General features: G+C 35.4%; 4 protein-coding genes across 11 annotated transcripts; all 4 read right to left on the bottom strand.

Annotated features, from left to right (window-relative positions):
* Positions 1-83,465: 83,465 nt before the first annotated feature.
* dmrt2a (doublesex and mab-3 related transcription factor 2a) lies at positions 83,466-87,603 on the bottom strand. The gene is made up of 4 exons (XM_088911560.1): positions 87,345-87,603; positions 86,614-87,041; positions 85,854-85,956; positions 83,466-84,912 (listed from the first exon to the last, which is right to left on the bottom strand). The coding sequence occupies exons 2-4, from the start codon at positions 86,962-86,964 to the stop codon at positions 83,852-83,854; spliced, it is 1,515 nt and encodes a 504-aa protein (XP_088767686.1). The 5' UTR covers positions 86,965-87,041; positions 87,345-87,603; the 3' UTR covers positions 83,466-83,851.
* A 13,471-nt stretch (positions 87,604-101,074) lies between these two features.
* Positions 101,075-106,963, bottom strand: dmrt3a (doublesex and mab-3 related transcription factor 3a). Of its 2 annotated transcripts, XM_088911248.1 has the most exons (3): positions 106,801-106,963; positions 105,723-106,292; positions 101,075-102,432 (listed from the first exon to the last, which is right to left on the bottom strand). In XM_088911248.1, the coding sequence occupies exons 2-3, from the start codon at positions 106,114-106,116 to the stop codon at positions 101,468-101,470; spliced, it is 1,359 nt and encodes a 452-aa protein (XP_088767374.1). In that variant the 5' UTR covers positions 106,117-106,292; positions 106,801-106,963; the 3' UTR covers positions 101,075-101,467. The 2 variants fall into 2 exon arrangements, with proteins under 2 accessions (XP_088767374.1, XP_088767375.1); XM_088911249.1 differs by having other exon boundaries at positions 105,723-106,915.
* Positions 106,964-116,714: 9,751 nt separating this feature from the next.
* dmrt1 (doublesex and mab-3 related transcription factor 1) lies at positions 116,715-152,464 on the bottom strand. 2 transcript variants are annotated; one of them, XM_088911252.1, is made up of 6 exons: positions 152,165-152,389; positions 149,544-149,727; positions 142,643-142,803; positions 141,491-141,493; positions 130,727-130,898; positions 116,715-116,866 (listed from the first exon to the last, which is right to left on the bottom strand). In XM_088911252.1, the coding sequence occupies exons 1-6, from the start codon at positions 152,387-152,389 to the stop codon at positions 116,715-116,717; spliced, it is 897 nt and encodes a 298-aa protein (XP_088767378.1). The 2 variants fall into 2 exon arrangements, with proteins under 2 accessions (XP_088767378.1, XP_088767377.1); XM_088911251.1 differs by lacking the exon at positions 141,491-141,493 and having other exon boundaries at positions 142,589-142,803; positions 152,165-152,464.
* A 5,395-nt stretch (positions 152,465-157,859) lies between these two features.
* kank1a (KN motif and ankyrin repeat domains 1a) lies at positions 157,860-239,030 on the bottom strand. 6 transcript variants are annotated; one of them, XM_088911244.1, is made up of 13 exons: positions 197,868-198,239; positions 196,636-196,731; positions 190,737-190,859; positions 174,283-176,952; positions 169,326-169,547; positions 167,470-167,578; positions 166,744-166,956; positions 165,197-165,284; positions 164,060-164,279; positions 162,893-163,035; positions 161,726-161,926; positions 160,234-160,332; positions 157,860-159,307 (listed from the first exon to the last, which is right to left on the bottom strand). In XM_088911244.1, exons 3-13 carry the CDS (start codon positions 190,771-190,773, stop codon positions 159,245-159,247), a joined length of 4,065 nt encoding a protein of 1,354 aa, XP_088767370.1. In that variant the 5' UTR covers positions 190,774-190,859; positions 196,636-196,731; positions 197,868-198,239; the 3' UTR covers positions 157,860-159,244. The 6 variants fall into 6 exon arrangements, with proteins under 6 accessions (XP_088767370.1, XP_088767372.1, XP_088767369.1 ...); XM_088911246.1 differs by lacking the exons at positions 196,636-196,731; positions 197,868-198,239 and adding exons at positions 195,361-195,455; positions 196,586-196,604; XM_088911243.1 differs by lacking the exons at positions 196,636-196,731; positions 197,868-198,239 and adding exons at positions 195,401-195,455; positions 196,586-196,604.
* Between the last annotated feature and the right edge of the window lie 3,279 nt (positions 239,031-242,309).

Genomic DNA, 242,309 nt, shown 5'->3' with positions numbered 1-242,309 from the left:
CTTTCTTTACTGTTGTAGTTCTTTCCAGATGTTTTCTGGAACATGAGACTGTTCAAGGTGGAACCCTTGGAATTATGATTTACACTCCAAATTTGGTAGCCTGTACCATCATCATCATGGTACATGGTAGCATGTTCCATCGCATAGTGGATGTGTTCTAACAGCAATTTGGAAAATCAGTTGACGTGCATTTGCACTTTTTATATCTTAAAGTTAGCAGCAGTTTTATTTGTAATAGCTACAGTAGATATTTTAAATTTTATTTTTTAAATGCACTCATTAAAAGTGTCATCTTGAAATGGAATCTGCAAGAGGGCAAAGGTTGAGAAATCCTGTTACAGCCATTATTTTCTACCCGTTTCATCCAATTCAGTGTCGTGCAGGAGCTGGAGCCTGTCTTAGCAACCAACGGGCGCAAGCCGTTTAGGGAAGGATTCTGCTGTAATCCTACAGATGGCAGCTTCATACCATTGGCTCCTCAGCCAAGTACAGGCCCCAAATGTCTGAGCCTGCAATTCCTATCTTACTGAGAAGGATTACTATTGCAGCACCAAATCATCAGTGGGATAAAACTAACCTGTCTCATGACAGTTTAGTCCCAGTTTATGTTCCTTATTAGTGGTTTCTGGACTGGATACCAGTCCAACACAGGGCACATACAAAGACTCATATACACGTACAGTACATATCGCAATAAACTTTTCTTTTCTACATGCTCACACTCACACCAGAGGCCAGTTTTTCCCTGAATCTAATTAACCAACCAGAACACTATGTCTTTGGACTGTGAGAGGAAACCCATGCAAACACAGGGAGAACTCCACGTAGTTAGCACCTCAGGTCCAGAATTAAACCCAAAACCCCAGCACTACAAGGCAGCAATGCTAACCGCTGCACCACCACTTCACTATTAATCACCATGTTTTACTCCTCATTTGACAACATGGAGCAGTATCACAAAACTTGTTATCTTAGTCAAAAATACAAGCTTTTCACCAAAACAGGGGAGAGGAAGAGAGACACAATTAATAATCTATGGATTATCTTTGGCCCGATGCACCAATGTACTCTGGTGTGGACTCTACCTTTCTCTTGTCTGTGTTTTCTCTCTCTTTTTTAGTTTTCCATACTAAATTTTAATATGAATACCATTATCACATCTTAATAAAATTCAGCATTACAGAATGTGAACTGAATCACCATTGCTTTTCCTTTCACTGCTTGATTTTAAAGCCTTTTGTTTTCAATAAAAAATAAATATACTTAAATGTATGACTATGCCCACACTGGCATGATGATTTAAGTTTTATAGCACATCCTCCCCCAGGGATAACAGGTGTTGCACGTGTGTTCATGAATGATCTTCTCAACAGGGTATGTTCCCATCTTAAGGTCAGTTGCACTGTCCCTAAAAATCATGAAATCACCTGCAAAAAAGCTGTGGTCTGCTAGTTCGAGACTTACAGGTTTTCCTGCCTTTCTGATCATGAAGCATTGGCATAGCGGGTTTATTGCTTCAAACATGTAGTAAAGACTGGAATTAACCATACACTCACTCAAGTGCAAACACTTCTCTGTCTCCTTTGTGGGGAGCTCAGGCACTGCTGTGTTGCACTTCTGTGTGCGAAAACAATTTCTCTCTGAACAGTGAGATAGTCTAGTCTTAACAAATTCCTTCATTTCTTATTCATTTATGTGTTTTGACCAAATATTTCCTTTTATAAGACAGATATTTGGATATTTTGCAAAGATCTTTTAAACATTTGAAAGATACCTTTAAATAGTACTTATTCTGTATTCACATTAAAAGCAGTGGTTTCAAACTTTAAAATATACATGAATACTGGTTCAATCCTGTGATTCCATTAAATCATACAATTGACTATAGTTTCAAAACAAGAGTTAAACTACAAAAACACTTCAATATTAGTCCTAAGTTCCACACATACAGTAGTACGTACTGTAGTAGGATCCTTAATGCATCACAGCTATAAAAATAGGAAAAGATGATTAAATCAAATATGTATGTTCCCTATCTTGTGATGAAGAGAGTATTATGTAGTTTTATTATCAAAATGGACACAGGTATTGTTTGTGCAACCAGGGAAAATGTTAAAAACAATCCTGAAATGCAAAGTTTTTTTATACAATACTATAGACTACTATGGTTCTATGCTGTTTGGTTGTTTTTGTTGTTGTTTTAAAAATAATTGAAAATATGTTCATATTAAAACTTATTTAAAAACATGTGCTAAATGAATGACAATTGAACCACAAAACTCTATAGCTTGAGCTATAGCACTGTACGTCTTCTGATTCTATTGATATTGTCTAGGATAGAGCTAACCATGACCAGACAAGCAGATATCTTCCTCCAGTATATGGGTGGTTACGCTGCACACTACTATGCACAAACTAAAATCTGTTTTTTTATATATATACTGTATATAGTTTCAGTAGTGTTTAATTTTGAGAATCGGTATGTTTGCAGTATGCCACTAGGGTGCACAGTGAGTCTGTAAATTGCTAAACTTGGCGCTGTCAGTTGACAGATTCCTTTCCATCAATATGAGTCTGTCTCAAGCTTTGGTTAATACAGAACTACTATGTCTTGAAGAACAATAAAGATTTTTTAGTAATTTTGAATAACTACATTAACTAGTGAGCTCTAATTGAATTTAATTTGGAAGCTGTAGAAGTAATCCAAGTAAGTCTTGTTGAAATACATTCTTCAAAATGTAAAAAATACTTTAATAGACACCCTTTACATTAAAAAAAAAAGATTTTTCTGATATCTGTTTAATTTCATGTTTCTCTATAAGTAGGTCTGTAGCAAGCTGTATTTCAATTCCTGCTAAAAGGCTATCTAAAGCTTTCTATGCAGGCCTGCTTATTTTCTAAATTTTTATTTGATCAATTGTATTTTAGTCCACTTATGACAGTATTTTTCAGCGTGAAAATATATTTACAGGGCTTTGTGTCTTGAGTGCATATTTATCTTTTTAAAATTCTGATTTATGAGAAAAGCAGATGAAAGATGTCAGTGTAATGGAGTGGAACAATGGAGGCTGGGAAGGACACACCAATCAAAACAAACATCTTTCTTCAGCGCAGGATTTACTGTAGTTTGCATTTAGGAATTATTCACCGGATATTCAAATGGCACTTTTTTGTGTTTTCATTTTTGTATCTAAAAAGATTCTTAGGAAAAGTATATCTTTTTTACAATATTAAGAATGACATGCTAATAATTACCTGAATCCAGATACATAAAGGTCATATCAATAAATAAAATCCAAATTATGAAATCAGAGTTTTGAGAATAAGTGTTCTTGTTTTGCATTTGGTCATGGATGATATGTTCAGTGTTACAAGAACTGAGATTGCTTACCAAGAAAAGCAAAACCTAAATGGAAGACAGATGAAATATCATAATATATAAATTCATTTTCAGTTCCATACTGTATATGTCTTGTATAATTTGGAACCTGCATAAAAGATTGTAAAGGCTGTGCAAAAATGTTTAAATATGAGACATCCAAATATGAATGCAAGATACCAAATTAAATCAAATAGATTAAAATATAGCATATAATATGATAATTATCTTGTTTTTGCTCAAAATGTATTACAAAGAGGAATGCGAAGAGCAATAAAATAATGTATGAAAAGAAGATAAAGTGGGAATGTTGTATGAGTGTTTTTAAGGAATGAGACAGACATTCCGGTGTGCAATACACAGCAAAAGCAAACTAAAAGTGAATTGCTGTTACAACATATTAAAATTACAACACAGTGTAGTCATGCTGAGTATACACAGATATTAAATTCAGAGAATCATAGATCTCCCTTTTCCTTAAGTGCACTTTTAAGTGCGCTAGATCCCGACGGATACTGAAAATGATTTGGGAGAAATGTAATAATTTCTCTATTTAATTATGCCAGATAATGCATTAGATTAAAGCTGTTCTTCAGTGGGAAATGGTGAGCATTTTATTACTGACTATCTGTGAGAATCTACTACAAAGGTATTATGTACTAAAAATCTTGAATTGTGAGACTTGGCCTTTATCATAAACTCCAGGTGCTCTGTTAGCAATTACATGATTCTACAGTGGATTCTGCTGTTTGCCTTTATTTCAAGTTAATTACTTTTCCAGTCACTTTCATACACCCAGCTACAGTATGTGCTTTCAATATTACATCATTTGGTTGCTGCAGAAGAAGCTTCAGTGTAGGATAACAGTCATTTGAAACTATGTTTCTTCCTGTCACTGTAATTATAGGGATGGCTTCTTTTCATAGTTTGCTATGTTTACTTAGGGATTTTTATTTATAGTGTGTGGAACAAGATGCATATTAGATGTACCTTTGTGTTTATCCCAGGTGCATTCTAAAATAACAAGGTGCAGGCACATACTGTATGCTTTATATTTAGAATTAGCTAAATTTACATATGACATCTGGTCTTTTGTTGTCAAATCACTGTGGTTTTCTTGCAGCATTCTGCACAGTGTATTATAATAACCAGAAAAGATGCTGATGCATTGTTAAATATAAAAAAAAACTTTTTGAAAAGGCATCTGAAAAGTGTTAGTGAAAAAGGTGAGTCTGTATATGTGTTTTCAGTCCACTTGTCCTAATGAGGGTCACAATAGTAACATTAGTCTATTTGTAATTACAGAACATTAGCATGATGGATCTTTTTTTAATTTCCATAAATTCCAAATTTGCATAGTTTCATCATATATACTACAATTATGCAAAAAGATGATAACATTTTACTAAAAATATCCTTTTTACATTAATGTAAAATAACTTAGAACATGTTTTAATAATCAGGTAACAGAAAGGAAATCTTGCTAGAAAACACATTCATTCTGTATTTTTTCACTTAATTAAAGTTTAGCTGAAGAACAACATAAAAACTTAGAATTAAATATATAGTTCAGTAATGACATATTTGATCTTATAATTAAATGTGACTTGTTAATAAATATTAATCTCTGGTTAGAAATGAACATTTTAAACATTTATTTTATTATATAGAAAACATTTATTATATATTTTATTTTATTTCCTTATGCAACTATAGTTATTCTTATTTTGATCTCCACTAGATGGTGTCAGACATTTAATGTTTTATCACAAGTGATCTCTCAACTCACTTTTGAAATAGCAGTGGTGCATTCTGAAAGAGGCACATTTTTTCAAATGCATTGCTTTTTTCCAGAATGTTTAGAGGTTTAGAAACATTGGTCTCTTTAGTAATAGGACCTTATTGTCCACAAGTGCATTGAAAGATAAGTATCATCAACTCATAAAATAAAATATATTATTAATAAAATGTATTCCTAATTTAATTATACTGTAGTTTACTCTAACCATTTATTTAAAACTATGACTTGATCTTTGTTTCTTTCAAAATTAGAAATAAAAGAAGGTATGATTTTTACTGTTACAGCTGTATAAAAAGGAAAGAATTTGTAATATGGATTTTGCTTTTTCTTGAATATAAAATAAAATTGTACAATAAACAACCCTGAAGCTAACTTTTAGAGCCTGGATGTGTCCATTCTAAGCCTTAACAATAATGTGTTTCCTAAACATCCCTCAAGGGCAATTGAGCAGTTTCTATCTTTTCACCTGGGAAGTCTTAGTCACTGTGTAATATTTATGGTCCTTTTTCATGTCCACTTTCTAAAAAAGTACTTTGTGAGATTTATGGGCAGGTGCAGATTGTTTTCCATCAGTTAGCCCTTAATTTCTGTGTGTTGGTACTCAATTTGCAAGGAATGGCTTAATAGTTCTCTGGGGGAAAGGATCTGTTAGAGTTCAGGACAGAAAATCTTTTTCCAAGACGGTGTGGGATTCCAGAAAGGTCATGTACGATGCTCGAATAAAGGAAGTGCTGTCAGTAAGGGGCTCTTTGTAGTTGCTTTTGTTGCAGGTGCTCTGCCAGTCATTATTAAACCCTCTCTTCTGTTGATTATTGGAACCGGACTAACATCTGTTAGTCTAACTAAGCTATCTTGGTAGCTCTTTAGGAATCTCTGCATAGACATGCCTGAGCATACAAGGTTGATTTGAAACTGACCCAGGAAAAAATGTGCATGTTGTTAATTATTGCTGTTCCAGTTTGAGAACTAAGACCTCTAGAGACTAAAAATCTTTGCTAAGGTACAATTATTTGAGTGGCTACTTAGAATTCCAGAACCACCATGACTACAGACCTCCTAGACTGTCTTATTGGCAGTTTTTGTTAGCTCTCTTTGGACGGAGGGAAAACAGTTTGACCTGATAAGTTTATTGTTGCTGTCTCCAGACACTGAGATAGACCTTGAACACTTTTTTGTGTGACATGTTTAAGGAGCAACAACAACTAAGTTTAATCCTGAAGTGGGACAAAGAACACAATGGCAGCCTGATAGTATTATAAAATTCTTTATTATATTGAACGTTCAGCTTTGTAACAGGTCCTTTTTTCATATTCAAAGTAAAAGGGAAGATTTCCCCCCAATTATAAAAGAATTACAGTCAGCATCTGGCTCCCCTGATCTACAAAGGATTAAAACACCTTCACAGTGGTGGTCTCAAAGTGTATTAATCAGTTTATTATCAAAAATACAGTACATTTGCATACTGGCCACAGAGACACAGATATGTACACGTTTCTAGTTAAAAGTGGTCATCCTGAGCATGCTCCTCCTGTTCCCTCACAGGTGCAGAGGCAAACTGCCAGCATGTTTCTTACAAAGGTAGGCAAAGCACAACCGTGTAGCCCTTTGTATTCACTTTCAATGATATTTTAACTATGGTGTACCTGGAGGGGGTGAAGGTGTTAATCATTTACTTGTGTCACAACTACAGAAAGTCTGATATCTCATAATCACAAAATCACTTCTGTCCTCTTAGCTAATTTAGAATTTTATATACTGTACATGACCGTGATTACATTTAATAATGGCATACAGTACATAACTATTTTACCCTCCGGGTACCCCCACCATCACCACCTCCAGTGAATGCTGATCTTTGCTGATCTATATTTAGGCAACAAATACAGGAATAAGTGCCAAGAAAATCGTTAACCTAGCTAACTAACTCTCCCAATCTACAGGACTCTGATGCCAATACTGGCTCACATAAAACAAAAGTACTGAATCTAAGTCTACTTTAAGGATTTATTCTTAATGAGGTTTGCAGCTCTCTCACCAGCCTGGCAGCTGAAATACTGGCAGTTTTAAGCCTCAATGTGTTTTAAGCTTGTCACACTAAATACTTGCAAGTCTTGCTGCATGATGTCAGATACCTGCCCACCTACATACAGAGAGCATCTGTGAATAGTTAAAGTGGCTTACAAAAACGTTTCTATCGTCTTCAAAAACAACATCAACAACCAGTTCTGTCATGGATTACCAAAATCTGTAACAACTTTAGCAGTAGCAATAACCTAGCAATTGCAAAGGGTGTAAAGTAAACAAAAAAAAAACAATTAATATCCTAAATACTTGGAACCTTTAAAACAAATTCATCATTTCTAGATTTTGCTAGTTTAGAATTGGTCTTCCTAACGTATTCTCTGTTTCCATCCAATTCCTATGATGGCATTCAGTTGGGAATTGCATTTCTTAATTAAAGCAGTTAACCATTTCTGACATTTATTACTATTACACAGCCTTCAGCTATTTACTGTAGCTTGATTTTAAAAAAAGAATCAGTATAATTCTAAAGTGAAGTTGGTTTGTAGGCCAAACCTGATTATACTTTGCAAATGATAACTATTGTTCCACAGTTAACTGTATTCAGAAATGAATTAATGGAGGAAAATTAATTCATGAATACAGTGCCTTTTAGTATTTTGTTAGTTCTTAAAACCATTCATCTTCTATCTACCTTTTCCAATACAGGGTTGTGGGTGAGACAGATGGAAATCAATTTTATGTATCTTTCTATTGTAATAAAGCTCTTTATTTTAAAGAAAACTAAGAAATAACTTTAGATTAATTTGTGTGGGGAGCAGTGTGTCTTGACAGGATAAGGCAAAAGTTAATCCAACTGGAATCTAATACTCACATTCCACCTTGTTGATAAGCACTGTCATAGTTCAATCTTGGCAGAAATAACTTGTAGTTCAAAACAACATATAATATTTAATCTAAACATCATGTAGGCTGACAAATGTTACCCACAAATATAATAAAATCAGTTGTGTGACAGAACTTTATTATTCTAAACTATTTTCATATTGTTCAGCTGAAAGATCTGCTAAAAGATTTAAAATCCCTTTAAACAATTTTAGGTTGACATGATTGTCTTCTAACAGTGGTTTTAATGCCAGTTTTTACTGTACAAAATGAGTTAAGTGTTTACACATTACACTAATGTTTCAGGTACTCTATTTAGTTACTTTGCTAAGCTTCCAGTCAACGGTTGACAGCTGTCCTATACTGTAATTAATTCAGAATTCTTCTGTACACAATGTGCACTGTAAACAGACCACACCTCTGCCCTATTGCTTTCATAAGGCAAATCCTGTACCATTTCAACCTGCGCAGACAACCTAAAAGGTATTTTTCATAATAGGACAGATGTGAATGTAACTTTTTCACCCTTATTTCCAATGCCTGTGTCAACTTGTGCAATCCAATAACAACATGACAAAAATAAAGGCACATCCCTGCACATCATTTTAAACCAATTGCAATAAATGAAATAAATGAAAAACGTGAAATACTTCGCCAGAGATTATGCACCCCAGTTCCCGATGCTGTTCCTTTTCCATTTCAATGATTCCACCCTGTTTTATGAGACATAAGCAGACAAAAAGTAGGTTGGACACCCAGTGCTTTTAGAATACCTTAGCAATACATTTTATAACAAGGGATAAATAATAAAGAATAATTCAACAGCATTGGGTGCCATACTGAACTCTGAACTCTCCTAGCACCTACAGTAGCACACCTTAAGATCCCTCTTTCTCTACCTTGATAATGAACAAGGTACAGGGCCACATGTAACATGCACCAATGCTTTGCAGTCATGCCAGCAACACAATGTGATTTTCACAATAGAAATATGTACAGTACCAGGATTCCCCACACACAGGTTCACCTGAAATGAATGGAAACAAAATTGGGGCAAAAGTTCAGAAAACTGCATAGAAAAAAATAACGTTTATTGCAATACAAAATATTTTGTAAATAAAATGTGTACAGTTCTCATAACTCTGACTCTTCAAAACAATAAAATCAAAGTACAAATGACAAAGTTTTGATGCATAATAGAGTGCATCTTGTGTAAGTTATATAACTCTAATATCCTTGATTGAATTACAAGCACTCTAAATCAAGTTCCAATGCTGATACTCTCGCTAGCTATCAAATTATATCATTGTGTCGTATTTCCCAGAAGTGATAAGTCTAATACAATTATACATACTGTATGACTACAAAATCATATTTTTTTACGTTCAACAACACAGTGTCAGAATTAAAAAGGTCTATCAATTATCGCAGACACAGCGATTCTCTCATGTTGTTTCTTCCAAATAAAATAACTGATGTGCAACTGTACTGTACCACAAAGTTAGACCCTTTTTGTAAGAACAATAAAAAGAATATTTCTAAAACAACAACAAAAAGTTGAAATACTTGAAAAAAATCTGAATAATTAGGTCAGTAGGGTATGGTGATTTGTATCAGTAATCGAGAATTTACTCATTTACTGAGAAAGTACAGCTATTTGTTTTTCTCTGTGACCTATTCCTCAAGGTTCAGGAAGGCAAAAAATGCACCAGAAGTTTCAATGCCCTCCACATATCCATAAAAGTATAGGAATAATGTGTTTCAGCAGGCAAACAAAAACACTGCCTCTCCAGAGACATTTCATTATGATCTGAGTGAAGCTACCTGTTAGTGACCCTTCCTACATGTCAAATCACCCCAGCAGACCAAAAACTTTGGCAAAGAGAAGCTTCTGAAGAAAAAGTACATATGGACATGGATATTTTTGTGAATCAGATAATAGAACATTAGCAACAGATTTACAATCACAAAACAGGGTCTTCATAGACCTTTGGGTATTCTAATAATAAGTCTCACTCAATAAAAAATTCTAATAGTTTCTCCTCTGTGTGTGCTATATATTCTATATATTGTGCAGTTTATACAACTCAGATATTCTTCTTTGGCATCCAAAATCATATACATCAGATGTAGCGCAGATGAAGGCTAGAATAACTTTTTTCGTCTTTTTTCTTGCACCCATGGTTTTGGCTAGTTTAATTAGGCTGAATGTAATCTGTCTCAATTCAATTGTCTATGAATCTTTATAAAATGTGGACAAATGACATGCATTTTTTCCATGAAGAGGAAGATGTCATTTGTGTTCTCCAAAGGTTGTTCACTGTAAGCTGGTTGTTAAATGCTGGTAAGTGCATTTAAAATGGAGAACATGAGGCACTTCTATATCCAAAGGGTTGCGGGACTATGGTACCAGCTTTATTGTTGAAGCCAGTGTTCTGTTTTCTTTCAAGAAATGGCTGGATGAGATCCTTGGATCATTTAGCCTCTAACTACCAAATGTACCAGATGGACTAGGATCTATTTCACAAATCATAAAAAAGCTAAATATTAATGTGAAGAAATAAAACTAATTGAAAACATATTTGAGCATTTTAAGTCTCTTTGTGGTTGCATTAAAACGTCAAAAACGTGAAAAATAATTCCTGTGCTTGTAATATTTGGGCTCAAAACATTTTGCATTGAGCACATTGTTTACTTATTGTAGATCAGCTTTAAAATTCAGAAACAAATAATGAGACAAAATTGCATGCAGCACTGGAAAATCAAATTCTAAAACTTAAATAGCACATGTGCCAGTGAATCCTTCTTGTTCTGCATGGAACAGTATTTGCCAGTCAGGTTGGTCAATGTTAGTCTTATAAATCAAGTGCCTGAATGTAAGCTGTGCTCATTTGCAGAATTAGTGTAATTTTCAGGATAGTGATAAATTGGATGCTATACACATTGTTCTTCTGGTCCATTTGGAGAGGGTAACAATAGTTTGCTAAAATAAAAGGAAATGCTGTACCCCTCAGTAAAAAGTGAAGGTAAATGCTGACACCTGGTTTCCATTAAATACAGAGTGTCCAGCCTGTGTATAGGGATAAACCATTTCTTGCACAAAAGGTAATCAAATACTTTAGAACATAAATATCTGAGAAATATTTAAGACAATCTGACAGCTTCTTAACCTTTAGGGTAGTGCTAAGTTGTATGAACCTGTGATTCATTCATGTTGCAGTTGATGTTGAAAAGGTTTTGCTTTGCTTGGTACTGAAACCAAACGAGCCAAGGAAAGCCCAATACTTGATTTTAGGTTTTTAGTTTAGATTGCAAATGACAGTTTCTAAATGTATCGCAAGCTATAAAAACTAAATGTTCCATTAATAAAATATGTATGGAAACAATATCAGTTGCTTGTAGGTCTGTAACACTCTTAATTATCGGTCAGCCCATTAGAGGTCTAAGGAATTCCAAACTGGATTTTGGAACCAATCCAATGGAACCAATTGATTAGTGTTGTGAATAGTGTTGTGATTTCCATTAAAAGAGTACAGTAGTCTCTTAAATCTGATAGGCTCTGATAGAATGAACAAGCTTCATGAAACATCTCAATAATAACTTGTATAAATTAATTAATCACAGATCAGAAAATTGCACATTCACCTAAGCCCTGCCGGAAATTGTTTTGTAAAAGTATGTATTCAAACACCACAGTTTCAATTCTAAATCTGGATTACTCAGGTAAGGTAAATAATAAAGTAATTAAATGCTTGGGTGAAGGATATTTTTACCAAATACATGTATTGAACAGAATCTATAATTAAGCTGTTTTGTTTTTTAGTGTATAATAGTGCCAAATGCAGCTGAAATTTGAGTGAATTACTTTGTTCTCTGACTGTTAGTATGGCTCTGGAGTTGTTGAAACACATTTGGATCCTATTCTGCAGAATTAGATATTTAACTATAAATGCTTTATGCGAATGTGGCTAAACAACACCATCATAACTCTTTCATAATTACTACACAACATGTTTAAAACTATGTAATAAAATCTTAAGTGGTCATTTAAAAAATATAATAAAATAAACGACGATTTCTGTTAACCTAACTTGAAATGACAAAGAGTTTTTTCTAAGAGAAAGAAATATCCGTTGAAAGCTTTAAAGCTGCAGTGGTTATATACAGGAAGTGCATGCTGACTGAAATAAAAGTTAACTGAAATTTACAGAATGGCAGTATTCCAGATCACAACACTACAGTATCAGGATAATACCTGTGTTTGCAATAGTAAAGAAACAGTTAAAGAAAACCACAATGATAATATGTATTAGGGACAAGATGAAAATAAGGCTCATAATCATATACCAATAGTTTTGTTTAAGGGCACTTTTCAAGAAAGTGTTTTACAGTAGTACTCAGTAAAAAACAGAAAAGGAAAACCCTTGCAAACTGATTTAGAAAAACCTGATATACAATTAAATTATACATTTTAAACTTAAATTAGATGCCTTTAAGGCATATATAAATTGTTGACAATCACAGAGTTTCTAATGCACTGTACACTGTATGTGCACTGCATGAGAAGACTTTTTCATTCATTATGTAGAGCCTAGTCTTCAGGAGAGTAAGGCCTAAATCAACAGATCTCAGAGATTAAGAGTTGGATCATAGAAGAAGTCTTCAAAAATAAATCCTGGAATTAGACCATTCGATGCATTACACTACAGTATGTGAGCAGGCGTAGTCATACATAATGACAAAAATGAAAACTGTTCTCTTCAAAATAGGGTGGCTAAATACATTTTTTTTTGTGAAGAAATAAATGTACAGATGTTTTCTGTTTTGTAGAGGATAACTAAAATATACCATAAAAATAAATCCAAGAAAGGCAACATGCTCATTTGCCTTCTAGCATCTTATTGTTCTAAAATGCTTGTTACAGTACATGATCTGATTTTATTCTTGATTTACTTGTTGTATTTCCTATGTACACTATGCCTATTTTAAAATAGCTATACATTGGCATAGTGGTACACAACAATAAAATGAGCAACACAACAACTGAAACAGCAGTAAAAAAAGCAGGAACTATTATTGTTACTAAAATATTATCTATTCTGAGTCAAAGTACCAGTATTTGTCCTTTTTGATTCTTACTAAATGTGTTATCAAAAAGTGCACTTAGAATAGCTCAATCTTTTAATATTAGCATTTTTTAACATGACGCATTGACCAATATGTTTTAAAATAAACTTTATAGATATGAGAAAATATTGAAACAGAATGTGTTTTATTTTAGGTGTTACCCTAAATTCTTTTTATTCATCTAACAGCCTTCCTAGCTTTTGTAAATATGCCCATTTTGTAATATTCTGATATTTTCAAGCACTACAATAAATAAAGAATTGTATGGGTAAAATATTTAACTTCATTTTACTGTTTAATTAAATATTATTTTATAAGCTTTAGCTTTTGATGTTATGTAAAGAGACAACCCCCTGAAGTAAAGTGCTTAAACCAGTAAGACTGGACTTCCTCTTGTTCAGAATCTATATGTCATGAAGAACATATAGACACATAGAAAGGCTACAATGTCCCTGAATGAGACTGGGGAAATTCGATTCTGCATATACTGTAGCATACCTACAAGGGTAGGAAAAATTCTAGCGTTCTTTTATTTGTGTAAGAAACTACAGAATGTACTGTATGCTAAGTCTGCTGGCAAAAAAAGAGACACTTCTAAAAACAATGATACCCAGAACGAGATAGTATAAAATTACACAAAACTTACCTTTCTAAAGGCGAGAAACATTTACTGTGATATAAAGACAAATTAGGCAATCAGCCACACATTGAAGGTAGAATTTCTTTTTCACTTCCTACGTACTTGTATTGCTCTGCAAGTCTAAACATTATAGAGCAAGTACATACAGAGCTGTTGCTACCTTTACTGATGCATAGATAACATGGACCTTTCTCTTCACAGGTGCTTCCTTACACAGGGGAAAAGAAAGCAAAGTTTACACTGTCAAGCTTTTATCATTAATCTTTCTTCCCTGACACATCGATTAGTTTTATTTCTCTGTTAACAAGCTATTACAGGCACGATTGTGTGGCTGTGTTAACTCGTGACTGAATAAGCAAAGATCTTGGTAACCCATGGCACAATGTTTTATTTTTAATATTTTTCCCTTCAGCAGTGTTGAAAGGCACCCATTCACTGTAACACTGCCTGCATTGTTCTCATTTTGGAAAGTTTAGCATCTGTCAAACTTCGGAGATTGTTTTCTTTTCCTCTTCAGTACTTTTCTTTCTGGTCACCTGTAGCACAGGATGACAAACACTTTGCTCTGGAAAAATGTTTTTTTCTCCATTTTTGTTACATTATGAAACAAGATTTTATTTTATTTTAATTGTTTGTGACTTGTTTCAGTTAGAGTCTTTAGTGATGCATACTTTAAGATATGTATTTAATTGCTCCACATTGAATTAATATTAAAGCAGATTAATGTAGATTTCACAAATACACTTTCAACAGATTTTAAGACAATGTATGAAATAACATTTAATAAAACATCCGGGTATTCTCGCCCTTTTTCTGCACACCCTCATCTGCAGTATACCTGTCTTTTATCACAGATACTGTAGTTCGTGTGAAGTGGCAAACTTTGTGACTAAGTCATTTTATGAAACCCAAGCAATCCATGTTTAAGTAATATTTTATATTTATCAAAACCGTTGTCAATAATTGGCTATTTTTAAACAGTATGAAATCTTATCTGCAGAAAATAAGACACATAATACATACAATAACACACAAAATAACATACACCCATAGAAGGCTCCACATTGTTTCTTTTCTTCTCTTTTCAGCATTGAATCAATCTTCACTTGTTCCAAAGTTAACTGACATTTGGTAGGGATGACAACGACAAGTCAGCTATACCTGTACCTAATCATCATCATTACAAAACTATACATACTGTATACTGAACTCCCTTTACGTTAGGCTCAGGCATCCCTCCTCCACCCCATCTCCAGCTTGCAGCTACTCCTTGGTCAACTCCTCTTGACCAACTGGGTCAACCACAACCTATCCCACCACATGAATTTAAACGTTTACAAAGCATTTGATTTTTGGATGTTGTTGTCCCTCTTGAAAATTAAATAAAACTCTTGTACAAATGACCTTTCTGACTCACCAGTGACCGTGGGTATGATAATAGAGAAGATAAAAAAAAGGATTTTGTGTGCAAAGACATTATGAGTATAACCACTCTAAGGTATATCTATATGGAAGGTGTAGCATATCAAGGTCAATTAGGAATGAGGGGCTGACTGAATTAGAAAATCTTTTCTAGTTAACTGGCAACAGTACAGTTGACAGAAAATAGTATTTACCATTTCAAAAGCTCTTTTCTTCAGAACATGATCTTCTAAGAAACATACAATGAAAATGAAGAACAATTTTTACTTTCATTTGTAACTGAGATAATAAGGAATAACAATGTTTTTAAACAGGGGTACAGGTACTCTTTTACATGTTTTGTGATATTTTAACAATGGTTGGAAGGAAGGATATCTCTGTCGGTCTCTTAGTCTGTCTGGAACCAACAGAACATGCAGGATATTTTTTTAAAGTATATTTCTGTCTGTACAGGTCATGCCCTGCTCATGCAAAGGCCACCTCTGCCCTAGGCCCTGAGTGACAGGATTAAGCTGTACTCGAACAGTGCTGTAGCCTGAATACATTCTTATTTTCTTTCACCAGAAGAAGTTGTTGCATTGTGAAATAAGTGATTAAATATATAAAAAAACACATTTTGAATTTTACAAACTGGAATTTGACCACTTCAGGAGGTACTTAAGATTTCCCTTCCCTCAAGACTTTAGGAGCGGCCCTAAACAGGATTAGAACCAAGGTGCATTTAATGAAAAGCATTTAATGACACAGCCTATTTATGTTACTTATTAAAAGCTAAAGAGAATCATTGGAGAATTTAAAAGAGGAGACCTCTCTCTTATACTTCAACACATTTCTTATGGTCACTTTTGGTCTTTGTTATATGCTTTTATTAGATCACAGATTGCTAAAAATTGTAATTTCTCTTCAGCAAAAATCCTCAGCAGGTAGCACTTCTGCAGCTTTTTAATCTAAACTGTATGTACATAACATTCACCCACATACTATGACGGCTGTTAAACCTTTAATCCCCTGCAGCAATTATTCCCCTTTGGCTTTTCTAATCCTGAAATATATGCCTGTGACTAATGTTGGAATTTAGCAAGAAATCAGCTCTGGTTTCACAAGGCTTTATTGTTATAAAGCACGATGCAGATACAAAAACCAATGATGAATGAGTGGGGAGGTTGGCTTTGGTTTTTCATACACCTTCTTGTCTTTCACTATCAGTTTTGTAGTGTTGATAATGAAAAGTGTCACAGAGGCATGTAACAAGCCTTTTCACTTCAGTGCCAGAGATAAGCTATTATGTCAGCAACAGTATTGGAAATGTACACTTGAGCTGCCTTATTTCTTGTTCTCTTTGAGGCGAAGCATAAAGTAATGTTTTCTTTTTTAATGAAATACTGAAGATTTTCTATTATCTTTGAATTAAAGCCAAGTAAGACAAAGGTAAGCTAACAAAAGGTACTTCTACTTTGAATACTAGTTGATAGACAGAGTTGTTAATATATGTATTTATTCTGAGGTAGTAAAAGAACAGGGCTAAATCCTAACACCCAACATTATGCTGAAAATGTTTTGAGACCTGAGCTCCTTTTTTAAAAGGGTTCTGTTCTATGCTTTGTTACAGTAAAACCCATTGATAAAGACTGATCTTTTTCTTCTCTAGAAATTCTGTTGCTGATTTGACTGAGGTACTTTCAGTCAGGAGTTTGTTGTGGCACTATGCTGCATCTGAGTTTCCTTCAGTCATGCAAAGTTTCTGTTCCAGAAAGAAAGGAGACCTACTGTACACCATGATGGAAACACCATGCTGGACAATAGATAAAGATACTTATACTTATTTACTGCTTTTCACAAAACTCCACTCAAAGTGCTTTAGCACCCACCTGGATGATACGACAACAGCCAATGTGTACCAGTATGTTCACCAGCTACAGTATCAGTGAAATGAAGCCAATTAATAGATGAGGATTATTAGGAGGGAATAATTGCTAAACTCAGGAGGAAATTTGACCAGGACAGCAGGGTAACATCTCTACTCTTGCCCTGAGATTTCTAACAACTGCGGAGAGTCAGGACCTCAGTTTTATGTCTCATATGAAGGACAGCACCATTTTTACAGTCTAGTTGCCCCATCACTGTACTGGGGTAATAAGGACCCACACAGAATGCATGGTGAGTTCTCCCTACTGTTCCCACTAGCATGTCTTCCAGCAGTAACCTAGCTTTCCCAGGAGGTCTCCCATCCAGGTACTGGCCAGGCTCATACCTGCTCAGCTTCAGTGGGTTCCCAGTTGTGTCCCAGCTCCTTAATCACCAGCAGTATACATTTATAGATAAATAAAGTACTTAAATATATTTATACAGTACTGTATATACATTTACTGATTTATAGATCTGTTAAAATACACTAGGTGTTCTAGATTCCCCTAAATCACTGTGCTGGAAGCAAGAGCTTTTCAGTCACCTCAGATAATTCATGGTCATGCATTTATAGACATTTTATTTTCAGCCTAAGATCAGTTATTACCAATTTGCTTCCAGTCCTCAATAACTGAGTTAGCTGTTTCAAAAAATATCGCAGGGCTCACAAGAAACAGGCAGGTCAAATGAGGTGAGGTCTTGCAAACTGTGATTAGAGGAGATAATGATGGGTACAGGTACAGTAAGTAAGTCTGAAAGGGTGTTGACAAGTCAACCCAATGGACAAGGAGACTTACACCAGATGACACAAAAAGAAATTAAGACAAAATGTACTTAAAAGTGAAAGCAGAAGGCAGATATCCTGTTATCCTTCAAGAAGGGGCTCTATGACATACTCAAACCAGAAAGCTACCAGTATGCCACAATACATTTAGATGGACTAAATGATCTCCTGTAATTTGTTCTTTTTTATTTTGTTATGTTTAAAGATATTTACCTTCTTTCTATGAGGGTTTCTTTGTTCTTGTACACCAGCTAACCCATAACTATTAGATAGCATTAGTGATTTCCTATCCATTCTTTATCAGTTGTAGTGAGAGACAATTCACTATGCAATTGTCTCAATATTTGTGCCCATGCAGGACATAATACACAATGATGTTAAAATATATATACCTGTACAAGGTATGTTGTTTCAATGTCATACTGTTATATACTTCAAGAGTCAGATATTAAATTAATTAATACTGCACATCACATACTGCATGTAGCATAGCATGTAATCTATTTTCTTTTCTGTAGGACATAAATGTTCTTTTGTTACACACAACTCTTTTTAGGAGTGCTAATCCTCTGTATGCACAGCCCTGTTGTGTGCTACATGACATTTTAAAGCACTTCTTACTGGAGTGTTGGGAACAAAATGTTCAAACTGTTTTTCTATTGAGTCAACACTTGGAAATCAGATGCCTTGCAATGTTGTTCTTTAAGCACAGCTCACTGACAGATGCCCACTTGACAGGGGATTATTAGGTGAGACAAAAGAGTACTAAGTTTCTGTTTTTACGTCTTTCTTAGAAAGTGCCATGCATCTTTCCTTTAATTTGTTTTTTCAGGCTCCACTACAGCTAGATCAGTGAAGGTAATTTGAAGCCCTTTAGCCTTTTACAAGTAAACATTAGTAAACAGTGGCAAGATTTTACATTTAAAATATGAAAAGCCTAAATCTTGATACATTTTTAAGACAAAAAAACAGAACTCAGTAAGTTAATGCCATTTTCATTTGTTCAGGTGAGAATTTAAAGAGATAAATAACTAATGGTAAGAAGGAAAAAATACCACCATCGAGTTGTGACATTGTTGTTAGAGCACTCATCTCTCTTAAGAGCTTGGACCTTATTTCACAGCTTGTGTGTCAGAAGAGTTCTCGTGCTATAAAGTGACCATCATATTGGGGTGATTTCTATTTTTTTGTAGGAATATTCCTCTGTGAACAGAGTTCAAAAGTATTTTTGATGGCAATCAGTTTTCTAGGTAAAAAACATTTTGTGCTAAATGTACTGGTAATTCTGAGTATCTTACATTTTTATTTTTACATTCGCTTTATGTTAATACAGTTTTAACGTATTAGCCCAATAGAGTCTCAGTTCAAGTTTTTTTTTAATCAAGACTCTTGAAACCATTTATTGGTTATCAGGATGCATTTAATATCATTCTTATTTTCTTTCAACATACTGGCATTGCTGTGACATTTTATCAATAAAAAGATATAGTATGAGATTTCGCATTAATTCTTTGCACCCCACCTCAGACCTCTGATAATAAATCATTGATAAGACATTAGCTATTCTCTTAAATAGTAAATAACCACATTCCAATCCTATTATCAATACCAATATTCCTATTTTGATACTAAAAAAACAGCTCATAGCAAATCTTTCCATACGCAGAAAAATATGTATTTTGTAGTGCATTGTGTACAGTATTTATTTTAAACAATTGTGAGTAAATATTCAGTGCACATAAATATTCAACAATGTCTGTATGAATTCCATAATTAAAAAACAAAAGGGTAACATTACCAGTAACGTGCGTTTACATATTCAACATGTCTTACGTATCTTATATTTGATGCCAAATACCAAATGTTGTTAAAAAAAATGATTCCCTTTCATTGGTATTTTGATGTAAACACACATATGCAATCTGCATTTTCCCGGTTAATGTTCCATGTCTTAGAAACATGTAAGTTCCACACCACCTACAATGTAGTTGACATATTTCATTCCCATTGTTTTGTGTAATAGTAAAAATGAAAACAAAAAATCCCATCCTTTGTTACAGAGGAAGAAGGTCTAAAATATTAATTGCCTTAGGCTTTAGCTGAAAACACAAAAGCTGTACAAAAGATCACATCTGTATTAGAACAAATGGTATGTATGTTCCTTTTAAAATGTTTGTAAAGTAATGCAGGGCCAAAATAAGAGAACTATATATTCAATAACACAGTGTTCTTTTTTTAAAAAACAAATCTAGATACAATAAATATTGTAATGTTATATGCTTTTCTTTTTTCCTGCTAAAACATAATGAAGTTAAGTGTAATTATTACAACCCATAGCATTGCATATTATTTAATTAATATTAATATATTGATTTAATTTAAAGAATTAAACTGTACTGTCTTTTCACAATTTTTTTTCATTTTCCCACCAAAATGTCCTGTTATAAGTGAAAATAAGCCAAGATTTCTGGATATAATGTGGTAGATATGTCATTTCCATGTCAGGTTTGATGAGACCAATATTGGACATGATCATGATAAAACAAGTTAGTTATTGTATTTTTACTCTGAGTTTTATTTGCTTATTCCTAAACTAATACTGACTGAAGAGTGATGATGGTACTGAAATATAGTTATATGTGTCTGTCCAACAATCACTTCTATGCTTTATCTGTGAAACTCATCCAAAGTTGTGGGTGTCCAGTAGACTGTGTGTATTTGTGACTGAGATAGTTCTCTGAATTTGAATAATCCTTTTTATATGTAAATACTTCTTGTAGCAAGAAGGTCAATACTTTCATACGGCTAAAATAAACATTTCTTGGTGAAGTGGTTTGTACAGGTATAATGTTTAGAAAACAGTAGGGACCAGCAGTTAAGTGTTGTAGTGTTTGTAAGTCCGAAAGGGCAGAATACCACACCCAATTACCCGGCTTTTCCACTGGTGTGAGATAAGCCTGTTTATAGAAAAACAGAAATGTTCTGACAAACATACTGTCAGCAATTCAGAAATAGATTTTGCCCTTCAAAAAGTATCTTTTTCTTTGTCAAGACATGTCAAGAAACTTTGGTTGTCAGCCAGATTAATAGTTGCAGTCATTTTTTTTAATTTTACCATGTGTTTCCCTTTTCTGTGTGTAGTGATACACCATGATGAACAAAGGAAAACAACATTCTCTTGCCTAAAGGAAAATAAAATGTGAAATAATATATTAAATACATATGAATACATACAGTCAGTACCAACACAATTATTCTTTTAATGGATACTTTGTCCTTTTTTGATTGAACATGGATAAACTTAAGTAATATAAATATAGAATGTAATGTAATTTTTTATGATGTCATATTTTGCATTGCTTATTAATATTGCCATTACATGGTATGCTTAGTAACAGGTTATGGGATCAAGTCCTCACTGCAAACAGTGCTGACCCCACTGTCCACTCAGCTATTTAATGGGAGCCAGCATTGCTGGGGGATAATTCCTGCAATGGGCTGTCCTCCCATCTAGGGGGAGAGTAATGTGCTCTGTAGTCCATTTAACACAAGGAAATCCAGGATAACTGTGGTCTGATGAGTTGCTGTGGTTTTGGTATGAACTTTACCGTTACCTTTATATACAATATGCTAAACTTTTTCATCCTACCTTTCCATGTGCAAACCTTACAGTGCATGTCTTTCTACATTGCTGTAAGCATTTACAATGCTGTAAGCAGGTGCTCTCCAAACTGCATTCTATCAGCTAGTCTTGCATGATAAAAACAATCCCACAATTATAAGTGAAATAAAATCTTGCCTTATTCAGTTAGTGTTTTAGAAACATCAGTAGTAAAGCTGCATGGATAGAAATTAGAGCTTAATGTTCCATTTAAAGCATTATGTTTTATAGCATCTTATTAGTTCAGAATTAAATTCTTCATCACAGTATTAAAAAAATTAAAAACATGTTCCATTCTAAAGAAATATACTGTAGGTCAGTAGCTATTTTACATTGGGGTCATTTGGAGTTCATTCCTGAATTTAGTTCGGCTCATTTGAAATGTAACATGAACCTAAAAGTTCATATGAATGAACTAAGTCAACTTCTTCAAGCTTAAATGAGAAGCAAGGTTAGTCTTTACACTTCAATACAAACAAACTGAGCATAGACAGAAAATGAAAAAACAAGAGCACACCTAAAGTGAACACAAACAAATCAGCTAAATGTAAGTATTGTATAGTAATTTAAAAGGGAAATTTAAAGGTTATTAAAAAAAACTACATTTCTGTTCAGTTGTTTAGAGTTTAATTTTAATCTGTTTACGCATCTGCTTTTGGACCATTTACAATTATTGTTAAATCCTGTAATATTTCAAATGTGGCATACAGTAGGTAGAATACAGTGAGCTATTTTTGTAGGTATGCATTACCAGATATAAACCGCAACTGAGCACAAAAGATGTTGAATTGTTTTGCCTTGTGTGATCAAAGGTCAAGGCCTTTCAAGAAAATAGTTGGTAGTTTTGACTGTGTATAATAGAACAGTTTTTTTACTTTATTAATATCAATTAATTAAATATTTTCAATAGAATTAAATAACCCTCTCTTTTTCTTATTGGTAAGCAATTTGATTTGTAATTTAGATGCACTTTTGCCTTTTGACACAGTTCTTATTACAGACCTGTAAGCTTTCTAAACTTGAAACTTCAGGGTTGTAAGTACCTAAACACTAATTAGCACAGTGCTAAAGGTAATATTCTCTTAGAGCTAGTTATCCATACTATGACCACATATATTGGGCTGAGAAATGGAAAAAAAGTTCTAAATTAAATAGTATTAGAGGCAAATGTTACATGTACTAAAAACAAATCAGGAAGGCCTGATGATATTCTGCAAATTTTAATAGAGGTAATTCGGGATGATTTTTATAGATTAACAAAAAAAACTTTGAACAAGCCAATCAAGGCAGAGGTAATACAGTACCTGTTGACGGAAAAATTGTCAATATAGCACTTACTGTATCCATAAACAATTCTGAACCAAGTGATTATATACCCTAAAAGTCCTACTTTCATTACATGTGAAGTTATGGAAATGATAATTAGAACTAAACGAGAGGATCATTTACACAGTAGTAGATTTACATGGCATGCAAAATGTAGGCATTAACTCATGTGTTAGGCTTCTTTAAAAATTGATACAACAATAGATACAGGTTTCTGATGAAGTTAAACAAATGCTTTAATACATGAATTGAAGATATTGAAGTTGATACTCTAGCTTCTTTCAAGAAATCACTGGATGAGATCCTTGGATCAATTAACTAATTAAATCTACTCACTACCAAACAAGATAAATGGACGTAATGGTATCTAATCTCATTTGTAAACTTTCATATGTTCATATGACTGTTACGATCCCAAGAAAATGTTACGACCCCAGGTGTCTAGGGGTAAAGGGGTGTAACATTTAGGATAGTTTTTTTTGGATGCAGGTGGGTTCTGGTGAGGGACTGGGGAAGTGTCACAACAAGGGTTGGTGCAAAAGTGATTAAAGGTGAATAAGTGACGGGCACAAAATAGGACACAATAACACACAGTGAAAAGGAACTAGAGTGGTGCCAAAGAAAAGAAAACAACAAACAAAATGGAACTTTTTTTGGAACAAACAAAAGTGAGGGAAGCTGACCTAACTACAAAAGAAAACCCGAAACAATCGATCTTAGGCATCTTCAAACACCCTAGCTAACCTCCACTGACTACCCAAAACCATACAAGACAAACGGCACTCACCCACACTAAACTAGTGTGACTAATACAAAAATCAACTATGTGTGCAGAATGTACCCAACAACCTAAACTAACCCTATACAAAAAAGTTCACACAAATACACAAGTGAACTAGGAATACAAATAAGGGAAAACGAGAGTAGTCAACAGGAACAGGGTACAAAAGAACACAAGGGTTGAACATACTGTATAACAAGTAATGGCGAAACAAGGATAAACACAAACAAACGAAAGTACAAAGAGACAAACAGAAACCAACAAAAGCCGAAGCTATATGAAAATACACATACGCAAAGCCAAACCAGCAAAGCCAAAGCAAAAACCCAAAACAAAATGAAGCAAAGCAAAACCAAGCGGGACGAAAATCAAAAGAAAGGCCCCTTCCTTCTGAAAACCTCCATGTTATATACTGAATAAGATGAGTTCCGATTGGTCGAGAAGCTGATTGAAGATGATGTCACAGAAACAACGATATAATGGGCCAATGGGGGACGGAGAACAATCAAGGTCAGGAAGTGTGGAACATAACAACAAACACACATAGACCACACACTGGGATGTAACAATGACTTATTGCATAATATCTGCTATTTCAAGTAGAACAGCCAATCACATTAATACCTCTGTTTTGTTTACATTTCTGTAAACATAATAACTTTCCAAAGAAACACTTTGGAAACCATTTAATCACTAAACCCCCACTCCCATGACAATTGAGATTGCCCTGATTATAATCAGAGGATTAAATATGTTAAGACAAGCTTGGTATATGAATCCATAAGCTTCTAATTTCTGTCATCATATTGTATCTGACTTTCACATGCCATCCAGAATTCATTCAACCATACTGCATAAAATATACACATTGGCAGTTGTGATTATTATGTAAGAAAACATGTTTAAATTTAAAGAATTACAATGCAAACATATGGTGACATCTGGTATAAATCAAGTCAGTAACCTGATTACAGAAAGGTATTCCCTTTTGTGTCTTTTTAAATTAATTGAAAAGGGATTTAAAATGGCATTGTGCTGTATATACTCAAAAGTATAAAGCAATGTTATTTTTATTTTATTCAATGTTATTCATTTTATTAAATCATTTTAAAAGATCTGAAATAAAATGTTTAAATATTGTTTTCAAGGTGCTATAAGAGATCATTTATGTTATTTTTTTCTTTTATAGTTTGTGTTTCAACACTGATTTACATAAATAAGATATACAGTAAAAAAATTGGTTATGTGATAACCAAAAATCGGTTCAATGGTTTATTACATAAATTGGTTACAACAATGTTGCACAGATGAGATTGAGAGTATCCTAAGCAGTTTAGTATAAATGTTAAGTCCATTCAAGCCAAAGACAAAGAAATTCTACTGTATGTCTTGATTTGATTGGCTATGCAGAACTACATTACTAAGAACTGAATTATGGCTCTTGGGAGATAGCTGAACACATCAGCCATGCATTAAAGTGTACATCTGTTGGGAATTAAAGATAAAGGAAATTTCATACCTAAAGTTAAATCATTACATTAGAGTTTTTTTTTTGTTAACACTCAGCACAAAACTCAATATGTAGATTTTTAAACAAAGTAATAACTCCTTATCTGATACCATCAACAAGTCAGAGCTTTTGACAGCACAGATTAGTCTTCTACAGAGAAGACTGTGAGGTTACCTGATTCCAGCAATCACAGAGGCATTGACAAACTGTTATACTCTTCATTGGATTTCTACAACTACATGGCAGCGCATTTAAACTACAGTTCCAATTTCTCAGACTGGATTTTAAAACTCAGTAACAAACAGTATTGCAAAGTTTTAAACATTCTGAATAAGCACAAAATCATGAAATTTGTGAAAGTACTGGGTAGTTGCTACAGTACTGTATGTGCTTAAAAAACCTTGGCCTCGCTGCAGGAGTGAGGGGTCCCTTGTTGCTTACTAGTCACTGTAATGACTAATGAAATGAGATGTTCGAGTGAATAAGTACAGGTTGTGCAGAATACATTTCACTGCAGAAATGTTCCAACATGATCTGCATGCAGAGTTAACAAGTAAGTAATATTTGTTGGCAAAACTGCCTCGAAGTCAAGAGCAACATTACTATTGAATTAACAGAGATATATTCACAAGCCTGCTTGTTTACAGTGTAATAAGACCGTTTCACGTCACCGATAGTTTTTGATGTACTGTAAATTGGAGGTTTTAAAGCGTTTTAGAACCCAGGGCCCCAGTGCAATAATAACAATAGCAATAATAAGGGAGCCATGATGTCACCCTGGATAAGATACATGGATCAATTAACTCTTAACTACCAAACTGGATATGTGGGCCAAATAGCTTCTTCTCATTGCTTATGTTCTTATGGTCTAAATGCTCTGTGTCCAAATTTGACAGTGAGCCGAGCTGACCTTTGTGCAAAAGCCTGGATATTCCCTACTGCTACAACTTACAGTACAAGGGCTTCCTGAAAGAACATGCTGTAGATGGCAGTGATGCTTTGTCATTCAAGCACATAAATCAATAATAATAATAAAATACAACATAATCATGGAAAGCTAATATCTGAACATGCTTTTATCTTTAAAGCTCAATCTCATATCTATAGCATCAGTTGTAGGGATCAGAACTGTTGATCTATCTTTTTTTCTTTTACAACAATCAATGATACAGATAGTGTGTCTAAACAAAACTGTCAGAGAATGTTGTTTTCTCACTAACTTTATAGTGTTACCAATCCTGTGTTTAGACACATTTGTCTTTGGCCTCTGAAGAAATGTAGAATTTGAAAGGTTGTTACTAGCCCCTACAGTGGTATTTTATGGTTATTTTGAAACCTTTCTCCATGCAAACAAATATTAGAACATAATTAGACTTTGTTTAAAGATGATAGTATCTTTACTCAAAAGAAAGTGTTATATGTAGAATTTACCAGATTAGTCTTTTTAGTCCAATTAGTCATTTTTTCACAATAACAAATCGTGAGCATAAATGACATGTAAGACAAAATATTCTTTTATAACTTTTGTTTGCATGTTTCTTTGTATACCAACCCCATCTGGAATGTTTGATTGTTCTTTTACATCTCAGCTCACAGCAAAATCTCCTGCAGTGCAGGAAGAATAAGGAAGGGCAATTAACCAACCCACTCACCCCATTTAAGCCATTAGACACACTGTAAGTTGAAAGTATCTGAGAGGAGAATTTGCACCTATTAGAGGAATGGGGCATCTCTCAGTGACAGCTCTACAAGCCCGCAATGATGCAGGAGATGTTTCCAAACCCTACTCCTAATGGCGCTCTGTCAATTCTGCAGAACACTAGAGGAATCCCAGTGACATTGGGCTAGTTGTGTGACCCAAGTTCAAACTTGCGATAACTGTGTCATTTGGAAGAGAAAGTCTTTACAGGTTGAGCCAGATGCATTCCTGATCAACCTTCAAGAAAACTGCCATGGCCCATAAATTGTGCCTCAATAAGTGTAATAGGGTAGTAGCATGCTGCAGAAGGAATAAGACTCATGCAAGAAAAGGTATTCGTTTTAAAAGTGGATTACTTTTATAGTGAAGAGGAAGAGAGCAATGCCATCTGCCCACATTTCTTCAGCTTTCATTCTAATAACATGATGCAGAATGGGGCAAAATACCAGTTTCTAAATAAGTGCTCATTCATTTTTGTGAATAGTAGGTATTTAAAAGTTACAATAAAATTGATTTGAACCGCTTAGTTTTGTATCCTGATCAAGAGGTACATTTACCTAAAAATATAATCTATACTGTGAAAGATACAATATATGCTTGGGCACATCTATAAATTATGATTATTGCATTTCATCTTGAGTGAAAACACTTAATACACTTGAAGGATGGTGTTAGGAATAGCTAGTCCCGAATAAGGTTGGATCTTATGCGGTGCTAGCTGGTTTGAGCTGAGAAAACAAACAGGTTTTAGTGAGCAGAGCCAGGTTCACTTATCCAAGTCTCGTAGACAATATTCGAGGTCGAGGTCAAGCGCAAGTCAAAAAGCCAAAAGCACAGGACAATGGATTTCTTAGATGGGAAAAATCGTAGCGAAGGTAGCTCGGTGAGGGTTAACTCAATATTGAGCGTAGGAGTGTAGGTGAGTAGCCCTTAAGTAGCGATTGTTGTGAGGCGTGATGCAGGACGAGGGACGTGGTTGGGTAATTAGGTTGTGCGTTGGCGTTTGTGGGAAGTAGCCTGGGCTTATGACTGATTAGTGAGATCCGCGCGTCGGCATTTGTGAGCTTTTGTCTGATTAGTGAGATCCATGAAAGATAGACTGACATATAGAATATGAGTTATAGTATTTAATTGACTCCTCAAGACAATTGTTGGATCCTAATCTATGTGATCAAAAGCCTTTTCAGCATCTAAAGATAGGAAAGCCTGGTCTTCAGATTCTAGGATATTGTGTAATAGAAGACATATGTTATCTGAAGCAAAGATGTAAATGTGAGTTTAATAGTAATTTTACTATTAAAGTAAAATAGTAATTTTAGTAATTTTACTATTAGCCTAAGGATCAATTGCATAGAAGACCACAGACTCACAGTTTAAGCAAGGCAGTAAGTTTGCAAAATATTTTTTTCTTTTCTTAACCTGAAATTCCGTGGATGCCTCAGCTTTAGATCAGCTTTTAAAATATGAATTATTCATTACATTGTTAAGGAGCTTCCATGCTAACATTAGTAAAAACAACCTTCATATTATAAGTATTATGGTTTGTTCATTATAACCTCATTTATTCAAAAATGTATTATTGTGTACTTTTTACATTTCACTAAAAGATATTTTAAAAGACATTTACTTTAGACAACCAAATAGACTTAATTCGATGTTTTTTCCTTGTCCTGTTGATGTCTTATGCAATTTTTCTTTATTCATTTGCCTCTTAAATGAAAAAGATAATGAGTGTATCTTTATAAAGAACGTATGTGCCCATGGACTCTGATGGATGAAATATAACACAATTAATTGAATAAGGCTCATGACTTTTTTGCATCAATGAGCATACCTGGCTGTTCTTCCAGACCAAAAGACTGCATCACAATCTACAGCTCTACAAGGAAGCATTAAGTTTCACAGGTTAACCAGTGCTGATTTAAAAAATATGTCAAGCAGACACATTTTCTCCTTCTTTGAGTCAGCATGAAACCAATATAAGAATCGGCAATACCGTTTTAATATCTTTTCTTTTCTTTTATTGGTAATTTTAAGTGCAAATATTAAGTACAGTATAAAATAATATTCCTCTAGAGAATATATTGCTCATGAAGACAGGGGAGCAATAAACTACATCAGAATTTTAAAGTATTTTACCAGCTGCTTTTCCAAAAGGCTAGGGAAGTAGTTAGAAAATGAATAGATGTTTTCATCATATTATTTAATTTATACATACCAAGGAAGGCTACAGTGCAAAAAAATCAGCACTGATTGCAAAAAAGGGAGCTATGTAAAAACGAAATTCAGAATCATTATTCTGATTAGGAAAGAGAGCTGGCTGGGAGACAGAGAGATCATATTTGTTTTAGGTTTAAATAAACAGAGGGGTTGCAATAGTAACTTAATTTTGAAAGAAAATTTCAGAATAAGGATGCAGCTGAGCAGGAGCATCAAGCAGGTGTAACACCCTTATGCAAGAGAGCTATAAACAAGACTGGATCAGATGACCTTAGTGAAAATGTGGGTTAATGTTATGGAGGTGCTCAGTAAAGTGGAGAATGATCTCAACTTTGGTTTAAATACTTAGATAAGGTGGTGTGAGGCAGCCCTGGAATAGTGTTATTGTGTTACTGGGTTCCAGTTGGATATCTAGCTTCCCAGGTTTGGACAGGACAGGAGTCTGCAGATAGAGTCTAACAGCCTAAATAGATATAAGAAAAAGCCTTTAAACATAGTCACAACTAAATGAGAAAAAATCAACAAAAAAAATAGAGGCATATTTCAGTTAGAAATCTAGTTTCATGGAAAAATAGCTATAAATAATAATAATAATAATTGCTTACACTTATATAGCGCTTTTCTGGACACTCCACTCTAAGCGCTTTACAGGTAATGGGGACTCCCCTCCACCACCACCACCAATGTGCAGCATCCACCTGGATGATGCGACGGCAGCCATAGTGATGGGGATTATTAGGAGGCCATGATTGGTAAGGGCCAATGGGAAATTTGGCCTGGACACCCCTACTCTTTTCAAGAAACGCCCTATGATTTTTAATGACCACAAAAAGTCAGGACCTCGGTTTTACATCTCATCCTAAGGACGGCGCCTGTTTACAGTATAGTGTCCCCGTCACTATACTGGGGCATTAGGACCCACATGGTCCACAGGGTGAACGTCCTCTGCTGGCCCCACTAACACCTCTTCCAGCAGCAACCCTAAGGTCATTGTCAAAGGTGTGTGTGACATAGACCTTTGAATCCTTGTCTTAGTTTATGAACCTCAAATCAGAAGTATTCTTTTTGCAATAGCTTTTTATTGCCTGCATTGGATCTTGTCTTTTTTTCTAGAAATAATTATTGCAATGACCTCTTTGCAGGTACTGTATTTGAATGAAATTTGTTGGTACACTTCAGCTGACACTGTGCTGCCCTTGTCTTGACTAAACCTCCCATACATAAATATATAACCCCCTCTTTTTGGCTTCCTCATATTGACAATTGAAATAGCTGAGAGGTTTTAAAGTTGATTTCAAGATTTTATTGCCAACCTATGAATCCCTTAATGGCCAAGAACCTTTGTACCTAAAAGATCTGCATTCATTGCACACTCCTATACTGTAGTTTGTGTTTGACATTCAACAGATGGTGGAATCTTGTCTATCTAAAATATAAGAACTATGAACTCTGAGAGACAAAACATAAGGCTAACATGACTGGTGTGTGTTTTATGTTGTGTCATGGATTGTAGCTGTTAAAATTGTTATTAGCTGAGATTTCTGATTTCACTTGAGTTTTTATTGTATATTTGCCTTACATTATGCCATGATTGGGGTTGGTTGCCATGAAAGGTGTTTTATAAATCAAGCAAGTAATTGATCAGTTGATATTGAGCAGTAGTGAGTTCAAATAGTCTTAAGTATGGATGGCATCACTTCAGATGTGTAAGAAGAGACCATACTAATAAAAAATTACACCAAGGGGAATAATGCAGAGATTTAGAATATTTTGAATGGCTTCATGCTCTGACCACAGATAGGAAATGTATTCCAATCATTCATTGGCTCTAACAAGTGTACATTTCTAAGGAGAGCATGCAAGGTTGTCATCCACTCCATACTAAAACATAAGGTAAATGAATGCATCTAGAATTTATTTTTGATTTTGTATTTTTCTCACTAAAATGTATTCGTAACATACTTAAATAACATATACATAGTAGGTTATATATTATGTATGCAGTAAGGTGTTTTGGGTAACATTCATACATTTTACTTATGAAATATGTTCAGAATAGTGTAAAATGAATATGTCGGAGTCTATGTGGTGTTTCCAAACAATTTTATACATTTGCATACAATGCAAGATTAACCACAAAAAGCAGCACTCAAATTAAAACACAAAGTGTTTTCTGTAAAAGTGTTTATGAGTTGTTAAATGTATATTTTTGCTTGGTTAGAATTTTAGTATATAACACCAATGTGTCATAAAATTACATATATTGTATAATTCAAAAATATAAATTACGTTTTAAATAACAATGAAAACATTTTATAAAATTTTATCTGAACAGGTTGATGTAATATATTTGATCAGTCTGATTTTTATATGATATAAGGTCTTATACGTGAAAACATACTGTATGTTTATACAACTTTTTTTCAATTTAAGTTTTAATATAGGGTTGTAATGGTAGCTCAGAAAAAAACTACATTAATATTTGCTCTGTCCCGCACTGGGTCATTTCCATGTAAATGGAAAAAAGAAACAGAATAAAATCCAATGGGATATCAAATGTGAGGCTCTGGCAACTAAGAGAGTATAACTCAAAGATGTAGAATCCTTTTCCAGTTGTACAGTATTTTCTATTACAAAGACCATTAGGGCTGCTGAGGTGTTATGGAAGGAATGAATGATGGTGAACAGTAACAGTCAGAAACGTCCGTCAGTTCTAGTATAATATGGGTGGAGAATAATATATAAGAGCATTTTATTGAAATCTGATTTTTAGTTCTTTGGTGGAGCTAAATTAGATAGATATGGTTGATGAAAGGTTTTATTCCACAGTTTATGTTGTTAGAAACTGGCTGAGAATGTACCCTGTGAGAAACTTAAAAAAAAAAAGAAAATCAGAAATTTGTCAGTAAATGGAGAAGTAATCTGGATTAAGTGTAGGAGTTTTCAAGGGAAACAAGTGATGCTCACACATTTCAGGGCAGATGTAATTAAAGACCAAATAAGAAAATCGTACATTTGTGAAATGTGTACAACAGTACAATTTCAGCTTATGTCATATGAAATGTAAATTCAAACTTTCTTGTTCTAACAGCTACTTTCAGACCCATTTCAATCAACAGTTACCATTGTTTTCTCCTACCTGGTCACTATTGTGAGTTTCCTCTTTGCTGGTATTTTGAATGCCATGTTTATAATTTTCATTGTTATTGAGAAGCCCTTTACACTCTTTCATCAGATCAGTATTATTGAGCAATGAAGCTTGCTGAAATACATTTAGATGCAGGTAGTGCACTTTTTCTTCCAGACCCTCCAGGAATTGTTGATTAAAAAAGATTCCAACAACTATTGTGCATGCAGGCTTACAAATTTCAGAGAAGCAAATACGGATTGTATTCACACCAGCATTAACATTAGTGTGGTGTTTTGAATAATTCCAAATCAGATAACAACCACTGGATGTACAGTTACCATTATATATCAGCTAAAATACAAACATTACAGACTACCCTGGTAGTAGGTGAACTTTTCATTCTTCCTATCAATGCCATGCAGAAGTGTGCATGAATGGTTTCCTAATCCCACTGTACAGTGACTACATGGCATTTTAACAAGGTTCAAGGAAATCCTGCAATGTGCTTCTGGATTGCTTTAGGTTTTCCATACCATAGTTGTTGTTTTTTTGTAAGATTTTGTAATATCAGAGAAATGAGAACCATTACATTCAAAGCTACACCTCACAACAACTTGCTGCACTGCACCATGTTATTAGAGGGATGTTCATTTTGAATTGATTTGTCTACCAAAGATTTGTATAAAATTTCACACATCAAGTTTACACTTGTTTCATTGGATGGGGAGGCATTTAATTGGTTTAGACTTTTAACCACTTTACCTTTTTTTCTGTTGTTTATTTTGAGAGTATTTCTCATGTGAATATGGATATCATAGACATTGACACATAAGAAAACAGAAGCACAGATAATGAATAATTTGGGCTGCATATCTAAAGTAAACTAAGACGTCACTCATTGCTATTAGATTCTAGCCTGACGTTTTAGACTAGGATAAGTGGATAGGGTTTGCTATGTCAACTGTCACATATTGGTGTTTAAGAATATTTTTCTTTGTTTTCATCTGAACTATTCTATTGTATGAATATGAACATTTAAAGTATATACAAATTGAGTTTCCTTATTTCAATCATTTTCCATTTTCATGACTCAAGTTGTTATTTCTGCATTTTATTTCTTTGTTGACATTCTTTATAAAGGCAAATACAATGGGCAGTATGTATTCTTAAAGGCCCACCAGACTGAATATTCCATAGTATGTTTTGTCATAGTATGTTCAGGAGAGTTTTAAATGTATTTTTCGCTGACAAGTACTTTACCTTTCTTCACAGTTGACAACATGATCAATGACTGCTCATTTCGCAGGAAAGCTTAGCATTTGCATCTCATTATACATATTGTAGGTTGGTCATGCTGCAGGTTAAGATTTAGAATATCAGGCAAATTTTAAAGTCAAAATGTAGAGAACTGTAATCACTTAATGTGTTTCTGCTTCACACGGCATGCTCCAAAGTACATGTTGGAAAAAGGCTCATCATCAAAGTTTCCATTTCTTAATTTACCATAGGATATTCACTTTTTACCATTTTAATGTGGTTTGATACAATCTCACCTTGCTTTCCATGCACTTTACTACTTCAGACCAATAAAATGGTGAACTTAAGTGAACTATATTAAAGACATTTGTAATCGTATCAAAAACTATGGCAATCATAGTACAGATGGCACCATAAACAACGCAAGATAAAATCCTACAGTGCATCTTAGTATCTTAGTATTCCTGAGACATCACAGGGGGCTCAGCACCGACGGGAGCAGAGGCACATCCCTCACCAACTGCACCATATACCCACAAGGAGCCAAGAGGCCTTAGGGATCACTGTACGGCTATGAAATGACAGATTCCTAATTGACTATTCCAACCCTCTTCTCTGAGGCATAAGATAAGAATAGTTAGCAAAGTGCTTCTTGTACAATGTTCCTTGGGAATCCCACATTTGGCTAGTGATATGACCCAGACTCGAACCCACAATTATGGAGTTCAACCCAAGCATGTCCTTACAATTTAAAAGGTCTAATGATTTATATTTATTATATATATATATTGATTGATTTCATTGTCTGATTACTGTTGCACTCTTCCTGCCTGAAAGAAATGGAAAGAAAAAAAGTTTATAAATTAAAGGAGATGTGCTTTGTCTTTGACACTAAAACACCACAATTCACAACAGGAGAGCAGTGAGTCAAAGTTTAATGCTTTGTTGTGGATGTACAGTACATTCCAAGAATGATCATCTTAACGATCATCTGTGATTGTTAATTTCCTTCAGTAAAAAGCGTCAAACGGCCTACCCTCCTTTGCATCTTTTTTCGCATTTTTATGAGTTCAATGAACATACAGTACACGGGAAAAAAAGAGTTAAAAATGCAACCTTAAAAATGAATGGTTTTACAATGAAAACATACTTCACAGAAAATAAAGTATGTTTTGAACTCATACAGAGGTGTGTAATATTTTACTTCTTCATATTTTATGTATTTTATCATTCCTGGCTTCTGTAAATGTTAGGAGATTTACATTTCTACCTAAATAATGGAAAATATACACATAGAGAATCCTCTTCTTTGAACTTTGAGAATCTGAACTTGAGAGTCAGTAATATGTGGCACATTTTGAAAACACATGTTCCAAATGGTTGAGAGATCAAGTGTAAAACTGCTGGTTTACACTGGGATAGACACCCTGCTGTGTAACTGATAGTTTGGTATTTCTCCATGTGAAAGATGTGCATTTAATTGATGGGTTGAGTTTTATCTCTGTTCATTGGAGTCTTGAAATGTGCCTAACTTTTGTTATTTCTTATCCAAATGCTCATCCAAGCTGCCATTATTGTAAAATACAAGTAGGAGTACTAATATAAATTTCAAAATGTGTTCCATTTGTTGTATCTTGAAGTGTATGCAAAAAGTTACAAGCTTTTGCGTTTTTAGTTTTCTCTTGAAATGAAATAATAGAATTTTGTCTGATTACAATATAATATGAGCAATTCCAGTATAAGTTTAAAGACACCAATAGATCTCCCAATAGGGAGAGATTTGTCAATATTTTCAGAAATCCTAAACTCTTTACAGAATATATTTTTAATATATAAAAATATATACAAAAATATATTTTTAACATAGAGCAATTAAAATTTGTCTTAAAATGAAAACTTAACACCAGATTTGTCATGAGAAAACACGGAGCTGATGAACTTATTTTACATGTTTACATGTGATTGGTTGTCACAATACACAAGTTTACTTTGCACCTCAACATATTCAGTTTTCAACATGCTGTAAATGTCTTGTCTTTTAAGTGGTGTTTTAATGTTTAATTATGTAGCATAATGGTGAATTTGTCTTTTTTTCCTTATAAACCAAAAGTCCACATAATTGAATATATACACATTTAAATGTATACTTGCACAACAAGAGCGCACACCTGCAGATTTAAAATCCCAGTGGTGAATAAATACCCCCTAATGAAATATATATCATTGTAATGAAATATCTTCACTGATGATAGTAACAAATATCAATGGAAACCACCTTACAAAGAAAGGGGAAAAAGACTGAACATCCTACTTTTGTTATAAACTGTAGCTGGACACAAGCATGAAAAATGTGCTTCCGTTGACAGATACAGTTAAAAGTAGCCATGCCTTAAATAAAAAATGATCTGTGTTAAAATTGCCTAAACATTCCACTTACAGACATGCAAACCTTTTTAGTTCTACACAGCGTGCTCATATAATGGTCAGCCACCTGGCTTCAGTACTTTTAATGTGGGAATTTCAAACTAATTCCACTTGGAATGTCAGATGGATTCTCAAGATGATGCACCTGATACTAAAAAACAGTTCACAGGACTCCTTGGGAAGATAGATAGCTCCCGCGAGGATCCTCTTGTTCTCTGTATTTTAAAGCCTTGAATCCCATTTTTTTTGGCACATCTCTGACAACCTCCAACTCTGTCTTTAATTTTGAAGGTAGGACAAATAAATGGGGCTCAAGGTGGACAACAGGGCTTCCCATTTGTTCCTGTCCTTAGAGCTGGCAGTAAACAGGGTGTGTGTCTGTGTGTTGTATGTGTGAGAAGAGTCACAGTTAAAAGGAGGACAACTCAGCATCATGTCAATTACATCACATGCCTGTGTCTCAGTTTATGCTAAACCTTCATGTGAACTTTACCTCTTTGTTATCTCCTGTCACAGATTAGAATGGTAGGTGCTTTCTTATCCCATTTTCTTGAAAATTGATGATCTTGGCCACTCTGGAAACATGCTGTTTCTTGGCGATGCCATTCACCCCCATTTAGACAAAATAATAGCATGAAGTAGGCCAAGACTGGGTCCCACGGCTCTTCACAATGAAAAATAAACTATCAAGGCATTGGCTCTTCCCAGGTAAGAGTATCATGCTGTAAATGACCTGGAACAAGCAGAATAAATCAGCTAAAGTATCTATTTAATCATTTCAACTCTTGATTTCAAGAATTCTGTTTTGCTATCGGCCCTTTATATCATTACATTGATATGGAAGACTAAAACAATATGAATAGCAATTTAAAATGTCAACATCTGTTACAACAGTGTCAGGAATGACAAAAGGTTTCGAAAGAAAAAGAACAATCTTTATTCTGATATACAGAATATACAATTATTCTGATTGATATACAGGTAACTGCCAAAATAGAGGAAACCCTTGAGTAAATGAGGGATGTTGAAAAAAAAGTCTATTGAAGTGATTTAGGTCCACTCAACCCCTTAGAGGGCAAGGTAAATGTCAATAAATACAAAGCCATTCTGAGTGATTGTGTTCATCCTTTGGTAAAGCATTTCTATCCTAATGGGAGTGGAATTTTCCAGGATGACACAGGGTACAAGTGGTTGCTGAATGGTTTGATGAGCACAAAAATGATGTCAACCATATGCCACGGCTGTCCAAGTCACCAGATCTCAACCCAATTGAACATTTATTGGAGATTCTGAAGCAGCGTTTTCCACACCATCAACAAAACTCAAAATCATGGAATTTCTCGTGGAAGGATGGTGTTACATCCCTCCAATAAGAGTCCAAACACTTGTAGAATCTATACCAGGGCACACTGAAGCTGTTCTGATGGATCATGGTGAGCCAATGTCCTATTAAGACACGTTATGTTGATATTTCCTTTATTTTATAGCCCACAGCTGATGGGTACATAGTACACATGCTGTAGCTAGACAATGAAAATCAACTAGTGACCATCTTTCTTTGAAACAAGTGCAGGGGATGATTTTTTTTCTTTAAGATTCTCAATGGCAAATGAGGCATGTTGCTTTTATCATGTCACTCAAGCACCTACTGATGGGGCTCTGGGTGAGGTCAGTTGGAAGCAATATAGGTCGATCTGCCCATTCACCTCTTTACAGCCTTTACAGATTAAACTTGCATGCTGAAGAGATGGGTCTGGCTAAACACTTATGTGCATGTTCCCTCATCTGCCTTCAGTTTGAATTAATTTTCATGTAGGTTGCAGAGCTGAATGCACTGAGTGTAAGCAGCGTAAAGGAAAAACTAAACTGGCCAGCAAACCAAGAAGAGGATATTTGAAAGAAATATCCTCAGTGTTTTGATGTTATGTTCTGACTGTAGAAAAACAACAAATTACATCAAAAGAGTCTGGAAATACTCCAAACCTCTTCAGACGTACAGTATATGTCTTTTTTGACTCAACACTCTTTTGAATGTAAAAATTCAAAAAGCATTTTAATCACAAACCATTACATTGCAGATGTAATCAAGACAGCGGAGAGTGCCACATTTGGCAAGCCAGAAAAAATGTGGTGATGACCATCAGAAAGATCTCAGCAACAGAAGCTGGACTTGGGAAATACAATACAAAGTGCTCTCTCACTCTCACCTCTAGCACTTTCTAGCTACATGGGAAGGTAGTTGTGCTGCAAATCCAAATATAAAGAAAACACCATGTACAGTATAAGCAATTTGTTCAGTAAAACTCACAACTCTCCCAATTATCTGCTGTACATCCCAGTGTTCACGAATTACTGGAACCTAACATATTTCTAGACATGACTTGAACCGGAACGTACAAGGTGAGGAGTTTTTAAAGTGGAATTTTTGGTAATCCGCCACCCAACATGCCATCCTACATGATTAATGAAGATTATTAAGTACAGAACTCAAAGGATTAAAAAATGAATGATAATGCTTTATGAGTCCTTAAAAGCTTGTGCTTAAAGTATTGTATTTCACAGACATGGCATCTGAAATCATTCAAATCCATTTGTTTATCCTCTTCCATTTTATTTTTCATGGCTATCCCATGTTGTACAGACTTTATAGCATGCCCAGACAAGCAATGTATTGTGTGTTTTAGATAAAGCCTTCTTATAAATGATTTCTAAACTCTTTTACAGTATGACTGTACTAAAATACTTGTTAAGTGAAGAATATTGTGTTTGCTATCAGTTGGATGCTTGATTGCTTGTCTGATATAAAATCTAAAATGTCTGAATAAAGTTAGGTAATAAGAGCATAAAAATAAGTAGCATATAAAACTCCAGAAATTGACCATAAAATCAATTCAATGCAAAAATAAGTTATTCAAATAACTTCTCAAGATGTGAGTGACATATTGTTTCACTAATAATTAGCAACCTGATAACCTGGCATTACATAAAAATTAGAAAAAATAATTCTAAAATAACAATGTATCTGCTATAAACATATCGAGTAGTTCTAAAGATGTGAACTGGGACTTAAGCTCACAAAAAACAATGCCTTACTAACACATTAATGGCCATGATATGGTAATGCAACCTCAGGATAATAACCCAACAAAACCTGATGAAGGATGTGAATTAACTGCTGTTTTAACTCAATGACCATTAACTGTTAAGATTTACTAGATGTGTTCCTTTTAATTCAGAGATAAAGTAGTTTGAAAAAAATAATGTATGGTTTAAGTTAATAATTTGTACATTATTTTAGATTTTTATTGATATTATAGTACATAAACACACTTTTATGTGGACAATGCAATCAGTACTCTACTTTACATAAGAGACTGGAGGATCAGTTACAGCCTTGCCTGCTACAGATCATGCCACAGCATTTCAATGGGATTGAGGTCAGGACTCTGACTTGGCCATTCTAAGATATGGAATTTATTCTGTTTGAGCCACTCTGTTGTTGATTTACTCCTGTGTTTTGGATCATTGTCATGTTGCATCACCCAACTTCTTTTGAGTTTTATATCACAGACAGATACCCTGACATTCTGCTGTACACTTTCCTGATACAACTTGGAATTCATTGGTCCCTCACTGATTGCAAGCAGTCCAGGCCCTAAAGCAGCAAAGCAGCCTCACACCATTATACTCCCTCCATTATACTCCATGCTTCATGGATGGGATGAGGTTTTGGTGTTGGTATGCAGTGTTTTGTTTTCTCCAAACATAACGCTGTGTACATTAATGAAAAAGTTCAACTTTTGTCTCATCTGTGCACAGAACAATGAATCAGTAGTGCTTTGGAACATCCAAGTGGTTTTTAGCAAACTTGAGACGGGCAGCAACCTTTTTTTGGAGAGCAGTGGTTTCCTACGTGGTAACCTCCCATGAACCCCATGAACACTCTTGTTCAGGGTTTTTCTTATGGTAGACTCATGAACACAGACGTTATCAAGTGCAAGAGATGCCTGCAGATCCTTAGCTGTCACCCTAGGGTTCTTTGTCACCTGTTTGAGGATTGTACAGCATGCCCTTGTACTGATCTTTGTAGGACACCCACTCCTAGGGAGAGTAGCAACAGTGCTGAATTTCTTCCATTTGTAAACTATCTGCCTGACTGTGGACTGATATAGGTCTTTAGAAATCCTTTTGTAACCCTTTCTAGTCTTATGAGTTTCAACAACTCTTCTTCTGAGATCCTCTAAAATCAATTTTGATCAAGCCATATTGCACTTCAACAGAATTCTGTTGTGAAGAGCAGGTAACCAAAGTGGTGTGATTTTATATAAGGCTGGGCAGCTTAAACCCACACCTGAATTGATTGGAACACCTCACTCATTGATTGGAACACCTGACTCCAATTACCCTCTTTTCAAGATCTCATTATCCTAGGTTCACATACTTTTTCCATCAATGACCGTGATTGTTTAAACTATTTGTTCAATGAAGAAATGACAATGTAAAAAAAAGACTGTCTTAATTTATTATTATGACTTAGATGAAGATCTGATCACATTTCTGGAGCCATTCATGCAGAAATCCAGATAATTCCAAAGGGTTCACAAACCTTTTCTCACAACTGTATATGTTTTTGCTTTGTATTTTGCTAGTAGTAATACCTTAAAAACTATGATGGATTTATACAAACTCATCAGTAAATCTGTTCACTATTCAAATTAAGTTTTTTAACATAAAATTAAATCATCTTTTTAAAAACAAATTATCTCTGTACTAGTTTTGTAAAAGCATTAAATGACAAATAGAGTGAACCTTACTGATCCATTGAAGTTACTAGCAAAAAATTGCTCATTTTTTTGTTGGTTAAAACATATCTTCTATGCTGAGAAAATGAGGATCCAACAAAGTCTGTCATTTTTGAAGAACTGAAGTCCAAACCTAATTACATTGTTCCATAAAACATCAATTATGAGCAATCAACAGTGTTTTCTACTGTAGCAGTTAAGAGTGGTCTTCTTCTACTTAAAAATTTCTCAGAGCTTCTTTTAAGTTCCTAGAAGAGCTTTGAAGACCAGATGCTTGGAATTGCATTGGAAATTGAAGCACTCATCAAGTTCGTTCATCTTGAAGGAAATCAAGGTGATAGTAGAGACGAGGATTATAAATATACTAAGGATATTTTCATCATAGCCTAGGAGTCTGATAGTATACTGTATCATGTTTAATTTAGTCCAACAGTGACAACAGATGGTTACCAGTTTTAGCTTGATATTTTTTGGTTTCATTATTGCATTTTCACTAGTTCATTTAATAGCTATGAATAGTATTTACATATTGAGGTATATTGCAAATATATGACAAAACACCAAAAACTACAGAAAAATAAATAACAGCAAAAATAGTATATATTGACATACAACATTATTATTTACTTTCTAACATTATTTACTCTCTAATCAAACATATTTTTATTATTGATTATTGTATTCCCTTCTCAAGCAACTATTCTATTTTATGTTATGGAGTACAGTATATAGAACAGGTTTAGTTAACTGTGAACTTAAAAACCTATTGTCCATTCTCTTGATACTTGTGCTAGATTTTAGAGGGTAACTGAGGTAAGACGATCCAATGGGGCATAAGTAACAAAAGGCAGTAAAATAAAATAAAAAAACAGAATCATACACAAAGACACTTATTTCTCTGGAATAAGTTCTAGTGTGGCTTGCAAGTGGAATGATAAAATCGGTTATTTTATATGCAGTAATAGTATATAAGCTACTGTATATAAGGTATTATATAAAGTACTAAATAAGGGAATATTTGTTAGTCATACTGTGTATGTGTACAAGAAAAAATACATAATAATAAGTTGATTTGGAAAAGTGTCTAGACCAACAAATGACTAATAATAAAAGGCATGACATGAACATGTTGACAGCAAGTGTTAGAGGCTTTGCTAATTATACAGAAATACAAGATGCTCATGATGACCATGGTATGGAATTTTATTTTTAATATTAATTTGATTAAGCCATTAGCAAGCATATTTTGAGAAATTATCTGTTTTTTTGGAAAGGCAATGAAATTTGCTTTGTTTTGCATCTCTGCAACCCTCAGAGTTAGGGAAGTTTTTGGGGGTGAGGGTTGTATAACAATAGATATAAAAAGAAAATGGTGAACTGCCACAACTTTCAGTGTTTTAAAATGAAAAAGTTGTCATGAAACATATACAACTTAACATTCATATAGGCCTATACTACAAAGATATATTTCCTGCTTTAAAATAACAGAAAAATGAAACAGATTTTGTGAGTTTGTGAAACAGCATGATAAAAGCATCTGTCTTCATATTTAAATATAGAAACAAAAAATGATTAATAACATTAAGAAATCAAGGATTTGAAGTGCAGGCAAAACTAAGTAAAATTTAGATTACATTAGATTCCCTTGTCTTTAAGGAGGAAAATGTCCAGTAGCTTATGTGAGGTCTCTGTGCAACCACATGGTGGTTAATTGATGGTTTCTGATCATATATCCAAAACTAGCACATGTGGTCAACTCTACCCATGACATCTAAGAAAGCAGTCTATATGTCATTATATTAGAAACATGGTTCTCTTCTTATGTTTCATATAGGACCTCTATAAATATAAGAACTGCGATCTAAACAGATTTAGTTACTGAATAACAACCCTTATACTGTTAGATCTAATTAATACATCTGTGAATTAATCACATAAGCTTGGTAGTTTTACATTAGCTTTTTTATCTTTGTGTAAAAGACCTTTTAAGACAGACAAACATGGGGACATTAAAACTGCAGAGCCCCAGCTCTCTGAAGCAACACCTCTGAGAGGAAAAAATAAACTTATCATACAGGTTTGCGTCAAAGTTGTCTTCATTTAACCCTAGAGGAGCAATATCCTAAATTCTAGAGTGAGTATTCAATGAATGTTTACAGCTAATGGAAGTATTAAGGAAGATTATCCTTCCTCCGAATTCCCATGAAATTTGTAAATATTTCCTTCATTTGTTCTCCATCCGCAATTAGTTTTGGTCAGGCTGATCAAAGGTCTGATCGGCCTGTTGCATGTGAACCACCATTCCTCGCAATGACATCCACAAAGCAGAATGAAATATGAAATATCAAGTTTCCACGGATGTATGAACTTGTAAAAAATCTGAAAGAATAGGAGGATTTTCACACTGGGTAATGTGAAACATTTGGTGCGGATTGTAGGCCTCTGAAGAGGAAAAACGAGAGCCAAAATCCGCCTGGCAGTAAAACAGAAGCAGGCAAAAGTTAAAACAACAGCAGTCAGTGAAACCTATTGATTTAGATGTCATTATGGTCCCTGCTATACAAGATAGCTATTCCCTCTTGGGAGACTAATTTTGCTAACAGATTCACTAGCATGGCAAGTCTTACCATGGAAAAATGAAACAGATTTTCTTTCATTTATGAACTCTCCATTGATAAATTTACAAGCTTCGCCAACAGATTACTACTTCATTTCATTTCTTTCTGTTCATGTGACTTCATTTCAATTTATTTCAGTCTCTTTCACACAAAGGATTTTTGACAACAGAGTTAGAGAAGCATAGGTTAAAAAGAATCTTTTGTCTGAACAAACTAAATTCAGATTCTTGTCAGTTCCAAACGATTGGTATTGACTTACTTAAGATGTTGGTACACCAGCAGTCCATCCATATGAAAAGATGGTTTGATATAATCTTAGTTATCAAATGAGTTCCCAAAGGTAATACTCTACATGATTCTGCTACAAATAAATCTTGGAAAACTCTGATAATCAGAAGCAACAAAAATCTTTGATTATCATAGAATAAACTAAAACAACAGATACAATATGAACAAATTCAAAACTTTTGAGAGACACTTTTACTCTATTATAAGTAATTATAGATATTTTCTCTCTGTATATATGTAAGTACTGTATATATTCAGCAATATGTTTCATATTATTTCCAGAATTAAATTGCATCACACAAAGTCCATATAATTAAGGCAATATCTGTTTTATTTGTTTAGTACCTTATTGGAAAAGGGTAAAATAAAATGGCTGTTTTAAAAAGTACCACTAGTCAATGCAATGAAATTCAATCATTATGACAAAATCACAAAATTTTTGTATCTGAAATATTTTTTTACCTAAAAAATATGTTGTTTTATACAAACATACATGTTCCATGAAATGTGATCCTAAGAAATATGTCAGATGTGATCCTTCCCTAAAACATTGGACTTCTGTAGCTTAGTCTGTCTGTATAATACACACTACATTCAAGGATTGTATTATGTATTTCTTCTGATCTGAAAAAAGGGCTTAAAATTATAGAAGCACAGACTTCAGTTCAGCTGAATTAGTGTATCTGAACCAAATGGTTCACTTAATCATCCCGCTTAAATTGAAAGTAAATGTGGTGTAGGATTACTTAAGGTCTGCCTACTTCATCTTCTGTAAACAGCACACTAAACCAGACCAGTAAAAATGAACAGGCCTGATTTCACTCAGATGTTTGCTCTCCCAGCAAAATGAAGTAGCTGATGTTGTAGCAAACTGTGTTGACCAAGACAGGTGCTAGCAGTAATTAACCTCAATGACTGAATACTTGGGTCTTCAAAAGCTGTGTAAGCAAATAAATAGCTGTCAGTTAAAGTAGCAGGACACATAACACACAAGATCTAGCAGCAATGTGTAACAGAAGCTGGGGTCTCTTTATCTCTTTTGCAGGCCACTCTTCAGGAGTGCAAAGCATCATTGACGAAAAGGCCTTTGTGAGTAATACAGTGTGTTTTAATTGCTTCCTATGTTTTCACCATCTGTTGCACTTCATCGGGGGAGGTGTGGAGGGGGTCATGAGTTTGAAGAGTCAATAAGAAAGGAAAACTTTAAGACAGTTCAGTGGCTAACTTCACGGGACTCAGTCAGATGAGTTAACATTACAAAGAAGTTTGCAAATCACTTCCTTTAACATCAGTCTTAAAGTTAAGAAAATATGATAAAGCCTCCATAAATTTTATGTCACTGTCATCTGTGCTAGGTGCATTTTCATCTTCTAATCATCCTTTAGGCTTTAGGCTTTTTGTTAGAAAATCATTGGGAAACAATTGCAATAAGCTGTTCAAAATTCATGAAATTATTAAAAGGAAACATTTTTGTACAGTACATACAGCAGGCGTAAGAATTAAGTCTTATTTCACATAATTTATTTAAAAGAAATTAAAAAGCTATTTAATGAAGGGGATTCAGTTTCAATTGCATCATGGGACACTTTCCAAGTGTTGGACATAAGTAAAAAATATCTTTTGTTTATTTACAGTAAATCTGAAAAGCAAAACATGCATTTCTAAAAATCCACATTACATTACATTAAGTACCTCTGGACATGAAGAATTTCATTTGAAATCATGTGTAATTTTTAAAATTCTTTTTCTTTATATTATGTGAATAAACCTGAATATTTACCAAATTAATACTTTTAAGCAAGAAATTCTGCCTATAATATGTATACTATATACTGTATCTCTGACCCACAGTGGCCTGGCAAAGAAACTGAAATAAAAATACCAATCAAGTGTTCGATTTACACCTGGAATTCCAAGTATTACTGCTAAGTGAGTTAAAATAAATGAGTTTCATGGCAGATCTTCAACATCTATAGTTTTTTTAACCACCTGTTCCTGGGGCATTTCTAGTTTCTTGGAGAGCTGATATTAATGGACAGATGTTGAAGTGGACAAGTAAGAAAATGAAAGACACGGAACACTTTTCAAACCAGAAATATGTTCAGAGTGTCTATGGGAGAGAACAATAGTATCATTCTTCTTATCATTGTAATGCAATGGTTCACTAACATTTTGAGATCTCTAAACTTTTTTTTAAAATGATAAATTTATAAATGTTGAAGAAGGTGAGACTGATATCTATTTAGGAATGCAAAATATCAATAAATCTAGGGATTATAGTGAAGAAAAAATGTGCAAAGGATTGTTTTTGTACTATTTTCTCTTTACGAGGTGTACACAGACTTTTGTACACTATCAAGAATACATGTAGTGTTCATGCTTCTTGTATTCATTTTTGTTATTGTTCATTTTAAGTTTCAGTTTTCAATTTTCAAGTAATTTTGTCATTTTTGATGAGTCAGAAGATGACTAGAGTAAAGTATATTGTATAGGGAAAAAAACATGGAACCTTGTTGTCTTGGTTCAAATTATATCTTTATTTTAATATAATTGGCAGTTTATCATTTCTAATTTAAAAATATTGTACCATAAACATTCACTACCATTTAGAGATGATGTACTTTTTGCTTGGTACTTTCAATTCATAAACATTTATGATTAATCTTCTAATCAGGACAAGTTCCATACCATTTCATTATTGTGCCTTTTATTTCCACCTTCAATAAACGATGATTACAGTATATCAGGTGTCCAGTCCATGACAATTAGTTGTTTTTTTTTACTGAAAATTAGAGGCCATTTGGATATTGTGAGTGTGATATCTTGATTCTTTACAGCAAGTATAAACATTTTCTAAATATTTTTTTCTGAGAGTTTTGGCAGTGTCTCAGTACACTTCCAAACCATTAGTCAACTTGGACATGTCTAAAAACCTTTTCACAGCACATAATTAAAAAAGTGAAACCTGACTCCTCTTCTGAAAACCAAAAACATAAAACACAATAGGGAATCAATATCCACATAATGCTTCACTAGGTGCAAGTTATGCCAAGAAACACTTAGCAAAATACAGCTACTGCCAGATTTTAAGTAAATTGCAGATGAAGGTTTGATTTGATATGAAGTCCTTTTTTCCCTTGAAGAAGTTGTTGCACCTCAAACAAGCAGTGACAGACCTTCTTTCAAATGCTTAATACAATTGCTACATGGTAGCCCAGGAGAAGAATTTAATCTTTTGGTTTTTGCTTATTGTTACGTACATTCATTTGAGTTCCTTACCAACATAAAGACAGCAATTGCTCATCCCATGTCTTCAGTCAAATTGCAATTCTTTTCTTCATTAAAAAGATTTAAGACTCTTTTAAGGCTCTTTAGCACATTCTTTTCTGGCACACTTCTGCTACTCACTCCTACCTGCTATTTTTCCCGTGACAATTTAATCTTATTTATTACCTTAAGGCTAAAACATAATAGACTAAAACATCTAAAAAATAAAGTGTCACTAGTTATGGCCATGAGAGAATTTATGAATCCTTATTTATTCCCTTATTTCTATAACAAGGTCTAGGACCATGCAGTCAATGTTTCCCTTCTGAAAGTTTACCATAGTAATTTTGTAGGTAATTTCATACTTTTGCTGTGGGTTGCCTCAGTATCTTACATAATGCAACACAATACAACATTTTATAATGTTATTATTGTGATTTACAGAAATAGGGTATGAAAATACCATGATTTATCATAGTAGGTGTTTACAAAGGCTATGCTGTACTACACCAAGACGTACTGTATCTACTAAGAATTTGTTTTAAGGCAGTAAAATACAGTACTTTATTTCCTCAGTTAAAAACCCAAATGTTAGGTGACATAAATATATGACAGCATAAATATATTTGACCCCTTTGTTAAAACTTTTATTTGTATTGCAAGATACATATACATACTTGTACTGTATACTATTAAGTGAAACTGGCTAAAACATTCTGATGCAAGTGATATGGAGTAGACAATTACCTATAAAATCACTCATCCACCATTTTACTTCAGAATTAAATGAAAATGACCTTTCATGTACTACTTTTTACTGGTCAAATGTGTGACAATTATCATGCATTAAACCAAAACATGATACTGTATATTCAAACCAGCTGTTTGCATGTTTCTACTTTATCCTCTGATGCATTTAATGGTACACTGGAAGTCACTCACAACAATTCTGTTTCATTAACATTAAGCTAAATTAAGTAAATGAGAAATTTTAAAGTAATGTTATATGACCTGATCTTATACGGTAAGATTTAAATTTTTACAGGTGTAGATACAGACAGGGAATCTGTCTTTTTGGAAATCATCTTGAATACTTGCTCTACAGGGGGTCTGTAATTGTCTTTCTGCCCATTGTTTCTTTTTATAAAAAATCATTGCGACATACCTGCTGAAGTGCAATCACTTTGCAAGTTCTGATAATACAAATCAAGCATGCAAACTCCCACTAATATCTCACAATGTTTTCAAGAATAACATAAAGAATAAGCCAGAAAAAGGCAGTCTATGATTATATCATAGTAGAATATCAGTATTTTTGTGTTGTAGTTGAAAACGATGTGTCATCATAGACATATTTACTACAAAAGGTAAAGTTTCAAAGTTGGTCTGCAGTAACAATAACACACATACAGCAATTCCACATGAAGTTCATTGTGAGTGTTTTGCGAGAAGGACAGGCCCAAACACCCACCAGTCCCTACCTCCAGGGTATACAGTATATACTGGTCTCTAGACCAATGTTTCCTGGTATTCATCCTGCTAACCCCCCTCCACCATTCCCAATGCAACACCCAGCACCTCTTCCTCTGTAGTCCTTGTTATATCAGGGAAAAAGGAATCTTCCAGCTTCCAGGGCCAGGTGGTCTTCCCTCAAATTGAGCAGAATAAAGCCAAAACATAGTGCAAGTAAAGTTCTGTCAACATGTACTGTACTTGTCAATATGTAGTTCACCGAAGACTTCCAGTACCTGCTACTAAATCCACATTTTTCTACTGTGAACTATGATCTGTTTAATTCTTATAGACCATTAAAAATCTAAGAATTAGTATATACCAGTAAAATTACAATAACTTTTATATATTTTGTTCATTTACCTGGCTATACTCGGCTTAACTATTATTTAAATACAGACCTTTTTCTATGGGTATCTCAAGTAATATAAATTAATATGTTCAATTATATAGCTAGAATGTAAGGCTGGATTTGTTTTAAAGTAATCCATCTTACAATACATGAGAAAAAGAAAAAAAAAGGAGGTATCTCTGCTTGCAATAACTATGAAAACCAATCTTTTTGTTCCCACTTCAATTTGTAGGCGATGCATGGATATCTGTTTATATGATCAGCTTGCTTCATGTAATTTCAGGTTGTGTATGAGGGCAGGTGGGTGGCACATTTAACCACAGGACTTTCAAGACACTCCCAGTAATTTCTCACACTCCATTTACAGTACAAAGATCATGATCTGTGGCAGGCATGTCCTTTACTGAATCCAGGAATCGGGCTTTTCCCATAAACTCTCAATGTAGTTTTCTGAATTTCAATTCCATAGCTCAAGATTTGACCATACATTCATTTTAATGTAACATATACTGTAAATCTATTTGAAAAATGAAAATGGTTTTATAGACTGTCCTATATTTTACAAAGAAATGATTCATATTGCATCCAGTTAGAAGAGCCACCAACAACCTCTGATATCTCACATCCTCCTTTGCTTGTAAATCAATAGGAAATAACTTGCTCCTCTGCACAGCTCAGGAATATTTTTTTATTAATGCTGATACTTAGCTTTAGCTTAGCTTATTGACTAGTAAACTTGTGCAAGGTCATGTTCAAGAGTCCCTGAAGACAAAAGAACAAAGACAGGAATTTTCCAATCTATCTTGAAAAGCAGCATTGTAAAACAATTTTATTAAATCTTGTTTTTTTTTCAAATGTCTTAAATCTGCTGTTTAATATATGCTGTTTATCAGTGCTACAGTTATTATTCAACTTTACTGGTACAGTATTTCATTAACATGACATCATCTATAGGGGATGTAGATGAATCTTGGAAAATCCTGTAGAATCTTGGAGAGAGAACATGATGACCTTAACTTGTACTAGTGCAATAACTGAGCATTTAACTATGAATATTTCTATGCTTCCAAAGTTTATAGTTCCTCTGTTTGTGATGAATTCTGTGGGATATGACTACACCTGCTCTGGAATGTTAATGAAAACCCTTAAAGATCTGAAAATCTCTCTTTTGTTACTGGGAAGAAGCAAAGCATTAAAAATATGATGGAGCACTCTGATGATCCAAAATGAAGTATTCACCTATGTGAATATTAGAAACACTGCCAGATAAAAATATCCTTGAAGACAAATATATTTTGTTGCCACAGTAACTCAAGAACCTTTGGCTATGATTTAGCTGTAACATGCTGGACCTGGCTTGTCTTGAAATCTGCCTGATCCAAAACAGGCAGTGCTGTTGGCTTTTGAGTTTTCCCTAGTGTATAGTATTGGAAGAAGCAGTCTGTGAACAACTGTTTCAGCATTTGTCATCTTAAGCTTACAAACGAAACTGTAAAGAATTAATCTGTTTGTTGTAGTTTTCAGCATAAATCAGATGACTCATTCTAACAGGACTGTTTGTCATTGTTTGTGATTAGCTGTTAACAAGACTGGATAGTTAATCTGTTTTTTGTATCAAAAATAAGTAAAAACAAAATTGGAATACCAGATACAATTTTGATACAATTAAGATACAGTTAAGATACAATTAATCCCCCATTAAGGGAAACTCTAACAGAATGTAGAATACAATAATGTAAACTATACAGTAAATATCAAAAGAGCTGCAATGAACTCAACAAAGGACCCTATGAAGATGTTTATGTTTTTTTTTTACATTAACTCATTAATTTCCTTCTTAGAGTAGTAATAAAGAAGGCAAAGAAAATGTATGGAGGGGAATAAAACATCCTGGCCTTTGAATTGGAATTAAGTTATGTTGAAATAAATTGATTTATTCATTGGTACATCTCCATCCATTTTAAAAACTCATTTTAATCAAGCTAAAAAGCTAAAACCTAACTAAAACCTTTCTTAAGATGTGGTCTCAGTTCATTTGGGCTAAAGAAAACTGGTTCAGTTAGGGTTTTTTTTGTACAGTGTAAACTTGCTGCACTCTTTTGCAGAGGAACCATACTGGAAAATAAGGAAGTGGAGGTGCTCTTTCAATTATATGGAAAATACAAGAAGGAAACATTCTGGAAAATGAGGAAGTGTAGGTGCTCTTTCACCTATATGGAAAACACAAGCAGGATATATGTAAGATGAAGTGGTAGTAACACAGAGGAGGTCCTGGACATTGACTAATCGCTTCCTTTAATGTAATGAAAAATGCCAAATTTCAATTTCTAATGCCTAATTTGTTGTCTAATCAATTAACACAGTCATAACTTATATGTTTGTACAGCCTCTTACACGTTTCTGTAATGTTTGCACTCAATATTGCATAAAGATGAAAATAAGACCAGACAAAATGCAGTGACTTCCATTGCTGGACTGCTATGTCCACCAGTATCCCAGGATGCATTGTTTGTTGTCATGTGATTTAACAAATGCCTTTCTAACTGCAATGTAAACCAGAAAAACCATCTCAGTCCTCTTTGAAATGGACTGAGTTGTTTTACAACAGTTATCTACACAGGATTCTGAAGTTTGAGAACAAATGACCTTACCATGATGCAGAAGCAGGTATACCAGCTAAGAGGCAGTGTGGCTGGTTCTCATTTCCATATGAGAAACATTTAAAATGGCACTGTCTAGTTTGACCCTTTTTCATATTATGAGGAATTTTAAAAAGGGGAGATTTAGTCCCATTATTATGTAAAGTCGGTGATTTTTGACAGTAAGTAAGCCAAACTCTATCACTGGATACTGGCAAAAGAAAAGAAAGGCACAGCGATATCCAGTCTAATAAGTTGAACTCAGTAATCCTCAGCTAAATTCGACTACTTTTGGGAAGGCTTCATTCAAACATTTTTTTTTCATTTTTGTGGAAAATCCCAAACTATTACCCATACGGAGAACTTAGATATCGGAATATTTATTGGCCCATTTATTTTATAGTCACATGAGATTTCAGTATGAAGGAGTTTGCAGTTTCATTTCTTCATTGTGACACATTGTTTAAATAGTATATAAATTGCCTGTATTATAACATTGCCATATGCCTGTCAAACATAGTCCATCTTTCATGCTACACTTTCATAGTGTATTCTCCCGCTAGATAGAATAATGAGGACAAGCAGATCCATTGCTCCAGAGGCACAAGGGATGTTCATTTTTTTTCCTCAGCCAGTACAAGAACCTGGAATAAGGGCAGGGGTGGTGTTTGTGTAGCTAGAAACATGAGATCTACTTTTATGCTCAGTATTGTAACACAAGATTGTGGGAGACAGTGCAAGCTTTTGCATGAGAGACATAAAATTAATTCCTTTTTCCTTGTTCCATTAACACTTTGTTTCTGGATGCGTTGTCTCAGATTCTATTTCTTCATTAACACAGATCCAAGTGTTTTTTGCTTACCCAACAATATTGAAAATTATCAGTCATCCACACACACTGGCACTACATACTACATTTTTTCTTTTTTTAATTTTATTTTCATTCCATATGCTTCACTGGTCTTTTTACTCTTTTGTACAGTAGTTAATCACATAACAAAACCTTTCTTATGCATCTGTAGTTACATTGTGTAGCCAACATTTGTTGAAACAGTTGAAAAATCTACACTATACTGTATATTCTGTAATTACAGGATAGGTGATTCCTCAGAACACATTTTCCCTGTTCATTTTTATACAGTATATACAGTGTGTAGTATAGAAAGGGGCTGTAGTCGGACTCTACTTACCATAGTGAAAACACCTCAAGATTAAAGAATAATTCAAAATGTGTACATGCCCAGTCTCTTTCGTCAAGCCTATCCAAAAGGCTACAGTAGAAAAACTGAGGGGGAAAGTGTCATAACTGTGACACAAATGCACCGTCAAGAATGCATGTACCATTGACTATATAAAATAATTTGAAAGAAAGTTGATTACTCTTAGTACAAACAGGTTTTAAAATGTTTATCTCTAAAGCATTGACACATGGCAGTAAGATGTTATTTTGTTTGAAGCTTTTTTTTGTCCAAAACTGACATTATAGCTTTTGCACCAGGATTCTCTGCACATCTGTAAGCCAGCGGAAATACCAAAATCTTGCATGCTTCTTTGATTGTTACATTTAAGATATCATGTGTGCTACCAGCTCAGCTGCTGCAAAGCATTAAACTCAGTAACTCCGAGCTTGTAAAATACTCTTGGAAATACTATAGACAAGGAGAGCAGAAGATGAGGATTCCACATGGTTATCCTAGGAGATGATAAACAAAGGGATAAGGTGATACAGTTTAAGTGATATATTGACCACATGTGGGCTTGACAAAAAAGTGAAATCCTTTCTATTGATTTATTCTTAGCATTAAAGGCTAGTGTATCCAAGAACAAGTTTAGTTCAGTAGATCAAATCACCCAACATACTTTATAGATTTTTTTCAGTTATCAGAATAAAAACACTTGCTTGTTAAATACTATAGTGGATGGACAGAGGTCAACACTGTCTTTTTTTAAAGACTTCCAGAAACTAAGAATACCTCCAGCAGAGATTAATGCAGAAGTTTATATATTCCAATCTACATTCCAGACTCTGTCCAGTTTTATGGTCTTTAGAACATTCCTTTAGAATTGCAACCCCTCATGGAAATAGTTGCATCATTCTTGCCAGGTTAGCTTAAACTGTCCATATCTGAAGTAATTTGTTTAACTAAATAAGTGCCATATTATAGGTTTGGAAAGCACATTTAAATGTCTTTTAGTGACCCAAGGAAATAATTTAATACTTACCAGTTTATGTCAGTTTTTATTTTATTAAGTTCCTCTTTTTTATCATTTTTCTTTAACATTGTTCTGGGCTACAGATTTCTAAGTATACCAGTATATTCACTTCAAGCACTACAATCAAACATACTGCTATAAAGAGACAATAGTAGAATCTGCAGTGTCCTGTATATTCTAGTTTGCATTGTCTGAGTGAACACAATTCTGGAAAATCCTCACTGGCACAATAGTTTAAAAACTGATCAAAGTGAATGGGAAAGAATAATGGGCAGTGATAAATCCTGGTACACACAGTTTTTCAAGGTGTGGAAAATTAAGGTGAGTTTTCAGAGATGTGTAATCTGGAAAATAAAATTAAAACAAAAGCATACTGAAAATCAGTGTGCTAGTTTTAACTTGCTGAGATCTTTTACTTGTTTATAGTGAAAGCAACAACAAGCACCTCAAGATGTTGTGCTGGTTTACAAAATGATGCCCTCTCTTCTTTTTTACTAATTAAGGACAAAAATCTAGGTGGTAAAAACAAAAAAAAAAGGTAATAGTTACCCAGAAACCTACCTTAAATCAAAGTCAATTACTCTGCATGTTCTGATATGGACTCTTAGTGCTAATGCCAATCTGACCACATCGCTGAAACAAATGAATGAGTCAATGCTACCACAGTCCACCAAATGTACAGTATAAGTCAGTATAACTGGATGACCTTGGAAAGCCCCAGCTATGATTTATTCCAGGACGAGGATCTATAGCAATCATGAAATACAAAAGCAAATCCTTGACAAGTTTATGACTACTAAATGAATTTTTTGGTGTCAGATTTCACCTTTACTTTTGTTATCACGGGCTCTAAGATCCTAAAATATATTTTAAACTTATTGTATTAAAATCAGCTCACAATCAACAATGTATATTTAACAAAATTATATATTAATTATATATATATATGAAGGCCATCCCTACTGCTGTGTCTGGTGCTCATCATTTACATGTGTTCACAATATCATGGACCTGTGGGCCAAGACCTACAATGTATCACATACGAAGGAAGGCCTCTGACTGTGTGAGGAGGGCATCTCTCTTCTTCCTACAGAGTCCTCAGCAGTTTAACAACTTATACCCCACCAGGGGATACCACACCAAAAGGACAAACAAACTCAAGAGATACATTAGAAGAATCAAATGACTGTTTACAAGAGACGCTGGACAGGACACTTTGTGTGGGAGGAACATATTGACATAGCACTGGAAAAACTGCAATATTAAACCTCTTTTTCATAGGCAGTTACTTCTTTGCAGAAGCGACAACTAAAGAGTAGTAATTTTCTTATGATTAAGTGTTTTTTTAAACTAATAGTCATTGTGTTTCATGTCTTTAATAGGCCAACTCTGGAGGTTCTCTAACCTCAAACAAAATGCAACACAAGAGCCTCAGTGTTTAAATCACTGTTTTATGGCCCGTTTTTTTTAACATGAAAAATCTAGTATTTTAAATATTCTTTTAACAAAGCTTGTGAAGCTTACAACTGGTTTACCTCCATCTTTCCACCATTTCAGAAATTTTCAGCAGCAAACAAAAGTTCATTGAGTTTTGGGACCATATCCTAGCAAAGTTAAATACAGCAGGCTCGTTGACAAAAATCAGGTTATTTTTATTCCAAGTTCATTACTATTACATACAGTAAATTAAGCCAGGTGCATGTTTATTTTAGAATATATATATATAAAACAACATAGGCCATCAGCTGTGTTTACAGTACAAGACATTGTAACAGTGTAGTTTAACATAAATGGCTTTTTGTCTTCCAAATGAGGCTAAGACTCCAAAAAATATCTTTGAAGAGGGCAACATAATGAAATAATTAATTCAAAGACCTAACATAGCAGAATTATTTATTAATAAGAGGAGACCAAAGAGCAGTGGTTCAGTATGTGTTGTACTGTAGGTATAGTTATATCAATAAACTTGTAATTAGTTAAACTGGATTAATAAGAACTGAGTTGGAAGGAAAACTTGCAGACACAGCAGGAGTGGAGATGGGCACCCCTGAATGATTCCATCATCAAACATAAGGGTTAGAGATGTAAATGATGCAGAACAAAAATGGAGTGGTTGATAAAGAGCATACGTTTTGCTTTTCAATGATTTATCTGAGTATCATGTCAAGACGTGCATTTCCAATGATCTCAGGTTAATGTTAGGTGCATTATATTCCCGTTTACATCACCTTCTTATGGAAAGGATTATCTGCTTTGGTCTATGGGGATTTAAGGTGCTTATAATGTTGTAAGTCTATACGGCAATGTACAGTTTTCTAAAGTTTAAATCTCCATGAATTGTGAGATATATAGTTTCATACAAAGACAGATATACAGTATTGCAGGATAGTTCTTTAATTTCATAAATGGCACTCCAGTCAAATTTTCTCTCTTGATAGATGAGCATATCATTTTAACAAATTTTACACTGAATACCATGAAGGAAAAAGGCTATTTTTGCAAAGCAGTTGGAAGATATGCTATATAGAATTACACTTTACACAACAAAAAAGTAATAAAAAATATATTTTACACATCACATTGAAATACTGTTTATCTGCTCATGAAATGTTGTTTTAAAATGCATTGCTATATTACTCGGTTAAATTAAATATGTAAATTTACTGTTTTATGTAATTGTACTTGAAAGTCTTTTTCACAGAAATTTAACACTGTGGATAAGTGCAATATTATTCAATTAATATTCAATGTTTTTTGCACAGTAAGATCTTTTTGGGAGGGAGGCTTGTTTAAGATTTTATTATTGGCTTTAGGAAAAGATTGTACAACAAGATTCACATTGGTCACTCGCAACAAAAAAGAAAATTAATGCCATTGCTGCCTTTGCAATAAAAAAACATACAGCATAAATGCAGTACCTCATGTATTGCAGTTTACAAATACCACCAAGTAGAAAAAACACTGAATTAAAACCATACAAACGGTTATATGTATTGCATTTATACAGTACGTGTTGCACAATCTTTGTTATATATTACAGTATATACAGTATAACAAAGGGCAGAGTGGTAGCTTTGTGGCTAAGGATCTGCGCCTGTGGCTGGAAGGTTGCTGGTTCAAATCCTGTGACTGGCAGAGGAATCCTATTCTGTTGGGCTCCTGAGCAAGGCCCTTAACCCCAACTGCTCTAGGGGTGCTGTATAATGGCTGACCCTGTGCTTTGACCCCCAGCTTCTCTCCCTGTCTGTGTGTCTCATGGAGAGCAAGCTGGGGTATGAAAAAAGATGAATTCCTAATGCAAGAAAATTGTATAGGGCTAATAAAGTGATTTTAATATATAAATGGTGATATACTGTACACCTTGGTAAGAAGAAAAAAAATGAGTTTCTACTTTTCTGCATGGAATCAACCTCTGCATGTTTCTTTGCAGCCCACACATTTTTACTGATCCCCATTCTAACCTGCATATCCATCCAACCATTTTATAAAAGCTTTATTCAACCAAAAGTCATGGCTGATCTGGAGCCTATCCCGGTAAGCAATGGGTGCAAGGCAAGACTAGACACCACTCCATCAAAGGGCACAGACACGGACATGCACATGCTCACACTAGGCCCAGTTTTCACAGAATCCAGTTAACCTACCAGTATGGTTTTTTTTACTATGAGAGGAAACCCACAAGAACACAAGGAGATCATATGTCCAGGTAGCACCCCAGAAACTGAACCCAGGGAACCAGCGAGGCAGCAATGAGCTTCCATGTTGTCCTTCTAACCTGTATAGGACATTATTATATACCGTATACATTCTTAACATACAATATTCACCTTCCTAGACAAACTAACTAGTACTGTACCTGCAAAGAGCTTGCAACAGTAATGATACAGGGCTTTCCCATTTTTCTTATGGGGGTTGTTACTGTCAGCACAAATGGAGATACAATATTGTATTTCTGTAATTCATCTAAATAATGAAAAGGCAGTTACAAATTCTGCATCACCAGCTCTTGGGTGGGGATATCTTCCTCCAAAAAGAACAGGCATGCTAAGGAAGTTCCTCCACACCATTCCACCCACGTCACCAAACGTTATGAAGCTCTATAGCTCTGCCTGGACAGTGCAACAATGGTCACAAGGGTCACACGCCATTGGCCCATCACTCATGCAAAATAAAGGCAGGGAGATCTGGTTACAATTAGCCTCTTTCCAGGTGTGAAAGACACTTTACAATGGCTTTTTAGATTATTTTGATGTCAGGCCCCTGCTGAGCTCAGGGGGTGTCCTACAGAAGTATGTCTGGCTGAGTGAAGGGAGGAGCCCTGGCCTTCTCTTCCTGCCAGAGTGGTGCTCATCTCCAGCAATATCTTTCTTGTCACACTGTGGCCAACTACAGCAGCTGGTGTTAAATGTTAAAGTTTGCACAAAAGAATGAGAAGTTATCCTCCCCGTAAATATAAATTACTCAAGGAATCCTAGAAAGGGCCCAGTTTTTATTTTTTTTACTGGCAAAGGGGCTTTTTTATTGTGAAATACACTCTTTGAAGAGACTTTAAGTAAAGCATTCTATGATTAGGATTTTTAGAGGCAGAATTGACATTAATGCATATATCGCTCATGAAATATGTTAATGTGCATCATTAAACTTCCTCCTGCAGATCTTAATTGGAATGACTGACCAAAGAGGAAGGTGCCATGTGAGTTTCGCCTGATGATGATGCAAACTTATGAGTTGTTGTTCCATATTATGTTCAGCTCATTGAGGACCAGGAAACTTTACAAAACACTACTCATAAGAACATAAGCAACAAAACTGTCAGACCAGGAGAGAGACCTGAATAAAACAGAATCGTTCCCAAAAGTCTTGCACTATTAGAGAAGTTTTGTGATACTCTCAAACTTTTTATTTTACCTGAACACTGAAATTAATCAGTTTATCAATTAAAACTGTAATATGAAGCCATGTTCAGTGTAGCAGCTACAAAGTACAGGCAATCGGAATTTCCATTTTTATCCCAATCAATTTTAAACTACTGATTCCCAAGTCCTGACACCAGTCCAGTGGTAGACCTAACTTCAGTGAAATGAAAAGCAACAGAGCTTTTCCATTTCCCTGCTCAAAAAGGATGGCCTCTTGGTACAGTGCCCATTGAACCATTATTCATATTCTTCCTGAAAATTACTTCAAATGAATATATTCTTAGCACTGGGGGTGAGATGTATTTGCCTAACTGTGGCCAAGTAAGCACAGGGTAAGGCACAGGTGATCTAAGGATATTTTTGATGATTTGCTCTGATAAATTAACTTTATGGTAAATCATTTGGACCACAATAATACAGAATGAAGATTTAATAGTGACCAGATATTCTTAGAGAGACAGAAGGGAAAAACAAGAACAAGAGACGAAAAGAAGAGAAGGAATTTTATCATTATCTATCATCTTTAGAATAGGGAAATTCTAATATTTCACATGGGTAAAAAGTGGAAGGTATCACTTAATTGCAACCACGCACTATGTATTTCATTTTAACCACAAAAAGAGAAGGGCAAGAAATCAGAAGTAATCATAAACAAAGTTGTCTTCTGTGACAACCAAAAACAGCATCACTCACAACTTCCTGTTGCATATCCAGACTTAACCACAATTTGACAATAGAAGAGAACAAGATAAATTGGAACTTATCAAAATCAGAGTTGTCCTCTGTGGCAGCCAAATGGCATCATTCTATGCTGCAGGAACAGGATTCTCATCTACACAGAGTGAATGATAATGAACGACCTAGTTCGGGGATCTGCAACTTTTCTGAAGGGGCGTGACAAGAGTTAATTCATGCACTTGTTTTTGCAGATGTGTGTGCCATTGATTCTTTATTAATGTCACTAATAGCCCTACTTACATTTTGATTCATAAACATTTAAGATGAAAAATTCAATAGTATCTAAAATATAGGTCATTGCCTTATTGAAATCTCCAACATTGGGCTCCTAGCTTGATAGTCTAAGCAACATGCAAACCTGTAAGTGTTCAGTTGTCAAGGGGCTATGGGAGGGACAAAGAACTGACTTCATGTGTGAAAATACCTGATTCAAATGTTGAGAGCAGTGAAAATGCAATTTTCTTCAAACAGTCAAATTTCACTGGCACTTCCATAAGGTCATGTGATGCTTTCAATAGCCTCCAGAAGTGTAATTCACAGATCCCCAAACTTCGAGTTCCTTAAGTCTGAGCATAGTAATTCAATTAGCTACATTTCAAAATCATTGGAACATCCTGAAATCTTACAGAAAACTCAGTTCTCACATGTACACTTCAAACTCAGTAACATGGATTGTGCAATGTTTTGAATGTTCTTCAAGATAGTTGAAATTGCAGAAAGTTGAGATATCAGTGTCCCAAGACAAAATGGCAAGTTTAGCAAAGAAATGCCTTCCAGGTGTGAAAGACAAACAATAGTTTTCCAACCCCATTTTTCAACATGCATTTTGGGATAGTATTAAGTATTGACAAAAAGATATCAATTGCATCAAGACAGTCCACAAAGCATGCCAAACCCTTCCCACACCTTAGCCAACAAACACTGCTGTGAAGTGGAAATCCTTGTATGCTTCGTCCATCTCCTGAAGCAGATTTTGAAACTACTTGTGTGTCTAGGCAAATTGAGCAACATGAAAATTCATTATTTTCACCACTGTAGTCTTCACATTATTCAAGAGGAAGTATAATCCCAATTTCTTAGGCTGGTTATTAAATCTCAGTAACAAAATAAATTAACTGATTATGTAGAAAAAATGTACAAATTTTGAATAAACCACAAAGTGGTGAACTTTGTGGAAGTACTGTAGGTCACCATTGATCTCACAAACCAATGGTCACACCAGGGGTGAGAGTGAGAATTCTTGCAAATTATGGCATGAAGCAGCCCTTCCTGCTCACTAGTCACTGTAATGACTAATGTAATACAATTTACAAGTGAAGTAAAGGTAAAAGCAGACATTTCACCACAGAATGCTCCAATGTGGTCTGCATGGAGAGTTAACAAGTAGTATTTGTATGCAATAAAGTCTCTAACAGCAATACACTTAATTGTGAAAAATGTTATCAATGGCATCCATTGCAAGCTTTCCTATGAAAACAACAGGTTAGCCCAACTAAAAAAAATTCAGCATATAAACAAAGTAAATCTTTTTTTTTCCTATGCTGAAAAGTATACATTGTGTAGCACTAGTAGAACAGGTTGGTCTTGAAAACAAAGTCAAAGGATGTCAATGTGAAGGGGATACTTAGTAGTAATCATGCTGATATTTCACTTTGAAAGAAGCTATCAGTATAGACCTGAATGGGGAGGAAAAGGTTTTATTATTTCCTTTGAAATCTTTATTCCAGTTTATAAGGATCCTGTGTGTGTGTCGTATACAATTCCCTTATACTATATACTAAATCTTTCAGGCAGAAGCTTTTAAAACTTCAAATGTACCAATATCTACTTACACACGACATGATATCCCACTACATGGCTCTTTCCTGTTTCCTCCCTTCCAGAAGATGTGAATTTCAAACAATTTTCCACAGATCCAACAAGGAACCTGCATACAGTAAAATTGTTTCCTGACGTTTCAATCTAGACAAGTGAAAATCCTGCTTTATAGGAAACTGTCAAATATAAATACAATTTATTAGGTTCCCTTAGCTTTTTATTTTTAACAATTCTTAATGGCAATATTATTTTAAGTTTAAGTATAAGTTAAGGATGATAATTCAGTTTTTTTTATATGCTCACCCATTTTGGAATCATTAATTGTGTCTAATTATGTCTCGGGCCACAAGGTCTCCTATACTCACATAAAGAAAATCAGTAAAAGCAAACAAGCTCTTTTTACTCATTCATTCATGGAACTGTTCATCTTTTGATGAACATGCTGCTAACTCTGTAGGAGAGACGTGTCCTTCACTGATGTCACCCCAAACTTGTAGGCAATGGGAAAGTCACAGGAGATGACAGCTCTAGTTGTCTAATTCCAACCAAACAGTATGGAGCCAAATCTCCAGACATTTTGGGAATCCTGCTCACACTCTGCTAGTGACCAGACCGAGACTCAGACCTTGCACCTGAAATGAGCACCCTTTATTAGTGAGATAGTGAAACATCTTTAACCACAAATTTGATGCTGGTAGCCGAAAACCGTTATTCAGACAAAAAAGTGATTGCGTTAGTTTACATGCACATGTTGTTTTAGACATTTTAAGGTGTTTGCTGTATATCTTCATACACAAGAAGTGCAGAATAACAAGGGAGGTGGCTACAAAGAATCAAAGACAACAATAAATACTATAGCATTCTGTCCCCCGGAAGTGAACTGCCAAAACCAATTTCCTAACATTTCCCCCCTCCCCCCATCTCTCCCCCTATAAAAAGGGAGCTGGACAGCATGCCTCATGGAGTGCTAGTGAGTGCTATGTTCCATCTCACCCTCTGACTAGCACACACCTGTTAATGGTTAAAGGCAATAAAGCCCTGTGAGCAATGTAACCCGTCTCCACTCCACCTACACACTCTGAGGGGAAAAAGGGAGACTGCTAGGTTGGTGTCAGTGAAGTGGGATTGTCATCGCCTACATCCAGAAGTCATGCATGGAAGAAGACATGAAGATGGACAAACTCCAGTATTGACGGTTAGTGGCAGAAGTGAAGCATGAGCAGGAGAAATGCCACCCACCTGAATGACAATAATAAGGGAGTTCATATAGTGGAACATCGTAGTCTGTGCAGGATCTTCATCAAAAATGACAAAGGAGATATCCAGCAGTTGGACAGGGAGAACCAGAGTGATTAGCTATCCTTTTCACATCTAAATAATGCTGAGCGTATACCGCCAGTCAGTGGGATGTGTCTGGCACAATTCCCACTTGAACATGGTGACACTAACTACAAAAGATTCCAGTAGGGGCTGAAGAGTCAGGAGCAAAGCAGGGAGCCTCAGGTAATGAGGACTCTCAGCTTGACATTACACCAGACAAGGTCTGTGGGAGGCCTTAAGGGTCAGGTCTGCAAGCTGGCTGTGAGTCTCAAAGGCTGGCCAGCAGACGATAAGGTCCAGCATGTGCTGCTGGAGCTTCACCTTGCTTTGGAGGCAGGGGGAACACTCTGGGGCTGCGAAACTGGCTTGAATGCCACATCTGTTTTTTCTGGGTGAGAAGTTCAGAGTTTACGCAGCAGGCCTGTACCTCCCTGTGTATACTCTCTACTCACGGTTTCCAAGGGAGACCTAGGAAAAGCTAACCACCCATCATTTTACCTTAAGTTCTGTCTCTCTAAGTCTAAGACATCATTTCTGGCTGTTTGCCCCAGTAGGCCTGGAAGAGCACTTCAGAAAGTATGTGACATGGAGGAAGTCTTCAGGGAGCCAGACTCCTGATGCATCCTGGCTACGAAGGCCCAAGTGTGCATCACTCTACCTCCATGCACCTGTCCCTGCCTGCTATTTTCTCCACCTGCAGACACTCTAAGAGAAAAAGGGAGATCACTTCAAATCTTAGAATCCAGTAGCGTTTTCCAAGTTCTTTGTTTAGAATAACACAAAAAAGTGTGGAAGAATGGAATAAACCTGAAAATAAATCACCAATGATTGTCTGAAAGGTTTAAAAAATTAATAAATGCTTTATTTCTGAGTATTTTCACTAATAAACAATGCTTAATATTTAGATAACCTCTTTCTTTACAAATTCAATATAAGTTTTAAATGGTGTCTGATGATCTGTAAGGATTAATTTTTTTATCTTTTCTATACAAGTTTAAGATATACTGTATATTCATTGTGCTCTGTTGTCCTGAGCTCTGTTGCAGCTCACAGTATAGATGAGACAGTATTCTGATTGAAATTTATATATATAGATCCTTTCTTTTCAAATAAACCTGGGGTTACACACGAGAAGTACAGTAATATAGAATACAACAGTTACACTTTATATACACCACCATTTTTGATTTGTGGTGATTAAAATGAATCTTTGAAACAAAACTATCTCTGGCCCGGAAGTTGATGCGTTCACGACACTTAATTGAATCCACATTGGTAAAGAAGTTGACCAACGTACTGTAACGATGTAACTAGCAACACATTTGGCAAGAAAAGTAAACATATGTTCTGGAAGTAATACTGTATAATAATATTGTATTTAACTACCACAGAGGGTTCAGAAAGGGGTTACCAGTGTTTCCTAGGGTTTGTTAAATTGTTCAACATGAAAAACTTCAGGGTGATTATTACCATAAATATATAACTTTAAGTATTTAATATAAAATATTCCCTTATGTCAGACTAATAATCACCCTTTCAGATAGGTGCCTTGGAGGATCATATATTGTGCACAGATCATAAATCTTTCATTCCATTACTGTAATATGTACAGCTTTTCCTCTTAAATGAAGCCTTGTGCTACCCAGCCCAAAGCAGCTGAATAACACATGTTGGACCCCCTGCCGATTTTCAAAGAGCCTCTTGATAAATTTCTACAGCACAAGTATTTTATGAGACACTTAAATACAAAAACATATATTTTGAAACTGTGCAAAAATGCACACAAAATTGCTTTCTCTGTCCATGCAGCAAAGGTGTATCTTTGTAGTGTTTTAAAACATTGATGGTTTTTATACATCTTATTCACAGATTGGGAATATTTTATTACAAAGCACATCCTTGACTTCCTTTACTAGTCATGAACTACTTTCTTCATATAAAGGGGGAAGGGGTGGAGTACATAATGTATTCCAGCAATATGATAATATGATGAATTTGGTAGCAGACTACAAAGAACTGTCCCACAGGTGAAACTTTTTTCATGATTAGTTGCTTTTCCTAAATGGCTGTTGCAATACAATTCGAATACCATATTTCACACAGCGTAACTTCTGTTAAACTTGTATCTCCCATTCTTTAAATAGCTAAAATATACAATTTTTACTAAACATCTTTTTTCATTTATCCATAAGCAGAAAGCCTCTTAGTCCTGACATGTTTCACAACTCGGAATGTGTCCCAGAAGCACAGCAGGCAACACTAGATTAACACGAGGATGGGGTGCCAGTCCATCACAGGAATCACACACAAGCACACAGGGAGAATTTAGAGACACCAGTTAACCCAGCCAGCATGCTTTTGTAATTTTGTGGAGCATACAACCTCCACCCATAGGTCTAGTCCAGGATCAAAACATTAAAGACCTGTGAGATAGTAATGCTACCCAACATGCCCTGTTTTTTTGTCAGTTTTCTTTCATTCAAAACCTATAGTGCTTGAATTTGATCAGCAATGTAACAAGGTATGAAAATGTATTTTTTAAAGAATGCATTCTACCAAGGACACACCTTAAATCTACACCCATATACTACGTACAGTAAAACATTTTTTTTAATTTAGCATAGCCGGTGGCCAAATGAAGAGAGAACTGAATTATTGTATTAGAGGGGAAATGATGAGCCTCGAAAGTATTTTATGTTTTAGACACACATAATCTGAATGCAATTGTGTAAGTATTTTACTTTTTAAGGACTCAAGATGGAAAAGTAAAATGTAAATTCTTAGGACAAAGAAAAGCAGAAGGTTCTGTTCTTAAGAAAATGACAATAAAAAACATTTCCTTACAACATCATGACACCATCCTTTGCATGATAGCATCATATTTATACCAAGTAATATTAATAACAAAATTTGTTGTTTCAGATTTCACCTGATGACCACAACAACACAGGTGGTAGCAAATGCAGATGAAAGTTGATATTCATGTGAAAGTGCTGTCTCAGGTATTGTTCATCTGTTACTTCAGTTAGCAGTTAGCATTTGGGCTAGAGTCAGCAAATATTTAGCTTGAGTTTATCATTGTAAAATTGTAAAAGGTTTTTTAATAATCTCAATGAAAAATGTCAACAAAGAGAGCAATGACTCCAGGCCAAGGTAATATTCATTTCCACAAAGTCAAAACCTTTTTAAAGCTTGAGGCATGTGTGTGAATATTTGCTATATTCTGTATATAATCCACACCAAACTGTGAAATGTTTATCTAATGTCAGAGTTTCATTAATATCTAAACACTAGGAAATTATGCTACAAAGACTAATAATCTGTCTTTGTTCAATTGAATAGATTTAGCGTGTTTGTAAAATCGGATTTATCAAAACATTTACAATGTACAATGTATGCTCACACCTGAAGAAGGCTCCATGGCCGAAACATTGTGTTTTCTTTCTTCTTTTTTTCAGCATGGAATAAACCTATTACTTGTTCCTTTGCAGCCTACGCAATATGACGCAGCTACCCACCTGAACATTTACAATGTATGCTTTACTTCAATAGTGCCTTAAGTAATTATGGATAAAATTACTGAATAATCAAAATGAAATGGTAACTGCTTCAACTTACAGCTCACATTTGTGTAGAACATGTCCAGCCCGAACTCTAGCAAAAAATAGACAATACCAAGACATACTTCAGGTCTGAAGGATTAAGCTCTAAAACTCTTCACCACTCAGGTTCTTAGTCAAATATTTCAATTAAAACACAATTCTCTGAAAAAGGCAAGAGGGAATACATTTAAAAAGCAATTTGGTTCAAAAAATATTCCTCCATGAAATGGGAAAGCATTCATGTTTTTGCACATTCTGGCATTCCTCTTTACAGCAATTGACTTGCACAGTTTTATTTTTGATGACCCCAGTCTCTTATCTATCATGGATAAAAAAATATCATATAGAGTTCAGGTATGCTTGTACAGTATATGAAGGCATCTGCTTGTACTGTAGGTATTTCATTTTGAGACAAAAAGGTACATTATGTAAACATATTTAAAAAATAATAATGAGTGCATACATAATTCCCTTTCGATCTTGTTTGAAAACAAATTCACATACTGTACAACAATGAATAAATAACAAATAACTAACAGTCCTGGAAAGCGAATTAATACTCTTTGTAACTTCACCTCTTAGTGTCTAGGCTGTAATGAACCTCTCACATACTAAATATGTTTGTCATGGGCATTTGTAAGATTCTTCCATTCCAGGCATTCAAATTTAGGGTAACCTTTGAATGTTTTTTTAAGTAATGTGGCATGCACTAATCTATTGCACAAACGTTCTCCATCAGCATGGCACTACTTGCTGGTTAACTGTCAGAAGAAATACCACCTGTAGGCAATGAGTAATGTATGGGTGACGGCTCTCTGCACTCTGTTTTTGGATATGGTATGGATTAGTTTAGTAACAGCCTTCTTCATATTGTTTGAGGCAGGTCTTCGTCATAAGTTTTATCGCATACAAAGTGACAGGGCATCACACCTAAGTCACTTTTTCATGCTGAAGCTTTCAGAAGATGAATTAGATACAGTTCACAAATCAAGATATTTATTGGTGAATGATACACCTTAAAAGATACAGAAATCCCATAGGGCTTTGAAATATTTTATACATCTGCTTGAGTTTTACAAAGGCCCTAAAAGCCATCTGATTCATTTTACTGTGTATTATGTTGTTGGAACAGCTATCTTAATAACAGCAGAAATTTTGCTTTAGTCAATCAAATATGATGACTAATGCAAATAACTATTTTTTTAAATAATGACTACTCAGGAGATGTTGTTTTTAATTAATCAAAAACAGATTCAAAACTCGACTGTTGACCATACCTGTATTTGAAGGGTTGAGACAAAAAATAAATGTACCAATTTTATAAATGAATTACTTTACCAGAAACTGGTTGCTGACATTAGATAACCTTAATAGACTGTTACTTGTTCCATAACCAAAAAGACAAATTGTATTTTGCAGGTTAATAAATGTATGACAGTTTGACCCATTTGATATATTTCACATTCAATTTATGTATGGATTAAAAATCCACATATAACTTGTATATGAAAGATATCAGATTTTCAAAGTTCTGGAGAAAGTAATCCATAAACGTTCTCACTTCCGCCCTCATACTGTAAGGAAACATACTGTACAACAGTTCTTGCTTCCTCAGTTGCTTGTTTAATTTCATACCTAAACCTGAGTCCACCTCATCTTCCCATCTTGCAGCTCCCTGGCTCATTCTTCATCAAATGAGTTTCTGACAGCCCTGTCCTTACAAACAGTTGTCATTTTCCTTTGCCAGTTCAGTTACACTTGTAAGGCTCACTATTTCAATCCATACCACTTCTCTGGCTTCATTACACTTTTGGCTGAACTACTGAATTTGTATTATAGACCTTATTTTAGAATTAATATGTGTATTTACTCACCTTTATGTCTGTCTATATTCTAGTACTGTGTAACGTAAGAAAAATAGATGCAATGAACAGAAGTCAAATGTTTTAAGCACTTCAATGTACAGTATACAGTGTACTGTGTCTTGTAAGGGTATCCGCCAAATATTTCCTTCTATATATTTTTTAATTACAAATACAGTATGCACATTTTTAAAGTGAATATTTTTTATATTGTAATCTGAGACTGACTGAGAAAAAACAAACCGTTCTGACATATACATAATACTAATGTATCCATGATCAGTTTGTAAAGGTTTTGAATTATCTGCCAAACTTAGTGCTGAAATCATCAAGGGTCTCTTGCGGACACTGTAAGCAAGTAAGCTACAGTATTTCTAGCTATAGGCTTTTTAAAACTTACAGCAATGTCGTTTTTGTGCCTATTTTTTTTCTCAATCCAAGAATGATACTTTGTCCTAAGCAATTCCACATGCATTCACAGGAGCACTCTTAAACAAGAGTCTATGTGGTATGATCTTTTATGGCATTGTCTGTCTTACATACTGTACCTGTGAAGAATCTGCCTCATTTTGGTGGTTTTAGCTAACATTAACCGTTATCATAGACAGGTGTCAAAAATGCAGATGTCCTAGTCATGCAACATTCCTAACATCCATTTTATTCAATGTTATAATGTGTAAAACATTAAATGTTATTCTTTAATTCCTTGTGCTGACCAGGGAGGTCTTGGTTTTTCGGACTACTGTTTTCTGAATAGTTCTATAATTAATGTATAAAATTGAGATATATTTGCACATAGTTAATTACTTTAATTGTTTAATTTCCATCTTATTCCTCAGAAAAACTATAATGTTTTTAACCTTCATCTAAGAAGTTACCCTCAGAAACAAAGGAATATTTTCTGAAGAATGAGAAAACATCTTAATGTCTAACAACAAATAGACATACTTTGAGAGGAGAAGTTTGTAGCAATGAATGGCTTTAAACAGGAATAAACTGGATCCAAAGATCAACAGAAAAGTGCTCTCAGTTAAATCAGCAGTTTAACTGTTTATTGTCAACAGAGAAGTGCTCTCCTTTTGAGAGGGACATTTCAGCAAACTAAACTTTCTACTGACTTCAACCACTTCTTTTTGCTTTAGACAATGCTTGTGTTTTATACTGTATAACATGGAGGGGAAAAAAGGAAAATTGAATCAATCCATCTTCTGTAACAAAATGATGAATATTACAACAAATACACAGATATGCTATAAGAGAATTATTCTGTATTGATGATATCAACGTGAAATGCTCCAGAACATTTCATTTCATCAGTGATTGGGCATTTTACCATGTAACTCAATGATTCTGGAATTCTCTTCCAAAGATTGTTAAGATTGTTTGTACTGCAATCCTGTGTCACATTTAAAAACACATTTGAAACTATTTTAACAAAAACTGTTATTGTTTTAAAATCTTCAGTATCCATAACAATTATTTTTTGTCTGTCCAAATATTAATTTAAATCATGTCTTCTTGTCCTGTTTTTGGTACTTTGTTATTGTCTATGAAAGGAGCTATATGAACTCTAGATTATTGTTCAATTATTATTTGACATTTTGGTAAAGAAAATCACGTCTTGGAGCAATTAGTCATTATGTGTAGTCTCTGTCATTCCACCATTAATTTTGCAGGTTGTGTAGTTATTTTGTGGGATGTCTGCCCTGTCCATCTATCCTTAAGAACGCAGCACTCAGGCCTTGCAGTGTGACTCATTTGTACATCTGTATCTCATTTCCTTGAACAAAGGATCTCAAGTGTAAGTCCAATCTGCCCTCTTCTCACGCTATATTGCTATGTTGAGAAATCTGAGTTTTCTCAGAACCTCAGAACACCCCAATTTTTAATAATACAGAACTATTAATACTAGCTTAAAATATTAGATTTAATTTTTACAGTGCAAATATGCCTGTCTTCTGTGTTTATCTCTATGCTTAATTTAATTATTCTGTTTCACTTTTTTGGTATCAGGCATGCACCCAAGCCAGGATGTCACAGTGTTAGAGACACGAGACTGGATGGGCTGTATAATGTGATCAAGATGGACACAAGGGGTTTTTCATTATGGAAATAAAGGGTTTGTCTTAAAGTGAAAAGAGTTTTGGTATCAAGCTCTCACCAGGAGACACCTCTCCCATCATCTTTCTCCACCCCTTTCAAGGTGGTCTGTAAATGGTGAGCCACGCATGGGGTAATTTTTAGAGGAGGGTGACCTTTTTCAGTATTCAATTACTGTTTTGTACTTCGGTTCTACGGTTCAAACAACAATACAATAATTAGCGAACAATTCAATTCTATCAATTTTTGTCAGCTTTTCCACTGAGATTTGCCTGTACTTTGGCTGTCCATTTTTCTCTCAGTCTTGACTAACTTAGCAGACAGACAATGCTGGTAAGAAACAGTACCATAATATGGTACTGCCACCACCATGCTTAATGGTAGGGATGGTGTTGACTAGGTATTGTGCACTATAGGGTTTGTGCCAGGCATAATATTTTGCATTTAAACCAAAACATTCCGATTTTGGTTTGTCTGACCACAGAAACATTTCCCACTTGTTTGGAGTAACACTCAAATGCTTTGTTGAGTGACTGGGGTATTGTTGACTCACAATATTTTCAAGTAATAGGTTTATTCCATGCTGAAAAAAAGAAGAAAGAGAACACAATGTTTCGGCCATGGAGCCTTCTTCAGGTGTGAGAGAGACAGGGCAGTAGGCAAAGGTAAAGTAGCGGGAGAACAAAGGTTGGGAGGGAGGAGGAGTGAGAGGCGGGAGCAGGGGACAGAAAGAGAGGCCAATCAAGAGGTGTGAAGTCAGAATGGGTGCAGAGAGGTGTGAAATGAAACTTCCAATGAATGGAGAAAATTTAAAAGAACAGTAGTCTGTCGTTAAGGGAAGGGAGAAGGTGTGATCCTAGCTGCAGAATAATTTTAGTTTCGGTGGTCTTTCTGATGTATGAGTTTGGAAAACCGTCTTTGAGAACACAGACGGAGAGATTAGAGTGGTCGTGGCCGTCAGAGGTGAAATGAGAAACAATGGGCTTGGGCTCACAATATTTTCTCCCATCTCATTCACTGAACTCTGTAAATCTTTCAAAGTTGCCAATCTATTTCCTAATTGTCCAGCTGCGCAGTTTGGAGGGGCATCCTGATCTAAGAAGTGTCTAGGCGGTATAGCTTCCAATTATTTGATAATCATCTTCACTGTGCTCAAAGACATTTTCACTGTCTTTGAACTTGTACATACTCTTCTCCTAATCTGTGCTTATCTACAGCTTTTTTCTTGAATTGTCTTGAAAGCTGCTTACTCTTCATGGTTAATTCTTTGCCTCAAGTGTATTACCTAATTGAGGATTCAAAAAGAGACAGGTAAATTTATTCTGAAATCATGTGAACCAATGTTATTGCCTTACTATTAACAGAGGCTGTTCAACTAATGTTATGGATTGTCAGCTGAACAAATTTAGGTTTGTCACTGTAAATGGGAGAAATAATTACACAACAAATACATTTTATTTTAGATTTTTTCCCTACAGTTTTTGCTGACATTTATCTTCACTTTTAAAAGTGTTCAAAAGTCTTCAAATTTTAATTAGCATATTCCCTTGTTCTACATCATTTCCAATTCAACAAAACCGGACATCATGAGTAGGAGGTGAGTACTTTTGCAAAGCGTACATATAATTTTTACTCACACAATAACTTGAGCTACCTGTAAATCTCAGAAATACTTCTTTTTTGACAGTTTTAAATTTGACAAACAACTAGCTACACATTGCCTCAAGGCTTGACATTTTTATTTTTAAAATTTTGCTAGACATAGATGAAGTTAGGTGTGAAGTTAGGCATTAGGTATTAAAATTCATCTAGACATTGATGAATTTAAGCGTGCTTTCAGCACAAGAGTTATCTTGCAAGTTGGCGCACAAACCAAAGGGCATCGCTTTTGTACTTAATGTTCCAAATGACGCATCTGAAATGTTAAAGAAACATGAGAAGATAAGTGAAAACCAGTTTAGTAAAATGTAATTGTACAGGAAACAATCTGTGTTTATGAGGATATGTGAGCAATAACAAAAGCTGAATTTACTAAACACAGCTTAAGTGTCACAGTGGAAACTGTCCAGTCTGGTTTCCTCCAAGGTCAAAACACTGTGGTTCGCTTTGCTGGATGTGAGCTGATATCTCTGGCTGTGAGTATATGCGGGCACACAGTGCATAAACTTGTCACATATAAATAGATGGGCCAGTCTGGAAAAACACCTGTTTCTTTTGTTATAACTGTTTTATGTTCACAACAATTAGGAAAATTGATTGCACTGCTTTTTTAGATGAACTTTTGATGTGTTGAACATACAAATCATTTTTCTGAATTCGCAGCATACTCATGTGTAACGAACAGTTCTTTCCGGACCCTATGCGGACGACACAGTCCGACGGAGTGGGGAAACACTAGGGAAACGTCATGCAGGAAAACGGGGCTGAAGACAGGGGGGCGTGTCCAAGGTGCGCTGGTGCACGGGGGAGGTGTGGCCGAGGCGAACAACCCGAGAGAGTAGTCCTTAGGGAATATCCAAAACACAAGGGTAAGTCCAAAACCAGAAGATCCATCAGAAGAAAGAATTAAAACCACGAAGGCCGGGTCGGAACCGGCGGACGGGGAACAGGAACGGGAACAGAGGTTAAAACCTTAACGGGACCAGGCGCTTCCAGGTCCCGGACTCGCACGATATGGAAATCAGATGCAGAGCCCGGATGAGCGTCAGCGCCTGGCTTTTAAGGTGGGCTGGGAATAGGGAACAGGTGCAGAGAATAAAGTCTTAGTGAAAGGGCTGGAGCACCCTTAAGGAGGGGGGACTATAATCGTGACATCATGGACCTGAGCAGCAACAATTGCTTTTTTATTCTGAAAGCAGTCTACTGTTTAGTTAGTTTAAAGTAAGATCCAAAGTGGTCAATTAGAGTTCTGACAGTACAGCTCCAACAGCATGTATATTGCTAATTTGGCAACTTTGTGAAAGGATAGAACATCTGACAAAACAATAGTACACTTACACATTGTGTGGACAAGATCAACAATCTCAGTTTTCAGGTTTTCAATTGTTTGGCACATAATATGTATGAGTTGAGTTGTGAGCATACATGTTAGTATATATCAGCTTTCATGGCGATTAGTTAGTAAAGGCCTCACAAATATTTTTATACCAGAACTGGATTTCAGTCTCTAAAGGGGATTCCTGGATTACTAATGTCTGCCATACAACTCTGTATATGTGTCAAGTGCCAATTTAATTGACTAACTGTTTGTGTGAAACTGTGGAGCCAGCAGGTTTAACAGTAAATACTGCTGAATCATCCGTACTGTGCAGTTATATCACAGTACTGGAAAAATTATCTGCTGACACAACTCTCATAGGGTGGGAGGTTTAAGAGTATTTACCAATATTCTGGCAAATAGTCAAAAGCCATTTGGCAAAATTGTTCAATGCCATCTGAGTCAATGGTCTTACTTAATCACTTATCACTCAACGTGGAATGTCATGGATCAGTCTTCTGATATACCTGTCAGTGACACTTGGCAATGTGCTGTCCATAAAATCAAAACATAACCAGTTGACATTCCTCCCTCCAAAGACTTTTGCACAAGAAGATCCTGGTGTTTTCCTTTTCTTTCTCATTAACTGACATGTAATCCCTACTTCTCTCTTTTCTGCCTTCACCTGATCTGTCATCAAGGCACTGTTTTCTCTAGCTGCACTGGGAACACCACCATATTTCTCAGCAGGCCAGTCTGTGAAGGACAGGAGAAGAGATCAAAGAGCCACAAACAGAGCAGATGTCAAGTAGCCTCTCTAGGCCTATCCTTAACCCCTGACTGAGGGTTTTTGGCCACTGAAGAGAAATCAGCCAGCGGGAAGCAAGGAGCTCTTTGAAAAACGTTGCAGTGTTTACTTTTAAAATTCTGCTCTGTTCCGTAGCCAATTACTGCTTCTCTAACCATTAATTCCCTGAGTGATACCTGGGCCGTGACCCCAAATCCTACTTGACTTGTTAAAAAAAGTACGGTTGCCCTATACAGCCATTATTATAAAATCTATGTTTTAAATGTATCATTAATATTTATTTTGTTAGCAAATAGGGCCTTTGAAGATGAAAAGAAACATCATTTTGGCTGAAAGTGAGATTCACATTTATAATATAGGAAAGATTTGATCTGGTCAGATTACCTTCCAATGTCTTCCACACACATTTTCACTGCAGTTGTCTCTCTCTATACTTATCTCAACATAAAAGTATTCTGGACACAATTTGCATAGCATTTTGCTATGGAATGGAAATGAATTTGGCCAAGATGTGGATAAACACAAAATTGTCATTGTAAATCAGGTCAGGTACAGCAGAGTACAGATGTCAAATCTCAAGTTTTACACAACCTTAAATACGTGTAAAATGTGAATCAATTCCTGTTTGTATTATAATTGAATCACTCTAATATAATAATAATATTATACTATAAATAGCACAAATTATTGCAAAATTCTATATTTCTGTTGCTTATTCTAAAATTAAGTTTGGAAAGCTCACATTATACAGAATATTTTCTTGTTTCATAATTATCTACTGTATGTGAAACTGGGTTCACACAAACTTTCCATAAGATTTGCATGTTCTAGGTGAAAACCAAATATCATGAAATGCATCAGTGGCAACAAATGTTAGTTTTGTGTCCTGATTATGATGTGGTACTATCAAAAAATAGAAAATGTTTCTCATCACATGTTTAAAATGTAAGATAATACTGAGATGACAGTTGGAGAACAAATTCAATTTTAAAATGTAATACAATTAAGGTTTCTGACAGAAAGTAAACTTCATCTGAATCTCAAATGCCATACCAAGGTCAAGAGCTTTTAAATATGTACAGGAAACACAAAGCCATCTAGATCTTTGTTGCAAAACATTTTACAAATATTTACATTGACATTACCAATTGTTTCAAATGCTCTATCAAGGATGTAGTAAAACATATTCAAATGTAAACAAAATTCCTTTTATTAGTTAATTTAAAGAATGCAAATGGTTCATTTCTATCTATTCTTCTTCAATTATATTATGCAGTTCACTAGCATTTTTACAAACTGAATTTTTTTATGGAAATGAGCGCAGTAGTGAAAATCTGGTTTAAAACTATGCGTATGTCATTTCCTTAAGAGGTACAAACTGGGAGTTGGGCAGTTATTTCCTTGTTTGCAATACAATTTCAATAAACCATGCAAACTCATTGCTTCTTATTCTTCACAATGGAGAGATATTGCCGGAAACACAATACAGGTGCTAATGACATAAACTTGTTCTGCTGACAATGTTTTGCTTCGCTGCTCACCAGTGAAACTGACAAGAATGGAGGCTTGTGAATTAGCACATTTGCAGATCAGGAAACCTAAAGGGTATTTGTAGGACCCTTATCAGTTAAATCATCTGTCAACTCAGCAAACCTGGTAATTAAATGCCATATGCCTGCCAAAAGATTCCATGCTACACATTTCTTATTATATTACAAGTTGTAGTTCAGGAATGTGTGCTTTGGCTTCTTTAAACATAAAAAACTGCTGGTTGGGAAGACAAGCTCAACAAGCACACCTGACTGAATGAATGGAAACCTTACCCTGTTTTCACACTTCATAATTTACCATTCTAAATACATGTGAACCATTTGTTTAAAAGCCAAATTATTTTTAACTTTTAAGCACGTTTTGGTGTGATACAGAACATACTGTATGTGATAAAAGTAAAACAAATTTCAATATGCAATGTACTGTACAATTTCAATTAAAGAAGTCCTTATATGGTACTCATAACTTCAGTGATCTTTGATAATTATTCTGCTTTAAATGCAGAATACCTTGACCTGCCCTCCCAGAACCAAGTGCAACCTCTCTAGTACTTGAAAGACTTACTTGAAATAATTACCTAAACGACTTGTTTTTTCAAAACATGTTTGAAAAAACAAGTTTGTCATAGCAGATTGAACCTAGTTGTGTAATTGGGAAAACTGATCAGAGACAAACCTAGAAAGGCATTTTCTTCTTAATGGAGTTTGAATAACCCAGAGTTTTAAGTGTTGGCTATAAAACCAGAGAACATCAAAAAAATCTACCCCACGAAAATTATGTAAAAGTCAAAACTGGTACATGGGAATTTCTCTAGCAATAGATATTAATTAATTCTGGAAATGGACAAACTGCTATTTGGTTTTGAATATTTTTAATTAAATGTATTATTTAAAGTAAATATACATTTCAGACTAAAAAGAAGTCCTAATTTAGAGTGAACTAGTGTAATTATACCTGTGGATGATTTGCACATACAGGAGTGAAGTTAAAATATCCAGAGAGTACAGCACAATAAGAAGAGGCTGATATTTGCCCTGGCAAACTAGAATATTCAGCTCTTATGTTACTAGTGTTTTAAATGTAAAACAACATGTTACAAAAAAAACAGTTACTGAAAACATGGCTCTTGCCTCAGGTTGTTGAAACCTCATTGCTAAATACATCTACAAACCTCCAACATATTACTCTTTGACTGGATTAGCAACACTAAAATGAAAATTAGTGTTCCGCTTTATTTGGTGCACGCACTTTAATAATTCCAGAAAGCAGAAAAAGTTGGCATTAACTGTCTTCATTTTATCCTGAAATATGATTCTCAACAACTCAGCTGAAAATTAGATTGTCAGTACAGATCATCGATAATGCTCACTGTGGGAAAGACATGGTAGCAGGACTTGAACTTGCAATTACAGAACAGGTGAAGAGTTAAGAACTGCAGAGTATTGCAAAAATCTTCATCCTGCAGCATTGTTTCCATTATTCCAATTACCATAAACTGACAGCATATCAGATATCACTGTTTGCCTCAAGTAGGCATAGTAGCAGTGCGACAATTCAACACAACCTCTTTTTAAATTTAGATGTATATACAGTAGCATGTCTAAATGATTCATATTCTCATGAAGGATCACATATACATGGATATATTATATAAACACAGAACACTTAGCAAATAAATAATAATAATTTGGTTTTAGGTAAATAAATCATGAAAGGCAATATCCAGAACATTACATGGTGAAGCTTTAATTTTTGTTAACATTTTAATCAGCACTGTCATTTTGGTTAATTTTGGTTAAAACATATTAAAATCGCATAACCTGTTTGTGGACTGGCTGGGGAAAGTCTTCAGGAAACCTGAATGACAGTTACAGCTAAGACATCTTAGTGAGCTTGAAACCTTCTGTGTAAAATCTGAAGCTAGTTGCCCACCTGTCTTCATGAGACATTTGTCACCAGCCCAGTGCTTCACTGCCTTAAAAGTAGTGTTTTATTCATGTATGTTGAGTACTCTGCTAGATCCCTAGAACATATGCCTAGAACACCTAGAATTTAGGGATTGTAGCATTACTAGTGGTGGCAGGTATTGGAGTAATAAAAATAAGAAAAACAGCAGAGTAATAAATACTCTTAGCAACAATAATCCCAAACTAAAAAAAAGGTTTGTGGTATTATTTGTACAGTATTTATATATTTTTAAAGGCTAGCTGGGTTAGCACTTTTGCTAAGCTGTTATTTAAAATAATATAAGGTACATGTGTTGCTTCAAATCCAGATGGTTTTATTACTTAGTGTTACTAAGAATCAGAAAGCAGTCTACTTTTAACAGCAATTCACATAGTAATTAGTGATCAGTATTTTTAATATACAGTTTTATAAAAAAAAATATCAATGCCAAACATGACCAAGTACATACCTTTCATATATGTGATATTAACAAAGAACTAAACATATTCAGTAAATGAAATAATAAATAATTAATAACATCTGGGGAAAAGATCTCTATACTGCTTGTAGAGATATTAGGGGTAATATGACTATTCTGAGTCACTTTACAATACTTTCTGTCTAAAAAATGTTATAGAAGTGTACCATTTTACCGTCAATATCACTATGTATAATAATGGTGATGTTAAAGAAACACACATGGAGAAAAAAGCTAATATTAAATATTACTATAACATTTCTACCGTTTTCTTACCATTTTCTGTTAGAGAATGTGTGGGAACTGATTGCCTGATGCAAAGAAAATCCCTGGTTATGAGAGAAATTGCTAAATACTGATAATAAATTGTGCAATTCAGTACTCTTTGCAAACATGTTAAATCTGACACTTTGGGAATAGATGCTGTCTTTGCGCTGATGCGATCAGCAGATACTTATCAAACCCTCTGAACATTTACTCAGAGTTTCTACAAATCCTTCCATCATTTGTCCCTTGACCAAGTTTATAATATTTATCCTTTGTTCTAGTTTATTTTTTTTCCTTCAAACCATCAATCAATTAATTTTACATCAGCTGCATATAGTACAAAGTAATTTTAGAAGAGCAGAGCTGAAGGCTAAATAATTTGTTTAACAATATGTAAGCTGGTCAACCAAAACCTATTTTCAAAACAGACAAAAATAAAAACACTGTTGTAAAGCAGGTTCTAAAATATATTTTTTTAGTTCATGAGGTATATGTAAAATTTCTCATTATATGCTTACTGAGCTACATGAAAATTAAATAAAAGTACTTGGTTACATAAATGAAAGTTTAAAAATATCATTGCAACCTAAGTCTTATTTTGCCTCCATCATGGTATTAATAGAAAACCTTCTATTGCTGTTACTACTTTATTTGCTGTAGGAAATTGGTTATTCTACAGCAAGTAAGATCAAGTTTTGTTCCAATCAACTGACATACTGTATAGTACTTCCTTAAGAATACCTTTCTGTCATGGTTTGTAAGCCAACATGGAAATTTGGAAAAGTCGTACCAACAAGCCTTTGATCCAATAAAACCTGAGTCCTCTTCATACTGGAAGAGTAAATACAGAGTTAATAATAAAGGAACAAATAATAGGTTTATTCCATGCTAAAAAAAAAGAAGAAAGAAAACACAATGTTTCGGCCGTGGAGCCTTCTTCAGGTGTGAGAAAGACAAGGCAGTGAAGAAAGACAAGGCAGCCTACGTATGCTGACATAGCTACCCACCTGTAAATAATAAAGGATAATGGGACTATGTACAAAAATAATATTAAACCAGGGTGGCTTATGTGCAAATATAATATTAAACCAGGGTTATTCAATGTGTAATGTTAAGGACTTTGTATATCCTCCCCATGTTTGAGTAAGTTTCCTCCAGGTGCTGGTTTCCTTCCACAGTCCAAAGACATACTGGTAAGTTAATTGGCTTCTGGGAAAACTGGCCCTGGTGTGAGTGTGTGTCTGTCTGTCTTTGTGTCTGTGGTCTGTCTGCCCAATGATGGACTAGTATCCCAGGGTATACCCTGCCTTGTGCACGTTGCTTGTCAAGATAGGCTCCAGTTTCTCCATGACCCTGAATTGGATGAAGCGGTTAGAATATGGATGGATGAAGAAATGAAAAGCTGGGTGTTACAAACTTCATTCATGTAATTCTCTAAAGGGTCTCTAGTCGGCTTGTGTCTGTAAAGCACAAGCATTTGATGATGTGGGAGAAGTGTTGAATGGTCCATTTATGCCAATATGAGATGATTCGGGTTGTTAAGAGATGAGGTGGAAGAGAAATCAGAAGACACCAAGCATCTCCAGGAGAAGAATGGTGTTAAACTGTGTTAGTGTGTTCTGAGCTCTGAATCTGAATCTGAATCTGAATTCTGAATCTTGGTCCCCATATCCACAGTATTCACTAGGACTCAGTCTAACTGAATTATCATTCACTTAACTTTAATATAATTACTATACTGTATATATATGCTTTCTTCTAACAAATAATTTCCTGAATCAGACTTTTTCATTCTTATCTACCAAAAACCATAGACTTCAAGAAACCTACAGAATTGTACAGGTGAAAACATTCAAAACGGTCTAATGAAACAAGTTAATTTTTTAATTGCAGATTCAATTTAGTAGTTGAGTAAATGAAAGCAGGAGATACTTGAGTTACAAAGACCAGAATAGACAACTCCAGGTCTAATAGTCTAATATAAATTTAAGATTTTAACCAATTATATAAAATACAGGTGCATAAGAAAACACACTGTAGCAAGTCTTGCCAGATCTAGGTGTTGATTCACATCATCAACAGGCTGGCTATGCTGACCATCTGTACTGTATATTTAAATTTTCTGAAAGTTGAATAATTCACAAATTCCATGTCATGTGTTAAACAAGGTATGCAAGGAGTGAAAACAATGTGCTCAATGGATTCCAAACACAATGGCTCAGTACAGATACTGTACCTTCAGTGAATTGTGTATTGTGATACCAAAAATAACCCGTGACATTTCAGTTAGACTACACTCTATGTTAAAGTTTTACTTCATATTCCGTCCACCAAAAAATTAATATCTATATACATGTACAGTACATAATGCTTTTTTAAAATAAAACTGTTAACCGTTTCAGAAATATTATTATTCAAAAGTCTTAAAATCACGTCTAATTTTATTTTGTGTAATGTGGTTTTAATCTATCGTAAAATGCTCGGAGATTATTGTTTTTAAATGTGCTTTATAAAATAGTTTTGATTATTGTTGTTGTCTTCTTAGCCGTACGCCCTTCTTATCAAACAGTAGAACTTGGAGAACAAAACATTTTTGAATAATGTGTAAGATGTGCGATTGACATTGTAACGACTGGATCAGCTTTTTTTACATTGACAGGTACATATCTTAAATTACCAATACACATATTTTTTGCTGCTGTCGGCTTGTTTTCCCCATTTTCTTTTGCATTTAATGTAAAAGCGAATCAATTGGTCTGCAGACTTCCAATCACTGAGAATTGCTCTGTAGATATTCTACTACAGTAACAAAGCAAATGCATAATGCATGTACTGTACATAAAAGTTTGCGTGGCGGGGCTACAAGGGTAAAAGGAGACATCTCATAGCCATTTCCAAATCCAGTGTTTAGTAAATACTCAGTTCACAAAATGGACGGTTTCCAAGAACACCTGCCGTTGATTCTCAGTTAGGACCAATTCGATCTAGATTGGAATTAGGTAAGCAAACAAGGTGATGACAATACAAAGTAAAGAATATGAAGATTTAGATTAGTCTGAGAGCGAGCTACACTGACATCTACTTCTTAAAACCAAATTAGACCAGAACTCTTCTATTACTGTCACTTTATTTCTGAAAACATGGAAATTGCTTATAAACATTTAATAACAATCTGATTGTTAAAGTGTTTTCAGGTACAGTAGGCCTACTGCTTGTTAAAATAATCACTCCAATAGAACCAGACGTGGACAGTTAGATCTCTCTGAGCGCAAATATTATCCGTAATCCGATGCACTCAGCATCAGTATGTGTAATATGATTTAGCATATGCGTCCCAAAATTTTTATTGTTTATCTTTTCCAGGTGTGGTAAAGATTTCAAAATAGTTTTATGGTTTAACTGGTAGATGCGTTTACCCGAATAACGTATTTTTAAAAGTACAGCAGTTACAACCAAAGAGTAAAAGAAAGAACCGGATTACTTATAGAAAATGTATGCAGATACTCATATAAATTGCCACATGTGTGACTCTGATGGTTCCCAGATATTTCTACTATATTTTGTGGATTTAGTTTCATAATGAAGAATGTATCCTACGTGTCGTGGTACAGTAATTACTAAACAGAACAAAGTAATAAAATAACGTTGACTTTTACCATTTCATAAGTTCTAGGACGTGTAATGTATTTTATGTACCAAGTCAATTTTCTTTCATTGTGACCATTCCGAATAAATCACGCCATGAATTGCTTCATTAATTTCAACGTCATGCGTTGCATACTCGAATGCGATTCTATACATAAATACATTTCAGATTTCAGTCCAGAAGTATATTCCTTCCCTTGATTTAAGTATTACTGGTTTTGGTTTTCTTTTAACTCTGTTGTTGTTGTTGTTGTTGTTGTTGTTGTTGTTGTTGTTGTTGTTGTTGTTGTTGTTGTTGTTGTTGTTGTTGTAAAAACGATGCAACCATTTAGAAAACGCTTGCTTTCATAAAACAATTTTGCCAGAGCCAAATAAGCCGAATCGTGTAAAACGCGACACAGCAAGGACACAACACCAAAAAGTGTAATGTGCATTTAACTATTATAACAGAAACAATATACTTGCTTTCATCTTTCACTTTTTATGAGATCTTTACTTTTCCATGTATATTACTGTCGTTATTTAGCTGTTTAAAATACACTAGTTACGGATGCATATCTTCATAAAAATATTTTTGTTTGTTATTTTGTTTGTTGTACGTGCTAAAGTATGAAAGGAAACAGCGTCTGCTTTTAAATCGGTGAGGTCACCTCTGTTAACAATTAGCAGTTGTTGATTTGATCGTATTACTTACCGTTTTCGGTGTTTATTTTTGGTTGCTTCTCTTTTAAACTTAACCATTGGTCGATTCTGTTAGCACGTAAAAAACAGAAAAGGTGCCAATTACAATTACAGAAGTACTTTTCACTTAAAATATCATCCACTAAGCTTTTGCCTCACCAGTCCCTCACATACAATTAAGAGATGATGATGCTTATTACTAATTCCATAAGGAGACATCCCAACAGTATTATTATGAACAGATTGTAGATTTATTTTACAATAATTACAATATTTAAAATAATTGATATTAATAACAAAGGCAATAATTAATTTGAAACCCCTCCTCTAGAGAGTAATGAATACACTTTGGTAAATGATGATCTAGTGAGCAAGTAATATCTGGTAATGGTCTGCTAATTGCCTTACACAGAAAGATTTGTTGTAAAATAAACACTGAAAAACCTGAACACTAGTTATAATGGAAGAAAGTGGAAGCTTGAATACTGTGTATGCTAAACAGTACCATAATATCCCATCCTGTATTAACTAAAATAGAAAGTACAGGAGTTACAGTATAAAACTAAAATATCTTTCTAGATAGTCACTGGTTGCTTCAAGAAACATCTATCATAAGAGGCAGGCAACCTTGGCGTTTCCCTTTAAAGTCCTCATTTCAACCAATACAGAATTAAGTAATCCTTAGCATAAGGTCAGTTAATTAATTCAACTGAAATAATTGAAAAACTGTTTGGATAGAATGAAAAGAAACTGTATAGATTTGAAAGACCAAGGCAGCCTTTTTCGGTCCTAGATTACCTTCTGTCCTAGATCTGTGGCTTCTGTTGTACAGTATAGAATATTATTCATTGTTTATACAGAGTTGAAGAAAAAACACTCCAAAACACCTGGAGTTTTAACTTCTCATTATTTATGAATAATGCATTGTATTTTTGCTATTGATTAAATAATACTGGACTCTTCCTGTAATTTTTTTTACTACAATAAAAATGCTTGCATTAATAAAAAAACTTTCTTATCCATGTATTCCACTCATATGAACATAACCACCAACACTGAAAATCATCACCATGAAAACATTAGTCATGGATGTATTTCATAATTAAAATGTTTATTGTTACTTTATAATTGCATTGTAGTTCATGAAACATTACAATTTAAAGCAACATCAGTCATTATTACACTTAAATATACTCATTATGTTGAAGTCATAGTCAACATGCTTATATATTTACAGCACAATATTTACACCACTGGTTTGGGGAAGCTGACAAGTTGTTAAAAATGCCATTGATTTTCAAGTAAAATTGTACTTTAAAACAATGTATTATATACTTTTATTTTAGCTCAGTTAAATTTGCAACCTTGCTTTTGACATTGGCTTTTTTAATCCAGTTTTTCCAACTATTGAAATGAATATACTGTATGTCTAAATATGACCGTTCAGTTGAAAACCACCTGGAACTAATGCATCAGCTACTGCGATGTACGGTTTACTGCAGGTGAAGGCCTCTTCAGAATGGATTCGACCGAAAAGGACAGAGACTCACTGGATGAAAACTTTGAACCCACTTGTTTGGATGTCAAGTCTCTTGCATATCTGTCCACATTTTTGAAGCTCTGGTTTTCTTTGACTGCACTCTCCCTGCATTTCCTAGCAGCATCTTCAAAACGTTCTTTGTAGCAGGGAGCTTTTGACTCAGGGCCTGCCTTTTCACTGAGAGTTTGCTGAATTAGCGAGTGGAAGGAGTTTAATTTCATTGAGAGGGTATGCTTGGCACTGTCTTTGCTGAGTTTATTCAGGACGTGCTCTTGACTCGTGGATGACGAGCCGTTGGTGAACGCTTGTCCGAAGCTTCTCTTGGGGGGGGAGAATGCTGACTGCTCCCGAGAACCATGAGTGAGGCCCGGAAGTTCTGTCTGCAATCGCTGAAGATCGCATGGCTCTGGTGCCACCCGGGAACCTTCCAGTTTGGCAGCTGCCAGAACCGGATCTGGTGAGTGGCTCTCGGATGCTGGCATCATTTTCGGATCCCAGACTGCACCCGGTTTCATGTTCTGGACGGCCGTCGCGTTTAGGAGGCACTGCTGGTAAAGCAGAGCGTCACTAATGTTGCTGCATTTCGGCCACATCATGAACCGCGGCGACAGTGGATATTGCCTGTAGGTGGTTGCCACGCTGACATTAGATGAAATCAGCTCCACGTTTCCTGACCCGGTGTACTGCATTGACAGGTCAAGGCAATTGGGGAGATAACCGCAAATCTCTTTGGGCGGTGCCTCCACTTGCCCTGCGGCGAAGGCCGATTTGTAGGAGTTGTATTCTGCTGCGTGAACCATGGCGCTGGGCAGAAAGAGAGACGCGGCCGTCGCCTGGCTGGACTCCATCAGTTCACGCTCTTTGTACTCCCGCTCCAGCATGATGGTCTCCAGCTCTTTGTCAGCAAAAGCCCTCCTCTTCCTCATTCGGTCACTGAGAGGAGGAGGCAGAGACGGGTTTCCTCCTAAAAAGGGGTCCGTTTGAACGGGACGGTAACCTGCCAGAGAAACGAACTCAAGTGAGACACTTGACAACAGTTCTGATTGGCACACCAGATACAACAATAACAACAACAAATTGGGATTTGCAGGTTGCTTTGCACACTCAGTGTGACACCTGCCACATAATAGGTACCAAGATTTCAATTCAGCACTGCTGTTTAACAGCCATCAATATCTACAAAGACAGATTTGTCATATAACATACAAACTTGTCATGACCAATCCCTTTGAGTCTTATTTCTTACCAACCCAAATCCACAAAGCATTCAGGATTTTTTTCTAATTAAGCATTTGATAGTGTTTTAGTTCTCATTTTTTCTCAAATTTAAACTTTGTCCTTTATGTGTCAAAAGGTGTAAATAATTCAGCTATACATTTGTAGTTGAAATACAATTGAAACCAAGCATCTAACTTATCCAGATTCATATATTATCATGAATTCATTTTCATATTAGTTTTAATGCTTTTCAAAACACATTTTTAGAACAGTACGAAAGCATCACAAATGATTCACTGATTAGACAGAGGAGCTCTGTGTTTCAAGCAATGGTCTTTTTCGTTCGTCTCAGTAACATGAACAGAAGTGTAGTGCGCTTACAGTTACATTGTCCAAAGAAGAACCATTTACAATTGGGACAGAAAGGGAGAGAGATCCCAGCAAAGCTATTGAAAGGAGACATAAGGGAAAACAGAATTAGAAAAGAATAGAAAAGTGAGAGTAAAGATGTCAAAGGTGTAGACCCATTTATAAACTGCTCCTCCTCTTAAAATCCTCAAGTTGAATTGAAAATACATTTTTCATCATATATAAAACAAGAATATACTATACCACTACAGAAGTGTGTCAATTATATACAAAGTATAACTAAATAACTTACTGTATCCATGACTTGTGTAAATATGAGTATAAGGTGTATGCAATTTACAAGGCTCTTACCTTCTAGAATACTTTTGGCCAGCATGCTAGAAGGCCTGAGGTGTCTCTGATAAACAGCCCTGCGTTCAGTTGGAATCTGTTTTCCTGCAATGCCTTTCTTGTCCTGTAATAATAAACACATTGCAATGTCTTGTATTAACAGCATGATTTTCAAAATTGTACAAATTGCTAAATTGAATAGATCTAATTAAAGCCGAGTTTATGCGCCTTAACTGTATTATGAAGGTTCAACGGATAAAAACAAGAAACATTTTGTGTTTATTTGTAAATAAAATAACATATCCATCGACCCATATCAAGTCATTTCTTATATGATATCACATTTCATACGTTCGACCCCCCTCAATATCTTCAGAAACAAAAAAGTGAGGTCGGAACCTTTCATTTTGCAAAATTGTTAAATATTTAACATTGAAATTTGTCTTACATTGTGCAGCAGTCTGTTTTCGATGTTCGACTTTTTAAATTAAAGATTAAAATTTTTAAAAAGCAGTGAAGTTTGAAATCCATATCAGGTCGTCGTTTTTGAGCTTCAACAGGGGAATAAAAAACTATGATCTCCGATCACATAAAGTGATTGATTTTGATTATCAGCGAATTGTTGGGAGTAATAAAAATGTTCCTAGCCATTTACTTTTTTGGAAATTTAAATTTGGTATTTTTGGTCCAGAAAACTAAACAGAGCAATAAGCTCCAACATATCCTATGGTCTATACACCAAAATTAATGAACTCGTATAGAGAAAAGCCAACACGCGTACCTCTGTCGCCTGTTGCCTCCTCAGTGCGACCTGCGCTGCCATGACTCGTTGTCTCTCCACAACCAGCAGGCAGTTGGCACACTGACAGTCCCGCCACCTACAGAACCTCTTGTGGCCCTTGAGACACGAAACCACTCCGTGATTCCTGCAGCGGGCACACTTCGGGGTCCGGCTGAGTTTCCTCTGATCCCCCGATGCTTGAGTTATCGGACTACATTTCTCGTTGTCTTTGCCGCTCTCTTCTTCGTCCCCTGCGCCGGACAAGGCGCAGCCAAATTCGGCTTGGTCGTCGCTTTCCGTTTCCAAACTCTCTACGTCTATCTCAAGTTCTGGAACCAGAAGGTCCGTCATGTCTACAGGTTTTTTCTCCAAAAGCAGATGCCCCAAAGCCGTGGTCAGCCTGACAGCTGAGATGCGTTTCGTTTTGTCTATTAAAACAGAGCGTCGGAAACACCATCAGTCAGTAACAAGTCAGTACCTGAATGCATATCACTTACAATGTATATTTTAAATACAATACCGTTGCTATTTAAAGTGTGAAGTTGCAAAGGATAAGTGCAGGTACAGTATGACATTTTGATGCGTATCACTTTGCTCAGCGCCTACATTAAAACTATGGAAACGAAACAATCAGTTCGTTAAAACTGTGTAATCAAAATACTTATATGTTCATATGTTAACATATTTAAGTTTAGTATTTCTAAATACACAAGATTAAAACATCAGCTTACCTTGAGGTGTCCAAGGGCTACGAAATTCCCAAGCTACGAAATCCAATTTATTTGCTTATTCGGTAGGTTCTCGAAAGTACAGATAACGAAGTAAAGGACATTAAATCATTTGCTAAGTACTTACAGAGAAGGTTATATTAATATGCTTTTTAGAACTGAACAGATTAACTCCATTAAGTCACATGAACTTTGACAATTCGATCACCACTAGATGTTCAAAGATGTCATTTGGCAGTCAACTGAGGTCTTCACTAGAATGAGCGACTAAGCACCACCTCTATTATCTACGCAGGAATACTCTAACTTTGTTATGATTGGCCGCCTTTCAGTGTGACGCCCTGATTGGGTAAGTCGCTCTCATACTGTTGATAGAGCAAGTCCTCAGAGAGTGAGGTTACAATTAAAAATACAAGGAAGTAATTAATTAACGCTTTATGTCATACCCCAGGACATTCCAGGGCAATGCGTGTATCTGATTCATCGCATATCGCTTAAAACTTAATAAGTTATTAGTGTTAGCTAGTGAGAGGTATTATCATTAAAAATGTAAATGAGAAACCAGGAAACGTTTTTAAAAAAAAACTGGCAGAAATATATTACATTCAACCAAACTCTTAATTATTCAAGAACATGGAAATGTACTATTTTTTAATCAGTTAAATATTCTATAAGGAGCACAACCTTTTTTTAGTCTGCAACTGTACATGAGAAGTGTTTTTCCTTGCTCTATTAACACTAATTTACTCTTCATTACACTAAAAAGAACTGTGTTTCCCCCAATGAAACACTATAATACTCTTATCTGCTGTATTTTAATAGCATGTAAGCATGTAAGCAGTCTACTTTAAGTAGACGTAGGTTTGGTTTATGCAGCCTTTATTTTTATTTTCACATTTTATCATAGTCATAGACCTACTTGTACGTGGCATGCAGCACGTGTTTTTTTTTAAAAGCATAATAATATAAAAACGAATTCGTATTCAAATCAGTGCCTACAGATGCAAACTTTTGTCAGGCTTTTCATGAGGATTCAAATTTCTTAAGCGACAGCGATGTTACAGGTGTAATTAATACTACGCGGCTACATAAAGTACTTCGAGATAATTCTAAATAAAGCATGTTTGGTTTAACAAAATATCTATGTAAATAAAATGATTCAGGTTACTTGTGGCGAAACGTTTGTGCGCACGTATTTTCTATTGTAAAAGAAAATATAAGTGCGGTATTGTGGAATACCGGTGATCTTAAACTTCGTAAATCGTAAATGGGTTACGCGCCGCAATAGCAGTGTTTTGTGATGGTTTATCCCATCTGTATGATTTCAAATCTGGCTTTAGGCATAGTTAAATTGACTCCTGAAATATTGAAAGGGGGGCGGAGTGGCGCAACCGTGTAGTGAGAAAATAAATGTTTTTAAAAAAATAAATTTTCGTTCTGAAAATTGTTTTAATTTTGTGTTATTGATAGAATAATATCAAACAAAATATTAAGCGCACAATTTATACCTAGACTGATAATTGGAATTGAAATACAGGATAGTATTGACAATAAAGGCGTTAAATAATTTATCAGCAGCAAGTACGCAAACCTACCACGAAAGATTTCTACAAAAACAAGATTGTGATTTCGAGGCGAAACATTGTTTTTCAAAGAAAGTTATAAAATAACTTTTAAAATACCATTATACCATCTAGAATATGTTGGTAGTAAAGTTTTGTAGATATAAAGGCCATTGGAATTGTTTATTGTTGCTTCGCTTATCGGTGTTTATCCACAGTCAAGCGTACCTCTTTAAACTAAGGCATTTACAAAGTGTTTTAAAATAAAGATTGCATTCGCTTATCAAGTTTACACAACAAAAGTGGTGATAAAAACACGGTCAGTATGTATGTGGGTATACTAAACAAAATTGTCAATTTGTCCTGCCTGACCTCGTGAGTGTAATACAGTATAAACAACGTCAAAATACAATGGGATTGCTAATACTGCCACACGGAGATTATGGGTCGCTAGCTCTTGTTTCAATTACAAGCATGACTAAAGGTGAATGCCCGCGGAATTTGAGCGTTTTCCCCTTGGGAAAATATTGGAAAGGGTGGGGCAAGGCCATGAAGATATTCTGTTGGGAAAAAGAAGTGCTCTCCGGGTTGTAAACTGACACCAAACAATAAGGAATGACACAGTGTGCCACTGTGCCACTAGTAAATCACAAAACATATCAATTTTGTTTACTCTAACCCCGGGAATTATTTAGTTTATTAATCGATTTTGAATGTGTTAAAGGAACCTTTCAAAGCATTTTATCTTTTGGCCAGATTGCTAATGTTGGTAAAAAGAAGGTGACTTTCTAGACAAGATCGACACCCTAATAAATGCAAACTTCAAACACCTTATTGGCATGGCCGATGAATTACAGTGTTGCCAAAGCAGTAACAATTAGCTACACACTTACATGCCTTTAGTACGTTGTATTACTGAGTGGCTCACTTTCTGTTCTTCAGACTGTGACAGGACATTACAGTTAAGCATATTTACAGATTCACAAGTGAATTTTAGAGGCTAAAAAAAAAGTTGGGAATAAACCCACATAAAAATAATTAGAGTATGATGAAACATGATACTTTCCATTGTAAACAAAGGGATTTCAAAGCTCAGATTTCATAAACGAACGAAATGGACTATTTGGATGTCCAGCTCTGAAAAGATGGCCAATAGATATACAGTAACGCACGTACAAATACTGTAGAGGTCACCTTGACCTTCAGTATAACGCCGTTGGTTTTCTTTTTGCGCCACTCTAATTTAAAGGTAATGACCCTCTTTGCGAGACACCCATCGTATTTTAAGAGCATCCTTAAGCGTGCTAATTGGTTGCTGTACATGTTAATGTAATTCCCCTAGTTTCTGATTGTATGAGCGTTTTTGAATTAATAATTTCAAAACAAACATGGACCATCAGATTCTTGTTAGAAGAATGGATGGGACACCATTACTGTTATGTCAGTACTAAATGTATTGATACGTGTATCAGTTCTTTAATTAAGCTTTTGATTAATCATTACCGTCAATGTTTTTATTTTTAATTTCACTGAAAACATTTGTTAAATTTACTTTTTTTAACAAAACTAGACGTTTTACTTACAGGTACATGGTTATAGAAATAGCTCATTTTCTATATACTCCAAAACCACAATTCTGGCATTATTAACAAAAGAGTCTTCTATAACTCGATTAAATCACTCGAAACGTAATGTAGTATAAGCCGATAAGAGCGGCAGAAAGCACAGAAATGCAATAGCGCAATAAAAGGAAAATATTTAAACGATCACGTAGATCATTTTTTTAAAGTAGCACATCACAACAATTGAAAAAATTGCTATAGACCAGACACATACGAATAAGAAAAAATCTACATTCTACAACTTAATAAAATATTTAAAATATTACTAAACCATTTTATGTACTGCAGAGAAATATTGTATTCTGCTTCAAACATCGTTCACTCAAGTGAAAAGCATAAGTACAAATTTCAGAAAAGGGCCTTTAAAAATTGTGTACACAATATGTACCACCTTTAGAATGAGCAAGTACACGTCTATCATACGTTTAATGTTATTATAAATAAAAAAACCGTTGCTAAATGAAAAAGGTCAGTTGTGAATTACGTGCGTTCCATTGTCCTTTATTTGTGTATAAATCGCATTGTATGTGGGACCTGTTTTAGTGGTGTGTGTGTGTCTCTAACATGTGGTGAAGACTTCAAGTCTGCAGGTGCACGTTTGTCACTTTCTCTTCCTTGTTAATTTATTAGCATGGTTACTGCCACAGCTACCCAAAGTGCTATCCCGGGTGCAATTTCCAGATAAAGAATGCTTTGATCCTGCCCTGTTACTCCCTATCCAGAACAGATTAGATTGCCAAACAAGAGAGAACCGCGTGTCTCGGTTTGTGAGATGTAACCACTTGATAGAAAAAAAAATTATCTTGTCTTCTTTAGTCAGAAAACAGCAGAACGTTGCTTAAAAACGCCCAAACGTAAAATGTGATTAATATGTTTCGTGTAAAATGACTTCTTATATGTCAAATAAAAATACGTCTTCCACACATAAATCACGTATGACTTCCTGAAAAAATGTTCACTACTACTACTACTACTACTAATAATGATAATAATAATAATAATAATAATAATAATAATAATAATAATAATTATTATTATTATTATTATTATTATTTGGATTTAAGGTAATTTTCCGACAGGTTAATTGATCGTTTCTTTTTGTAAACGTCTGTTTTAAAAGGTTAATACCTCTTTATGAACTTTAGATGTTTTATGTTCTTTCATAGGATGCATGGGCTTTCGAAGGTTTCTAGATTTCAGATGTAATTTAATGTAAAGTTTGTCTTTCTTGCTTGTACGGGCTTTATTGTTTTTCTAATTGATCTTCTGAACATGTGAAAATCGTTGCTTGTTGTATAGCTACTGGATATTTTTATTTTGTTGTGTTTCCGTCATATGTGAGTCGTAATAATGAGTAATCCGATCTGTGCAATATTGGACATGATTTGTGGGACCTGTTATGTTAATTAGCAATAGAGACATGATGGACTGGTAACACGTGTACATTAACTGAGTGTTTATCCGCTCATAATTTGTTCCCCATTTGATACACAGACACCATGTGGTTTGTTGACTCAGAGGAAGACATTTAGGTGTAGTGTGAGAAACTGTCTTTGAAGAAAAACAAGCACTGAAAATGCTAGGTTAATAAGTATATTGTTTGTGTGACGCTTTACTGACGCTTTATAACTTTCATAAGCCCCAACAACGAATGTGGTATTCTATTACTAGTGTGTATATCACAATAAGAATTAAATCATCGAGAAATTGTACTGCCAAATAAAAAGGTTTCTTTTTTTAAGAATTATAGTACAATAATTTGGGAGGTGCGGACTCATTTTAAATAGATTTTCCTTTCGCCAAAAATTATTACTATTTATTGGTGGAATTTGTATTTTAATTTCGAAAACCTACATTCCAGGTTTCGAAATGATTTTAATTTTGCGTTATTCCAACGGTATTTTCCATATATGATTTTAGTAGATAGGTCCCATTTCGATATATTGCATTTAATCTGAAAAAAACGTAATTCAACCATTAGTGTTCATGCAGTATATATTATATTAAAGCATTTTTCAGTGTACTGTAAGCATTGAAGCAGACAATGGGCATTACTGAATGATTTTCTGAGAGAACAGAATATACTGGATGGGTTGTTTTTTCAAAGTGTAAACAATATCAGTACGTCCGTACTGTAATATTGTAATATTACTCCGTTCATACTGTAAAGCTTTTGCAAAGAGTAAATGATTTGTCTGACTTCTCATTGATAATTTGTCGAAAATTGTCCAAAAAATCCAGGAGTAGCTATTTGCATCCTTTCCCAAATGGACCCGAAATCAAAACATTTGGATTGCGTTCAGATTTAAATGTCTAAAGATCTGTTTTAGCCACAGTGGACAGAGGAATGGAAAATGGATGTAGTCAGGTTTTGATTAACTTGCCCCTGTCGGATTCCACTCTAGAATGTTCCATCGTGGGCTCTGGGCCTTCCATGAAATAAACTGGCAATACATTTGTTTTGTTTTTTTCAAGCTAGTAGCGTGCTGTTTATAAAGACTGTATTAGGAAGACAAATAAAGAATGGTTTAACTCTGATGTCTTATCAATGGACATAAAGTTGTACTCTGGTGATCTTTTATGGTCGTCAGCGTTTTATTTTCTCAGGAATTGCTATTATTATAACAATTGTGATGCTTGTTATATATCACACACACAATTGGTAGGACATCAGGATCTTATATGAAGTTATTTTTTGCCTCTGAGAAAACAGTTTTCATTTTAAGATTATGTTGATTATGATAAATACACGCTACCTTCGTTAATCGTGAACTGTCATTTTGAAAAGACTTTAAGTGTTCATGAGTGTGTTTGGCGCTCACTTTTTGTTAAGTCTGGCTTGTCATTGGTCTTTGGTGTGGTACAAGTCCAAATAATACATGGATTTAAATGCATTCATAGTCCAAAACGTTAATCGCTAGGAAATTGTATGTTCATCAGTAAGTGTGTTTAAGAGACATGTACTGTATGTGTATGAATGATAGTAACACATACAGTAAGTATTATAATGAGGCATGTCTGAAGTATTAGTACAGTACCTATTACGATCATATTTTGAAGGAAGAAATCATTGTTATGAACAAACTCTTATCACAGACAAAATAGTACTGCTCTATTAATGTAGAATTTTTTTTTCTTTTTTTTTACCACATTTAACTCAATGTTGGTAATCTGAGCTGCATTAAAATTCTGAAGACAGCTTTTAATGAACATCACCTCTGTTGTAGGATTCTGGAGACTTGTTCAACTGCCCTGACAGAAAGTTTTGTGAACATGTTTTAACAGTGCAAACATTGTGGACAGTAGGGCAGTGGTTCTCGGGCATGATCCTATGGGGATCACTGTGTCTGCTTGTTTTCTGTTCCAGCTGGGCTCTAAATCGTCACTGTTAATTGATGCCTCCAATTGCTCTGCTTGCTTGTTTTGACATTTGGTTTTCTTCACTAAGTTCGGAGTTTCAATAATACCCAACTTTAAGCAATTTCAAGAACTTTGACAGTCTCTTCTCAACATACAGTCCTTATCCAATTGAACATCTGAATTGAAATTCAAAATTTCCCTCAAACAGAAATTTGAAATCAATTAGCCTGTAATTAAGACCTTGTCTGCATCAGGCAAAAGACAGATTGGTCTCCCAGGACTTGTGTTTGGAACAACTTTAGAGTATATGACTTAAATTTTCACCATTAAAATAAAAAATAAGAGAGAAAAAACATTGTTCTGCATGTATTCTTCAGCAGAAGAACATTTTTACTTAAACAGGGCTATCCAATCCTGGTCTTGCAGGACCAAAGCATCTGTAGAGCCTCTTGACCTAAATCACCTCATTACTGGCTTAATTGGACCAATTAAGTGACTTCTAGCTTTTCAAATATTGTAGCTTTAAACAGACCTTAAAACTCACCGACACACCTGTCCTTTAGGACAAGAATTGAACAGCTCTGACCTACAACTTTACTTTCATTTTTTTCATTTTAAAGAGACCTATAAAATCTGATGGACAGCAGCCATTGAGGATCAGAGTTGGGTACCTCTGCTGTATGCACTCTGTCATAATATTTTACATTTACATCAAGAGGACAATAACTGGAATGTAACACTATCTTTCCTATTAGTTAGAATTCTAAAGTGTGTACAACTGTGTATTTTTGTTCATCTTTTTAACTTAAATAACCTCATTGCATATAGACAGCAACTTCTCCAACTGCATAGATTTAAGACACAATGGTCACTATGGAAAATGTTGCACAAGAACCTGTAGTTTAATAACACTTTTTCTGGTCTGCTTTTGAGAAAATAATACTCAATGTTGGAGTCAGGTACCTTTTCTCCAACACAAGTGACTGTGCAAAAAAAAAGATGCTTATTGCATTTCTGGTTTAAAAATGAATATTTTAACTAGTTAGAAGACTGTTTAAAGATGGTCAAATGTTGCATACAAATTGTGAGATTTTTTTCTTTTTAATGGCAAAATATCAGTTTCTACTGTCAAAGATATGTCCCTAACCTGCATCAGCCTTTGATCTTATTTTGTCTTAATTTAAAGTACACGTAATTTATGTTAAATTTAATATAACATTACATTACTATGTACTGGTCATATATTTGAATCTACCACTAGATGGGGCAATTAGATCGTTTTTTCTTTCATCTATATATTCTGTCGTCAAAAGACTTAATTTTGTTTTATTTTTATGAGTTGATTGTGCCACTTATATGTATTTTTTTTCCTCATACAGCACCTTGCGATTTACTTTAAAAGGTCCAAAATAATAATGAAAATGTAAATAGCAAGGCTTTTTATTAAATCAGTTGTAATGTTTTCATCACAATATAAGATGAATTCAGAAAAATCCAGTTCAGTGACCTTGGAGTTAAAATGAATACTAGACCATGCTTCTGCATCAATGGCCTTAAAGAGATTACTGTTATCAAAGAGAAGGGGGCTGAGGACCAGTCACTGGGAGACTTTATAGGAGACTGAAAAAGAAATAGAACTTGTACTGTACATTGCCAGAAGATCATGGAAATTAATCTCTAACCCCAAGCAGCAAGTCATTTCAACACCTAAACCTAAAACAACATGTGAGACCTAAAACTTTACAGAAGAAAATCAGGTGTTAATGTAACAAATTAAATTAACTTTTGAAACAGACGTTTATGGGAAGTTCAAATTCTCATCTAGCTCACTTCTACTCTTCTGTTTATCGCCTATCTCATTGCCTTTGCTCATCTTTCTCATCCTGATCTTCACCCTGACTCATTCATCATTAAAGTGAGGGGGTACGGTTCTTTCAGCCTCGTCAATACTCCCAGGCTGCTGTTCCCCCAGCCAGGCAAGTTATTCCAAACTTTTCGTCTCTGCATCACATTAATTAGGATTTGACCAAATTACTGAAAGGCTAACTACTGTAGCTAAAGGGCATTCTGGGAGAGTTGTGAGGCTGGCCCGTACTTGTAGTTGTTGTTAGGATGAAATTTTTCATAACAGATGGGTAGAAGGATAGCTGATTTTTAGGAGAAATGAAAGAGTGTGGGTGCAAAAAACAGTGATGAAACACAAAATTAGATTAGGGAGGTTAGAAGTGCCAAATGTATACTGGAACAATCAAAGACTTTGAAGGATTAAATAAGTCTGGAATTTACAGGAGCTCTTCATGGAGGAATGGATTGGGAACAACATAACCGAAATAGATTTAAATTTTAGAATGGAAACCCGGGAATGGAAAACGTAATGCAATCTGTTTTATCTTTGAATAAAGGTGGATGTCAATACCAGTTACCAGTGAAATCCTTGCTGGAGGTGGGGAACTCTTTACCAGGGTTTAAGAAAGTAATTAGGGCACTGTTCTAGCACAGAAGTCTGTACAGTAGCACAGTAGTTTTCCTCATTAATAACATGGAAATGTAACTATAGCTGAACTGGTCACCCGCTTGAAGAGGTTCTTACACAAGCTGCATGAGGAACAGTAAGTGTATAAAGATCGCCACCTGCTGGATTTTCACAGCCAATCTTTTGAGCTCAGAAGAAAAAATATTTATTGTGATCTCCACGTTATCAGTCGTCCAGCCATTAGTCTTATAATTCTTGTTTTAGTATTGCTGAAATCTCATCATTTCCCACTAGGCAGATGAGTTTCTTCCATTATTGGATGTATTGTCCACCATCTCTTCCTCCTCCATTTTGGCTTCCTGCCCTGTTGTATCAGCTGATGAGGCTGGACAGATACACAACTCCTCTCAAATTCTATTTTATCATAGCGCTCCTCCTTGAACCAACTTTGTCAACACAAATTTATCGGCTCCCATTATCTGAAGGAGGTCAACTTTTTTGGCAGATACTTTGAGAGGTGATCTACTGTGATGACTGTTTTCAAATTCAAACTGCCAGTACATTTTCACAGCTACAGTCGTTAGATCATTTTCATGTTGATGCAAAGCCTCTTGTCACTGCTAATCCCATTTTATATTGTATACAGTCCAGGAATCCACAACATATGGTAAAAATAGGACTTTTTATTTTGCCTCCCCCTCCATCCCAAAAAAATGAACAGTATTAAAAAATAAGTGTTTTGAATTTCCTCGACCAACTGCTACATAAACAATTGACTTTACAAATAAAATCCATATTAAAAGCGCATTGGGTGCATAGCCAGCCTTGACCCCCAGGGGACACCATAAGCACGTATTTCACAATTTAGCTGTAAAAAAAAAAGGGCCAGACAGAAGAACCAAGAGATTGTAAATTCATAATCAAAAACTGCATTCATTAAAATTATCTGGTACAAATAAAGGACGTATTTTAACAAGAAATAGAACAGTGCTGCAGGCAGATTCTTTACCAGGGTTTGATAAAAAAAAATACACATGTTTACTTAAGGTGAAGAATCTAACACAGATATTCCATTCTTGATTTTCTTTAGAGAACATCAGTATTTTGTGTTTTTAGAGTTTTTAAGAAATCCTCCTGTAATTTGTTATAATTCCAACAGTGTTTACACTTTATAATTAGAATATTAAGTATGCAAAGTATGATGAATCCTAGAAATTCTTATCAGGGTCTTCAGGACAAAAAAAAACTACTTGATGGTAGCATTTCCATACTTGATCTGTTCCTTCTCCCATTTTAATTCTGGTTTTAAAGAATACATGCTCCCTGGCACTGAACACTGTAGTTTGGAAACCTGGAAACCATCCATGCTACTGTGTCATACATGATGTAGAATTACTTTATCAGGATAAGACTCCAAAAGTTGTGTAATAAGGAAAACCAATATCAGCAGCAGGCTTTAAAAATTCAGCAGCCTATACAGTATGTATTCAGAATATATTCGATATTTATACAAAACAACTTACTAGCATCTACAGATAATGCTACATGTTCTGACCATAATGTTTCCATTGCAGTATCTGATAGCTAGGAAACGAAGCAATGAAGCATTATAAAGACAGTCCCTAAAGAGCAGTATAGGGAATTGAGTTAAAACATTTACTTCCCATCTGCAGCATGGATTAACTCACCTCGTACATACAAACTCATCTGACCAAAGAACATGCTACTGATTCTGCTGCCTGTGTTGGCCTCATTTTTGTAGTTTGTTTGCAGATAAGCAGGTTTGTTTCTCCAGGCTAACAGCCTTTAAATCTGCCTTTATTTTGCCATCTTCAGTCTGAAAAGGTGGTTCCAGCTGCTTCCTGAAGCTGAAAAGGTAGCACCACACCTTAAACGTTGATTTTATATGCACTCTTTTAAAGATAGGCTTAAAAATGTCCGCCTTAATAGTTTGAATTGCATCAATTTGGAATTAATTTTTTAATAATTTTATGGACTTATATTTTGGTAAATTATTTGTGCAAGTAGGATCTGATCCTTACTAATAATTGCATGCAAGACTATTCACCAAATTTGGGTTGGTAGCAGATTTTTTGTTATTTAAAATAAAAAACAGAACGTGTTTTTTACAATTTTATTCCACATCAGATCTCAGAGGCAAGCTTTTTCCTGATCAGCACTAGGATAGGAAGAGCTTCAGCTGTTATACTGTTATATTTGTGTTCAAAATCTATTTGGCATTGTTCATAAGGGTAGGGATGTTAACCCCAGTGTCCTGGCTAAATTCCACTTCAGGTTTGCTCAGTTTGACCTACCTAAAGTTTTGCCTTGCAATTGGTAAATTATTTCTCACTTCTCAAGTTGCTGGCACAGAATGGCTGCAATGCGACACAACAGAAATCACCCTTCCAATATGTTAAGAGCTTTAAGGTAAAAGAGAGCTTTGCAAACATAAACAATTATTAGTTATCTTTATTATAATTGTTATCTATAAAGTGCAATTCATGGAACTCAAAGTGTTAGCCAACTTTTCAACATGTAACAACTCAAAACAAAAACTACATTCAGTTGTTCAAACTTCTCAAAGGTATTAACAAAGTTGACCATATGCACCTCTCCAGATTCAACAGTGAAATATGAAGTAGAGAATACAACGAGAAGCTAATGGTATGTGTATTTCTGTCTGAAAGCTGGAGGTACTTCCTTACACAAAGAGTTGTTGATGTCTGGAACAAGCTTCCCAGCCATGTCGTCAAAGCCGATACCATCAATGGCTGGATAACATACTTGGATCAGTTAGGTACTATATCCCAAACAAGCTAGTTCAGAGAAATGACCTCCTTTTGTTTTTTCTGTTCTTAAATAAGAAAACATTAAATAATTCAGTTCTCTAAACTAAAGTTTATTTTCACCGCCCTGGTACTGTAAATTCCATGATCATTATGATTAGAAGAAACATGTTTGACACTTGGATAGTTTCAACACTATATTCAGATACACTGTGGTTTTCTATGGAATTTAAGCAATGAAAGAAAGGCAATAAACTGTGAAAAAAGTATTAAAATGCATTGTGTTTTGTAAAATGAGTGTAGCAATCAACAAAAGTGTTCATAGCCAGCAATAATTCTGCTGAACATTGGCATAAATTCCTTGCACATTTCATAATTAAAATGTCCATCACTTTATGGATTACAATAACAAATTGAATAGTATTTCTTGTAATAACAGATAGTGATTTCACTACCTCTAAGTAAAGTACTTTTTTTGTTGGTGATCATGTTTCAAAACAGGTCTACACATATTTTTCTGAAATATGTTGTTTTGTAATGCATGTCTCTAAAAATATTTAGCAAGCAAAAAATACTTCAGATAAACAATTGAACAGATTCATTATTTTTAGCAATCAAAGAACCATCAATAAAAGCAAGGATAAAGCTTGCATTCTGAACTTTTATGTGTTCCTATTCAATACTCAACAGCTTGATCATACAAAAAGACCAAAGTTTCTTAATGTTTTCATATTTGTATTTAAAATGGCAATTTTAGTAGCTAAAATGGATATTTTACATATAAAATAATTCCTCTGTACCCCTTTTCACACTGGTGAATTGCTGGGTATGATTGTGGGGGGATTTTGCTGTAACATACTGTAGTGGCTTTTATCCATCCATTAATCCATCCTTCTGTCCAGTATTAGGAGGCCATTTGTGCTGGTGATGATTGCTGCAATACAGAGCCCAACCAAGAAACATAAGGGCACAAGGCAGAACTCAGACAACAAGACTACTCTTTTTGTGGGTGGAATACCACTTCATCCCAGAGCCACAGAGAAGAGGGACAATTTAGAACAGTCAATCAAACCTAGCTAGCAAGTCTATGGGAGGTGGGAGGAATTCAGAATACCCATGATAAACCCATGTAAACATCTGTAATTGCCTAAAGACTTAACCACAGGTTTGCATTGATCTGAGGACCCAAGACATGTGAGACAGCAGAGCTAACTCCCATTTCAATGTACAGCATCTGCAGAATCTAATTTTCATTATTTCCCATACAAGGACTTAAGAGGCTAAGCAATGCTTAGTTCATAAAATGTGATATCAGCTTTGAGGAGCTACATGCATTGAAAGTTTTTTCAGAAGATTTCTTTAAGATTAATAGGTCAACCTATACCTGTTCTCTCAATATGAAAAGGCTACAATGTAATGAATAACGTATCACATAATTAAACACTTCCATGCTAATTCAGTAATTCATGAAGTCCAGATTTAGAATTTAAGAAACAATTATATTTCTTAAAAAGCTTTGTTGTTGGAGACGAATGCAGAATAATAATATTTGTCAACTTGAAATGTTGATTAATTACTCATGTTGGATTATATGGATATAAATATTTTTTGCGAACAGGGTAAGCATTCACCTAAATCATGTAATAAGAAAGTAAATGCATTTTCTATTTTGAAAAACCCATTTGGTTGAAAGTTACTACAATTCTAATCTTCAGCTAAATTTCACAGTACAGTCAGATTAAAGTGTCTTAAAATGAAAAAGAATCAACTGTTTTCTAGATTGTTTTTAAAGGAATCTTTAAGTTTCTTACATACATACATTTTAAATGCAAAAGGAAACTCAGTGGGGACAGCACATATTTCTATGTGCATTTGATTTTTTCCAGTTTTACACAAATGCAACAGGTATAAAAGAAAGACACAAAAGTAAATCATTACAGTGGTTTATTTGGTCTACTCTCGACATGCTACAGTTTGGTCATTTCTACTTCTGGGGACATATTCACAGTAAATTTCATGCAGCCTGGTTATACATATTGACATCCACAGACATAATGTATTTTTTTTTAATTATCAGATGCTTATATCCATCTGGTATAATTGTCCGGTCAAGGAATAGTAGGCTACTTACTACTGATGAACAAACACATTTGATCAATATGAAATACATTACCTTATGCTGAGATTTTTTTAAAAATTCACATTTTACAACAGAATCACCTTTCATGATTCTTTGTTTATTAAGGAATCCAAATAAATGCTATCTTTAGCACAATCTGGCACCTCTAGTGCCCATACTTATAAGATTGACTGACACTATTTAAGTTGAGGAATTTAAGATTCTAGAGTCTGAGGAGTCTGATCTTTCATCATAGTCCTCGTCTGCATAAATGGCCTGTTTAGGAACGACTGGGCAGCTGTCCTCCTGAATTGTAATCCTGTGGTCTTCAGAAGGGCGTGTGGGAAGGACTGGGGAACTTCTGAAGACACTACCAGAAGCACTGGCGAACGGAGAGACGTACTGGGATCGGAGCTGGTACTGCTGCTGCAAAGTCATGGTATTCCACAAAGTCACGTCATTGTGAACGAAGGGATTGGCTTGGCTCCTGGTCAGAGAATTTCTCAGCATTAACGGATAGCGAGGTGGCTGAGGGAATGGGTGCTGAAGAGGCATGGCTAACGGGCTGGGAACCATATTGTTGGAGTCGGTGGAAAACCTTAAAGAATCTGGCACCCTAAACGCAGACCCCACGGACCACTTGGAAGACGACACAGGATAGGATCCCAACGTGTGTTCAAAGAGCTGCCCATTAGAGGGTAAAACAAGAGCTTCAGGCGCTTCAGTGGAAGACCTTTCAGAGTTCGGCGTGGACCTACTGGAGAGAAGCACTTCTATGGCTCCCACCAAATCACCCCCACACCCTTTCAGAATCAACTCTAAAACTGCTGGCTTGTGACTAGGGAATATTTTCTTTAGTACTTCAATGGGGGGTCTGTTTGCCTTCAAATTGAAAGGGAGGGACACTGACCCAGACAAACCTTCAATCACGAGGTTTTGCTCTCCATGATATTTAGGACTGTCTGCTTTGGTTTCGGCATCATCGCTGCTTTTCTGTAAGGTGTAGTGGCTTTCATCCGGCACTGGGGTGACTTCTGGTGTTTCTGGTGTGTAGCGAGGGTTGGACTTGGGGATGTCAGGTGAACCTGTCTGGTCCTGGTCTTTGTCACTGCTGGTGCCCCCACTGTCTGCTTCAACCTGCTCACTTGGAAGCTCATCATCTGGATCTAGAAAACCAAAGAAAGTATGGATTGGTGAGATTCATTCATACGGCTAAAAGGAAAGAATCTGAATGACGAAAAAATAAAAAATATTATCACATAAAATCAGTAGATAAAAGTTCTGGCACACAACACTGTCTCAGATAATTAAAAAAACAGCAAAGAAAAAACCTAAAGCAAAAAAACACAACAATAATATGTATGATAAAGGTGGTTAAGAAATATATAAAAGATGACAAGAAAAAATACATTAAAATATGTATAAAAATAAATAGATTTCCAGTCCAAATTAAATTGACTAATTTATGTACCTCTTTTAATTGTATATATTGTAATAGTGTATGTAAATATGAGCTTATTCTGCTATTTTTATTTAAATAAGGCAATTTGTTTCATACAGTAGTACACAAATAATGTACAGTAACTGGATAACCTTTCATACTACTGACTCAGCCTCACATTGATACTAACTTTGCAAAGGCACATACTGGAGAGAAAGCTCCTTTACATACGAGGTGAAAAGACTTTTGGAGTTATTTCTGTCAAACGGAAGGTAATTATTAATATCCATTGGAAACCAGGACAATTAGGCTAGCGCAGGAGTCAGGAGATAAACTTGAAGAATAAAAAGATGTGTTTATTGAGGCATGGATAATCTAGTAATTAAACCTTAAGTTTAGAAATATTAGTCTAAAACAGAATTTCAAAACTATTTTAAATTTTGGACCAATATAATTTGAAGTAATACCGTTATGATTTGAATTATGCAAGTACATGCTTGCCTTATTTTCACAATTTAATACACAAGTATTCAGATTCTGTAAAAAATTCAGGAATAAAAAAGAAAGGAAAACTTGAACTTGATTCAAGCTGTTATGGAGCACTATCATTTTATAAACAAACAGCACCTACAGATAACTACAGCTTTTGAGAATACTTTATCTCCTATGAATTGTTCTCTATATAAAAATGTATATTGGTTTGGAGTGCTGTACAGTTGTTATTTGTTTATCCTGGCTTATAAAGTGTTAGAGCATTTAGACAATATCATAAAAAATAAAGCATGCCAAGTCTCCCACACTTTCGAACTGTATCTGGTAAGGCAAATCCATATAAATCTCTTCATTTCACTAGTGAAATGCAACATTCAAGCAATAGGTTATCAAACTGTCCAAGCACTCTTGATTTATGAAGATTTACTTATTTTTCTAAAAAGCTGTTAACAGAAAGTGCTGACTGGCTGGCAGTGAAGAATTTCTCATCAATGCATTTTGACCATATTTTGTAAACAGATTGCCTGTTGCTTGGTAACATTTCACTTGAGTTTGACCTTTCCCAAAAGTTATTGCTATTACATTCGATTTACACTGTCCGCCCTTGATTACTGTAATCTTTTAAACTATAAAGTTCATTCATCAGAATGAAATCAGTTTGATGGAAATTCAATATCAATTCCTTTTGGTACATTGTTTGGCCCTACCTGTCCCTCGCTATCAATACTTGTGGTTTATCTAAACAAAACTAAGAATCTACACTTAAACCATACACAATATTTATGTGAGAATAAAAAAGGATGAACAGAAAACACAAATGGTTTAATATAGGCACAATTTATTTGCAGGTTTAAATAATTACCTACACTAATAATATTTTCTACAAGCTGTATTTTGCATTCAGAACATTTGTATATGTTTTAAACAAATATTTCAAACATTTTACTGAACATTATGGAGAAATTTAAGCTTGCGGTAAATATACATAAATTCTGAAAATATGATCATGATCATGTATTTCCAAGCCCTGAAGTTCACATATTGCACAATACATGTGATATATTTAGAATATTCCAAAATTAAATGTAGTTAAAAAATAGAATTTACCATTCCCATTACATTATTTTTTCACTATATTCAATTATATCCAACTAAACATAAAACATGAATATATCATGTATTATACTATTTTTCATATGTTGGGAAAACACACTCATAACGGAGATCTATATTTAATTTTCAATTAATACTTTAGATCTGCTATTATTAGGTACAATTAAAATGTTAAATGCCACACGAGACAAATATTAACGAATTGTATGGTACACGGCAAGCTAACGTGTATTAGCCGCAACATTCTTATCAACAAAGAACAATATTTCTACAAATACAGGGCTGTTTACACGTTTTGATTACTGTCCAAATTCATTCTTATACTAACAATAAACTGCATTTTTATTAAAACTTCCTGATACTATAAGTATTTTCTGTATCATGGAAGTGGACACAAGTCACATAAAACATAACTGAAATAAACACGCACGTTTTTATTTCACTAATAACTTTATAAATACAGAGTCCGTTAAAACATATTCTATAGAAAATGAAGCGCCTATTTATAAATAGATTAGGTTTTAAGCTAGCATGTTTTGTCGTTAATTTCTTTTATTTTTCTAATGCCAATACACTTGAAAACCGGCAACCAAGAGCAACACAACAAATACAACAAAAGCCTTAGTTCTGTGCAAGTCATCGAATACACTTTTATCAATCGAAATCATTATGAAAATAGTAAAAAAAATGCTAGAATTATTAAGTGTTATTAATTGTTGATTTAACCGTTATAAAGTTCACTCTTCGCCGAATATATTTCTTTAGTTTACTAGAATAAAAAATACATTAAAGCCCATTTGCCATATACAAACATAAAAATAATGTTTTAAACTAGAACTGGAAGCCTCGAGCTAAACGAAAGATATAAAATGATCCTATAATGTGTGACAGCCTCACAATTTCAAATGTATGTTCTGTTAATTCTATGATCAGATAACAGGGGCATATAGAACCTGGATATTTTAAATTGAAGCGTTTACAGTTTTAGCTCAGATGGACAGTAATACAGTTTAATGTCCCTTTCTAGGCCTACTACATATATGGGCGTGCGTATTGTTTGCTTAACTGAAAATGTCAAAAGACAATTAGGATGTTAAGAAAATGCCTGTGAAAATGCTCTAGCAATAACGGTAATATACTTCTTATATGACAGGCTAATGCTTAACATTAAAACCAAATGTTAATGAAAAGAAACACTAAAACATAACGAAGAGTCATATGAAAAGTCCTAAGAATTATTTTTTAAAAACCGTCATCACATTCATTAAAACAATAAAAAAAACCTTTTAGACTACTAATTATAATAATAGCATTTTCGTTAAATGTCAGGGGAAATATAATTTCAAATATTTTTGGTGTATTTTTCTTGAAAGCGAAGATACATAGTAAAATATCGTGCAACAGTCTTACCAGCTGCAGGCTGCCCGTTCCCAGGTTGATCCGAAGTCCATCTTATGCCAATCTCTCCAGTTCTTGGCGGCGGCCCTTGGTTACTTTCCCCGGTGACAGGTGCGTTGAGTCCCGGTAACGTTCTTAGTGATTCTGGAATAAGACTTTCTAAACTCTCGTTCGCCTGCTGCCTTCTGAGGGCTACCTGTGCCGCCATCACCCGTTGCCTCTCGATGATCAGGATACATTTTTCACAGGTACAGTCTTTAAAGCGACAGTAGCGCTTGTGCCCCTTTAACCAGGACAGGACTCCATGGTTCCTGCATCGAGCGCACTTGGGAGTCCTTTGAAGAGGTGCTCTTGGCTGAGAGACTGGACCCCCCATGTAGAGGTAGGGTGAACCGTAGCCATTCATTTTTCTCACAAGGCAAATGTGCTTTTTTGCCTTAAATTCTACGAGCGTAAGTGCATCTGATAAGCCGTCTGTAGATCGTAGCTGCTACTCGAAGATCAAGGTGCTACGCTGTTAAAAGAACGCCAGCTATACAGTGGATAAGAGGAGTTGACTCCCATATGAAGATCCACCTTTCCCTGGCAATAAAGATGTGCATCAAAGAAGATTGACATGCATTAATGGAAGCAATTAGCCAAATACTATCTCTCACACTACTGACAGTGATCCTGGGTAAAAGCACATTGTTATGGCACTTTTAAGCGCTCTTCTCGAAATTTAAGTGTATGTACACTATATAGTTCATTAAGTCAAATTGTTGACAGAAGTTTAAGGTTTTATCGTGCGAGTTTTCAAGTAATACAAGGAGTATTCAATAATAGGGTATGGCATTTTTTGCTCCACTGCTTAAAAAATCTTGCAGGTTAATGTACCGTTTCTCCATTTCTCTTGTTGTATTTTGTGTAATGGCACCTGCTCAACCATTACGTCTTAATGAAACCTCTTTTGCCGCACCCGGAGCGTTTACATTTTGCTCTTTTATAGAAAAAAAACAGTTCTTTATAGCGCCGCGCAAGACATAAACAGATTGATTAAAGCACAGCAAAAGAAAATTCCTTTGTGTGGTATTTGTGTCAGGCTACGTACCTCTGAAGGATGTTGCCGGTGAATGTTTTAGCATTCGATATTTTTACAGCAGAATTAATGAGCAAATTAAATCTTCTCTGCAGGTCTCAACAGAAGTGCAGTTTCAGGTGAACCTAAAGAAGGGGTTTGAATTGAGCATGCGTATTTGAACCAAGGCTGAATTGAAACTACTTTTTTTCTTACCTGTTATTCTAGCCAAGTCATGTGCAACAAACTTTGAAAAGGACCTGGAAACGGGTCTTTCAAGTGCAATTTATTTTCCTCTACAGAACTAAAAATTAGCTCATTCAAATGCATATTAAAGAGATTTTGACCACTGCTTGCTACCAAGGAGTAGAGGAAGTGTGCAAATTACATGAACTTTGGGAACATACTGTACACTGTACGCCTTAGTGTACTGTATATTGCACTTCAGGTTGCGGAAAGACTACTCGCATACTAATAATCCGAGCTAATTGATTTCTGACACTTGCGTAAAGAGAATTCTAGAAGACAATATACAGAAATATCGTAATTATTAAACTAGGTAATAATTCTTACGAATAATATCTGTTAATCTTTTTCATATATGTTTAAAGTCCGTATGATTGTAAAATGTGTGTTCTTCTCCATTGCATGAATGCTCTCAAACACAGTTGGTCAATAACAGAAATAAAAACAGTTTTTTAAAGCATCCTTTCATGTCTGATATGCTTCTGCAGATATTATAGTCACGCTGAGACTAGCAAATTGTATTTAATATGTGTCTGTGTAAGAGATTGTGTCAGGGCATTTAGCTTAGCTAAATAATCAAATTTATGAAAAACATGTATGCAATACCAATACTTTAATACCATCTATATAATGATAATTTTTTACTTCTCTTCCTTTTTAAAACGCATATTTATGAACACAAATTTATATACTTCTATTAAAATATATTACTATTACAAATAAATGCACCTTCTATTAAAAGAGATTCCATTAGGTGGGATACTTAAGACCAATCTTTAAAAACTTCAGTTTTTTCATAATTCAAAAATGCGGATGGGTGAAAACTCGTCTGTTTCAGATACACTGTAGACTGCACCATCTCAGAAAGGAATTATACAAATCTGTTAGGCTTAGTACAGCATTTATACTGGATTTCTCTGATATCAATTAAACATTTCTTCTGAGGTATGCATAAGACCTCAAGAAATTGAGTTCACATTTTATTATTTAACTTGTTCCCTTAATCTCTTAACTGCTTGATAGAAGGTTTCTGCCTCCTCTTCTATGTGACAGCATGTCTGTTCGAAACTCGGGTAAGTGGTTAGGATGCTAAAATGTCCCCTGCCTGAGTGCCCATTGAAACACAACACCGGACACCCCCGAGTCCCATTTCTACCCTTAAAAGGGTTTATTCAAGCAAATAATGGGATCCCAGCAGAAAGCCTTTCAGAACAGGGGGCCATGGTAAACTTCACCACATGAACTCCGTTTCCAGGGCTATTAAGCTTTTAATTGGAAAATAGCAGAGGAAATTTCAAGGTGACTATAATGCGCTTGCAGTTTGTGCAGAGCGAGTAAATTTGAAGATACTGGATGTGGGAGTCAGTGGTGTATGTGTTCAGACCGGTAATGCATAATGAAATTATTTATGTTTTATGTCACTGTTTGTAGAGTGTATAAAAAACATACATAAAATTCTGTTCCCTGCGAAAGGTGACAGAACACTGTTGTACGATTTTTGCGATTATGTCTTAAGTATTTACACTTGAGTAAAATTCCATTACTATTCACTCTTAAATGTGCTTGATTAAATATTATAATAAACTTAGAGGACAATGAAGCATCTCTGTTAAATACATAATTTTGTTTTACCTTTGAAATGATTATAAGGATGAATTATATTATAATACTTATTTACTGAGCAATTAAACCATTGTTTGAGAGGGCAATCTTCATTTTCTTAGTTTTTAATAATAAAAATATTGTTTTCAGAATACAAGGTACTATTTTGTGACAAGTAACATATTGTAAATTATTTTTCTTTTCCTCTCAGTTTTGTTTTTGTATTATGCAGTTATAATATAGCAATTAGGTAGTAAAACCTGATACTTGGGCAGCATCTGCTCACAAACCACCTGATGTGTACAAAAATTACTAGATTATTAAGGCTTCAAAGGCAATACTGAGTGAACATAGTCCTCGACAGAGGGAATGTGGCAATACATGATATCAGAATGAGTCTTGATCAGGATCACTGTTTTGTAGCAGAATGTAGAACATATTCAGTTCGATTCTGACAGCTCGTTAATGGGTTGGAATAAGAATAAATGCTATTTTAAGGATATAAAATTTATATTTTTAAGTTATAAAATGAACATTTTAAGGATTATAAGCATCATATCACATATACAATTAACGTCCTTAACATACTATATGTTCATTTGCTTTATGTGGTAGAGTACAGTGTTTGTGGGCTCAGCTTTTCATTATCAATGTTAAATATTTTGTAAGATTTTAAATCATTCACTCTTGTATATACTGTATTGCTTTATGTCAACATGCATTTGTGGAAAAAAGACTAAAAAGATTTTAAAAATTGTTTTTCAAGACAGAACCAATGAAACTTTGGCTCAAGTTTGCACTTTCAGATAAGTGATGGAGAGAGTCATCAAAGTCTTGCTGTAAATTAAGGCTATACCGACCATTACCTTAACATCTTGACAATGTTACTGGCTAATGATACTCAATATTGTACTGATGTCATTCTATTTTAAATAAACAATACAACGTATTGAAGTGTGCTTTATTTTGTTCTCTCTTGTGTTGATAGCACTCTACACGATTTAACAATACTACTTTGTAAAACATCTGGCAAAATACAAGCTATTTAACCATAATAGTAAATTATTAAATGTCCAGTTAAGATTTTACTGTAATTTAATTGAAAATCCCAGAGAAAAATAGTCTTGATTGTTCTCTATACAAACCAAGCAAAAAAAAAAACAATACCTTGTGCATATGGAGTCTGAATTCCACTGATGTTCAAGGTGCTTAACATTTAATTTGATATGTGTGGAGACCTATCAAATTTGGCTTTAAGCTGCAGTATGGTGTCAGAATTAAATGACCTAGAATTCCTGATCACATTGTAAAATGGTAAGGTTAAACAAAGAGCAATTACTAAAATCCCTACAGCAGTTTGATAACAGAACCCACATATTCTACTTTTCCATATATACATTTCTGCCTTTTTAAAAAAACAAAACTTGTACACCTGCAATATAAAATGTAATGAAACATGGTTTAAGGATCAATCTTATAGGCCCAGGTGGGCAAATAAGGGGGAAATCATTGTAGCATTTTATGTGGTGATAGCTGCCACTGCCTCCTCTGTGCTATATCATATTGGCAAACAAAGCCCTGATGCTATTAGTATACAGTAGTTGTTGGCTACTTCAAAGAATATAATTGTACACTACATATTTACTCAAGCACTTTTCTATTCTGTCTTTTGCTGCAAAACGTTTCCCCATCCTGAAAGGCAGGAGCACCAGCTATAAGCCCCATATTCCTGTGACTCAGAAGCAAGGCACTAACAAATGTGCAAATGAGATACCCACACTAAAAGCACAATGCTGTCATTGGTTATTTTCAGTATGATTCAAAAACATTTATGTAAGTAAAAATCTATTGATCAATTTACTGCTGGTTTTCTGCTTTACTTCAGATAAGCAGAGGGTAATTTTGAAGTCAGCAGATGAGAGTTCTCCAGTAATTTATGGTGCCTTTTATTACAGTAGGCAAAGAGTAAATGATCTCGAGATTATTTAAGGGATGTATTCTAATTAAAAAGTGTAATACTGTATTATTTTGAAATAGAAAAAGGTTGTCATTAAAATATATATTCACTAAATAAAACACATTTAATGCCACTAGGCAATTATTGTGCCCTTTTTTATTAATTAGAGAGAACATTACAGATTGAAATTTCAGTACTTTAAATTATTACTCAAAACATTTCTGGGTTTGGAAACTTTAATATATTAAAATTATGCAAGGCATCCAGTTGCAGGGTATATTTTTAATTGTCAGAAAACAATCTGAATCAAAATGTGTTTTTTTATTATTGTGTTGGATGACCAGTAGACTGCCTTTATCCTCCCAAAGTGGGAGTTTTTAAAGGTATTTAATGATATCCTCAAAACATACTATAGAAAGAAAATTAATTTCAGTTTCTGAATCTATTGGAGTCTTTGACATTTATATTAACGTAATATGTTAAAAATACAATATGTGTAATAATGTTCCCCAAAACTTGGAAAATACTGAATTTGAATAAATTATTTCACACATTAAACAATGAAATATTTTGTTCTCTTTAATTTTCTGCTGCAATAGATAAGTATTTTGTTAGACTATGTGAGCATCATTAGATTTTTACAGAATTTCAGATGACTATCAGATCTACTCAACTTTCCAAAGGATTCAGGACAATCTTTTACAGGTCAGTCCAGTATATTGATCCTATTCTTCAGAAATTCTGTTGCTGATTTAGCAATGTGCTCTGGACTATTGCTGATTATGTAACTATATTTAATACTGTAAGTCTATGACTAATACAGATCAGGTTGCATAGGTGCATAGATTCAGGTGCATATTTTGCATTATGCAGTCCATTATGCAATTTTTTTCCCTCCCATTTTTAAAACTGCTTGTTTAAAAACTGAGTAGCCACGTATCTTCATACTGGAAATTCTGAGTCAGATAAGTCTTTAAACTTATGGCAAAACTGTGGATTATAAAAAGTGTCAACCAAGATGGAGGCCTGCTATCTTCATGCAAAACCTTTGTCATTTTTTTTCTTTTTATGAACTGCTGCACCAATTAAATTGAATCTGGGTAGGCTTAATTGCACTTAGACTTCCTTCAGAATTTCATCTCCAAATTGCAGCAATACTTTATACACCCACAATAGATCAGTAGTTGCTTGGTGAAGGAGGCCATACTTGTATTATTTAGCCAATTAACTGCAAATGTGGTACAGTAGTTATCATTCTAGTCACAAGGGCAAAAACATTGGTAAAATAAAGTTCCTACATAAACCAGGATGGCCACCTTTCTGTTATTTTGTTCCAAACTTGGTAAGTATGTACTTAACATATGACATTCCTGAATAAACCTCAACAACTGTCTGATCTTCATTTTCTTTCTAAAATTCAATCTATTATTGTCTCAAGAACTGTATCATCGCTGTACAATCTGAATTTTGACACTCATATCGACTTCAGAATCACACCTCACAAGTTGCAGCGATACTTTATACATCCATACTGGATCAGCAAAACACTGCTCTTTTTAAAAAAACCGTGGGCTCAATTAAATCCAAACTTTAGGAAGGTGTCATTGTAGTAACAATACTATTATCACTGTGTCAATGAGACTCTTGCAGAAACCAAAATACACCAAGAGCCATCTCACTGCTTCAAGCTTCCTCCATTTATTCTCAAACGCCAAACTGCTGCTGTTAGTTACTGGCTGACTCACAGACCATTGGGCCAATTTGATCTTATATTCATATTATTAGTTTCCGCAATTCATTCACACTTATAAACTAAGTAAATAGGAATTTTCTTGAAAGCCTTCAAAACTGCATGCATTTTTCCTTATATGTTATACTACCGTATAAAACTAAACATATAAGCTTGATTTACGGTATGCATGATTTGCAAGAGAAAACAAAAGCTTTTGTGTTTGACTAGTTTGCTTTCAAATTAAATACCTATAGAAAAGCTCCTATAGCTTTCAGTGATTACAGGATCCAAGATTGATGATACCCACAAAACAAAATTATTTTAAGAATTCCCTGAGAGGTGGTGCACAGCTGTCAGAGTTCTGCTGAAGTTATGGTTGCCATGAGCTTGGCTCTTTCTGCGACTTCCTGGATGGCTTCAGACAGCTGATGACAGTGGCGAGGGATGCAGCACTCTTGCATTTGGCACGTCCCTTCATGTAAAGAGGTGTGAAGCTTGCAGGATGATTTTGCAATCTGCACTGCTACTTTTTGGGATTGAACATGGAGCTGAAATCAGAACATTAGATCTGGAAGCACTAACAAAGACACTTCCCTGTTCAGAAGTTCTGTGCAGTTCTGTTCTTTGTCAAAGTTGCTCAAACCAGTTTATTTTCAGAGTACTGCATTCCAGACTACCCACAGTCACTGACTGGCTTTGAAATATAAGGCTTCCATCAGATCTTTCATATCCTCTACTTCGTTCAATCTACTGACTACATCCTTCTTTACAGTATATCCTATTTTGAACTTTTAAATTCTGCATCTGTGTTATAGGGTCCCATTCACTTTGTTTGAGGGTTCCCCAAACCATCAGGTTATGGTCAGGTTTTCGTTCTCTCAGTCAGGTGAGTTAAACCAATAAATCAACCTAATTCAAATTGCGTCTCTACTCCGTCTACATTAAAATTTGACTGATCTGGTTATGGATGCCCTCATACTAAAATGATGTTGGTTGGTGCCTGAGCCACTGCTGTACAGCCACCTGGATCTCCTTGTCATCTGATTTAAATTCAAATGAGATCTGAGTTATAAGCCTGGTAAGGTAACTGTTCAAAGCCCAGCTCTTCCATGCACTGCTCTGTGACTTCTCATCTTACTTTTTCACATTGTAATAATAATGTCCTATACCACTATAAGCGACCTTCTTCCTACAAGCAGGTTTATGCAGTGAAGGAATGTTCTGAACTCTGGGGCTGGCAATGAAATCCAGATTGTGCCACAGGAATACGTCAATGGACAACCACCATTGTTTTATTACAAGGGCAGTATAACCTTGTGAAACAGTGGCAGAAGTGTTCAGATGTGTAAGAGGACTACTGCAGCCTCCAGATTACTTTATTTCAAATTCCATTTGAAGTCTTACATTTATTATATACATACATTATTTCTTTGCCCGCTTCTTAGTCTTATTTAGATAATCTAAAAATACTGATCATCATCTATTGTCCTAATTTCATAATGGATGTTCACCAAATTAAACTAATTCCAAGAGATACGAAATAACTCAGAATACTTCACAGAAGATAGTAAGATAAGAAAAGTAACATATATATATAGTGGAAAAATTCAGACATAATCACAACATCAGCAACAGATATGTAAAGCTTTTTTTTAAGTTTAGAGGAATTTGCATTTACAACATCACCTAGTGTGTCCATGTATATAGCAGGGCATTTCTATGAGCAATTTACTTTGTTCTCATGTCCTGGAATTTGAACCAATGACCCGCTGGCCCTAAGCCCAAACCTAGTTTTCCATGATTCTGTCCCCTTACAAAATGCTCAGGAAATATACAGAAACTAATTGTTGACAAGTAAGCTGTCATAGATCTATGAACACAAAGGAAAATTACAGTGTTTTCAGTTTAAAATATCAAAAAATAGTCCTAAAATGGGATGTGATAATCCCTTACTGTAATGCACACTTTAACTTTATAGCATCGCCTTATACAGCTAACAAGGTTGTCCAACAAGCTTGAAGATGACAAAAACATCTCAAGGGTACATTTCAGCTCTAAAATGCTCAGGTAGGTTATTTGTAAATGTAAACACATCTCTGCTACAGACCAGTGAAGGACTGACTTTCAAAGCTGTGGAGGTCTGTGCAGCCAAACCAGGACACCACCATGTTTGTAAGGGTCCTGCTTTATGAGGGTGATTTTGCTCCCTTCTCTTGCCATTCAGTAACTGTCATTTATTGGCTTCCAGGAAGAACCTGAAGTCAAATACCATGGCGGCAAGAGCAACAGCCTTGGTACCTAACCTTGTGAGACTCAAATTTTACATTAGACATCTAACCCATGCAGCTCCTCTTATTGATACCGCTGTAACCTCTACAGAATCCAGCTCCTTGGAGCATCATTAATTCGCACACACTTAGCTTTTAAAAATCAACGGCTACAGGTTACTCTGCCAAAATCTTTCTAATAAAAAATCAATAAATAATATTGTAAGCCCTACAGGTGTCATAAGTTTTTGAATATTCTCCAAACAAGTCAAATACATTTGTTCAGCAACACCTCCCATTATAGTGTTGATGATCTTGAGTTGCAGTATTACTAAACTGGAACTGTATCATGCTAATTGGTCCATAATTCTGGATTCCATTATTTTACATTATATACATGCTAAACCTTAAGAGACTACACTATAATGATACTATACTTTCTACTTTTTATTATGCTTTTTACTACTATACTTTTTACTATACTTTCTACTTATATCTGCAGGATTCTACCCATTTTCATATTAATTGAATGCAAATAATCCCCAATAGATATATCTCTGATCAAAATTTAAACAAAGATACAAAAAAAGTTCACACCTCTGAATTCTGGAATGTAACTGTTTATCATTACTGCACCAGCCTTAGCGAAGTCTGTTTTAACTATAACACACAATCCATGATTCATAGTGTGATCGAGGAAAAAAAAAATCCACTGACACTTTCTTCTAGTCTTGTACAGAACACAGGAACAGCAACAGAAAGATGCAGCTCTGCAGCAGCAGCAGCAGCATGCTGACAACTGTGATAAAATGGTCTTCCTTAACTAAACTCGTAAAGCACAGGGCAATAAAACTCAATCTTCTGTAAAATCCAATTAAGTCATTATCTGACTGATTGTATCTTTAATTGAAAACAGAAGTGACAGTAAATTTCTGTGATATATCAGGATCAATCGATACTGCTGTACGATTCAGTCTCAAGAAGTGATTTATAATGTCAAACCTATATAGGTAACTCCACATTATTCTCTCTAAAACCACTGGTGGATGAAATTAAGAGTAAGTGCATTTAATAAAAAACAAGATGGTCAGGTTATTGATTACAACAGATGGGGCGAAATCAAATGGATGTTTTCAAAGCACAGAGCGAAGAAAATACAAGTAATTTTCTTTTTCTATTTCATACTGCACTCCCTAAACACATATAGTGAAATTCAGTCATCAATAACATTTTTATTTCCATAAACTTGGTAGCTACAATAAACAGATGAGTTTTCCAAATTACTTTTTACACTTCTTTATTAAAACATAACTATTAAACCAGTCTTGTAACACACAATCACATATTAATCATAGTAAAACACTTCCATTTGGAACTGCAATCACCTCTGCTTTATTCTGAATTCAACATAGAACAAAGAGAAATTCTGTTAAAATGTTTAATTAAAATAACATCCATATATTCAGGCTTACTGTCATAGCTTACATTTAAAACTGCTGAATTTATCATCAGAAAGGGTTGGGCTCAATTACCATACTATTCGATGAAAAACTGGGAAGGTCTGATTATAAGGTTTGCCCTTCTGAATCACTCACAGCAGTTGGAAAAAGAACAGCAATATGAACAAAATATTCCCAATAATAAAGAACAGAAAATATACTAGCAAACAAATGAAAAAGGCCCATCTGACAATCACATATATAGAAAACAAACTCAAAAGAAGATTTAAAAGGAATGCTATTTTTGTCTATTAAACTTTTAATTAAATGCAATTTCCATACACTGCCACAGTTCACAAATAGCTGAATTTCTCATTAAATGTGTTGAACCGAGTTTCCATACCTTCTTAATTAGGAACGTCATTTTAAAGGTTCACATCAGCAATAAACAGAACATTAACAAAGTACAATAATGGAGACAATATCTACTTTCATGCATTCATCTGTCAAAGGCAGACCTAAGCAAACAAGAGAACTCTCAAAAGGACTTCTGTACTGTAACAGGCAACAAGGCAACATGCTGAATGAAGTTTATTTAAACAACCTGCTACAATGATTTACGACTTTTCCAGATCAAAGAGATGAGGGTTCCAGATAACTCCAGTTCAGAACTGTGGTAGCTGTCCTGGCTACAACCTCACACATCACTTGCTGGCTCCCTCTAGGATGGAATCCGCTGTAAAGGCACCAGACTCTGAGCTGGTCTCACACTCTTGTTTGGCGTTTTCAGAGCCCATCAGTGAGCTGTTGGACAGGTAGGTCAGCCCCATATCCTGGCTAGTGGATGGCACAAAAACTTTCAAAAGAGAAAACAAACAAGGCAGATGTTTTAATTTGAAATGTTTTTTTTTTACAATCCAATTACAAAATCCCGTAATTTTGCTTGATTACTTTTCACATGACAACATATTAAAAATTAAATACATGCGTTTTTTTTAGCTGCAGTATTTCAGCATCAGCATTTAGCTCAGTATTGATATGCAGATGAGAAACAAAAAAGGAAATGCAGTATCTTTAATGTAAATTGCTAACCATAAACCTTAAAATGACTAGGCAAAAAAAAGAAACCTTTGCCTTACCTTTCTTTAGGAAAATGAATCTTATCTTTCATTTACTCATTGCTATACTTTTGACCTTGACAATCAAACCATCTTAGGAAGTGGATGAGACCATGTATACTGTAAGCTACAACTAGTATTACCCACAAAGTAGTGACTATGCACACTGTATGAATGACTATCTCAGCAAGTGATGCAACTCTGGACCTTGTTAAATGCAAATACTGTGGATTTAACTGTATGAGTCACAACTGTTAACTAACGTTCTATGGAGTGAGACAGGTCTTTCTAAAGAGTGTTCCCGATCAAAAATAAGACTTTGAGGTAAAGATTCAGTTATTCAGTTAGTCTAAGATGCTCTGATTGTTCTGCAGTACGAGCTGGAAATTAAAGCATGAGTTAAAAGCATCCTTATATGGTCTTAGCAACACTGGTTTTCCTTCTGTCCTTCCTTCATCAGCTGTTCTCTAATCACTGTTGCAGATATAAAGAAAACAAATATTCCTTCCTCAATGCTGTCCAACATTCCAAATCTAGACGTCAGCAATCATCTACATACAGTAACTGAACGAGCAACTGCTGAAAAAGCACTAAAAATAACAAAAAAAAGCAAGATGAGTTCCAGAAAAAAAATCATTCAAAGACACAGAAATACTCTGCATTGAGAAAATACAATTTTCAAATACAAGCTTCAATCAATGTGACTTGCTAGGTTACTAAATGTCAAATTTGTTAATTGAAAGCTGAAAGCAGGCTTTACAATATGGTACGGGAAATACTGGCACAATATCAAAGTATAGGACCTAGACTACAAATATGACCCTAGGTGCAAACTTTGTCTGTAATAGTTAATTAACAGTCGGTGAAAAACAATTCAGATTAATTTAATGCAGTTAACAGACAATTTTTAAATATTCATTGGCAAGAAATCTTATAGATCTTATAGAAACTGTAACCACACAAATTACTTCTACAAAATGATACTACTGTATATTCGAGTCAGTAGATGGAATACCAACTGAGCACAGGTTGATTAACTACTAACACATAGTGTCTTGAAACATAATTAAACTGGTGTTGTTCCACCGAACTCTGCTGCCACTAACACTGAACTATGAATAAAAAAAACTGAGGGAATTTAGAACTGTCAGGCTAGGTACAATATTACTGTAAATGATAACCTAGTACAGCTACTGTCTTATACTGTACATGTACCATTATTGTGGATAAAAAGCCCATTTCAGAGACCTGAAATAATCTCTCCAAATTGTTTTAAGAAAACAACTTAAAAACAGTTATTCCTTTTTACAAAAATACAAAAAAATCACATATATGTTTCGTCAGAATCTTTCCTATGAGTAACTAAGTGAAGCAAAAAAAATTGTTAAATATAATTTTATCATACTAAAAGCTTTTTAGTCAAGTGCAGATTCTTTCAAAGCATCTAGATTTTACAGGAGGGATTTTTCTGGTGGTAGTGGGTTTACCTGAAAAACTAAGCCACATAAATAAACATAACATAAAAACAGAATTGTTTTAAATTTACAAAGGGGAGTCACAACTGGATAACAAATGCAACCGTTTCAGGCTATCGTGAAAAATTTCAGCTATCAAAACCTAGCAGCACAATTGCTTTGCATAGAACCATTTTAGAGTAAAAATCTATTTATTAAAAAGGCAATTCCTGCATCCCGTCAGTGCCTTTACCAGCTCAATTCATTATGGATATGAGAACAAAAAATATTACTGTGTTAAAATTGTCTATGAAGTTACAAGTCAAGGAAGATACATGAACCCAATTCCAAGGATCCTGGCCTTCATGACCCTGAGCAAATATCAGCTGAGTTCAAATCCACCCACAGGCCCCTTTTGCTCCTGTCTGCCATGGATGTAATTAAGGAGCAACTGTGGTGGGTAATTTTTCTCCTCATTAACTTTCTGATTGGTTTCTGCCTCAGGATTCTGCCAGACTGCAGTTTGTCACCAATTCCAAATGGGCAATCGTTAATACTAATGTTTGTGTAACTAACTGTATGGGCTTTTCATTGCTTCTTGTACAGCAATAACAGTGAAAGACTAGATTAGCCATCCTGTGCTAATTCACACTGTATTCATCAAGGAGAAATCTATGATGCAATTAGCAAAATGCATTGGTAGCCATGTTGTTAAGTCATTTGTTGGAAGCTAAATCACAGCAGGCTGTATACTCTGCTGACATGTTAAGTGTCACTGCTTATTGTGTTTGATTATCTGCACTGTACAATTTAATACAGATTACTGTCAAGGGGTTCAATGGCATGAAAAATAGCATTTTCTTATGCTGTATTTCTTCTTTTTTCTGTGACATTCTGAACTTTCTGGACAGTTAAAGAAATCCTACACAAATCATAAAAGCTACATGTACTGTATGTGTAATCTGAAACTAGCATTTCTAGTAATATTCTTTCAAATACTAGAATTACTCAATTATGATATTATCACTTAATGTGATTGCAAGACAATTTTAGCTTATACTGTAAGGTTATTAAATGAAACTACAAAATATTTACAGAAACATTTAAGTATACATTTTTTAATTATTTTTTCCACTTATTTCCCCTTATCACAAAGTCTTATATAAATTTATAAGATACACTTCTGATTTTCAAAGACCATATTTAGTCTAATGTAAAGAAGTGATAGATGACAGAGAGATCGATCAGGAAATCTTTCATGTTGAAGTGCAGAAAAGTATGAGACAAAGAAGCCTGCTAGCACGTTGAAGTGAAAACAATTCTTTGTGACCAATAGTTTAAATAATTATGTGTTTCCTATTAAAACACTACAGAAACAAGAGAAGGCTTTATTTTTGACATTCAAAAGAAGCAATTTCCACTGATGAACTTTTGCCCTTTTCAGGTTATTCCGATTATCTTAAATTTCCAAACTATTAAACTGTCTTTGTGTGGTTTTCGGGGGGTGATGGGGGGTGGACAAGCCTCAATAATTTCTGGCATTATGAACAAGGAACAAAGGCACAGATGTGAAAGGAGATCGTAATTCAGCCTGATCTATTGTGGATTAGCTCTTTCTTGTTCAGTTCATACCTGCACTTCTAGTGACATGGGGCTCAGGAGGGGTTTTAGATAACACTTTCCATATGAAACAAATAAAATAATGTCAAAAGACACATGTATTGCACATATGTATACTAATACATGTGGATACATGAGACTGAAAGTACATGTAGTTTTATTCTTGTTTTAACAATATGAAAAACAAACGCACTCCCTGCACACTGTATTACACAAAACTCAATTTACTGCTAAAAAGGCCAAAAGAATCAGCTTTCTGGTATAAAAAGTGGAGTTTTATACTCCACAAAATGCAGATGCCTTCTTTTTCACTTTGATATATTATTCCTACATGGCCCTTAAGAGTTTAATTAAGTGGGCAGATGCTATCATTTTTTATTGTTTTAAAAATGTAAATGTGAACTTGTAGATAATAATACTATACGAATTTTTTGTTACTATCAATTATTTTAATACAAGATTTCAGCTGTTTGTGGACATTGCGGTTAAACAGTCTGACAAAAAAAGCAATTCTAAAAAGAATTAAAAGAATTCATCAATGTTTGTGAATATACAAATATACTTTATATCAGAGTTGTCTTACCTGCTTACCATTACTTAACCGAAGAAGAGTCCTGGACAAATCAAGTGTTTACCAAGAATGACAATAATGTCTGCTTTAATCATTTCAACAGTGGCAGAGCTTAATGATGCAGAAAAATAAGTCAAACAATGACAGAGGCCAGTGCCTGAAACTGACTGAGACTATTGTCTTGCTGATTTTGTTAAAGCAAAAGCCAATGCATATTCAAACTATTTTTTAAAGCAGCACTTTCTAGAGAGGATTTCTAAAGCATTTTTTTAACGGTTCAAATCAGTTAATTTAATGCTCCTGAGAAAGATGAAGCTCTATTAGATGTTACCAGTTGTATCTCAAAAAATTATTTGCAGCATAACACATAACTGAATAAAGTTTCTGGGTTAATTTTCAGTTTGTGTGAAACAGACTACTATTTTTATTAAATCGCCAAATCTTTAAAATTATGACAATTATTAATTGCAGACATAAACAAGCAATAAGCTGACAAGTTTGAGAAAGTACTAAAATAAGTGGTTACTTCAGAGAACCTGATTAGTAATCCTAGCCCCTAGGTTCAGACTTATATATTAACTGTTATATATTAACAATAATTGCCTATGTTATTGTTAGGTAGTACATGCGTAAGCAAAATTAAGGCGTATGAAGTCAATTGCTCATTACTGCATTATTATATACAAGAAAGTTCTAGAATCTTAAATCAACAGACTTAATGTAATCTTCTCTGCAGCATTCCAAAACAGATTTTTATAGAATTTCCATACAGCGGACTTGCATAATTTTCCTAGAGAGAAATGTGATTTGCTATGAAGTGTTATGAAACACTGCTTAGGCACTTCTAAGGAGTAGAACCGGTAAATATAAGGTATATCATTAGCAATGTTTAGCAAATTTCCTTTTGGAAACTGCATTGCAGTGCACTGCAGTGCTGAGGCTGCTAAGGAATACTACTCAGGGAAAGTCCAGTTCAATCTCAGTCAAAACTGGAGACATTGCTTTTGAGTACAGTGTCTCAGTTGTGAGTTATCTATTTCTATAACACAACTATTATAAAAATCTAATATTAGGGGAGTCCTAGGAGTTTAGAAGGAGACAAAATAAAGAGTATGAGGGTAAGAATACCAGCAGTCAGAAAAGGGAAATGGCTGAAAAAAGCCTATAATACTAGAACTCCAAAAATGCTCTTCATACAAGGAGACACCCTGTCCTATCCTCCAAATTAAAACATTTGTCCCTGATAACCTTTTAACAAAGACCTAAATTTAAGGGCTCACTTGCCCATTCGGTAGGGATCAACCCCTAATGAACACTGAAATGGCCATTCAAAATCTATAAATCCTATTTGTGTAACAAGCACTCCCAAATGTATCTTCTAAAAATAACAGAATGTCCACAAAGTAACAGATTATAACACACTTTTAACTACTGCTAAATCCATCAGCTTAAATTGAAAGGATTCTGATGAAGAAAAATGTATGCTGCTTGAGCATGCTCCTTGTACATGTTTTTAGGTATATTTTTAAACAGGATTAAGAAGTATTGCCTTCCTTCCATTGTATTCTTCACCTCTGGGTACAAGTCACTGCTCTTTAAATACAAGACAGGGGGCACTTATGTCCCTATTACAGTACCATTAGAGAGTGTGCCCAGTAGCCTGTGGTCAGTTGACAAGAAGAATCACAGAAAGGTCAGAGGGTAATTAAACAGCTAATGACCTCTGGTCCTTTATTGTTAGTTAATCTACCCAGAATGAAACTGAGTCATTCACCCGATTAGTGCTACCCCTTTAAATCAATACTACTAATAATGATCCCACAAATTCCCCCAAAAGTCTTATATTTTCTTCAATTTTGAAGATAGTTGAAACATAACATGAATCAGATGCTGAACTGCGTTAAATAACTAGTTATTAGTTGTGATTTTCAGAATTAAGAAAAGAGCTGTCCCATCAATGCTGTATTGTGTTGAAGTGAAACAAATTAAAAAACATTACGTAACGAACATCACATATTTGGTCTTAATTTAAAAAACAAAACTCCTTTCCCTTTGCACAGACTGGCGGTGGATACTTCCTATAAATAATTAGATATATTCCTGAACCTAAAGGCGAGAAACAGACTTGAACCTCTGTTCTAGTCAATCAAATAGGAAGGATGACACTTTTACACGAGGAAAAGGTGAAGGTGCTGCAGTCATTAGATCGAATAAGTCATGAGCAGAGGTCACAGCAACCCACAGTCTATCCCACAAACTTGCCACTAGGCAGGACTACACCCTTCATGTGAGTTAGCCTATCACAAGTGCACACACATACAGTCAACTTAGAGACACCAATTAGCCAAGCCAGCATGTCTTTGGAAAGTGGGAGGAAATCAAAGCACCCAAATGAAACAGATGAAAAGAGGGTGAATGCGCAAATTTCACACAGAAGATACCCCAATCCAGGATAGAACTGAAGACCCAAGGATAGGTAGATAAGACTTTATTGATCCCGAAGGGAAATTGATGTAAATAATGTAAATAATAAGGCAACAATACTAACCACCATTCCAATATGTTGTCCAGGAATAACATTCATTTCTCTAAATTGTTTAAAATGAAAAGAACATCAGTGCTCAAAGTTACAGGAGGAAAATGTTACAAATAAATGTAAGTGGTTAAATCAATACACTCATTTCTGCCCTCTTTTCAATAATACATTTAATTATTTTTATTACAGTTCACCTCTAAATTTGGACATATTGGAGGTTGAGGACACACATAAAACCCAAGCCCTTGTCTTGTTAATATCTTGCACAGCTGCAGGCAAAGCCTAATAGAGATGTTGTACAAGACATTACAAGAGTGCTTGTGCCTGCAGCAACCAATTATGCTGGTATTTAACCAATCTATAGCTGTAGTGGAAAGCATTTAAGTGTGGCAGTCAGGAGTGTAAGACAGGGTGACACTGAGGAGCTACTTATCTGTCCCCTGCAGCTCTAGAAACATCTTTGTTAAGGTACAAATTAAGCAAGAGGCACCCCACAGGCTGTTTATGCTCTGGTGAGCCAAAGACAGCTGCTTATTCTCTTATCTTCAGCAACAGATTTACAACCAATTCACCAACCAAAACCTTGTGAGGGACCATAGCACAACATCAAGGGAACACTGTACGATGGCATGGTTTAGAATTTTTTCTTAAAGACATTATGTACATATGTTGAAATATAGCTGACTACAGTCATCAAATTTCAAAAGTCTTAAGCATCAGTAGAAGACATTATATTTTCTAGATTTCACAAATAAAAGCACGGTAATAATTCTGAATAAAGGAGTGCACAGATGTTTTGTCCCCATGTTTCAATATGGAATAGGCTTCATGTTGCTGTAACCCTCACCAGGAGTAGCTCTGCATTCTTACAATGAATGGCTGGTTTTACTATCAATTTCCAAATATCTTTCTCTTTTATATCCATTAAATTTAAATTGAAAGTGACTTTTCAAACCAGTTTGCACCTAACACTTGAGGAACACATATACCTATATATATAAGGAATAAATAATATCTTATTTGTGACGTTTATTAATCCATTTTCTAACCATTTTATCCATTGACCCTGGACCCTAGTCCATTGCAGGGCACATACATACATCATAAGCGTGCACCTACTCACACCAGTGCCAAGTTTTCCAGAAGCCAAATAACCTACCAATATTTATTTTTATCGTGGGAAGAAACCACAGCACCTGGAGGAAACCCATACAAACACATGGAGAACATACCAGCTCCATACAGATAGCAGTCCAGGTCTGGAACTGAACCCAGAGCTACAAGGCAGCAATGCAAACCACTGTGCCACCATGCCACCTTTTGCACTACTTTAGTACAAGAACAGTCTTATGCAGTAATGTTGTAGAAGGGCAGCACCCCTGATGTACTATGTAATATTATACCATTTCCTTTTGGACTTAGGCAGTACAATGCTCAGGTGTGATGTTAATTGTCTTGAAGAAGAATGCCCAATTTGTTTCTTTCAATCCCATGAAGGCTGAACAGATTCTTTATATATTGTAATTACTGTTCTTTAGAAGTGTTTATGATGCAAACCTCTATGCATAAAGTACTACATTCAGTTACATGACCAAATAAAAGAAACAGGATCTCTGTAAACATACTTAAATTATTAAAATATGTTAAACAAGGTTTAAGTGGTAATTAGTTAATATATTGTGACTTAAGTAGAACAGGCAAACAAATAAAATATTTTATAAATGCATATCAGGAAGTGCAGAAAACTGATGCCACATTAATTGGACAAAATCTCACAAGCAATGAAGTTTACTTACCATTTTAATGTAAATTCGTCTTAAAATTAAATATCTGTTTTTGAAAAAAAATGCTTGTGGTCAAAAAATAAAGAGGGAACTGTTTTGAAAAGTTTTCAGAGCATAATGCAAATATATCATTCTAAAAGTTAAAGGCCCACTCACAAGGCCTGTAAATTATATTAAGGTAGTATTTGGGCCAATAACATTGTTCAGGATATTTTGAGTCACCTGATTCTCACTTTATATTCAGTTGTGGTCAAGAATGGACCCAAAAGCCTTGACATTCTGCACACTAAGGAGCAAAGCCAGGACCAGAAATTTACAGTTTGTTTGGAGTGAACCAACTGGTTTTGATGAAAGAAAACTAACTCTGAACACTCGCAAAAAACAAAGCTGTCTCATATAACACTAAAATTCCAACATAACTCAATCTGGGCATCTCATCTGGTGTGAACTGCACTCATTCCCAGTGTAAACCCTGGCGAGCTGCGCAGTGATATACTGTAATGTCACATCCCAATCTGGATTTACAGTAAAGGGCTGCTGACGAGCTTCAGAGCCGTAAACACTGCGGAGAGGTGTATTTCACACTGAGCTGGTTTTTATGAAGAACACTTCACCGCCCTGCCATGCTGCCACAATGATGGATGGTGAAAGACGCATGACAAGCTTCATCATTGTTTGTAAATCTTAACTGTTCCTGCTCACTAACTCCAGAGGCAATTTTCAAAGACAGCGGCCAACAGAAGGACAGCGTCGCACTCCTGAAGGTTATTTGCCCTGTATTTGGCCAACTGATGACTTGCAATGAGAAAAAATAAATGTGGCACGCCTTCAAAGCTAGGCAGCAGGAGACTTTAAAATGTTAACAGTTCTGCGCCACAGAGGTACACTCCATCCTCATTACAGGAGTCACTGCTGTCTTCCAGTTAATATTCAATGTAATAGTAAGAATCACAGCAAAGACATTACCAGCAGCAAATCAGACATGTTTAAATAAATTAGTGATGAAAAGCAGCATGACCATGGATATTCTAAACACATAGAATAGATGCCCTATGATGCAAATTATATTAGGGATTTTATATGCTCAAATCAAACAAGATGTACTGATAACTGCATCTACTGTATATAAAGCAAGAGGATATTGCAGTTTTTGTTTGATTGAATTAAGCTGTGAAACAATTACTGTAAAATACTCGGCTGACACAAGAGGACGTAAGTCTTCCTTTTATAGAAGAGAGTATGATAAACTTGCATAGTGTATCACAAGTACTTAGGGATGTAGACACTGTACCTATGTACGGTATCTTCAATTGTTGTTAATGTTTGTAATTAATTCATATCTCTTAGCAACAACCATACATCGAATTACATTTGTTTGCTCATGTTTCTTAAAAGTTTTCAATCTGCATTAAATATTGCGAAATGACAAGATTGTCACTTCCCATAACCCAAACTGAGCTTTACTTATAAAGTCAAAAACTGTTATAATAGAAAACAAATAGCTGAGGCTTTAAAAAAAATGGTGGATGCTCATAGCATAGAAATATTGTAAATCCTATGTTTGTCTAGAACATCTGAGACATGTGCACTGCAGTGCTTACAGGGGGTAGTTTTTAGAATTAACATATGCAATGCCAGTAGTATAAAAATATTATACAGTTCTGCCACTGATCTTTGATTAGCATACCTAAAAATGACACAAAATACTAACATTTAATGAGAAACAAAAATGTGGTGGATATGGAAGAGATGGCAGTGAAAGTTTAGATTCGTCCCAAAAATATTTTACTGGTGCCAAGCCAAGTGATTGTAAAGCAGCGGGTATTATAAGCACAATCAATCCATATATCTTGACTTGTTGGATGGTGAGTAAAACTTCATGACATTTACCTACAGCTTCAACATGCCAGATAAAAGAACTGTAGGTTTCACCTATCCCATGCATGTGATAGACAGGACTAGTATTAACCATGACCTATTCTAATTTAAAAGAACATTACATGATTTAGCATGCTTATCCAGTGTCCAGTGCTTTTTAAAGTACCTCTTGTAATTTATTTGCCTTTTTAATCTTTCTTGGCACACTTCTTTTCAAAAGAGATACTGTAACAGTTCAAACTTAAAATGTCACAAAAGCCTGTATTTGTTCTTCCTAGATTATCTTAAACAATACAAAGAAAGAATATCCTTTATAGAAAATAGGAAGAATATCCTTTCAGATATTTAATCTTCGTTCTGATCTGGTAATTGGGCTTTTGAAATAAATCAAAAATAAAATTCTAAAAAAACCTGCAGTGAAAGTGAATTGCTCACCATTTTTAATTTAATCAATCAAAAATTTGGATCCCAATCTCTTGAAAGGAGAGAAGTGTTTTGTGTATTTAGAAAGAATTTATGAAGAATATCTGTCATCACTTCATAATTGTCTCCCTAATTGACAATTAGGGACAACTGTGTCAATGAACATTCATTTCTCAGTTTTATTAAGTTACAAACCAATATTCCAACATAAAAATTACTTTTTACTAGAAGAAAATGCTTATGACAACTTTTTGGTGTCTTACTGCACTTTCTCCTGCTGCTGTCATACTGCCCATACTGCATGCCCACTCACCAAGCCAGACACTTTCACGTTCCAGGGCCAGAGGATCACTTTTACAAACAAACATTTCAAACAGGAACACTAAGTACAAACCTGCTGAAGAACATTGAAAAAAAGATGTACTGGAGTAAAACAACCATGACACTCAAATTTATATTTGGATCGCAGAAGACCAGGCAAGTATCAAGATAAAGGAGGTATACTGGCAGTACACTATTAATCTGTATTTAGTATTATCAAATCCCTGACAATTGTTTAAACTAAAGAAATGTGAACCTAATAAAAGAAACCTACAGTGCAAGTGAATTCTGAACTTCTATGTTCACAATTTTAATTTTAATCAATCAATATTTTTAATCTCTTGAAAGGAAAGGCCTTGTGGCTCTTGAAGGCCAAGAGTCTACAGGTTTCATTTAAACTCTGCTCTGAACCAAAATATATAACCCAAAGTAGCTTATTACCCGCATAATTGGGACAGTTTAAGAACTTCTCCCATTTCAGGTTTTGCTTTAAAAATATCTAGAAAACCTACAGATAAACTAAACCTTCAGGACCAGTATTCAAGCAGAACTGCTTGGGAAACTTCAAAAATTAAAGTGAAAAAACCTTGCAAGTATTTAACAATTACACAATTCTAATTCTGAAAATTAGATTTCCTATTTCTGAAACGTTTTGTTAAATGTGCTTAGCCCTAACCTGGTGAAACTATCAAACCCACATTTACAGAATTTAATATTTATTAGAGTTTCTACAAACAGTGCTTTTAGGAAATAAAATTATCTGTGGTTACATACACAATAGACAATCCGCAATATTCAAGTAATTATAGAAGATTACTGATTACACTGTAAACTTTAAAGCTTATCTTGAGTGGTTTTTTACATCTACCCACTTTTATATCACACTGTAGCACATAAATAACGTGTTAATGTGTCCCAGAACTGTAATTTCAGGTTCAATGCCCTCCAAAAGAATTGGGACAAAAATCTAAAATTGTCTTTTTCCCGCTTAATACACATGAAATTGAAATTCACATAAAACAAATAATTCTGAGTCAGAGTTGAGAAGGTCACCTTTTAATTTTAGTTTAAATTTTGCAACCGAAAGATATGTTGTGTTCAGTCCAGTGTTCAGTGTTGTAGGACACTTAAAGCAAATTAAGGAAGTGAAAATGTCAGTATTTTGATGCAAATCCCTTGCTTGCAATAACTGCATGAAGCCTCCATTACACTAACATCACCAGACTGTTTCTTCACTTGAGATGCTTTTGCCAGACTTTAACTGCAGCCTCTTTAAGTGGTTGTTTGTGGGTCAGGCTTTCTGCCTTCAGTCTCCTTTTGAACAAATGAAATGCATGCTCAATTGGATTCAGATCTGGTAACTGACTTGGCCAGTTTAAAATATTCCACTTTTTCTGTCTGATGAACTCCTGCGTTAAGCGTGTGGTATGTTTTGGGTCATTGTCCTGCTGCATAATGAACTGCTGCCCAATAAATCTGGTGCCATTTTTTTCTTACAATTGCAGACAAGATCTGTGTGTATATCTCTGAATTCATCCTATTGCTGCCATCTTCAGTTAAGTCATCAATAAAGACCATTGAGCCTGTCGCAGAAGCAGCCATACATGGCCAAGCCATGATACTACCTCCACCATGCTGTACTGAAGAAGTGGTATTCTTTTTGGCTGTTCCTGTTTTTCTCCACACTTTAGCCTTTCCATCACTTTGATAGATGTTTATTTTGGTCTCATCTGTCCATAAAACCTTGTTCCAGAACCCCTGTAGCTCATCTCGGTATTGTTTTGCAAATTCAAGTAAAGCCCTTCAGTTCTTGCTGCTGATGAGGGGCTTACACCTTGCAGTACAGCCTCTAAATTTTTCTTGGTGAAGCCTTCTGCAGATTGTGGTACTCGAGATTTGCACCCCCATACCCTCAAAATACCCAGAAGTAAAAGAGGATATTCTCTGCTTTTGTCAAATTTCCTGAGCATACAGCTATGATGAGCTAATATGGACTTTTGGCCCAGTACTTTTGAAGGACACTGTATGTCTATTATTTCCTATAATATACATTGCAAATTCCTTACATTCATGAACTGAAGCCAATCAAATAATCTTTTGCTCTTCGAATCGTACTGCCTGTACCTCTCTTGTTGAAAAAAAGCTTGGATCTTATTTTAACTATGGGGTGGGGGCATCCTTCCCAGAAAACAGCTTATCTCTGTTAGTGATAGGGTGTAGCTACACAAGGTCACTGCTTGCTTTACCCCTGTTAAAACATTCCTCAGTACACAAAGATATTGTTGACTGCTGGAGAAAAGTATAGTGTAATACGTCAACCACCTTATTTTTGTTCAGAAAATATCTTTCTAAATTTGTTCTTATAATGATAGAATTTTAGGGGAGCAAGGACACAACCAAGTATCTTTATAATGTAAGCACAATTTGTACAACAAACAAAGCATGCGATTCTAATGCTACTCATTGCTGTGTTATTTGTTTGGTCACTGACAACATAATTTAACTTATGCACAAGTCAATGCCAAGCTTATAAACTGCTTATGGAGTTCTGACTAGACCACCCTGTATTTGAATATTTTCATGTTGTAATGATTCATGTCAAGCCGTCCTGACAAAGTGGGGGGTACCCACATTGTGAAACAAAAGAAAATCAACAAGGGAAAATCATAAGCAGAGACCAGCAGGTGACAAGCTTCAAGTTCCAAAGAGTGTGGTCTATATATAAAAACACAAGAAACAAGCATTTTTCAGGCACCAATGATGATAATTAAAAGCTGAATTAAGGTATTGAACCCAGTGGAACTTCTACTATAAAATATTGTATAAGATATTAGTCAATGCTTCTTAAAATTCAGAAAGAGTAGTATAAATAGCATCAGTAATGTCTTATTTTTACAGCACCCATGAGTTTACTGTACAGCTCCTCCAGATGTACTCTCCTGTACTCTTGAGACAATCTTGATAAAAATTTATGGGCCTTTGAGAGCATCAATGTAAAGTGCAGCACTTACTGTTTGACTTTGGCTCTGAGATTGTGGAGTTCTCTTCCAGGGTGAAAACTGAAGGCACGCAGGCTGTGTTCCCAAATCCTTGGCTCAGGTAGGAAGCTGCTGAGTAATATGAGTGCATCCGATACTGGGGACCCATGTTATGACTGGGCAGGCGATTCTCGCCATTTTGCATCTGTACAGAAAACCAGGAGACAAAGGCAAATCCTTGGTTAAATTCTGAACAATTATCTGTGAACATGCTTTGAACTAGGTCAGATACATGCCCTCTGCCTTCAATCACTTTCACTCACAGATGAAATGCTGTACTTGAGGGATTTGTGAATTTTAAACTGGGCATTAATTCAGGGGGCATTAAGTGGGATTTTAATTTGAATCAGACACCTCAACATCATTAATTACTTATCACAAATACCATTACCACTACTTCAAACAGTCTTATAATCAGTCTTGAGCTTCAAACAATCTATACAATATATAAAACACTAAAAAAGTAAAAAAAAGATGTTTTGGGGTAAATGGGTGAAATGGTTTCCAAGATGAAAATCTTGAAACTCTGGTGAATCACCACCAACTGCGGTGAAACATGTTCCTACTCAAATCAAAGTGTATTCATTTTAAACATTTTTACGGTCAGGTCTGTTGGATGCATGTAATAAATGAGAGATTACTAACTTACCTTAAGTCAAATGTTGCATGCGACTTTCCTTGGCTTGGGTTATGGCATATTCTTAAAACAGTGTACTCCATTTAAAAGGTCTAAAGTAAACTTACCCCGAATAACATTTAAATAAATAGCCACAAACACTTGTAGTATGACTTCTATAATCCTTAGAAAAAAATTAAAACAAACCACTTATATAGCACAGCTGGAGACAGACGTTTTTAGACCTTGACTTACATAGTACTAATAACAGAGAAATCTCAAAATGATCCAAAATGATTTTAAAATTAAAATACATTTAAATGATTTTTATCCAAGACAACCATTAAAAAGTAATTTGCTTAAGTATCTCAGTCTTTGTTTTTTTAATTGATATGTGAAATTACAATGTTAAGATTCCTCTAAATCCATTTCAATTTATCTAAAAATCATTTTCAGATATATTTAAATTGATGTAAAACATATTATTAACAAGACTTAAAGATATCAGTATCTCACATTTATCTCTAGATGACTTCAACATATCTTGAAGAGATAAAATAGATATCTCAACATCAACTGATGACATCTCAAATTCATTTTGCAACATCACAAAATAACTTTCTCTTCATTTAAAGTGCTCTCAAAATGTCTTCCTTTCTATTCTGACAGTTTCAATGGACCTATGGGTCAAAGTAACCTGTTTCAAAGACCACAGATATATACAGTAGAAAGATGAAGTTTTACTATTTAGATGCACTTAGAACTAAAATGTATTTTGGTATTGTTATTATCTAGAAAATATATCCTGTGTTTAAACGTATTAGTTCTTAATCCATTACATAACCTTATGTATCAAGATTATGTATCAAGCTGTTTACTAGCACACACGTACTACAGAATATAATTTTAGAGATGGACTCTCTGTGGAGTTTTTCAGATGGTTGAGATATCTCTGTAGTATCTGAGATTATAAAATTTTGAATTTTTAAAGTAGCACACAATACATCCCGGGCATCATTAATAACTGAAAAAAAAACTTTCACTGCTCTACTTCCTACCTACCTGAAGGTTTCTTATCTGGCACCATCAACTGTCTGGATAATGTACGCCACCCTTATATTTTCATTTTCTACCTGCATTACACCAGGTTTCTTCCAATGTATTCTAAGTCTTAAGATGCATGCTTAGATAAACGTAAACCAGTAGACACGCATATTCAGCATATCACTGTCAATTTGTGCTTGCTTTTACTAATTAAAAAAGTGAACTGCTTATAAAGAATAGGGTCATTTAACTAATACTCCAACTTCCCTCTCCAAAAAAATCTGAATTATGTCACTTAATAAAAGAATGAAGTATTGTCCCACTAAGAGATAACAGAATAGGAAACAGACTAAAAATGTTTCAACACAAATTAAGTTTGCACATCTCTGAAAAAAAGCCAGGGTTCATACAGAAACAATAGATTATTTTCTTTAAAATGTGGAATAGTAAAGTATTTTTTTGCTTTTGTTTTGCAATTAATTCACTTCACTCAGGGTAACACTACAACTGTGAATATTAAACATAACATCTGCAATTGACACACCCTGGACCAAAGTGTTAGAATGGGGTAGAAAGTCACTCTACTTTAGACATCTGTAATGGTTTAGTTCCAAGTTACCACACCCCACGCCTGTAGTAACTGTGAGGGTAGCTGATTTTGTTTGAGATGCCTGTCCAGGTTGTCACAACAAGTTCAGAGACGCTGCTGAACAGGATAATCTATAGATATTTCTCTTCTGGCAGCATATGGGAAGGACACATGCATATTTGAAAATGAATGTGACAACATGGCAGCAAGAAAATTCTTATTTCTGTGGCTGCTCTTTCAGTCTGTGCTAGCCTCCTTGTCATTTTACTATGCCCACACTCAAGCTTTTTCTAAATAGTAATAATACCCATTACTTATCATGGGACAACACCAAGAAGGCTTACAACATTCTTGAATATCTCATGAGTCTTACTGTGAGCACTGGATGATCTGAGAAGGTCAGGAATAAACACTTGACTGCATCCATTGCAACAGTCATCTGTGCCAATAAAACTATGCATGTTTGTTGTTGTTTAGAAGAGAAAGACAGGTTAATTTTAAGGACAATTAGTTATTGTTAGAGTAGACATGTGTTTTACACGGTAGTTAGGATCCTGACATAACCTGTGTACTCAGAATTGTGTATAATCAAAACACCCAACTTAGTCCCTCCTATTCCCCTCCCTTAAACAACTAAAATCAATTATAAGTGTATGTATGCAGTTCAAAGTGTTATGAAGACAGTTATGTAACAAATACAGTGTACAAAACAGATTAAATAAACTTCAATAATAAAAAGCAGGGAACACAGCAGAGGCATAGCTCTCATGAATAGCCTTCCTTCTATCTCTAATTGCATGAATCGAAGATTCATTCTTGTCATACATCTGCGCCAAACTGGTCACTATCATCCCACCTCTTAACTTCCCAAAGTCACACACTTTTCTTGACTTGCCTTTCCCCTTCGTACTTCTTTCTTTCACCTTCATACTTGTTTTCAGTTTACAAGCCTTATCGAGGGGTATACCACATATAACTAGATCCCAAAATTTGAATTTGTGAAACTGCCTGCATTATTTGATTTTTCATTTATCATTTCCTTACTTACCATGCACGCACACATTTGCGTAAATATATTTTGCCAAGGAGACAAGTCTACTGTATTATTTTTTTCCCGGGCCATATGCACCGTGGGACTAACTTACGAACTGAGATAGACTGAAAAAATCCATCAATGCAGAGAAACACACTTCATTTCAAAACAAATAAAGAAATCAAGCTCTTCCGATATTAACTTCAGGGTATTTTAATTTTTTTTCAGCTGATTAAAAGTCTAGATTGATCATGGTTGTGTGTTCCATGTTTATAAAAGTTGAAACCCTGTTCTAAAGAATGAGACATCCTCATGTAAAAGTGTCTTAAATTAAGAAAAAGAAAAAGGTGAGACAACAACAACTACAATAATAACAATAACTACCTTTTTTTGCAAGGAAAAGCACCAACTTTGAGTTTGGATCTGCTTATTTGACAAGAAAGTTACAGGAGGTTTTTAGTTTATGTTATAGTAGTTACTGTTCACAGTCATGCCAATAAAATATGACCAAAGTTATAGTTCTTTTACCTTTCTAGATAATAGTTTTTTAGCAAAAGACAATATAATTTGATGATTTTTTTGGTAGATTTGTGTTCAGTTTTAAGTTCCCTCACCATTGCAAACACATTTAAAGCAGCTGGGGCTTCGGCAGTTTTGTTGCCAGCTAATGATTTTAGTTAAGAGGCAGTCACGATGGCTTTAGTGATTTAGAGTTGCTTTAAGGACAAACTCAAAACTCCAAAACATAAGATAACTGCAGTGAAATCTGTTTTATGTTTGTTTTCTTCAAATTACAAAGGTTAAAATAAAATAACCCAGTTGAGAAAAACATAAATAACAGGTTAAAACATAAAAAAATATGCAATACTGCTAATACTAACTGTAACAAACCACAACACATATACATGGTAAATTATGTCCTCTTTGGAATGTTTGAAATATTTCGAAATGTAGACAAATCATTTTGTGAAGTTATCATTTGAAATCATAATTTATTCTTTTCTATACTAAAAAAATCAAGATACTAGTGATATTAAGTATTTAGCTGAGAGCTGCAATAAAAATGATGTTTTTTGTTTTAAGTATGCAATTAAAACTAAATGAATGATTAATTATGTGACTAGGGAAACACTGTACCTTCTTCTCCCCAAAATTAATCTTATAATTTGCAAAAGGGAAACCATAAATTCTTACTCAATACCCCATTCTGTGTCTATGGCTCAAACTGTCTGTATCTTTTTAGTAGACATACAGTAGCTAAACATTTTTTCACAGGCTTCCTTCTCTCCCTGCTGTTGCCACTTTGTATCATCACATAGCCAGAATCTGAGTTATGAGCATTGCACCATGATATATCACACTGCACTCAATGGACCCAGAGATCTTTCACAGGCAATTTCTTACAGTGCATTAAGATAAAGACATTTTTTGTAGTTGCCCCCGAAGTTGTACAGTATTTAGCCACCTGACAATGTGTCTAGGAACCTGCAGTCTGTCCCAAAAACAGGTATTGCAGACATGCACTAAAGGGAAAACCAGAGGCATTTCCATTTTGCTGAAATCACAAATAAAGCATCGCCATCTTAACACTCTCACTGGGAAATATATCATTGTATTTTTTGTTATTTTGGTTTTTCGTCTATCCATTTTCTAACGAATTTGCCAAATTCAGGTCACAGGGGAGCCCGAGCCTATCCCAGCAAGCAACGGGCACAGGCAGGGTACATCCCGGGCAGGACGCCAGTCCTTCACAGGGTAGAAAGGCGCAAAAACAGACATGAACACACTCACATCAGAGCCAATTTTCCTAGAAGCCAATTAACCTGCCAGTGTGTTTTTAGACGTTGGGAGGAAACCTGAGCACCTGGAGGTAACCTAAACAACCACGGCGAGAACACAGTATCTCAACGGAGATAGCACCCTAGGTCCAGAACGGAATGCAGAGCCGCAATGCTAACTACAATGTTACCATGCCACCCCTGTATTAGTTCAAGTAGGTAGCTGCATCCGCATGCGTAGGTTGCAAAGGAACAAGTAAAGGGTTATTCTAAGCTAGCAAAAAGATAAGAAACACAACGTTTTGGCTGTGGAGCCTTATTCAGTTGAGAGAGAGAGTGTGGATACTGCTTCTCTCCTGCTCCCACCTCCTCTCCATTCCCAGCTTTTGTTTTCCCATGCTTTACCAACCTCCGGTTTTCCTCTCTCACACACACCTGAAGAAGGCTCCACAGCTGGAACATAGTGTTTCTTTTCTCCTCTTTTCAGCATGGAATTAAATTTTACTTGTTCCTTTGCACCCCTGTATTATATCATTGTATTATATTTACTTAAACAGGTAGCCACACACAATGGCTCATCAGGCCAGTGATCATTCAGAGTTCTTTGGAGGAAGTGGATCAGAGAGCACATTCCTCTCAACCCAGACAGAATATCAGTCCACCTCCAGCAATGCTGGTTCCAGTTTATACCTACAGCTGGGTGTGGACCTCCAGGGTGGACTGGAGCAAGTGGGGTAAAGTACCTTACTCAAGGTACAACAGCAGTGTCTACAGCAAGGACTTGGACCCACAACTCACCGCTAAGTCCAGAGATTTACAATACTCACTACACTATGTTGCTCCTGTGTAATTAAATAATATAATGTATACCTCACGTACATTATACAGTATACAGTATGACTACTACCAGCCTTTTAATATGCTGCCTATATTTTATACTGTCCTTAATGAATACACTTCAGGAAATACTCCTATGCATTTATATTAGCTAATTTTGTAAGAGTTTCTACTTTGTTCTACATAAACAATGTGTGTAGTGGCTCCTAAGACAGCATTAGCTTAAGAAGTTTAAGACCAAAATGGTGATCACACATCAACCTCATTTTCTGCAGGAAACAAGTTTTGAAGAACAGCAGTTAAGAGTTATTGGGCATGTCTCACCAAGCAGTTGGTGACCCAGTGTGGAAGTTAAACATAGCTCCATCCTGTGGGGTGCAAGTCTGAAAGATGTCTGATTTGAATTCAGTTGGTGCTGTGGTTCAGAAGACAATGGTACTTTGAATTTTGCAAACAAAATGATGGTTAGCCAGCCATTGAGAGTTTTGCCACACAGGAATTATACTGTCCTAGTACACTCAAAGAATGAAACATGCCAAGTTTGGGTTAAAGAACAAAACAGTTCTTGAACAAGAGCAGTATATGTGAGAAGCCATTTCACCAAGCTGATAATGACTCAGTTAGTATCATTGTTTAAATGAGTGTTCATTGCTAATTGGTAAACGCAAGTGAATGTAACTGTTACTTAAGCACTAAATCACCCCATTAGTGAGAAAATTGATTGGGCACATGAGATCTGATTATTTAACCTGTTTAATGTCAAGCCTGGTGAAAATCATGAATGGGAAAACACAACAAATAAAGAATACTTATCAAGAGAAAGACACCTTCGTGTCGTGCCATCAGTATGTTGAAGGCAGTTCACTAATCACTTTAACATTGTACAAAAGATGTGAAATTTAAAATAATGTATTGAGTGTTTAAAACAAAAAAAAACATTCAGAAAGTGCAGGAAAGACTGTAGCAACTTTTATCATAAAGTGCCAGGACGTTCACCAGAGAATATTCACTTAATTACAGAACCAATTACTATTTTGGAAGAATGAACATGAACAGAATTTCTGTTAAATATAATATTTTGCAGGACAGCAAACATATGGGTACTGCACATTAAATATTAACACAAAATGTTTTGACACACCCCTGCTGATGTTTCAGTTATCAAGCATTTATTTAAGGAGTATGTGCTCCTCAATTCTTTAAAGCATTTCCTACTGAATAAGATACTTCAAAATGTTAACACTTACAGTACTACTCCATCTTTAGCTGAATTCTGTGTAGCAAATGTATTGGAATTCAGTTCAAATCTATTAGCGTGCTGTAATAATCAAGGAATATCCAGAAAATTAAAGTAAAATATACTGTTGTATTATGTGCTTGAATTTGGGAAATAAAATGAAAAAACAGTTCTTATTAAAATCCCAAATATTGAGCACTTATTAGCAATAAGGATTTCAAATGTCCTTCAGTAGTAACACTATGACAGTTTTGGGCTGTACCATCATAGACTTTTATGTTTGGATTTTTAGCCGATTATATTTACCTGGATTTACACTTCACTAAGCTCCGTGTAAAAGTTCTGCTTTCTCCAATATAACAATGAGATGCTTTCACTGTGCCCTGCTTGATAGACAATATAATTAACCTTTGCAATTCTGTTCCAACCTGCTGTTGCTTGACAGAAGCAGTGACCCCAGAACAATATGTTACCATCAGAATCTCAACTGCGCTGACACCATGAGATATAGCCCTATCAGCACTATCGCAAAATAAAACACTCAGATTAGATCCTTGAAGAAATATAGATTTAATTTGTTTCACACTTGAGTTCTCTGATACAACGAGAAACTTTTTAACATAAATCTAAAAAATTAATGTTCAGAGGAATGTGGAAATTTCCCAAAGTATAAACCCCTTCACTAAGATGAAATTCTTTCTCCTTCTCTCATAACATACATAAACTATGACAGATTTAAATTCAGGTATGGCATGTGAATACATATATTAGTACTCATGATAAATTAGGGGTGATGAAAATAAATGTAAAATGCCAATAGACCAAAAATAACCTGCAAGATTGGGACATATTTTTTAACGTTTTTATTAATTCTTCAAACTAATTTTATAAAAATAGAGATAATATGCAAATCAAGCAAATTTTATGTGGAATTTAAGATCTACCTTTGCACCATATTCTAAACAAGGTCTTACTAGTGCATTACATAATTTCTACATACAGTCACTGCCCTTGATGTATATTCTATGCTTTTAACTACAGTATATACTAACATTTTGTTTGCCTTTCTTATTGTTTCTCTTTATTGTCTGGAACATGTAAATGATGTGTGAACATAAACATCGAAGTCATTTTCATATAGTAGGCAGCCTCTTCCAGTGTAGCTTTTCCAATTTTGTAAGTATAGTTTGTTTTTGCAACCTGAATGTAATACTCTGGCCTTGTTTACATTAAGTGTCATCTGCCAGTTGTTGACGGAGAGGCACTACATTATACATTTCCTGTCTTGAGCGACTGTTGGAGTCATGTCACTGGCTTTTGTATATTATATATAATACGGGTGGCACGGGGACTCACTGGTGAGCGTTGCTGCCTCACAGCGCTGGGGTCCTGGGTTCTGGGCTATCTGTGTGGAGTTTGTATGTTCTCCCTGTGTTTGTGTGGGTTTCCTCTGTGTGCTCCAGTTTCCTCCCACAGGCCAAACATATACAGGTAGATTAATTGCCTTCTGGGAAAAGTGTCTTGTGTGAGTGTGGACATGTTTCTGTCTGTCTGCCCTGTGATGGACTGGCATCCTGTCCTGGGTGTATCCTGCCTTGTGCACATTGCTTGCCAGTATAGGCTTTGGCTCCCCCTACCACCCTGGATTGGAAAAAGTGGTTAACAAATGGTTGGATAGATTATGTATAATATGACCTGACTACATAAAACATGAAAGATTCACAGACTCTTGATTCTTCTAGGGTTAGTTCCTGAGCCTGAATACTCTTTTTGATATACAACAAAGCGCTACACCTCCCCCTCTTTTATCTCTCCAGAACAGAGTGTGTCCACTAATGTTACATCCGTCTCCAACATTTTCGGTTAGCCTTGTTCCTCTAAAACATGATTCCAATAACATCTTAATTGCCTGCTAATGTGGTAGGTTCTACTGCATGTAATTTATTTCAAATAACCCTGGCATTTATGTATAAGGACTTAATTACCTGGTCATTTATTTTATTTTGCTTTATCCTTGGGTCTCCCTTTGTCTTTGCTCCCTCATAAGGTACACTGAGGCATCATTAGACCAAAACAGTCTGTTGCCTAACATAGCATAATTTACTATTATTTAACTTGAAATTGTACTGTTTTGAACTACAAAAAGGGCACCAAAAACACATACTATTTCTTTTCATGGCAATATCATTAAAAGACTGCTACACATTGAGACTGACCAGTATATAAATATTGTAATTAAATTTTGCTTAAATTTGATTTGCACCTTATAAAGGACCGATAATTATTTATCTACTAATTTACATTGCTCCTAAAATTCTTAACCCCCCCCCAAATACTTATTATACAAATGAAAACAAACTGAAGAATAAGAAAAACTTAACTTTCCAGAAATTTACATTTTTCAAGCAGGCCCTTAAGGAAATAAAAAAACTGATGCATTAACATGCATCTAAAAGACAAATGGCAAGAACTTAAAGATGCATGAACTTTGTTCATTTTGAGCCTTTAAACTTTGTTTTTGTGCTGTTTTTACACATATGTTTCTATTTTCACCCATACAAGTAATGACACAACCAAAAACAAAGTTTTATTGAAATTTTTATGTAAAGTTTTGTGATGAATTGTTATGATAGGAACTGTGGAAGAAATACTTAATTTTGTTTGCTGTAAAACTAGTTGATAGATGCTCCTGTAGAATATGAAGTGCACAAAATATAAAATATAAAAAATTCCGCATTTCCAAGCATGATATATTTCTCCCCTCACCGTTTAATTACCAGATGTAAATATGATAACCTTGCTTTCACGTCAATGCACACAGAATGCCTGCACACTCATAATACTCATGTTAAACATACGGCAGCACTGTGGTCTAGGAGACTATAATGGATATGATGGCTGTTCAACAGTGTGTGCTAATTACCTCATTTGGATAAGGGTTAAAGAACTCCCAGTGGCAGAATAAGTTGCAGTTTCGCCCGAGGGAATCCGGAAAATGTAAACACTGTGCAGAGGGGTACCACACCATGAAGGCAGCACACCTTTCTGCTGTGCTTGCCCAGTCAGTCGGAACGGTGGCGTAACTGCCATCACGGTGCATTACCATTCTCTGAAAGAGAATGTGACCTCGCCAGCAAGCAGCTCCTGCCAACTCAAACACAGATTTGGTGGACTGACAGGAACCACCATCAACATCACGGTCTCGGTAAGACGGACCTGTGTGTGACCCATCGCTGTCCTCTTGCTACTTTGCACGACTACTCTTGCACGTCGCAGCTTGTTCTCAACAACAGTTTACTATCAAGACCTACATCGTTCTCCTGTACTGTGTTTCTTTAATAAACCATTTCCAGGCCCACTTTTCTTGTGTGGCCTGGTTTTTGTCCTCCTGCATGAAAAGGCTATCACTTCATAGCTAGGAAAAAAAAGAGGACTAAAAAGAGATTCTGATTGCTAATACTGATTTGGCTAGACACATCCTGCAAGCCTTAATACTTAACAATGGCTTATAGGCAATATCAAAAAATGTCTCCTTGCAATGTAAATAAATGAAAGTTATTTAATGATAGATCATGACACTCTCTCTTGGTTCTCCACTCACACTTGCTTCCTCATTGAACATTTCTGTATTTTGTGTTGTTTTGTTTTTAATGAAACTGTTAATTCAGCAATAGTGTATATAGACTGGCTAATTATAGTCCTGTGTAAAGCGTTACCCGTTATATTGTGCTTGAGTAACAATTTTTATTTCTTCTCAATCAGAAACACAGTTTTATTATAAAAACAACAAAATACTAATAGGAAGGTTATAACACAGGCTTTTGTTCACTTTCTATCCCTCTACCACTCTCTCTACAATGACCTCTCATGAGCTCCCCATTTTTTCTTGGCAACTATAAAACTCCACACAAACAAAAGAGCACCGCACAAACAATAGAGTCCCAAATTAGAGTCCTACACTTTCAATAGAAAGGATTGGTTCCTTTGAATATTAACACAATGTGTTAGGACTGCACTCCTCCTAACGTCTAAAGCACTCTTCAACTTTGTTTGGAATCACTACTATTACATAAGCTTAATCATTGAAGAAACCAAAAACACTGCATTGAGAATGGTGTCCCATTTGAAAATGATCAATAATTACGTACTGACAAGACTTTCTCATGTCCTTCTTCTCCTTAGATTAACAGTACATTCAACTTTTGTTGTGTGTGATGAATTTTCTCTATCCACATTGCTCAAGATTCCTCAACATATTAACTTCATTATAATATAGAAAATAATACAAAAATTATGGAAATTTCTAAGAAAAGCTACCAATATATAAAACCTTCTCTCCTAAACTGAAGTTCCTGAAGTTTAATTGTCCCAACAATTTCTTAATGTTACTCGCAAGCTGTAAAACGTTTTAACAGGACAACTTGTAACACTTTCAACCTAACTATTTTCACAAATACAGTATTATTACATCAGGGTTGTTTCCAACACAAATTCATTGGAACATTTTATCAATTGAGCTCTAGTTTTAGGAGAACAGGTGACATTTTTTTATAAAATACTGTGCCAGTACCTACTGTATTCTTCTATTTTAATGATGATGCTAAAGTAAACTGCAGCTAATTATCTATATAGTACAACCATTCTCCTGCCTTTAATTATGCAAAACTATGGTTCTGCCTAATGCGTGGAGAGCAGCCCCACCTGGTTCACGTCACACATGAGAGGCCGCAGGAACAAATTATGAGCCTTGAGCACCTGGTACTGCTGGTAGTTGTATAGGTTGCTGTAGTATGCAGGGTAGAGAGGTGGCTGGTAGAAGTTGCTGTAGTAGGAAGCATCTACAATCAAGTCAGAAGTGCCCTCTGCATACCCTCTGCTGGCCGCAGACGGACTGTCCTGCTGACTGGAACGGCTCCCTGCAAATCAAAAGAGATCACTTGGACTGCAGCTCAGCACTCAATACAAACACCAACTCGTGTGAACCGGGCCAGCTGTAATAATTGTTTCAAGAGAAGGTTCATTTGAAACAGTTTCACAATTGCCAGCATTCATTCGAAGAAAGCTGGCCAGCTGAGCCACATTTTGTGGATACGAAACCCGATGTATGGAGGGTCGAACATTGTATACCGACACAATCACTACATTACTGAACTGCTCTGTTTCAAGAAGGCTTCCTTAGGTGTTGAGGCATAGCAGCTCTGAGCTTCTACCACTTTCATTTTTAATGCAGACATAATGTTCAGCTTGCTATGTCTTTCACTAGTGTTTAAAGTGAAGGAACACTACTAACTGATCGTGAGTTTTTTGCCAATATAAGACGTATTACAGACAAACTACACTACAACAGTAGGTGACAATTTAGTGAAAAATCAAGACAAACATTTTAAGACCTCAAAATTAAAATATTCACAGAAGCTGATTTTTTTGCATTACCTTAAACTACAAACTTTTGACTCTCATCATCTTCTTTGCCAGTAACCATTAAAAATGTTAGCAACTGTATTTGAAACAACTAAGACTCCTGCAGTGTTTGCATTATGTGAGCTAGAAAATCACACTATGGAATCAACAAATGAGCCCCTTGTTACCATCTGCAGTGAAGCATTTTCTAATGTATCAATTTACACATCAACCGTAAAGTGGTGTACTTTCTCTGTGTACTTCAGTTTATGAATTAATTGGTGTTTTGAAATTGCTAGTGAATTAATTCTTGTTTCTGGAGTAGGGATACACTTCTGGGGATGTGAAACCCAAATGTAGATGAATCTGCAAGCCTCTGATTTCTCAGCAGATGTGTGCTGTTTTACCAGCTTCTGAACAAATGGTGAGGTGTGACAACAGACAGCCTGTTCCCACCTGTCAGAGGTCTTAGCCATATTGTGCAGGCAGCAGCTCGCCTCCCCCATGTCAAGTCATCAGATCACAACACCAGGCAACCAGGCAGCTACATCAGCCACCCAACTTTCACCTCCTGTATTACAGGATCCAACAGCTTCCAAACAACTCTTTTTAATATTCCTTGGCCAAATCAATTAGTGGAAGATCAAACTGATCAACAACCGCTGAAACTGAAAAGCTGCATCTACTAAAACATATTGTTTTAGTAGTGGCTACAAAATATATTGGCTTAAATTGAGCAAAAACCCTGGGCCACTTTTCTCAAATTTGAAAGTGGTCCTTCAGTATAATATACTGTATATACACTGTATACTGTATATGTGTGTGTGTGAATGTACAGTCAAACCTGGACTGTCTTCTCGTGTCATATTACTGGTATGAATATGTAGTTAACAACTCCCAAACTCTCCACCAAATGAAAAATGTAAACAAAGGCAATAAAGTCCTTTAATCTGGCTCACAAGTTTAACACATTTCTTTAAATAAGAATAATAATGAAAAAACTCATTACTACTGTGTTTACCAATAACAAGGAAGTTCACATTTAAGAATTTTACAAATTCTAAATAAATTAGTGTTTTTAGTTGGTGTCATTTTAAACTGGAATGAATGTGTCTGACTAATAGTTGTGGTCAGACATTTGTGGTATTAAAACTGAAGAAAAGGCTGACCTGTGTGTTCTATCATCAACTATTGCTGCACATTGTAGAAATCCAGACTGTTGAAAGCCATCTACAACTACACAGAGATGTCAAGAACAAAACTGAACAAAACTGTATGCAGACTAAAACTTGTGATGGTACTTTGTGCCTCTAACAAGTTTAATTTGGGTAAGTCAAAAGAGCATTTCATGTAATCTGACACATAACAGATTTTAATAGTTTTGTGTCTGTTTTTAGTGATACTCGATGACATCAAATATTTTCAAAGAAACAGTTTAGAAATAATTACACTTCTACAAAGTTTGAAAGAAAAAGAGGTGAGCAATCCACATTTATTACATCTCCAAGCCCCGTCAAAGTACATTAATAATACAAAGACTTTTAAACAATGGTACTAGATATAGTACCAACAATTTTAAAAGGCATAATATAGACATCTTGTTTACATTTCTGTATCTCACCTTTTATAATTCACTATTTGTATTAACATCACATCAATGTTTCCAAAAGGCAATTTGCAAAAATTTAAGCTGGTCTTTCAGTCACAAATTTGAATGCACTAGGATACCTTAAATATCAAATATACTTTTTGTGGATTAAACAATTCTTAGCTTTCTTTTAGACTTTTATATTTTGTGGAGAGAGTATGCACTACTTCAGAAATTACTTGTAAACTATTAAAACATATTCCAATTGTTTCCCTGGGATATGACAAATATATGACAATGATAAATTATTGTAAGTTTCTGCACTATAGAGCAATGGAATTTGATACACACAGTATACAAATGGGACCATGGATAGAGGCAATCCTACAAAACAGCATACCAGCTCCACGTGTCCACCATTATTTCCTGCTTATTTCATGATGGCTTGCGAGAAACATTTAGAACACACTGGTTATAGTAATTCTCCATGACGTTATCAATGATACAGTTTTCAGAAAACATGTATGGATAAAGATAAATATGCTGAGTATCAAAAGGAACATCATCACTTACAACTGCAACAAATCAAAAGGTATCTGGAAAATGACAACAATTCTTTTTTGCGTAGGAGTGGTGATATTATATTTAGCAGAGATGACATAGGTAAATTCATTACTCTGATTAATATTCGTCTTCAACTGAAATTACATTCAGGGGATTTACTTTGAAAGTCTCAGGCTAATAATGTTATGCCCCGGCGTAACAAATAAAGTGTATGGCCACTGCTTGAAGCAATATAAGATAGACGAATATAATGAATGCTTTTCACTAGGTCACATTCTTTTGGGATTCTGAACCATTCTGCATGCGTTGCCATAGAACAGAATGATTCAATAGTCACACTTTTTTAAAGACGTTGCTTTCCTTGTGTCTTAATGAGCATGTACAACTGACGTTCGCCATCTGGTGGTGCCAAGTATAAAATGCATACTACAAAACTTAATTCAAATACTGAATCAAAGTTGAAGATGAGAGCAATAAAAACTTTCTCATTCTTATATTGTATTGAAAATAAACGTCTGAATATGTTAATACAGCATTTAATACACTGATGCATACTTAGCGATATTATCAAAATTAAGAAAAACTGCCTTTTTTATTGTGCATAAAGAGGTAGGCAGTATAAACGTCTAAACAAAGAATTACAGACCACATGACCAATTTTGAAAACAAGATTTTTGATTGCATCTCTCTATGGTATTAAATCAATTTAGGTATATTCTGAAATACAAATGAGAATGCATTTTCCTATGCATTATAGTCTTGTGTTATCTGTTGCGGTATATAATCAATGGAAATGGATGGCTCCACACTTAATGTTCATAAGAAGAAAGATTTATACCTCACATAGTTCCATGTTAGAAGCCAAGAAGAGAACTGTATTACTTTCATACAATTGGCATTGAGAATTGAATTAACAATCATGACATTTTAACAGCAACTGAAAAAGATCTATCACTGGGCACATGCTTTAGGCCTTTATCAGCAAATATCCAGTCAACTCCTTTTGTACCTGTCACCAGTCCAGCATTTCTTACTGCTTCATCAGTGAATTTCCCTGTGATCTGGGAAACAGCCTTGACCCAAGTGGTATTCCAACTCCTGAAAGCACTATCAGAGCAACTAGAACAGCATGTTTCTCCCACAAGCCATTACCAAAGGAAGTGATGGAAAGATGGCATTGCTTGGCACAAGACAATCACTCCTATGTTGATTCACAGACACTAAAATAATAGCATGCTGTATAGGCTTCATTTTCCACATACCTAATGAACCACAGCTTTTCATTATCTCTATATAAAGCAACCTAATAGGTTAAACTGTCCCATTTTACTAATCCTTTGTGCTACATATTGGTGACTTCAGGTCCAGTTTCATCTATAGGAATTAGCCCAGGAGAAACCACAAATGCTTAATAACTCAAAGTCTCAAACTTTGTTTTTATGTCCTATGGGGGCATTAGGGAGTAATCAACATAACAATATGACGTAACATCCATCACCAACAAAACAAAAATTAGGTTGTGGATATTGTAAGTGCATGAAACTTTAGAGTTGATTGAGAACAATGTTCTACAATATTATTAGAGCAACTATTGCACAGATATTTTAAGTCAGAAAGGCTTTACAGTATGTGTTTAATGTGAAGCAATTTAATGCAGCTATCAGCTGGGCTCTGTATTAGATTTACAGTCTGATAAAAGTAGCCAAACTACTAAAAAGAACTTAAACACAGGTGGTAAATATGGTATTTATTTAGTAAGACAAAGTTGAAAGGGCTTCTGATAACAATACATGAAAGACAGCAGAGAGCATAAGAGAAAAAGAAAAGCCAAAATACCTCTTGCAGCCTTTGGTCTTCATAAACCACTGTTTCTTATATGTTTTCTTTTTGATAGACATGAATTAATCACATACAGTATATGATGTGCAATCTGTTCAAATGTTCTGAAACTGCTTAAAATAATAGTTGTGGAGTTGCTGAACAAAACTACTTCAACAACAAAAATCTCACCAAATTATGTTTTTGAAAAAACAGTTACAGCATTGTAAATATTTTCTGTAAATTGGTCATTTTTTTATTTTAAATGCCACCTTCTTTATCCAAGTACAAAGTGTACACACAAACGAATGCCAGACCTTAAATTACTCATTGTGATGCAGATTTGACAGCAGAATACAAGACTTGTGTCTGCATCTTAACTCACCAAATGAAATTAACAGAAAGAAAAACATCTCACTCCCAGATTTGTGCTGTCACACTGCCTGATAGCTCCTCAAATCAGGGACCCGTAATGAACAGTTCTCTTGTTGTTAGCCTGTATCCTAACACTACTTATCAAAGAACCTTTCAGACTAAACTCCTACTTTAGGAACATTTCATTCAGATAAAAATGCAATTTATTTAAACCACTATTTTTATATAACAGATGAGGAATCACATTAAAAATGTGAAATTTAACACTTTAAGATCATTTAATGAGGAAGTGTTCTTAATTCCATTTCTTTTGTTGTGCGGCCTTTTCAACAAATTAGGTTTGGATTATACTGTATTTAAGATTTGTCATTTCAGATCCAGTTTTACAAAGACTAGAAAATGCCTCTTTTATCTTAGCTTTCACTTTACTTTCTCATTGCCAAATCTTGTGATAACACGACAATGGCAGTTTCATACCTGAAATGCTCCTTCTACAGCCACATGTCTAGCATTTAATTTCACTCTTTGCAAATAGTCATTCTTTTGTTCCCCAATAAAGCAAGCCTGTTTTCAAATGTGCAGTAGACTGCATGTTCTTACAGAATCACTTTATAAAGGTACAGTACAAAACTGATGGAGTTGTTTTTACTCGCCAAACTTTGCTCATATATTTTGGGAAAATCTCTGATTATACTGGTGTAATGGCTCACTTACAGGAACTTAGATGTGACTTAATATTAATTACTTACACTTATATAGCGCTTTTCTGGACACTCCACTCAAAGCGCTTTACAGGTAACGGGGACTCCCCTCCACCACCAACATACAGCATCCACCTGGATGATGCGATGGCAACCAGAGAGTGCCAGTACGCTCACCATATATCAGCAAAAGAACAAAGCAATGAAACCAATACATAGATACGAATTATTAGGAGGCTATGTTTGGTAAAAGCTATGGGCTTCAAAACTTGGCCTGGACACCAGGGTTAACATCCCTACTCTTTTTGAAAAACACACTGGGATTTGTATTGACCATGGAGAGTCAAGACCTCAATTACGTCTCATCCCAAGGACCAAGGCCCTTTTTAAAGTATAATGTCCCCATCACTATACTGGGACATTAAGACCCAGGCTGCAGGGTGAGCACCCCATACTGCTCCCACTAACACCACTTCCAGCAGCAACCTTAGCTTGCCAGGAGGAGTCCCATCCAGGTACTGAACAGGCTCATACCTGCTGAGCTTCAGTGGTTGCTGCTTATCCACTTTTGTTTATGCCTTATTTGTTAGGGAATAATAACCTTTGTTGCTTGGCATTTTTTCAGCAGGGCACTTGCTCTAAGATGGGAGAGGATCAATGGCATGAACTTAGACAGGTAGCTACATGCTACCTGAAGTGGGCATATGTAGTCCAGACTCAAGAATCCTACTCAAGTCACTGTGTTATTCCTTTTCCTTAACAGGGATTTTGTTTTGTATGATGTTATTTTCAATGCTGATTAGGTAAGTGTCTCATAAAATGTTTAGTTCCAACACTACCAAAATACATGGAACAAAGAATTTCACTCAGGTAAATCAACACCAGACAATGTGCAACAGAACTTGTAGTGTAAGATATTATCGTAATGTCTCAAATGCTGAATTCCTGCGTTTTTGGCTTCAAAGTAACTACAGTAGCTTTTGGTTTAGCAGGCCTAACACTTCTCTGGGCTATGGAGTATATGAGCTCAGAGACGTGCCTGAGACAGCAGCTCGCATACAGGATCTATCTGCTATAGATCTATAGGATTGGTACCTCAAAGAAATTGAGGTTGCTGTAGAGTTTAGACTTAAAGCTATCAAGAGTGTGTGGGTTCTCAGTTCTCACAGTGTAAGGCAAGGTCTAGACTCCCAAAACAAGTATTGTGTACCTGTGGCAGGTGGGGTTGTTGCTCGGCTGGATGTGGATGAAGGAGGGGACTTTCCCCGGGCAGAGAAAAGGCAAGCTCTGTCTCCAGAGGCCTCATTCTTGATAACAACATCTGGGTTGGGGAAAGGAACCAGGCTGCAGATTCCCATCTCTTCTTCTTGTGCCTGCTGCCGGCGAAGAGCAACCTGAAACGGTTCAGTAAGATATGGTAAGTCAGGCTCCTACAGCAAGCCAGTCAGCAGCTCCAGTGTCCGCGCTACAAATGTGGACAGGCACGTTCCCTCTGGATGTGATATTACACAACCCTGATGTGGAGCTCAGTCACACAAGGTAGTGGACTAGAGTGATCAGGGTCAAACCACCTTCCTCCAGGACACAAGCTGTGGCACAAGTGGAGAAGACTTGACTCCTCCAGTCAGGGATCCTGAGTCTATGCCATTACCCTATGCTGCCCCCTCCTCACTGATATGTTATACATCTTTCACAAAGAAGGAAAAATGCAGCTGTGCTGGGTTATCAATTTTAGCCACAATACATGAGTATATGTACTGCATACTGTATATACTTTATGACATAGCGGTATATATACCACTACATATACAAATATAAAGTGCTTATTCATAAATTCACCCATATTTTCATGAACAGACTTTGTAAATAGATATGATTGAGTACATGCTATACTCTTTAGCAAGATTTGTTACACGTTCTGGAACATGTTGTGCATCACAAAGGAAAAAGCTTGTACCACAAATAGAGATTTACAAATCCATTATTAAAAGACTGCTTTGTTTTAAACAACAGGCCATTCATGAAATTTATAACATCAAATTTTGTTTAGAGGTATTTTGACTGAACCCTATCCACATAGTGCACTAGGTGATGCAAAAATAACCTTCTGTATCAAAACAGGTAGAAAGAAGATAAGATATTATTAGTAATAAGCAATATGTTTTAAATTCTATGACTTGAAGATGGACAAGTGTTCCATTAAAAGGAAACATTTGACATATACAATACACGTATGTCATTGTGGACAGCAGCATTACCATTTTCTAGCCTGCTCTTATCAGATCTTAAAAGCTAAGCAAGGCTGGGCCTGGCCAGTACTGGGATCAGAGAGCTCTATAGAAAAACTGGGGTGCTGCTGTAAATAGTGAGTAGGTAGGATGTTTCCCTTTGGAGTAGAATTTCTAAAACCATTGCAACAGTATAGTGACAGGGGTCACTGTACTGTATATGCTTTAGGACATGCCATAATTCAGATGAGACATTAAACCTAGGTCCTGACTATTTAGGACAACTCCAGTGTCTGTGCTATATTCTACTATGGGCTTGTACATCCTGAAGTTCTCCTATAAATCAAATAGTGAAGCAATTTCCCACATCTCTATGTGATCTGCTGTGTAGTGGGGCTGCTTCTATGTTGCATAATGGATTCTGCACATCACCCTGGTGCAAGAAATAGGTCCTATCCTACATGTTGTACAGTGCTTTGCTTTTATTACATTTCTCTGCTAACTGGGAGTACTGGATATGATTTCCAGTAGTCAAAGTAATCTAAACACACAGGGTGTGAATAATCATTCACATTTGAAGACTTCAATTGAGTTGCAGAAACACAGACATAGGCATATAAAACATAATTGCCAAAAGTACTTTTTGCAAACAATATCGACTAAATCAACTAACAACAATGTAAGGATGGAAAGTGGCAAAACGTGGTGAACAATATTGTGCACATAGGCTATAAATTAACATCTTGTTTATTTGAATTTACATTCTCCCCTTTTTATACAGATTGAGGAAATTTAAGGTTTAAACATTTATTATTGTTTTTAGATGCACAGTGCAAATACTTGCTGCTAACTGTACCGCAAAAGGCCGTTTAAACGTGCAAGTAAACGTTCACTATTTAAAGAAAATTAAATATGATAATATCAATGTCTTCAGGTTTTAGAACGTCCAGCCATGTTTGGTGGAAGAAAAAAAGGCTATGGGTAATGTTAATTGGTTATTAAATGTTTGCACGTATACGCAACTGAACATGCCAAGTTAATGAAAACTGTAGTTTGTAACCTCGTTTAACAACAAACACCAACAGTGGAATTCGTTACTTACCTCCGGAAAACATTTTAACTAGTTAAGATATTATTTGCATAATTTCACAAGTAGCAAATAATTGGTAGCTCGAGGTTTAAAAGTTTACAATTTGAATTACGTCACACAGTTGTTGAAAATAGAAGTTCTGATCCATCTTATTAGGAATCTCAAGTTTGTAGACGGACCACGTGGTGACATGCCATATAGTAGCCACTAACAAAATTCCATTTGGGAATCAATGCAGTTAATCTTTCATTAATAAAACTTGAGTGTGCATGTGTACATAGAACAAGATATCGTTTTCTTTTTTTAAGTGCCCATCCATAAACATATATCTCGCAAACACTTTTTGTACTTGGACAGGGCACGTGCATGCTGAACTCTTACGTTAAAGGCCGAAATCTCTACATGGTATGGGTACAATAAAACCAAATTAAAAACAACAATACGTCGTAGAAACTTTTTGTATTATGCAAATTAAAAGACCGCGATCAGGGGAAAAAAAGTACGATTTAGTACCTGAGCCGCCATGACCCTCTGTCGTTCAGCAATAAGTTTACACTTCTCACACTGGCAGTCCCTCCAGTTGCAAAATCGTTTGTGGCCTTTCAAGGGTGACTCATAGCCGTGATTCCTACAGCGAGAGCATTTGGGTTTACGGGGCGATTTCTTGCCAGGGTGAGAAGGAGAGATAGGCCCGGCACACTCCAACAGCTGCTGGTTCGATTGCTCGTCGTCGCTCATAGCTGAGGCTACGCTGGACTGAAAGGCGCTGTCAAACGTTCCTGTCGCTGGGGTATTCATGGGAGCCAAGTTCATTCTTTTTATATCGAGGCAAAACAAATCGCAGTTTCGGTGACTTGCTTTGATGCTTTCAATACTGCAATGCTCTGTTGCAATATTAAAAATGAAACAAACTATCTTTCAGCTAGCCAGCGGCCAGAAGTAAGGCTCTATCTACAAAGACTTGGCTCGATCGACCTCCACGTCCCAAACCGTGAAATCATGAGAACCGTTGAGAGGTAATCCCTCCTCCATCCAACAAGCCAGACAGCGTGTTAAGGAGGAGCCGGCGTGATTTCTGCCACATTCGTCATCTACTACCTGACTTTAAAGTAATCTTCTTTAAAAGCACTATTGAATCTAATAGTTTTGTTGAGTGCTTCTAGGTAGAGGAAATCACCAACTCTACAAAAAAAAACCACGCTATTTAATCTAAGTTTTGTTGAGTACTTCTAGGTAGGGGAAATCACCAACTCTACAGAAAAAAACCTACATGCTACTGTTTAAACTTTTTATTTTAAAAAAATTGAATCATTTAAACACTTGTTCTAACTGCTTATCAGCATTGCACTTTTTTAAGGTTATATAAATCATCATGATACATTTTCCACTACAGCTATAGGTTATTATAAATGTATAAGTATGTGTAAAAGATATATTGATCGAAATACAAATACACAACTCACACATTTCGTCCTGGCTGTCTTTTAGCATCTGTCGATAGAATGTCAATGGGATAAAAACCATGCAAGAATTTGAAGAGGCTACCCACATAATAATAATAACATAATAAATTACTTTGAGTAATTGAGTAAATTACATTTTGTTTGACATTCAACAGACTGCTGTACTGAGAAAATACGAAAATAAATTTCATCTTTTTTTATGCTATTATCAACCAACCACCATATTTTAGTTAATCTGAAATGTTTGGGTTTTCATTATTGTTCATATATTAAACCTAGCCATTGCAGGAGAGCATGCATTTGTAACATTTCACGTTTATCAACTAAATGCTAAGGCAGGCTACATAAAAGAGAAACATTGTCATCTGAACCAGGATAAAAAATAGCTATTTATATTCTAATGCTTCAGAAATGCGTACCAGAGTACTCACAGTCGGTAACTATTATAAGAAGTTCTGTTCTAGATTTCAAAAAATATTTTGGTGAGTTAGGAACTGGTTTGGCCACCTTTTCTGTGAAACAACAGATAATTTCAGAATAATACTAATAACATTAGTATGCCAGATATCCCCCAGAAGAACCTTTAATATTGATTTATTTTTCATAACTGTACAACATAATTAATGTATTTTAATTAATGTATGATTATTATTATTTAATTTACTCAGTATAATTAAATATTCTTTCCCCTATGTGCTTTATTTCAAACTCTATCCAACAATTCTTAATTAAAACAGAAAGAAATTCAGCTTGGAAATAAATGTTGCCTACAGATTGTTAATGCTGACATAAATAATGTGGAGATATGTGTAAATAAATGGTTGCTTTATATATATATTAAAGTGTTTTTACTGGAATACACAAATTGTGTTCCAATGTATTTTTTATGGATGTTACTATTTTAAAAACTACAAAGGGGAAAAAATGGAAATGAGGCACTTTTTTAAAAACAAAGTTTTGATTGAATTGTTTTTTTTTAAAATTTGTAATTGGATACATAAATATTAGAAGAGTTATATAGCAAATTGTATTTTAAGGTTTTATAACATGTTTCTTCTTCATCAGTATTCTTTTATATGTCTTCGTCTTTCATGATAAACCATAATTATTCCATTTAGCAAAGCAGTATTTTAAACAATCTGTTAAAATCTTTTAAAGAATTCTCTCTGAAAATGGTTTGTTTTTTAATTATTTTTTTATTATTACCACTTGTTTAATTCAACTTCAGTAGGAGGAAGTTCAGCTGTAACAGAACACTAGAACATGGAGGCAGGAAGGCTGTTGGAGAACATTTGCACCAACATTTTTAATGCTGTATCAATCATTTTCATCAATAATTTATTTTTTGCCTTGAGTTGCCCTAAATATGATTGGTGTGAATGTTTTTACTGATTCGTAAGTTGTTTTGATACCTAAATGTTTTGCACAATGTAGAATGTGACATAGTGATTTTGGTGAAAGTTTTAATCAATTTAGATGTAGACACAACTGTTACTCAGTAAAGTTTTCACATTAATAAGATAAAAAGGAAAAAATAAACACAGGAAACATTTCTTTTACATTATTTGCCTAGAATGGTCTCCTCTTACTTTTGAGACAAAAACGTTTTGCCCGTGTAGCTGTCCCAGTATGGTCTGATCTTAGGCAGTTCTTGTCAATAAAGTCTAAGGCTGGTGGATTAATGGATTCTGAGTAGCCTACTAATTTAATGTTATAGAGTGCCCAACAGCAGTATTCCCAAATCACAATGTTTGTAACGAGTTCACATTGAAGAATTAGTATTTAGGAGTTGAGACATTGTGATGGCAGATTGGTGTTTTTGTTTTCACTTAATTACAGTATTGTTCTCACATGAAATGAGTGTTTTCTTTGTCCTTCAGCAATCTAACTTATTTAACTATATCTAATTTAAAAAAAGTATCCCACTGTTCTTTAACATACAGTATATATACATATGCATCTATACCATGTAGGAATTTCCGGGGGAAGTCTAACATACTGTAAGTCTGGATTAAAAAAATTTGAATAGATAAAAGAAATTTCCCATTTCAACCCAGTACCTGAATATGGGTTTGTTTTTAATAGAAGCAAGAACTTCTGCCAAACAAAAACTCATCAACAAATCCTGATTTTGCAGCTTATAGCTGGAAGACTAGTCACAGTGTTCATTTATATCTCCAGGCCAAGAAAGTCTTTGAAATTTGAAATGTATAAACCAAAGCTTAAAAATGTTATTTTGCTATTCATTGGATCCTTTGGTCTTGTGCGTCTGTCATAATCTTTCGGATGGTACAACTCTTACCAGGAATGATTGTCTTTCAACTATTTTATAAATCCATGATTGGGTATTCATGTGATGACAGACAAAAGTCTGTGAAATGCCAGTGAAATACTGAAAATATACCAGAGCAACCTAGATCAGGTGGAATAGGGAATTGAAGAGTTTATATGCTGTGGAAAAACATGACTGCTCTTCCAGGTGACACAAGATGGCAGTGTTTCCACAGCTGTTGCAGAGATATAAACGCAACCATGACCTTCAATTAGTAAGCATACAGTACGGGTTTCAATGAAGTAATACTTCACTAGCCCTAAGGGGCTACAATAAAAACAGCACAGAATTTTTAAACTAGGTGCCAAATGGTGTAATGTCTAATAAAAGGCAAAGAACAATAGCACAAGAGTCAGCACGTATTATGATCTTTAAATAATTGCTCTGTGCAGAAGACCTTGGCACATGTTCAGGTATATATAATAGCATGGTATACAACCAGAAAAATGTAGTATGCAGTTTGTCTGAGAGCAAGGGAAGACACAACACTGTGTATTGAAAGCTGCAGCTTAGACACATCTATCTTTTACATGTTTGCAGGTTAATTTGTTTATAGCAAGTGGACAATAGTGAAAATAGTCTTCATCTTGTCAAAATTCTAATACTACTATAAATAGTAGATATATATCAAAAGGCGGCTTTACACTATTATATGTCGTTTTATTTAAGGTCTGGAACCCCTCAAAAAATGAAGCCTAGTTCTATATCTGTGGGACAAATACAGTACAGAGCTAGACATAAACTTGGCAAGTTCCAATGCTGTACCACACTCACAACACTGAAATGAAATCACAGCTTTATAGAAGAAATTGACTTACAAAAATGTTTATCAAAGCCGCTTTGCACCTTGATATAGAGGAATTACTCTCTATCATTTATATTTTTTACCTTTTCAGTGTAATGTTCTGCTCATTCTAAATAACCAATTTCACTGCATTCTTCTGACAGTGTGTACAGTATAGGATGCCAGTGTTATCTGAAACTGCCAATACAGTGTTGCATACTTTGTACATGCAATCGTAAAACAGATTAGTGCACAGGTATGCTAGGAACACTTAGGATCATACAGCATTCTTCTCAGAAAACATAACATCTAATGTCTACCCATTTGTTTCATGTTTCTTGAGAGTAAGGGTGGAGCTGGCAGATTTTTTTAATATGTCAAACACAGCCTGTAAATTCTGGAGGACAGCATTGACATGAGTCAGGTCTGCAGTTGCCATCAGTGATGCACCATAACACAATATACAGTACAGTACAACAACATATCCATAATAAGACTTCTTCTCCTTAAAAGCATAATAGAGGGAAAGGCTGCTACTTTATGGTCTTTGAGAAAAGTGGGATTAGTACAGATCATGATACTGCAACCTATAATATAATGAATGTAAATATAGTGGATTCGGGACTATAAGAGCATAAGTTTTGCCCATGTTATTTAAATCGGGATAATGAATGGAATTAATGGAATAAAACTGGGTTAGAGACCATAAGTTAGACTAAGTGTGTGTTTCGCTTGTAGGTACAGTAATCATGTACCAGTACGGAGGTTCCTGTTTATAAGTCCAAGTTAGATTCCTAAATAATGCAACTTGTACTGAAATTACTTAGAAAGGGCAATTAATATCTGCAAGGAATAATGTAGTTTGAGATACATTCTCAACACACAATTCAGACAAAGGTATATACGCTTACTGTACCTATAAACCCATAAAAAACAAATAGTTTGTGTCACCAAATTCTTTCAAATGGTGGTCTAATTGAAACTGGCATCCAACTCATTCCCTTCTACAGAAAAGATTTATTTCCACACACTGTTCATACATTTAAAAATATGGTTCTCACCACTAATTGAGTCAGTGTGTGTTTGTAAGAACTCAACTTGAAATGTTGAAGCATAAACTACATCACGTGCAACAGCACTGTCTACAAGATGGAAGAATTTTATGTTAAGATTTGGCTCTTCATTTTTTAAAATTTCTGGAACAAAATAAACCACAAACCACCTACACTGGTGTCTTGAAAAATGATGCAAGTGTGAGGAATGTTTACATGAAGCTCCTCAATTGATCAGTCATGTCAGTGTGAAACAACGTATAGTGGGGTGACCTATAGCAGGGACTGTGTGTAAATACTGGTGACCAATTCCCACTACTCAGGACAGGGTGGTTCATGTCTAAAGAACATAATATTGTGGCAAGACAGTGTACATACAGAAACAAATTTAAATTTAGTACAAACTCAATAAATGTAAATGTAAAAGTGTAAACTGAGCACAAGCCAATTGAGCATCAAACTTAATTCCCTCAAAGCTTGTAGCTGCCACTCCCATCATTTTTAGAAAATGAATACAGAAATCAAGATTACATGGTATCATTGATTAAAACATTCTTCAGAAATCTGAGGACATGATGCAGGAATTTAAAATGCATTTATTTGCACATTTGTAATACAACTTAATAAAGAACATAAGCTGTACAATAACAACACTGAAGGCTTTGATAAATACAAGTGTTTGCAGTCTCCATTTGAGATTAAATGTACTGTACTATAAGAAATAATCTTGTATTATTTTCTGCAAACACTTTAAAGGAATCACTCTCCGTAAAATAGCAATACAAGGGTCCATTATACAGAAAGGAGAAGAACAGAAGAGAATTTCCAACAATGAGGCGACAAATAAAATATTCATTGGGAATTAAAATATCCGTTATTCGAAAGGTAAAATACATACGTAGATTAATGTCAGCAAATAGAAGCAGTGAATTATGATTCTGTGGCACAAATCCAATAAGTATTTTTAAATACAATATAGAAAAGTGATGAGAATATAGTACTTTAAGCCACAAGCCATTAAGTTTCTTCTGCATTTGAATGATATGGAGTAAAGCTTCCACATTATCTGCAAGCAGTTTATTTTGTTATATGGCAAAAGTCTAAGGCACTTCAAATGTTTAAATACCAGATAAGAGTACCTTAAATTTGATAAGAAAGGATACTGGTATAATTGTACATAACCCAAGGGATTCTAACTGCTCTATAAAACATATGTACAATGACATACAATAATTGCATGAATTAAAAACTATAAATTGCTAACAAATATTTAACTTCATGTAATGCTTATAGGGTATATGAACATCAAAATACTGTGATTTTTAAATAGATACAAATGAGCTTAATATAAAGTTATACTTCATGTTCATTCTATGATATATTAACATACATATAGAGAGATGTGGTTAAATGTCAATGCTTCTAATCCATTTCTAAATCTGTTTTTTTCTTGATGTTACTGTAAAGGGACTTTAAAGATCTGTTTGTAAATGAAGACAACAGTCATTTAAGACTGAATGCAGACAGACTGTGAAAATCAACATTTCAAACATAAAACATGACATTTCAGAACATGACATGCTCATAAATCGAAGATCCTGCTCTGGCACACAACCTTGAATCAGAAAGTCTAGACATATCTAGAAAGTGTTAACTGCAGATTAGACAGACAGGGACATACTAAACCACATGTTACAGTAGTGTCAAAGTTTAAGGTGACGTTTTTGAATATTCAAAAGTACCAGGTATAAGACCCTGATTTCTGTTGAATAACATCTTCCAGTTTATTTGCTCATTACTGTATTATTTATGCATACATAGATAAACATTTTTTCTTCTGTATTATTGCTGATATTTGCTGGTGAGCTCAGGCACAAGGTTTTTACATTCAGTATCTGTCCAGGTTAACAAACACCAATAGCAGCTTAGGGAGTAGGGATAAAGATTGAGCTGTGTGAAACATTAATCAAACATGCTTCTTCGGGTTGGGCTGGGAGACGTCTTCCTTCCAAGTCGGGGCGTCCCCTGTGGAGAAATAACATATCCATTGTTTTCTAGGCAACTTTTTAATATTAAATGCTTTATTGAAACAGATAAAGCAATCTGTTGACCTGTTAATAAAGAAAGAGAACAAACTCACATGTACAATGATGACCTGGAGAGTACCCATTTATATAGCTTATACAGCAAAGAAATCAGAATGAATTAACTTGCTGACCAACAGTATCTGCCATTTCTACAATGCTAGCAGTGACCACAAGATTGTGCCTTATTCTTAGGATTACAGCCCCTCTCTGGGTGTTACTGCTTAAGAGCTGATCTGCTACTGCAAGTGCTATTATGTACTGGAGTAATTGATGTTGGCAGGGAAAATGTATAACAAACATTAAGGGCCCAAAAAGGGGCAGCTACAACAGGCAGAAATTGAGAACGAGATTCAGGGGAAAAAATGCTTATTAAACTTATAATAAAAGTAGCCGTTTACTGTACGTACTAATAGTACTGAACTATTTTACTTAGTTATTTCTAACACAAACTGACTGACTGACTGACACTAAGAAAACTGGTACATGTGGCTGAGTCAGTAGAACATTGAGCTATAGGAGAGCTATATTTATTTTCTTGCAATAATAAATTGCAATATTATTCCAATATCCAGATCAATTCCGTTTTTCATTGGGTGGAAAATGCAAAGATCTTCACATCTCTTTATAATAATGTTATATCAGAGTAATCCCTCAAGCACAGTTTCTCCCAACAACACTGATCTAAGACTGCTATTTGACTCTAGCTGATCATTATTGTGATGTTATAGATTATAGATATGTGCATACAACATGAACAGCTCAGGCTTTTTAATGTAAAACAAATATATTAATAAATGCACATGGGTGAAGTGTGTGAAAGGCAAATTACAACATGTCAAGATCTTACAAGCAACATCTACATACTGGTGACTGGGCTTTGGAAAAATTCACATGGGCATAAAGGAGAACCGCGATGTCCTTGTGTCCAGCCTCCAGGGCAATTGACAATGCAGTGCTCTCATCCTGAATGGTAAAAGAAACAAAAATCAGCACTTATTTCCCAAGTTGAAAAAATTATAATCCTTCTCCATTTACTCACCATGCAGAACATTTACAGCCTTACAAAAATACTTCTTATCCAGTATTCCTAAACTTTAATGTGTACCACCAAACACCACCAAATTTAAACAATTAAAAAAATTCAAACATAAAAAGCACCAGGTTTAGTTATGTGAAAATTAGAAAATCCCAGTATTACTTGACTCTGCACCATACACCAGAAATCCCAGTCTCTGCAAGTGCACGTGTTTGATTCACAACCAGACCTTAATTATCTGCCTCTGACTAGGACAGAACAGATATGCGACAAAGATGAAAAAGAGTAAACCTGAAATCAAAACACAAGGCTTGGGCCAAAGATGACACTGAGAAATCTGACCTTAATACTTAGATTAATTCCAATATTTTTAACAGTCAGACTAACATGGACACAGTTGTGAAATGGATAAGGAAAGCCAATCGGTATAAGTCAACAGTCAAAACTGTTGCATCTATTTTTTTAGCATCATATAAGCAACATTAGACATTTCATGCAAACCTAAACATGGGTGTCATCAGCGTAGAAGTTAAACCTGACAAATGTAACGCAATGAAAATTAAAATTAAAAGCACTGAACCAGAAATGGAACCCTGAAGGACATCAGCTGTTATCATTTTTGGCAGGATGAATGCTAAATTTGAACATTTTCCATCAGTTAGATAAGATTTAAACAAGAAAAAAGCAGTTCCAGTAATACAAAGTAAGCCAGATAGTATGATCAGCATTATCAAAGGCAGCAGTGAGATCCCACAGGACAAGAACTGATAAAACAATCAGTAGTCATCAACAAACCATTAGTGGCCTTAACAAGAGTTGTTTTAGTAGCATGCATTCAACTCAGATAGAAATGGGTTTGCAGAGTGAATCTGTACATAAATGATCTCATGATCTAACATTCTAAAAACTTTGCCAGAAATAGTCAGATATTAACCAATTGTTACCAAGAAGGCTATAATGTAAGTTCTGTGTTTTAAACAGAGATAATAACCACATTTTTGCACCCTGTAAAAAATTAGATATTAATAATTTAATTATGGCAATGGCAATGCGACAGAGAACTGCAAAATTTATAAAGACTAAGGATTGTTTGTTCATTTACATGGCTTCAAATAACAGATAGGCCAGTATTCCTCCATCTTCATTCAAGTTTAAACCCCTGAGAAAGTTGTAACCCCAAACACATTTTAATCAGACCTCTATAGTTTATTAGGAGCTCAACAATCCAAAATGCTGCCACAGGTGGAACCGTACATCACGGTGAAGTCTTTAACACAGGTTGGCTAAGAGCCACTGCCAGGAGATCCTGTGGTGACTTACCCCATCTGTTAATGTGGCGTCACAGCCCGGCTGGGCCAGCAGCAGTTTCACGATCTCCACGTGGCCATGTTCACTGGCGCACATCAGGGCAGTGGAGCCCTCGTCGTCCTGGATGTTGACATCAGCCCCGCACACCAACAGAGCTTTCACCATGTCCATCCGCCCGTGACTCACTGCTAACATTAATCCAGTCTGCCCAGCCTGCCATTCAGAAGAAGAGCAGTGTTTTATTACAAATTGGGATTTGTTTTTTTACTAAACACTAAATAGAAATATGGTATAGCTGTCTAAAAGGTCTTTATAAAGAAAAAGAGTAACTATGCTTTTTTGGTGCAGGAGAGCTGAGTAACAGGAAATTGATAAGGGAATGATGTGAAAATAAATTTACACTTGTCTCAGTACATTGAAATGTCAGCTCCAATAATGTTTTTCACTGACGTCTTCAGGGGGATAAATACATTTAATCTACACCTGAAGAAGCCTCCACGGCCGAAACGTTGTGTTTTCTTTCTTCTCTTTTCAGCATGGAATAAACCTATTACTTGTTCCTTTGCAGCCTACGCCTGCTGACGCAGATACCCACCTGAACTACATTTAATCTATACTTGTTTGACAACAGTATCTGTTGAACACTCAACCCGGTGCATTGTAAAAATGTCTTTGAGACAAAGGGCATGCACAATGTACTTCCAATAATTTCTGTGACACTATACACTTCACATCAGGGTCAAATAAGTATAGTAAAAGAAAAACTTCTTCTTAAACTTGAAACAGCTGGTAATGAAAGGTGTCAGTATGATTCAACAAGACTGGAAACAGAAATAAGAAGTAAACCCTCTGTGTTCTGAACTTCATCCTCAGCCTTAACTGAGACAGACCTGAGTGACAAAGTTGTCTGTCTCTGCAAATTAATAGATAATGGCTTTACTACTGCTCTTGACAATATGAAAAAAAACAATTATGTAATTACAGATCCCCTGCTAAGCATTAATAATGAAACAAACGTGCACTTTGACAATGCTGTAGTCAGAAGATAATTAGGGACGGAAAATTAGGGATGGAAAACAAATAACACAAATGTTGAGATTACACAGTGTGTGGTGAACATATGTCTCCATGTTCAGACTAAAAATCTTCCCATGACTACTGTATTAATTACATACAGACCTGGCTGGCCTTAGCATTCACATCCCCTTTACTGAAGAGCTCTTCCACTATTCGCATGTCTTTCTCTGCTTCCACAGCTGCAAGGGCAGCCAGCATGATAGGAGTATAGCCTGCCTTGTTCTGCTGATTTACATTACAGACATCTGCAACAAAACAAAATAAAATCAGTCCATTGTGAAAGCCACACTTGTCAAGGAGAAAGGAAAGAAAGGAAAGAAAGGAAAGGAGCGTTATTGTGACACAAAGGATTGAGTAAGGAATGTTGAAGAAAAACTTACATCAAAACACTACTTCAATTGCTTTTCCCCGCAAATGAATTGCGAGGGACATGTGTGACAATATTCATTACGAGATGAACTCCATCACAATGGACTGGTGTTTTAGTGCTGTGAGTATCAGACAATACCAGTACGACAAAGCCTTCAGACAATGAACTGTTCTTTCAGGAGTTTCTGCACTTCGTCAAATCCCATGTTGCACTTCTTAACATAACTTTAGAGTGAGTTTGCCAAAATGACAAGAACTGAATTGTAATGAAAAGTTATCTGGACACTTAAAAAAAACCATTTATGATAATATGCAAACTTGTTTTGTTAATTTTTTTTCCAGATGTTTTACAAGTAAAAAACCTAATGTAAAAAGACCCATGACTTTGTAGACTGGGAAGCTTAGCTTAAATATTCTTAAAGCTGAGTTAGTAATGATTAAGACCAAACTCAAATGTAAATTCATTAGCACCACGGAAAACCCCAAGGCTGAGAATAATATGCTCTTTTTTAAAACTGAAGTTTAACTGCTGGAGATGGAGGACCTATAGCAAACCACAAACTCACTCACAAGCATAGTCACATCCAGTCACAAATAATAAAAAGCGTCACAAAGTCAATACATTGAGATCCACTATACATTCTCAGAGGTTTAAAACAAATTAGCAAAATGTACAGATTCTAAGCAAACTCTTACATTCTCAGAAATGACCAATGGTATCGTCAAGCCGTCAAGCCTACTAGTCACAACAACGTACATATCTTCATTCTGAGGTTGTTAAATGTTCAAGGCTATAAGCTATTTTGTAACTGTGGTAAAAAAAAACCCAACTATCTAGACAATGTTGAATGTCATTTTCTTCAGATGCAAGCTTTAATGTAGTGGAAAGACTAAACATGCCTGCATTTAAAAGCCGCTTCACAATCTCGAAGTTGGAGTGAGACACGCTGTAATGAAGGGCTGTGTTGCCATTTCCATCTGCCATGTTGACGATGTGCCGCAGTACTGCAGGAGACACCTCCCTGAAAGCAGAGAGGTAGTCTTCCACCATAGTTGGGACTGCCGACTTCTGACTGGAAATCCGGAACCACTCATGTTGAATGGTGTTCAGACAAGCTCTCTGAGGCCAGAAAAAAATCCATATTTCAGTAACAGCAATTACAGTAATTCACATGAAGTCACTTCAGGGCAGCTTTAAAAGTCAATGTTTCCTGTGCAAAATTGGCTCCACTTTTTTTATAACTAAATGAATCCAGCTGAAATTATAAAGCGACATTGGTAAAAACTTTAAATTCTCTGAACATTTTCTCTTTGCAGATTTCCTGTTTGTATGTTTTTATTATGAAGACTAACCACATTTCTTTTTTTTGTAATGAATTAATTCCATCCTGCACATCAATAAAAAAAAAATTAAAAAAACATGGAATGAAATTCCAACATTTCTTATATTCAGTTTCACTGGCCAAAGGGGAGTGAAAAAGTTACAGCCAACCAGAATATGAGCCACAAAAATTTAAACCTGTTTTTCATCCAAACCCTACATGATCTGTTGCTCTTGCCAACACACAGCTGGGCAAGTCTGGAATCTTTGGCCAGAAACCAGCACTTTAATTTGGCACCATTTGTCAATGAGAGCATTTTCCACTCCGTTAAGGACTGGGTTTATCATTGCTCTTTATTTGCATACTGAGAGATGCACTTGATTAATAAGGTTTATAAAGGGTCATTAAAAGGGAGCAAATAAGTGCTACTGAAACCCATTCAAAACAAATTTATGAATATACAACCCGACACAGATAACTATCAAAGGAAACCAACTATTAACATCCACTACCCACCCATATTTCAAAGAAATATTTATTTTACAACAGTAACTCAAATATATTGTATGGTTTCCAATGTTAGACCAGCACCAAAACTGTACAGCTCATATGTGGTCTAAGAAAGAAACTTAGAAAATATGCACATTTTTAGTTAAATAAAGCTTTCATGCATTTGCATTCACATGACAGCAATATGATCAGTTTTGACCCTTACCACTTCCTTGCTTGTAAGAGCCTTGGAGTCATTCAGGTGGTTTCTAAGCACAGTGCATGCCGACAGCATTTTCTCACTCAACTCATACCTGAGGCCAAGAGAAAAGAAATCATTCTTCTGCTATGTTGCTAGATTGTTTTGCTAAAATGTACAGAATGTACAAAAACATTTCAGCAGTAATTTAATAACTAGTATGTCAAATAAAACAGTAAGCAGAAAAAAAACATGATATAAAACTGCCAAAGTTTTTTTTAGTTCTAAAGAAGATCACTGAAGACTTATGAGACTGCTTTACGTGTAAAAATGATGTAATTTATTTTTAAAAAATATTACCAGTGTACACTGTTATGAAAAAACTTCACCATCATAGACACAGTAATAAATTACATTATCAGTGCACACAATTTACTTTAAAGTCTCCTTTTGTTTTATTATTTTAGCAAACTTGACAGTTATTTCTATGGTTTTGTTAGGGTGAAAAAGCATAATTGTCATTTAGCTATCTTTAATTTATACAGTGATTAGAATCTGCAAGAAGCCTATCACAGCAACTCAAGGAAAAACCAATGTGAAGCATCTTAGTAGGCAATCCGTCACAATTATCAATCAAATCCTTATAACTCTGAGAGGTGTTTGTCATTAACATCAACCTCTTTTGTTCATCCAAAAAGATAAAAAGCTACTTTTGTACAACAAAACAAATCTCTCAGTATCAATTGTGAACCTACAACAAAACAGCTAAATTGTCAATAGGTTATTCACAGAAAATTACTTGATATACACACATATAAACTGAATGAAAAGATTAAAAAGAAAATTAGGAAAATTTAGGGATTGCAAACACAAGGCCTCTAGGCTCAGTTTAGCCTGCTTAACTCATCCATTTGGTGCATGCGGCAGGTATGTTCAGAGCTCTGCTGGGATTCAATTCATGCCATGTCGAGTCTGTAAAGCCCATACACCAAGCTGAAAACCTTGGTGATGGTGATGTATTAGTTTTTCACACTTGGTACTCCCTGTGGTTCTCCAACACTATTCAATCACAGTGTCCCTGTTTGATGATGTCACAGATCTATGAGTCTGATGTCACGGGGGGGAATTGGCAACTGTTCAATTTCTCCAAACTCTTCCAAATATTGGAGTTCAATTTCCCCAAACTCTTCTGCAATCGAAACCACCAGTCTCACTGAAACTGCATGTAGTCGATTTTTTATGGTTTTAAATGGATATTTATAGCAGGGTCTTGTAATGCTTATGGATAAAAATACTTTTTCAGTGCTTTTGTAACACACGAAGCACTTGCAATACCTGCACCATGTTTTGCTTACATGAGGCTAAATATAAGGATTGTGTTGCATATTTAATTCCTTCCACTGAACGTTCCAAATAAGCAAAATATGTGCAGTCTCACAAAGAACAGAAATTGTATATGTATTAAAATATCTACAGTTATTACAGTATGTTTTTAAAAATGATCCATTTTGCCCTAATCCCTATCCCCTTTACTTTAGAGGGTTTCACACTTTTGAGAACAAAACAAAACTTACCTCTCCCGGATTTCTACCTTTTCTGCTTCTCTTTCTTTGCACTCTCTTCTGACTTCCATTGCTCCTTCATTACAGAACTCTCTAGGCTTCTTGCCATGCCCTCCACTCCCGGGCGCTTCCTCACTGGAATACTCATTCCCCTCACACTCATCCTCAGACTCCGAAGTGCTGCTCTCCTCCGAGCTTGACTCATCACTTGATGTTGTCTCATAACTGGAAAGTAACCCAACATTACAGGGGGAAAGACCAGAGATATCTGTTACTCATGAGAACTGTCCAACCTTCAAACAAGGGTGAGGATTTTTAAATATATTAATCTTAACAGGAATTAACACCATGATGATAAACCCCAAAAGTTATCTCGAATGTTCTCAGTGTCAAGAACACACAGTCACCCAACATTTAATTACACTTCAGGGAGGAGAAAATACTTCATCAGCCACCATAGAAGTCTAATACTGATGCAATTGTTTTACATAACAGAAAATAACACACCATGCCTATGTCACAATCTATCATTCTTCTAATAGTCTCTCAAAATGTGTACTGAATTAAAATTAGTGTTACATTAGAACAAAAAATAAAATTAATCTAAAAACTTTTCAGTTCATAGCTCTCTTCCTTAGAACAATACAATTTTTAGAAACTTTTAGTCAGACATTTGTAACATAAATTATTCTGCCAGTTCTTACAGGAATTGCTTTCTGGTTGCAAATTGACACTTACCCTCCATTGACACCCACAAATTGCAGGTTTTTCTTTGTGCTGTTAGATCCTTGCCTACCATCCTTCTTTTTCATAATGGACTTCAGAGTATTGGAACTACAAGACTGTCCTGTAAAGCATGACATTGAGACCAAGTTCAGTAATAAGCACTAAATACAAAAACGTTGCAAAGGAAATAAATGTTAATCGGCAGACTGAATTTACCCATGCTGCCATGGCTGTTCAGTAAAATCTCTGAGCACCCAATTATCAATTTCCTAATACCTTTGTGAATGTTAGTTGTAAGTTATGTTTTTTTTAATGCTCAGTAAACGTTATGCAGTTAAAATATTCTAATGCAGGAACTTACTTATCTGCAGTCACAATTTAAGTCACAAGATTGTTACCTTCCTGCAAACAAACTGAAACCTCCTAGTTTCACAGGTTTAATCGAGGTTTTAGGACCAGCATCAACTAAACTAATGCCAAAAATCTCTAGAATTAAAAACAAACTAAATAGCTAAGTTTTTACAAAACTGTGCTGCTGAAGGTAACAGTGCATAACACTTGTTTCAAGGGATATTGGCATGATTAGCAAAACAGCAATGATCGTGTAACTATCAATAGTTTTAACATACAGATAACATACTGTATAGAATACAAAATAAAATACAAAGTGGGCACAAGCAATATATCAATTGATTTAGTTTTCCCATTGTGTTGATGTTCATATAAAAGGCTAATTTTTATACCAGAGGTGTGTTTTGAAGATCTGCCAATCTAGACTGTGGGTAATCATTTTAAAAGCGCAGAAAACGCCCTCTTCTTCAACCACATTATACTAAAAGGAAATATATGAATAATGCATCATCACATGTATAAAGAGTATAAGCATACAAAAAGCAAAGCAAAAACATTTGGCTTCTTGAGCCTTGTTTTTTTTATTTGCAATTCATTAGACTGAGGCACTTCCTGAGTTTAAGGAAGTCTTTAGGGTGAATGTGCAGTGTTCAAAATGAAAGAGTGAACCACCAAAACTGTATGAAAAATATCTGACAAAGAAACAACTGTGAAGGAAGGGAAATGGCACTACCCACATCATCCGTTTGTTTTTCCTATTACTCACTGTTACACTAGGCCAAGACTGTCTATTCCTTTCTAAATCTTTCCATGTTTGGGTTCTTTTATGTGATACAACTAAATATTAATTTGCCTAGAGAATAAATTAAAATACACCAATATATTAATTTGAGTGTCCTTTAAACATCTTAATTTTTAAGCACAAAACTATTATTCATTGAAACCCTGTTTATTCCAAAGGCCATTCTTTTTAAGGAATGGCATCCCTCCCAATGTTAAATACAGGCCATTCAAAGTCAAACAGCAAACCAAAGAAGAGTCTCCACCTCATATATTTTAACCACAGCCTTGCATTGAGCTCAATAAAGAGGAACAGTTGCCAAAACATCTAATCTTAATAACCCACATACGACGAAAGCTGTGCTTAGGGAGAAAACTAGAAACTGCCTATAGATGCAGGATATTCACATCTACATTTATATTAATAGATTTCGTAAGAAAACAAACAGATATTCGTTTTACGTCCTCCTCATTTTCTCCACTGATACAGATGGACATTTGAAAAACAGTCTGTGTCAAAAGGCATTAAAGAGGAGAACTTTTAGAGCTAAGATTCAGACTCTGCTTCTAACCTGAAATTGTTATAGTCACCCTGGAAAAGGCCTTCGTGTGCATAGGGAAGATATTTAAACCATGAGTACAGAATTACAATAGAATAAATAGAAAGTTCCTCTATTTCAGGAGGTGTTCATTTTAGCATGATTAGGCTAAGCATCCATTAATAACAGCACCACTACCATGTAATGCAGAAGACATCTGTTGATCCATCAGAGTCATCTGAGAAGTCCTGCTTTGCCTCAGTGCAGAGGAGGTGGAGTCCTTGAACAGCCCGTCTATAGTAGCAGAAGATGGTAATGGTTCCCTCAGTTGGGCCTCACTCTCCTGTGTCCGAATGTCTGAATGGGCTGTACAGTTCATACCTGTACAGGCACCACTGACATTCGATGACTGACCAGCATCTGTACCAGAACATAAAGAAGATCAGAACCTAAACAATTCAAGTAGCACTATTAAAGTGAACAGATATTTCATTGTAATTGATCATGTCACATCTTTCCATTAATTGTAGATAAAATGTGAAGGAAAAGAAAAACTGAAGTTTCTTAACAATCCCACAAGACAATGAGAAACCTTTTTGTGTGGAGAAAACCAAACACTGCCTTCCAACAGAAGAACCTCACCCTGACTGTCAAATATGGTGGTGGGTTTCCCATGTTTAGGGGCTGCAGAAACCAGATAGTTTCCCATCATTGATGGAGCCATGAATTCAGTGTTGTATCAGCACATTTTTAATAGAATGTCAGGCCATCCATGTCGTCTGAAGCTGAACCATAATGTAGCCAGACGATGATCGTAAACCTACAAGTGGATCTACGAAAGAAATGTTATGGCAAGACCTGGAGCAAGCTGTTCATGCAAAGAAACCATCAGATATCACCAACTTGAAGTGGTCCTACAATGGAAAAGGGGGGCCGAAATTCACTTAATCAGCTATGCATACATATTGTCCAAAGTGAGAGACTTATAAACAGTTACAGGAAACATCTAGATGAAGTTGTTGCTGCTCAAGGAGATGGCACCAGTTACTGAACCTAAGGGTTCACAAACTTATGCATATGAGACATTATTAAAGATAATTACATTTAAGAAACAAAAGCTTTCTTGAGATTTTTACATGTTTAATTTCTGTAAATACAGTAAATACTGCCAAAGATTTAATGAATTTAATGTAGAAAGGAGTACCTGTTTTTCCAGTAAAAAACAGATAACTGGGTCATTGTTAATGTCCATATAAAGTTCAGAAGAAGCAAATCAGTATAGCATGCTTGCCTGCATACTAAAAAGAATATTTTGCTGTTAACCTTGATTTACTGTGATAGGTTAGAATATATGCCCACAAAAGAAGAGATTATACTGTACAGAAAACTAAACAAGGCTGTGTTGACTTTTACCCCAGGGATTCTTTTAAGAAAGTCATTTGATGGTTTCACTGAAATGGCAAAAGATCACTACCTTTTCACAACTGTAATACTTTTTTTTTGAAAGGGGAAAACAGACTGGTATATCAGACAATGAAAGAAACAGGTTCTAGCCACCTGAAAGCTGGGCATACAGGCTTCTTGAACTGTTGTTAATAGCAGGCACATCACTGCAAAGAAAATCACCCTGTTTCCTCCTTTCATCCTATGCTAGTTCTTTATTTCACTCCATAGACCAAAACACTGCTTGGCCAGATGTTAAGAAAAAGGTTGAAATCTGGAAGATGACTGGTTTTGTGTCAGGATTCTATAGAAGTTTCCCAAGGTATAATTTAAACTTTTTTACTTGACTTTTCTATAAAACAGATTAGAAAGTGCAAATAAAACTTCACAGACATTCAAGAGCATTTGGTAGAGCAAATGGTTAACCACTTATGAACCACCATATAATATATGAGGTTAAGTTGTTGATGCATTCTACTTCAGTTTGCCTTCACCCTCGTATCAGAAGCATAGAAGAATAGGATAGTAAAGACTTTATAATACATCCATCCATTTTCTAACTATTCCTTCCAATTCAGGGTCACAGAGAAGCCAGGGCCTATTCCAGCAAGCAACAGGTGGAATGTGGGGTACACCCTGGATGAGTCAATTGCAGGGCAGATATACAGACACTTACACAGTCACACCCAGGGCCAATTTTCAAAGAATCCAGTTAACCCAACCAGTATTTTTTTGAACTATGGGAGGAAACTGGACCATCTGGAGAAAACCCCCTACAAACATGGGGAGAACTTACAAACTCCACACAGACTGCGCCCCAGGTCTGGAATTAAACCCAGGGCTCCACCACTGCAAGCCAGCAATTTGAACACACTAGCTACACTAGCTTAAGCACATACAATTAAATACAAATGCTGCCCCTTTATAATAAGGTAAACTCTATTAAATTGTATCGCTTTTTCATAGTTTTGAAGTTGGCTTTTGTTGTTTAAAATGTGGGTAATAATTCACGTTTCGTGGTACAGAATTTTCACAGATAGAATATTCGTAAAAAGATGTATGCAGTACGTATATATCTAACTTGATATGACTAAGAGCTTTTCACATCAGTGAAATAAGTTAATTAAGTTGTTAAACCTGAAGGTTGGATGGGCATATTTTGCACTAGAAAATCTGTCCCACTTTCTCTCAAAATTAAGAATTGCTATAATATACTTTACTGTAGCTGGCCAAAGTAAATGATCAGTTTTTCTCTGTCTCTGTTGGCATTTCGCTCATGGTCGTTCACTGACTCAGGCAATGGCAAGGTCTTCTGCCGAGGGCAAATTCTACACTGTCTCGATTTCAAGGAGGGTAATGTCACTTCTTTTACCCTGTTGGACATGATGAGAGCATTTTTGTTCTGAATAGTGTTAACACCTGGTAACTGCTCTTCTGTTCATCTTGCATTTACTTCTGTGGATAAAGAATTATGTAATGAAGGCTTAAGGTAGGTTTCTATGCAAAAAGTGTGCCGTGTTTTGTCATTTTTAGCCCATTAATTACAGACCTACGCAATTAGCTGAGGAACTGCTAGTGCACAGGTGAATGTATTTAATCTCATTGATTACATAACGACCAGGAATATTTCACAATCTGCTGAGACTTCAGAAAACATGGGGGGGGGGGGATTACAGCATGCCGAAAGTTCAAAGACCTCTCCGTCTGTAAGGAGACCTTAACCCCTGTTTATCAGTTCATACACTTTGGTCCTTTTCTGCATTCTCTTATTTACCTGAGCTTGTTGCTAGCTCAAAGTCATTAGGAAACACAATTCTAACCTTGTTTTAGATTAAATTAATATTTTCCTAATATAACAGTACTGAAGCAATGTACATATTTCCTATTTTCCACTGCCTTGTTTTCTATATGAACATAAATGATGTACAACACAAAGAAAATTACACTTCATGTAAGATTTATGAATCAACATCACAAGCTACCCACCAGCAAAACGTCTAAGCATTTAGTCCTAGCTTCTGGTACAGTATGTAAAAGACATGAGGTAATTGTTGGTCATTTTCCAAAATACTGCTGCATTTTTCAGGGTCAGAGATAACTTAGACCTGTCAGATCCTATCAAGCTTTACTTTTTAAAAGAAACAACAACATTAACTCCCTTGTACTCCCGAGACAGGGACATGAACAGGACTTGGTAAAAAATAGAACAGTGGAAACAAGATTACAGAATATAATGTCTAAATTATCACGGATTCATAGCCTTTTCTTAATCACCAAACACTTTTTATTTATGGAAGCAACTCCTTTGCAGTTTGCTTTTTATTTTAACACATCTTAAATTAATTCTGGCATTAATAACCGACTTTCACAAGGAACATTATTTCAAAGGTTTCTTTCTACAAAGCCAGTAATAAAAATCCAAACGAATAAAGGTGGAAGTTTAACATCAATTATTCATAATTAAATCACATCTTAAAAAAACAAACTAGTACATAAAGCATCAAGTGAAGAGAAAGCAACTGTTTGGAAAAGTAATATCTAAAACAGAAATCCGTTTGAAAGTTTCATTTCAAACCAGATTGACCTTCTAAATATAATCTGCAGCATGAAAGCAACAGTAGCAGTCATGATTAAAAACAGTGGCAGATGTGACTACGTTTTGCACTACAATGATGCAAAATATCTCTTTTTAGTTATATAGACTTAAGTCATTAATGCTGATCATACTTTGATTTTGTTTCTGCTAATGCATTGTTAAATCCTTTACAATGCAATGTAAGGGGGCAGATTAAGGCCATATTGTTGTGAGCAGAAAAAGGAAATATAATTCAGATTCCTGACTCTGTTACATGGTTCTGATCAACACCAGCTCTATCCTGTGGAATCCAAAAAAGTAAAAAAAATTCCACAATTGGAAGGGTTGTCATGAAAATATGATTGGTCTCTAATGTTAGTGCAAAGCAGCATGTGGCATGCAGAAAATGTTCAGACTACCAAGCTCCCATGGAGGAAATTAGTCTGCAGACTGCTTTGGATACTCTATGGTTTAATCTTGGTAGAACTATTTCTGTCCAGTTCCACTTTTTATTTTAATGATTCACTCAAATGCTTTCTGCTCCTTATATTATTTAATTTGATAATTTTTACAACTTTCCTTTTAATAATGCATTAAAGTTACGTAATGCTTAACTTTATTTACAAGAGAATGACTGCACTTTTCAAAAACAGTGCAGAACCCTTTTGGAGTTTTCAGGTGACAAACATACTGTAACATTATCCCTTTTAACACACTGTGAATAAGAACTCCTTGTATTTCTTTAGTTAAACCTTCAGGTTTAACAACCATTTCATTAATCATTTAATCAGAAAGTAAACACCCATAATGGTACTTGTTAAAAAAATAGGAAAAATTGACAGTATGATGATAGTAGTTGCAAAATGATCTTGAACAATTATCTCTGAGCAAGTTGTAACTTTATACAAGCAGCTACACACTCTACTGAGGCAAAAGATGCATGGAAGGAATTACATATATATATAAAATGCATTAGAGGTATAACAAAGATTCCACACTGGAAATTAAGGTTGTATAGTCTAGACACCTAAATTATAGTATGGATTTAAAAGCTGCCTATGGTTTACTGTATACTGCAATCCAAGTATGATTTAGTCAAATATTACAATGCCAATTAACAATAAATTTCTTACATACCTGTAATGGCACTTGCAGAATCTGGACAGAGCTTGAAGATCTCCATGGTTCTGAGCTCCTCTGTGCTTGAATATTTCATGACGGAGTTTATGGATGATAAGGTGTTCATTAGCTGGCAGTTGAGAGAACCAATCTGGGAATGAGGCTGGCCAAAGGCATCTGCAAGTTCGCTGTAGTTCTCAGCCAGAAGCATCTGCTGTTCTTGCAGAAGCTTTTGTACTTGTTCAATATAATGGTCCAAACCAGCAGCTGTTCCTAGCTGGGACTGCTGAATTTGCCCTGCTTCTGATATGCTTTCATCCCCTACTCCAATGCTTCTGGTTTTGGCAGAATCTGTTATTTGATGAGAAGGACCACAAGCAATGGTTCTTGTTTTCAAACCCACTAAAAAGTTCTCATTTATGCCGGCCTGCCCAACACCACAGTCTTTGGTCTTCACAACTGAAGGCTTTTCCAGTTCAGATTCGCTTCTCACTGTGGTACCAACTCCCACAGATCGCGTCTTGACAGTCATCTGCACTTCTTTTACCCTACCATCACCCACGGCAACCGTTCTAGTTTCAGTCGGTACAGTATTAGTTTGTTTATCTTGAGTTTTCAATGTGGTGTTCGTGCAGGAATCCATAAAAACTGCTGTTTCTGTGTTGGTAGATGTGCTTACGGTATCTATTGCTGTATTTGTGTACTGAGAAGTAGTATGAAGTACAGCCATAATACCTGACTCCACCATATTGACAAAATCTGTATTTGTGCCAAAAGACACCAAGTCTTTCTCAGGACAAACTGTCACGTTCACTGAACATTCTCCACATCCAATCGATCTAAACTTCTTAGCCATTTCAAGTCCAGTTTTATAAAGGTCTAAATTACCCACAATTTCTTCCGTGTTAACTCCTGTTTCATAAACACTTAATTCTACCCCCACATTCTTGCTACACATCTCAACATACCTGCCAGTACACTTGTCTTGGGTTTGAACCCTTTCCTGGACAGTCCAACGGTTCATAGGCAATTCTGGACCTACAGCAACATGTCGTAGTTCCGGGCTACAGGAAACCCCAATTGCAGATGCCTGAGAATCTTGCCCTGTGCAGGCATCAGCAACATCCACATGATTTCCCACAGCCTGGCTTTGCATCTGTACCTTTGCCTCCACTGAGGTGCTGTAGACTGCTGGCCTTGCCATTGACCCCTTATCGGCTTTCTTTCTTGATCCTGCTGCCTGAAGCTCTAGCTTCAATTTGCCCATTTCCATTTCATGAGTTGTTTCCTTCAACTGCACTTCTAGTCTGTAGATTTTGTCCTTGAGAGCGTCAATGGCCTGATGTTGCATTTCTATTTCTGTTTCTGCCTCAGTTGGCACACCTAGCAAAGCTTCCGTTACACCAACCCCTGTGCTTCTCGTCTCCACCTCCGTCTCCACAGCTACATCCCTGTACTGTTTGGAAGATTTGCGATAAATTACAACATCATTCATGTTCTCATCAGCACCAACTGCAATAGATTTCTGCTCTTTTGCGTTCTGCTTCTGTTCTGCTTTTTGGGTTAAGTTAAACTGTGTGTCATAATTATTGTCCTGTATTTTCCTTTCCAATGCTTGCATTTCAGCTGTCAACTGCCTGAACTCCTCTATTCTTTGGGAGCTATGCTCCATGTTCTCGAGTTCATCCTCAGAATCTATGTGCAGCTCTGATCCCTTTTTCAACTGGGAGAGCTGATCAAACTGCTGCGCATTCCCTGCACTATAAGATCGTTTTCGGAAGCCATAGCCCATGTTTTGACTGGTGGATTTTTGGTTATTGATTTGCGCAGCCAGCTGCCTCTTCTCCTCCTGTAGCACAGAGATCTTGACTTGCAGAACTGGGATAGTCTTCACTTGCTCTTCCAGCTCTTTCAGCCTCTTTAAGGCTACCACCATTTGCTCTCGAATTTGTTGCAAGTGCATGGGGCTGATGTTGGTGACAGGAGTGGTCATTCCTGAACTCATGGGACTGTGGCGGATGGAGCTGCCCATGGAGGAGGTGAAGTAGGGATTATACTCTCCGTTGGCTTGGTGGCCATTGTGCACGAGCTGATGAGAGTTAGGAGAGATCTGATTTTGTCCGCTAGATCCCGTGAAAGAAGAGAGAGAACTGGTTGATCCCATCCCACCAAAACTGGCGAGTCTTGGCCGGCGGGCCTCGCTGGACGGGGGCTGCATGAGCAGCCTCTCCTGCTCCAGCCGTCTTCGCGTTTCCATGAGGGTTTTCTCCACATGCAAGTTGTGCCTGGGCAACCTGGGGGAAGGCGGTGGCAGCAGCTTGCCCTCAGGGACACTCAGGAATGCTGCGGAGGCCTCATGTAGTGCAGCTGTCCTCACTTGGGGAGAGTTTGGTTGGTTTCTTGTAGGAAGCAAGGGGGACTGTTTACATTCATCGCTGTTGGAAGAAGACAGCGACTCGGTGGATGTCCACCCACTGGTCTGTCCACCACCACTCCGGGGTGTTGCCACAGGCTTTGCCACTTTGGGTTTCCTCTGGATGTTTAGTTTCTTTAAGGTGTTCCCCCTCTCAATGTCATCCACATACTTCAGAAAATCCAGGTCTAACTGATAACCATAAGGGGTCTCCAAATAGTAGGGGGCCAACGAGTCCTTGTCATCATCCGCATTTAGACCTCCCTCTCCTTTTTCTGTGGAAAAAAAATAATATAAATATATCTCAGAATACTGTAAATCCCGATTTCTTATTTAGGTTTGAACAAATGTACAGAAATTTGTTGAATGAAAGATCTTTTAAAAATGTAACCCTGAAACCTAGTACTTAAAAGGTACTTCAAAAACTACACACTGAATGCTTTTATATGCATAGATGACCTGAGTGCTCTTTAGGAGACATCTAATTTTACATCCGCATGAACTGAACAAATTAATTGCATTGAAACTCAAAAGGTTAACATCCACATTTAAGATTCTACTGTCAAACTACACAAACATCTTGAATGTAGCTGAAGGAATGAGTCAGTTCTTCAACAAAAAACTCTTATACCCGGTATCTTCCAATCTTCCATAATTAAATGCCATCCCATCCATCTGAATTGGCTCTGTTTATAGTTATACCTTATGTTATACCTACTAATGAGTGTAGGAGAAGAGTGTACACTGATTTTCTCTTTAGTCACTTTCCACAACAAAATGATTTATTTTTTATTGAATACTGTGCTGAGATCTCAATATTTAAAATACCATAAATGGTGTCCAATTGATACAGTAACTACATAAAATAATTCTTGCCTCCCAAATAGTATTGCCACATCTGATGTTGCAGTAAAGCATGGCTGTAGTGAAATATGCTCAATATAATTTGCTGCTACATGTACAAACGTGAATAAGGAATCCCCTCATAGAGCTGTTTCTTTTCAACATCTAGGCTAACATTACTATCCGAAAACGAGGTTATTTATACAGCTGGGCATCTTTTTTTTTAATTTCAGATGGAAAGTGGGGAAAAAAAACAACTGTTCCAGTTGCTGAATTACACAAACCAACTTCATACTGTACAGTAAGTTTGCTTCCAATAAATATGTGCAGTTATGAACCGTTAAACTAAAAAAAGACTAGTTTAACCAAATGTTAAAAACAATATTCTTAGCTTCTTTGGAGAAAACAAGAGAAACTGTTATAGAACACAAGGCAATAATCCTGTGCACAGTGCAGAGCTCTGTGCTGAATGATTCCTTTGGGGGGGGGGATTTGAGACAGTGGGGTAAACAATTTTTTTCCTTTCCCAGACCATTATATAAACACAGCATTGTGAAGTATAAATTAATTACCAGAACCAAACCTCTTTCACATTTATTTATACAAACAAACATTTTTGATACATTTTAATGATTGGTAAACCCATAAGAGGTGACAGAAGCTCATGCTGAAAGCACTATACAGTCAGACCTGCTGGTATCACACTCCAAATTCCTCATCTACTAAAGACCTTTCCTGTCCAACACTGGAAAACAAGCTGTACCTAAAACTTTCCAAACCCTTAAAAAACAGGAAATCTGAACTATTAGGCAGCAAAGCTTAAAACTCTCAGCTCTGCTAAGCTACAAACCTTCCTCAACAAGGAAAAAAAACAATGCAATCTCAATGTATTTTAATATACTTTTCAGCAAAAGACTAATGACAAAAAATATCACTCATTGATCCTTCCTTACCTCTCTGCTTAGCCCACTGGCCTTCAGCGTCTATTCATCGCAACCCTGGATCATCTAATGGAAGCAAGCTGTGAGCTAAAACTCTGCCTGCTCTCTCTCTCTCTCATTCTTCACTCCATAAGGGGAAAAATTCCACTATTAGTGTAAACTTAGCCAAGCCCAGCTCTGCCTGCCATAGGCCGCCTGTTTCCTCCAATGAAACAAGCCTTACTTTACTTTCCTTCTACCCCAACAGAAAGCCATCTAAAGTTACGGTACCTTTTTCAATTTAAATAGTTAAATCTTCCTTTCAAAGGTACATTCTCCTATTCAAAGGAAAATAGCTTCTTGCAAAAAATAATTTTGTATTTCATAACTCAAGGTCCATATGCAAAAAAAAATGATTATACTACTGACAGAAATATACAGCAGTTATCCAAAGTAAATTGTAAAGTTTCAATATATATTGCTAGACCCTTTCTTGAAAGTATTTTTATGTTTATTGTCCACATCGTCCCCCCGTCAATATTGTAATCAAATATCTGACAGTTCACCATTTTAGAACTATTTCTAAAACATTGTAAAGAAAAAGGTTTTCATGGTTAAACGTTTTAAAATGCAAAACAGAGATAAGTTCACATCTAATCTCAACACTGAGCTTTGTTGCCTATTCATACCTTCTCCAACAGCTGTGTTTTCATCATAACAAGCAAACATTTGTTTTACATGATGACTCGCATGATGTTCCATAAAGGGAATACACCGCAGATGTCATCCAGTACGTCAGTGTTTTCTGGTACCAGGCAGCACTGCTGTGAAAATCTCAATTCAATCAGGACATCTGAACTATGAGTTCAGTCTTGGTAAAGAGGAAGGCTAGAATTTCATGCCCCAGCACCATCAATCAGAGTATAAGTTAAGCCTATGCAAGGATAAATAAACATGCATTATCGGATGTCCTAGTACAAGGCTACTGAAGGCACAGGCAGTTATTTCAGGAGGAATCAAAAACAAAGTTCATCTATTACTGTTTATAGTAGCTTCTTTATTGTAGATACAACAATATACCTGCTCAAACATATTCAAATATGGTAAAACTTGTAATGATCTTTTTGTTACTATAAAGGAACACATAAAAAGATTTTGGAAAAAATTTAGGAGATAACGGGGGGGGGGGGGCATTAGATCTTAAAAGCATTAGTATATAGCTAACGCACAAAGGTTTTAGTTGAAAGGTTTAATTGAACAGGACTAATAATAATTGAAATCGGAATAATTTACTGAATGCCAAAAGATTTTCAAAAGAATGACCCGCAGGCAAGATCAAAGCCATAAAAATATACAGTAAATGTAAATGTTTAAAATAGCCAATGACATTTGTAACAACTCGACATGCTTTAGGAAGAGCTCTTGAAATACAGGGACGTAGTTTTAAAAGTCACACATGCTGTCCTTGTTGTTAAGGCATCATTCCCCCCACCAACAACCTGCTTCTCAGCAGTAAAGTCCTGTCTAGCTGGCACATTATAAACCACACCTATGATAGCCATGATGTGTGTTTGTGTAAACTTGAAGACACTAAGTAAAGATCAACATTTACCCAGGCTAGGTCATTACACAGAGCAGAAGGTTCAATGTCCCTTTGCTTTTTATAAATCTGAAGCAAAGTTGTTTCTTTTTTTAAAAAAAGTCTGGATTTCAGGATCAGTCTATTTGTATTAGTTATGCGTGCCTCTAGAGTTACATATAGGCCCACAGTAGTTAGGCACACGTGATAAACACACAAGTGCTCAATCAAACAAGAATTCACAGAGCTTTGTTTTTTTTTTCTAAAACATCTAACAAATAACATTGGTAGAAACTACCACTGATTTTGATGTCAGGTCTACAAGAAACAGAAGGCAAGAGGAATTTATTGAACAACTTTGGTACTGAAAAAACACTTTTAATTTTATTCTTAGTCAAAATAAAAAAAAACTATCAGTATACATCATATGTTTATATTTGAAAACAATGTACTGTATCATTACAATAATTATGGTGGCAAGGTTATTTCAGCAGTATGGTTCTTGAGGTATGGCCACTTTTCTGTTTTCTTTCTAACTCACCAGAGCTGAGTTTATTGTTATCAGGGGCAAAGGGATTGGGATGTTGCTTTGGCTAAAATGTGGCCACCTTCTTTATCCGATGAAACATAATGACAGAGCCGTGTAAACAACCTAAAATAGAATTCCGCAGACAGTCTAGTCTCAGGCATTCCTCCCTGGAGATTTTTGAGGACCTGTAGTAAGGAAAGCACGCCTATAAACTTACTTTTTTCATGTAGCTCTACTGTAATCCCTACAAACACAAAGTAAGCATATACAGTAACTTGCCGGACTTTTAGATTAGATACAAGACTGTTTCTAAAACCAATACTGTTTTGTGTGTGTAAATAACAGCTTTGTGCTTGGTTATGCTGAAACATAGAGAAGTCGTGACAGACCAGGCACAAGGCCCAAAATTACAAAGTATTACCTTTAAATTCTCACCATCAGGTATAAATTCTGACATTCCCTGTCATCCAAATTCAGTAAGACATACACAACTGCTGTCAAATTTAGGCTGTAGCAGAGATGAATTTAAAAGACATTACATCTGAAACACTAAAAAGGATTATATTCATATTTGTTTAACGGATAAGGAAAATAAATTACAAAAAAATATTTTTGTAGCTTATTAATGCATGCAGAATCTAAACTACACATTTGTACCATTATCCTTGATGTCATGCCACAAATCAAATTCCACAATGATACATTGTAGCATATCTGCCACCACTGTTAAATAACTCTGAACATGTATACACTTATTAAAGCCACACAATTATACTGGAAAATCTAAAACAAGAGCATACACTGTACTACGCAATGTTATGTTTTATCTGTCACAAACATACTGAAATGCAGGAATATATTAATAGGTACAACAGATAATCTGACAAGAAAACCTACAAAAAGTAAATGAGTTTTTAATCCCCTGAAGTCATGGCAAGAATCAATCCAATCTCAAGCTTTTAAACTGAATTCTAAACATGCACTCTAACTGAGTAAACATTTAGACGAGCTTATTTTAAGAATATTAATTATGCTAAATGTTAAGTAGCATTCTAAACTTGAGTTGCTATTCAATATACAAGCATAAATTAGGAACTGTATAAGTAAAACAGTTAATTTAATAAAAATGCAGAAGTTCAATTAGGCATTTTGCCAACTATATGCATAGCTCAAATATGTGAAAACTGGCCTTGGCCTTATAAAAATGTACAATGAATTCCTGGAAGAACTACATTTGGTCAAAGCACTAAGCCACACCACACTGCTGAAGAACACAGCCTAATTACTGTCCTCTACACAGCTCCCAACATTGCACATAAACAAATTACACATCAAGATAAAAGCTATCAGAATCAGGAATAAAGTTTTTACTTCAGATTTTGGAAAACTCAAAACTGTTTACCAAAAAACTTAATCACATGCAGAATCTGTACTCTGTAGTTTTAATTAAGAATTCAACAAATCTCAGACTTTCAACAATCCCCAAGATAGTTAAGCAGCATTAAAAGAAAAAAGGATAAAAGTTTGCTACTTACATGTAGCATGCAATGTGTAATGACTATAATTTAAAAAATGAAAATAGGTTCCTGAAATGGCACTGAATACAGATTTACTGAAAGCATATACTGTGACACTTCAGCAGGCAAGTGTTCGTGTTTGCTGTAAAAGAATTTCACACTCCCTTGCTATTTCCTGACAGGGCTCATTAAAGACTGCCAGCCTACCCAGGTTTAACTACTCCATTCTTCACAATCACGTCATTGAATTTATTGGTCAATTTAACCAAATAAAATTCTAATACATTTATTAATTATCACAAAATCAACATACTTACAGAGCATAAGAATGCAGTCTCTACCAAAACATTTCTGACTAAATATGTTGGTTAGGAAGAAAAACGTTCTCTTCCAATCAACAAGTAACCGAAAAACTGACAAAAAAAACAAATCTGTAATGAAGTTCCGTCCAACAAATCAAGAAAGCTGTTTATAGTTTTCCAGTTTCAGGTCATATACAATTTAAACAGGGAAAAAAACTATCCATGCAGACCAAACCACACATTTGTGAGTAGTGAAGCCACATTTTTTTTTCCTTCTGCTAAGAAGGATATGGATTATGTCAATTCTGGTTTTTCAGAGAAAAAGAAAGAGGGCCAAAGAATAAAAAATAGGGTGCACAAATATATGTTACACTAGCCCCGTGGTTCTCTTAAGTTGAAGACAGTAAAGCCAAAAAAATGCACTACAAATTGTTTTCCATTCTGAGACAAATGAAGCATGTGATAGAGTTAATTCTTGTTTTTTTGGAACAGTTCCTAGGTGTGGAGTAGATTAAGGGGAACAGAAGTTTGCAGAGTTGACCCTAGCGGTGCCTCCATTGAAAGGCTTTGATGTTTATTCAGTTCTTACTGATTCTGGGGTGGTATAAAATAGTAAGTCTCTAGACTCATAAGTTATGCGTCTATGGGTTCAGGTCCCCACTGCAGACACTGTTGTTGTATCTTGAGCTCCAGTCCACCCCTCTGTATGACTGGGAACCAGCACTGCTGAAGGAAATCCTGAGACGAACACGTGTGCCATCAAGGGGTGGGGGGTCTTCATGTGCCCTTTCATCCTCTTAACTTGGGAACTAGGACAGGTTTTGACACAATGAACCAATGTGGCTCGGATATGAAATGACCTATCTTGATTTACTGATCATTATTTTACTCACATATTGCTGAGGGTGACAGCAGATCACTCACCTATCAACACCACACCAAGATATGTTGACTTCATTTACATTCTTAAGTACTATGAACTTGCATTTTAATATACTGAGAGACATTAAAACACTACCAATTCCACTGGTTCCACACTATTTTGTTGTATTTTAATTCCTCTGAGCATGCTTTGCAACTGTCCTAATTGTAGTCAACTGTTCTTCAAAATGAGGTTTGAGAGATTATGTACACAAATGGTACTTAAACAATTTCTGGACCAAATTTTAACTACTCAGTTAATGCAAGAGGCTGGGGATTTTGTTCGACTGGCTAAACATCTGCTGGGAACTGTACCATACTGTTGTGTACAGTTTCTATTAGTATGTAAACACTTACTATTATACTTTTTTTGTTAATAAAAGTTATTTTCATTAAATGTACGCATTAGAAATCTTCAAAAAATAATCAGAATCATTATAAACTTGATTACAACTTAAGCAGTCACTATAAACACTGTACAATACCTAACTCATTACAGTTCCTACTCCAAGCTAATAGATTGTCAAGTGTTACTTGGCATCATCATGTTCTTCTCTATACATTCATAAATCTAAAAGGTTCCTTTTTATGTACTACAAAACACAGATCTACTTACCTAGTGTAGTTATCTTACAATACTGTGAAACATCAGTAGAAAATAACAGAATTTTGATTCTACTTGATCAAAGTGAAAAGAGCAAAACAATACAAAAAGTAACTTTTGCACAGTAGTTTAACTCCTGACCAGCAGAGGGATGCTAAAATACCTTTTAGGATCAGCAGTCCTCTGCTAACAATAGGTATTAATTTTACAATCTGATCAGTCCAATTTATCATACAGAATCAGTAAAATATGGGCCTGTTTTGAGGCATGATGGACATGTTTTAATGAGGTTTAATGTTTAAAGCACTGACATTCTGGTTATTTTTAATTATTTGTAACATAGCTCAGGTACTTAAGTAATGCATTACCATTAAAATGCAGATTTGTCTAAAACATGTTTGACACACCAATGAGTGGTGGGGAAAAGCAATTACAGATATTACCCAAAACACATTTCAGCTTGATTTTCCATATCAAGCTGGGATCGTGGTCTTATGTCACATTTTGTGCTTTTGCCATGTGAAGTACTGACAAGGTACTTAACTGACTTTAAAAAGCTTTTCAATTATTGAATTCATTCTGCAAACACCAAGAGTGAAATGCTAAAACAGTGCCCTAGAGCTCCAACGTAAAAAAAACAGTTTTGAGCTAGCTAGAACATTCCCGGTTTAACATTAAACCAGTTGTTTTTGGGGACCTATTTTGATTAAGGAAAGCAATATTTTTTTGCACCAGTCAGTAGTCAACATGTTTCCCCAAATAGTTTGAAAATGTGGAAAAAACAAAAACCTGACCTGTGAATGACTGAGGAACAATACACACTTTCCCCATAAATGATGCTTAAGTAAATTATTCAGTAGTGGATTGTAGAAATACAAGTAAACACCCAAATTTATGTTTAATGCTCCCCTGAAAACAACAGCAAAAATTAGCCAATTCTTATATAAATAAGATTTTGTTTTAAAAAACAGCATTTTAAAAATAAACTAGATTTGTGTAACAGATAGATAATAAAAACAAGGGTATTAACATGTCCTTATAACATCTGTGGTATAGAACTGGAAAATTGAAAAAAGAAATTAAGCAAGTGCAAATGTGAGAAGCATTCAGTTTGAACATGACTGCACTAGAATGTCTGAAAACAATGCCACATAAAATTAATCATAAAATCCCAATTCCCTCTCATGGTAGCAGGTTGAGCTGTTTAATTCAAGCCCTGCTTGCAGGTCTGAGCCTGTGATTCCTCAAGCAGCCACACACAAATGACTGAGTACTGCTTGAGCTCTCGGAGGTCCAGGCAGCACAGTGACCTTTGTGGCTCCCAGATGCTTGCAGGCTCTTGGTGTTGTATATGAAGGAGATGTGCCTCTGCACCATTCAGTGCTAATCTCCAGTGCTGAGAGTAAGCCTGTGCAGCCTGCAATGTGTTAAAAGGTGGGCTGGTTGGAGGAGTCTGCCTACACTTTCTGACTCTTCCCCCTGTGGTTGCAGGGATCCAAATATCAGCAGAAAAAATACACAGTTCAGATTCCAGATCAAGGAGGGCGTGACAAAAACAAATGGGTGAAACATGCCTTCACCACACAAATTAAGTACAGAGGCTACCAGTCCACCTTTGGGAACCTAAGTCAAACTGACTAGCGAAACAGCTGACAAAGATTTTTACTATTACTTTTACTACATTATTCCCTTTATGGTGGTGAGTGTGTGAAAGTGTAATGTGTGTACCTATCAGACGTTCAGAAGGCTATGGAAATTCACATTAAGAATTGTTCTTGAAGAAGAATAAAGTATTCATTGTATTTGTTATAAAGCAAAAATTCAATTTCTAGACTTTTCATTTACTTCCCAAGGTGGAAGGCCCAAATCAAATTTCACTCGATACATGAAGTAAAAGAATCATGCAAGGTAAATGGCCTTCACTCTGTATTTTGAGCAATCTTATAGCACAGCATCCCTAATCATAGAAAGACTGCATTATGCTGTTGGCTGTCTTTGTGATTTTTCTAAAAGCTTGTTGAATTAAAGGTGTTATCCCTGTTTTTTTCACATGCATGAGCTCAAATCTGATTCTGCTCGCCTTTTAATTGTCATTGTTAAACGTTATTCTGATACAAAGTGCATTAGGGAAACCTGCGCCTGATTTGGACATTTTGAAAATAAGAACCGGTGCTACAAAAAGCTCATGAAGTTCGAGTGATATTGTTTAAATTTAATCCAGAACAAAACAGAAATGCTCACACTTATCACTGCATTATTTTTAGCCCTGAGGAAACTTTTCAGAAATTCCCCCATTTTATTTTCCTCCAGGCACTTAAAATTTATTAGAATATAAAATCTTAGCAGAAAAAAAAACACAAAAAATCCACAACACTAAGGTACATCAAACAAAGAACAACAGGCATATAGCACAAGACATTCCTGTACTTTGACATAATAGGATCTCATCCCAATATCAATTTGCTCATAAATACAATATTATATACTTCAAACATTAAAACTATCAAGTTCACAACAAAAGCAAATGTTATGATTTTGTACTCTTTTAAAAACGTTTCACAATACTGCATCTTCAATTTGTTTTTCAATGTTCTTTTAGTTTTTAGGTTTACTTTTCAGTTGTTATCATCTTTTTGAATTTCTAAGGGTGTATTAGAAAGTCATTTTATTAACACTTAAGTGTGAACAAATCAGATGTTACAAATTATTTCAATTAATTTAATGTATTTAAGTTTCAGCACTACAATACTTACTACAAAATCTTAATACCGACGGTATAGAATTAAAACCCTCTACATTTATTAAGTTGTGCTTCCACATATACCATTTTAAGGGTATTTCAATATAGATTAAGCTCAATTTATTCACACCCTTGACATAATGCAACATAATACTTGTTTAAACAGAAATAAATGTATAAAATGCATAAAATTAGATGACAAACAAAATTGTAGACTATTAGTATAAATTCCATGTTTTTCTAAAATATACAATGTTCACATTCTTTAAAACCATGTACATGTAAACATCAGACAATAAATTCTAAAAATGCAGTCTCTCAAGTTTTTAAATGCAGTAATTTCACAAGCCTCAGAAAGCTTACAGAAGCTTCTTGTAGTCAAAATGCATACTATCACAGGATCATGAGGAATGTCACAGAAGTGTGAGAAGATATAATGTATGAGATACCAACCTCAGCAAATTTATTTGCAGCTGCAAGCAAACTACTGAGAGACCCCAATTTCAACTATGGTTGTCCATCATACTGTAGTTCAACCCTAATGGCTCCTACCTCACTAGGAAGGGGATGTAAGAAAGAGTAACCATAAGTGCCATCAGGAAAGTGATGTTAGACTAATTTGTACCAATGGCAACAGTAAAGAACCTTCAAAAGAAAAATTCCGTTCTCATGATGAAATATCGACTATCATTTGAGATCATTATATATGAATCTGCAGTAGATTTCCAAGGTAAGAAAAAAATGAGTTTGTCAGATACCAACTTATTTACTCCTAAGTCAATCAGGACCAATTATATCGTAGGAAGAAACAAACTGAGTTTGTCACTGGTGACATGATTTACACAGAAAGAAACAGTTTGTGTTAAAATATCATTATTAATATTGATATAACATAGGAAGGTGGGTCTTTTTTATGTCTACTGTTCCTAGTGCCTTTGTTAGGATTGAGGGATTCTAAAGGATATTTTATTAAAGAACTTAATTCTCTGTGCTAAGATGTTCAGGCTTCTTCAGAAATGTACTTTCCAGCAAGATTTTCCTTCAAAGCTACTGCCAAAAGGTTAAAGGAGCATAAAATCAACCTTCAAGATTAACAAATCACAATTTCCAAGCCTTAATCCAATAGAACATTTGTGGCATGAAATGAAGGACCTGGAGAAGTTAAAAAAAATGTGCCTAAATTATTAGGAAGTACTGTAAAGTAAAAGTGTCTGGAGCTTTTTATGTTATTAAAGCTAAAAGGGAGTGGGAGTATAGATAATTCAGTCAAATAAACAGAATACTGAATGTGTAAAAAATGTATTTATTTTGGATTATAATTGTGGTAAACCTTTTTTTTTATGTTGACCTCAATGCAACAAATACTGACGATACAGTTTTTTTCTTTATAAAATCAACTCAGTTACATTGAATCAAGGAACAATTATACAAATTTGGAGTTTGAACAGATAGTTTAAATGTCAAATGAATATGTGCTGCACTTAATTTTATCAAATTATATTCACTATGCTGCACAGCATATATGGAAACATGATATTGTAGTCCAAATTTAATAGTTTCCAGAGGTTAATGATATTCTCAATCACAAGAAAAAAAAAACTTTGAGTTCAACTTGAAACAAGTTGGTATATGTCACCTCAAAAGCCTGACATACTTTGAATAACCCTAGTGTTCTGCATGATCATTCCTTAACAAATATTACCTAGCCTGCACTCCACAGTGTAGGTTGCTGAGCAACCTGCTTCCCTTCCGAAGTGCAGGACACAGAGCTCTGTTGTCTTCCAGGAATGCATGACTCCATTTACACTTTGCTAACGGACGTCTACCTTCAGCCCATGAATGTAATGTTACCAAATTACTGAGGAGGAATAGCAGCACAAATACTGCCTGCAGACATTTGAATACTGATGTGATGAGAAGAAAATCCAAATCCAAATTATCGATTGCTTACTAAAATTCCTGCCTAGTTTTATTATACAAGTTGAGTTTGTTTCCAAGGAACACAAAATTACATTTATATTTGAAAATGTCTATGTATAATCAGAGTGACTTCATAAGATGGTTCCTAAATCACAACTTTATTAATAATAAGTAATAAATTACATAATAAGAAGAGCGTATTAATAAGCAGAGTTCTGAAACTCAGCAACTGCAACAGGGTTCCCATAACAGTACTAACAAGGTCAGCATGAACTGACTTATTTATCTATACTAATGGCACAAAGGGAAAAGACCTGAGAATAGATGCAAATCTTTTAACTTCTAAGAACATGCATCTCACAAGACAAGAGGACACTCATGCCATCCTCTACACCTGATTACAGGTAAACTAACTGATCTGAGAAATTTCATCCAACCCTTTCTTAAAAAAATACCAAGGAATTATCTTCAACAACATGGCTGGGGAGCTGGCTTCCACATGTGAGCAGAGCATTATAAAATGTATGAATTATTCAAAGTGCATTTTAATAAATCAAGAGAAAAATGATGATAATAAGACTTCTATTAAGGTTTGGTATCAAATTCAGAATTTCTGGCATGTAATACTTATCCATCATCACTTACTATTTAAGTACAGAGATAAAAGCTGAACTCTCCCAGGTTACAACGCATTGTTGGTTGTTCATTGTTTCTTCAGCCCCTGTTCAAACTACATCGAAGGCGAGTGATCTTTCCATATTTAGGAATTTGGCAATTGCATACCTTTTGATGACTTCTAATAGGCTGCATCACACCTATTCCTTATGACTTAGAATGTGAGTCTGTTGAATATAAGCCATTGTCTTTTAATGCACAAGTGGCCATTTAGATGATGATGCATATTGACAGAAAGCTTTATTAAAATGTCTTAATGATAATATCGTAATATTCTCAATAACTGTCAATGAATTGAAACTCAGATTGGACTACCTCTTTTACATTAACGTACATTCAAATTAAACACTCATTTCCACTTTTACATACAAGAATTGGAGAAAACCTATCATATCATGAACTTGGAATGATAGACAAAACCTCATGTAATAGTATGCAGTTATGGGTTTATGCTGTTACTTAAATAACTTGCTAAAATAATAATTAATATTAACAAGGTAAATGATCATAAAAATGTACATTGTTAACAAGTGATAGCAAGTGAACACCATATGCAGGCATGGGAATAAAACTTTTGCCATGATTATGTCTCCACTCAAACCTGGCACAGTGTGTGGTAAATCCTCCAGCTGAATGGAGGCAGACACCTGAGTGGGTTCTCCACGTGAATTTAGACTCTTGGAATGCTGTTCTTACCTTGGAAACAGTATGGTTTAAAAAAAACTTTCAGTGCTGTTTAACCTCTGAAAATATGCCCATTCTTCAGGTGAAGTTTTATAAAAAGTCAGATCTTAATTACCTTGAAGTAGCACAAGAGCAGTCAGTCCACTGATAAAAGTATAGTGAAGTGCAATAATCTGGAATTCTGACAAAAGTATTTCATAATTGTACGTATCAAATAATTAGACATACTTTACTTCAGCAAAATTTTGAAGTTTCTTATTATTCCTTTAAGGCTTGTTTCAATTACAAAAGAAGCAACAGCACAATTTCAGCCTACATATGTATAATTATATTTAATTTTCTGAGCTTCATATGCAATGTGAAAGGTTACAATTAATAGAATGGATACTTTATAATTTTATACACAGTTTACAAACTGCTTTAAAGTTGATAAAGTCTACTTTTGAATAAATTCTACCTACAAATCAATTAGGCAAACATAATAAGAATGTTTTCAAGTTTTCATTGCCTCTATTTGGTAAGCCTTTTTCATTCTTAAATGTTAATTATACAGTACTACAAGATAGATTTCTTCCAGGGGCTTGTGACAGTGTTAAACACATATGAGACCACAATCAACAGTGAATCAATTCACTCAATGCAGATAGAGAATGTTAAATGCAAATGCTAGTAACTACAAATTCAGACATTTAATGCTTATAGTTTCAAATTACTTTAGGTCACCCAGTTATTAGTATGATGCCCTCTTTTAGCACAAACATTACATGAATAGGAGACAGACAAAAAAAAAGTACTTCAGGGTTAAAGCAAAAGTGAATTAATTACCTGCAATACTGCCGTTAATCTGTGCTGTTTGAGCCATGACTGCACCAGTTCACTGTCAAATCCACAAAGACATTTAATGGAGTCATGCAAATGCCATGCATCAAGTCCAGCTTACCATGCAACCTGCAACAGGAAAAAAAACACAATTCTGAAAAGACATTCAATGCAGTAGTATGTGCCTCTATTTTATTTGCATAGACATTTAACCAGCACAGGCAAACACTTGAAAATTCTTTGCATTCTTGCATTTGTAAAAGCCCAAGGACAGCATTATTTAACATCAAGCATGGCAGTGTGAGTCAAGAGCACTAGAAAGGCTAGCCTTGCATCAAGAGTTCTGCCTATTGATCTGACTTTTGGTTGTACACCATTCTTCCTAGTAGATAACCTCTTGGAATTCCAACAATAAAACAAAAAAAAATGTTCAAACAAAAAAAATATATATTTTTTCCAGATATGCCGTTTATAGCATGACTGACATCCTCACAATTATTTCATTAAAATTGTCTTCTCCAACAACATTAATTTTAAAGGCACATGTGAATTATGCATATTGGAACAATCATGTAGGATAATTGCATACTGTACATTGGAATGTACATTGGAAACCTGTCACATTGTGAAGTATACTAGAGATATACTGTCTACAAAACTAATCACAAACCACAGTTTAATTTTAACAAGCTCAACAAATCAAATCTCCATTTCAACGTCCCCTCATTCCATTTTTGTAACCTCTTTTAATTCACGGCTGACCATCTTATTCCATTCTTCTTCCTCTACTTTCCCTCTTTCTGAATTCGTGTATGGTTTTCCACTTGGAAATTATCAGCAATATTTGTCACAGATTCTTGGCAGCAATTAACCACTTTCCATTTTATTAATGTACAAGTCAATATTATAAGGCAATATTATAAGCAATTTCATATTAGAAGAAACTAACTTGAAGAAAATAACTGACTCGGTAACATGAGTGAATGCTGCAAAGGTTACAAAACATTGTAATGAATTACAGTAGCTGGTCTTTTTCCGCAATATCACAACCTTGCACTATACATCAAACAGGCTGCCTAATGACTTTTACAATCCCCAATAAGTGTAAAATGCTAACTACTTTGTTTTTTTATATGCATAGTATCTGTAAGTTAAGAAATTCCTTTTGTGCTTGAGAAGCTGTTTAAAGATGGATCACTGACCTCTAACTCTATCAGAAGTTCCCGCTAACAGATAAGGAGCTCTCCTTTGAATACTTAAGGGCCTTTACTTGGAATGTGAAGTCTATAGAATTATTTTCTGAAAACACTAATACCATATCTTATCAAAAAAAGCACAAGACTTTTTCTAGAATAAAAATAACCAAATTTTAAGAGGCAGAAAATGCTTTAAGAAACTCTGTATCACAATATTATTGTGAAACAATCTTTCAGTAGTTTAACCTAGTATGGCAACTACAAGAAAAAACATCCAGTCCTATTGTCACAGAAATCTCAGAACAACATGTTACCAGCAAACAGAAAAGAGAAAGAGAAAATGGCCAATCTCACAAGCAATCTCATTTTCCGGCAAGTTTAATGGGACAGGATTTCTGTCTGAAAGTGTAACACAATGATAAGGAAAACTAAAACATATATGTTTATTACAGCATTCAGCCAGGCTTACTTGTCCTACAACATTAAAATTAGAATGTCTAATGCAGAAGTATAATATTCTGTACACAGCTCCATTCTTTAACAAGTTATAACAGCACCCACTAAGCAATTTTTAAGCAGATAAACCATACATCAAATCTCAGTGCATTTAGAAAAAATAAACATCACTGTTTTTGGTATTCCTCTCTAGTTTTTCTTTCCCTTTCTTTTTTGTACATGAAGCTTAATCGTGTATCCTGCCTTAAATTCTAAAGAATCAATCACGATTTATAATAATCTGGATGCTAGGCTAATTACACTTCCATCTGAAACTAAATCAATCCCGGCTTTTACAGATCTTGTGCAGTATGCATTTAAGACTCCTCGGATATAATTCAAAAGACAGACAAGTCCTGCTGTCTGTAAATATCAATGTCTGGTATTGCAATTCTTATTTTATCTCTATTCTCAAAATAGACCTGCTCTGTAGGATGGTATAAATGGAGCACATCAATCAAGTGGTTATCTGACATCTTTAAATACATTATATAAAAAGCTCCAAGCATTTTAAGAGCTTTCAAGCATCACCCCCCCTCCCCTCTTAATTCCATATTAAATTAACAGTTTGCAGCATGTTTAATTTCACCAAATGTCAGGTAGTTCAAAACTTGCATACCACACTAGAAAAACATTCAACTCCCGACATGTTCCAGCACATAAATTCCTTGAGGAAACGGCAAAGTGCCACAGAAACAACCTTGCATTTATGAATAAAATAAAACTGGAAATTAGTATGCAATGATCACATCTTTAATTCTCTGCAAAACAGAATCTGCAAAAGATGCCAGAAAATGTAAACAATCCATTGCCTTTGTTACCTGTTGATAATGAAAATAAAGTACCGAGTTTCTTGTGTAATGTAAGCTGCCAGCATCAAGTTTTTTAGAAAGAGAAATGTTTCATTATTATTTCTGTAGAAATAATACAGACAACACTTAATAAAATGGTTTAAAGCAAAAATCATAACCATTACTGTGAACCCTGCACTGGAACAGACAGGCTGAAGGTCCTCATGGGCAAACCAGTGTTTAAGGAGAGGTTCCTCTTCCCTCACTTGCAGGACATCTTTTTGCTGTCAGCACCCCAAATCACACACTACTCTCAAGACCCGCCTGTGTGCCTGGCCAGTCACCTGAAATTAACCCCACTGACAATGTGTGTTTGATCCTTTATTGTACTATACTGTATTTCTTATCTCAATAACTACCACTGAAAAATTCATGTTGTTGCTGTACTTGTCACAGCTGATAATTATGTGATTGGAGAAATTCCGATAGTTCAAATTAGAGGTGCATGCTGAATAATATTGTGGGCTGTACTCCACAAGCCCTGCATATACGCATTAATCACAAAATATACCAATAAGGAGGTGTCTTACTGTACATGAATGGAGCACATTGAGGCCTTATCTCAATCACAATACTAGCTCTGCTTCTCAATGGCAACAGCATTTTAAGGGTTGTAATGAAGGCACAAATAACTCCTCATATTTCACACATTTGGAACAAAATGCTAGATCGTTTACTTTACTTGAATTTATGAGGAAACCTCACAAATGAAAATTTAGAACTATAAGCCAAAACTACGCGATGTTAGTTTTCCCTGCCACAAAGTGACAATAGATCAAGACAAATGTTGGGGAGTATCAGAAAATAACATATTATGTTGGAATTCCATGTTTGGTAAAGTAATCTAATTTCATTTCGAGCTTGACATGACAGGAGGGCTACCTTCAAAAACAACTAAGGCATAGATATAGAAATAAAGAATTTATGATGTTTGAATGTCAAACACACACCAAAATCATTATCCAAAGTAAGCTGAGATCTGCTTTATTTTAAAAGGTGAAAATAAGTGGGAAACATGGCTGTAAAAGCACATGTACGTCTAATCTGAGAACAACTGTAACAATCCTGTATGCTACTTTATACATACATTAAAAAAATCTCAAAGTAACACAACATGCATTATATGTACCCAACAACAGAATTTCAAATATATTTCAAAGTTCCTGCATCTGTATATAGATGGTCTCTTCAATATGCATAAATGAAAGGGTTAAATTAATTTAACAAAACAGTAACGATTTATTAGTGTTCTAATCACAGGCATTAAAAGATTTAAAATTGGTGAGAACATACATGCCATTACCAAAAGTCCCAAAACCTCTACAGAACTGGACCCATGCGAGTGAGTCACATAAAATTTAAGAAGCACATTATTTCTAATTTGTGTACAGTGTATACAGAGTGAACACCCTAGTACATAAATGCATAAATTGGCATGATTAAAAACATAAATTGCAAAATGTGAACCTTGCATCATACCTTGTTCAAAAAGCCTCAAATAATCATAGCACATTTTGAGCAGAATCTGTGACTTTGCCTTTTAAGAAGGTTTAGAAATATTTTAAATATATACCATAACAAAATGAACCTTCACCTCTAACCTTTTCTGCTCCTTCCTGGCCATGGTCATGGCCATAACCAGGCAATGACAGCAAACTGTCATAAATCTTCAGACTCTTCAATCTTTTCACTAGTTTTAGAGATTAAACGCAGCATTCATCACTTTGTAGTAATGATAGAAGCATGGGGCACATGCTCCATGTAGGGTTAAGTTATGAATAATTGAACAATGTAGAGATAAGGATGTCAGGGTCTCATGACAGCATATGACAAGTGTTTTCAATTAATCCCCAGATAACAAAGGTGAACAGTACCACACGTTTTAACTTTTAACCTTGTTAGGCATCCTTTCCTATAACTTTTAAAATAGATATTGCGCACATTTTTACCATACACTTTTAAAAGCAATACAGCAGTGTGTCTAGGTGGACATGAGTGTAAAAAAGTCTAATACTGTACAGAATAAAAACAACAACTTGCATTCATCTTAAAAAAAAATATTCAGCTATTAAAAACCTCTTCCCTCACTTTCAGTGACATTGACTGTCATGCACAGTAACAAACTGACCCATAGCCACCAAACTCTGCAGCTCCATGTGTTGGTCTGGCACAGTGACAGCAACCTGGAGGACAGGCATTAGGAACAGTTATTCTGAAATATGATCAACACTGGGTTATACAAAAAATATTACAAACTATTTCAGGTGTTCTCCTTCATCCTTTATCTTTTCTTAAGATTAAATTTAAAGTTCTATTTGCCTGTGTAAAAGAGAAACCTGTTCCACTTTGCATATAACAGTCCCATTGTATGAAAAATGTAAAATACTATTTCAAATCCTCTAATATAAAAAGAAGTCACACAGACTTCCCAAAACTGTACACAATTCTACACACACCCTGTGTGACTGGTTTTAATGGATCAGTGTTATCCAGAAAAGAATAGGTTTTTTTAATCTGCAATACCGCATGACTTACATCTACAATCACTCCTGCAGTCTGAGCGCCTATGACCGATAAACATTTTAATGTCAACAATTCTTAGATTATTTATCAATGTGTAAACTTATAGTTCCTACTGATAAAGGAGAAATATATACTGTGCTGCCTTATAGATTTCTAAGGACAGATTAAAAACTATTATATCACAGTGTGAAGTGACACTTTATTTAGGGTCTCTGAAGATTTTCTTAAATGTGACCAAGTTGAAAAACAGATTCAAACTTCACATGCAGCAGAATACATTTGCATTCAGGGTGTGTGACTACTCAAACAATATATGTAACTCCGAAAAAGATGGTGACTCGCTGTATAATCTTGTTTAAATATATATTAAGCAATGTATTGAATTGCATTTCTAATTTTACAACATCAATGATAGAGGGAAATTTTAAATTGCCATGAGCAGTTACAATTATTTTCTTCAGCTTCCCAAGTACACCATTTAGCCTTCTCCCAACAAAATCACAGTAGATCTAAAAATGACTTATTGAAAATTTTCTTCATATTGTGGGACACTTTGTCCCACAATATGAGTAAGGTACACTTTAGTGCACGCATTCCATTTCAAAACAAAACTTTTGAAAACAAGCCTACAGAGTTCTATCATCTTGACCCAAGACTAAAGATACTTCAGCTTTTCTTTCATCACATTAACATTTCAAATCCCCCAATCTTACCCACCCAAGTAAATCATGTATTAATAAAAGAATTATATTTCACTTTAAATCATATAAAGGACGCAGATATTGCTCACCTTCACAAGAGAGAATTTCAGAACTATATCCTGGGTCCATCAATGCTTACCTTTCACTTTCATACTAAATCCCACCGACACCAAACAGGTAGCAGAAGCGACTGAAGTCACCAGGGTGATGGACCAGCCTAAAAGTCTCCTAAATACTGAAAGATGGTATTAGTTACAGCTAAGTTTAGCTAACTTCCTCAAATGACAGGCAAACGATATGCGTCCTATAACAGGAACCAAGCCTTTTACATTGTTGAGTGTTAAGGCTGGGGGCCTTTCCCAAGAAGATGACCTCCAGGTACTCCTGAGTCAGGTAGCAAGGAAGTAAACTGTTCAAACAGATTCAAAGCTAGTTAGTCCTTGGGAAAGGTTGATCACAGAGAAAAAAAAAACACAGCAGCTTCATAGAAAGTTGAAAATTAACTAATGAATGAGGCATGAACAGGCACCTAGTGCCCAATAAGAAGCAAAGACTAGGAGTACCTGATGTCCTCTTTAAGTAGTCACTCCCACATCTTCATTCTCTCCAGACTGGTTTCTTTAATACAAAGGCAGGCAGAGACTGCCGGCAGCTACACAGCCAAATCCACATTTAGGTCTCCTAACCATAAATTAAACTACATACTTCCAAACCCTTTTTATGAGTGGTTAAGCAAATGTTCTATTAAAATGGCAAAGTGCAAGCATTCGTAATATGGCAATTTCTTGATTTAAGAATAGCAAAGCATTTTTAACTTCTTTTGGCACATGTGTTTTTGTTAATTCATACTACTGGACACATGGACAAGCCTCCTCATGCCCCCCCCCACCCAGGTTCAACTTGTCTATGGGAAGGCAAAGACTGTACTGGTGCCAGTTCAACACCAAAATATTAACAATCATGTCAAGTAGACTATATATAACTACCTTTATAGCACAATAGCAATACATTCACAACTCTAGACTCAAAACTCAAAACAGTATGAGCAAAGAGAGGGAATATATATGTGCTTGCATCTGAATAACTACGTAAGAAGTATCAGAATAATTAAATAACATCTACATGTACGAAAGGGAGGAGTTCATATTTTCTAGTTATTACTGACAAAAAAAAAAATCTACAAAAACTCAAAGGAAAACACTTAATGGTGAACAGGCACCACCTGACTGTGTTAAGTTGCCAAAAGCTAAACTCTGCAGCAACCTACAGGTCCCAGCAGAACATTTCAGCAACACGCCTACTGCTAGCAATGTCAGCACAATTACTGTAAGTGAAGGAGTGGTAGTAACATGATGGAAAATGGGAACATACCTTCATACTTGCAGCTTATGGAATGCCCTTTGTGATTAATACAGGTCTCCCATTGTTAAAATACATTACTGAATTTATACAGTGCTCATCTTCAAAAAGCAAATCACTTGCAGTTGCTCACAAACTGTTCACCTGCTGCAGAATCTGTCTTGTTAGTCTGACAGACAGTGGCACAGGGGAAACATTAACAACCTGTTAACCCTACTAAGCCAGTCTGGCCATTTCCTGTTGAGAATTCTTTAGTCTCCATTCGTCTCCGCTCAGCCCACAACAATTCTGGAACACTGTCCAAAAAACAGTCCACACTCTGCCATTCATGCTTCCTCTCCACTGCCACTTTCCAGCTATTACTGAGCTAGCTTGCCTTGCTCCTGTCTCAAACATGCCTGCCTGCCTGCACTACAACTCCAATACTGCACAGGACCAATGGAAAATGTTGCACAAATACAAGACAAACCAGTATGCTATTTTGAGATATGTTACTAAATATCAACAGATCCTTCCAATTCATGTATTATGCAATTATTCGCTGTGTTAACTTTACCTTTTTTACATTATGCCTATTCCAATAGGAGAAAGTGATAATAGGAGAGACTGATAAGTACTATTAAGCTGTATAACTGTGGTGTTTAGATAAGACTTTATTGATCTCAAAAGGTAAATTGAGGTGTATTTAATCTGTTCCATTTACAAAAGTTTGGTTTTTACTATGAAGTGATGTAAAAGCTTTTGAGTTTCAATAATAACCCGATACTCTGCTGTGCCTCCTGTCACACCTAACTGCAATTAAACAATGGTAAAGAAAATAATCTCCACCTAAACTGAGCTGGTTTTGCTGGTTGGGTATGGAGATATAAAAAAATGTTCTGGTTGGTGAGCACTTGAGCCTTCCTTCTATACCTCAAACTGGCTAGCACTGCTATACAAAAGTGGAATTGGAGAATAAGACTGAGCGATGTACTGCAGTATAAATATAAGCAAAAGGAGAATTAAATATTTGTCTTTAATATAGTCTTTAAAACGTAACAACACAAACTCAGACATGTACTTTCTGTTAGCTTATTCTTTTAAGATAACATGAAAGGTTAAGCATTGTACTGCTTAATAATAATAATAACAACAACTCCTTACACTTATATAGCACTTTTCTGGACACTCCACTCAAAGCTAGTAATGGGGACTCCCCTCCACCAATGTGCAGCATCCACCTGGATGATGCGACAGCAGCCATAGGGCGCCAGAACGCTCACCACACACCAGCTATCAGTGGGGAGGAGGACAGAGTGATGAAATCAATTCGTAGATGGGGATTATTAGGAGGCCATGACTGGTAAAGGCCTGGGAAAAGATTTGGACCAGGATAACACCCCTACTCTTTTCGAGAAACACCCTGGGATTTTTAATGACCACAGAGATTCAGGACCTCAGATTTACATCTCATCCAAAGGACAGTGCAAGTAAGTCTTTTATTACAAATACACTGTACTTTTTATAGGACATGATCAAATACTAATCCTTATCTTAAAATGTAATACCAAAGAGATGGGACAAAATTCTCATTTCCATACTCTTTTCACCAACCTAACAGTAACCACTGAAGACTTTTAATGAATATACTACAAGTAAACAGGAATGACACTAATTGCTTAACAATCCACAAACAAAGACTACTGGAAAGCATGACTCAATACATTTTTAAATGTATTAAATGTAAAACATTTATTTTCAGAACATAGGTGATTTAAGGAAACAAAGGATTCTAGGTCTTAAAAGTATAAACATATTACAAGCATACTCTTTTTTACTGACTTGGTTTAGATCAGGATAAATTATATTTCCTGACAAGACATGTTAAGAAAAAATATAGTTCTACAGAGTTGCTCTTTGTAAATATGATTGTCCAAAGTAAATAGAATTACTGCTTGGGTATTTCAGAAGCCCTGCAAAAGGATAGTACCCAAGTTAAAAAAACACAGGGTCACTAAATAGCATTGTGACAGAGAATAAAGTTTAAGGCCAGAGCACACTGCATTATAAATCGAACATTCACACAACAAGAATATGAATAAATGCCTGCAGCCCTGGTTTGTGCTGTGGGAAAGTACTAGTGTACATATTACTGCAACAAGTGAAAGCATGTGCTTCACTATGGAACCATGGTCTCGAGAGCGAATTTTGCATTTGCAGCAAATAAAACTTTAAACGTATTTCTAGCTCTTTGCATGCTTTTGTGATTTAGTGGACACTTCCCATGCACACAAATTACAAAAGCTAAAAGGCAAGTGTATGGCACTGTAGTCACGGCGTGTCATTAATATTTTGTCATTTGTTTTAGAAGAGCAGAATAAACATGTAGCTCATTCAAAATCAATAGAACTTTCACAATTCAGTTTCTAGTCACACTCAAAAGTCAGTGTTTTTTCATATGAATGCTTTGAAGATATAGTGTAAAAAGAGCCCGAGACAGATCTTCTACTGTATTTGTTTGTATTCTGAACACTGTAAAAATTCTTCAAGTGCATAAACAAACCTAAACAAAGGTTTAAACCTAATGAAAGACTAAACAAACCCTGGAGAACACAGGTCAGAAACAAAACCAATGTGAAATGTATAATGTAACTCATTTAAATGGCCACTAACTGCATAGTGACTATTGTGAGAGCAGAGGTTTACATTTAGAACTGTGACAAAATGACAGTTAAACACATAAGGTCCATTTGTCCTAAATTTGTCATATTATAAATGCCAAAATGAAACGTCATGGTGTATTTCCCTACAGCTGAAAATGCTTTAATGACAGAAATGGAATAGATTTCAAAGGGATCAGCAGGGAACAATGTTCTTTACAGTCACCAGCAGTCAGTTAATTGGTACAGGCACTGTAGGCAGGGAAAGTCTGACACAGCCCCACTGAAAGCAGAGATAAACAAGGGACTTATAGGGACTGGTGCAGCTGAAGTTCATTAAAAGACAAAGATTGAAAACGAAAGGTTGTACCCATTAAAAAAAACTCCTACAGGTGTGGTGTTATTTTCCGCTTCATAATGTTTAAGTAGCATGACATGTACTAACAGAATAGCTCAGTAGATGAACTGCTTCTGTCCTTTTTAATTTCAAAATAATCCCTCTGGGAGCATTTTTAAAAAGCCAATATCAAAGACTTACAACTCTGCACAGCAAAAAAAAAAAAGTCATACAACAGATGTTCAGTCCTTAGTTATGTTTTTAATTAAGCGAGATTCACTGGAATGAAATAAATAACCTGCCAATATTTGAAAACTGGTTTACCTGTACAGAAAACTAGAAAAAGGCTACAAATGAACTTTTCAATATCTGGCAATTAAAGGTATTCAAAACTAAAATAAGTTAGCGCCAGAGAGCATTCTGGTGTCTGCTGCAGCACTACACCTCTAGTATATTGTACCAGGTTTTTCTTGTGTTGTTTCTTGTTAGTCAATGCTAACCACAAATTCACACTATCCCTTATGAAGTGAAAAACCACAGTTGATTGTAAATTCTGGTTTGTTCAGTTTTTTTTTTAAAACGCATTTACCCTCTCTACACGAGCAACCTCTATACGAGTTTTCATTTATTTGAGATGTAGTAATTCCTACCTGATTTTTTTTTTAACAAGATTTTCACTTATGACCTGGCTGTCTTACTGCACTGCCTACAGTCTTCTTCTCTTGCATCTGAGAAATTTCTTTTTTATTACTTTTTTTTATAAAAAAAGGCTTGAGTGCGTTCCGTGCATAAAGTGCAGGATAGTACCTAATGTTTATGCATTTACTAACGACTAACATTGTAGCTACTGTACTGAACCATGAAGGTGCAGGAGTGTTATTTTTTCTACTCATTGTTTATACATCAGATAATAACTTAAAATATTTGATTAAAATGATTCACCAGGAATGTTATTATACTGTTCTGAATTTGGGGTTTTTTGAGAACATTTTTGAGTTTATGAAGCTATCAGATTATAACATGGAAAGTAATGGGAATTTAATCTCTGTTATACATGTTTACACATTATGAGCTGTTTTTGAGAAAGGAATTAACTTTGTGCAACAAGGAATAATTGCACCATCTTAAAGAATATATATTGGGAACAGTTCTCCACCCTCATCAATTTTTCATCATATTACTTTAACTCAAAGATTCTGTTGCATTCTTACAAAAAGTATACATCAGGCTGAACAGTTTGTGTACACAAGTGGCTCACACTACTTTTATCATCACAAAAATTAGTGTCACAAAAGTATGTGGGGAAAAATAAATCTTAATATGTACAGAAATACAATATTTTTTACCAACAAAATCACAACAGGAATTATTCAATAATACATATGTCCAGCATTGTCTAGTGTTTTCATAATAGTTCATAAATAGTCCACTCACCATAAATAGTCTGTACTGATGCTTTGGGCTATGCTACCCTTAAGGTTAGAAGTTTTGGAGTTAATCTGATAAAGTCAAAACTACACATCTAGGCATCATTTTATAACCCCTTGAATGTGGATATTAAACAGTTTAAGACACAGCCCTGAATAAATGTTTCTCATCACTACATGTTCTACAAGAATTCTTCAAAGCAAGACTGCCATTTTTATTAGTCCTTTAAGGTAAGGCCTTAAGGGAATTTATATTTTATATTAGCTTTATAAAAACATTGTCGTGCCTAGTCTGTAGCACAGTAACTATCAGGCACAAAATTGCAAAAGGTGTGGCAGTCCGTACAGCCAAAATTAGATAGGAACCCCCTTTCCCCTCCAAATGCTAACATGCATTTTTTTAAACCCCAGTTTCTTGGCTGGTATCACTGAATTTAATTTCATGCTTCTAAAGTGTAATGAATTCACTGTTGTAGACAACCGATAAAACATTTTAGGAAACTTGCTAATATTAGAAATACATTAATAAAAATTAAATGTTCTTATATGTAGCTAATTTATAGAAGTCAAAAACTAGTTCAAGTATTCCCTACATTTATAACCATCTTAACATAGGTGGGGGTTCAGCATGTTTTATTAAATTAATCCAACTTAAACAAGATCATTCCTATGATATTCAGAAAAATCCTGTAGCAAGACGACTGTTCTCCAGAAAATAACTTGCTTTTCCCGCAGAACAGGTCTCAGACCTCCACAAAGCCTTCCTGTAATATATCTTATTTGAAGGTTTATGAACCAGAATGACAAGTTTCATTGTTTGGAAAATAAAAACACAGCCTTGTTATGCGTTTTGGCACCTTCCCTCATATCACAAAAAGTTAATTGAATAAACTGCACCATAGCAGTGAAGGATTTAGGAGGCATTGATGATGGGTTTAAGATAAAACTGAAGTTTGGCACTCAATATTTTTTCTTCCTTCAAAGAACTTTCTAATAATCAGGACAGATATCATGTTGACATAGGCCAGGTGTATTTGTGGATATAATGTGTAATGGTAACAGACTCAGGATATCTTTCATCCCTGCTACAATCTCACTCTCAAACAATGTAAAGATACTTTCTTATATCCTGAAACACTGGTGTTCTGTCTTTTTATTGTCTGTCTTTGTTGTATTGGACTGTGCCATAAAACAAATTTCCCCCTGGAGATAATAATAAAGCGTGAATAATGCATATACAAAGAATCAAAAAAACAACTGGCAGAAGAACATACAGTATGCCTAACAGCCAGCAAAGCAGCTGGAAACGATTTATGCGGTTGTTAAGCCTAATGAAAGTAGTCTCCTAAGCACATAAGCACAGTTATAATGGTACTGGAGTAACAAATCAAAAGGGCTATCAAAATTGAGAATCAAAAATAATTTTGCTCTACACAACATGATCACTGATGTCAACCTGGTTGAATGTATTGTATACATTTAATATGTCCAAAAGAAAATGGTGTCTAAACCAGTGATGTGCAGGTCATATTCAGGAGAAACTCCAACCACCAGATTACAGTACATCTGTGGGAACCCACAAAATCCAGATCCTACTTGAAAATGTTAAACCACTGGAGAAGGATCTAAAGATCTAAAGGATCTCCAACAGACTTAAGAACTGACAAAGTCCATATTCATGAGGGAAACAACAAAAAACTCACTGAGAGAGTCTGGTCCCAGGTGGTGAAAGGACATATTTCACCCAATTACCCAAACAATACTACCCAACATCACATCGCCAAATAAATTTCCAGGACCTGGAATCAAGCATGGTGGAATTCAAGGCCATGACATCTCCTCACTGATGCACAATGTTAAACACTATTATTCATTGCCAGTAGCACCAAGAATGCAGTAAGAGAAGTGAAGGACGTTGTAGATTCCACTCTCTGAAATACAGCAACTGAGATTTACACCAGAATGGTATATTTTTAGAAGTCCTTTGACGTTCCTGACAATAATTTCATTCTTAAATTACAGTAGGTACTAAGGGGAAATCACTGCACTGGATTGAGCATTGGTCCATAGAAAACAAGGTAAAATTGAGGGCCGGACAGTCAAACTGGGGTGATGTAATTAGTGGAGTACTACAGGGATTTGTACTAGGACTGCTGCTCAAACCTATTACTTGTTCCTTTGCAGCCTACGCATGCTGACACAGCTACCCACCTGAACTACTACTTCCTAATTTCTGTCAATGATCAAAGATTCTGGTACAGTTTGTAAAAAAGCCAGATTTGTAGGATACCACAACCAATTGATTAGAGGACGCAGAAGCAGCACATGAAACAAAACTGAAATGAAAAGATTCACATAAAATCCAAGACTAGAATAGACCTTGCATTCGCAGATGTTTAGTGCAGACAAGTGCACGCAGGTTCCTAAAACAAACATTTATATACAATGCCTACAGAACATATACATACAAAACTGGAAATGCTCAATTTGAAGAGCTACATGAAAGTGCATTTAAAATTGAAAACAGGAGACACTTCCTTGCCCAAAGGGTTATGGAAAAATGGAAAAGGTTACACAGCTGTACTGTTGAATCCAATACCTGTACTGATTTCATGAAACAGTAGGTAATTGATCCAACTGATCTCAACTGGCTACTACAAAAAGGGCTATATAGGCTGAAGGCCTCATGCTAGCCTCATTCTTTGTTCTTACGTTTCTTCAAGAAAATAACATGTTGCCTGCAACTGTATGTTCCTCCCTCACAAATGCAGAAATCACATAGTTCCTGTTTATCCAGATAATCAATCTTTTCATAGAATTTTCATCCCTGCATTTCATATGGTTCATTTACTATACACATAGTAAAAAACATTACTACTTATTTTCTAAACCACAATAATTCAAAATAACATTGTTTACTCATTGAAAAAAAACATCAAAGCAATATTAACCAGACGCCGCATAAATATTTTCCATATGTGTATTAAAGTAATAAAGAACAATATGAGCAATTGAAAAAGTCCTCACTTTGCATTTGTTTTGCAAAAAAGCCCAAAAGTAAATATCTACATGACAATTTTTATATTTCATGGTCAATATTAAAATACTACCTTAGGTCTACATCCTTTGCAGAGTTTACTTGGAATGCATACTGTATGTATGCAGTCTCTACATCTCTTCTATTTTAAGAATGCATTTTTCTGTCCATGTGCAACTTAACTACTACTGGCTACAGAACAAACCACTAAAATCCAGGCCTATATCAGTCCCACTTCCACTGTAAAGTACAATTTAACTCCACAAATTCAAACCATCAATTAAACTCTGGAAGTACACATTCATACTCTATTTTAAAAAAAAATCTAGGTTAAATGAATTGTAAAAAATAGTCGGGGTGTCCCAGAAAGAAGCCATTGTAGAAAATTGTTTTCTCTACTTCTTCCACTGAGGTTCAGGAATGTTCCAGAGGTTCCAAAAAACAACACCATCACACATTTCACTGCACAGGATTGGTTTACACCCAAACACACCTGGACTTTAATGTAAAAGCACATAAATAACAGCAACACATTTTCAATGGTGACATTTTATGTTGGCTCTGGACTGATGCCATGCTACATATTAAATATCTAAATATCAAGAAGATACGGTGCTCTAAAATTCCTTCTGCTGAAAAATGGTAGAGACTTCAGAAGCCGACCATATCAAATATCAGTCAGCTGCAATTAAATTCTTTTCCCCATTTATCACAGCAAGAACCTACTCACCTGCTCTGTACCATTGTGAGCTTCATTCACAGCACAGATTAATGTTTTTTTCTTTTTCTGAAGGCTTAATTTTCCCTTTTTGGATTAAAAAAAACAAAAGATGCCTGCAAACTTCAGGTTGCCCTCCTGGTATTTAGTTTTGCAAAAGATACGTAGCACATCAGAGCTGATGTATTGGTTGTAATAGAAGCTTTCAAGTTCACCGTGAATCTGTGAACATGAATAAAAGAAAGAACACTAACTTTTCCTACTGTTATATAAAAATTCTTAAACCAAATTTCCACTTCCATATCCTTAAATCACTTTGCTCAGAATCTCAAGGCAGAAAGAAGTAATAACTAGATCCCACGATGCTACAGAAAATCTTATTCATACTGTTTGAGCTATAACTCTGAAGAATCTCATAATTTAACAAGTCTTGATGCGGCTCGTAACATATCATTGTCTTCCTTCTTATGAAATTCTCATTAACTTTATTTAAAAAGACAAACCTGTGGACGTGACATGATCAGAAAGTGTTTGCAATTGCTTGTTGTGTCTGACAATGCTGCCATCTAGAGGATAAAAATCTCAGTTTTAACAAAAGGAGTGATGATAACACTCAAAGAAATTCAGGCCTTTTGTACCAAAGGTTACCACATAAAAATAGAAATCTGGATATTTAAGGTTTTGTATTTTTTTGTTTTTCCATTTTCTTTTACAAAATGTTTTCTCTTGTTTAACCCACCTAATTTGGGACAGTTAATTGTGTTTTTTACATCTCGGCTTGTAGCTACAAACCTAGCAACTACACAAAAAAGTGGAGGAGAAAGATTCCTCTGTCCATCCCACCTTCAAGCCACTTGAAGGTGGCCACTGTGTCTTTAGCACATCACAGGATACCCAGCCCTGTACTGGGGATTCAGGCTCCACTGGAAGCTATTTCATGTGTGTAAGTTCTGTGCTGGTGAGCAGAACAGTACTCAGCCAATTGAGAGCCAGAATTCAGGGAATGTGGGTCGCAGTTATGTAGTGACATGACCCATGCTCACACACCCATGAGCTCAATGGTTTTGAGTGGCTGAGTAAACTTTCCAAGAACACTCTATCCTAGGTAGTTGACTGGCTTGACGACCTGTGAGTGATGCGGTCAAAAAAGGTAATGAATCCACGTAATTCAATCTCAGTTTTCTTTCTAACCTTGCCTAATCAATTAACCCATCCATCATTCCATTTTCTAACTGCTTCATCCATATTGAGGGGGAGCCAGCCTATCCCAACAAGCAACGGGCACAAGGCGGCATAAACCCTGGATGGGATGCCAGTCCTTCAGAGGCCACACGTACATACAGACACACCCAGGCACTCACCCCAGGGTGAATTTTCCCAGAAGCCCATTAATATACCAGTATATTTTTGGAATGTGGGAGGGAACCAGGGCAACCATAGAAAATCCATCCAAACACAGGGAGAGCATACATAGTCCTCACAAACAGCACCCAAGTCTGGAACTGAACCAAGACTCCCAGCGAAGCGAGGAAGAAATGCTAACCACTGTGCCACCACGCAGCCGTCATCAGTTAACCATGCCTCCAAAATTATAGCTCTCAGTTAATTAATATTCACACCCTGGATTTTTAAATGGTTGGTTCAACTACAATTTTAGAACCAAACCTTTAAAGTATGTTGCTTGGATGTCTAGTAAGCCATCTTACAGTTACCTTTGTCCTAAGAAAAAACTGGAGGTGCCGGTAAAAATGTGATGAAATGGCAAAACCAGCCCGGTCAATACACTTCACCAATGAGCCCCAGTCAATCAGAAACAAGTTTGTAGTTCCTACGGGCTGTGACTACTTATTTGTATGTAACAAAGGATTAACATTTTGCAGATTTGATGCTTGTCTTAACGTGCCCCAAGAAATACTGCATTTTTGTTTTTTAGCTCACATATATATATACACACACATTATGCATAGCACAATTCAAAGTTTTTTCAGAAAGGCTAAGTATTGGCAGTTAATTTAGAAGGCAAGATACGCACCCTATCTTAATGTATAGCTCTCCAAGTAAAAGGAGTGCATGTCCTGTTGCAGTCACACTTAAAATAACTTCCTATGTTTAGCTAAGTATATCCATACTTGTTCAAGCAGCCTATTTTGAACATGCCTACTTTATCAATCTGCTCAGGACAAAATATCATCTCATTTCTTTCTGCAGTGAATCCATCTACTATCAATTGATTTGAAATTATATTTGAGGGATTTAAAGGTTCCTGAAGGAATAGGTTCACAGGACGAGCACGATGAACTACAACTCAACCACAAGTGACTGCAGGGAAAGTATCTTTTTTCAGACTTGCCCGATACCTCATCTGGTGCCAAAATAAGAAGTGAGGTGTGCAACTTGTATATTATGTTATCTAATAATCCATACAGCTTCTCTTGAGTAAGGACAGTCTGGTCAGATATGTTTTGCTCTCGGGCCAGGCATGTCATTACCAAAGAGGTTCTAGGGGGGGAGCTTGTAAGAAACAAGCAGAGATTAAAAGGTAAAATATTTCTGCTCCCAAGCATTTTTCAGGTTATGCATCAGTAATGCCACAAACTATACTTAATTCTTCCAATGACCTTTTGGTCTAGGTAAAGGTTTAAACATTTATTCCTTCTGCTATGATTTTTTTCTGAACCAAGTTAATAATAAGGAGGGAAGAGTGCAGTACTGATGCAAAACCAGCTTCCAAAATCCGTTTTCTGGATTGAGGGAAACCATGCACCATGAGGTGCCTTTCTTGATTTATCTTTAAAGGATCAACCTCAAAGATGAAGAATTGAGAAAATGGCAAAGGAAAATGAAAGGTGCTGTAAAAAAACATATGTACTTAAAAGTAACGTAACCAAATAACCATCTTTTTACCTCTTAGTTATGCACTTGTTTGCATTCAAAACTTTTTCATTTTCTTCTGTAGTGAATGTGTTTGATTAAGGTCCCAAGCAACAGTGGTAGTATTTAACAGTAATGCTAACCTTTGTAGCCTCCTCAAAGAACTCAGTCCTTTCTTCTTCAACATCAATAGAATGTTCACAGTGGAAGAACAGAACATGCATTTTGGAGTTAAGGGAGGAAAAGAGGGTGAGTAATGGAGTCATTTCTCCGAGATGTTGGAGTTAATTTAACCAAACAAAAGACGATGCAGAGAGCACATTTTTGAACAACTAAGCATTGCGTGGGATTGACCAACACTGCCCAGTGACTTATCACAATGCTTACTTTTTCAGTGCTTTTGTGGGTCACTGATGCTGCCTACACCCTATCCAGCTCCATAAAAAAGACGCTTGTTAGTGCTGCATCAACCGTGTCATAAATCAAACTAATGAGCATGGCTTCCTTTTAAGCGTTTACTGATTTATTCTGCCCTTGTATACTAGAAAAATACACTCACTTAAGGTCTACAGCAGGAAAGAACAGGAAGTCTTGCAGAACTATTTTTTTATCTTAGTCACACTGTAAAAAAAAATAATAAGAGACAAAGGAGTAGTTACAAGTGGTGATTCATTATATAAAGACAAATTAATCATGAATCTTCTAAATATGAAGTTTATCTTAACCAAATTGAAACGGTTTTTAAACATATCATATGTCAGTTTTAATTAGAACATCCTTCCTAACAGCTTTTGTCTGCCAAATGAATGAACAAATAATGGTGTTAATGAGTCATTTCCGTTCTCTTCTATTCAAATCCTTGCGTTCTTTAGATACAATCCAATTTTGCTGGTGAGATGTGTGGAATAAGCAAACTTTCCTGGTGATTCACATTAGACAGAAACCTATCAAGAACTAGGAAACACTGACCAGGCCTTGGCTTCAATCAAGTCGAAGAGTTATCTATCCAGTTCTGCCAGATTGAGACTTTAATTCAAATAAGCAAAGCTTTTTTAAGACTGAGAGCTTGCAGTGTCTCTTCATTATCTCATGTGACGCACATAACAAGTGGACAAGATATAAATGGAAAAAAAGCAATTCACAAATTGTTTAAATATTTTGTCACTTTATAAAAACACATTACATTTTATTCCCAAACTATAAACTGCCAAACACATCCCCAAGAGACACACATCCAGCTCTCTGTTTCACTAGTATATGTACAATGTGTCAGAGAGCAGGAAGGCAACTATCAGGTTAAGGCAATATTTGCTCTTAAACCCAGTTGAATCGAGAACAAAATACAATATGAACAACTGGTCTTTTTGTCTACTTAAAAAAGCAAAATCTGCCAGTGTGATATACAGTCCTTAGCAAGCATTAATTAGACATTAATTTGGGTACTTTCTATGCATCACCCTTATAATTCATGAACTCCTTCTAAAACCGAGCTGCCTCCTTCAGTTGTAATCTTTTGTCTTTGCTTTTTTCATATTCCAGTCTCAAAACACTGTGTATTTAGTTCCATCTGCTATCCATGCATTTAACCAGATGTCCTCCCTGACATCAACAACTATCGCCTTTGTCATATCCAAGTCTCTCATTTGACAGCAAGTTTCATTGCACTCGGGTTCCCAGTGACTTTCAAAGCACACTTCCACCAATAAAAAGGAAAAATTCACTATGTCTCTATGCATTTACTACTTGAATTTTGTTTATACCAACATTAGCTATGATAATAAAAATAAGAAGCGGGCATATTTTCTAATCGCATTTTACTCTTACTCCTAACAAATAGCTCAGGAATTGTCCTGTGGGATTTATGTTTTTTTGTTCATGGAAATGTAAGCCTTTCTGAGATGCATGTAACAAAAAAATAACATGTTCACTGTATTGTATTTGAATGGCATGCTACATTCCAACTCAGTTTTGCTGGTAGAAACAAAAACAAAAATATTATATATTAAACACTGGCAAAAAAATATTCAAAAATAACCTTAATTATCTTAGAAAATCTTTCCCAATTTCCAAATTCCACATAAAAAAAAACTTCTGTTCCTCTGTTACAGCTGCTCCATCCCTTTCAAAGAAAAAAAAGAAATCTGGGATGAGGAGGAAAAAAAAAGTTAATCCCATTCAGTTCTTAGCAAAATGATTTGTTCCAGAGCTCTTAGGGATTGATAGCTGTAAAGGATCCATCTGAAGTGGACATTGAGGATGAAGAAGCTCTAGGCCATTGACAGGCAAATCCTCCTCTCCTCATGTTGGCATTCTATGCACTCTGTTTGCATGTACTTTCACTTCCTGTCCTAACAAAGAGCTTGTTGGCACCAAGCACTTCTAAAATGCTGTCAGTCACTTCACTCTCAATCAGGATGTAGTCAGAGGTAAAATAAAGGCATGACATTGCAATGTTTCCAGTAGTAGGTTAAAGGAAAGACAGTGGTGTGCAAGTGTCCAACAGAGAAATAATGAAAACATATAATGTATGCAAAGCATGGATATTTAATAATTAAAAGTATATGTTTATTTGAATTTTCAAATAAACAAATAATTCTTACCTATAAGAGAACTTAATAATAATAATAATCATCATCATCATCGCTTACACTTATATGGCGCTTTTCTGGACACTCCACTATCTATAATCTCTTTTACTGCTTCTCTTGCAGATAATGCCCTGCCATTTACATTGATGAGACAGGAAGAAGACCGGCTGACTGTTTCAGGGAACTTGTCAGAGCAGTAGAGATCTAAGATCTTTCTAAGGTGATAGTTCCCCATTTCACCTCTCCCAGCTTGACTAATATAATAATAATAATAATAATAATAATAATAATAATAATAATAATAATTACTTACACTTATTTAGCGCTTTTCTGGACACTCCACTCAAAGCACTTTACAGGTAATGGGGACTCCCCTCCACCACCACCAATGTGCAGCATCCACCTGGATGATGCGATGGCAGCCATAGTGCACCAGAACGCTCACCACACATCAGCTATTAGTGGGGAGGAGAGCAGAGTAATGAAGCCAATTCATAGATGGGGATTATTAGGAGGCCATGATTGATAAGGGCCCATGGGAAATTTTAACCAGGACGCCGGGGTTACACCCCTACTCTTTTTGAGAAACACCCTGGGATTTTTAATGACCACAGAGAGTCAGGACCTCGGTTTTACGTCTCATCCGAAGGACGGCACCTGTTTATAGTATAGTATCCCCAACACTATACTGGGGCATTAGGACCCACATGGACAGCAGGGTGAGCGCCCCCTGTTGGTTCTACTAACACCTGTGAGTTGCAGGGCGATATAGCTGCTGGCTTAATCATTTCAAACAGTTCTCTAACAAACAATTTAGGAAAATTGTCAGAAATTTAACTGAAGTTAGAACCTGACTTGCTCACTAAAGCACAAAACCTCCTCCAATTCATCAGACTGAAAACTTTAAAGAGTCCTTTGCCAACACAAACTATATTTATTTTTCCTTCCAAAGTATTATTTTTACTATATTTAATAAGTTGGAAACCTAGCCCTAAAAAAAATTCTTGCCATTTTAGGGAAAAATAACACTGGCATCTGAACAATATTTGCCCATAGTAACTGGGATGCTGTATCTTAATTGTAACAAGGGGCCTCGTTGTACCAAAGAAGTAAAATATTCTTAGTTAGCAGGATTTCTGAGATTTCAGCACTCTGTCCACAACAAGCAACCTCACAACAAAGAAGCTCTGTCAGAATTGTATTACTTTCAGCCAACAGAGGTCATTAAAATATAAACGGTCATTCACTAAGATTTTTTGTGTGTATTCTTCACAACTGTTGTGGAGGGGGATGAGTATGTATTGCTAAGTTGTCTTGCGTAAGCCTTCAAAAATTTTCACTAAAAAAGGTCTCATGTAAGATCAACCCACACAAGGATGCTTCGCATTGACAGAATTTGAATACCAGTGCTGGCAATACTTTTTCCCCATAAAGAGAATTTTGTATTTGCCTGCATGAACACTCCCACAGCACTAGTATGAATGGATTTTTTTTTTATTAAGATGCTATAACCACAGTTGAAGTATTCCCTGTAGAGTACTGGTGCCCATTCAGTGATGCGCCATGCAAGCCAAGTCTACTCCAGTTGGCCCTTTAAAGCTCAGGTCAGAGCCGTGAGAGCTGTTATTCACGGTGACAAGAGGCTAAAACGACATGCAAATTCTAACTAGACTACACATCTGCCATCGAGTCTGCTGCCTGCGGGGCAGCATCAACACCTGCTTTGTTCCATCTAATCAGCCCAAGCCAGCGGTAACAAAAGTGTCAATATCTCACAACAGTGTTGCACCAGAAAGGGTAAACAGAATGAGAAGCACAACAAGGAGTGACAAAATTGAGGAAAACTCTGGAGAATATGTTGTCACTCACAGCTATATCCTTTGTAGTCAAACTTACAACGAGAAACACAAAAGCTTTCTTTTACCCAGTATAAAACACTAAAGAGGCCTTGAACAATAAAATGACAGAGATGATATAACGCTGTCAACATACCAAGAACAAAAGAAGTGGAGACAAGCTACATTGTGCCTTGCAGCGTGGCCTTCTAGATCACACCAAGGCCTGAAATAGATGGCAACTAAGACTGGTGATACTGTAAAACTCAGCAACTGAAGTATTAATGAATAATACATTTGAAAAATTACACTATTTTGAGAGGGGGGAGAAGTGCTGATTTGATTTTGTTCATCCCTTCCTACACATCTCAAGAGACTCACCTGAACTAAAGCCTGTTTCTGCACTCCAGTGTCCACCTAAGTAAGTACACAAGCTGTTGAATTGTCAAAAGATAAGCTTACAATATGTGAATGAAGATTTTTTTTGTTTTGGGTGAAATTAAATATCTCACAAGTAAGTAGATAGTTGCAGAAATTCCTCGGAATATCAGTAATAATTGGTCACTAAAGAACTTCATAGATTTATAGATAACTATAAAGATTTGCAAACTTACAACTACATGTTAAATTTTCTTAATATATATTCCATTCATCATTACAGTTCACTTTCAAAATCTTTTTGCAATAAAAGTTCTTCAGTAGTTAAAGTTATCAAAGGTAGTTTGCATTCAAATGAAAAAATCTAAGAAAAAAACTGTGCAGTCTGTTATTTTGTGGGAGTTCTTTTATATACCTATACGAGATCCTCAGACACATAAGCTATTAATGCTACTAATTAGCGACTTTATAAAAGTATACTGTAACTATTTTAAGACAGATTTTTTATTGATGAACAGAAACTGTTTTAAAATACAAGACATTTGCTTACTGAAGCTGCTGGAATTAGACTATATAGGCAGACACATTGCGTTCCAAGTGGAATTCATCTCAAGCATACACCAAATGAGTTCTTTAAATTTTATTTAGTCCATTGCTTCAAAGCTCACAAGCTACATACAAAGCAGAGGTGTTAAAATTCAGGTTGTGGTGAAAAGGGCATTCTAGCTTTATCTTAATAAACAAAATCTCAGCAGTGAAGAAGCAGAAAAAAATGTACTGCCGTTAAGATTATATAAGCAGTTTTAAGAGGTATTTAGAATGAGTTGGTCAATGTGTTTGGTGGTAATCTGCTGATTCTGTGCATTCTGTCATCAGTGAAGAACTGCTGTAGTAACAGAAGGCTTGGTACAATAAAGTCCAGATAAATGTATCCCGATGGGTCCTGGACAAACACAAAGCTCTAGTGCTTTCTGTTTCCACAGGTATCATGCTTGATTACACTGTCAGAAAGCGTAAAACTTCCCAGTGCTGAGGGGCTCTCTGGACAGCAGTCTAAAATCAACTAACTTTACCAAACCATGCAGTTGGGACAGTTCTGGCTCCAGCCTCCTGAGGACTCTAGAAAGAAGAATATATACATATCTCTTAACAAAAACAACCTTATTAAAGGAGGCCTGAAGTTTAGGCCTGTATATTGAATTAAAATAAGTGTATTGCCAAACTTCACCCTCATAACATTTATCATCTGCTTGGCAAGGTATGTTGACACTGATGGCATCTGAGTTTCAAATGCAGTCCTTAAATTTACATTTGTGAAGGATTAAAAAAAGTGATGGGCCTTATGCTATAAATACACAAACAGCATATAAAACTTAAAATATTACAATAATTTTTTTATTTCTTTCATCCAGCACCATGTGAATAGCACTTGGATCTGGATGTTGCAACAAGAAGGATTAAAGATTCAAACCAGGGCTCTTTAAAAACAATATAAATTGCACCTTAGCTGTCTCAAAAAAGAAAATCAAGAGAAAGCAGTTTCAAGACTATTATTGTCAACTAATATACAACAATAAGGCTCACACCTGAAGAAGGCTCCACAGCCGAAATGTTGTGTTTTCTCTCTTCTTTTTCTTAGCATGGAATAAACCTATTATTTATTCCTTTGCAGCCTACGCATGCTGACGCAGCTACCCACCTGAACAACTAATATACAACTACTATAGTTGTATATGTTTCTGTTGTATAAAATAAGTTAACCCTTTTATCAGATAGGGTTCATTGATATTAGTTTTGACTAGCTCGGTATCCCAGTATTTATTTTTGATGAAACAGTACAAGAAATTTTACAGAACTTTAAATAGCTTCTTCCCCAGAGCCGTCAAGCTGGTGACCCCCCCCCCACTCCCACCAACCAAACTATGATGTCTCCTCACTTCTTCCTGTACCACACAACGGCTGTACTCCTACACCGCTACATACACCATACTTCTGACAATTGAATGTAAGCCGAACTTGAACTTAAAACTGTACTCGATTGTAGCAGTACTATTTGATAATCGCTGTATTATGTTATCACACTGGTGCCATACTGTTGTTTACAGTGTTATTATACTTTCTGTCTATTGTCTTGTCTGCTGTTCTATATATATATACTGCTCCATTATACAGACTAATGAGAAACACTTTTCATTATACTATACACCTGTGAAAGTATAATGACAAATAAAGCGTTAAATCAAATTGAATAGAATAATGCCAGGCTGACGGTCTAGGAATTCCTAATTAAGATATAGTACAAAGGTTCTTTAAGACCACAGATGAAGTTAGCAAATAATGTCTGCCTTGGATTTAGCTTTAAAAAGCTTGAGGTCTTCAGCATGTGAAAAGTTTTCAACCACCTTTACCAAAACAGTCAAATAACACAACAGTGTCACTGAAGACAAATATTTGTTGAACATTTAGGTGGAAACAGCTGAAGACGTAACTACAGGCATAAAATCCTTTCATCTGTTTCTCCTACTAAGTGTTTGCCCAGTCGCAGACAGACTGCAAGCACTTGAGGAAAAACAAATCTTTCTACCAAAAAATCCTTTCATCTGTTTCTCCTACTAAGTGTTTGCCCAGTCGCAGACAGACTGCAAGCACTTGAGGAAAAACAAATCTTTCTACCAAATTGAAACGGAGATCTTGCAAGGATTACCAAAAAGGCATCCGCGCTATTTTGGGAATGTGGAGAATTTGAACATTAAAGAAGAGCATCATGCAGATTCATTTTTTATAATTATGCTGTGCACTGTAACAGGTGATGTATGATAATATTATGGTTCCTTCCAAATTATAACGAGCAATTCATATGTATGAATTTAATCTGCACTTACTTTCTTACAAAAGGTCTATGGAATACAGGATGAAATGTGCTTTTTATAAGACATTAGACATTCTACATCATGATCAGATAGAGTACCAATGATGGCTAGGGAGACTTGAAGCCTCCCTTTGTATATTACATAATGTCTAACAAAGTGTATGAAACCTGAAAGAAACTTGTGACTAATAAGATTTTTGAAAATAAGGTGGCTTCACACAGCAAGGCAAACAAAACCCTACAGATACAATACTACAGAGCTAAATATACAATGACAAAATGTCAAAATGACCTTCTGAGTTATACAAGCACCAGATTTAAAACAAACATGAAATTTTAGTTTATGTGCAGAACATTATGCTCACAAAAGACAAACCTACAGAAAATGCAGAGTTAAGCCACAGTTCAGTGGGATATTCACAGACAGTTAGGAAATGGAACATTAAACAAAACCACTGAATTAGGTTTTTAGTACCCTATACAGTAAAAGTAAGTGACTCATTAAAACTAACACTCTGTTCATTCTGTGTTAATCAGTATGTTTAATGTGGCATACACAATTTTACTGGCAATAATAAAATAGGTCATACATAGGAGCTTAGAACCTTGTGAGATTGAACATCCCCTGTAAACACAAGAAAAGCACTGTAGTTGCCACTGCATTTCTGAGAATATCTCTCAATGAAGTATTTTCAGATTTTTAAAAAATAGAAAATAATGTTGACCTCTTAGGCCATTCCTGTAATCCAGGCTGCAAATATTTTTTTAAGTCTAGGGATCATTTTACAAAGCTTAAATATTAGGAAAAAATAACTGGTTTATTAACTAAGATGGTCTCATTGCAGATGGTGGGTCTAAATGCAACAAATTCATTTAAACTACTGAAGAAACTTCACCATCATCAACGTGAGGTTGTACAGTATAATAGTTCGTCTACTATCAATAGACCTTTAGCCAATTAAGAAGAAATTCCCAGGTACAGTGATGACCTAAGAAGTAGCCATTACACAGAAGGGCACTTTACTGAAGCAACCTGAATAAAGTACCTTCCTAAAGTGTACAACAGCACTGTCTATAACCTTCTAGTCATGACCCTCAATCACTAATGCACAGTATAATCCTTCAAGGGTAGTACAGTATTAAATATTCACTAAAAACACATATTACAGTTAATCCTATTCTTATATTTTAGATTATTTTTGGACTACAAACTAGTGCCATACAAAAAACATGTAAAAAATAAAACTATAGACACAAAGAAATGTTACAGAAACCAATGTACTGCTGAGTAAAAATAGAATGTTTTAGTAGATGGTGCTTATGCAGAAGACAGAATACTGTCCACCTGCAACGAGTAGCCTAATTACAAGTAAGCCTGACAGTTAAAGACAACAAAAAAGATAGGATGAGCCTTCTCTGATCTCTGTCCCAATTTTCTTGTTTGAAAGTAGCTGCAAGCAGATAAATAATTCAAGATTAATATAAACCCGTTTCTTAAAGGATCCCATGGAGTCAGTTTCAACCACGCAGCTAAAAAGATGGCCCCAGATTTTTTGTTGGCGAATGTCAAACTCAATGTCAAAACTTTGTCAATCTGCTTAAATTGAAGACCTTATCTTACTTGAACCATAAAAAAACACTGTTAAATAAAAGAGCTTTCATCCCATCTCACGCTGACATGGATAAATCCCTTATCCATTTGTTTGCTTAATTGTTCCAAAGACAGCACCTGGCCACACAACGAAGAGCCCTTTGTGCAGGGATTTGGAACACAGCCAGGTACTTCGTTTCACATTTCTTTCAGGCTTTCTATTAATTTGCTCTTGCTGACTGATGGATGATGTTTAAACACCAAAAGGATTTTTTTCAACACGCCTAAAAGAAAAATCACATGAAAATAATATTCAAATACTTTAGAATTCGGCCCCGCATCTGTTCCTAAACACTGCAATGCCCAACGTCTCAAAAGAACTTAACTGAAATGCTGTCTCTTCACCAAGAGTAGCATACATTCTAAACGCTTGTCTCCTTAAGGGAATGAGAATATATCTGCACCTCCTTTAAAGATGTTCAAGAATAATTTACTGATATAGTAAATCCTGAAGTTAGTAATATTACCACAGCTAACAGTATTTTCCAGATATACATGTAAGATTTAAAATGTTATGCAAATATTCTGATTTGAACTCATTACTTCACATTATAGAGCACATCATCTGTATCCTAAAGCATTTACATTAATTCACACTGAAGTGAAACAGAATATTTACATTTTAATACACACTACAGTTTAAAAGAAAATTTTGGAAACTTACTGACATAACATGCCAATCTCAGGTACAGTGTGCAACTTTCCATTTTTAAGTGATCACCTTCTGTGTCTATATAAAGACTTGGAATGCATGATTTTAACGATTCCTAAAATTCTTCTCAAGAAAAACTTCATTGAAATGATCTGACATTACTGTAACTGAAAATCAAAACACTGCAATGTGTAAAGAAAAGCAAATGTGATGTGCTATAATCTATAGTAATTACAAAACATGTTTCGCAGCAAGTATGCTTTGTTATATTATATGAATGTTACCTTCCTTTCCATTAAGCAGCATCAACGTTTAAAGTACAATTATGAAAGCCTGGCTAAAAAATATACCTCAGTCAACCACATCACTCACATAAATGCTTTATTTCAGCCCTAGGGTGATACATTCTTGTGAAGAGTAAACTTTCACATCTTTCATTGTAATTTATAAGCATTGAGCAATAATGAAGTTCTTCTGGAACAGTAAGATTCCATGAAAAATAACACAAGGTCAACTAAACATTTTTAACACTCTGTATAAAATCAATTAATTGCAATTTGTAAAGTATAAATACATTTATGGGGCACATTTTATGAAATCATTCTTTCATTAGATCAATTTCAGATCTAAAGGGAAAGTGTAAAATGACCTTAAATCCTCAGCTAAAAGTAACTGGTAACTATTGTTCTGGGATAGAGAAATGTCTTTCATTCTCAAAAAGTTTTTTTATTCTGAAAAAACTTCAGAATTCTGTTCAGACATTCAAAATTCTGGAGAAGAAAAAGAAGTCAAGCAAAGGCTAAGTACACAACGTCTGGCCTCACAAGATCCAGTAGTTTACCATTTTACATTAAGGAACCTTCTATTTTGGTAGAGCACAACACAGCCAGTTTTTAATTGTTCTATATACTGTAAAATGTTATGCAACCACCACATAAAAGGGCTCTGTTACATACCGCAAATACACTTCTACCATAATATCACTACCAAAGTCAATTTTTCAAAAAGGCAGACCCAGTGATGTGAGAAGAATGTCAGAAAGTACATTAACATGGAAACCTGTTACCTAGGTGAGGCTTCCCCCTTCTTTGCAAAAACAGAAACCTGAGATGGGCAGTATCTGCTGTGCTTGGTCATGGATGAATAAACACACACCGCCACACTGAACCTCACTACAGAAAGCAGTCATTGCTACAAACATCTATGTCTGGGTCAGTGTAGCTTACATAACTTAAAACTGCCTCTGAAGCTTCAGATCACTTTACTTTTGTGACTCGGCACATAACCAAAAAAATATTTTAGGAACAAACCAAATCAGAATGAAGGTTAAAAAAAGAGAAAATGCTTGGAAGAACCAAAACGTACCTGATTTGAAGGCACAGGCAACACTACTCATTCCTTAACCTACTTCCTAGTCACATTTTAAGATGTTATGTTTATGTTGTTTATTTTTATGTTTCAGTGGGGAGTTGCACCAGCGTGCTCACACCTGAAGGCTTACGAGCCAAAAGCATCTTTTCATCATGGAATTAACCTTTGCTTGTTCCTACTCACAACTAGTTGTCTAAGCTACCCATTTAAGATGTAGTTTTTTAAGCCTTTTCTCTCTTGGCAGATTTCTCAATGACAGAATTAACACTATAAACTCAGAACTTTTTAAGTAACTAATAGTACGTCGACACTAAAGAGAGAAAATCGGTTTTAGTGATGTTAAGGAATGATTTACCTGATCATTTGTCTGCATGCAGCAGCCATCTTACATTAAATTGCTGAGCATCTTAAAAAGAATGTCATTTTCACATTTTATAAGAAGAAACACAGGCCTAATTGTACTGCTTTATACTGAAAGTTTGGTTTTAAACTTGGAACAAATTTTGCTTTTCATTCCACGTTAAGAGATTAAAAGGTCTTTGCAGAGCATAGAAAAGCAAATCTTTTACATGTTTGTTCTTAACCAACCTAACACTGTTCAGTTTAACAACTTAATCTGAACCACAACCATACAACTTCATATGGAATCATTCGTATCATATCGAATCATTTTCCTGGGAGACATGCTTGAAGGCTGACACAATCACTTCAAGAGATTAACACTCTCTCATGCCGAAGCAAACTTTATCCCAAAAACCACAGTAAACAAAACGTAGCCAATATTAGCTCTCCCACCTTAGGAGTAATAAACTGCAGTCTCCAGATGATCATGCTGAACTGTTAGATTAACAGTAATTAACTTTGAAATAACGCTTAAAGATCTGTAAAGTGTTTCAGTGTTCCATTATGATTTCATTTTTATGTACAAATAATGTTTTCACCACAGCTGGGAACAAGTCGATTTTTCGCTTAGACAGCACAGGGAATTTCATGTATGTTTCCCATTATCAGTGAAAAAACAGCTTAGAGCTGCAAGAATGCAAATCTGCCAGCAGCTGCAGGCAAAAACTCGCTGCCCATGGAAACAGAATTTCAGCACTAAGATGAAATGCCCATTTCCTGGCAGCTCAGATTCCCTACTTTTGCGTATGAAGACAAATTTTTCAGGCATCTTTTTCCATCATGCTGAAAAAATGTGCAGTGTTCTTCTTCTACTTATGAGCAGCAGAGCACAATTTCCCTTAACTGATTTTTCCATACACTAGCAGCAGAAAAAAGGTACAATTAAAAACTAATTACAGCTTTAGTTTTTTTCTTGGAAAACCACAGTGCAACAAGAGATGTATCTGATGATACATTTCCGTATGTGTCTGAATTTTTATTGCATATCACGGTTCCTGAATTCATTATGACTGATGTGTGCTCACATGAAGTAAATGTATCACGCTTGCACACAAACTGAATTACAAAAATTACAAACATGAGTTTATTAAGCTAGAAATGCTGTTTCCTACTTCCAGTATGTCTTTAAGTCCATTTATTTTATTAGTTTTATATCAGGACATTAAAAACGAGTAATTTATTCAAATGATAGTACATGGAAAATTTGAACGAAAAAAACGACATAAAAAAAGAAAACAGCTTTGCAACTTTGAATGCTAACCTTAACGGCTTCTTATGCATCACAGAATTAAGAATATTGAATTTGAATGAAAGTAAAGCTTTCCAGTTTTTTTTCTACTAAAGAAGCATAGCAATAGCAAGTTCATAACTCACCAAGATGTGAAAAAACTGAAGCCAGTCCTCCAAGGCTTCAAGTACATCATTTAATAAGCCATGCAACACAATGGTAACCTGAGCTCGCTGGGACAGAGACTGGTATCAGTCAGCTGAAATGTGAGGCAGCGGACAGCCAGTGGGCTGGTTCTACATGCAAAACATCTACAATGTGGTTCAGTACACAGGGCTCCCAACATTCCCCAATTGCCATGGATTGCAGAGGCTGAAGCACAGGGAGAAATGTATTTCAGCTGTTGACAGTGTACATTTTAAAATAAGACTCAATGGTCAGTGCACTGCTGTTAAATTAAAACTTCAAAACTAATATGGAGACGTGGGCTCTTTTTTGTTGTTCCAAAAATTAAAATACCCTTAAGAATCGTATGATGCTATTTTCCTGAGAAATCATGATAAATGAACAACTTTGTTAAAGCAAACATTTTTGTCTTGTTCTCTGAAGTTTCCACTCATTCCAGAGATTAAGAATTGTTTGCCTACATTTCATTTTAAGACCTACTATATAGTATCATCTAGATTAGTGTGCAATGAGAAATATTACACTAGGTAATGATGCATTACATTTATTGAAAAAAAAGTAGTTTTTTTTTTAACTTTCCACACAACTATCGTCAACAATATATGAAACAGCACAAGAACTCTAAGCTAATGCCATTTTTTTTTCATTCCTTTCTTTGAACCTATCTGGGACTCTAAACAATAGGGACTATAAATTATTTATAGGTACAGCTTTAGCTGTAGTGGCTAATTGGGCTCCCTGCTCCTTTTTTTAAATTCTGTCCTCACAGCACTTCATTCCGACAATAAGCGCTATCAAAACACTCAATTACAGCAGGCCTGGTCAAGCAATGTATTGAATACTTTCCCATAGGGCATCTTTTTATTCCAAGATTAAAAGGTGGTTTATTTTCCTGGGTTTGCACTGTGGCTTTTTGTGGTTCGAGCACACCCCCACAATGGCTTTCACTGTAGAGTCTCTGTTGAGACTGTACAGCTGCCTAAATGGAGAGCACTCCTCTATCATTTGGGATTCTGTTCACTGAAAAATAATAAAAAAGAATCAGGGTTCACTGTAATGCACCCAACATTTATTTGGAATAGCTTGTAAAATGCAGTGTTATAGGTTACAGGTATGGTGAAGCTTTTAACTAGTTATTGACTCATATCCTTTCAAAATCCCACCAAAATGTATTTAATGTTAGAATTAAACATGAATATGAAGATATTGTAGCAGTAGTTTAAGCTAACAATATTTGGTTCCGATGAGAACCTAGACAGGAAGAGAGAACGGAGATACCATATGAAATAGAAAAACCAGACAAACCACATGCATCCTGACCTCAGAATAATGCCAAATTGCATTTAACATCCTGGATGTATACTGCAGTATGCCACAAGGTCTACCTGGTCCACTTTAAGCAGGACTGTTTTGAAAATGATGTGCAAAGGACTTCGGGAGAATGTGTGTAGGTTGCCAAAGAAACTACTAAGTCATGCAGGCAGTTGAATTCAAAGACCATGTTAAAATGCTATATTACTTAATGAAACATTAAAACTCAAACTCAAAGAATTCAAAGCAGGCACTCAGAATGAGTATTTTGTCTACCAGGACATACCAGGCAGACAACCAAATGTAGTTTAACATAACTAAGTTTGTTTTCAAGCACTTAGTTTTCTATGACTTGTAGGCTATAATGTAAAGGATAAGCAGGAAAATGTGGGTCTTGCTTAACTAAGTTCTTAGCATTATTTGAACAATCAACAATAGGAATGTATACAAAGAGAATGTGATGCAGTATACATAGAATTGCACAAGGCTTTTAATGGGGTTAATCTTTTATGAAGAGTTTTACGAGGTAGTAGGTAATTAAGAAATGCTGTATTTGAAAACAGTACAGATAGAATAATGCTCAAACTAGGGTGATGTAATTAGCAGAGAACCACATGAATTAGTATTAGGACATCTACTCTTCCTAATTTAGACCAATAACCTAGATTGTGGTATATTTAGTAAATCAGTGGACTAGTAATTTAGTAGATAATCCTTAAACAGGAGGATTAGAAAACACTATGGTGCTGCAAATGACATTCAAAAAGATTTTAAGAAAAATTAAGACTGGGCAGTTAAAGTAGACAAAGGTCAGGCGTTAAAAATGCAAGTATTAAAAACTATCATTTTAAATATGAAAAACATATTTAATATTCAAGAATGCAGACAATTAATAAAAAACTCTTAGGGTACAACTGAAAGTGTAGATGTCCATCACATTACTAAAAAGGAACTGCATCTCTGGAATCAGTCAATAAATGACTGCCTAGAAACAGTTGGCTCAATGTGATATACTGACAGGCTGCAAGAACACAAGGGAACCTGATTCAAGTGTTCAAAAGCCTCAAGGGTATTAACAATCAACAGTGAAACACTAACTAGAGAACACAAAAGGTAACTACAAAAAAGTGAATCCCACAACTGAGGGCCAATGACCTTTTCTAATTTGACAACTTCGTTTACTTGTGATCTAGCACAGGAATTTACAACGTTTATAAATGCTGGAAAATATTTAGTATTTAAATTAACAAGAACTGGGGGATTTGATGAAGGACTCTTTCTAAAACATATGGTGGAAATAAAAGGCAAGATTAACTCAACCTGAAATATGAATATAACTGGGAGAAGCTGGGCTGTTCAATTTGATGCTGTTTATTTGGCATAGCTTAGTGCACAAAAAGGCACACCTATACAGTAAACCACAGATAAATGAGTGTTGGTACAGGGTGTAGCATGCATGTACTGTATGACCGAACATTACTACTGTCCAACTATACAGGCCCTTACATACAGTAAGTACCCTATCTGCATTAGAAAGAAAAACTGTAGACGGTGAACGGTACTTTCCTAGTAATACTATAAATGCTTCTGTATCTATAATTTTACGCCTTCTGACACACTGCAGCTTTTAACAGCTTCTCCCAGCTCTTAAAATGTTGGCACTTCAAAGAGAACTATAAATTCTACCAACAGACCAGGACCAGAATTGGGGACACCTGCACTATAGGATGAAGCTGCTCTTGATAATACATGGACAGAAATTGTTATAGAAGGTCTAGGGGTGTGGACTATATTGCTCAGTTTCATAATCTTTACTATGGTTTACTTTAATGGAAAAATGTAAATTACTAATACATGCAAGTCAGTGTCCACATGTTTTAAAATGTGAAGGATTTATAAGTTTCCAAAAGCGTCTGACTCATGACATACCATTAAATAAGTAATGTCAAATGCTTGGCATCACATCTGTAAGCAGAAGCGAGGAAGCAAGAACAGTACCTGAACCACTGGAAATGCACGTAATGGCACTCACTGAACACTCACAAGATCTAATACTGAATGATGAAAGCAGATGTGTTAGTATTTCTGTTTGGTAGCTATTTCACTAATGTAACACACCAAAGAAATCAACAAGAAAGCTATAAATACTCTCTTTTTTCTTCTTTATAAGAAAAGCTGTCAGTACACCTCCAATTCCTTTTTCTTATAATAATACTATATATTTAAACATACGGTATAAACATTACCTTTGAAGTGCCCAATATTTTAACAAAATTCTTAAAAACAGCAGCTGTCGAAAGGACTGGTTAGGACTCTGACCTTATATATTTCACTTCCAAAGAATATTTTCGGTCACTGGAGTGACCTTAGCTGTCATTCCATGCAATTTTATTCCACTTTCAAAATGTTTTGCAATGATGGATTAATAAATCAAGAATTACTAGACTGATGATAAAGATGGTTCAGTAACGGATTAATTTAATATTTTAAACACTAGTTCAAAAGGCCAGCTCTGAAAGCAGGATTAAATCGACCCTTTTCATTTGTAAATTACAATGTGTACAACAAATCCTTGAAACACCAGCAAGGAACTCCTGTCACTACTCTGTTACTTTCAGCAGTTACTTATCCTCCCCAGATTTATTTTACAGCACCTTCATGGATGAAAGACAGGCAATAAGGCCATGGAGCTGACCATTATTTTGAGGGGGGTTCTGCTGTTACATACCTGAGGTACCTAAAATCTTTACTGTAGCTCAGTATTTTAAAAATTGAAGCTATACTGAAGCTGTAACCCAGTCTTCATAATCCACCAAGACAATTCCTGTACCTCACTAAAACAGCAAACCACTCAGACAATGGTAGTTTATTAATTTTTCATGCGTTTAGATATATTTATAAAGTATAGTAAACCACTCAACAACTCATCTGAATTTGGGTTTTTTTCAGAGCCATGGTTGCATTGCCAATAAACCTCAAAATGTAGCTTCATAATACTTCCGCTCCGACTTCTATGCTATGTGCAACCTCAAACACAAGGTCCATTTTCAGTATTTCTTGACAAAATGACCACTCAGTCAAACAGGGAGAAACATTTACAGAACACAAAAATGTAGACAATTTCTGAAATACAACACACATACTAATTTATCCCGTAAAACGCTTTTCAAAATCATTTTTCTCATATATATACACTCGAGTAATTTAAAAAATAGAAGGAATGCAGCAATTAATTGAAAATATCTGTCAGAGTCAAAAGGTCCACATACCAATGTATCAATTGTCATTGAAAACAAAAGCTGCAATCTCCAGGTAACAGCCATTACTCAGTTCAAAACAATTGATCATTTCAGGTTTCAAGTAAAATGTAACACAGCACACAGCTTTCAAACATTATTGATTTAAATATTAAGAAAATAATAAAAAGTATTTTATTTTCAAAAGTTAAAATGATATTCCCATAAATACATGACATGCAGTGTAATTTGGTATCATATAAAGTATATAATGTGTGGAACCCATTTATAGAGTCGTAGGTAATCATAGTATTTTATTAAAACTGCATAAATACAGGATTAATACAATGGTGTCCCAACATTTGTCACTAGATTGTACAGAGAAAATTTAGTTTTAGTGTTTTTAAAGTTATTCTGTGTTACATTAATTAAAAAGGCAAGGAATAATTTTGAAACCATTTGCTTGCAAATTTTCAAAAATTATTTCAGTGAAGAGACTAATGTTTGGCCAAAACATGACTGCGTTATACTAATATACACAGCATTCACCTTTTGTGATTAATTAATTGGTTAATGTGACCTGAATGTTTAGCAGCACTTTTACAGCCCTAACTGTTAATACCTTTTCTCTATACCATATAACCATGTGTACAAATTTAGAATGAATGCGTACAGTCACAGGCCCTAAGATATGCTCATACAGCACTGGCGTCAAAGAGAACCGAAAGTATATATCTACATTCTAGTATCTAAAACCTTAAATTACCTCAAGAAAGGAAACTTGTCTTTACAATAGAAAACACAGCGCATAAGAAGAGTAAACCTAGTGATTGATGGCTATGGAACACAAAACAGTGCTGATGACTTTACACTAGTGGTCACAAAGATATCCGATCTCAAGACCTAACAGCTCCATAGAAACTGGATACAATGAGACAGAACTGTGCAGCCTACCCTCTTCCTTCCAGCATAAGGTAACATACAGCAGGAAATAATAATGTAGTACAATAATGTAGTCAAAACCTAACCATTATCAAAGCTTTGGAAGAGGCAGAAGGACTAATTATTTTACAAGAAGAGGCATCAGGCACTGAAGTCACAGAATTGGCCACAGACAGCCCGGAAGTCCAAAGTTTGTAGTTTTTACAATTTATTTCATTCATACTGGCATTCCAGCTCGTTTACATGCATCCGACATAGCCACTCTTGTGCATCCTTAATCTTGGGCTATTTAACTAACAGTCTGGAAGGCTGGAACACTCTATGGGACTCCATGAAATCTGGACATAACAGAAAAGCCACTTGAAGCAGATGGGTCCTTAATTCTTAAATAATTTCCTCTGACAAGTGCCACAGTTTCAGGGTTAGTCTACTAACTCAACCAGAGCTATCACTCAACCCTTTCAAACCTCCCCCACAAAAATTCACCTGGGAGGACTGAGGTACACGGAGTTCAAAAATACTTGCCATTCTTTTGTTTTTTTTTTTAAAGGTGCTCTTTGACCAGGCAAAGGTTACCAAAAGCTTAGAACTGACCTTGACTATAAAAAACACCCTGGGCTCAAATTAGATGTTAACGTCACGAGCTGTTTTGCCAGGTCACAGTATTTTCTAGCAAATTCTGAGTGGTTTAGGAAACAGAATACCCCTTTCCCGGCTGTTCTGGCATGAAATGACATAATCCAGAGAAGTGCCCACATAAACATTCATTGCATTATATTTTTGCTGAGCAAAATATTCTCTCCAATATTATGTATTTTAAATCTACAATATGCACTATTAAATCTGTAAAACCAAAGCAGTCCATTTATACTAATTGTAGATTTTAAAAAGCCTAACTGCAGAATCCAGTAAGCTTTGGTTTAATAAGACATTCTTTAATTCTGCCAAGGCTTTGATCAGCTAAATAATTACTTCCTGTGAAGAGTTTTGAGCAAGCCTGGCCTCTCGCCAATAGACTTGGATTCCCCGTACACTACATGCAAGTGTAATTTTGAATCGTTACACTCCACCAAGACCTTTGCAGGAAAAAAAAAAAAGTATGCTGGCAGACAGCTTAAAAGCACAAAAAAAACTGAATTATTAAAACACCAAAGAACGCTGTGGTTTAATCTCTTGACACAGAAGAACAACTTTCAAACTAAATGAACTCCATATATGAAGTACATTGCTGTGTGGGTATGGATGGCATTTCAAGTGAACTCACAGGGGGCAGTTTGTCCAAGACAAGCCAATTGCAGATGAAAAAACACAAAATAGCAAAAAATGTTAACATGACACACAGCAGACATTTGTGGGTGTCATAGGTAGGCTATGAAACCTTGTCTTGACAAGTATTTACACTTTTTTTTTACAACAAGCAGATTAACATGAACCATTTCATCAGAGGCACTGAAATTTGTCACCTAACAGACAACCACACGTATACAAGATATAAGACATATTCCCATATAGTTAAGGTGGGTAGCTGTGTCAGCATGCGTAGGCTGCAAAGGAACAAGAAACAGGTTTATTCCATGCTGAAAAAAAGAAGAAAGAAAACACAACGTTTCGGCCATGGAGCCTTCTTCAGGTGTATATTTCACCTGGCTTACCACAGAACAGATTTACAAGAAATAGAGATTCTTGCATTGCACAGAAAATTATGAAAATGTCAAACATATCTTTCAATTCACAGAATCCTGGTCAATTGCATCTTGTAATAATATTTAATTACCATAAAATGTCATAGGGTAAAGTGGAAGAAATCTCAGCAGCTTAATGTAGTTCAACTCTGATTTTCTTGGTCTATTCTATAGTGCTTCAGTGTGCTGTCTCTCCACTTTCACTGCTTAGATTTTTAAAAAATTTTCTTGATATCTCTTTTCTCACAAAAATAAGCTTTTGAAAAGACAGTGTGCACCAACAGAAGCTTAACAGTGCTTTGATACTTACTGTCTAGGGCAGAGATCGGCAACCAACAACACACATGCCATTATTGGCATGCAGCACATGCAATGAATATGGCATCTGCAATTAGAATCTAATTAACCACTAAGGAATAAAAATAAGCTTGATTAACTTGTTCTCTACAACAGGCTACCCAATGAAAGCTCACTGACTGCTTTATTCTTCGCAGGTCTAGCCTATTGTATTCAAAGAAAAGTTTGCAATTTGTGCCACTGATAACATTTTTCACACTTAAGTGCAAAGTCAAACATTTCGGATAACATGACGGTTGCTAAGAAAGCCATTGGAGTTAAAAGATGTAAAACTATTTAGTGTTGCACTTGATGAGTGCATAGATATACACGCCATACTGTGATTAGCAATTCTTGCACTGTGACTCAGACGGAATTCAAGAAGAACTGTGCTGCCTAAAACCCATGGCACAATTACAGGGAAAAATTTCAATCATTTTGAGGAAAAAGGAAGCTATGAATCTGAGATTGGAGAACACAAGGGAGGGAAAGCAAAGGTAAGGATCCCACTAAATGGACATGCACGTTAATTTATTGATTTTAGGTATTTTTTATATTGAATTTATTAATCAAAATGTAAGAAGGACTATTATTGACATTAAAAAAGTATCACTTTTTAAAAAAACAGTGCAAAAAAATAAGCTAACTCTTGGCATGCCCCTTCTGAAAGGTTGCTAAACTCTGGTCTAGGGTGTTCACACCCAGAAATATCTAACCTGCTAAGACATCACAGCCAAATGCAGTCCATCAATGATAACTCTATGATCCAAGAGTCCCCAGGTTACATCACTTCTCCAAAACTTACATCATCATGCGCCATCTTCATGATCGATTTAGCAATGCCAGTTACACCGAGTCAGAGATGCTAGGTCATGACAACCCACTCATTAGCAGCTTAGCAGTGAGGAGGCAGCTAAACAGTCAACATTTTCAGGCCAGATGATTCTGCGGGTGTGTACTACATGCCAATGTTAATCAATGCAGAACGAGGTTATATGATCAACACGTCAGGCGAAGCCAAGCCTTCTTTAGGGATGAATCATGGCTATGTGTCAACCAACCTGATGTGCATGTGGCACATGTACGGAATGAAACACTAATTGTTTTGTCCATTGTACCCAACAATGAAAACATCCAAGCATGAAGGTCTGGGCAGGAGTGTCTAGTTGCATCTGAACAGCAAATGTAGTGACTGATGGCATTCAAACTCTTTAGAGCTCTCTTGCTGCCCTTCCTGATTATCCTGAATCCTCATCTTGCCAGTGTGAGTAATTATGCCTTAAAGGCCAAACTCACTGGAGCTCAATTGAACATTTGTGGGATGTCAAGGCTGTATGAAAGGAATGGCACAGAATCCCACAAGACAGCATCTGCAAACTGGTACAAATCATGTAACAGACATACGGCATGCATTACAGTACCCACATGCTTGTAGCCTGTGACTCTGTCAACTGATCTCCTGTTGATGACAACTGTTATTCAGTATAAATACACGTCTGCTCGATAGAATATCAGGGTACCTGTTGCCAAAAAAGACTTTCCTGATATCATCTTTGTGAATTTGTTGCACTTTTATGCAAGATATTTTAGCCACTCTGTATATTTCTAAAAGATGAATGGAATTAAGAAATTTAAGTTTATTTTAAGCATCTCATTTGGTGATATATAGTCAAACAGTGAATCTAGGGAAAAAAAACTAATACTGATTCATACTTTGATGTATTTAATCTAACCAAATTTTCGACATAGATTCTAAGCCAGCAGACCAACAAAACTCCTCCGTATTTATTTCTCTAACCATAGCGAGATAGCCTAATTTTTGTTTTTGGCAGAGGGATTACAGAGTCAAACCAATGGCATTGGCAGATTACATAAGCAAACAGTTCTAACAGAGCAGCAAAGTGGAAGTAATTTTTATTAAACAAACACAGGCAAAGGGAACCGTTTTATAGCTGGAACCAGGAGTGACATGGCCCCTCCAGCTGAAGGATGAGCTTTGATCACAACCTGTGTACTTCACTTCACAGTAAGACACAAAGCGAGACACAGCTTCCATATGTCTCTTATAGTCATAAACATGTAACTAGGAATGTTTCTTTAAACCTGGTGTCTGATAAACTCTTATAAATCTTCCAGAATTTACAACTGACAACATTTGTTGACTGTTAAATGTCTAGGATGCAAGTCTTTGCATTATATAGAGACTTTAAGATTTTAATAAACTCAGAAGAGCAGATGATTTATGTTTGCATAAAAATTACAAAAACTGGCCTACAAATACTGTATATACATTTCAATAATTGAAAATTATCCTTTAAGAATGTATGCATAACACCAAGAATGCAACATAACTCAGTGAAAATAAGGCAATTGCTTTTATTTTTAAAGTTAAAAGTAATTCAGGCATTTCAGAAATTAATATAAGAATAGTTACAAACTAGAGGAAGCCATCTGGTCGATTCAAATAGTAGGATGGTAGTAGGAAACTTGTCCAAGGATCTGAACTATATTTTTTTAAAGAACTGAGGGTATCTGAGGGTTCCATACTCCCACAACTCTTTCAGTAAAGAAAGGCTGTTGGATTCCAATTCCACATAGTTCCCTCTGGTTCATGTTTCAATATAGTGTACAGATATAGTGTGAAGATGTGATTAACCAAACCTAAATCTCTAAATGCCAACGAAAATGAAGAAAGTGCAGGAACAACTACATGTACTTAAATTTGAATGGCTCAATATTTTCATATTAATTATCACAGGGTTGCACTGGATTTGCATTTACTGAGGAATAAAGCCAGCATCCTGTTTAATCCTGGGAAACTCTACAACTTCACAAGATTCTTTGTGCACTAACTTCTGAAAACCACAACACTCTAAGCTGCAAATAATTGGCAGTCTGTGGATAACTATCTGAAATCCAAAGATTATAAATCCTCCGTTATGGGAATTTAATTCATTGCTATCATTTTTATTTGCTTCTGTCTGAAAGAAAAAAAATGTAGGTGACTCAAAAATTACTTCTTACTGACAGATTTTAGCATGTGTCTTGTGCATTATGTCTGAGATGGACTCTTTTCCCATCTCATTTCAATACTCCCCACAGCAGTTTAATTTACACAGATGATAACGCTCAACTGCAAACAATTCTTTTCAGCATCAAATAATGATGCTATTGTTAGCATTCTGTACACTATTTCAGACTATAACCAAGTAATCTAGGCAGTGGAGAAACAATAGTAAGACCAAGCTTACATCCATATAGCAACAGTGCACCCCTGGAGATAAGCAGCTGCCTCATTTTTACTAAATAATAAGTTTGCAAACCATCAACATAAACACCTGAATCACTAGGCGTATTTACTATTTCTAAATCATTGCTTTTTTGTTTTCATAAAACTGGCTTAAAAACAACAATCCACTGGCCTGTAAAATTGCTAAATTTGCAAACTCCAGATTTCCAGAACTGGAGTTCTTTTATTTTAATCTGCACCGAAATGTAGGAGGATGTATTTTTTAATAAGTTCAGGTAGAAGTGCTTCTGAATGTAATGACCTGAGGTACTCAAGAATCTTAAAAAAAAAAGGTATAGCAAGACTCCCTTTAGTATCATATGACTACAAAATGTTAAAGTTTAATAATGAGTTGTAATTAAGTTAATGAGTTTTTCATTTTTAAACCATTTAGCAATACTACCCATTATTAGAACATTAGAAAGACGTTTGTGAAAAAAAATAAGTGCTCATATATCATCTGGCAATCACAAGAACATGCACAACAACAATTCAGAGACACCAAGGCATCATGTCTTCCAGAGGTAAGAAAAGCTGGAGGACCAAGAGAAATTAAACTACTACAGGGAAAACTTAATAACTGCACAATGAAGTCACCCAGCACATAATTGTACCCAGCACCCACATTCTATAAGGCAACAGTGTCAAGGCCCACAAAACTGTGCCATCCACTATTAGAATACATGACAGTTGCTAGACACTGAGACTCAAGCCCTTCATTCTTGTTCTGCATAAAAGAACAATATCCTTAACAGACTTTCTACATTTGATGTTAAGACTGCTCAGAATTGTTATTGCACTGCTATCATTATTTGTCTGATCAAAATAGGTGCTATTAGCCTTACCTTCAGGATATACTATATACAGGGTATATAGTAATAACACTATAAACTATACACCTCACCACAACATTTTCCTTTACTTACAAACTAATCAAGGTTTCTGTTACACAATCTTAAGTGAAGTGCATGACAAAGTTCTTGCAAGCTACTTGTCCAAATCCCACAGTAAAAAAGTTATAATCCAAGTGTTATATTTTGTAACAGAAATGTGGGCAGAAACCAGAGCTTCTGTTCCATGTGATAATTAAAACGGATTTAACCTCTTTGTAAAGTGGTTTGGAATTTAACAGTCAGACCCAAATTCCTCACGAAAAAAACAGTGGTCATGACTGAGAAATTTGTCACACCAAATTCCAAATGCCACAAAATAACATGCTCCTACAGAAAAAAAGGCAATCTTTATGATTAAGAAATAATCTTTGCCTCTGTAAGGTTCTAGGTAATAATGCATACCATACTCTCTGCAATATTAGGTTTAGCATGTCACAGATATTTTTCTAGCTCTTGACAATAAATAATCCATAGCAAATGAATAAAAGTTGTATCTCTGAATTTATAACCAATGAAACACTATCAAATAGAGAGATTGTAAATTATTTAATAATTATTTAAATTGTAAAACATTTAATTCAAAAAGTAGGTCATACACTCATGCACTAAAATAGTTTTGGCTTTGGAGTGGACACTGTAGTATGTAATCCAAGAGATAATCACAATGATCTTGCATAATTTGCAACAATGTATCAATATTGTTAATATGGCTCAGTATGTGCCAACTGTTAACACTTCCCAATTGTACTGACCTTATTTAGTAGTGGACCACAGTTGACGTTCTCAGGCTGTTCCTAGGGAAATTAGTTCTCTAACGTTTAACAACATTATCATGTAATAATCATGTTAACTTAGTTCCTTTAAGATCTGATGCTTACAGTACCCTCCAGAATTATTGGCACCTTTTATAAAAATGAGCAAAAAAGGTTATGAAAAAATTGCTTTTTTGTTTATCAGATTGATCTTACACTGAAAATAGGAGAGAAATCTAACCTTTCAGTGAGGTAAAATTATTCAAAGAAAAAAAATACTTATTAATTTTTTTTCTCAAAAACACGTGTCACAATTACTGGCACCCATAGAAATTCCTATGAACAAAATCTAATTGACATATATTCCCATTCATATTTTACCTTTTTTAAGCACACCTGAGTCTTAAGGAACTCTTTAGTGGTCATCCATGACTTCCTGTTTCACTGCGGTTTAAATATGAGGTGACACGCAGGACAAACACCCTTAGTCATCCATCAACATGGGGAAGATCAATGAATACACAAACGAAATGAGACAAAAGGTTGTTGACCTTCATAAATCAGGCAATGGCTATAAAAATAGCTTCACACCTAAAAATATTCATTTCCACTATTAGGCCAATAATTAAGAAGGAGCTGTGATGAACCTGCCTGGAAGAGGACGCAAATATATTTTGCCCCCACACACAGTGAGGAGGATGGTTCAAGTGGTAAAATCTTCTCCAATGATCACAGTTGGACAACACAGGAGTTGGTTGCATCCTGGGGTCACCAAGTCTCCACAACTTACAATTAGTTGTGGAGACACACACCTCAATGCCAACAAACTATTTGGAAGGCTTGCCAGAAGAAAGCCTCTGCTGTCATCAAACCACAAACGTAAGCACCTGGAGTTCGCTAAACATCACTGGAACTTTGATTGGAACCGGGTTCTATGGTCAGATGAGACAAAAATACAGCTTTTTGGCAATAAACACCAGAGGTTGGTTTGGCGTAAAAAGAGTCAAGGCCATGCAGAAAAGAACCTTATCCCCACTCTGAATTATGGTGGTGGATCTGTGATATTGTGGGGCCAAAGGCCCTGGGAATCTTGTTAGGATACATGGCATCATGGACTCCATCAAATACCAGGAGATTTTAGATCAAAATTTGTCTGCCTCTGCCAGGAGGCTAAGACTGGGTTGTGGCTGGATCTTCCAGCAGGACAATGATCCAAAGCATACCTCCAAATCCACACAGAAATGGTTCACTGACCACATAATCAAGCTTTTGCAGTGGCCATCCCAGTCCCCTGACCTAAACCCCATTGAAAACCTCTGGGGTGAGATGAAGAGGAGAGTCCACAAGCGAGGACTCTGAAGGACCTGTAGAGATTTTGTATGGAGGAATGGTCTCAGATCCCTTTATGTGTTGTCCCACCTCATCCAGCATTATAAGAAGACTCAGTGCTGTTATCTTGGCAAAGGGAGGGTGCACAAAGTATTACATGCAGGGGTGCCAATAATTGTGACACGTGTGTTTTTGAGAAAAATAACTTTTTCATAAGGTTTTTTTTCTTTGAATAATATTACCTCACTGAAAGGCTAGATTTCTCTAATATTTTCAGAGTAAGATCAAGCTGATAAACCATAAAGCCATTTTTTCATAGCCTTTTTTGCTCATCTTTACCAAGGGCACCAATCATTCTGGAGGGCACTGTATACTGTTACATTAACACAAGTTAAATGTTTTTTTAGCATTTCAATCATTTTGAAAATTCATGACATTTACTTTGACCCTGCAGTCATCACAGATTTTCATAAACCCTCATGTTGGTCTGATATTACAATTCTAAGTATGTTTCCTTTGACATAGTGTGGCTCTCAGCAGGTAAGCTAAAATTGTTCCCGAGGTAGAATTAAAGAGAATGTACCAAGAACACCTAATGTATTTGTGGTATGCATCGTGTACTGTTCACTTAGTTTTTTTTAGGGTACAACAAGTTACAAATAATAAGTGTATGGAACAAGGGTATTGGCTGTTGTCTAGTTAGAACAAAATTAAAACATATAAACTACAACTTACGTTTAATAAAATAAAGGTATTTATATATTGCTCCTAATTATCTTGTAGATCTGGCTTCCGCATGTTCATATGCATGTATTCTTAGTCATAACTGTTTTTACTGCATCCTAATATTAGCAACATTTAGTGGCTGAAAGGTACAAAACGTATAATAAAAATTAACACAAATCCACGTACCCCACTACAGACTGGCTGCAACAAAAGCTTAAAAACAACCTCACGCCTACATAAGGCCCTGTCATTACATAATGACATAACTCAGAAGATTTATACTCAATATAAGAAGGTAGTTTTACCAACGTATTCAAAACTGTGCATTTGGCTTTCTAGGAATTGTAGTTGTAAGTTCCATTAAATAGGGAAATAATATACTGTTCTTAGCAGTTTCGCTAATGTGCAGAGAGAAAGAGAAACGTTCTCCATCCATGTGAACAGGCAGAAGTGTACCTGGCACAGTTCCATGTGTACTCAAGACCCTTCTAACGGGAAATAGAAAACCGGAGGACATTTCCTCTGGAAGGTGCCGAGTAAACTTGGCATGTACTGTAGAGTAAATCATACTTTTGACGCATGCCTGATGTGAAAAGAGTTTAGTGCTTCCATCTCTTCTTCTGTTGCCCTGGATATTGATGCAATTGATGCATAACATTTGCTGCAATATCAGGTACATTCCACCCACCTCCCCCCCAGTGGTTGCAATTAATTTCCTGTCTACAAAAGAAAGCCAAAAGCTTTGTGCCAGTTTAAATTGTTAACTAGTGCTCCACTACATTTTTAAAGCCAGCTTTTAATGGTTTGCATGACAAAAAACAAAACACGATGAATTCTTCAAAACAAAACATTTGGATGGCCAAAGACAAAACTGAACCATAGTATGGGCAAAGATGCATGTTTATGTTAGCAGTTGCTTTCAATTCCACTTTATATGATCAACATACTAAAACCAAACAAAACAGAAGTATCCATACACTTCAAGCAGGTCTTTTGATAAACTTTCTTATTTCAGTCACACATGTAACATGTCAAACACGAGAAAAAATAGAACAAATTATGTTGTAGAACAAATAGACAAATATCTTTTGTCTGTATAAGCATGTATAAGAGTATGACGTGAATGATTCCTAGAGGTCCTATCTGAAACTTTGTTTTGGAATATTATGCATATCATAACCCACAATCAACATAAAAATAAGACGGTGTTCTAAGTGATTTTTAAAAGAAAACCAATTTTAGCTTCTAGAAGAACAATAAAGAAACATGTTTATTAATCTTTCCGTAAAAACAAAACATAACCCATGAAATATTTTAACCGAGAGTTTAAAAATGACTTATAATCAGCCTTTGAAAAATAACTACCTTTTTGAACGACGGCATACAGCATCTTCGATCAGGCAAGCGAAACACCGATTCTGAAATCGGTTGACATTTCACAATACCCAACAATAAAAGCATGCGCTTTCAGTTCCTCTAATGGAAACATCTAATGGATAGATTTCATAGAGTAAAAGAACAAAAATAACTTTAAAAAGACCTCCCTAGGCTATAGGAGATAAGCAAAAAGAATGTACCCGCAAAATGACAATTCAATTGCTTGCAATGACTTCCTTTAAAAGCACTTTCCATTTCACCGCCGCCTCTCTTTTGAAGTACAGTAAATAGGCTTTTTAACTGCTGGATGTCAAGAAAGGGTGGCTCTTTCAAAACCGCAACACTAAAGACCCCACTCTCGGATTACCGAATAAAAACCTCTTTTTCTTGAGAACTAAACCCTGTATTTGGTTACATACTAAAATATAATGTTACAAAAGAATTGACCCCTCCCCATCAGTGAACACTAAAACAAAGTTTGCTTAAGTTTGTTTTACACAGATAAAAGATAACTGTAGTTTTGCAATAGGTTTATGTTTTTAAAAAACATGAACGCAAACGGAAAAAGAACAGGTGTTGTGGGTCAAAGTAATAAACACAAAAAACCTTACAACACGCGCACCATTACACATTTTGCTATACATGTAAGAAATTTCGTAAATCAAATGTACTCCTACATAAGGGAATTCTTCAAAATAATATTGATTTTTCAGCAGTTTCGAAAGGTATACGTGTTTTTGTGAAGCCTGCTAAACGACTCCAGTGGGAATACTGTATTTTCATATGTAATCGCTCCGAGCTTGCTGTCCTTGCACATTAATATGAACGCAGTAACTTAGTGAAGGGAATCACGTAGGCTTTCTCAAGCAATATCCAGCATAATTTATTTTATAGGGCTTTGCTATAAACTTTACTGCGAAAGCTACTCACCTCGGTTACAAAGCAAATCCACGCTGGAAAGCGGTTTTTTTTCCCTTAACCTGTTATTTTTATAAGCAAAACGTCGAGCACAAACCATGAGGAAGTTTTCTCATTGCTTGCAGATGCATGGCTTCAAAGATCACTACTGGACGTGAAACTTAGGTTAGATCTTTAACTCACTTGCCGACTGTGTGTAACTCAACTCTTTGTAGTTTTCAATAACCACCAGTGGCTCCCTACTTCTCACACATGCGCAACAGAAAATCGCCCCCCTCCTGTGTGATCCTCAGTACTTCAACGCCGTGGGAAGGGGTGGGTGCGCTGTGAAGTGACGTGCACCCGGGAATCACAGGTATCCAAGAGCTCTCCTAGTGGTGCTTGGCATTGCCAGACATTGTATCAGGGTAAGCAGCTGAAGTCATTTTTTTCCCCTAAAACAATCAACATGGGCTTATCGGGGAGAATGCCGGTTTTTTTTAACCAAATACTGTGTTGCATTATCTGTGGCACAACACAATTTTGATACGGTTGTGAAGAGGCAGCTGAAAAGGTTGTATACTGGAGAAGGATAACAGATTCAGGATTATGAAAACCAGGAACTGCAAGAGCTAAATCGAATACCTTTAAGTTATTCCACGAAGTCGGTTCTCTGAACTATTGTTTTTACTATAAATTATTTGTGTATGAGTCCGCGTGATTTTCAGAGAAAGACACAGAAAATTATTTTCAAGCAAAACGTTTCTTTTATTTGTGTGATTTTCTAAAAATAAGTGCTTTATATAAATGAAAACAATGATTGTAACAATAATAATAATAATATAAGGACCATTCTGGAAATTGGAGTTTGCAAATAGTACTATTTTGCAGTTTTATATTTATAATATAAATATACTGTACATTCTTAAAATAATACAAATTTCCATTAAAAGAGATAATTAAATGAGCATTGCTTGACTTGGAACAAGCCTTCTCTTGTTAAGACCCAAAGCTCTGGAATTATGTTCCTAATGATATCAGAGTCACCTACCTTGAGTGCATTTAAACCTAGACTCAAAAACTTTCTTTTCAAAAAGGCTTTAATTAGTTTCGGTGTCTCCTCCATGTTCTAAAGACCATGTACAGTACAGTAGCACTTCTAACCACTTGTATTTCTTTTATGTACTTATTTAGTAATTTGCCATCCTTAGACCTGTTTTCTTTTAATTTTTACTTTTAAATGTGCTATATAATCAAAGTTACTGTTGTTATTATTATTATTATTGGAACTAATCAATGTGAAAACATCAAATTGGTAATAAACGGAACTAAAAAAGGAAATTTGATGCTTAATGTGTAAAGGATCAATGCTACAGTCATGGAAACACCACAGGAGGTAAATATTTTTTATTTAACAATAAAGATACATATTATGTTTCAAATCAAGTTATTTAAAGACAAAAGAGAGGTAAGTCAGGCCACACAAAACAACCTCAAGGCTAGAAAAACAAATAAAGTTGTTGAGTTTACAGCATGGATAAAGTTCAAGAAAGCAATTTTTGACTGAGAAAGCAAGTAATGGGAATATCAATAACGAGCATTGCTACAGTGAAGCCAGGTGTCCTTGGTAAATGTACGGACTGCTTTCATGAAACCAATGTTAAGATTTAAGGATTAGTAACAATGAATAAGGCTCTCCTAAGATGAACATTGGACTAACATAATGAAACAGTATGATCAATGAATCCAAGTCTAAATATTTTTAGGTTAAAAAGTTAAACAACGGAGAGTTTGGTGAGCATTATAAATGTCACCAATGTCACCACATCCATCTCTAAAGTGCAGTTATGGAAACAATTTGGTATTCTACAGTTTTACTGGTTGTACCACTCTTAAAAATAGAGAGTGAAAAATCATAGATGCCATGCAAATTCATCTGGAAATTATCTGATTGGAAAGGGACATGTTCCAGTGGTAATGAATATGCTTTGAATGTAGTTATATAGTTGTCTTGCAAACAAGGCCTATTATTAGGCCACTAAATAAGTTAAACAGAGTACACTATGTTTTATTACAGAAATGCTTTGGGGATTATGTTGATTCATTGTATACTTTTAGAAAGCATTATGCTAAAGGCTCTTGGCTGAACATATAAAAATGCCTATCCTCTTTTGCTGGCACAAAATCATTAAAGATAAGGTTCTTGGATTGCATTAACAATAGAAGCAAATGCCTGCAAGAATCCATGAATGGTCCTGTGTTGTATTACACCACTATTCCTCATAATACAATGATAAAACTGAGAAGGATTCTAATTTATAGAATGCTTTCAACAAAAGAACATACAAATCACTCCATTGAAACAAAGCCTTTTGACCAGAGGAAACTCCTACCATAATCACTGTCTTTACAAAAGAGAGCTTGGTAACTCACCTACTCTGGCTTGTGTTACCTGTTTAATAAGACCCTATCTGTTGGATGCACAGGACATCTGTCACTCCTGGATTAGTGGGGCATTTCCATTATATGATCTGTCTTTGTCTTTTAAATTCCATTCATAATATACCCAGCCTTCCTGTTCTCTTTTTTCAAAATCTCTTTTACCAGTTAGAATGAAGTGCTGCAAACTCCTCGGTTTTAATTTTGTAATTTTGTATTTTGTCTGTATTTCCCATTTATTTGTCTGTTGTTCTTGCCAAAGTTTTTTTTTTTAATAGTGCAGAGATGCAACAACAGCTCTGAAACAAAATTATATACCACTGGATATTGAAAAATGTGAGAATCTGTTTACCCCCTGCCCAGGCAAGATGGTTTATGCTGCAAAGAAAAGTGCTGTGAAGCCATATTCTCTAACCGCTACTCAAAACTTAATTCTAAAAACAAATGTATCTGCATTTAATTTACCATTATAAAAGCAGTTGCTACCCTTTAAAGGTTTTTCATCTATTAACTAGAACAGTTTTCACATAAAGGCACTGTACTCTTTAGATTTGGTTTTAGTAGTTATCACATTTTCATATTTGTGTTTTTCAATCACCATTATTTCAATTAGAAGCAGTGTAAACACACTAACCACTATTTTTTCATACAGCATTAGTACAGTATTTTCATTTCTCATGCAAACAAAAGTAAATATGGTGCACAATTTAGCATCCCAGTCTAACCCATGTTAGGTCTAAAGCCCTTAACTCACAGTGCAGTAGCAAAGTCATTTACCAGCACTGTGACTATGTATCATTTGCATCTGTGTATGTTCCATGTTTGATGGAAAACATTTGCAGCCTAGATCCTATGAAAGCATCTGTTTCAGAAGCTGGTTGTTTGGGCAGGGTGAAGAGACAGTGACTGTTACAGATGGTTGTTGAACAGGCACAATGCAGAGTACACTCTGGATAGTATGCCAGTGCATAGCAGGGCAGATACACAGACACAGACATACACTAACGCACACCAGGGCAATTTTCCCAGAAGCCAATGGAAGTACCAGTATGTTTT

The sequence above is a fragment of the Atractosteus spatula genome, chromosome 3 (assembly GCF_055471065.1).
Source record: "Atractosteus spatula isolate fAtrSpa1 chromosome 3, fAtrSpa1.hap1, whole genome shotgun sequence".
Taxonomy (NCBI): domain Eukaryota; kingdom Metazoa; phylum Chordata; class Actinopteri; order Semionotiformes; family Lepisosteidae; genus Atractosteus; species Atractosteus spatula.
Note: the sequence above shows the minus strand (reverse complement) of the source record. Positions and strands in the feature narration are given on the sequence as shown.

Coding starts and splice junctions, on each gene's coding strand:
- dmrt1 (XM_088911251.1), bottom strand. CDS start 152,464: ATGAACTTGGCTCCCATGAATACCCCAGCGACAGGAACGTTTGACAGC. Junction 142,804..149,543: donor AACAACCCCACCTGCCACAG/GTACACAATACT, acceptor TTTGATTTGCAG/GGAGCCGTTCCAGTCAGCAG. Junction 130,899..142,588: donor TCATGTGTGACGTGAACCAG/GTGGGGCTGCTC, acceptor TTTTCTGTACAG/ATGCAAAATGGCGAGAATCG.
- dmrt2a (XM_088911560.1), bottom strand. CDS start 86,964: ATGACGGACCTTCTGGTTCCAGAACTTGAGATAGACGTAGAGAGTTTG. Junction 85,957..86,613: donor GGAGGCAACAGGCGACAGAG/GTACGCGTGTTG, acceptor TTATTATTACAG/GACAAGAAAGGCATTGCAGG. Junction 84,913..85,853: donor GGCCAAAAGTATTCTAGAAG/GTAAGAGCCTTG, acceptor TTTCTCTGGCAG/GTTACCGTCCCGTTCAAACG.
- dmrt3a (XM_088911248.1), bottom strand. CDS start 106,116: ATGAATGGCTACGGTTCACCCTACCTCTACATGGGGGGTCCAGTCTCT. Junction 102,433..105,722: donor GAACGGGCAGCCTGCAGCTG/GTAAGACTGTTG, acceptor TTGGTTTTCTAG/ATCCAGATGATGAGCTTCCA.
- kank1a (XM_088911242.1), bottom strand. CDS start 190,773: ATGGCTCAAACAGCACAGATTAACGGCAGTATTGCAG. Junction 164,280..165,196: donor CTCTTACAAGCAAGGAAGTG/GTAAGGGTCAAA, acceptor TTCTGGCCTCAG/AGAGCTTGTCTGAACACCAT. Junction 159,308..160,233: donor TTTCCAAAGCCCAGTCACCA/GTATGTAGATGT, acceptor ATTTCTCCACAG/GGGACGCCCCGACTTGGAAG.